Below are 288358 nucleotides of genomic sequence, written 5' to 3' on the forward strand. Positions count from 1 at the left end.
GAGAGTGGTATGCTGATAACAAAGAATGTAAACTAAAAGTAGAGTTCAAAGCATCCTATCCCATAAACCTTATTTTAGCTGTCCCAACTATAACACAGATAAATAATTAGTAAAGTTAAGAATACTCACTACAGGAGGATGGAAGAATGATTGAGAAAATAAGAAGGAGGACTATTATTACTGTCTGCTAAATATTAAAATGGTACTTACAAGAGGCGTCTATCGACAAGAGGCGGCTATCGTCAACTAGGATTAGAGCCAGAAACTCGAGCCACAGAAGGTTGCAAAGAGGGAGGCAGTCAAGCTAAGATCACAGACTTTTTCCCCCCAATAAGGCCCTCTCTTAACCCTACGTTAGACAACGGCTTAACTACCCCAAATGACAGTCCTATAGTAGAGCCAATTCATGACTGGTCTTTAGGACCTCATTGTATGTTTACAACAGAGCCAGTTGAAACTGGAGTAGACCTAGCCAAAGAATATGCCCTTTTGGATCAACAAACTTACATGTCATCAACGAATTATACTCCCACAGAGAGGAATTGGCACAGGGAGGTGAGGAGACTGAAGATATAAATGACTCCCCAACTCCAGGTTTTACAACTGGAAACACTAATGAATCATTAAGATTAGGTCTGCTAACATTAACAGACATTTTTAGCAAACAACAACAGAATTTAAATAGTCTAGCTCATTCATGGACGCAAGACATATCCATGATGAAATCCTTTTTAGCAGAGTGTAAAGATCTACTACAAACTTTGACAGAATTGATACTTAAAACAATAAATGGAAAGGACCATAAACTAGAAGAAACCCTTGTGAATCCATCATCAGCCACAATAGGCCACATTTCTAACCTTGAAGAAGAGATAGAAATAACTGTGAAACAAAAAATAAAAACACCCAAGGAAGGCGTTAAACTAAGAAAGAAGGCTAATAAAAAGGGGAAAAGTCAAGAAAAGTAAAAACATTAAAAACCTGGAGTGTTGTAGAACAACAAAGAAATTCAAGCCAAATAAACTGTGGCAAATCATTCAGATTAAATGCAAAAAGAGCAAACAATCAAGAAAATCTTTGAATAACCCAGGGAGAAAAAAGCATAAATATAAGATAGATAAAGAAAACCAGATATCACAAAATAAATTGAATGAAAAGAGCCAGAGGAGCAAACAAGTAAACCCTACCCAATTAGAAGCAGATAGTAAATGTACTCAATTTGACAAACCTATTATACAAGTTGATTTCAGCATGGCCTCCTTATCCAAGAACCAACTAAGAAATATTGATATTAAAATACCTGGCATTTACAACTGATCCCCAACAAACTGACTTTCATTAACTACCCCAAACCTAGTGGTTTACAGACTCAGTTTGATAGGAAAATATATTTTGTTCATCTGATGCAATCCCTAGACATAATCAACCTCTCAACAAAAGATATAAATGAAGTAGAATACCTATTTTATAACTATATAAATGCCAGAGCAATCATAACATTTGAGTCTATGGCAACGGCCAGTTTGGTGATGAAGAAAAAAAGATTGCTGAATAAATTTTCAATAGGGGTATCCAGAAACTTCCAAAATAACATACTTTGTGAAGCTTATAAAAACAACACAAACCAATTAATATCGGAAACACAAAGAACTGAGGTACCACATGCATTACAACTGGAAGAAAACGAATATAACAACTTGGTTAAGGATAGCGAAAGAAAAGAGATGGGGAGAAACCCAAGCAATACAGAAATGAACCTTACAATATCACATGCGTTACCAAAAGACAGTGCTCTGGCAAAACAACATACAGTAAACACTGCTAATTATCATGAAAGGAGCTATATAAAAAAGCATAACCTGGTACAACAGGTATCTCATAGAGCAGTATAAAATTCGTTGTCACCTGAGATGGATAAGATAATGGAAATAAATAGTGCAGGAGTTTATAAGACTACCACAGAAGTGCACAGAATAAAGCAATCACATTTAAATCCGAATTTGAGACCCTCCCAGAAAGCCCAGGATGTAACATATAAGTGTACAACAAATATCCCTGGGCCTAAAAATAATTGTGTCTATGAGGATATCCAAGGAACTTTGAATTCAATAGAACAAGCAATATGGCCAGAAGAAGTATATAACACCTCAAAGGAAGAAAGGACCAGAGGCCAACAGCTAGGTCATACGTCAACACAACAACAATTTCGCAGGAAAAGTAAACAAAATAATCAGAGTCAAATCCAAAATAAGGATACACAACAGAGTTGACAAGGAAACAATATGAAGACATCTACAACTAAATGTATATCTTGGAACATTGCTGGATGGGCAGGCAAATGTATAGATGGGGAATTCTTGCATTTTTTACAAGATTATGATATGATTTTTCTCCAAGAAACCTGGTTGGTGGAAAACAATGTGACAGTTATACCTGGCTATATGTGTTTTTATAAATGGGCCAAGAGGGTCCAAAGGATGGGGCATGCCAAAGGGGGTTTAATGAGCCTAATTGCAGTACATCTGGATGTGAGAATAGAAGAAATAAATCTTGGAAATTGTGATATAGATGAAATCCAAATACAGATGTTGAAATTTAAAGGGAGAATGTTAATATGTGTTAACATTTATGCCCCACTCAGACAACAGGCTAATTGGGATAAACTGGAACAGTCTTTAGTTGATACGTTACAGTATTCCACGAGTGTAGATTTAATTATTTGTGGGGATTTTAACACTAGAATTGGACCAGGTTTGGCAATATTGAACTTAAAAGATAAAGGCCTATTTGAAATGGAGGCCATCTTCCCCCTGGGCCATATGTCATATGATAAGATTCAGAATAAGCGTGGTTTAGAACTACTCAAACTGATGTATAAACTACAAATAGTCAATTTACATGGATCACAATGGGATCAATCCGGGGGCTCATATACATCAGTCAGGCATAGAGGGGGAGCTGTTGTTGATTATATATTTATATCCCCCTCATTAATCCCATTAGTACAGTGTTTTAATATTATAGGCAGACCTTAGAGTGATCATTTACCAATTGGCCTGGATTTAACATGGGTTTGTGGAAATAATGTAGCACAAGAGAACCATAGTATAGATGGTTCTATACAAAATCAGAAACGTTTAAAGTGGACACTCCCCTTGGCCGAAGTTGTAAGATCAACATTATATAGTCCAACAATGTTACAACAGAGGCTTACAATTATTCAATATACCTGAAATGCAAAGAGCATATATGAGGAAGTGGCTGGCAACCTTAAACCACTGGTGTGTAAAACATGGCAAGGGAAAATGAATAAAACCAGAATCTCGTGGTTTAATCATGAATGTAGACGTGAAAGAAAGGAATTAGCCAGGCTTATCAGACAAATTAAGAAGGATAAATCATTTGATAGGGTAGAGGCAGTGAGAGAGAAACACCGAAAATATCAAGTGTTGATTAGGAGGAGTACACAAGATTATTATAAAAGACAGTGGCAAGAACTAAGACTGTCATGTTTGCAAAATAACAATACGAAATTCTGGGAACTAGTTTCCCAAGGCCAGAGAGAAATAAAAGTAATGACAGAAGCTCAGATTACACCGGAAGATTGGATAGCTTATTTTAAAAATAAATTTGAGGATACTAGTACATCAAACCAACAGCTGATGGGTATTGATATATTAAAAACATCCCCAAAATGGCCCCCTGTTACTGTGGCAGAAGTTAAAAGAATAATTGTACAACAGACAGCTGGTAAAGCCCCAGGAGAGGACATGTTGCCTCCAGAAATCTTTAAGGTATTTCCCGATTGGTGGGCCCCTATACTCGCCTCTTTGTTTACCTATATCAATGCCACTGGTCGATTACCTGTAGGTTGGAATAATAGTGTAATAATTCCAATATATAAAAAGGGAGATACTACAAATCCAGCTAATTTTCAACCTATAAGTCTTATTGACATACGGTGCAAGCTGTATACAAGATACCTCTTAAACAGACTGATTGGCCAGATACTAGGCAGATTATAGCAGAACAGGCAGGTTTTAGAAAGGGACATAGTACTATAGATCAGTGTTTCATTTTACAACACCTGATCCACAAATCAATGAATGGACCCTCAAAATGCCTGTATGCAGCATTCATTGATTTATCATCTGCCTTTGACACAATAAATAGAAGGAAATTATGGGAGAAGTTTTTAGTTATTGATATAGATAGAAGATTACTTTATATATATATTATATGAAGACACCTGCATACAAGTAAGGATAAATCAGAGTGGTTCCTTAACAAAGCAGATTAAAACTTTAAAAGGTGTCCGCCAGGGCTGTCTACTGGCCCCTTTTTAACTTTTATATAAACAATATTGTAGAAGACTTAAATAATCCTTCTTTCCATGCTCCGTTCATTGGAAGTAGAAAGGTCCCTATATTACTGTATGCAGATGATATGGTACTTATGTCGACAACATTAATTGGAATGAGAAGAATTCTGACAGAATTTGGCATGTATTGTAAGAAAGACCACTTGCAGATAAATTATTCTAAAACCAAGGTAGTAGTATTTGCTAAAAGACCAAAGAGACATAGATGGACTCTAGATGGTAAGGAGATAGAACAAGTGAGGTCATTTAAGTATTTGGGTATCCAGTTTACTGAAACATTGTCTTGGAACTCACATATAGCATCAACAAGAATAACACCCATGAGATCTATGGGGGCTATTTGTTCCTTCTTCTATTCAAAAGGGGGATGATTAGTTCAACCTGCACTTAAGATCTTCCAGGGGAAAACAATATCACAGTTCATATATGGGGCCCCAATTTGGGGGTTTAGTAAATTAGAAGAATTAGAAGTGGTCCAGAATAAATTTGTGAGATCAATCCTAGCCTTACCTTCATGTATACCAGCAGCAATGTTGAGATTATCTGGCAAAAAAATGCCTCTACGAAAAATTTAATAGCAACAGATGGGCGATTTTGTGTCAAAAACTATTTTTTCAATTATCCCTAGATCAGGAACTGTTTAACGACACAAACTATCATACACTTCTGAGGGACTATTTTTTAAAGATTTTAGACAGGATAGAGATCAGGTATGTAGGCTTAAGTTGGCCAAGTGGTATCATCTTCTTAAAAATTGGCAAGGAATGTCATATTACTTACAGTATTCCATACCCCAATCCCTGAGACAAGCTTTTACAGAACTTCGTTTTCAAACAATGCCAACAGCCTATTTAGATGGAAGATATAGAGGGTTACCAACTACATACCGTTTATGTATTTGTAATACCTCACAGGTGGAAGATCTGACTCATTATCTATTACATTGCAGATTATACTAAGAACCAAGAGTTAGATTTATTACGCCTTTGCTAAGTCAACTGAATCAGACTAATCTAGAAAAAAAATGTTTTTTGTTGTCTGATGAAAATGAATATGCAACTAATCAAGTTGCATTGTTCGCAATGGCTGCAGGAAAGATATGGAGGCAAATGTTGACAAATAGTGTGGCAAATACTAGAGGGAATAGACTGAATTGATATGGATTGCTGTAATTTTAAATGAATGTCGCTAAAACCTAAGGTTTCAAATAAATGAAATGAAATGAAATGAAATGAGCAGCATGAAAAATGGGAGACAAGTTGTGTCTGAGGCCTCCACTTCTATTGAGGGAAGGATTTTCCATTTTGGCATAAATGGATTCCTTCACTCCTCTCTCAAACCACCTACTGTATTTCTCTGTCCAAAATGTGAACATTATTGTCCTCAAATGAGAGTCCTTTTTCCTTTAGATGAAGGTAAACTCCTGATCCTGGTCCTGTGTTGTTGCTCCTCCTGTGCTGGGCCATCATGTAAAGGCTGTTTGGCTTCTGCAATGTAGAGCTCTGAATACTCCTCACTGCACTGGATTGCATATACTACATTGCTCTTCTTATGTTCTGGTGTTCGATCTTTAAGGTGTACAAGCCTCTGTCTCAGTGTGTGAGTAGGTTTGAAAAACATAGGTATGTAGTGTTTTCCAAATATCAGTTTTTTCTTCTCCGACACACCAGCCATGTAAGGAATGACAAGATTCTTCTGTGGCCCTGGGTCTCAGCTCTGTCTGCCGTTTTGTTTGTTGGATCTAGAAGATGATTTAATAAAGGCCCAATTTACAATGTATCTGTCATTCTCACCCTGCAGCCCTATGAATATTTCCTTGCATTAAAAAATTGATTAGATTGAATGTACAACATACACAGTATTTGCTTCATGGGTAAATGCCACAGGGCTGGAAGATCCTAAAGCCACTAATTGTGCAATCCTTTAAGATTTTTTAAAAATATAATTTCTGCCTTACATCAAGATGCCACACAGCTAGTCAGCAAGCAGCAATCTCTGTCTCTTCTTTCCAACAGCTTTGATGTAAGTTAGCAAGTTATTTAATACGATTTTAAAATATTATTACTCAATGCTGATTGTCAAGAGGCTGCTTGAATGAGTGAGCAAGCTGTTGTTTTAATTCCACAATCTCCTTCACATTATCCATCATATATCCTTTTCCAATGGGCCATTTAAACCACTGAACCTTGATCCTCTTCTCACTCTATTCTCCATCCCACCCCAAACTATTAGTATCTCCCTCTTTAAGAACAGCTTCTGCTAAGAAGCCTACATATCATTGCTCTAATTTTTTTTGAAGTCCAAGATATGAATTTGACTTGGGTTTTAGTCCCCTTAAGACCAAGAATGCCAGCATTACATGATAACCTTCCCCCAATGTTCCTGAGTCTTCCACTTCAGCTACATTTTCTCTATTCCATATTAATATCAAGTTCCTCAGAGGTGAAGGTGCAGTAAATTTTAACTTCTGGGAAGTCATGAAGACTTGGCTCTTCCCCCAAGCACTGGGACAGGGTGGGGTTGAGTCAGGAGGTCAATTGGGTTGGACCTGGTGTGAAGGGTGGTTCGGTTTTTATTCCACTGCTTTTATTGGTTGTTGTGAGCTGCCTAGGATCACTATAGGAGATAGGCAGCCATGTAAGTACTTTAAATGATCTCAATGTCATGTATATTTTACACCTAAAATACATCTTAACTGTTCTAGTAAAAGTAGAGACTGAAAAACTCAGATCTGCTTGCTCCCATTTTAAATGGGAGGGTTGCAAGATGATAGGGTTGCATTATAGTGCTTCTTTAGAAATGAAAACTTGATACCAGTCAGAGCAGGTTAAAAGTTTTCATTGTGGTTCTAGATTTCCTTCTCATTTCCTGCAGTATACCATCATATGATTGGTTTGGTTTTGGCTTAGCACGTCACCTGAATGAAATCATACTACTTTATCAACCATAAAATATGTGAACCAGAAGAGGGAGTTACGGCCAAAGGTAATTTACAATGAGATATTTCAATATAAAAACAGAAAGCAATATTGTTGCAGTAAATAGTCACATGGTTTTGTTGTACATTGAGTACTGTGATCTTGGGGCTGAGAAAAAGACTTTATCAAAGCTGGACCCTGAGAAGGGATCTGAAGACAATGACAATGCACATGTATTTTAGGAGGTATTCTGGGCAGCCAAAGAGATGACAGTCTCTGCACCAAGTGGCTTTGGAACGTGCAGTTTGGTGGACTTACAGGGAAGTAATGGCAGACTGAAGATGGCTTTGCTTTCAGCAGAGCCTGGGATTGCCCATAAGTGCTCCACATAGATGCTCCACACGAGGAAACCATAAAACAGTGGTCTCCAGCAGGTTTTAGAGCTCTGGGAGCCAAGAGAAAGTTAGCTTTGCCCAAGCCACAGTTTGAAGCCTTCAAACAGACACTGGGTTCGCCCACTCCCCTCTTAATCACATCAGGAAATTGCTTGTTTACTACTTTTTGGATATTAAGAACCTTCAGAAAGTCAAGTTTCGTCACACTGGGTAATTCTTCTTCAATCCCCAGCAAAAGAAGTTTCATGTAAATTTAAGAACTTAATTTTTGTTTTTATTCTGAAACAAACAGCAAAAGGGTGATTAGAACACTAATTTTGGAAAGTTTTAAATGGACTAAGGGGCCAGATAGATTGGAAATAAGATTTTTGAAACTAATTATACAAATCCTTCCTGTGGGTTGTTTAAAAACCTATTAAAAATATATGAAGATTTTGATCTAAGCATAAGAAACCTTCCCGTGTGAAAACATGGTGGATTAGAGAAAAACATGATAAGAGGAGACTTTGAAGGCTGGACACTAAAGGTAACCAGAAAGAGCTCAAAATTATAATTAAACGAGGAGAGACCCACTAATACAGAATGGAGAAAAGTATTTTAACTTTGGAAGAATTCAAAGATATTTGGCAACAATGCACTCAGAAATTTCTCTTATGTTTGTCTGCTCCCATAAAAATATATTTAAAAGAACCCAACAATTTGAAAACTCACGTGAGTAGATAAATGGGTACTCTCACTCCAGTGGGAGGAAAAATGCTGGCGGCGCCTTGCAAAAAGGAGTCGGGAGCAGTTGCCGGTAAGCGCGGAAAAGGGCGCAAAGCAACGGAAACCCCGCCTCCTGCGCTCGCCAGCTGGGCTCTGCCCTAGGAAGGAGGCTCCGGCAAACCACTTCTGAAACAATTGCCTTGAAAACGGCAAGGACTCGTCCAACCAGTCACTGCAGAGTTGGTAACGACTGAGTGCAGATAAAAAAAAAAAAAAATAGAAAAGGAAACAACTGGCTGTTTTGGATATGGATTTAAAAATGACAAGATACAAGAATGATATGGAAAAAGATGTTACACAGAACTTACAAATGAAACCGGCTGATTTCTCAATAACTAAAAAGGATACTGATATTAAATCAGAAGAGTGACTTGGACAACTTTCCCATCTTGGACTTACAAAAGACTTGGGTTATACTTATGAAGGAATTCCTGAGAAAAGAGAAAGAGAAAATGAAATCAGTTTTTGGGACACTATTAAAAGGGAATAAACATCAAGATTTTTGAAAGTAAAAAGAAGCAATATAAAGTTGGCTTATTTTATTAGGGTTATTATATATATATATACATACATACACACACACACACACGGTACTGTGCAAAAGTTTTAGGCAGGTGTGAAAAAATGCTGTAAAGTAAGAATGCTTCCAAAAATATATATTGTAATTGTTTATCAATTTACAAAATGCAAAGTGAGCGAACAGAAGAGAAATCCAAATCAAATCAATATTTGGTGTGACTACCCTTTGGCTTCAAACCAGCATCAGTTCTTAGACTTGCACACTTTGTACACTTCCACAAAGTCAGGGATCTTGTAGGATTAGAGTCAGGTGTATGATTAACCAATTATACCAAGCTAATGATCATCAATTTCATATGTAGGTTGAAACACAGTCATTAACTGAAACAGAAACAGCTGTGTAGGAGGCTTAAAACTGGGTGAGGAACAGCCAAACTCTGTTACTAAGGTGCGGTTGTGGAAGACAGTTTCATGTCACAGGCCATACACCATGGCAAGACTGAGACACAGCAACAAGACTGCATTAGCAAGGTCTCTCTCAGGCAAAAATTTCAAAGCAGACTGGGGTTTCAAGATGTGCTGTTCAAGCTCTTTTGAAGAAGCACAAAGAAACGGGCAACGTTAAGGACTGTAGACATAGTGGTCAGCAAAGGAAACTTAATGCAGCAGATGGAAGACACATCGTGCTTACTTCCCTTGGACATTGGAAGATGTCCAGCAGTGCCACCAGCACAGAACTGGTGGAAACCAGCGGGACCCAGGTACACCCATTTACTGTCCGGAGAAGTCTGGCCAGAAGTGGTCTTCATGGAAGAATTGCGGCCAGCAAGCCATACCTCCAATGTGGAAACAAGGCTAAGCGACTCAATTATGCACGAAAACATAGGAACTGGAGTGCAGAAAAATGGCAGCAGATGCTCTGGACTGATGAGTCAAAATCTGAAAGATTTTGTAGCAGGAGGCAGTTTGTTCGCCAAAGGGCTGGAGAGTGGTACAATAATGAGTATCTGCAGGCCACAGTGAAGCATGGTGGAGGTTCCTTGCAAGTTTGGGGCTGCATTTCTGCAAATGGAGTTGGAGATTTGGTCAGGATCAATGGTGTCCTCAATGCTGAGAAACACAGGCAGATACTTATCCAACATACCATACCATCAGGGAGGCGTGTGATTGGCCCCAATTTATTCTGCAGCAGGACGATGACCCCAAACATACAGCCAGTGTCATTAAGAACTATCTTCAGCGTAAAGAACAAGAAGGAGTCCTGGAAGTGATGGTTTGGCCCCACAGAGCCCTGATCTCAACATCTTCAAGTCTGTCTGGGAATGAATTCTGGAAGTTGACACCTGAACGTGAAGAGACAGAAGGATCTGAGGCAGCCTACATCCACATGAGATCTGTGGTTAGTTCTCGAAGATGTTTGGAACAACTTACCTGCCGAGTTCCTTCAAAAACTGTGTTCAAGTTTACCTAGAAGAATTGATGCTGTTTTGAAGGCAAAGGGTGGTCACACCAAATATTGATTTGATTTGGGTTTTTCTTCTGTTTGCTCACTTTGCATTTTGTAAATTGATAAACAATTACAATATATATTTTTGAAAGCATTCTTACTTTAGAGCATTTTTTCATACCTGCCTAAAACCTTTGCACAGTACTATATATGATGTTCTTTTTAATAGCTCTTAAAGGGTTTTTTTTGACCAGGATGGAATGAGGTGGGTTTAAAAAATTGTTTATAGGTAAGATATGGGAAGAAGAGATTTTTTGTTAAAATATAGATGTTGTCATCTCTGGTATGTGTTAAACCTGAGGAGGAGTTTTTGGGAGGAGACAAATAGAAAATGATAAGAAATTAACTTCTGGGGTACTATTTGAAGGGATTAAAGATTTAAGATTTTTAATATGTTACTGTTTGTGGTAGCTCTTAATGGATTTTTTTTCTAAGTTCAAAGCTTTAAAGATTTATTTATAAATAAGAGATGGGAAAAATTGTATTTTTAGAGAAAATGATAAAGTACTGTGTTAAAAGTGAAGGAAAGGAATATGAAACTGATTTGACTAAGGTTAAAATATATATGTTGCTATGGGAAGAAGAGATCTTTGGTTGAAATGTTAGAGAAGGTGAGAAGTTATTGAAATTGTTTCTACTTGTCTTGATGAAAGGGGAAGTCATTTATATATCTTTCTTATATATTTTTTTCTTTCCATCCCTCCTTTTTCTCTGCACTTTTCAGTTTTTTTAATTGTTTATATTTTTCTTAGTTTGTATTTGTTCTTTATCTTTGTATTTTTAAACTTTAATAAAAATTATATATAAAAAAAGGAAAACGCAGTTTGGTGGAACTAAAGAAGGCATAACTAAAGGTTATGCCCAGCAATATCTCCAGGTATGAAGATATTTGGTGGATGGGATTTCTAGATGTTTGCACAAGACTGCTACTTTACAATCTGATTTTGTAGTCTCCCCCAACCTGATTTCCTCCAGAGATACTGGGACTAGAACATGCACAATGCTAAATGAGAATTCTGGAAGTTGACACCTGAACACGTCTGGAAGGTACCACACTGACAGCTGCTGTATAGAGTTAGACATGGCTAGGCCAGTTCTTCCTAATTCAGCATACAATTAAGATGTATATCATAGTAAAAGATTTTAAGATGTTTAAAAGATATTAAAACAGCAATTTACTATTTAATCATGAGGGCCTTCAAAGGGATTTTAAGGCATGTTAAAACTATAATTTATTATTTATCACTAGGTTTTTAAAACAGATATAAAAAGGAAGGTCCAAAGTATTATTCTAAAATACTAGTCTATATTAATAGTAATAATACATTTTGTTGTCTTGAAATAGGGATTAGGAACCCACATTTCCATCTAGGAAAATCACACAAATACTGTATATTTCTAATTTATTTATTTATCAAATATATATGGCCACCGATCTCACCAGGAATGATTCTGGCCGGCATAGAACAATCAAATAAAACAACAGTATATAAAAACCCTCCATATAAAAAATACAAAACTATCATTATTAACAGTTAAAAATATCATTAAATATACAAACCATGAGGCAGAGAGAGTGTAAATATATCAACCACATTAGTAATCTCTGTCACTGCTAGTACAGACCATAATTTGATTATCTACCTAATAATGGATTTACAAAAATCTTCAATTTTTAAATAAATTTTACAAATAACCCTAATGATTTATGCTACATATTAGTAATTCAGAAGGAAATACTTTAGCAGATTTTGAGGTGGGTGCATGAGGATCTGCAATTCAGTTACATACATCTAAAGTAAAACAAACCACCAAACCTCAACTGAATATACTGTTAACATATTGTGTGTCCTGTGTGTGATTTTTGTGCAAAAATGTGCATTTTGTAATATAGGATGTGAAATGAAAGGTATCTTAAAAACCCCAAGGCTTATTGTTTTACAGCCAAATTCTGCTGTGAGATTCTACCAAGGGTAATATGTAGAAGTTTTTTGTCATGGAATACATAAGCCCTTGAACTTTTTCCTCTGAAATATTGGATTCATACACTGTGTGCACAATTATTAGGCAAGTGAGTATTTTGACCATATCATTTTTATGCATATTTTCCACCTCCAAGCTGTATAAATCTGAATGCTTATTGGATATAAGCATATCAGGTGATGTGTATTTGTGTAATGAGGGTATGGCCTAAGGAGATCAACACCCTATATCAAGTTGTGCATAATTAGGCAGCTTCTTTTCCTCAGGCAAAATGGACCAAAAAAGAGATATAACTGACTCTGAAAAGTCAAAAATTGTAAAAAGTCTTTCAGAGGGAGGCAGCACTCTTGAAATTGCTAAGCTATTGGGGCGTGACCACAGAACCATCAAACGTTTTGTTGCAAATAGTCAACAGGGTCGCACGAAACGTGTTGAGAAAAAGACGCAAATTAACTGCCAAAGATTTGAGAAGAATCAAATGTGAAGCTACCAGGAACACATTATCCTCCAGTGCTGTTATATTCCAGAACTGCAACCTACCTGGAGTGCCCAGAAGTACAAGGTGTTCAGTGCTCAGAGACATGGCCAAGGTGAGGAAGGCTGAAACTCGACCACCACTGGACAAGACACATAAGTTGAAACGGCAAGACTGGGCCAAGAAATATCTGAAGACAGATTTTTCAAAGGTTTTATGGACTGATGAGATGAGAGTGACTCTTGACAGACCAGATGGATGGGCCCATGGCTGGATCAGTAACGGCACAGAGCTCCACTTCGACTTAGACGCCAGCAAGGTGGAGGTGGGGTACTGGTATGGACTGGTATTATTGCAGATGAGCTAGTTGGACCTTTTCAGGTTGAAGGTGGACTCAAAATCAACTCCCAAACCTACTGCGTTTTTAAAAGACACTTTCTTCAAGCAGTGGTACAGGAAAAAGTCTGCATCTCTGAAGAAGACCATGATGTTTATGCAGGACAATGCCCCATCACATGCATCGAAGTACTCTACTGCGTGGCTAGCCAGTAAAGGCCTCAAAGATGAAAGACTAATGACATGGCCCCCTTCCTCACCTGACCTAAACCCTATTGAGAACTTGTGGGCCCTTCTCAAATGGGAGATTTACAGTGAAGGAAAACAGTACACCTCTCTGAACAGTGTCTGGAAGGCTGTGGTTGCTGCTGCACAAAAAGTTGATCATCAACAGATCAAGAAATTGACAGACTCTATGAATGGAAGGAAGGCTTATGACTGTTATTGCAAAGAAGGGTGGCTATATTGGTCACTGATTTTTTGTTTGAAATGTCAGAAATGTTTATTTGTAAATTTTGAGTTATTATTCTCACTTTAACAGATGAAAATAAATGAGTGAGATGGGGGAATTTTTGTTTTTCATTTAGTTGCATAATAATTCTGCACACTAATAGTTGCCCAATAATTATGCACACATAGATATGCTCCTAAGATAGCCAAAACCTCACTTTTACTTTCTTAAATATTCAGGTTTGAGGTTTATTAACATTTTGGATTGACCGAGAGCACTGTAGTTGTTCAAGAATGAAATTCATCCTCAAAAATACAACTTGCCTAATAATTGTGCACGCAGTGTATAAACAAAATAGGCATGAGAAAAATTATTTTACACTGATTGCTGTGCATTTAACACTTCCCCCTTTACTGTCTTCTCCCCCTGCTGCCCCCACAAATATACCAACTAACCCAACTAGAAACAAAAACTTTATCATATAATTCCAAACTCAAGCTCTGATCGAACTTATGTTCCTTATCATTGATCAGAACAGACTTAGTTCAAAGCTTATGAATTCTAGCTTTGTTAGGAACCACCATTTGTTTTTTTAATAAATGTTATTAAAAGTTTTACAAAGAACATAAAAACGAACACAAACTGATAAAAAGTAAAAGCAGCAAAGAAAGAAAAAAGTGTAGAAAGAGAACAAAAAAAAAATTCTGATATTTGTAGCAAATAAGTACAATTACAAAATTAACTCTTGCTCTATGATTACAAAAAAAGCTCACTTGTTTTCTATTGTCCAATTTTTTTCTAATCATCACAACCACAAATCATAAGTGCATTTTTTTCTGTTTCATGCAAAAAGTCTATAAGGGGTTTCCAGTCAGCCATAAATGTAGATAGTTTTTTAAAGGAAGTTACTTGCCATCTCTGCAAGTTCCATCATCTTTATCAGCCATTCCTCCATTGTGCGTAGTGTTGAACCTTTCCATTTTTGAGCATATAATAGTCTCACTACAGTTGTCATATATAAAAACAAAGTTCCATGTCTTTTTTCTAATTGCCCATTAGTCCCAAAAGAAAAGTCTCTAATCTCAGTTGTATTTTAACCTTTAAAATCTTCTGAATTACTGTATATATTTGTATCCAAAATTAGTTGGCTTTTTTACATGTCCACCAAAAATGATAAAATGTCTCTTCATGTTGTTCACATTTCCAGCAAACAGTCAAAGTACCTTTATATATTCTAGACAATTTCTCTGGTGACAAATACCAATGATACATCATTTTATAAAAATTCTCTTTAAGGCTAGAACATAATGTAAACTTCAATCCTTTCAACCACATATTTTCCCATTGATCCATTTGAGTATTATAGCCAAAAATTTTAACCCATTTTATCATACATTCTTTCACTTCTTGAAGGTCTCGTATTTTAGCAAAAGTTTATACATTTTAGCAATAACATGGTCATTAGTACACAATTCTATTTCAAACTCGAAAACCATTGACAAGAATGGTTGTCAAATCTTCTGTTGTCAAATCTTCTCTTGATTTCATTTTACAATCCCCTTGAGAAAATTCTAGTACATCATGGTAGGTTAGCCATTTCTCATTTGTAAAATGCTTCTTGCGCTGAAAGCCACAAAGGTATTCTCAGGCAAAACCTAAATTTATATTTATTCCATACTCTAAGAATAGCCCATCTGATATAATGATTTTTAGAATCTACAATCACCTTAGCTTTATCATACCACAGATATTCATGCCATCCAAATCTCAGATTGTGACCTTGTAAATCCAGTAACCTTTTATTTCTTAACAACACCCATTTAACATTCTCTTTTCTTTCTCTTTGCAGAGTTTGTAAGCCAACCATTTCCCTGGTTTATTCGCAAATTCAGAATGTCTTTGCTTTGCATAATTCAATTGTATTTCGTTTTCTCTTATTATTAACGTAGATCTTAATTTGTTGGGATATACAGTGCATTTGGAAAGTATTCAGACCCCCTTCACTTTTTTCAGTTTTGTTATGTTGCAGCCTGATACAATCGTTCAAATTCATTTTTTTTCTCATTAATCTACACTCAGTACCCCATAATGACAAACTGAAAACAGAATTTTAGAAATGTCTGTAAACTTATTAAAAAGAAAAAACTGAAATATCACATTGGCATAAGAATTCAGACCCTTTGCAACAACACTTGAAATTTAGCTCGGTTGCCTCCCACTTCTCTTTGCTGTTTCTACACCTTGATTGGAGTCTACCTGTGGTAAATTAAATTGATTGGACATGATTTGGAAAGGCACACACCTCTATAGAACGCCTCACAGCTGACAATGCATACTGTATCAGAGCAACAGCCATGAGGTCAAAGGAACTGCATGCAGAGCTCAGAGACAGGATTATTGCAAGGCACAGATCTGTGGAAGGCTACAAAAAAATTTCTGCTGCACTGAAGGTTCCCAAGAGCACAGTGGCCTCCATAATTCTCAAATGGAAGAGGTTTGGCACAATCAGGACTCTTCCAAGAGCTGGTCGCCCGGCCAAACTGAGCAGTTGGGGGAGAAGAGCCATAGTAAGAGAGGTGACCAAGAACCCGATGGTCATTCTTACTGAGCTGCAGAGATCCTGTGTGGAGATGGGACAAAGTTCCAGAAGGACAACCATCACTTCAGCCCTCCACTGATCTGGCTTTATGGCAGAGTGGTTAGACTGAAGCCTCTCCTCAGTGCAAAACACATGAAAGCCTGCTTGAAGTTTGCAAAAAAGCACCTGAAGGACTCTCAGACTGTGAGGAACAAGATTCTCTGGTCTGATGAAACCAAGATTGAACTGTTTGGCCTCAATTCTAAACGTTATATCTGGAGGAAACCAGGCACTGCTTATTACCTGCCCAATACCATCCCAACAGTGAAGCATGGTGGTGGCAGCATCATGCTGTGGCGTGTTTTTCAGCAGCAGGGACTGGGAGACTGGTCAGGGTTGAGGGAAAGCTGAATGGAGCAAAGGACAGAGATATCCTCAGTGAAAACCTGTTCCACAGTGCTCAGGACCTCAGACTGGACCAAAGGTTCACCTTCCAACATAACAACGATCTTAAGCACACAGCCAAGACAACACAGGAATGGCTTAGGGACAACTCTGTGAATGTCCTAGAGTGGCCCAGCCAGAGCCCTGACTTGAATCCTATTGAACATCTCTGGAGAGACCTGAAAATGGCTCTCCACTGATGGTCCCCATCCAACCTGACTGAGCTTGAGAGGATTTGCAAAGAAGAATGGCAGAAAATCCCACAATCCAGGTGTGCAAAGCTTGTCATGTCATACTGAAAAAGACTCGAGGCTATAATTGCTGCCAAAGGTGCTTCAACAAAGTACTGAATAAAGGGTCTGAATACTTAAGTACATGTGATATTTCAGTTTTTTCTTTTTAACAAATTTATAGACATTTCTAAAATTCTGTTTTCACTTTGTCATTATGAGGTACTAAGTGTAGATTAATGAGAAAAAAATGAATTTGAACGATTGTAATATCAGGCTGCAACATAACAAAATTGAAAAAAGTGAAGGGGGTCTGAATACTTTCCGAATGCACTGTATTTGTATTCCGTGAGGAATTCTTTAATTCTTTTCTTTTATTCTCTTCCAAAATATTTTGTATTTTTTCTTCTTTTTAAGTTCAGAATTATATTGTATCAGGTAACCCCTAATAAAGGCTTTGATAGGTTCTCAAACCATTCTCATGTCAGTACCTTTATTTATTTTCAAAAAATATTTTAATTTCTTTTTACAGTCCAATAAACCACCATTTATGGTTATAAAAAGAGTTAATTTCTGGTTCCTTTACTGGCCTTTTAGAAAAGAGGCTATATAATATAATCATAAACCCTTATAAAACTGAAATGATTTCAGGAGTTTTTACTACTCCTTGCAGCCATACAGTAATGGAATAAAGTGTTATCAGCTATCTGAAAGGGAAGAGTGGCAAGCAGTAGTTCACAACAAGTTTCCAACATCAGATAATCCTTCTCACTAGATTCCCTCTGCATCCATCGAATTGTTCCCCAACACTCTGAAACAGATTCTGAGGCACCCAAAGGGATACCGAAGGTAAGCAAGGCCATCTGAAATAATACTGGAAATTAGTCTTAATAGAAAGGCATGTTGCAAGCTCTAAAAGTAATATATTGAAATAATACAGGTAGCATTCAAGCAATTAACAAAATAACTTTTATAGAATTAGATTTTAAAAAGGAGGATTTCACCCAAATGTCAGGATATTTATAAATGTATAAGACTGAAATATTTCTGATCAACTTCCACAAAAGGAAAAATTATAAACCAAAACCAAAATATGCAAAATAATTGTAATGATTTTTAAAATACAAATGCACAACACCCCCCCAAGACATGTGGGTGAAACATACACTGTTGTATTTTAGACAAAATTACCAGTATAAATAAATATTACTAATCATATCCTACAGAAGTTCTCTACAATTTAACAATGCCAGTTCAACAATAATCCAAAAAGAGAAAACAAATATTGATTCAATCCCTTACAATGACTATGATTCATACTCCTCAAACTTCTTCCCCTTTATTCTTTTATTCTTATTCTTTTTCCCCCATTCTTCTTTTATTCTTATTCGTCCCCCTATACTTCTTCCCCCTATTCTTTCTTTTCAAGCTTGCCAAACCCCGAGTTTGCTTAAATTCAAAGCAACAAGCCCCATGTCATAATAATTTATCCCTATGTTATGCAAGTTTTACTGGCTGTCTTGACTAGGCTGAAAACAAGCTTATGTTCCTTTATATTTCTAGATTCATGAGATTTCTTAGCGCACTAGATCTCAATATTTTACATTACAGTCATTGCAGAGCTACCCACCAAAAGAACCACCATAAGATAAGCCCGCAACAAATGTTGAATGAGCTCCGTAACAGCATACAAGTAAACTCAGATTAGGTCCACTGAAGATGTCTACTCCCAGTGTGTGGGAATTCCCACACACTGGGAGTAGACATCTTCAGTGGACCTAATCTGAGTTTACTTGTACGCTATTATGGAGCTCATTATATGATTCCAATTTATACACTAGCTACATTTAACTACAGCCTCCCTTGGCCACTAGATGTGCTTTTATAGAAATGATGGGACTATAGAAGAGCACACCTGGAGGAGATTAGGGAAGACCTTTAAACTATGAACAAGATGATAAAACCAAGTATTAACGTTGGCAAAGCTCAGAAATGTCCCCAATTTTCAACCTCCTTTTCCAGTGCCATTTCTACAGGAAGGCCCTTCCAACCAAGCACTATTTCCTTACGCTATTTGTGGCTCAATACAGGCAAACGTTAATTCTGTTCAATTACTTTTAACTACACCTGTGCACTGAGATAAACATGGTGCCTCGTTATTATCCACCTTGGCTTTTGTTTGAACGTATATTCATAAGGGCAGAAAGTAATATACTTCTCTGAAGGAACCTCTAAGAAAGATGATAAAAGATGAGTTATATAAATAAGGTACATATCCAGTGGTATGGCCTGCAACAAAATCTTAAGTAATAAATTGTAAGAATAGCTATTTATTCCTACTATTTGTTCTCTAAGACCAGCAATTCTCTGAAACTAGAATTACTTGGTTTAAAAGTACAACATATTTCTGAATGCTACCAGATATACTAAGCTTGACTCTCCAAGAGAAACTGATGGACGGCAATCTCTGAAAGGCTTCACAAGGGCCTTTAGTTGCCAGACAGGAAAAGTTTTTTCCTCAGGGTGTGCTTCAATAGGAGTAAATACTGTTCTGCAGGATTAATCCTATTCCACTCATAAATTCTGTTGTTCAGCTCCACAAGAATATCCAGGAGAGGCAGCTTTCTGTAAGGAAAAGGGGGAAAGGAGAGAGAAAAAGTAAATGCCTTTGACATGTGAGACTATATAACTTTTATAAGTAATCTGCAGATTATCAGCTCCAGATTTTGCAAACATGTCCAGTTCTACCCCTCAGCAAAAGGCTATTCAACTACTCTAAGGCACACTTGGACTGTGCAGCACTTGGGATCGTTCCAAAAATGTGTTTTAGAGCATGCAGGGATGCAAACATAGCACCTCCCTGCAACTCCAATATCAAGAAACATAATTATGTAAACCCCATTCATTTATCAGATTTTACTTCCACGTAAATATCTTTAGGAGAACTTGAGGCTCCATGTTTTGCATGGCTTCTCTCTTCCAAGTCAGGGCCACTCCTTACATTACTTGGAATACATAGCAGGGTGACCTTTATTTGGTGAGGAATTCTTCAAGAAGCTTTCCCTGTTCCCAGACATGGGACAAAAAGGGTGCATTTGTATCAATGTTTCCATCACAAGCCTGGAACAGAGGCCCTATGTGTGTATGGCAAGCAGTGGCTCCAAGCCTAACCATCTAAAGCCCCCCAGTTCCCTTCTGTAAAGAAAAGCATATGGGGGACATTGCTCAATTTCAGGGAAACCACTACATTTGTATAGCATACTTTGATCTGTATCAAAACTGTCCCACTTCTGCTATTCTTTCTGCAGAAACCAGGATCAGTGCTGTATTTTATTGTTGTAAACCACCTTCAGAGTTGGAATAAAGGTGGAGCTTAAGTGCAATAAATAAATGATCTGTGCCCCAGGCTACAAATGCATCTTAAAATCCTAAGAAATCGAAATTGTGTGCCACTCCCCTAAATTTCACACAATGTATAATTTCCTGTCATGAGGAAAATCACAATGAATTATTTGAGAAGGACCATTTTTACAGATTTTAAATAAAAGCTGATTTTGTCAGAATGCTACTTTCATATTCCTACCCATTTTCCATTTTCCCACAGAATAGCATGGTGCCTGTACGACTAGTATCTAACACAACCACCTACCTCTTATGAGGATCTATCAGGAGGTCAGCCAAAGCGGAGAGATAATAGGATGACAAGGTTGGGGATCTCTCCAACGCAGAGGCATCCAACATGCAGTGACTCCAGAGAATATCTGCCACTTGTGGGATAGTACACAGATTTCCATCCGCCTCTGTCAGGCTGGTGTTTTGTTGCCAATTTTGTGGCTCAGTATAGTTCTGGATAAAAAAGAGCTTGGGTTTTCCTAAGAGATCGGGACATCTCTCGCCAGTAAAGAAATCCTTCAGCCTTTCCAGTTGGAATCCTGGAACAACGTGGTCTGTGCAGAATATACTTTGATGGTTTCCTCGACTGACAAGCACACAAACAAAGCAATCTGCGTCTTTGTGTGCTTTTAGCCTTGCTACTTCATACAAATCATGCATCATTGCCTCCATAGTCAGAAACAGTCGACAATGTACTTCAAAATGTAGCGCTTTAAATGTATCCATCAACAAACCTATAGACAGGAGAGAAAGATGCAGGAGTGAGAATGTCATGCCTGTCAGAAGGTTAGTGCTCAGGCTTAGGAAGGCCGATTTGGTTTTGTTTTAAGACAGTGTTGTCCAAACTTGGCCACTTTAAGATGAGTGGACTTCAACTCCCAGAATTCCCCAGCCAGCATGGCTCGCTAGGGAATTCTGGGAGTTGAAGTCCACTCATCTTAAAGTGGCCAAGTTTGGACAACACTGTTTTAAGATCCAGTTGTTAACATTCTATCGGCCTCCTGCCTGTCCAGTTACAGGGCTGGAAGACATTTTTAGCTGAAGGTCGCTTGCTCTCTCTTGCACCCTTACAATGAAATCCACAGGTACTTGTAGTAAGACACATCAGTTGTACCACAAAACTGTCTCATTTCTCAAAATCACCACTGGGGGTGATTCACAGCTCACTTTCTCCCTTTGGCCCAAGGCTCTCACAGGCACAACACAGCCTCAACTGAAGTTGCCCTGCATACATTATTTTTAGCCACTTGCATGTTTCAAGCCGTCAAGAGGCCTTTGTTCATAACTTTAAGATTTTTTTTAAATGATTAGGAGGAAAAAAGGCAATGTTAGTCTGTTCATGCCAACTAACAAAAGTTTGCACACGTTTTGTCAAAAGCAAAAAAGCAAACACATTTTAAAAATTTGTTAATTTCAGTTTGTAGATCAAATGGTCTGGCATTAACTATGTAGTTAAAAAAGTAGCAAAAAATTTTGGAGTATTTTGCTGGAGTGAAAAACATTGTCTGAATATGGAGTAATTTATTTCATCGTCTTCCCCATATATATCCTCAATATTGTTTGGTCCTGAAGGCTTGCTATCTTCTTGCATAGCCCATGATTACTCCTCAGCCTGTTCCTATTACATTGCTTCTTCCTTTATATTCTGCTTTTTCCTTAAACTTCCTCTACGAATTTTTTTGAGAGTGGGTATTGCAATTTCCATTTATTAGTTTCAGTTTTGTGGTATTGTAACTTACATTGCTGTTAAAAGCTCTAAAGTTCAGAGTTTTAAAAAGTCTCCCCATACTTTTTCCTTTCTCCTGACAACTTTTCTCCTTCTCCCTCTTGCCAGAACTTTCTCCACTCTATCTTTTCCTTCCCACCTCATCCCTTACATGGATTTTGATTACAGGGTTCCCTCCACCTGTTTGGAGCTACACAGCTTGCAAGGAGAAACATCTCTTCTGTGCAGCAGAAGAGTACGATAGAAAATGTTTTTTATTAAATGTAATCAACCACCTAATTATAAATTGTGGGTAAATCTTGCTATTTTGGGGAACAATGGAAAATGCTGTTTTGGTTTTTTGGACCATGCTCATGCAGCTGTTCCAGGTGTAGCCTGGGAGCTCTTTGGAAATTTCTGGAAACCACCAGACAACCACTGAAAAAGTAGCAGCAGTGTGATCTAAAATGAAACTGAAATTTATTATAGTCTCTGACTAGCATTATAAATAAGAAAGAGAAAACCCATTACCAAAAATATTATCATAAAATAATAGAATGACATATCTAAGTCAAAGTTTTGTGCAGTTGAATGGCTCGATAAAGATATTTGGTAACCTGGAACTTGAGTGAAGAGTTAACATCCCTTAAAAAAATAATGTACATAAAATTTAACTATATGACCCTCAAACCAGATCTTGGAGTATCATATAAAGGACACTATAGAAATATATGGGCAAGAGTTTTTATAGCCATAAGGGAAAACTCTCTGAAGATAAGGAGACTCATGAAATCTATCCACCAACAGTGTGGAAAGAAAAGTATTAGAATAGGCTCAGGAAAAAGCCCATCTGTATTTACTTAGGGTTAGACTGTGTAAATACAGGTAGTCCTTGATTTACAACCATTTGTTTAACAACTGTTCGAAATTATGATGGTGCTGAAAAAGTGACTTATGACTGGTCCTTGTACTTACAACCATCACAGCATCTCCATGGTCATGTGATCAAAATTCAGACACTTGGCAACTGGCATGTACAGTACTGTGCAAAGGTTTTAGGCAGGTGTGAAAAAATGCTGAAAAGTAGGAATGCTTTCAAAAATATATATTGTAATTGTTTATGTTTATCAATTTACAAAATGCAAAGTGAGCGAACAGAAGAGAAATCTAAATCAAATCAAATCAAATCAGTTTTTCAAGGACCTTGGCAGGTAGGTTGTTCCAAACATCTTCGAGAACCACAGATCTCCTGTGGATGTAGGCTGCCTCAAATCCTTCTGTCTTTTCATGTAATCCCAGACAGACGCAGTGATGTTGAGATCAGGGCTCTCTGGGGGCCAAACCATCACTTCCGGGACTCCTTGTTCTTCTTTATGCTGAAGATAGTTCTTAATGACATTGGCTGTATATTTGGGGTTGTTGTCTTGCTGCAGAATACATTTGGGCCAATCACACGCCTCCCTGATGGTATGGCATGTTGGATAAGTATCTGCCTGTATTTCTCAGCATTGACACCATTGATCCTGACCAAATCTTCAACTCCATTTGCAGAAATGAAGCCCCAAACTTGCAAGGAACCTCCACCATGCTTCACTGTGGCCTGCAGACACTCATTATTGTACCACTCTCCAGCCCTTTGGCGAACAAACTGCCTCCTGCTATAGCCAAATATTTCAAATGTTGACTCATCAGTCTAGGGGATCTGCTGCCATTTTTCTGCACTGCAGTTCCTATGTTTTTGTGTACAGTTGAATCACTTAGCCTTGTTTCCACATTGGAGGTATGGCTTGTTGGCCGCAATTCTTCCATGAAGACCACTTCTGGCCAGACTTCTCCGGACAGTAGATGGGTGTACCTGGGTCCCGCTGGTTTCCACCAGTTCTGTGCTGATGGCACTGCTGGACATCTTCCGATGTCAAAGGGAAGCAAGCATGATGCGTCTTCCATCTGCTGCATTAAGTTTCCTTGGTCAATCACTGCGTCTACGGTCCTCAATGTTGCCCGTTTCTTTGTGCTTCTTCAAAAGAACTTGAACAGCACATCTTGAAACCCCAGTCTGCTTTGAAATGTTTGCCTGGGAGAGACCTTGCTAATGCAGTCTTGTTGCTGTGCTCAGTCTTGCCATGGTGTATGACCTGTGACATGAAACTGTCTTCCACAACCCCACCTTAGTAGCAGAGTTTGGCTGTTCCTCACCCAGTTTTAAGCCTCCTACACAGCTGTTTCTGTTTCAGTTAATGACTGTGTTTCAACCTACATATGAAATTGATGATCATTAGCACCTGCTTGGTATAACCGGTTAATCATACACCTGACTCTAATCCTACAAGATCCCTGACTTTGTGCAAGTGTACAAAGTGTGCAAGTGTAAGAATTGATGCTGGTTTGAAGCCAAAGGGTAGTCACACCAAATATTGATTTGATTTGGATTTCTCTTCTGTTCGCTCACTTTGCATTTTGTAAATTGATAAACAATTACAATATATATTTTTGGAAGCATTCTTACTTTACAGCATTTTTTCACACCTGCCTAAAACTTTTGCACAGTACTGTATTTACGATGGTTGCAGCATCCTGAGGTCATGTTTTTGCCATTTGCAACCTTCCCAGGAGGCTTCTGACAGGCAAAGTCAATGGGGGAAGCCAGATTTGCTTAACGACTGCGGCAAAAAAAGGTTGTAAAATCGGGCGCGGCTCACTTAATGACTGCATAGCTTAGCGACAGAAGTTCCAGTCCCAATTGTGGTTGTAAGTTAAGGACTACCTGTACCCCATAATCGAGGGCTTACAGCACTCTAACATTTCGCAATAAAATTCAGGAAGACTGGTAAGATCATTCTAACAACCAACGTCCCTAATTTATACCTTTATCATTGATTTGGCTTCCACAAGGGTTAATTGGTCTATATATTGAAAGATGGGCACAAGACTACATAATTCCTCCATACAAATTTGATACCAATGAGATTGGTAGCTGTCTGTCAACAGCAGAGGTTCAAGAACTAGAAGGAAAACAAAATGTTCCCCTGTTCCCCAGAATAGTATGTTTTGCACATCCCTACTACTTATTTTTAGACACCATAGTTTTGTGAGAAATTATGCATACTGAAGTGACAGGAGCACATGCCTGCCTATCTGAATGTAGTACACTAATGTCTGGCAGGAAGGAACAACTTGATTTCCCCTGCACTTACCTGCATCATTGCCAATGCAGTCAATAATCAGGCACACTCCTAAAGGATTGCTTTGCATTCTGTACTTGTTAGAGGCCTGCAAAAACAACATCATGAATGAAGCATCTTGCTCTAAATCATCAGCACAGCATTTCTCCGTCTTTGCACTGTCTAATTAGTTCTGCCTCTGTGTGGCAGAAAAGAGCTAGGAATGATGGCTTCTCAGACTCCTTCCTAAAACCTGGGCCTTGGGAGAAGCCTTGCATTTTGGAGGGCTGGGCAGTTCTTCAGATTCAAAGGCAAAGATGGGCACAAAGGGTACATGCGAAGTGTCTGTTTGCCAATCTTTAAACCAAACAAGGTTTTTTCCAGAATTGCACTGCAGCTGTCGAGAGCAGACTAGGAAAACATGCAGTGGCAGTCAAGAAGTTGCAGATAGGTACTATACAACATTCACACTCACCAGAAAGCAATTTTCTGCCTTTACATTTGAAGCACTGTACAGTCCTAACATTCTGCCTTGAAAAGGTAATTCTGAGCTGAGTGCTTCCTTTGTGTAACTCCACCTGGGTGTTACAAGTAATTCTATACTTAAAAATATAGTAGGGCTTTCTAGATGTGCTATATATACAAACAGACACATATATGGTTGTGTGTGTATAAATACACATATATGTATGCATACACACACACACATATGAGATGATCAATCTTTGATTCTATAAGCAGAACTCTGCTCATGGGATCCTGACATTGCTGAAAGCAGGAGGAAATGCTCACTGACTCCCCCAATTATTTTTTGAAAATTTGTTCTGGAAGCTTGGGAGACTCTCAAGAATAGCAGGGAAATTATCAGGGAAGGAACTTTTCTGTTGACAGAAGGACAGCTCAACATTGTAGAATTTTTCTCCAATGAACTTCTTGTGCCCTAAGGCAGTTCTCTCCAGCCTCTGCTCTCCCAACGTGATGGACCTCAGCTCTTAATTCACAGCTGGTGTGGCCACCACTGTCCACCTCTCTTTTCCTGCTTATCACTTCTCTTTTGACCAACTCTCCTTATGGCCCAGCACTGGCTTTTCACTCTAAAGCTCAGTTACTGCTTGTGGAAATCACAGGATATGAGGAAGGGTTAGCTTTTTCTTCCCCAGCTGCCCCCTCAATGCAGAGTGATTTGGGTTAGAAACTTGCATATTTATTTTACCCTAATCACTATTCTGACCATGGTTAATTTGGGAAGTCCACAGGCCACATCCAAACATGGTATGAAGCATATGCAACTTGGAATAAAGACTGGACTCCAGCCACCAAATGCTCACAGATTGATATGAAAATAAATTGGCATGCAAAGCAAGAAGCCAATGGCAGTAGCAAGTACGGAGAAACTTAAGGAGGATGGATTTCTCAAATTGGCTTTCAAGTTCTTCTGTGCTCACCGCTGCTTATCGTATTCTATTTTGCATTTTGTTTTCACTTTCCCTCTCCATAGCAGGGCGTATATTGCAATGCATTCCATTGTTTACAAAGGCAAAGGAAGTACAACTTAGTTGTAACAGACATACCTCGGTTCACAAACTTAATTCGTCCCACGATTCTGGTTGCGAACCGAATCGGTCGCGAACCAAATCAAATTTCCCCATAAGGTTCAATGTAAATAAGGTTAATCCATTCTGACCCCTACAAACATGGTCGCCAATCGATTTTGGTCGCCAACCGAATCAAATTTTCCCATAAGGTTCAATGTAAATAAGGTTAATCTGTTCTGAACCATGTATTTTTTTTTTTAACCACAAAAATATGAAACAAAGTACAGCACAGCACAGTATGAAGCAAGAGAACACTAACCTTGCTTGAGATGACTTCTGGCGTGGAGAACAGGAAGGTGGGTGGGGAGGCGGTTATTGTTTGGAGGGAGAGTCCCCCTCTATAAGGACAGCAGGGAGATCTCCTTCAGGGGTTTCCTCTCTTCTTTGTTTCTTAGCTGCAGGCTCAGTTTGGGCGAAAAATCTGTCTAATGTCACTTGCTTTTTCCTGCACTGCATAACCCTCCAGAAATGAGAGACGACGTTATTGTTCATCAGATTCAACACTCTGTTCGTTACAGTTATGTTGGGGTGGTGTTTCTCAAAGAAATCCTGGCACTCATTCCATTTTTCCATAATGGATTTTATCACATCACTGCTAACGTCCTCCCTGTCTTCCTTTTCCTCAGTGGAATGCTCCTCAACAAGCATCTTCTGCTGCTCACTCTGGAGTTTAGCAAGTTCTTCCGTGGTCAGCTCCTCCTTATGGTCCTCAATGGTTATTTTCTTCAAAACCTTCTTACCATTCTTGCTCTGCACTTTCTTGTTACCTTCATTATTGCTCTGCACATTCTTGCCACCTTCATTACCGTTCTGCACATTCTTGTCACCTTCATTACCACTCTGCACTTTCTTTTTACCACCATGCTTGCTCTGCACTTTCTTTGGAGCCATGCTGGATGTACTGTATGTGCTAAAAAGCACACCAAAAAGCTTCACAGCAAGTGTCTGTCTGCGACCGTGATCTCGCCTAGAGGAAGCCACGACCACATGTCAGAGCAGGGAAGATGGCCGCGAGTCGTGTTTGTCACTCGATGTGGAGTTCGCGAACGGAAGCAAAATTTTGCGAACGCTGCTGTTCGCGAACCGAACTGTTCGTGAACAGAAGCGTTCGTGAACCGAGGTATTACTGTAATGCAAACACTGAGAATGTAAGCAGTTACTTCCTAATGCTATATCACTCTTTTAAATCCCTAAGGTGCTTCCATACTAAAAAGAAAGGTATATGCACTTTCAAAATCATAATATTGTACAATACCTGTGCTAAGCCTTCTTTTGTTTCTGGAATGGATATGTGAATCTCTTCTGCTGCAGATACAATAAAAAGGCCTGTTAGTTGCATTATCTCTACATTTTCAGAATATGAATGTTAGCAAAAACTCATGCAAGTTGATGTAATGTTGATCCTCTCCAACCTGTTATTCTCCATGCACGTTAAACAACAATACCTTTCACAACCGTACCTATTGGCCATGCTAAATAGGACAGTGACCAAAGTTCACACATTTAGAGGGCAGTAGGCTAGAAACAAAGCTTTAGGATCACAACATTTTAAGCAGTCAAACTACTTTGCAACTCTATCATTGTCTGATGAAAATAAAACACCCAGGTAAGCATATGGGACTGAAAGGGAGTTCATGGCTTTTAAAATGAGTTTTTTAAACCACATTAAGCATACATTGGAAAAAGGTAATGTGATGCACGTGAAGCTGGGCATAATGAGAATTTATCCCAAAAAAGATGGGCAGTGAGGTAGAGGGCTCGTTTTGAAAAAGCCAAGTTCAAATTGTTAATTAGTGTTTTTTTTTTTACAAATACTCAAAGAACACAAAATGCAAGATGCTTTAACAACTGAAACTGCATTCTGACGCTCCAAACGAAACCTCATCTAAGCTCGAAGGGCATTATTCCCAAGTACCGTATTTACTGGCGTATAACACGCACCTTATTTTTAAGAAGGAAGTTTGAGTAAAAAAAACCTTAAATTTAAAATAAATGACTTGGAAGCAAAATAAAGGGAGCTCTGAACTTTTTGTTTATTAATATTTATACCACTTATAAGGTAAATACCTAATATGAAAGAAAAAGCATCTCTTTTGTATGTTGTAGGCTGGCTGTGTATAGTGTGTGTGTACCATTAGTGTTGGTTAGTTGTGTGTAGTGTGTGGTAATGGCAATCTGTTTATCATACTGGTACTTATTCTCTCCTTTCCTGCTTACCTGTCTGCAGCAGGCAGGCAGGCAAGATCTCTGGTGGACCAGTAGGGGCTAAAAATCCCTGGTGGTCCAAGAGGATTGGGGGGGTACAGTAATTTATTATTAGGGTATGCCTCCTCTGTTTGCAATCTTTAGTAACATCACCTGCGTGGCTGCCAGGAGAGCATTTCTTTTTTGGCAGCCGCTGCAACCCAGCGATGCTGCTTCAGATGGCCGCGGGGGAGGCGTGGAGCCTGCAGCGTGCTGTGCAATGCCCCCCTGGCCGCCTGAGAGCTGCACCCGACCCCTCTTGGATCGCCCCAGGACTGGTGAGCGTGGAAGACGCAGCCTCTCCTCCGGCTCCCCGTGGCCTTGCCTGCTCCTCCTTCCTTCCTGTAGGGAGAAACTTTGGTGTGGAGGGGCGGCCCCCTCCCCTGGGACCATGGGAGAGTCCGGGATGCGTCAGAGCAAAGTGCAAAGAGCAGATCTGCAGGGCTCCTCGGTTTGATAAAACGGGGCAAGCAGGGAGCCAAGCACCACCCATTCCCTGGGCCTGTGACTTTGCAAACCAGCCGCTGTGTTGAGCCTGGAGGAGGAAGAGTTAAGCGCCGGTCTGTGTGTGTGTGTGTGTCTTGCCGAGAGCAGAGGGGTGTGTGTGTGTGTGTCTCACCAAGAGTAGAGGGTGTGTGTGTGTCTCTCACCAAGAGCAGAGGGGTGTGTGTGTCTGCATGTGTGTGTGTCCTGAGAACAGAGGGGACACTGGCTTTGAACAGGAAAGCCAGACGCTCTGAGGCAGAGCAGGGTGCCTCCCGCTGCACTGAGCCTCTGCTCAGGGACCATGCAGTCCAGAGAGGTGAGCACTGTGTGCCACCACTGTGTGCTAGGGGACTGGCGCTCCTCTGAAGGCTGCACCGGACCTTAGTTCTTCAGCACTCAGTGTGTCAGAGCAAAGCACAAAGAGCAGATCCACAGGGTCAGAGGCTTGGTATGGTAGGAAGCGCCCGCTCTGTCCAGGAGCTCCTTGCTTTCAAAGCCCTTGTCTCCTCTGCCCTCCATGAGTCTCTCAAAATCACTGAGCGGCAGGGGAGGAATAAAACCCCACACCCCCCTGCTCTCAGCGAGACACACACACACACACACAGGGGCGCTTAACTCTTCCTCTTCCAGGCGCAGCGTGCTCAGGACAGCAGCTGGTTTGCAAAGTCGCAGGCCTGGGGAATGGGTGGCACGCAGCTCCCTGCCTCCCCTGTTTTAGCAAACGAGGAGGGTGCAGCCTTCGGAGGAGCGTGGATCCCCTCACTGGGGATGTGTGGTGCAGTGCAGCACACAGTGCTCACCTCTCTGGACTGCACAGTCCCTCAGCCCAGCAAAGTCAGAGGCTGGTGCAGCAGGAGGCGCCCAGCTCCGCCTCTGCCCAGCAGGAGCATCTGGCTTTCCTGTTCAAAGCCTGTATCTCCTCTGCTCTTGTGACACACACACACACACACCACACCCCTCTGCTCTCGGTGAGACACACACACACACACACACACACACACACACAGGCGCTTAACTCTTCCTCCTCCAGGCACAGTGTGCTTGGCACAGCAGCTGTTTGCAAAGTCAGAGGCCCGGGAATGGGTGCGTGGCTCCCGTTTTAGCAAACTTAGGAGCCCTGTGGATCTGCTCTTTGCGCTTTGGTCTGACATAGTCCCTGGACTCTCCCGTGCTCTTTCTCCCTACGGAAGGAGGGAGGAGGAGCCGGAGGAGAGGCTGCGCTTCTGCTCGCTGGTCCTGGGGGAGAGGGGTCCGGCGCAGCCAGGGGGGTGTTGCAGGCTCTGCGCCTCCCCCTGTGGCCAACTGGAGTGGCAGCGCTAGGTTGCTAAGGCTGCCAAAAAAGCAATGCTCTCCCGGAGCTTTGCTCTCCCAGCCCTGCCGCTTGAGGTGAGAAGCCCAGGGCATACCGGCGTATAACATGCAGCTAGGATTTCAGCCCCAATTTTTAGGGAAAAAAGTGCATGTTATATGGTGATAAATATGGTAATTCAGGACAGAATAGCTATAAAGTTATAATAGGGCTTACCCTGGACAGCACAGGCTCCGTTCATCGCCCTTCCCTTGTTCACAATCTGTAAACAATAAATCATATTAAATCATATTTTGTCTTTGTTGGTGAACTTTTACATTTGTCTTTTTGTGATAGCAGAAAAGACAAATTCTGGACAGGTAATTAGAAAAAAAATTCAAAACAAACTGTTTAATAACAGCTTTACATAAATCCATGGAACAGCCACATCTAAATTCTGTGCACAGAACTCAATGAAGTATCTGAAAATGGATACTGTACAATCAGAAAGAAAAACAGTTTAGGGTAGTAGTTAAAGGCTCCAGGCTAGAAATCATGATACTGTGAGTTCTTGTCCTGCCTTAGACGTGTCAGCTTTGGACTAGCTGCTCTCTCCCAAACCTTTGGATGAAGGCGAAGGCAAACCACTTCCAAATCAAATGTCAAGAAAATTGCAGGGACTTGGTCCAAGCAGTTGTCAGGAGTCAAGACTGGCTTGAAGATGCACGCGCACGCACGCACACACACGCGCGCACACACACACACACACACACAGAATATGAAAAGGACAGTCAACATGATCCAAGAATCACAAGATCTTCCCAATGGGGACAAGGAGCCCAAGGCTGTTTTACTTAGCAAATAAAACTGACTTAAAAGGAAAAATTATGGGGAATGCATGGTGTTAAAACAGAAGATAGAGGTCTCTCTCTATCCCTTTCCTATCTCCAGAATTTTCAACTTAGCATCAGTTAGTGTAATGGTTTGTCTACCCATTCTCAGGATGAATCCTGGCCTTAGAAAAGATGATACCAAACAGGTAAGAATTTGGCTTTATAATATGATTAAACAAATCCATTCAGAGTAGGTCAGTCAATGGCTAGTAGCCATAAGGACTAATGAAACACTCTTTTTCAGAGGCAACATACTCTTAATATCAGTTGGGTACAGCCTTCATAGGCTGGTTGAGGCATTTGGCGAATCAGGTTAGAAACAGAAGGTTAGACTGAACAGACCCTCCTCTAATCTGGCAGATCATTTTTTATTCCTTATCCTGCAGCATGTTTCTCCAAGGAAGATATACATGCACACACATGTGTGTTCCTGTGAGTACATGTACACACACTCTGTTCAACGGCATCGTGGGTGCGGGACCTTTCACTGTAGAAGTAAATAATGCCAACCCTTCAAAACCAGAAAAACAGAACTTGCTTGCTCTGTTGGAAGAGGGATACTATCTGACCTGTATTTGAAGCATATGCTGTGTAATCCATAGCAGGGTTTCTGACTGAGGAAAGATGATTCAGAAGTAGAAATAACCTGTTTCTGCAAACATTCTGCACCCTCCCACAAGGCCAGATGGGTAGAGTCTGAGTCCAGCCGTTCTGAATTCATGGTCCTCGTTCCTGTGGCTCTACTCACTGAGCATTCCAACCCCCTTTTTTGTCCCAGTTCAGCTTTCCTCCATGAGGCATGTGCTTCTACCTCATGGTTTTTGCCCACCCTCTTTTGGGGAAAAAAACAGAGAAAACTGCCAGAAGCTGAAAGGGGAAATCAAGTAGCACAGAGCTATTTACTGTTTCACTGAATGGCTGGTAGAAAGGATGTAAACCCACACACTCCCCATACGGATGAGGTGCTGGGTTCGTATAGCACTTCAAATATATTTGTTATGATCCTTTCTAAAATATTGGGGAGGGGGAATAGGTTATATACTGTACATTTAACAAAAATAAGTACACTGGAATGTATTGATCAATCCAAAAGTTTCTGGGATTTGGTGGGAGAGAAGAGTCAAACTTACAAGTTTAATCTCACCAAATACCACCCCAGCTGTTGGATGATTGATTGACTGATTAACCATATCAATTCATATAGCTGCCAATCTTGCAATGGCGACTCTTTTTTACTATGGTAACTAAAAGCATGCCACAAATAAAGTCTGAAAAAGAAGTAAATGCTATTCTGGGGCATTCTGCCATCTGTCTCTAGCCACTCTTCCTTAAAGAATTTTTGTTTTCCGCATGGCAAGAAGCACACGTTTTGAGAGGCAGTTGAGAATGAAAAGATGTTTGTGCATTCCAAAGAAGTGCCTGGTTTTGCACAGGCCAAGAATCCTCCAACTTTCAGGTCCTGTGGGTGTATCTGGAATTCTGAGAGACAACCGTAGGTGCTCTCCCAAAATGGTTACCATTGATAAAATAGCTGTCCTAGCAGGTAAAGACATTCTCAAAATGGCCATTTACCAAAAGACCTGCCAAATGCTTCTTAACTCACCACTGACCAGGTTTCCCACCCCATGGTTTCTCCTGGTCAGATGGGCAAATTTCAGAATGAAACACTGGGCCATAAAGGATCAAAGACTTTCTTGGAAACAAAGATAATGATGGGTATCTGTACTTGGTTTAAATGCCTGTTCCCACTTTTAATGTTTGTTGTTCGTTTAAAACATCTCCAATAGACTACACGAAAAGAAACAAGGGGGAACAGAATTCCTTGCTGACCTCATTAACACAGTCCTTTTGTTGCTGAAAACAAGAAAGTACAGCCACACAAAGGATGCTTGCTGCAGTTTTAGGCCAATCCGCTGAGGTCGCAGCTGTTACTAGAAACGGATCAACCCCTGTGCAATAGGCCCCTCCTTTTCATTGATTAATGGCTGCAATTTGTACATGGTCTGTAGCTTTGACTTAAACTCTGAGCAGAATACTCATAAGCTACATCTTGCCAAGTCCACTTAGAAAGGACCAAATCTTGCCAACTCATCAGTTCCTAGTCATTAGGCAAGCTTTCATCGGTTCTTGGCATTGCACATTTCAGAAAACTCTTTCTCTCAAAAGTTTTGGAAACTACTTCATTGTTCTTCACTACAATGCACTTACCTTTGGAGGGTCAGAAAGAGATAACTTGGGAAAGGACACCTGAAGAGTGCTTGCATTCATTGTTGGAAAGTGACCTAGAACTGAAAAAGGAAGAGAAGCCTCAGAAATTACATCAACAGTGGTCATTCTGTAAAACAACTGTCCTGGTCAATCCTCTTCCATCTCTGAAAGGTGAATATAGTTTTATTTAAAGGTCCATCACTTTTATAGGTGTCTCTAGTGGCTTCCCTAAGAAGAAGACCCTACCTTTTGCATCAGGAAATGCTTATATCTCTAGGACCTATTTATATAAAAAGTTCTTGCTATTAGGATTAAGGGAGCTGTTAAATCTATCTGTGTGGTTGCTAAGAGTCAACAACAATTTGGTGGCATGAAATCAATCAATGCACTTAATAGTCTGTAGCAAGTAGCAGGAATTAATATGACAATGTCTTAACCATGAACACATTTATCTTAAAAAACCCAAAAACATTCTGGTTTCAACAGGATATACTGCTAAGCAAATGTGTTTACAAACATATTAATGTTTCATTCCTAAGCACATTTAGGATTAACACCTATGAACTGGTATGATTTTGCCCAGTTACATTCTTATTCCACTGGGACTTCCTAAGAAGGCCATAATCCAGTACTCACTAAACTCACATCTGATTTCTTAATAACTGCATCAAGGAAAGTACACTAATAGTGCCATCCTATGCACATTTACTATGGCATATGAAGTCCATGAAACTAGCTTCCAGGTCACCATGCTTTAAAAACTTTGGACAAGGCACTCCCTCTCAGCCTGAGCTCTGCAGCTGCATTATTCCCTCCACCAGTACAAACTCCAGTGGGTGACTTCAGTGCCAAACTGATAGATAATGGAATAACCCAAGAAAAAAAGATTGTTTTATATATACTCAGAGAGGCTTCTTAGGTACATTATAGAATCAAAGTAGATTTGAAATTCAAAATGTCTGAACAAGAATGTCTGGACTTTCGAAAGATTCACCTTTCTATTGGCAGTTGATCCTAGAGAAAAAAGGTCAAATTACCAGCCACAATCAACAGTGCAATGCTATCCATCTCTCTTTAAGTCCCATTATATTCAATGGCGCTTATGCTCACAAGCTGTGCAATGGATTGCAGCTGAATTGAGAGCAGTCTCAAGGTGGAATGTTGGAGGTTAGTTGATGCCAAAACCAGAAAAGGAAAATGAAGGGGAAGAGGGGCAATTAATAGGCTCTGAAAGAAGTGAAATGACACATACTTTCAAAGTAGGGAAAGAGCTTGAGCGATTAGAACCAAACTTTGTGAAGCTACTTTCAATTGTCACTTTATTTACCATGTTGTTTGCCAAACAGTGAATACCCTTTTCATTTTTGCTAAGAGAATGATCATTAGGTGCATGACAAAAACAGGAAGCTTGCATGCCTTACGATAAAAATTAGGCAATACTTTTCTCCCCCCCCCATTTCAATTGTTTTGCAAATTATTTTTTTTAACTTTTAAATTAGGTGTTCATGTTAAGATGCCAAGTGTTTTCCTTTCTGTGTTCTGCAAATGCACAAATTAGCACAGTTCATGTATGAAAAAAAATATACCATTTCCCCCTTTTTCTTCTTTTAATTTACTTGGCAGTTGTAAACTTCTTTCCAAAATGCTCAGCCTCTTAAACAACAGGGAAAGAAGACGACTAGAAACACAACATTCCTGTGGTATTGTGATGACTCTCTACAGCAAAGCTATCCACTACTTCCCTGCTGTGCATGCGCTAAGGTAGCAGTCCTGTGCAGAAACTGATTCCTTCCCATGTCTGTGAGCAGCAGCAGACAGGATAAACAAACGCTTGAGATCCTCTAGCGCATCCTTATCACCTGCTGTATCTATAAAGGTGCATGCCCGGAAGGTTGGGTAGAACATCTTTAATACAATCTATATATGTAGGCTCTCAGGATTTAGAATCATGGAAAATCAACTCAGAGTTTGTTTGTTTATATTTCAAATTTGGTCACCGCCCATCTCACGAGGAAGTGACTCTGTAATTCAGTTGCATGGAGAGCCAATATCAGAACAGAAAGCTCTCCTACTGCCGACATTCTCTGATGTATGGAGGATCATTCAGACAGGCAACAAAAATCCCAAGGAAGGGGCATGACCATTCCTGCATTCTCCCTCCCTCCCAAAATTCTCATTATGTAAGAAATAAACTTTTTATAGATTATTGTACTGCTAATATTATCATCTTGAATTAAGACTTAAATGGGCTGATGGTGAGATGGAGTGCTAGATTTCACACTGCTTCACTATCACAAAACCCATATTTCTGGACTTATAGCTGTGTCCAGATACTTACTACTAGCAGCATGGTCCTATGTATATTTACATATTAGTAAGCTTCACTGAGTTCAGTAAGATGTTTACCCAAGTAGCTGAATGGCAAAACATAGCAAATCTTACCTTCTAGTTTGTACTTCTCAATTTTTTTTGCCAAGTCTGTCCTGTGAATGGTCAGGAAGCAGTTTTCTATTAAATCCAGATGATCAGGAGATATCAGATCTAGCTTCTCAAGGTCAGTTATAATTGCCAGAAAACTCTAGAAAAATCAGAAAGGACAAATGTAAAGAACAAGCAACACACACTCCTGAGAATTGACAGTTATATATTAAGCTTTCAGAGGATACAAAAATATTGGTAGTGCAGTACTTGTATCCCCTGTTTAGGAAAACATATTATTCTACAATTAGCACTTATCATATGGTAATCCTGCAAGGTAGAGTTTTTGGGGTTTTCTGTTTTACTAATGAGGAAGGGATTCCACAAGACAGTGGCTTGGACTTGAAACTAGCAGGAGAGTAAGTTCATTTCAGTGAGCGAGCTGGAACCTGGATCTTTCACTGCAAGCCCATCCCAGTGCCTCTTGATATTTCTACAGTACCACACCAGATGGGCTCAGGGTTAGGATGACTGTAGTTCTTGTCCAAATCACCTGGAGGACCCAAAGTTGAATTCTACTCTTACCACAAATCATTCTAAGAACCATACAATTGGGAAAAGGGATTGTTGTCAGCATCCAGTAAAATAAAATAAAAAACAGTTTTTGATCAATTAATTTGCCAGCCAGGAATTCTGCCTCATACAAATAGACAGGGGACAGTAAAGAGCTCCCTCAACTGGAGATTACTAATAGTAGCACTGGTAATCCCCAAATGAACTTGTTTGCAGTTTCAATATTCCACTATCACTGACCACCTAGATAGAAATCAATATTTTCAGTATCTTAGTGCAGGAACAACTACACTGTTACGAGGACCTTATGGAAAATGGAAAAAAAGAGAGAGAAAGATCCCAGCCCTGAGGATGTTTATTCACCCTTTATAATTTACAAATATAATTTGAAGTGGCTTGGTTCCAAATCAGGGAAGAGCGCATAGATAATTTACAAATGAATTCAGATTAAAAATAATACAATTTTAGAAGTTTTTTTTTAGTGTAAAAGATGCTTACACTTAGATGAATTTCCAGTGCTAATGACTTTAAAAATGATAAGGTAACCATCTAAAAGATTTTCATATGCCCTTTTTGAATTTGGAATATGGTGAGTGGGGAGTACTCTCAGCTGAATTACCATAGCTTGGAATAACAACCCAAACATTGTTTGCACCTGTTGAGGTATTAGACCTTTGGGAGTACAAGAAAATTCATTAATCTCCATACTTTCAAGGAGAGTATGTTTGCACAGTATCCTTATTACAGGGCTTTCCACCCCAGTAGGTTTACTGCTTTCTGCCCCACCTGTTGATTTAATGCTATCTTTCCAAGTTTGATATATCTCCAGGAATTTCCCTTTCTTTTTTTCTATTTCTCAACAAGCTTTATATTAAAAAAGCAACGTCTTGGCATGCTTTCTTCTAGTATTACTCAATCTACCCTCTTGGTTCCCCTGTCATGCCCATTTTCCATTTCTACAAGAGGTCTTTACACCTGAAGGAGAAGTGGGATAAGTTCTCCCGGCCCTACTCCAAACCACGATTGGCCAATCCATAAAGCATACATCATAGCTGCATCCTGCATGTACATGGTCTCTTACACCTGCCTATGGGAAGGAGGCAGAGCCAGCAGATATGAACCTGGGAATCCTTGTTTCCTCCTCTGTGCCCATTCATTGTAACACACAAAGAGCTGCCATGAATTACCATTGTGTTCATGTTAAGTTTACCTTCTCCTTGTGGGATGTACCAAAATCATTTTTTAGAAGAAAAGAGAGAGATCTCAAGTCTTCTTTGTCCAGATCTTCATTGAGTTCAGCCATCAGCACCCTGCACACAAACACAATTTGGAATTCATTTCATCTTTTTTTTAAAAAAAAAAAGCCTTGCTCTCCTACCCAATGGCCTGTACTGCATATTCTTCTACACATACTCCTTCCTTAAACTATATTTTAACCATATATTTTTCAACCAACAAGCATAAATATTTAAGAGTAAGACCAAATAAAAACTCAGTACAATTTTAAACAATAAAAAACCCAAACAACAACTACAAACAGTAAAATAGAGCATACTGATGGCTTAACAAAATCAGGAGAAGGTTCTCTGGAACAATTTGGTCTTTAAAAGCTATTATAGTTATTCTGGACTATAACTCTATAAATCAGTCCTAGACAGAATGGCCAATGAAGGCAGTTTGCACCTTGACATCTATGGAGAAGGCTGGTGTGGAGACTATTGAATTAATTGGGCCCATAATTTTATTTATTTATATAGCCGCCCATCTCACAACAGTATATCATTAATACAACAGTACAGAGCAGCTTCCCATAAGAGTAATCTATCAGTTTTCCTTTTACGCATCATTTGTACAGTATAAAATGTATCCAGTGCTCCAGCTCAGTTCATGTATGGATATGAATGAAGATAAACATATTTAGGATATCCTACCTAAACTCCTAATCTACGGGTTTGGGTAACTCTTCTGACATACTGGTAGCTGATGATTTGAATTTTAGGTTAGGGGTAATGATACTCATTTGCATGCAGAGCTTTATTAAGGACATTTTGGAGTTATAGTCATTCAGTATTCAAATCAGCAGAGTAAAAATACTTCAAACAGCCATCAGTGGAATTACATTACTTTTAAGTTCCAATAGTGTATTTTACAAATAGAGAATACAGATTGCTTAGTAAAACCAACAAGCTGAAGCACAGGGTGGATTTGCACCACACTCTACACCAGTGTTTCTCAACTTGGCAACTTTAAGATGTGTGGACTTCAGCTCCAAGAATTCACCAGCCAGCATGCCCTCACTGGCACATGTGAAGGTTTGAGTCATAAAGAAAGCCACAACACAAGTCCCACTACAATTCCTTTCCATCAGAAAGAAGAAAAAACATTCCAATCCTGAAGGCAATAACTGAGACCACTGAAAGTCATCTGCTGACACAGACATGGAATAAATAGGACCTAGTCAAGTGTCTTGGCTAACCTGGCTTGTGGACCAAACCTCCCTTAAAATAACGCCAATTCCTGGGAGCGTTGGAAGCTGTAGTCCCAACATATTTGGCATGCAGCAGAAGAGAAGACTGCTCTAACACCTGCAACTCAACTTTCTGCATACTCAAGTATCATTGCTGAAAATGCTTAAGATGAAAGTTCTTCCACTAGTTATGGTGAAATCAAAAAAGTTAAGGAGGAGGAGGATACCACAGCAATTTTATATTTTATTACTTACAAAATGGTTCAAGTATAAGCTAATTTTGGTTTGGGTCTCAATTGTTTGCTCGCTCCCTTGAACAAATCATTGGTGTAAATAACTCTGATTTCTAATATCCATGGTTGTCTGAGTGGTCAAGTTGCATGATTGGCATATTTATGTTTTATTTTAAAAGATTTATAAATTAGAGTTAAAACCTAATACCAGATCACTATTCTACTCCCACAAACTAATCATTTTTCAGTTTATGGAAATGAAACTGAGATCTCACAGAAGTTTACAGTTCTGATGTTACACTGATCATACAAACAGCATTTTCAACAGAAGCAATTCTTAGAAATGGAACCCAATGTAAATAAAGTGTCTAATATAGAGGTATATATATTTTTAAAAGCCAGAATGCTCTTCAACTGAACTCACCTGTATTTTGACAACATCTGAGGATGATTGGCCAAAGTGGCTTCTACAGCTGCTCTTCCGGTCCCCAGGAACCTCTTTAACAAGTCAAATCTTTTCAGCCTGTATAATAGTTCAGATAAATTGATGGTGGTCAGTATCTCCTTCTCATTCAAAGCTGTCAAGAGCTGTTGGACATCAGACATACATAAGTCAGGCATGAGATCTCTGCATAAGAAGAGCATGGTTTCCTTTTCATCTGTATCCAGTTCCTGTTCAAGCTGGTAAAGGAGGGATGCTGGCACTCTGCAAAATGTCATCACAGGCCACTGTCCCTTTAAAGTTCTCCGTGTGTGTTTTAAACAAGAAAAGCCACGTCATGAGGCTTGCTTCCAAATGCAGTATCTGCCTTCCTTGTTGATCTTCAATAGCTGGGCCTTGTTTTATGCCTTTTATGTATCAAAAGAGTGTTGACAAAGAAGAAGAGATCTAGAAAGACCCAAATAATTTTCATCACACACAATGGATTCAGCAGGTTCACTGATGGCTCTCATCCTGCCAACTCATCTGCTGCAACAATCAGGACATTTGCTCATGGCTGGGAACAGTATGAATATTTTCAAATTAAGTAACGCTCAGGATGAATCAAAATGGAATATCCAGTTTTCAACAAAGTTCTCATAATCACATCACTTAGAATGCCCAGAGGAACTGAAACTAAAATTAAGCAAAAGCACACCCTGAAAATAAGAAGTCACAATATGCCACTGATATCTACAAAATGACTCTTTCACTAAAATTGTACATTCCTTGAAGGGAGGGGGTTTAGCTCTTCAGGACAGCACATGTTTTGCATACGAAAAAGATATTTAAGCAATCTCTTGGTATTTCCACAAAGAAATGGAAAAACTGCCACCTGAAGCCCTGGGGAACAACTGCCTGGCAGTGTGAACAATACCGAATAGGATAGGCTGACTCAGTACTATATACAGCAGCTTCCTCTGTTCCTATCCAGTGAGGTAATTTCAGATTCTAAATCTAGGTTTTGCCCCACAATGCCCCACAGGGTTTAGAATGTTTACAGTGTGCATATATATTTACTATATATATATGTATATTTGTCACCATCCATCTCGTTAAAAAAGCAACTCTGGGTTAGAATGAGAGATTTCTATATTGCTTAGACAATGGGAGACTGTCTTAATTTCTATACCAAGAGTGTCAACAGACCATAAATTATGACTTATACAACAAAAAATAATATTTAGAATTTATTGGGCTCCACTACATATGTATAGAAAAGGACTGTCAAAAACAGCATTTTGTTGGAGATGTAATAAGGACAATGTAAAAACATATGCTTTAAAGAGGCAATATCCTATATTTACTTAGTTTTGGGAGAAAGTAGTGGACTATATGATTGCACGACAAAAGCTAAAAATTTCAGAAGATAATATTCTTTTGAATTATATATCTAGTACATGGAACTTGACAACTGGACAACATAAATGGATTCTCTGTGCTCTTACTATGGCCAAAAGACTGATATTAAGACTGATAAAACATTGGAAAAATGACTGATATAACATTGGAAAGATAAATGTATGGCCCCATTTAATCAATGGACTGAAGACCTGATTACACTTGCTACTTATGAGCGGATTGCCTATAGACATCGACTTTGTATGGACAAGGATAATGAAATAGGGGACTCGTTTATACAAAATACACTGGATTAAAAAAAACAGGATAGTCATATAACAGAAATATATATGTACTTGAACAACAGTTGTATTGGATAAGCATATATAGAACTGGAACTGTGTACTATTGTAACATTAACTTTTTTTTGGTACTTTTTCACTTTTATTTTAAAAAATACATCTTTATGTATTTTTTTCCTTTTTTTTAATAATAAAAAATAATTTTAAAAAAAGCGACTCTGGGTCATTTTCCATTAGCAACTCTAATGGAAAATGACCGTGAATTTAGGATGATCTTCTTGACCTCACAGGAAGAGTAGACAGAAAAAGGGATTAATAATATATGCAAAAATCCTGTGCAACATTCAGCTTTCCCACACTATCAACCAAGGATTGTTAACCAATCCAGATCCCCTTATGCCTCAAAAAAATGCTATGCATCTGTGTATGAGAGAAAAAGTGAAAGAAAGAGAAAGAATGAAAGAAACTGGTAGATGCATATACATATGAACAAGTATGCATGCCTGCTACGTGGAAAAAGTTAAACTAAGGCCCCCTGCTCTGTAACTGATTCCTTCTCTGCCACTCTTTGTATGTGTGTGTGTCTGGGGCGGTTATTTCACAGGCAACGAACTTTTTCCTTATAGCAGGGATGGATACTTGTTCATATGCATACACATCTAGCAGTCACACAGATGCTGCTTATATACATGCTACAGAAGTATGCAAGTATATACATTCTTCTCCTTCCTTCTAGCAAAAACAGGATGGAGAACCCATCAGAAGGGTGACTGCATTCTGAGGAGCTGCACTGGAGGAAGCAAGAGAGGGCCACGAGGAAGAGAAGATGTAATTAAACAGGGAAGGAAAGAAAAGAAGCCAAACTCAGGCCTTACATGAGTTAAATCAAATCAAATCTTTATTACGGTCAAAGACCAGCATATACATGAGTTAAAATTCACCAGTCAAACAGCCACTCCCCAAGAGCTTTTCCCCAAGCTCTTTTCAATTTGGAAGAGCTTTTCAAATTTCCACCTCCTGATCATTTGTTTACAACATAACCTTCTATTCCTTTTCTCATCAAATGTAAGGTCACTTCCTCCAATCTACTTGGGACTGGAAGAGGTGGGGGGAAGATGACCCTCTAAGTATTTTCACAATCAAAATGTCTAGCTGGTTCAGTTATTCAGACCACTCAACATTCATCATTAGCTTCAGCCCAATCTTGTAACAAACTAAAAGTTAAGTTAGTATAGTTTCTTCCCATTCTCACTGAGGCTGAAAGACAATGGTTTGGATCAGGCCACTGAAGTAATAGTCTGAGCAGAAGCACATCAGGATCAGAAATTTACCAGTTCACAGCCACTTAAATCACCTACCACTATGCAGTATTAGTGTCCATAGATGAATAAAAAATCCATTTACAGTATAAGAATCCTAGCACAAGAAGTAATATAGCACATATTATTCCAACTGACAAAAAAGGAAGAAATTCCTAGTTAGGCAAATCATGTTTCAAGAATTTCCTACGTACCATGTCAAAAGCCACCTCTGTATTTAATGGGTCAACTAGTGCTGACTGCAGGATTTCTGAATATAATCAAAATAACAATTTTCTAATATTAACATGCTAGATGAACTTTTATAAATCCAGATTGTGCAGGATACATAATTGAAGGTAATATCATTTGGAGTCTACATGCCAGCATAATCTTTAGGCAGACAATTAGACATAAATTATGAGCTATAACTAGGCAACAAGTACAGAATTGTACAGCATATAACTCTATTTGCTAATAAAATGGCACCTGCCAGTGCCCCCTGCCGACAAATGTGCTTCAGAGTATCTGGCAACTGTCTCAAAGAAATCTGGGGGTATGCAGAGGGCCAAGGGAGGACAGCAACAGGAAGACCCATCCCTGGTGTAGGGCAGCACATGAAGGGAAGTTTAATGGACAGAGTACAGCACCTGCAGTTATCTTTTTTGCTGTTGTTGTCAATTTTAATCTACTGTACAACCAGAAATACTGAATGAAATATATTCTCTTCAGTGGAAATAAAAAGCCAAATGAGTTTCTAAGAACTACGTAGGAAAGTTAATAGCTCTTCATATTAGTCCAGAATGCAGCAGCCAGACTGCTGGTTGACCAATCCTGCCACTACAGAATAACTCTGATTTTGAAGCAATTGCAGAGGCTTTCCATTAACACTGGGACCTCATTGCAAGCATCCATTTATTTATAAAACCTTTGTAGTACCAAGCACAGTACCAAGTTTCATCAGCCAGCCCCTTACCAAAGATGACCACCCATCTGATCTAGTCATTGGAGAGGCCCATTTGAGAGATTTTCCTCCTTGGGAGGTTCATAAGACTTGGAGGACGTGGCATGTCTTCCCTCGTGGGAGCCTCCATACAGATGATCCCAACTCACATTCTGGATAAAACTTCCCTTTATCATTAAACTTCCCTTTATCATTTGACTGGCTATAGGTATCCATTTGTGTATTTGTTTGCATATTTTATGTTACTGTTAAATGGGGGGGGTAGTATTATTTTTCTCTAGTCTTTTTACGTTGCTGTTCACCTCCCAGAGTTGTATGATTAAGGTGGGTTATATAGTAGGCCTTCAGATTTGAAGAAGACATGCTGTTGTGCAGTTCATCTGTAGACACAGAGGTGGCTCTGCAGTCCCAGTCTGGAAGTGCAGAGTCTAGCACAATGAGGGCAATGGAAGCCCATTGTTTTAACAACTGTGGTTGTTATTCTGTGACGCCGCTCACAGTTTTTATCAATTTTTGGCGGCGCCTGTCTTCAAAGCCAGTGGAGGCTTCATAGCATAGGGCTCACCAGTGGGTTCTGTCAGCAGGCGCAGCTTCTAATTCCCTTGGCTGGATGTCACAAGGTCTTTGCAGTGCTTGCATGGTTGATCTCAAGGTCTCTTCCCAGACTCCAGTACACTATAGAGCAACTGGTGAGGCATACGGTGGTCATCCATTCTGACGACGTGTCCCACCTACCATATCTGGGCTCTGATAATCAGGGACTCAATCCTGGTGGACTCCGCATGATCCAAGATCACCAGGTTGAAGACAGTCTTACCAATGAATGCCAAGGTTGGAGTGGAGAGTGCACATGTGAATTTTCTCCAGTTGTTTGATGCACCTTCAGTAGAGAGTCCAGGACTCATATCCATATAGGAGGGAAGGAATAACCACAGCTCTGTAGACTTTCAGCTTTGTGGAGATACAGATTTCTGTTGATTGAGCACTCTAGTACACAGCTGCCCCAGTGTCTGGCTGGCGTTGCTGATCATGGAGTCAATTTCTTTGTCCAAAGACACATCACTCGAGATGCAGCTTCCCAAGAATTTGAAACTGTTTACTTTGTTAGCTGGGTGTTGTCAACAGTGATTTTTGGTTCCACGGGATTGGTATTTGGCACGGGCTGATAAAGTACTTCAGTCTTGTTCAGGCTGATAGTAGGCCAAAGAGCACAGCAGCGTGTGAGAATTTGTTTAGCATCAACTGTAGATCACTGTCTTTCTGCACCAGGAGCACGTAGTCATCAGCAAAGAGGGTTTCCTGGATGACTATATGGAGGCACTTCGTCCATGTGTTCAAGCAGCGAAGGTCAGAGCTGTCCAATCAGTACCTGATGTACACTCCCTCCTTCAGACCCTGGACAGCACATGGCAACACACAAGCAAAGATGAGACTGAATGAGGCTAGCACACAACCCTGTTTTACCCCATTGGAAATGGCAAATGCAGCTGATGTATCACTGTTGTAAAGAACCTGTCCTGTAATTCCATCATGGAGTAGCTGAATCAACTTCATGAATTTCCTTGGGCATCCATAAAGTCTCAGGATGATCCAGAGAGCCTCCCTGTTTACAGTAGCAAATGCTTTGTTATGTCAATGAAGACAGAATAAAGAGGCTTCTTCTGCTCGACACACTTTTGGACTTGCCTCACGGCAAATATATCAACCGCACTCCATTCTGGCCGAAAGTTACACTGCACCTGTGGGAGGTTCCTTTCCTAGACAGTGACAAGTCTGTTCAGGAGAATGCAGGCAAAGATCTTGTCTGCAATGGACAACAATGAGATACCCCTGTAGTTTCCGCAGTCTGATTTACTTCCCTTATTTTTGTAGAGAGCCACAGTGATGGCATTGCAGAAGTCATTAGACATCTCCTCTGTGGACCAAATGTCTTCCAAGATGTCTTGGAATGCCTGTAAGGGATTTGGGTCTAGTGCTTTGTAGATCTCAGCAGGAATGCCATCCTGTCCTGTTGCTTTGAGTTCATCTGTGAAATCGCTTTCTTGATCTCATCAGTAGTGGCAGGCAGGTCTAGGGCATCTAGACTGGCATCTGAGGAATCTGCTGTAAGACATCATGATCAACTGTGGACAGCCTATTGAGTAGGTTGGAAAAGTGTTCAGCCCAGCAATTTTCCAGTCCTTCCTGGTCTTTGATCATGCTTGATCTATCACATGACAGCAGGGGGGAGCATCCTGATTTAGAAGGACCATAAATTGACTTTATGGTGTTGAAGAACTCTCTGGTGGCATGCATGTTTGCATAGCATTCCACCTGCTCAGCCTTACTCTGTCACCAGTCATCCTGCATTTCTCGCAGTTCTGTCTGAACTTTGGACTGCAGATACTTAAACTTGTCTTTGAGACAGATGGATTGTTCTGCCAGTCTACACAGCCTTGTTCTTCATCTGGAGGGCTACTGAAATGGTCTCATGGTTTTCATCAAACCAGTCTTGATGTGCCCGGGTTTTCAGTCTGAGTATAGTTGTTGCAGTCTGTGTGATGACATCTTTAAATGCGTCCACTTTTCAGAGCAGGTTCCTATAAGCAGTAAATTGCTGGAGAGTTTTTCATTAAGTACATCTTGGAAATGTTGAACTTGGCCTGGGTCTTGCACTTTGCCGATGTTGAATGACTTCGACAGTCCTTGGTTGTTTACAATGTAGAGGGGCTACATGTAGTTTAAGGAGCAACTGGACCAGCCTGTGATCTGTCCAGCACGCAGCACTTCGCATAGTTCAGGTGATGGTGATGCCTTTAAGGTTGTGCTGATGTAGTCAGAGATAGTCAAGCAGGTGCCAGTGTTTGGACCTGGGATGCATCCAGATAGTTGTACTTGTTTGCAAGTCTGTTAGTGATATGCAGGTTGTGCTTGGCACATTTGCTCAGAAGCAGCAGGCCACTGCTATTTGGTTTTCCCATCCCATGTCTCCCAAGGACTCCATCTCAGTTGTCACAGTCTGCCCCTACCCTAGCACTGAAGTCACCCAGAATGACAAGTTTGTCACTGGCTGGGATTGTTCGAATAATCTGGTCCAGGTCCTTGTAGAAACCTTCCTTGTCTTTGTCTGGATTCATGAGAGTTGGTGCATAGGCACTGACAACAGTGATATACCAGGACTTGCTGAGAGGAAAGTGGAACTTCATAACACATTCATTTATTCCAGTGGGTAGAGGTGTTCTTCAGCAGAGCAGTTTTGATTGCAAAATCTACTCTGTGTCCTGTTGTCAGTCTGTGGTTTCCCTTTCCAAAAGGAAAAAAAGAGGGGTGCTACCCCTCCCTGGTTAACAATCATATTAAATAAATAATAAACTGACATACATACACACACACACACACACAGACAGTACTACTAGGGAGAGTTTGGAAGAGAAGAGGAAAGAAACAAGTCTCTCTCAATTGACCTTTCTCTCAATAAAATGAATAAACATGCTTTTGAATTGTACTGGTAAGGCAAACATCAGGCTGAAATCTCTCCTTGACCATGAGGTTAACGGGATGATTTTGTGCTAGTTGTATTTCTCATTTTAAACTGTCCCATACAAATTATACAGGTAAAATGGAGGGCTATATATGCACTGTGCTGAGGAAGTTTGAAGGTGGAGAGATAGATAACAAAATCAGCAAATAACAAATTGCTCTTCCCCCAACAAGCATACAGTTTCTAGCTTAAGCATCATTTTTATAGGAAAAAAAAATCATGATCACATAAGATTTGAAAGAAGTCAATAAAGATACCCAGATTGCAATTCTATGCTTCCAAGCATTGAAACAAATCTAATTAACTTTAGAATAAAAGTGCACTGGAGTACACTGCCAGGATTTAAACATATTACAAAGAGAAATTTATCACAAGGTCTGCAATCTGATACTGAAGATAGTAAAAATAGGTAGTCTGATTCATCACATCACCAAAAGCATATTATTCCTGTAAATTTAAGACGGATTTAAACATACCCAGAGACTGAAGTTGATTCTTCATAACCCGTATTTATCTTTGTTCAGATTTAGTTTTCAAGACTGAAACAAGTTCCTGTGGAATCAAGAATATACTAAAACTGGGCTTCTCTCCCTTGTAGCTACACAGGAACTTCTACTTTTCACTTGATGAGGGATTAGAAGAATAAAGGAAACATCACACACTTGACATTCCAGGCATTGCAAGCATACCATGTAGGGCAGTTACATCCTTTCATGTGTTTCCCAAGCCAAGAGTCAGCTACAAAATCTGCATTCTTCTAAATAAGAGTAGATTACTAATAATGAGTACTGTAGAAAGGTTCATTAGGTATGCATGCTGTCTGGAAACATGCTCCAGGCACAGTTGGACTATAACTGGATACACAGTTAAATTAGTTAAATCTCACTGACTTCACTGAGTTTTATGCATGCTGACATATAACAGCTGCCTTCTATATACCAGATTTGTACACTATCCAGTCGGATTAGGCCTTCTATATTTTTAAACTGGATGAAACTTGGAATCATGTTTAAGCAGCCAAGCCGAAGAATGATAGGGCACATGGGGCTGATAAAACATATAAAGCAAGGGTTGAAAATTGTGGTCTCCATATTGTGCACGTCAGTTCTGTGTATGTTTTACCCTTTCATAGGAGTTTGATGCAAATAAAAAATAAGGCTGCTATTTCAGCAGCTACAAGTGGGACTAGTAATAAGACGTAAAGTACAACTGGTGACTTTTCAAACCACCTCCACTCCATGTCCTGTTTTTCCCCTAAATTAGTCAACATTTTGCTGTCACTGAGCATATTTATACCTCTTTAGGTACTTTCAATTTCCTTTCCAAAAATTGACTAAACTTTTGTAAACTGGGGGATTTCCCTGCGAGTCTGATGATGTCATTTTGCCTACCCACCACTGGAAACAGCACTCAGTTCTGAGCACTGCAACAGAAAGAGGGAACAATGCTATTTTTTAGTTCAGGATCCAGGAAGCACAATGGGTCTACACTTCAGAGCTCCAGTACTTATTCAGGAGTGAACTCAGTTGAACTAAGAAAAAAAAAGGCAATGTAGAAAAGGATAGAGGTTTATGAAAAAGAAAATGTTACCTGAAAATAATATCCAGGCTCCAAAATTCATGCAAGTTTTCAGGCAATAGCAGAACTTACAAAAGTATTTCTAAAGCATGACAAATACAGAGCTCATGAATATATTAAAATTCAAGAAACCCCCAATTTAAGAATTGGCTGGTGGCATCATCTTGAAAGGAGTGTCTGTTAATATTCAAACCACACAGAAATGGGCTAAGAAAGACATACCGTAATTCACAAGGCACAACTTCATCACTAACTTCAAAAAGGAGGCAAAAGCTGAAATAACTGTATCAATCTCTACTTTCTCTTATTTGTAAAATATGTTCTGTTCACAATAACTTAGTCTGACAATTACTTGGATTCATCTTTTACTTATTTTACAATAGGCAAGAATATTAACTGTTTTTCCTAATTTGTCTTAATATATTCCATTTAAATTCATCTTAATATACATTCTTTTACAATCTACTGTGGTTGTTTCCATTTTAAAGTAAGGTGGTTCTGGAAGAAAAAAAGATTGGCTTTCCATTTCCTGCAAGGTGTATTTGTAAACAAAATGAGATTTATTTCCTGCATTAACCTGTAAATGAGCCTTTCTCAAAGCAGGGGTCACAAGATAAAGGATGGGAAGGGATGTCAGGAGGTTGCTTTTCTTTGTGAGCAGGCTTACCAGTTTGATGCAAAACCATACTGAGAAGCCTTTTTGCTTTTTTTGAACATGCCACCTTTCCTTTCAAAGGGAATAATCAAAGTTGGAGAGGCAAAAACTTCAGTGAAAAACTCTGATCTTCACTCTACAGACAGAATTACAAACAGGAGAAGGGGAAGGGGAAGGGGAAGGGGAAGGGCTGAGATTATCGGGGAGAGAGTATCAAAAGCAGCAAATTTCACAAGCTACAGTATTTTAGAAGTTCAAGAGAAGCTGATTTAAGGCAAAGAAATACCCTTTTATTTCCCATCTGGCCTTAGTGTATGAAAGTGTCTGTCTTCAAAATAAAATTCAGATTTCAGAATGATGCAAAAGCAAGTTCATCTTTCCCATTAAAATGGATTTTAAATTTTGTTTTTTCTTATTTCCAATGAGAGGGTTTTATCTTTATAAAGCTATATGGTTTTATCACTGTTTTGTTTGATATACAAATTAAAAGTGGCAAATTTATTTTTTGCCCAACCTTAGCCCCACTGATCTGGGGGGCAGGGGAGGTGGTTGTCACACAAATTCATGTTATCATTTAAAGGGATCATGTATTTACATTGTTTAAGAAATCCTCTGTATATTTTTCCAAGAGAAGTCTGCTTAGTCCCAGAGGGATATGAGGAGTGCCAAGGGATTGGCAACTGATCTAGTTCTTCCTCTTCCTTTCCTTGAACTAGAGCCAATTTGATCTAGCGGTTAAGGCACCAGGGTAGAAACCAGAAGACTGAGTTCCAATCCCGCCTTAGGCATGAAAGCTGGCTGGGTGACTTTGGGCCAGTCCCTCTCTCTCAGCCCAACTCACCTCACAGGGCTGTTGTTGTGGGGAAAATAGGAGGAGGAGGGAGGAGCATTAGGTATGTTTGCCACCTTGAGTTATTTATAAAGGCAGGATAAAAAAAAAGTTTTAAAAAGCCTATATATGACTGAACATCACATTTTTAAAGAGGTTTTCTCAAAGAAATTCACAAATTCCATGAATAAAGAGAAATACTTCATTCTTATGATTCACAATGACATGATGGAACATAACAATGGCTAAAATAGAAGGCTTCAGATGACATCTTTCAGTCTGCTGGTTGGCTAAGAAAAGCCCAGCCTAGAGCTCCAAATTGTTATTAGGATTTTCCCTAAAATACCCACAAAAACACATTATTAAAGTGAAAGCTACTATTTTAATTATAGAGGCCTAATTGAATCAGGGACGCCATCAGAAAGGAAATGAGGACACAATCCTACCCCAGTTATGATCTTTTACTTAAAATCTTTTGTGGGGGGGAAAAAAAAGTCTGGAATGATGACGCCAGGAATTCATCTGCCAGACCCCGTTTGGTTTTGAAAAAGCTCAGCAGGATCAGATCCTGTTAGTACTCCGATAGGAGAGCGCCAGAAATTGCAGAGCTGTTAGACAAACAGCTTTTGTATTATTGCCAAGTACTGTAAACTTCCGGGAGTTGTCGGTGAAATCACTTGCAAAGCTCTTCCCCAGGAGTTTTTGTTTTACTTCTATTAATTTTACACAGGCGCTTATAATTAAATATAGTCTGCTAAATCTCTGAACTTCTGAGTAAACACACGAACAGGATCGAACTGTACAGCCTCAGGAGCTGCTTTGAGTTTTTAAGGCGAAACAAAACAAAGCATCGGGCCCCGCGTTCTTCCCTCTTTAGAGAACACAGGCCTCGCTTTCCCGGAACATAAAACGCTCCGCGCCTCCGGATAACGCCGAGGACCCTCTTTCTCTTTTTTTCCCTGTTTTTACAAAAGCCCCCCTCTCCTTCGCTACAGGACGTACTACCACCGCAATAGCTTTGGTTTAAATGCATGGGTAAAGTCGTCGTGTTTCCGCCGCTTCTCGAAGGTACTTTTACGCATTAATAAAGTCCCTGTGTTCCGCGGGGCCCGCTCTCAGCCACAGCCTTCCAGCGCTGCTCGCTTGGGACGGCACCGCAGCGTTAAGAAGGCCGCACCCTTATTGAATTCAGTGGCGCTTACTTCGGAGGGCGCCCCCCTTTTTTTTCAGGCAGAGATGCGTGCGCCACTTGATTCACGGGTCCCCTGAAGCACAGTCGGAGCTAGCCCGTACTTAGTCGCACGGCCGCCTCCGAGAAGATGCCGGCTTTTTCGCTTCTCTTCTCGAGCCCGGCGGCGAACGCGCCAGCCCACGGACGCCCCGTTCCCCACTCGGCTTCTCAGCCAGCTCTACTCACAGCCCGAGCGCCCTGTCCGCTCTGCACCTTCTTAATATGGTTGCCTTGCCCAGTCAGAGAGCGCCGTCGCCCAGCTGTACGCAGCCAGTCCTGAACGGAACTTTCAGTTTGGGAGCCGCCCATCTTAAAGGCCTTGGCGCGCAGTTCCTCAGTAGACCCGAGGAGTGAGGGGTAGGCTGGCCCGTCGATCGCAACGCGTTTCTTTTTTAGCGCGCGGAGAGAGATAATTGTATTTGTAATTACAATTTGCGTTGAAGTTTGTTTTTAGTAGTGCGTACCATGTTCTACAACCGGAATATATGAATATGCTGCTTTATATCCCCGATAGCTCTAGACCTTTCAGTTTGGGAGGGGGTCGGATAAGCCCAAGCGAAGCTTATCATAACAGTTCTTACTATGATGTTCTAAAAGGAAGCCGTAGCTATTTCTTCAGAAGATATATCTCCTGCTTGTGTATATGTCCTGCTTTTTCTATTACATACCCACAAAAGTTAACACCCTACTTAAAATGTCTTTATGGAATACTTGTATCCCAAACTCCTCCTTAAAAAAGATATTTAAAAGAAACAAAAGTAAGTCACAATTTGTGAAACATGCTGTAATAGTACACTACATGCAGTACTTTCTATATTAAGCAGTCTTATTTCAAGCCTTTTAAATTTCCTATATGCTATAATGGATATTCATTTTCTCAATTATGAAACAAAATTCCGCCAATCCCATAAAACAACAGTTCCCCAATTTATTTATTTTTTATTTGAATTTTAGCAGAGACTTTCTCAAACAGGGTGATGACCAAAATTTAACTTTACCAAACTCTTTTTCAAGAAAAAGATTGTTCAGATACTTCCATTGTTAATTTTTGTGGTAATTATTTCTGATGGTATAGCTTTTAATACGTAGTAAACTGTAACAAAAGTTTATGAGCCACCTGAAAAAACAATTTTGGCTTTTGATTATAATATAAAACATATTTCAGATAAAAGCTAGCATAAAGTAGAAATTCTGCTGAAAAAAAAGCAAAAGCAAAATTAGTCTTTACCTGTTTTAATTTTGCTCTACCTTAGCAGTTTAAAATTTGAAAGTCTTATTTCCTCACTGTTGCTCAAAAAACAGTTTTGGAATTATGTTCACCCAATTCTCCTGCAAGTATGCTACTGATGGTGATTGTAAAATGTTCACCCAAATTAGAAATCCTCACAGAAGCAGGTATAAAAATAGGTAAGGGAAACCTACTTTGGAAGTAGTAAATTTTAATCTGTTTAGAAGTTTTATGTATGCTTTTCCTTATAAAGGGAAAAAAATAATTGTTGAGAAAAGCTGAGAAGGAAATCAGCTCCTGTTCTTACAGTCTTTGTGTACTTACAGCTATTTATACAAGTTTTGACTAATTAATGCATTTCTTTAAAAAATCACTGTCATTGACTTCAAGATGGTGGTTCTTAGTATGGCTAATACATTTTTTCTCAAGGCCTTAACAGAGGCTAAGATAATAGTCACTACGCTTGTTAATCAACTTGCCACTGCATGAAATGGCCAACAACTGGATAAAGCATTGAATATAGAATTACTTTTCCAGGTTTTGTTTTTCTACCATAGCATAGTTTGTGATTTGCACTGAATAATAATTTCAGTTACTAGTATGCAGTTAGCTCTTGCTTATTATTTTGTGTTTTTTTGTTTGTGCTGAGGAGAAGACTGCTCTAACAGTGGCAAACTTTTATTCTTGGGGGAGGGGAGCATTAATTAGATTAAGTTGGCAAATATCATGGTTTCCTTAGAGGAAGAAGATGTGACTCTGGCAGACTGCCAACCTGTTTTGGGAAAGCAGAATTGCTCTCAGCTGACGGCAGATACTTCTGCTAATGAATACAATCCCACATTATTGTCAACCACTCTGATAGAGATGACTTGTCAACTGATCTTGGCCAAATGCCAGGTCCTAACTAGGAGAAAGTTGAAAAGAACTGAGGAAAGATGATCCCTGTGCTTTTTAGAAAGAGACCTTAGGCTGAGGTGGGATTTGATACCATATGAAAGGAATCAAATAAACCAGCTTTGATGCTAACAAGTGTTCTCATCCTTTGACAGGCATATAGCTTCTCTTGAACTCCTGGACCCTTGGACTTACTTGTTTTGACAGTTTATCTTGTATTTGTGTCCAACTCTTACTTCTAGGACTGGCCTTTGTGATTCACTAGTTTTAATCTTTTTAAAGTTTACCTTGTAGTCATGTTATCTATTTCCTTGCTTCTCTATTCAATCTGACTTTTAACAGAAGATTGACTTTTTCAACAAATCACTTAGTCTTGCCAGAACAGTAAGTATGAAGACTTACCCTTACAGAAGTCATGTTAGTTCCTTTTCAAAAATACGACTTTTTCCCATATTATCTGATTATTGTATGTTTCTTAATATTTTTACCATTTTATCCAAAACAGGTATTAAAGCTAACTGGCCTATATCCTGGGTCCCTCCCTCAAATCTCTTTTTTAAAAAGTGAAAGTGCTTTGGCTACTTTCAAATCCTAAGGGATAGATGCCAACCTTAAAGAAAGTCAGCATTTTCATTTTTTTTTCTTTTCAAATTCAAATATGACTTAAGTTTGGGTATCTTTCATCAATCAATTTATCTTTAGTTTCAGCATTTGGCAACAGTAGATCTAGCAGCTAATGGGGAAAAAATTATTCAAAATCCTAACAGAAATATAATTGCATATAGTAAAAGGGTTAGAAATAAATTTTGATAAGATCATGTTAATCAGCAGAGTTACAAAAATGGCTTTAAGAAGCTTACCAACTTCTTATCAATCAGGTGAATTTAGATATTTAGAAGTAACTATTTAAAAGTTTTAACATCAGTTCAAGAAAGATGATAATCTGCCCTAAATCAAAATGGCAACATCTGATATAAATCTGTTTAAAATGATCTGATCCAGGTGCCTGATGGATCTGGGTGCTGTTCTGAATATACTTGGGCATATTACCTGATTTGTTCCCCCTCTTCCTGCTTGCCCCCATTGGCTCTATTTTGCAGATGTCCCAATACAGGTAGTCCTCACTTATCAATTGCAATCAGGACCAGCAACTCCGTTGCTAAGTGATGCAGTCATAAAGTGAAAAGTCACATGACTGCACCCGACTTATGTCAGTTCTTCAGTTCCGGCTACAATCATTAAGTGAATCACTGCAGGTTGTTAAGCACAATGTCACATGACCGTGACTTCCTGCTGGCTTCCCCATTGTCTGCTTGTTAAAAGCTAGCTGTGAAGGTCGCAAATGGTGATTATGTGACCACAGGATGCTGCAACCATTATAGATGTGCACAGGTTGCCAAGTGCCTGAATCATGATCACATGATTATGGGGACACTGCAATGGCTGCAACTTTGAGGACTGGTTGTATGTCTCCTTTTTCAGCACCATCATAACTTCAGTCGCTGAACAAGTGGTCAGTAACCTGCACTTTGGTCAAGGCTAAGAGGCCAAAGATAAAGACCTAAGGGTAACCTTTTCAAGCAGGCATGACCTAAGGTTGTTCAAACATTATTTCACTTAGATTGTGAATTTTAGCAAGGTAATGGCACTTCTAAGGAAAAGATATGGCTTGAGGGCAAGAAGTAGTCATCAAGTAAGATCAATGTTGATTTGAATCTTCTTTTTTAAGCCAAAAGGGAAGGATAATTTAACATAAAAAATAAATACGAGATAATTTTTCTGATGTTGAATGTGAAAGAAAGGAACTAAAATTTAAGACTATGGTACAAACTACAATTACCAGAGTTCAAGTTTGTCCTGCTACTGTTGATAAATCCAATCCAATATTGGGATAATCTAATATTTGCATACTATGTTGCAAACTCTGAATGTTTCATCTTTTAGTTTTAGATCTTTCTGCTCTCTTCATAGCTACACCATTTAATCCATTGCTTCCCCTATATTTCTTTGAACTCCTCTTTATCTGTCTCATTGAATACATTACATTCCCCCCAGTTAACCACTTGTAATGACTGAATATCAAGGAAGTGTTTGCCTTGAATGCCATGACTGTCAAATATTATTGAAAGTAGTAGTTATTATTATTTTGGACTTCCAGAAGACCTAAGCCTATTTGATAACCTATAGCATTCAAGGTCCTGACAGAACTGGTGTTAAAGGAGGCCACAGTTCTTAACAGGCAATATCTCACATCATTGGTTGGCAAATTTGTCCATGCCCAGCTAATCTGTTGATTTCAGATCAACAGCCTGGGCAGTTCACCCTATTGCTCCTAAACATCCTCTTTAGTCTCTCAGAGCCAAATCAGGCTGTTGGTTTCCTAGGGAAGAAAGAGTAATGGTGGATGGGATGTCAACTGGAGTACAAGCAGAACTGTTGGGAAGGATCTGATTATGTAGTGAGTATCAGGCCTAGCCCAAGGAACTCCAAGAGACAATGCAAAATCAGTTCAGCTATGTTTATTAGCTACAACCTCTAGCAAGAATCTTCCCAGACTTAAACCCCAGCTCCCAAGTCAGCCAGCCACAACAGTGTGAATTCCTCAGGGAGGTGCCAGTCTCATCCTCTTGTAATTCCCATGCTCCACCGGCAAGCTAAGAAAATGCTTATCTCCCTGAGCCTGGCCTTCATAATTCCATTCCATCACAGTGAGGTCCATTTGAACTCTGCTGCAGAGCAGGGATTCTTTCTCCATCCTATGCAAGGATGCTCTACCAAGATGCTGGAGGGAGCTAAAACCCTAATCCTAAGTGGCTCACTGCGAGCAATTTTCATTCTTTTCAGACACGATCAGTTGGATCCATCCTGACCTGTACTCCATCCGCCTGGCTCATATCTATAGATTGCCTACCTACAAGTAGATTTTAATGTGCTGGACTTGGCAATGGGAATGATTGAAATCATGCTTCTGGTCTAGATCAAATTGCCTTCTCTCAACCTAACTTACTTCAGAGTGGTGTTAATGGGGTAAAACTGAGGGAGGGTGGATCTAGCCACATCCATGTATTTTACTCTAAAATTACTCTAAAAGTGTAGAAAAAGATGTGATACAAATGCAAATTTTAATAATAGTTATTACATCCATTTGGAACAAGGGATGGGGGGCCTGATGTGTAGGACTCATTATGTTTAATTTGGGGTTATAGGTGGTCTAGTCCTAACAGAACAGAAAAAATATTAGGACAAAAATAACCAAATGGCAGGTTTATTGTGCTTTTCTACAGTCTATCCATTTTGTTTAGTAATAATTGACTGTTTTTATGTATATCCACACTTCCTCCCATAATAGTGGTGGAAAGAGAGACTACACAGACATTTTTGTTGAAGAACTTTAATGTGCTCCTTTCCACAAGAAGTTAGACTATACTACTGATTCAAAACTTAGAAGAGACAAACAAATCTTCAGTGATGTCCACTACCTTTTTCTGGAGGGAAAAATGTATATTCAACTGCAAGTGCTACTACAAAGGCGGCAAACCCCCATTTGAATCCTCTGGTGACTGTTTCCAGGAAAGTGCTTGGTTTTGCAAAGCCACCTGTGAATCTCCATGCTTCATTGCTAGCAAAAAAATAGACATAAGATGAAAAATTACACAATTTTGCAACTTTACTTTTTAGCCCACAGTTTAAATTACACATAGTATTTTCAATTCAGAATTAAGTATCCCTAAAAATTAAGTAAATTATTCAAACTTCATATACCCTTTTTCTATCTAGATTCACCATCACCAAGCCAAAAAGCCTCTCCAGAAGTTAACTGATTACTGGGACAACACGGGATGGAGTATATGTTGACAGATGAGGGAGGGGGAATTGCCCCAATAGTCTTGCACCTTAGAATAAACTATATTCAAAGAAAAAATATACAGTATTCCTTATTTCCCCGCTAAAAGCAATTATCCCTTTTTCCATGTTCTGTAACACCTGATGCTATTATTTATAGCTTGGGGCCTCTAATCAGAATCTTCATAGCTGTATTTACAAGCCTTCATATAATTTTCCATTACTTCATGCTGTAATGACTGATCTATTTAACAGAGCCACTTAATGAGGCAGCTATTGAAAAAAAACATGTTTTGAAGCTACTATGAATATTTTGCAGACAGTTTACTCCTTTACTAGACATTCACTCCAAACATTTTCAGTTGAAATTTAATCTTCATAGAACCTAATGTAGTTGCATAAGAAACATGATTTATGAAATCACCACATGTAATTTAGGCAACAACTAAAATTCTCATATCCCAGTTACTATCACCTTCTTTCAGTGAATGAGTACTTCATCTGTTATGAAAGTCATACTGTCCTGAAAGGTCCTGTGTATATATAGGGTGAATCAAATTACCGTATTTTTCCGACTATAAGACGATACTTTTTTCTAAAATCCTTACCCTAAAAACTGAAGGGCGTCTTATTTAAGGAAGTCAGCCGAGAATCGCGGTTGCAAAACTGCCAAACTTTGTTTCTGCAGAGAGGCTTCTTCCTATTGCTAGCCTCCAATCACGAGTGAAATAGCTTTCCTCCCAAACAGACTTCCTCCAATCACGAGCCTGATGTAACTGACGTCAGCTGATGCTGAACAAACCAATTAGAGGAAGGTTGTTTGCAGAGACAAGCTATCTGCAGTTTCACTCGTGCTTGAATGTAATCAGTTATGCAAAAGAGCGTGGAAATAGAGCTGCAGAGAGACGGTTTGGACCTTCTCCCACCGAGCGTATCAGGTAAATGTTAACTAATTACTAAATAAAAATGTGTTCTGTACTATCTTTAAAATATTGATTTTTTAATTTTGGGCTGGAAAAGTGGGGGTCGTCTTGTACATGGGGGCGTCTTATTGTCGGAAAAATACGGTATCTGCATTCAAAAGCAAATATTTTTGAAGAGCACTAGGTGCCCCTTTCATAAAGACAGAAATGAAAAATCTGCATCTGAAAGCTAATGTTCTAATGAGAAAATCTAATATTAGTATTAACAGGTGCAACAGATTGCAAAATATTGTGCAGTGTATATGTCAGTAAGCTAAGACTCTGCTATATTTTCCAGCAGAGTCTTAGCAAAAACAAATTTTACGTTGAATTCAAATGGAATATTCTTCAAAGTATGCACTGTACAAATTTAGGCAAACACATAAATAGGTGTTTGCCTAAATTTCTACAGTGCATTTTATTTTATTTATATATCAAATCACCCATCTCATTAAAAAGTGATTCTGAGCAGTTTACAGAGAAGATAAAATCAATTAAAATACAATATAAAAACAGTCTTAAATAAATAATAAATACATTCCAAGAATTGATGGAATTGGTGAGTAGCTCAGGGAACATCATCAGGATGCCAGCTGTTTAAGGGGGTGAGATTTCTGAAGAACTGAATCAGCTTCATATAGGGAAATCTTGTGTAAGAATGTTCTCACAAATCTTAGTTATCAGCTTTTACATTTCTATTCTAAATTTTCAGAGTCAAGCTACTTGGTATTTCCTAATACAGGACAAAAATGGTTGGAAAACAAGATGTTTAATGGCCTGTCTGGAATGGGAACTTTGTTTCTGTTTGGTTTCACAAAATATGATTTGTGGTTGACTTGAACAAAGGAAGGATTACATTTATGCCAAATCTTACCGAAGCCATGGATCCTTGAGACCAAGCTTAGCCAACCTTTCCTGGACATCTTGCAAAGGGGTGCCTTCTATTTTCCATTGCCTATAATCAGGAAGCTCGCCGTTCCCATGATCATGGCCCATATTCCTTAGAAAAGATTTGTAAAAGTAAAGCTCACAAAATGTATAGTGCTTGCTCATTTTGAATATTGCAAAATCAACATTGTGGAGCCCTTGGTACTCTCTGAGCTTGGTTGTTTGCTTGCAGATATTTCATTACCCAACTAGGGAATATCATCAGTGTGAGTGAGTGTGGGGCTTGCTCCCTGTTTATATGCAGTAGCTTGCCCTGCCGGTGTTGGTGGGGGTGTGGTTTTCTCCTTGGTATGTCCTTGATTAGGGTACTGTTTGTCTGGTATTAATCCCTGCTTATCTGGGTGTTGGCTGCTTGAAGGGATGTGTTCTGGTCTTTTTGTTTCCTTCTTAGCTTTCTGTGGTCTCTTTTGAATGGTGTGTAAATATGTTTTTTTTCTGTGTGTCTATTGATGGCTGATTTGTCTGAATGCCAAGCTTCCAGGAATTCTCTAGTGAAAGAATCCATGGCAGCAGTGCTACACAACACACCTGACCTAGCCAAATACACTAAGACCGAAATACCCAGAATCATGGACCTCATCAACTGTTGCCTCACTACCTACTTTCAGTTTGATGGACAGATATACCAAGAAATCAGAAGAACATCCATGGGATCACCACTCTCAGGACTCATAGCAGAGACTGTAATGCAGCATCTAGAAACTATAGCACTCTCACACACAAAACCAAAAATATGGATCTGGTACGTAGACGACACCTTCATCATAATAAAAAAGGAACAACTAGGTAAGACACATAAAACAGTTGACAATATCTTCAAAGAAATAAAACTCACAAGGGAAGAAGAAAACAACAATGTGCTACCCTTCTTGGATATCCTTATCAGCAGAGGAAACAATGGCAAATTAGAAACCCAAGTCTATTGAAAAACAATCCACACTAACCAAGTGCTCCATTACCAAAGTAACAACCCAACCTCACACAAGAGGAGCTGTGTAAGAACATTATTCAGATGAGTACAAATGCACTGCAGCAACCCAGAACACCAGAAAAAGGAAACAGACTGCCTATACAACATCTTCCAACAAAATGGATACCCACGCACTTTATCAAAAGGTGCCTGACCACTCAACCCACTACAGCACAACCAACACAAGCTATCAAAAGGATAACACTATCATACATCAAAAATATCTCAGAAACAACCAACAGACTATTACAACCACACAACATCACTGTAGCACACAAACCAACTAAAGCCCTCCAAAACATCTTTAATAAACCAAAAGGCTCAGTAGCCCAAGAAAAAAAGAAACCCAAGTTCATCGGAAAACAACCCACACCAATCGAGTACTCCATTACCATACACTGCCATACATCAGAAACATCTCAGAAACCACCAACAGACTATTACAACCATATGGCATCTCTGTAGCACATAAACCAACAAAATAATTCCAAAATACCCTAAGTAAACCAAAAGACCCAGTAGCCCAAGAAAAAAAAGCAGGAGTCATCTACAACATACAGTGGGGCCAAAAAGTATTTAGTCAGCCACCAATTGTGCAAGTTCTCCCACTTAAAAAGATGAGAGAGGCCTGTAATTTTCATCATAGGTATACCTCAACTATGAGAGACAAAATGAGGAAAAAAATCCAGAAAATCACATTGTCTGATTTTTAAAGAATTTATTTGCAAATCATGGTGGAAAATAAGTATTTGGTCACCTACAAACAAGCAAGATGTCTGGCTCTCACAGACCTGTAACTACTTCTTTAAGAGGCTCCTCTGTCCTCCACTCGTTACCTGTAGTAATGGCACCTGTTTAACCTTGTTATCAGTATAAAAGACACCTGTCCAGAACCTCAAACATTCACACTCCAAACTCCACTATGGCCAAGACCAAAGAGCTGTTGAAAGACACCAGAAACAAAATTGTAGACCTGCACCAGGCTGGGAAGACTGAATCTGTAATAGGCAAGCAGCTTGGTGTGAAGAAATCAACTGTGGGAGCAATAATTAGAAAATGGAAGACATACAAGACCACTGATAATCTCCCTTGATCTGGGGCTCCATGCAAGATCTCACCCCGTGGGGTCAAAATGATCACAAGAACGGTGAGCAAAAATCCCAGAACCACACGGGGGGACCTAGTGAATGACCTGCAGAGAGCTGGGACCAAAGTAACAAAGGCTACCATCAGTAACACACTATGCCGCCAGGGACTCAAATCCTGCAGTGCCAGACATGTCCCCCTGCTTAAGCCAGTACATGTCTGGGCCCGTCTGAAGTTTGCTAGAGAGCATTTGGATGATCCAGAAAAGGATTGGGAGAATGTCATATGGTCAGATGAAACCAAAGTAGAACGTTTTGGTCTAAACTCAACTCGTCGTGTTTGGAGGAGAGAGAATGCTGAGTTGCATCCAAAGAACACCATACCTACTGTGAAGCATGGGGGTGGAAACATCATGCTTTGGGGCTGTTTTTCTGCAAAGGGACCGGGACGACTGATCCGTGTAAAGGAAAGAATGAATGGGGCCATGTATCGTGAGATTTTGAGTGAACACCTCCTTCCATCAGCAAGGGCATTGAAGATGAAACGTGGCTGGGTCTTTCAGCATGACAATGATCCCAAACACACCGCCCGGGCAACGAAGGAGTGGCTTCGTAAGAAGCATTTCAAGGTCCTGGAGTGGCCCAGCCAGTCTCCAGATCTCAACCCCATGGAAAACCTTTGGAGGGAGTTGAAAGTCCGTGTTGCCCAGCGACAGCCCCAAAACATCACTGCTCTAGAGGAGATCTGCATGGAGGAATGGGCCAAAATACCAGCAACAGTGTGTGAAAACCTTGTGAAGACTTACAGAAAACGTTTGACCTCTGTCGTTGCCAACAAAGGATATATAACAAAGTATTGAGATGAACTTTTGATATTGACCAAATACTTATTTTCCACCATGATTTGCAAATAAATTTTTTAAAAATCAGACAATGTGATTTTCTGATTTTTTTTCCTCATTTTGTCTCTCATAGTTGAGGTATACCTATGATGAAAATTACAGGCCTCTCTCATCTTTTTAAGTGGGAGAACTTGCACAATTGGTGGCTGACTAAATACTTTTTTGCCCCACTGTACAGTGTAGGACTGTAACAAACACTACGTAGGACAGTCAGGCAGAAGACTAGCAGAGCCCATCCACGAGCACCAACTAGCAGTCAGAAGACATGATGAAAATTCCTTATCTCACAACATGTGGACAGACTCAACCATAGTTTTAATTGGGAAACTGTCAGCATTTTAGACCAAGCTAAATCCAAATATGCAAGAGAATTCTTGGAAGCCCGGTATTCAGACAAGGCAGCAATTAACAGACACATAGAGATAAACGGTATCTACATATTATTCAAAAGAGAGAAAAGACCAGAAGATCACATCACCAGCAATCATCTCCAGCAATCATCACCCAGAGAAGCAAAGGTCACCACCAGGCACACAATCAAGCAGTCAACATATGCTAATCAAGGAACTACCAGAAGAGCAAAACAGAACCCCCACCCCCACCAGCTCTGGCAAAGCAGGCCACAGCACATAAAGAGAGAGCAAACCCCATCCCATTTTAGCACTGAAGATGTTACCTAGCCAGGTAATGAAACGTTTGCAAGAAAAGAACTAAGCTCAGAGAACCCCAAGGATTCCACAGTTCAACCCTGAGCTACACATATTCACCTCTGTCGATACTGTTTTATTTTGTCCTAAGAAGTAAAAGGAAAAAAATACTCTATTTGCACTAGTTATATGCAACAATTTAATTTGGTTAATAGCCTCTGTTAAATGGACAGGCAAGGTAATATTGCTTCTGTTTTTACCTTCTTTGCAGGCATAGTTTTTTATTCACATCATCTGATTAATGCAACTGTCGTCTTCACTGAAAATAATTGCATCGATTATATAAGTACTTTTTTCTTGTTTTTGGAAAAATACTTTCCCCCAAGGCAATCAGTCAATCAATCAATCAATCAATCAATCAATCAAAATCCCTTGTTATAATTTTATATAGTTTCATGACAAGAATCACTAGGCATAAAGGGAAGTGAAATAAAAATTATTAAACAAATTCTACATTAAGATAAAACAAGCAAAATACAAAATAGGTGCAAATACTTTAAGACTAAATATATTAAGAGGAATCTAAAATCATTACTGTTATATTACTTTTATTATATAAAAATAATTATATTTATATATATAATTATAATTAAATTACTATTATACTAGGCATAAAAATACCCACTAAAACATTCAAATCCTATACTAAATTACTACTGTAACTTAGTTTGTTGCAATTAGAGATGAATAAAGGGGAAAAACCCCCCACTGGTTCCTATCTCCCTACAGTTTTTGCTCCTCCCTGCACTGGCACCATATCTGGTATGTTGCCAACCCAATTTTCCTTTTTGCCACATAATTTTAGAGTTTTTGTCTGCAAGCATATAGCTTATGTAAAAATTCTCTGACACACCTTGGACTTTTTATATTATGGAGGCTATCATTGATTTTGGATATCTGTAAAGAAGAAAGTACAAAGGAACATAAGACAGTATTTGTAATGCATCTCCTCCACAAAAGCTGTGTCTCTTTTTGAGGACAGCTTTTTGTATCTGCCTTCCAGAACTGCTGAAAGGCATATAATGATCTTCTTTTATTGCAATTTAACTACACCTGGTGCTTCCCAAAGAAGAGGGATAAAGATCAAAGTTCCATCTTTAGCCTTACTCAAGAAGAATCCCTAAACAAAAATATTTATGTTCAGTTTATGTTTTGCTTAATTTCCAAGAAAAAAAGTTCATATCTCAATCATTCTTTATAGCCTGTGGAGCAACCACTCTGAGTTCATGTCATTATTTTTCACAACTTTATTTAATTTAAGGAATCAATTAAAACTATAGGGAAAGAGGCATAGTGACAAAAGGCCACATTTAATTTTGTTGGTCTCTGAGCCACAACTGGCAGGATAATGATGCAGAGCAATAGGATCACATCATGCACCGGATGGGGGTAGATTTTTCTATTTTGTTTGGTTTTTCAAGAAACCTGTAGTGGAGGAGGGAGAGAGAGCACTTATATTATGCTACTGTAAGGCAATTGTTTATTGTATTTTCCAGTTAAAATGTTGGGAGGTGTCATTTGATTGGGAAAAACACAATCTTACCACTACAATTAATATGACAATGGAATAGGAGAAAACAAGATGGAGTATGCACCACCTGAGGCTTCTAGAAATTTTTTATTTCAACTTTTATCAGCCTTTTCCAGCCAAACCAATAGCAAGGGACTGCAGGAGCATCTGCACCCCTGTCCCTAAGCTACAGGGTCTCATGAAAACTATATTCCAATTTCTTATTTAGCTATAATGCTAAAGTTACAGTTAAGGGATTGGTCTTTTTTATGACTCCACTCTCCATATAGGAATACTTCATACATTCCTTTCCTCAATATTTCCTAACAAGGAGTACCTACTATATAAGGCCAAGGGAAAGGCACCATGTCCACAACTTTTAGTGTTACAAGCAGGCATGCTTTGTTGTTTCTAAATATCTAATACTGTATTGGGGGATTTTAATTTTATTTATATTTTATTATAGTTATATCCAGGATTCTAAGTAAGTCAATGCAGTATACATTACTCTGCCTCCATTTTATTCTACCAATATTTTGTAAGGTTGGTTATCTTAACAATAACATGTAACATTGGTTAAGAGATAATAGCTGACTTAAAGTCACCTTTATAAAGTTATTTTATAAAGCTATAAAATTCAGCTTTATAGCTGAACAGAATCTTTCCTATGTGGCACTCTATAAGGAATCTTATTCTGGGATGTCTCAGTTTTATAGAACAAAAACCAGCATGTAAAATTAGCATAGATTTTCAAAGAGCAATATACTTGTAATTTCTTATTTTCAAAAAGTGGCATGTGGCAAAACTGAGCCAGGATTCAGGAATTTATCACAGAAACTCTAGAAAGTTAAAAACTTGCTTTTCAATAATCCCCCTCTTCTCTGTAAGCAGCCTGTCACAAACAATAACTCTTCTTTGTCACAAAAGAGCTGTTTTTAAAGGGGCTATTGCAGGAAAGAAATAGGAAACTTAACATTCCTTCCATGTCCTTTCATTGATGCATCTCTGGATACAAACAATTTCAGCTTAATCTAGAATAGTAAGAATTTCAGAATAATTTTAGATAAACATTTTCTAGTTGTCCATTTTTGTTTAATAGAACCAGTTTTTTCCTCTTGATCTACTAGCTGTTCTGTAATGTTCTTTCTCCCCCTACATAGAAAGTGCAGTTCTTCTACAAAATAGTCATTGCGTTGGCTATCAAAGCTTCACCCCTATAAAAGCAATTCTCACTTTAGGAATACAAACACAATTTTAGCTGTTGAAGATTTAACTATGAGGCTTAGATTAGTTGCTTTAACTGGAGAGACAAAATAAGGCCTTATAATGACAAAGCTAGATTTTTGCAGAATTTAGGAATGTAGCTATATTTATATAGCAGCTCCAAGCTTAAATCTTGCATCTTTTTCTCTTTTCTTATATGGTGACAGATGTCATGCCACCCATTCCTCCATCTTGGATGTTGAGAGCACTTGCACAGTGTTTTGTCTGGTCTCAGGCTTTTTACTTGTCATCTTCAGCTATTTTTGCATCAAAATGGTTGGACCACTATCATCAATATGCATAGGTTAAAGATAATGATGTATCACAGCAATGCAATTTCTCATCACCCAATTTTGTGATAAAAAAGCATTCCCATATCTTTGAGTTAGGTAATGGATGTTCCTGTACAACATATGTGTTTCCAATGCCAATGAATGTGTATATTTCCATTGCCATTTAAAAGAAATTAAGTCAACAAATGCTGCATTAAAAACAGCATTTAAAACAAGTAAGCAACCACTGCTGTATTTGTCAACATAAATTTAACTTAGATGCATAATTGTACAAAATTTCTAAGTCTTTAAAAGGCCGACTAAATGCCCACACAACTTTATGCCCCAATACACGAGTTACAGAGCATTATAACCTTGCCTTTCTGCAAGTGTTATCCTGTGGAGCCTGATCAATCTGTCTGGAAAATCGGTTTATTAAAAGCGCACCAGCCGCTAGAATAATCTATTTGCTTTTAGTGATATAGTCAATAACCATTCATGAAGAGAGAAAACTGCAGTTACCTACTCTTTTAAAGGCGTCACGCATTTTATCCATGACACCCGACCCTTAGGACAGATGAAACCTTTCTAACAGAAACAGATACTTATGAAAAGAAAAGATGGAAATTTGGGACTGGGACGAGAAAGGGATGTACATCCAAAATAGCCATACCTGGTACTCAGCGACCCTTCTTCAGAATGTCAAGGAACCGAAGCGGAAGCGGAAACTGGTCCAGTTCGACGCCACTGATCTTCCCGGAAAAATGAAGCCGCTTGAGGAGGTTCCGTAGGAAAGTTCTTCCTGGCTTTACTCGCCCCGCCCCTTCGCGCGGACTCCGACCGGCGACGCGGTTCCTAGCCGGCCGTAAGAACTCTTTCCCTCCTTTTCCCTCCCCCACATACGTTTTCTCACGGGCGCGCGCAATCGGAGGGGGAAGAAAGGAAGCCAATGAAGGTTGTCATTGTTAGGGGCGGGCCGCTGTCCAATGGGCGGGCGCCTTCTTTCGTTGCCGTGCCTGCCGACGGGCCGGAGGCAGCTGAAGGGGGAGGGATTAGCAGCAGCGCCGGTACCAATGGTGGTGAGGGCTGCGGTGAAGAGGAGCTCCTGAGTTAGCGCCAGGCTATCTGCCGTCGTGAGCAGAGGAAGGACGTCGGTAGGTAATCGCCTCCCGGTCTCCCCGCGCTGTCGATAGAAAGGATGGGGCGACTCACAGGCACCTGAAGCGCCGCCGCTCCCTCGCTGGACCCACGGGCTGCAGGGGCAGCTGTCCTTTGCACCCTGGGACAGGGAGCCCCCGATGGGCACTTGTCGCTTTTCCCTGGCCAGTTCGGGTTCCCCTCCTCGCCCTTCCTGCTTCCCCGGTCCTCCTGGGCGATCATTGCGCTGCCTTTCTTCTTCCGTCCCCGCCAGAGCCAGCAGGTAACCACTATCCTTTCCGTCTCCTCCATGCAATCCTTGGATGTGACGAAGCTTTTCGCCCTGTTTCTTCTCCTCGGTCTTCTGCCAAGGCCGGTTGCGTTCCTCTTTTCCGTATACACCGCTAGCATGAGTCCTGGTCCAGCGCCCGCCGACCCTGCCGCTTTTCCTCGGAGATTTCATTTCCGGATAAATTACGTTAATCTCATAACCGTTTTCTGTTCATAAAGTGGCGTTTTATTTTGCTAAGAGAATGAGGCCTCTTTGCTTTACAATTACAGCTTCTGCGAAGGAGTAGCAGTACACTTACTTCTTACTTCTCAAAATAAAAAGTAAGCTATCTTTCCAGGCAGAGCTTTGTTTTGATCTGGGCTGAACTCATCCCTGAGATGTTTAGCAGTCTCCTTTTCTAACCTAAGTGAAGTCCCTCTAACTAACATTTCTTTCTACATTGATTGCTTCCTGGGAATTGTTGCCTTAATGTCATAATAAGATGAAGAACGCAGTATGAATAAGTCTGATAAGGAGAGGTTATGTAATGTCATAGCTACATTGCTTATACAAACATTCTCTTAGTAGATTGACTCTTAGGTAAGCAAATGGACATATTACCTACATGTAAAAACATCCTCCAACATGTATTTGTTACTGCTGCTTCAATTTCACAACTTACATAACTAAAAGAGAAAAACTTATATATCCACATTACTGTGTTTATTTATTTAGTGTCATAGGTTTGATTGGTGGGCTTTCAGAATGGCAATTTCTTTTTTCATGGGGAGCAGGAATTTCCATTCTGTAAGTCACCAGGGGGAGGTAAGTGAAAATCAGTATTTAAGTAAGGGCATTAATTTATTAATTACATTTTTATTCTCTCAAGTTATTGCTTACAGCATTCAGAGTGTCTCCTAAAGAACGTACAGATTTACAAGTCATATGCCACTAAGCTGGCGTAGTTATTGATGTATCTATGATATGTTATCTGTACCATTCTGGTGGTAATTAAAAACATTTGAATATATATTCTTTGCTTCCTGGTTCAGCTGAAAGTGTTAAGTATTGTTTTACTTATTTATGTTATATTTGTTTGTTTGTTTGTTGATTTATATAGCTGCCTATCTCACATATGTAATTCTGGGTGGCTTACAGAGTTAAAAATGCATGCGCGTGCGCACACACACACACAAAAACCCACAGAAAAATAACCAAAATCATCACAACAAAAGATCATTAAAACATTAAAACAATAAAAACTATTAAAACCATTAAAAAAAACCCCATAATGTGGGGGAGAGTGCAGTCAGTCTCACTAATAGTATAGCCATTTTGCAGGCTCTACACCACCACTACGAGATCCCCAGGCCAGATAGCAAAGCCATGTCTTCAGGCCCTTCTGGAAGGCCAGTAAGGATGAGACCAGTCTGACCTTAGGGAGAGTGATCCATATTTTTATGTATCTTGGGGAAGATTAGGATAATAATTAGTTATAGGAGAAAAAAATAATTTTCATCATTTTTGTGTTAAAGCATCTTATCCAAAAGAAGCTTCCATTTATTACAGTATTTTAATCAGTTCTTAGAAATGGGAGGCTCAAGATAATTAAGCTCTTAATAATTATTAATCTTGCTGTTTTAAAGATAAGAATAGGAAAACAGCAAGATTAATGCTTAAATTATTCCATTTAGTCTTTATTTTGTTTCATATTTGATTGCTTCTTTAAAATAAGATTTGACAGATGGTTGGCCTTTCCATTTCCTGGGAAATGGTAACAAGCTTCGTGGTAGTAAAACTGTTTTTATACTCCAGACTTCCTTTCACATAGGATGAAAAACTGATCAGTAGTATATCCCTAGACAAAAGAAGAGTTTCAGCTGTAAAATATTTCATTGAGCTTACTTATCTGTCATACATATGGTGTTGGGCATACAATTTAATGTTACTGTTAAATGTACATACATTTGCTATCATTCCAGAAACTTTAGTTGTGCTTGGTAATAGTTGATTTAAAGGAAAGCATTATTTGGTGTTTGTTTTGATTCTTAGTACTTTATAATAGAAGATCTAACTATTGTACAATAAGCTAATCTTGGAGAATGCAAGTTATTTTTATTTCTTTAAATTGGACATGTTAGGGTGTTCAATCAACTTTGACTTTTCTCTGGACTTTAGTGGGGTTGAGCAAAAGTATAGTTTTCTCAGTACTGTGTGGTAATCCTAAAGGGCACGGTAATTTTTTTTTACAAAGAAGAATTTACTGTAAATCCCACTTGATTTTGTTTAAGTACAAGTAAGGGAAAAAGGAGCTACAATTCACTGGTATTTTGACCTATTGCAAACATCTAAAGTCAGCATCATAGGTTTTCTAGCTCCTTTCCCTTCCTTCCTGGAAAATAAAGCTTCAGACAGGTGGATCTTGCACCCTCAAAAAAACATTGTAAAGAATGGGCAATATTAAATAAAATAAAAAATGTAACAATAGATATAGAAAGCTGGCTGTGTGGGCTAGTCACATTCTCTCAGCCCAATCCACCTCACAGAGTGGTGGTTGTGGGGAAAATAGGAGGCAGGAGTATTAGGTATATTTGCTGCCTTGAGTTGACCAAAATATGTATAAAAGGTGAGATAAGAATATAATAATAAAAACAATAGCAATAACACCAGTGGCATAGTTTATGTGCCTTGAAATGCTGTTTCTCTTCTACACATTTTCTTTTGTTTTTGTGTTCCAAATTATTTTTGCTAATAATATGATCAAAATTATAAAAACGCAGTGTTGTATAAAAGTCTCTACAATGGTAGATGAGCAGAAGCAGCTAAATATCTACAGATGCTGAAATAATCTAAAACTTAATGTATAGTTTGCTGGGTGCTATTAAGTGACTGCAACTTACAAGCTAGCCCCAACCTAACATTTTCTTCTAGGACACAGCATAGCCTGTGCTTGACTTGTGCTTTATCTGTCTATATTCCAGTAGGGGATCGGGGTTAGTGTGTAAGAATGTGCACGGCATCTGCATTGAGAAGCTTGGATATAGGGGGAAATACACATAGCATAGTTATATATGTACAGTTGCAAGTGTCCTTTTGGATTGTGAACTTTAGTCTAAAAACAGTGAGTTCTGTGTGCCCAAAAAGGCTTTACGCTTATTTGTCCTCAGATAGCTGCCCCTTCATATCACAAGACAAACAATTTGTGAAATTCCTTCCAAGCATGTAAATTAGATTGATTTTGTTCCTTATGCACAGTTGAAGCAAAATGTTTCATAACATGCTTTCTGCTACTATGCCATGTGTTCACCATTTTAGTGTTCAGGCATTTGTATATACTATTTTCTTGAAGAACAGTTAGAATTCATATTTAATCATTTTAATGAGAGGAACACTCTGAATATCTCTGAAGATTAACTGTTATAGTTTCCAAAGACCTGCTAATAAGAGAACGTTTTAGAGGATAACAGTTTTATTTGTCTTCTTATAAGCCTTCATGTGTTAGATTTCAACAACCCAGCCAGCTATCTAGTCCAACACATTAGCAGGTAGCAGGCTAAGTGTAGGACCTCAAATATCTGATAAAACTGGTTTTGTAAAATCATATACTTTTCTGAAAATGTAGCTCTTATTGTTGTACAGATGTATCAGTAAAACAGTTTTTATTAGGAAACAATACTGCACTGTACGGATAAGAAAATAACTATCTTATGCACATGGAGTAATTCAGAATACTCTCAAACTGCCATCCGATTGAAAGTGCAATGAGAGCTTATGCCCTGATAGAGCATAATGTTACAATGTTGTATAATAGTTAAGAGTGGTCCATTCAAGTCTCCACTTAGCCATGGAGCCTGCTGGATAATATGGGCCAGTCACTCCCTCTCAGCCCTATTTACCACACAATTTTTTATTTTTTTTTGGTGAGGATAGAATGAGGGGAAACCCTCATGTAAAAATTCATGTAGAAACTATCAACCCTTAAATTTTCAAAGAAAAGGTGAAATATAAGTGCAATAAAAAAATTACTGTGTATTGTTAAAACTGCTGTTATTTCTGTTCTTCTTTAGTTAACTGGATTTTAAAGCTGTTTACAAGCATGCTTTTCCTATGCAAATGTAAGTACACTGAAACTTGGATGCAATAGATGAAATTTCCATTGTATTAATGTCATTTTATATCATTTGCATAATGACATCACCATGGATAATATACCCTCTGATTGAAAGGACAGTAGGGAATGACTGACAAATTCCCCCCATTGGTCCATTAAATTGAGATTTCATTGTACCAAAGTATTGTATGTTTGCTGTCAGAGCCTTAGCTTTAGTTGATCTTTACCAGCAAAGTTCTGTTTTCTTCATACATCTGATATTTGATTTGCTGTATAGTTGAAGGTCTATAGAAACCAATAATCTTGTGGTCCATTTGTTCAGATGTTGAGAAAAAGAACATTTCAGATCCTGAGAAAAAGGTCTAAAGGAAGTGCTAGCTAGCTAGAAACTATTAGACTGAGACTCAAAGAAGTAATTGCTTGCAGAGATTTTCTTTCCTAGTATGGTTTTGGAATCAGTCCCACAAATCAATAAACTTCAGTTCAAGCTCTATTTCTTACAAGAGAAAACTTCAGACACTTGCATTTTGCATTGTCCTGTGCTCTGATATACATTGACTTCCAAAATAAATTCTTGACTCCTTTGTTTGCAAATAACAAAAATGTGTTGTGCCTAGCTTCCAAATAGTGGTCCACTTAGAAGAACCAGTAACTATAATCGGTTCATTCTAAGATTGAAGTTTTATACACACTTATTATTGAAAATATTAGTATGACTTGCTTTGGAATAAATATGGATATAATTGGGCTACTTGGTGATTATCTGGAGAAAACTGGCCCAGGAATAGGCAACTTGGTACTCTTCAGATATTTTGGTCTACAGATTCCACAATCAATTGCCATACCTTATATACATGTCTGCATTGTCACAACATAACTGCAAAAGGGTGGAGCTTGTGTTGTGATTTCATGGTGCATATTTTTTCATTTTGGCATCATTGTGGTTAGGAATACAGTGTATTATACCAGATACTGGTACACATATACTTACATATATAAGCACACACATATGGGGTAGGAGAAATTGATAGGATGTATGAATCCATTATTTGCTGTTTGGAGTTGGTGGGGTTTCTTAAAAGTAAAATAGATGTGTTAAGCCTACTAGAGGCTTGACATCTGTTTTATTTCTTATTTCTTTTTAAAATAATTTCAAACATTGCATTATAAATTTAGATACTTTTTTTTGCCAAATTTTGGTGATGTGATTTGGGATCACAAAAAAAGTGCTGGAGGGCCACAAGTGACTTGCAGTTTACTCACCTCTTATATAGGAGAAGGCAGGAGAATTATTATGAGTTTCTTTTTCAATAAAGAAAATTGATGATGACATTGGAGACTGTCTTCTGTACTCTAAAGCCCTGTCCCTGATCTGGCACAGTTGGAAGTGGAATCTGGATCTTAAACTGGATTCAGTCCCCCATTCTGAATTCTAGTCTGCCATATTTGGAGGTCCATCACAAAGGCCTATATTCTTTAATTGCTGGGGGAAAAAACTTACTCTAATTGTTGGCAATCAATGTAGTAGCAATTACTTTCTATTGTATAGATACAGCAGGGGCCTCCACAGCAGCAGAAGCTCCTTGGAATTTCTTTCTGGAGGTGGAATGTTCCTTCCATCAACCATCAGTGTTTCTTAATCAGTGATACCTGCACCACTGGTAATATCCAGTAGTAGTTTACATGAGGCTCAGCTCCTCTCCCTAAATTAGGAAGGAGCTCACGAGAGAGACAAGAGTGAGAGATAGAGCAGAGTCTCCAGGTTCCAGTCAATGCTGAACAAGAAACCTCAGAGATTTAGGCTTAAATTAATAAAACAACATTTTGCATTAGTTGGCTCTTACTATCATTATTTGTTGCTGCTGCTGGAAGTTAGATGAGGACTGTTCTTACTGCAGCAGATGTTGCTTCAATTCTCGCTTATCATTTGGATATATGTCTTGATTTGGGCTTAGTGGCAAACACTGTGTCAGCCCCAGTTAGCTCTCTCATTGTTTTACTCTGATACAGTACTGTCAACAATATTACTGAAATTGTTCTTAAAAATTACCATAGCTGGTAAGTATAATTACCAGATACCTGCAAACATGTATATCTTCCTCAAAAAAGAGGCTTTGTTGCTTTTATCTTAATTGGACTCTGGTTCTTTGACAGAGTAGTTGATAGGAATATAAAAAGTCAAGAGACACTGCTGTAAGTGTACTATTTAGGTTCTGTTTGAGTAAAAATCATTGTAAAACTGGAACAGTTCAGAAATGTTTGAAGTTCCCATTTCCTCTACCCCCTCAATCTAAATGGAACTGCAGAATTAAGTTATATGACATGTTTTGTTTCTGCATCCTTTGCTGTGCCTTCCTGAATTTACCCATGTTTTCCTCTTTACTCCTTTGCTGTCCTTTACCATCCTGTTTTTATTTATAGGGAAACCCTACCATTATATTTGCTTTTGTCATTTATGCTAAATTAATATTTCAGTGTCTTTGCTAGATATGGAGATATAGTCAATCTTGATTGAATTTAATGTGATGCAGCCTCCAACTTGTATAAGATGGTAGATAGCAAATTTGGCAGGAATGCATCATAGTCAACCAATTTAATTTTTCAGATATGCTTTCAGCTGAACTAATATTATGGCTATACCTAGGCATTACTCCAAACTATAGTTTTTACTAAATGTAAGTAAAGTGCTTTTAAAGAAGATCTTGGAATTATAATTGGTTGCAAGCCAAATGTGACTCAACAGTATGATATGGCTTCAAGAAAGGGCTGTAAAAAAAATGAACACAATATCAGGTTACGTCAGTAAAAATGTAGTTTCCAAGTCATAGGAAGTATTTATTGTGTTGTACAAGTACTCTGCTCTGATTAACCCTACCTTGAGTATTCTGCCCAAATCTGGGGATCACACTTTAAAGAGGATTTAGACAAACTGGAACAGGTTCAGATAACTTGTCTAGACTAGAGGACTTGAAACTGACCTGTAAGGGGCTACTGAGGGAACTGGGTGGGTTTAGTGTTGCGATGGGGATAGGATAGCATTCATGAGATACATGGACCAAATGCTTATAGAGATGATTTAAGTCTTGGTCACTACAGTAGATACATTGAAACAGTGCCTGATTCTTGAACTGAGCAGGAGTTGAATTCAGTGGCCTGAATCCCCCCTTCCTCCTGTTTGGTTCTATATGTCTTTTTTAGGTCCTATGCTACATTTTTTGTGTTTCTTGTCTAAAATTAACAGGAACTCCACTGCCAGTTTATAATCCTTGTTGAAATTCAGTAGGAGCTCTGGAAATCACAAAAAAAGGGGGTTTGAGAGTTATAAACTGCCTATCTGTCCCTTGCCATAGAACAATCTGGTTTCCTACTACTTTTGTTCAAGCATAGCTGACCTATAAATCTCAGCAGCCTTTATGGTTAGGATAAGTATCTTCTTTTCTCTGTCTGCAAAAGTTTAATCAATCCTAGTGCTTAAAGTTCAGTATGTGAACTACATATATCCTGTAAGGCTGAATTCTTGTGAAACTGACATTCTTGACTAGGAAATTATTTTAAAAATAAATTTGTTTGATTTATGTAACACTTGTATTAGACAACGTGTATGTGAAATGTCAAAGAGCTTCAGATGATTTTTAACAATTGTAAGTTAACAGACAACACATTTTTATTCTTATTTAAGAATAAAAATAAGTGACAAAGTTTGGAAATCTAAAAGTTAATTGCCAGCTTGCTATAGTGATTGCGCAGCAATACTGAAAGTGATTGGTAGCTAAGGTTGGCCATATCTAGGCTGCAAACATCTAACTGACTATTAGAGGGCAGCAGAGAGGTTGAACCATTATGGCTCTTGACTGCCACTCATTATCTGGGTTTTTGCAGCTCATGTATGACAAAGCTGTATTTAAATAAGTGACATGATTGATGTTGTAAAGATGAAATATGTGCGATACCTACTGCTAGACCATGGCCTCTGAGTTCAGATTCTTATTCCTTTTCCATACGACTCACTGGAACAGTGTAAGTTCGCTTTTCTTTAAAAAGGATAAAGCAGGATAAGATGCACAGAAATCAATTAGTTGACATAGGGGGCAGGTGTATTTATTTCTTCCCTATTCCACTGGTGATTTTGTTGTAGCTACTCATAATTGCTCCTGCCCATTTGCTGCTTCCTGTCTCCTTGCTTCTTGTCTATTCCACTTAGTTGCAGTGGTCGTATTTGAACAAAAAATGAATAGTTGCTGGGTGTAATAGTGTACCCTATTCAGTTTCTCCTTTCCATTTGTCATTTTGAAAGGAGTGTACCAAACCAATTGCTTTCTGATACTCTGAAACTAGGAGCAAAGTCTGCTGAGGTGACTGGCTTTTCAAATGATAGTGATAATGTTCTTTTTTAAGTGCATTTTTTTAAAATGCAAAGTTTGTGAATTGAAAGGAGAAATATCAAATCAAAATTCTTAGAAAATTTCAACATAAATGTTTTCTTTGTGGAACACTAAAAATATGTTGCAGTTTGTGGTGAGTAGCATTAAACAATGAGCTCTGTATGAATTTGTCCGATAGTTTAATGTTAAATAAATTGTTTTAATTACTAGAAAGATGCCTGTTTACTGCTTGTGCTAGAGGGCAGATGAGTATTAGAGAATACCAGCTCATCTATGTATGATAGGTTTACACAACTGCAAAGTTGGTTTTTTTGCTTTTGTTTTTTTGGTGCTTTTGAGTCAGTCTTGATTCCTGGTGACTGCCTGGACAAATCCCTGCAGTTTTCTTGGCAAGATTTTAAGAAGTGATTTGCCATTGCCTGCTTCTTAGGGCAGAGAGAGAGAGACTTGTTCCCACAGTCACCCAGCTGGCTTTGTGTCAAAGGCAGGACTAGAGCTCATGATTTCCTGAGTTCTAGCCTGGTGCCTTAACCACTACATGAATGTTAGAAGTAAAATATATATATTATGTAATCATTTCAAAAGAATACATTATTAAAATGTTAGCTAATAGAAGAAAAATAATGTGTGAAGCAGGTCAGACAAATTCTACACCATAAAGGACTTTTTTGAAATAAGCTGCTTTGTTAAGTATTGATTACACTTCTTTTGTGAGGACTCCAGCTAATTTCCAAGGGACCAAGATAGTAGCACCAAAAGCAAGAGTTAATTTAATTATAATTACTTTGTTACCATGAAGTCCAGAAAGCTCTGGTTGTGGCAGAGATAACTAGAGGCATAGTCTGTCTGTAGTTCATATAAAGCCACATAGATTTTACTGCCCACTGTGTTAACATGTCCCATTCTTTCCCCATTAACATCTCCCCAACTTCTAATTTTTCTCTACAATTTTCCTGGATACTACTGCTTTAGTCCTATTGAAAAGAAACAAATACTTCTTATAAGCAAGCAGCTCCACTGGGGTAAAGGATGAGCTTAGCTCAGTAGTAGAATACAAGCTTTGCACATAGAAGATTCCAGATCCGGTTCCTGGCATGGTCATTTAAAAGAATCAGATAGTAGTGATGGGAAATGCCACTTCCTAAGACCTGGGAGAACTTGTGCTTGATCAAGTACCGAACTTACGTGGACTGTATTTGTATAATGCAGCTCTGTTGGTTCAGACATGTTTGCCATGCATAGTAATCACTAAAAGAAGCAAATGTGCATGATAGCTGTTGGTGCAAGACTTAAAATGCCTTACAGTTGAATAATACTGACCCAGCTGAACTTTTTGTCTAAGCTTAATGACTGAAAATATAGTAGGTCATTGCCTCTATTAGCTAGGGAAGCCCTCGCCTTTGAGAACAGGAAAATAGGGAGAAGGAGGGGTTGAATTGCAGTTTGAATCTGTCTGGTAGAAGTGCTATGGGTGCCCTGGCCACACATTTGCTAAACAGCTTTCTTCTCACACTGTGAACTGGGATGGGCTGGGATCACCAATATTGCTGGTTGAATTGCCATCCTATACCTTTATCTTGAGAGAGAAAAACGTCCTGGCCTACCAGGTTTTGGGAGGGTCTGTGTGTAAGTCTAGGCGTGTGGTCTTAGCTTAGTGGTGGATATTATTTTTTCAGGGGCTTCCAGGTCTGGGCTGCAGAAATCCTAGAAATCCACTAGATGGCAGCACAATTATACAGAAAATTCTAACTCATTATTGCTATCAACTAGTTGTCCAGATATTTGTAACCCACACCTTGTAACCCTAATCTTTTCCATGCAAATATTCCAAGTCCAGTCCTTGGCAGCTCTAATTAATAGAAATTTAGATAGCATAAATGGCAAATAAGGCCTTGGGCAGACATTACTAGTCAAGTAGTAATAATACTTAATGTGATAGATAATGGCATGGCTTGAAATAAGGGAACTGTATACATTTCATCAGCTTTCCCCGACAAGCATTCTTACTTGCTTTATGTGCTATATATGATAAAATTTTATGTGCAGTAACTATGTTCTTACAGCAGCAGAAACAAAGAGGTTTGAAGTGTATTACAAGCTAATTCTGTTATTGTGGCATAAGTGTGTATGGGTAACAGTTCATCATATGTATGGAGTGCTATCCCAAATGAGGACTCTTGTATCACAGGGAGAATGCAGATTTAATAGAAAATGATCACCTGTCTGTTTTGTGAGCAGACGTGGTTTATAATGTCTGCATGTAATTACCTCTGTATTTAATTTTCTTGGACTTCACTGTTTACAGTTCCCTCTTCCGTTCGAATCATATATACAGATGCACATACAATCTCAGGTCTATATTCATGTATCTGAGGGCTGATCAGTGATCCAGAAAGCTTATGCTATATGGTAGTATATTAGTTGGACTTTTAAGATGGCACAAGCCTCCATGTTGTAAACTATAACATAATACTTAGCTTTAAGTCTCTCACAGACATTTGCATTGCTGGTTTCAGTTATGAAGAATACTCAAATATAGTATATAAATATTAGGTAGCATTGTATTTAGTTCTTCAGTAATATAATAAATTATTAATATTAAAGAGAGAAGTTCATCCTTTAACTAGAAATGTTTGTGTTTCTGCTCTGGTAAACATCTGGCAGGCCTTAAAATTATGGTTTGTTTCTGGTGATTTTTATATACATTGTTTAAAATGGCTATATATTAAAGTAAACAATAATGTCTCTTTTTCCTGAGATCATTAAATGTTACATGAACATACTATATACATTTAGTATGAACAATTCCTTTTTAATGAGTGAGATTATCTGTTCATGTATGGTACATAAAATCACGTACATGCTGCTACTTGGCACCTTGCTTTTCATGAGAAGATGTTTGAGAACATCTTCTGTCAGTTAGGGTCTCAGTTGCTGTAAGCAAAGACAACCCTGTTGTTCACTGAATTTTTTTGTTTATTAAATCTTTCCCATATGGAAAAAAAAAACAAAAACCAAAAAACATTGCCACGTAAGAAACAGAGAACACATGAACTATGAAAAAGTGAAGTTAAGCCTTACATAATTTTAGTTTTATGCCCTGTGCAGGAAGTCCTGGAAAGATTTCCCCAGCTTTAGGTCCTCAGTAGTGAATGAAGTCTCTGACCAGTGCTTATGGTGCTTGGTGGTGATGTAGTCCAGCGATAATTGAAAGCCAAATGTAGCAAGGACTTCCCTAAAAGATTCACGATTGGTGTAAAGCCAGACATTGGGACAGAGTTAAAGCAGTTTGTCCAGCATTTGTAGTCTTTTGTAATTGCCGTATGTTTTGTTCAATATTTGCTATTAGTTTAGACCCCTTTAAAAATTCAGCAGTTAATAAGAATTCCTTGATAGTGGACAGGGTCCATAATTTTATTACAGAATAACTATGGCAAGCATCCATTCATAATGTAATTCTGGAGGAATTACATTATGACTCTGAAGTTCATTAAAAAAAAAAAGGGGGGAAGGCATCTTTAAAGAGGTTGATACTTTTGGTTAAGTTTATTTTATGTCAGTATTTTAAAATAAATGTACTGATTTTTTAAAATCTCTTTAAGTACTGTGTAGCTTCGCCTGAAATAGATAAGTAGATGCTAAACTGATCATGGTTTAAACAAATGTAGAGTGTATGCCACAGTTATATAAAGCATGATAGATCATAAATTACAAGCCACAATAGGCACATTAATACAAAGTGTGAAAACGTTAAAAAAAAACCTATAGCTTAGTGTCATAAGTAAATCTGCATCTTGTATCTGAGTCCTAAACATTTAGCTAGGTATATCTGCAAGTAATGTCCAAGAAATATCCCTCACACATTAGCCCTGTTTTATGGACCAGTCATGTTTGCTGGCATTATTTTACAGCACTCAAGCATTTATTTGTTAATATATTTTATTAAAACAACTAGTCCTCTAGAGAAGAAGCTACAGTAGTTTCAACTACTAACAGTTTCGTTGTTTCATAACATGTACTGTAGTAGAAGCCAGCAGAAGTGCTGCTACTAATTTTTATTGTACTATATCTCTACCCTAAATTTCATTTTGGATGCTTAGACTGCTATTTTATATTTATATCTTTGTTTTATAAGAATTTTGCACATGGAATTATGTATAGAGTAAATAGTTGTGAATTGGTTCAGCAGTTTTGAGAGAGAAGGTATAGGCGTTGACCTAGCATGGGTGATGACATAGCAGTAAGGGAAGTCATAATTTACAACACTTCTTGTTTCTGAATACATTTTTCTTATTGATTTTGCTTTATGATTTCTATTTCTCTTATTTTCCTGTTTCTTCATATTGGCTTTTCCACTTCAATTAAGGCACTTAAGTGTGTGTTTTTTTTTAAAACCTAGCCATTATGCTGTCAACACTTGTGGACAGCTGTTCACTTTTTATTTTACACTGCTTTCAGTACTACTCAATTAAAAAAAAAAGTGCCATGTTTTTCTTTAAGAGGTTTCTGGGGACTGTGCCCAAAATATTAATAAGGAAGAAAAGTTAAGAGAAGGTGCATGTTGTTCTTGCAATAATAGCAGGGTTTGAAATGCTTGCTTCATGAGTTTTCACTGTCTAGCCAAATTGGATATCTGTCATATCAGTCTGAAATGAAAGGCGAATTTGTTAAAATGCTTGACTTCGACAGAACTTCTGTGCTTTCTTTATAAATTACTGCTTATGCTGTAGTATTTATTATTTGTGGACCATTATACTTCACTTGATTCATAACCCAAATCTGAGCATGTGGATTTATAAAAAAAATAATTTTAGAGGTAATCTCAAAGAGATCAAGCATATATTCCGTTGTGTTTAAGATTAAGGTATTGTGTTTTCTCCTTTGGTTTTAAAAATACTTTTTATCACCAGTATATTCTTTTTTATACTTCAATGTTAGCTACCAATGGTCATGAAATATTTTGGTTAACATTATTCATACATACATGCCCACTTCTCTTTGTTAATGTACAGAATTGTTGTTTTACTTAAGTGAGTATAAAGTTGTGCTCTTCAGATTACTGTAAAATAGCTACAGTTTTACCATATTTTTCTGTCTATAAGACAATACTTTCTTCTAAAATCGTTACACTAAAAATTGAAGGGCGTCTTATGCAAAGAAGTAAGCCGAGGAGAGAACCGTGTGGTTGCGAAACTGCCCATACTTCGTCTCTGCAAACAGGCTTCCTCCTGTTGCTGAATTCAAATGCCACAGTGAAAAATTGGACATGTCCATATGTTCTTTAGAGAACTGTACAGAATGGGTTCTGTACAAAGAACTGAAGAATAAAAGGACATATATGTAGGGCTCATGAGAATTTTTTTTGAGAACCAAAATTTGCCATGGCCAATGCAAACAGATTTTAGGGCCTGTAACTAGTGCAAGTTGAAGAATCATAAGGCTATGGACAGAAATACTTACCAATGGAAGACGTTTTTGGCTTTTGCTGCAAAACCCTTCACAGTGAGAGGGCTAGAAAAGGATACTGAAGTTTGAATAGGAAGAATAGAATGCCCATTCTCTCCCCCCACCCCAGCTATATGAAGCTTTAGCAGAATAACAATCATAGAAAAGTATATGCTTTTAAGATATAAAACTGAGTGGCTGTAATTGGTTGTTTACATCAGTTTATATGTCTCAAAAAGGAACTGTACTATGATGGAAAAATTGGAGAAAATTCATCCAATTTTTTGGCCCACTTTTAAAAAGATGATCTCAACAGGCCTGATGTAACTGAGTAACAGAACTTCAATGGGTAAAAATCCTTTTATCAGCAAATGAGAACAAATCTGGGAAAAAAATATAAGTATGAGAATCATAAAAACTGCTGGCTTTATGTGAGTGAGGCAGTATTCAGGTTAACGTAAGTAGAGCTGACTCTCTTATAGGAGCTGACAAAAGATGGATTGGTAATTTGTCTTGCTTTGCGTTGCCTGGGTTATTGCTTAGTAGCTGATGAGAGTGCTTCAGGTTTAGTGTAGGGTGACTACATAATGTTGTTTCTAGGGAAACTGGTGGTGGGAACATCTAAAAAGGTAAAGAAATCTGTTCTGAAGATGAACACTTAAAAACGATTCTTGGATTGCTTTAGGTTGCTCTGTGGGTTGTTGTGGGTTTTTGTTTTTGTTTTTTTGGTATATTGTTATGCCATTGTACCTTATTTATTATGTTCTGCTTTCCAGTATTAGAATGCTTTTCAACATTGTATTAAATCTGGATATTCAGTTGATATCTCGTAATCTATGCTATAAAGATGGAAATATTGCTGCATTTGAACATGTTTCTATTTAACTTAATGCAGCTACATCAGGTCACTTTCCATGCTGTTGGTGGTGAGTAAATGGATTCATAACATACAAATATACAACTATTTGCATATCATCAGTGAATTCCAATTGTAAAAGAAGAGTACCTTAAAATGAAGTACTGACTTGGTATTTTGATATTATTATACTATTATTAACCATGAGATCATCAAAAACATAGTCCCATTTTATATATTTAAAGTATGAGGTGTATTTAGATGTTGTTGTATTTAATGAGCAATTTGTTATTGCAAGTCAATAAATAGGAAACTTTTTTTTTTTTTGCATAAAACAAACTTCCCCAACTTGGAACCTTCCAAATGTTTTAGATTGCAACTCCCATCATCCCTAGCAATAGGGTAGAATTTGGGTTAGGGAAGGCTGAAGTAGATAATAATCAAACAAAACCTTCTGTAATATTTGTGCTATCTTATATGAACAAGGCATGATAGAACAGATATGTTAATGATGGATCTCTGATTGTTTGTAGTTATTTTTATTTTAATTACATTGTGGCATTTCCCTTCTGTCCAGTGGCTGTTCAGGTATTTTTAATTTCTTAAAACAAAACTTCTTGTTTTAAAATACAATGCTAGAAGTGTGTTTTTCAATATAAAATTCTATAGATATCTGGATGCTGCTTACAATTAGCATTATCTTTTATCATGTATTTTGAATATGCTTACTAAAATAATAGTAGCTTATGTCATTTGTCTGCCTCTATCATATTCAGACTTGTTTTGCTGTACAGATTTTGTGATGATATTTAAATGACAAGGTAGGAAGGCCAGTAATGACTATCTTAGCTGGACTTACTCACAGACCTATATATCATTGTACTGTTTCATCTAGCTGCTTGCTTAAATAGGAATGATGCTTCCTAAAATGGGATATACTAGTACAGCCTTCTCCAAATTAGTACCTTCCTGATGTATTAAAACTCTTATAATCTCCTAGTGAGTGTGTTGCCCACTGTGGTGTATGAAGATGATAGGAGTTGTAGTCTAACACGTCTGGATGGTTCTGATTGAGGAAATCAGCATTTTTTCAATCTGTAGGATACCAATAAAAATTAATAGCTAATGAGAAGAAAAAGTCAACAGACCAATTTTATTTTTAAAGCTCATCCTATACATTCATATTTTATATTATTGGTATGAACTTGGTATAAGAGAAAAAAATGGCATTTATGAACAAAATGTATCTGCATCTCTTTGGGCAGAACCCAGTAATTGTATGGCACTTAATATCTAGTTACAGTATATTACTAGATAAATGTTTTGTGTACATTTTTAACAGAGGCCCTCTAGATACAACTGTAGGTGGCAAGTAAATGGGAACAATATAAAGCAAGTTCAGGGCTTCAAATACTCTGGAATTGCTTTCCATGCCACTGGCTCATGGAGGCTCCAAATTTAATCTCTAAAAGAGATGGTCAGAAGAAGTGTAGCTGCCATCCTAAAGCTTTTCACAAGATAGGAGGTAACTACATACCTGGTGGACTAAAAGTGGTTGAGGCCAGAGTAATAGCAAAGCTATCTTATGGCTTCTAAATATCTGCATATCTGCATAGAACCATTAGAAGTTGTTCAATCAAGCTTCTCAAGGAACTTGTTTTTAGTTCCTTGTTGTGTCCCTAACTCAGCCCTTTAGGTTAGAATGATTCCAGTTAAAACTCATGCTCAAATAATCCACGTTAGCTATTGGCTGAAATGAATCTTTAACCCAAGCTGTCTGGTGTTTTTAACTCTTCAAAATAAATTCCAAACTTCTTGTTGGAAACTATTTGGTGACACCCAAGGTATTGTGGATTGATATATTGCTTCCAATGGGATTTGATCAGGCCCAAGGATCTTTCAAGTAACGTGCCAGAGATATTGCCCTGCAAAACTATCTCAGCCAGGTGTCACTGTATGTTATTTCAGTGAACTCAGGAAAAAGTGTTGCACCTGCTTATTACCTGTACAATATCACCACTAAAAACACTAGAAGAGCTTTTACACTTGCCCGTTGTAATGTCTGTCCTTCTACCTTTTGGAGGGAAGGTTCTATAACATACCTAAAGAACAATTCTGTCCTTGTGATGAGGAGGAAATTGAAACTTTGGGTCATATGTTGCTGCACTACTTTTTTTATAGAGACCTCCAAAATACTTGTATTTCCCCATTAATAACGTAATACCCAAGCAGGACAGAGGCTGGTTACCATAGCCTCTTGCTAGCTGACTAGGAGGTGGGGATTTCAGACAGTGTAGCCTGGTTCTGTATCCAAGCTATGAGTGACGGCCAACAACTTCACTTCTCCAAGTGAGGTAATGCTGAGCCTGTCTAGGTTAACTCAATATATCTCATAATCTTTTCTCTCTTTTTTTTCCAACATACATATACCATTCCAATTACACCATGTTTTATCTTGTTATTATCTTGCTTCTAGTGGCTGGATTGTAATTGCAGTAATCCCAATCAAATCCTAGTAGGGCTGCAGCAAGTATTAGTTCATTACAAGTTAGGATGTTTTAAATTGTTATAGTATCTTACAGACCCTAGTATTTTTAATGTATTTATCTATAGTTATCTAGCTTAACCACTTATGGCATTTAGACTATAGATTGCAAATTTATTAGTTTTTCCCTGGTGTTATATTTTATACTTTGTAATTCTGTGCTAATAATATTTTCATTTTTCTTATTAATACAATATTTTATTTCCATTTCTATTTGGAATGATTGTTATGCTACTTGTTTTATGCTGCTCTCTGACTGAAATAAAAGCAAGTAAACAAACAATCATTTTTATTTATCTTGTTTTCAGATAAGATCATAAATTAAAACTTAGAGGAAATTTTTAAAAGGGAAAGGAGACTAAACATTCAGAAGGAATCATTTAAACAATACTGCCTTATTACAAGAGAAAAAAAAGTGCACTTTTATAAATTTGGTCAGGTTATAAAAAATAATAGGACTTACAAGTGAAATAATTATGGATCTAATGTCAAAGAAAGGTTTCTTTAAAAAATATAGGCAGGGAACCATTCTAAAGTGTGTCCTTTTTTTCATTACCCCCTGAAAGTGTTATACTTTACTCCTGGAAAATACCTCTGATGGCATTAGATGTCTCATGCTGAGACTTGAAGAAAAGCCCCCTTTAAAAGAAGAACCATTTTCTGCATTATGTGTGCATTATGTGAGTAGTGTTACAGCATCATTGTTGCTGTTTCTTCCATTATGCCACACCAGAGTAAAGTTTCTCACCTTGGGATGGAGTTGAGACAGTTGTTTACCTGAGCATATTGTGAACTAAGAACAGCTTCACTTGTTTGGAATTGGAGTTTCAGAGAGGAGCAGAACTTCCAAAATGTTGTGCCCCCATTCCGTAATCTAATATGTCGTCAGTGGACTTGAAACAGCTGTACTAATGCTATTTTCAGTTTAAATATCTATATATTATTCTATAACTTGTAAATAGGGGCAGTTTCTATGTTAGATTAAATTTTTCTGTCTGATAAGGAATTTTTAAAATTAGACTAATTTGTCCTCGTTTATTCTTTAATATAAAATACCCTCATAAATTAAAAAGGAAAGCCTAATTTTCTTTGGTTATTAGTTTTTAATCTTCCTGATTTGGAGGTTTTGTTTCCTAGTCTACTGTTCTTTCCTATTTACCTCAGTTATGCAGATTTTTGAGAGATTAATTTTCCATATTTTTCAGCAGACGCTATGTTCATATGCCACTGATGTAGCTTTCAAAATAATTTAATGACTATAAAGAAGTATAAAAAATACAAATATAGTACATAGTGTACTGTATAGTCTGAAGGCATATGGGCCATCTTCCCAAATAAAAAGTATCTCACTTGGATAAGTGCACAAATTTATCCTCAATGCCAAGATCTCAAGTAAATAAAATTTATTGAGCTTGAGGGCAGTGATTATCAATCTTTCATGTCTACAATAAGACTATTAGAGGTTTTTGCTCCTTTTTTATCTATAGTTTAGCACAATGACTAGATGTGATAAACTAGAGTTAATGAAGTAGTTTTAAATTAAAACATGAAACTAATTCATTTCAACAAACTGTCCTTACAATTAACCAAAATTTAGGATTTGTTTGTAACTCTAAACTGTTGTTAGAAAAAAAAGAGGAATTGAATGTTTTCTTTTAATGTGTGACATAATTCATTGTCAGAATTGAGTATGGCTTATGTATTTAATTATTAAAATAACTATGTTTTTAACTGGCACATACAAAGGCTGAAGGTGGGAAAAACAACTGCTTTGGGCTTGTAGGCACAGGTTCCCCTTGGATCAATCTCTCTTGCCTTTCATAAAACCTAAACGTGTATGGAGCTCTACCCTTGAAGAGTATCCGGAAACTACAGCTGGTGCAGAATGTGGCGGCGCGGACAGTTCTCAATGCCCCTAGGAGGGCACATATAACACTGCTATTGCGTGAGCTGCATTGGTTGCCAGTTTGTTTCCGGGTCCAATTCAAGGTGTTGGTCATCACCTTTAAAGCCCTTTATGGCACAGGACCAGGTTATCTGAGGAACTGTCTCACCCCAGTTATTTCAGCCCGCCCCACTCGGTCCAGCAGAAGGGGCAGGTTGCAGACCCCACTGGTCAAGGAATTTCGATTGGTGGGGTCTAGACGGAGGGCCTTTTCTGCTGTGGCTCCCGCCCTATGGAACGTCTTGCCTCCCGAGGTCTGGTGTGCCCCCTCCCTCTTGGCCTTCAGAAAAGGGAAGGCTTTTAAATCCTGGCTCTGCCAGAAGGCCTGGGGGCCAGATGGGGGCTCGCATCTGTGGAGATGGCTGGTGGGGTGATGGGTTTGGTTCCCCCCCCCCCGCCAGCATCTTGAAGGTTTTAAGGCTAAAAAATTACAGGGTTTTTAAAGGATTTTTAATGTATGTTTCTATTTTTAATTATTTATGGATTTTAGCCATTGTTGGAGGGATTGGTGTTTTTTCCTTTTTGTTGTTGTGAGCCGCCCAGAGTCACCTGTTGGGGGAGATGGGCAGCATACAAGTTTAACAATAAATAAATAAAAATAAAAAATAAAATAAATAAAATAATAGGGGCTGTAGAGAAGGAGTGGTGCAGAAGGAAGGAGCAAGAGAGAAACATAAGAAATGCTGTGATGCTACATACCTCCTCCACCATGCTAAAGTCAGGTGTTATCACAATTACTGATAGTAGCACCACTGCTTCTGCCAGTTACCTCTTCCTCTTCAGATCAGTCCACTGACTTGGAAGTTGGGCAGAGAGGGACTGAATCATGCAAGGGCTCTTCTCCCATGCTTGTTGTTGATCATTCTCTTTCTCTTTTGCTGGACCAGCAGCAGGGAAGAAGTAGTTATGTGACTCTCCTCTGTTTCTCCCAGCTGCCCCAGTGCACCATTGGGAAGTCCCAAATGGGTGGTTTGCCTTTGGGCTTGATTCTACTTGTATCCCTGTTTTTTGAAAAAATTGGCATGACTTCAACTATTTGTGGAATTTGAGAGCCAAAAGTATAGTTTAGTATACAATTTGTATATTCATGTTGTAACATAGTTTGCTTTACTCTTTGCCCATTTTTAAAAATCTGTCTTGTGTTTTTGCTTTTGACAGTTTCCATGATTTGATGAAGCACTATCAAATGTATTCCAGACTGGGAAATGGCAGCATTCCTCCACCAGTTCAATTAGAAAACTAATTTATCCAAATAGAGGTAGAATGTAACACTGTTTTTACTGTTAAAAATGTATTTTAAAGGGGAACTAAACAGTGGCAACTTAATGATTAGAAATTTGTGATAAGACAAATACTCTCCAATTTTCTTCTGTTACAAAAAATATTCAAAACTATGTGCTACTATTTGATTCCTCTTCAGTGGATTTGTCAGTAACCAGTGACATGAGGTGATTTAATTGGTAGTATTTAAGTGTTTGCAAGTAATTTGTTGAGATCTTGTTTCCAACTGATGAGATGATTGCATAAACATTTATGGATATAGGAAATATAGGGAGCTGATTGGGATAGGGAAGTTAGGTTAGGAGGAAGGGAAATTTTCAATACCATACACTCCCATCAGCATATAACAGATCTTCCTGTTATTCCCTACAGCCAACAATACACTCCCAAACAATGAGGAAACCCCACGCAGTCTCCCAATTGTTACCAATTGAGAAGCTTACAAATATTGAGCTGGCCAAGAAGAAGTTTGTCCTATCTTGCTAAAACTTTATCTACTTGTGCAGCCTTTTTCCTTAAAACTACTATTGTTTAACATTATGTTAAGCAACTTTGCAGTTATTTTGTATGGAAAACACTGTGTTATTTTAAACAGAGGAAAATTTAAGATAAAGATTAAACAGAATGCAAATACAGTGGTTTATCATTATAAAGCTGAGCAGCCTTTTCCAATCACATTCACAGATATGTGAACACAACTCCCAGAACTCCCAGCTGGGACAGCCTTCTTTGAGAATTGGTCCACATATCTGGAATTTGGCTGGGTTGGCGAACAATATGTTCAGATTAACATGTTTCTCCTTCCATGTATGAAGAAGAAGAAATTGAATGCTTCACCACTGAGTTTTGAATAAACCACACTTTCCAGTAATTACAAGTTGGAGAACTTAGGGAAATTATGTTATTTTAAGTATATGCATTGTACTGTAATTTTACACGGACATACATATATGTTAAAGGCTAAGCCTTCCCTTGAAGAATATATGGTTGCGGGCCAATATGATTTAATTGATTTGAATCCAAGGTTGTGCCATGAAAATCAGTTTCACAAATCCTATTTTATCTTAGCTAATTCTGTATTCTTGATATATTGTTTTCTTGTGTTAAATTATTTTTGACTAAGAAATCAGAAGTATGAGAATAGTTAAAACAAATATAAACCTGATATTATAGGTTGTAGTTGAAAAATAAATCAGGCTTTTGTAAATGTCCTTTATATAAAAGACATACATATCAAGAAAACAATAGTTTTGGTAATGATCTTGCTAAATTAAAGAAAGTGTGTAAACTATTGAAGTCTCTTATGAATCACTGATCTGTGGAGGGAAGTGAGAAGGAATGATTATTCCAGTTAATTAACCTCTGCTTCTACTTTTTCTCAGTATATATGTATTATAAAGGTCATTTCCCCATTAACCACTTATGGCATCTTTAAGAGTCATCCAACCATCATTCTGCCAAAATAACAGTGATGAGGACAGATTTGATACCACTTCAGTGATGGCTGGATAATGCTGTGAAGACACTATAAGCCACTAGTGAGAAAATGATCAAAAAACGTTCTCTGATGTTAGTGTAGTAATATTAGTCTTTAGCACTGCAGTCACTCTATTTTAACCTCTAGCAATTATTTTCCATTTATATTATTGTTGAATTAATTTAGAGCCTCATATTCCAACAGTTGTTCCACTTGTGATCTTTTAGACTCATTCTAAGTGTGACCTTACCTAACACTTATTTCTGCAAAAATTCAGAACACTTACATAGCATAATCAGAAAACTTTAATTTTGTCCAAGTTAAATATTGAACAGTGATTAAGTATAACAATTAACTAAAAATTGGATATGAGAAGTTAGTTTTATGACTTGAAACAGAAAATTCTTTTATTGTTTAATTTCTTTTCTAATCTTTCTACATGCATATTTTTCATACATGTTATTTAGTTAATAAACGTTTTATAACTGCTCACCAACAAATAGAGGAAATACAGGTTCTTGGATTCAAAGGTTGTTATATTTATGAAACCTTTTTTCCTTTGTACCATAGCCAGATTTATTATTAGAAGATACCACATGGTTTTTTCCACGATACATTTCAGTTTTGTCTAGCTGATTTTTCTTGGTACTGTATTTGGTAAGAGACTAAGTATGGGCTATATTGTGGATATAGGTCCTCCTCCTTTGCTCTCCCCTTTCTGCCCCAGTCATGTTTAAAAGTGTAAATGCTTTAAATAGTTTCTGCAATGGGATGATGAATATATGGATTTTCAGGGATAAAATTACATAATTCAGACACTAAAACTGTTTCTTTGTAATAAACCTCCTCAAAGGTAATAAAAGAATAGAAGTTTTATGAAAATGCTTGGATCAGAACGTGGTGTGGTAGAAGAATGGCTATCAGAATTCAAGGTGAGAATTTTAAAAGGTGAATATGTTTTGATAACTTCCAAGCTTGGCTGCTGGATCTGAAGAAATTTTGTGTTGTACCACTGTCTCAATCTCTCTTCCCCCCACGCTTTTCTTCCTATGCAGTAGCTTGTTGAGGATTTGTAGATGTATTTCCTTCCCTAGCTTACAATGGTGGCCCAGAATACATATAACACTAAGCCGAAATGTGGATTGTTTATTTTTGCATTTTGCTTAGTGTGATGTATGAATCTCATCAATGTGATTTAGGTCACTATGGCTTGTTCAGTGAAGCATGATAAGAAAATCAAAGCCAGTCTTGATATGGAACACATTCTTCTTGCTTCTGTTTTTTTCTCTTAGGCATTACCTGAAATGCAGATTTCCAGTTATGCAGCAACACTTCATCGGAAGAAAATATTGGTGCCAGCTCTTTATAAAGTTATTCAAGACCCAAATAATGAGGTATGAAACAATCAAATCACTGTTAAAAAAAGGCAACAACGTGTGCATTAATACAGTTCATATAGGAGCTTCTTAATTGCTGTCCGTTAGATAATTAGCATAAGTAACAGTTTGCTTCCATCTATTCTGTGTTGTTCTACTTCATTTGTCTTCAACAGGAGAATATTTTCAAGTTAAACACAATCTATTTAAAATATTTAACTGCATTCAAATGTGCTGTTTGAATAAGATGGAGTAAAATATTCCAGTTTTCTGCATTGTACAGAGTTTGTTGCAGATGGAACCAGTGGTGTGCTGGAGCTGGCTTGTGAGAGCTGATTGTTAAATTTTCTGGAACTTTGTGAGCAGGTTGAGAGCAGAGCTGAGCCACAATGGCTGGCATGTGGATCACAGTGGAGCTGGCAGAGTTAGTTGTTAAACATTTACCAGTACATTGCCGGATGGGACAAAGAATTTACTTGAATATTCAGGATGAATAAGCATGATTATCTCTGTTTCCTTAGTTGGTTATTTGAAAGAGAGCTGATGTGGTGAGGAGTGGGACCAGAAAGTCCCAGGTTCTAGTCCACACTAAGCCATGGAAGCTCATTGGATGTTCAGCTAGTTGCACTCTCTCAGTCCAAGCTATCTCAGAGGTGGTTGTTGTGGGGAAAATGGAAGAAGTGCTATGAATGCCATCTTGAGCTCCAGAGCAAAAGATAGGATAAAAGAAAGAAACTTGGTAGGTAGGTAGGTAGGTAGGTAGGTAGGTAGGTAGGTAGGTAGATTTCTGAAAGGAATATATTTTTGTATTTGTAAGAGATTAAATAGAATTTATGAACCAAGAGTTTAAATATTCTTTCTAAGGGGTGTCTGGGAATAAGAAGAAAGATTGGAAAAATAATATGAGCAGATGGAATTATGTCACTGGATTATGGAACTTGCAAGAGTATTATATCAGAATAGCTGTGGAAAGTATGCACATGGCCTTTGGTATGCTTTAAAGACAAAATGCAGGTTCTTCTTCCTAAGCATGTTTTTATGATGCTTGGATAAATGAACTGTAACTCTCTTGTTCAAGGGTTCTCAAAGTGTGAATCGTGACCCTTTGGGTGTTGTGAGCAACTTGGATGGGGGGGGTCTCATTCCTGTGCTACCTGGATACAAGTGGTCCTTATTGAGCTCCTGGCACTGAGCCAGGCCTTGCGCAGGATTCAGGTTCCAAGGCTGTCCTTCAGGGGCAAGGGCAGAGATTGGTTTTCTCTAGCCTTTTTGTGCTCTTACCTCTTCCAAGGGTGTCTCTTCCTGGGCTTCTTCCTGGTGTGTATCGCTGAGTCCTGGCACTGTGCCTTAGTACCCATTTCAGACCTCCCATTGGCACACTGGCCTGCCTCCTTTCATGAGGTGTTATCTTTCTGCAAGAAATAAAAGAGATGGAGCAGGCATACAAGTTATAAACCTACATGAACCAATGTCTTAAGAGTTCATGTGCTGCTCATAGGAATCCTTTACTAACAGCAAGTTAAACTTTTTCTACAGTAATCTTGTGCAGATCTGTTCTTTGTTCCACTGCTTTTTGAGATGTGGCTGGTTGGATGTTTGACAGGACTTCTATGTTAAAATACTTTGGAACTTCTTACTTTGAAAGCAGACTTTTAAAATCCCGTTTAGCTTTTAAAATGAACTAAGTTTTATATTGTTCTGTTTTATTGTATTTTTTAAGAAAAGAAATGTGTATGTTGTAACCTGCTAGAATCTCTTTATAAGGCTGGAAGAAAGGAATGATTGAAAATAAAAAATAAATGAATTAGGGAAGATGGTTTTATTTCAAATTTATTTACTGAATTGAGTTGCAGAAATAATGCTTTATTTTGCTTCTTGTAAGACTTGTTTTGGTAGATTTTAGTTTTCAATGTCTTTCCTTTTATATTAGGCTTATTAGTAACTTTATAAAATAGCCTGGTAGAAACAATTTAATAAACACAATTTCAGAATGAACAAAAGGGAGAATTATTATTTTAATGTAATCTTTTCTGACAGTAGGCTATGTGTTCTGCTAGGCAATTGTGAAGAGTAGGACAAGGGATACAATTGCAGCTTGAGGTTGTTAACAGTATGGTCAGGAAATACAGTATCTATCTATTTTGAATGAGTTCTAGTTTCCAGGGCCAGATAACTTGCGTCCCAGAGTATGAAAGAAACTTGGTAGTGTTCCAACCAAGTACTGTATATTCTCTTTGAGAAATCCTAGAGAATCGATAAAGTGCCAGACAACTGGAAGAGAACAAAGATTTCTTCTACCCTCAGAGGAGGATTCCAGCTCTTACAAACCAGTTAGCTAGACACTGATACCTAGGAAGAATTCCATAGTAGATCATAAAGCAATATATTTGTAAATACCTTGAAAACAATGCAGTGCTAACTGGAAGTCAGCATACATTTTTCAAGAATAAGTTCTACTAAATTAACCTTACCTCTTTTTTATTGGATAACTTCCTTAATAAATGGTGGGAATGCCATGGATATCTTGATTTCAGGAAATAATATGTTAAAGTATTAAAGTAAAGTAACATTCAAATTAATAAGCTAGTTAAATTTAGGTTAGATGGCACAACAGTAAGGTGGAAATATAGTTAGCTCAAAAACTGTATTCAAAAAGTGTTGATCAACGCTTCCTCAGCAAACTGGAGAAGTATTGTAAGATCCCTCAAAGTTCTTTTTCTCGGTCTGGTACTCTTCTTATTTTTATACTTGAATAAAGAGATGAAGAGAATGCTTATCTGATTTATCGATGACACAAAAGTGGGTGAGATAGCTCATATTGTGAAAACAGAAACAAAATTCTGTTCAGTTCTTTTATTATATAATTATGACATTGTACAAGAAACAAAATTCAGAATACTTGTGATAGTTCAGAGAAATAAGCTGAAGATAAGAGACTGAAATTTAGCAGAGAAAAATGCAGAATTCTTCATTTAATGGGGATACTTGGTTTGGTATTTCTGAAGTCTTGGCATTATAGTTAGTATAAACTACATAAGCAGAAGCATATTATATATAAACTATATAATCAGAGTCAGAGACAGCAGTGTGGCATGGCTAAGAGACTATAAAAGAAAGGAAAACACAATTTTAGGCTGCTTCAACAGAAGTATAGTTTCAAAAGCACTGAAACAATGGTTCTATTCTATTCCACATTGGCCAGACCCCGCTTTGAATATTGTGATCAGTTTTGTCTACTACACTTTTAGACAAACTGGAACAGGTCAGAAAAAGGGATGATGATGATGGACCAGAAACTAAGTCCTGCAAGAGGGATTGAGGGAAGTGCTGTGTTTAGCTTTGAGAAGACAAGACATGGGGATAGAGGATATGCTGTTACAGCTCAGATACCTGAAATAATACCTGATGTAGTGCACTAATTGATCAGGATCTGTCATTCCATAGTAGAAGACATCAAATGAAAGACTTCATAAAAGAAGGTATATTTGGGGTGAAAGTTTGGCAAAAACTTGCTCATTATAAGAGCAGTTCAACAGTAGAATCAGTTACTAAGGGAGATGGTAGACCATCTTTCATTGGATGTGTTCAGAAGAAAACTGCATGGCTGTCTTTGTGGGAGGCTTTAATTTAGATTCCTGTACTTACTAGTGTTTGAACCTGATGTCCTAAATGATCCTTTCCATCTCTATAATTCTTTTGGCAATGTGCCATTGTTAAATTGATTGTTTGACATCAGTGAATAAACCACAATGAACATTATTTGTCTCCTCCAGTTTCTGGAACCTGTCTGCCACCAACTCTTTGAACTTTACCGTAGTTCTGAGGTTCGTCTCAAAAGGTTCACATTACAGTTCTTGCCAGAACTCATTTGGGTTTATTTGCGTCTTACTGTCAGCAAAGATAGGCAGAGCAATGGTTGCATTGAAGCCCTACTTCTAGGAATTTACAACTTGGTAAGTAAGACTACAGTGGAAACGCACTGACCTTCTCTTTCAATGCAAAACAAAGGTGGGCAGCCCATAGGCCATAGGCAGCTCAAGGACTCCTCTAAAATCACACAGTCAGTACTTGACAACAGTCTGCAAAAGACAGAGCATAATTTCTTGTTGATTATCAATATTAAGCAAAACAAAGGTGATTAGGTTAGGCTTCAGACTCCTGAGGAACCAACAAAAATAAAACTCAACCCTCCTCCGGAGCATTACTCCCTGAAAATCCCAGCCCTATGTCTTTGCATGGTGTCTTCTTCTCTAGAAAGGCTTATTTGCCCCCTTCGTGATAGTTTTGACATCTTGTGGACACTTCCCTTTTCTGACAGTTGTTTGGCTTGCCAGACTGGTTGTTCTGTTGAACCTCCAGAGAATGAACTCTGATACTACTCTGCCTGCTAACCTATTGTCTTTTGCATGTGATTTGTATGTTAATATTTCCTGTAAGTCACCTTGTTTGTTTTTTTAAAATATACAACCAGGATATAAATGCTTGAATAAATGAAATAGTACAGAATTTGCAAGACTTTTGAGCAAAGATAAAAAGGTTCCTGCCAATGAAGTTGTGGAAAGCTGCTCTACAAATTGTAACCTGGTCTGTTGCTAAAACAAAGTCTTCATCTTCCATTAGAAATTTTTCTGTGGATATTTAATTTGCCCATTGCAGTCTTAATTGCTGGCATTAAGATGACAGAATTATATAAATTAATTTATATTTCCAAACATTTTTGTATTGTAGGAAATCGCTGACAAAGACGGGAATAATAAAATTTTATCTTTCACTATCCCTTCCTTATCAAAGCCTTCAATTTACCATGAGGTAAGTATACAATTGTATTCCTAGACTTCTGATAAGAAATTAGGTTGAGTGTAACAGTTGTTTCTAAGAGAAAGCAAAATGCCATCTGATATTAAATTGGACTCTCTAAACTTTGCGTACAGTCATGAGATCTTCCTTCTTGTTAGACTTTATTTATGGTATCTTGAAATTATGCTTAAATAATATGTCACCATTTTGTAATCTCTAAGCCATCTACAATTGGATCCATGGCTTTGACTGAGGGAGCCCTGTGTCAGCATGACCTCATCAGAGTAGTTTATAGTGACCTTCACCCTCAAAGAGAAACATTCACTGCACAGAACAGGTAAGCAAGTGACATAGTGGATTTTACCATAACAGTCCAAATATCTTAAAAGAAAAATGCTCCCTAACTTTGAAGTGTGAGATAGTTAAGGAGAGCAGAAAGTATTAGATTTGTCTGACTACTAGGTAGATTCTAATGAGTGCCTTCCAATATGTAAGTCCTGAAGACTCTTCTTTAATAATCTGGATTTATAGGCTCTTTTGAAATAGTCATGTTCCTGCTTAACTCAGGTTTCAGTTTTGTACATCATTGTGAATTCATTAACTGAACCCAGATTGTATTACTTCTATTTGTATTTTGTGTAAAAGAATTGGACGTTATTTGTATTTTTACTTCAGTACTTTTTGCAATTTTAGTTATGGTCAGAGACAAATAATAGAAAAATATGGATTGCAAAAAGTAAGGCAATACAGAGAAGTAAAAACATGATAAAGAAAAATAAAGTAAAATAAATCAACAATAAAATAAGATACAAATACATTAAAATAAAATAAAATAAAATAAAATAAAGAGAGATTATTAAAGCTGAAGAGTTAAAAACGGACTACTGTTGATCAGGAAAATAAGCCTATAGGACATTTAATATGTAGTACCTGAGGACACTAAACCATCAATCTCCTGATAGCACTACCAGTTGCACAGAACCTGGCTACCATCCTAAATACTTCAACAGACACATCGGCTAAGTGGCATTTGACAAGCATGACTGATATGAGTGAATAAGGAAGTCCGTCAAGTTTTGTCTTTAACAGCTCAGGCCCCTATTCCAGGCCAGCCAAACCCGTAGAGATTAGGTTTCAAGTAGTTTACTTCATGAAATTGGAAATTTACCGGCAGCAACAGTCAGCATAGTTGGGAGCATACTTACTAGCAAAGTCTACAAGCACGCAGAAGCTTGCCTGCAGACAAGTCCACCTCCCAAACAATGAGCAGATCACACTCCAAGGTGTTCATGGGGAAGTCATCAGCCAGTGTGAGGTCAGAATATTAGCATTTCAGGATGCGAGAGTTTGGAGGCATAAGCACACAGGGCCCAGGTTGGATTTGTTGTTCCCAACAGAGGTTTGCCAGCCAGTGGTCACTCTTATATAGCTTGGAATCCTCACTGACTGCTGACCAGATGCTCCAGATGGTTGCCAGGAGTCAGGCTCAGATATTTGATTGTTTGCCAGTTGCCAGTGCTGACATTCTCCTGGCACATCTGGAGCAGGCACCTTGGCATCCACGTCTGAGTCTGGTATGACACTCAGCAGAGATCAGGTTCCGTCCTGCTGCCTTCCTTATCTTACAATATTTTTGTGGTAGAATATTTAACTGTGCTATTATATTTTCCAAGACTGCTACATCAAGTCCAAATGAAGTAAAGTGAAAAGGGAACTACTCTCTGGTATTTTTTTTTAACAAACCCATCAACAGAATGGTTTTGTAATAGAATATTAGCTATTTCAATCTGTTTTCCCTTTGTCTCTCTAGGTTTGAAGTGCTGAGCTTTCTTATGCTGTGTTATAATTCTGCTATCGTCTATATGCCTGCCTCTTCCTATCAGTCGCTTTGCAGGATGGGTTCTAGGTAAGAATGATGCACTTGGTATGGTTGAGGGGAGTGTTTTTCATAGCGTTTTTAAATCATATGGAAAGGAAGAGGTATGGAAGTTTCACATATCATATGAGACTTAACATTTAGATATTGATTGTTTGCCATAATTTGTCCCAGCTTCTTTTTATTTGAGTATGTAAATGCAACAATTTGCTTTATTCCAAATTTAGAAACTTAGATTCTTCACATTTTCTCCATTAAATTAGATAAAGAAAAATCAAATCCTCCTAATTCACTGGAGGAAAGAAGAAAAAAGGAGCATGGCATCTCCTGTGTCTGGGAAGGAGCTGGTTTTATGGGTGTTAGAGATACATATGTTTGTTGCTTGGAGCTTTAGGCTGGTTGCAGATGTACAGTGAAATATGATTAATGAGGTGTAGGGGTGGGGGGTAACACAGGCATCCTTTTCCAAACACGATGATGCCAAAATAACAAAACACGGAGCATGATGCAAGCTCTGTATTTGTGCCACAACGTTGCAGGTATGTATGTAAAGGAAAGAGTTTGTGCTGCAGCATCAGGATGCAGGTTTTGTCAGTTAACCTTCCAGAGACAACTATGGGGATTAAACCATGTATGTTCCATATCCCTTCCATTGTAAATTCTTTCCACTTGATGCTAAGATGAATTAAAATAAACAGGGAAAAAAATCCAAGTCCCACTCTGAAAACTCAGTTTTAATCAAGATTATCCAAAACTGATCTTATGGAGCACCAGTTTTTCTTTTTAACCAGGTTAGCAATAGAAATATCTAATATGTAGCCCATGTACTAAGCCTACATCCAAAGAGTCTAGACAAATTTATGACAAGAAGAGAAGCAAGATGAGAAGAGCCTATACATTAATATCTTATTTCCAGTTCTCACTACTATTAGTTTTTTATTTACTGTTTCATTTCAGTCTTTACTTTTTGTAAGACTCTTCCCACAATGATAAATCAGTGAATATCTTCTAGTAACAAAATTCCACAATATCTGTGCCAAGCACACGCTAGATCCATGCCTTTAAAGTATCCAGATCAAAAATCTAAGGGTAAGCTTGGGTTGATGCTGAGAATCATTTTTGAATCTAAAGTGTACATTCTTATAGCCCATTCTCCCTTTAGAATCCTTTTGGTGGACAAAGATTAATTTCTTTATTGTTAAAAAGATATTCTTGATCTTGGCTTTGGGTGGATCTCAAATTTTGCTTGCTGCAGTTAAATGTTAGGTGGACATTGACAGTTCTTACTTGGATATTTTCCATAAATGTGATTAGATATAATTTGATTGAGACTAATATTGAATTGCAGAAAGAATTGCTGAGGGATCTCAGTGGGGATAAATTGGCAGCATCCACAGAAATCAAGTTTGTGTGGTATGGACTGGCAGCAGTAAACAGAATTTAAAGAAGAATATAAATGTACAAAAACATACTGTGGGATATTCACTTTGAAGAAAATATATACTAAGGAAGCTTTCATGCAAAACTTCATAAAGTAGGAAATATTGTAAATGATAATGAATAGTAACTTTCTTGTAATTTAAATGTCATCCCATGATATTTTAGCCATCTTTTTATTGTGGTTTTATGTAGAGAAAGGATTATTTTAGTGGGATGTCTTATATTAATGTTTATTTATTGTGGAGGTATAACAGAATTAAATATATTAAAACTTATACACCCATAGAGATAATAGGCAACGTTATATTTGTGTAACCTAGTGTCTAGTACCGTGACCCTGGACAAGAGACAGTTAACATAAACCAGACAGCTGTCTTTCTAGGGCGGAGGAATGGTATGGTGTAAAAGGAGACTACAATGTAAACAATGTTGTTTATTGTAAATGTCAATAATATCAGGAAGAATATTGCAAATGTGAAATATAGCAGGAAGTTCATTTTAACAGCTTATCAAAGCATTTCAGAAGAAGAGTTGCAGGGTAACTGTATTATTCCTTTTATCTTTGTGTTTCAAATGTAATTGACCAAACATATATAATCTGTAGGTGTGTTGCACTGGGGGCTCTCTTTCTGTCTGCTGGCAAGAAGCCCAGTGATCACTGTAAGCACATTCCAATAAAGTACACAGGTAGTCCTCATTTAGCTACCACAGTTGGAACTGGCAACTCAGTTGTTAAGTGAAGCAGTCGCTAAGTGAAACTGTGACGGTGCTTATGATCTTACTTCAGCTTTCCTCTGCTTTGCAGACCTGTGAAGATTGTAAATGTGAGGACTAGTCGCAAAGTTACTTTTTCATCACCATCATAACTCTGAATGGTTGCAAAATGAGGCAGTCACTAAACAAGGACTACCTGTACTTTGTTGCATCTTTCTCCAAATACTTTGGTTTTTAATTTAAGTGAACAGTTTTCTCACAACACTATACCACCCAAAGTCTTCTGAGTCTAACTGTAAAGAAAAACACAAATAAATAAAGTAAAAAATGAATATTTTTATTCAAATAGCTTGATTTGGAGTTTAGAACTCTGTATACAAAATTTGTAATATAAAAATGTGTTTACTCAAAATATTTGTAAGATCAAGATTTAATTTTTAGAAATGCTTTTATGTTTTGCCAGACTCTGTGTGAGTGGATTTCCTCGACAAAATGAAAAATGCTGGAAGGAAGATGGTTGCAGAGTGGTATTGGATCCTGATTTCATGGTTCAGCTGCTCACTGGAATCTATTATGCTGTGTATGTATCTAAATTTTGGATAAGGAAGAGCTCTTTACTTTTGAGCAAATCATTCATATTTTTACAAGAATAAAATATAACGTAAATGCTTATTAAATTATTAATAGTGGACAATGGACTTCTGACAGGCAATTTTTCTGCCATATTAGTGGGCTGGCCCTTTGAAAGTATGTTATTAGCCTAAGTACAAGTGAGAACATATACATTTTGTGTGTGTTTAAAAAACAGCAGCGAATGGAAGTGTGACCACCTGAGTAACCCTTTACTGGAGTACTTAACACCCTGTTTTCCTTTTTTCCCCTTCTGATTATAATATTTGTGCTATGTTCTGCTGTGAAAAATAATCAAGTAACTTACATTTGTTATAAAGTTGACTTTTTACTGTGGAAAGCTTCTACTTGATTATAATTTTACTAATGAAATTCTCCTGACTGAAAGTGTAGATAGAATTGAGCAAGAAAGAATTGTAGCTCTGAGTCAGCGATTTACATAAGATCTTATAGCTCACACTAGCAAAACAGAGGGAAAAGAAAGGGCTATATTTGGAAGATAAGTGATAGGGGAAAAACGATCACGAAAATAATGCACTGTGTTATTTCCTTTGCATCCATATATAGCTACAATGGACAATGGGAACTTGGTCAGGAAGCCCTGGATGACATAATATACCGAGCTCAGCTTGAACTCTATTCCCAGCCACTGCTGGTAAGGGGATAGACTGCAATCTATTCATGAGGTTTAAACTGTGCATATGATTGTAATATTAATGGGTTACCCCTGAATGATTTATGTAGGGTTCTTAAATCTTTCAAAGGAACCTTCAGCACAGTACTTTGTGCACTGCTGTTAGACAATCTCATGATTAATTGTCACACTTTGGGATTCTGATTGTGCCTTGGGCTGCATGGAGGAGGTTTCTTCCACTAGGCTAGAATCCAGAGTTGCTCAGTCTCTTACAAGGCAAAGACGAACAGAATCATAGTTGACCGAGGGGAAATAATTGGAGTTATATTACTAGCAACCGTTGCTTGACTGCTCCTTGCAGTGTGTGTTTACTGAAAGTGGTCTTTCGGGAACCATGCAGATGTACACTCTATGTACTGTGTATGTATGTGCTTGTTTATCTGTGTTTTGCATATCTGTTGGGAGAGATTTTTACAGAGTTACTTGATAAGTGTATGACTATTAGCTGCTCCCAACTTTCTTCCCCTCGAATCTCCCTGGCCTGGAGGTGGGTGTGCAAGAATGTGGAGTAAGTTATAATTTTGAGCTTGACTGAAGTATGTTTCCCTGTTTGCTATTTGCCTGCACACATTGCCTATATTTGCCTACCTTTCAGTACCAGTTTGCCCCAATATTCAGCAACTTAATCATGTACTAACAATACACTGGACTGGCAAATAAAGGTTAGGGGCTGCATTTAAGAGAATTTATATTAAACAATGTGTTTTGTATGTGCGCCCATACCTCATGTTTTAGAGTATGTACACGTTAACGCATATATGGCATGCATTGTTACTATCAGAAAATTCATGTGACAGGGAGAAAGAATGAATATTCTTACACATGTTTATATTTATACTTGGAAATTAAGGCAGATTGTTTTTTTTTATAATCATGTAGCCATTTCGCAAGTGGCTCTTTACTACTTCCATTTCGTGAGCAAGAAGGCCTGAAATTGGCATATCTCTAAAATGAAAGGACACTTGTGCTTGTGGGATGTGTGCTTCTTTTTCATTTGATGAATCAGACGCCATGCTGACAGCAAAATATATTTTTAATTCCCCACATCGCATAGGTTTTCAAGACCGATTTTCATACCACGTAAGGGGAAGTCTTGAGCCAGTGTGGATTCATAATTAATGTGATGGTTCCCTGGATTTGAGACTTAATGGGTTAATAGATTAATAGTACATTAATTGTTAAAGCTTTCAAAAACAGAATTCCAACAGTTGCCAATTTCATCTAATATGATGCCTAAAATAATATTAAAATGTTAAATTATTTTTATTCCAAAATAAATAAAACTTGCCAACATTTCACAAAGAGTTTATAAAATTTCTGCCATTTGAACTGAAGCATTTTGATACTTAAAAATTATTTCTGCTTGTTTTTAAATTGGAGATCAGTGGACATTGCCATTCGGTGGATTAGAGACTAAGTAGATAACTATGGTACAACTTGAATTGGACCTCTCTCTGAACTTGAACAGCATGATAATTATTTGAAGAAGTGGCATAACCTTCCTTTTCCCCTCCAGCTTTTATGATTGTAGGTTGATTGTAGGTCAGATCACTGGCCCTTTGGTAGATATTTAAACGACGTATACTGAAAAAAGAGAATGTGCACTTTTGTATGTCATCTGTTTTTCTTTACTCACAGCCATGCCCAGCAGCTAGTTTCTGCCAGTTTAAAAGGAGACGCTAAAAGGGCTAAAGTCTTCTCCTGGCAAGCCATGCTGCCCCAGTTGCCATCTTCCCCATGAATCCTCCATATATCTTTCTCCTCTAGATTGTTGGTGGGTAGGGGGACAGATCTGTCTCTGTGTTACCAGGAGCTGATCTTGGTAAGATACAAGGCAGGGGTTAAGTACCTGGATACACTTTATTAAAGAAAAACATAGGGGTGTGGACGTTTGTACACTAGCATTCAATAACAATTTTGAAGAAAATGTGTGTGTGCTTTGCCTGGATTTAATTAAATGTTGCCCATTTTGCAAGGGAATTGTCTTGCCAAATGAGAATGCATTTTTTAATCTTTGATAGATTTGGTTAAATGCTTGCTTGATTAATTGTTGCTGGCTAGAACATCTAGTTGTGTGCTTCTCAAGACAACATTTTAAATGCTTCTGATTTTGTTACTAAATGTTCCTTTAGTAAATAACTAAATACACTACTAAATGGATTTTAATAAAAAATAAATTCTGCTGCTAAGTTTCCTCTAATATGTTAAAAAGCCTAAAGGTAGAATGATATTTGAATTCAGCTTTTATTCTTGACTACAACTGAAAAAGCTGAACCAAACACTAATTTGATTGAAGGTCCTGTTTGATTTGCTCATGTTGTAATTATACAAATGATCATATTTTCCTTTCCAACCTTTTTAAAAAAATTTCTTTATACCCGCTGTCCTTCTCTCCATTCTATTCTGCATTTTTATTTAGAAATGTTTCCCTTTTTTGGTCTCCTTTTCATTAAAAAAGAGAAGTTAGCTGCTTGCCTTTTTATAATTCGGTCTATATCCCTGCCCTAGTCCTAAAAAAAGGGTTGTCTGCCAGTGACTTTCAGCCTTCTGGGTTTTTTTTTTTTTTGATTAAAGCAAATTCCATCCAATTTTCTAAGAGCCAGATGTAGTGCCAACATTTTAAAGCATTGTTGTAAATTAACATTTTGAACAGTATTTGTGATTGAAAAGAACTCTGCATGGTTTTAAGGTTATATGAGTGCTCTGGAGCTGATAAACTCCCACTTCCCCCATATGGCTACAAGGAAATCAGAAGCATTCCCTTTCATTTTTAATGAACCCTACATAGTTTATTGTGTTGGACAAAGGGTGGTTGGTTGGTTTAGCCTGTTTCTGTAAACAAGCCTTCCCCACTTAATGCCCCTGGAACCAGCATTGCAGCTCATAGAATAACCAACCAGCATTGCCCTAAGAAGTACCTTTAACTGCTGAAAAGAAGTAACCTTTGTGAGCACTTGTGCTAGAACTGGTATAAAAATTATTGTTTTTTGAGTTAGCATCTCTAGAATAAAGCACATTAACCCTTTTCCTACTCATCTGATTTGACTGATGGAAATTGGTAGAATGGGACAGTTAAAAAAATCACGTCCTTTGGGAGGTGAACAAATCAGGTGGGCCTGTGGTTGGCAGCAAGAAGGGTGCATGTATAGGTCTGGGGAACTGGAGGGCCAGCTTCTCCATGTCTGATCCTTGGGTTGTGACACAGTATGTTTTCCCAAACAGTGGGAAAACCATACTGTTGATTTTCAGCAGTTGTACCAGTGAAAGCACAATCAAAGGAGACTTTGGCAGTTGAAGAAAGGGGCTGTACATACAGATCCTCATCTAGAGTTTCACAGCAGCCCAGAAAAGGCTAGTTAAATATGTTATAGCAAAATTAATACGGTATTTCTCAACTCTATAGGTAAAATTTGACGAAAGGGGCACACATCTGACAGGAGGTAGAATGGAATATACATCCTGATGTGGAATTACAGAACATAAAAATACAAAGATTCAGCTATATATAGTTAAACTATTTGTAGTTATTTAATATAAATCCTAAAGTTTGGTTGTCACTGTTTTCTTCTGTAGTCGTCTTTTAATTTCTTTTTTGATAGCCAACTTATACAGCATTTTACTGTTGTAATAGGTTGCAAATGCAATGAAGAATTCATTACCCTTTGATGCTCCCGATGCATCACAAGGAGGACAGAAGGTTTTGAAAGTAGAGGTTACTCCAACAGTGCCAAGAATTTCTCGGACAGCTATTACAACAGCTTCAATCCGCCGACATCGCTGGAGAAGAGAAGGTAAGTCTTTATAACGCGAAGCGAAGATTGTAGCATGGTATTATTCACCCCCACTGCCAAATACTATCTTCTAAGCCTGAATGTGATTATTAGCTTCAGGTATATAGGCATAGTGCTAATTATTTTCTGTATTGCTAATTACATATCTGTGCAGATATGTAACCGTGACTGCATATTTTAATAAGGTAAGACTTCTCCCTATTTTATATTTTGGGAAATCTAGAAAAGGTTAAGTGATATAAGTGGTATATCATCATATGGAAATTGAATGAAACTTAAAAATTGTTGTAATCACGTTCTACATTCTATAGGTTGGATCATTCTGCGTTTTATTTTTAATTGTTGGAAGGTAATTATTTTGATGGTATGACTGTATCTGCAATCTGTGGGCAATCCAGCTAGATAGTATCTCTGGAGACTTAGGCTTGGATTTTTTTCTTTTTCAAAGTCTTTCACAATTCACAATCTATATCTCTGACTTTTGGGGATGTGTATTGCTGTTTTTTTTTTTTTTTATGGTATATTAAGGTGTGTGTGTATGTATAAAATTCCAAAATAACAACGGAAGCTAGACAATATTGAAATGTTATCTCTGGTTTTCATTGATAAAATAAGTAACTGGTATTTTAATATTAATTCTTAATCATATTTTCAGGACCTGTGCTCTGCAAACATAATGATAAATGCCAAGTATTTTGTATGTGGTATAATTTAAGAATTTTCTTAGTCTTCATAGAGAGCAGCTTCAAATCTTTAAAAATCACTCCTGCCAGCAAAAAGAAAAGCAAATGTGAAATTGGAAGCATGCCAGTTTCTGTTAATAACAGCTTATCCTGTGTATGGTTTGGCTATTTTTTTACAGTTATATTGGTGAATATACAGTAGACTGCAAAAACATAAAATCTGAACTTTTATTACATTTCTTGTTAGATATTTATTGATGTATTTTGCTAATTCTCTGTTTTTTGTTTCCATTCTGGATTCTTGATCCTAAACACAAGTAATCCTATTTTTGCAAATCCTTCATCATTTATGTCCTTACTGCAGAAGTGTTGCATGCATGTCTCTTGCACACAGTACATGACATCCACTTATTTTTATGGTGCTGTTCAACTTCCTTTGAGAAAAGTGCAGGTGATGGTTTTGTGTGTTCCGTGTACACCTTCATTTCCCTCCCTGGGTTGTAATGATTAGGGAAAGAGTAGAAAGACACTAAAATATTATATGTTGAATCCCAGATGGCTTTGACTTCTCAAATGATGCTGACATGAGCATTCCCGGATCTCCGATCCTGCACGGCTCCACTGACCTAGGGATCAAACGCAAGCAAGAGGGGGACGCACTGGTGCTCAGGACCCCTGAGCATGGCTCACCGGAGCCCAACTTGACACCAGCCACAAAAGAGGGTAGGACAGAGATGAGGTGGCATAAGTCAGTAAGGCCATGGCTGGGGGAGGATCCTGTCTCTTTCTTCCCAAGAAGAGTTCCCTTTTGCTTTAGAGTACATTCCATTCGCCACAGGTATACTTTCTTCTCTTCCCTTCTTTCTACACATACCCCTTTATGCCTAGCTTCAGGCCTGAGACTATTTATTCTAACATTGTGGGCCTTGATTATCTGTGTGATATCTAGCTTAGCATGGCTAAAGTCACATCTGATAACTTTGGGATTGTTTGGAACACCCTGTTACTGAGCATGTTAAGTCTGCTAAATATATATTTGTATATATGCAATAAAAGAATGTGTCAAGTAGAAATATTGATACTGTTTTCACAACCTGGAATTCCTTACAGCACGGTTTCTCAACCCTGGTAACTTTAAGATGGGGGGGACTTCAACTCCCAGAATTCCTCAGCCCCCATTTTAAAATTGCCAAGGCTGAGAAACCCTGCCTTACAGCATATACAGCAAATAATTTAATATTAGAAGGAAAAGGGGAAGCACTTTTCGCATACTATTTAATATACCAAACTTCCAGTTCACTGAAATGTTTCCTCATCTGTTCATGAGACTAATATGAGTGGATTGAAGTGGAATTAAATTGCCATTGTGCTATTTATAGGATTGTGTCTCAAACTAGGTAATATGAACTTGGAGAGAGAAAAAAATCATATAGCCTTATACAGTGGTATTCTTCATATTAACTCGTTACTAAGAGATTCTCATTTTATTCAGTGCATGTCATTAATCTACTGTCTCCTTGGTGCTGGTGCAGAAGTATTCAAACAGCAATGCAGATATGAGTTTATACTTTGCTAATCCCCATATCTTAACTGATTTCTATAGAGCTTCTTTTCTGTCTTTAGTGCAGTCTTTTGGCATTGTTGATATTTTAAATTCTTTCAACTTTAATAGCATTTGCCAGTTATGTGCTGTACATGCTTCACGGTTGCTCCAAAGAAAGCTAATCGCAAAAAAAGCCCCTTTAGAGTTAGGGTTAGGATTAGGGTTCCTTATTTATTATACCCGAATCCATTGTGCAGTCAGAGAGTTTACAGTGTCTGAAGAGGAGAGGCATTATTGGAAAATGATGGAAGCGTGAAGTATAGAATTTACTCCTAGAACTGAATGAATCTGAGCATGGTCAGTAAATGAGCCCTAACCTCAACTTTTCTCCCACTGGTTTTATTTTGTTGTACTGACTACATGTTGCATGTGCATGACCAGAAGGAGGTTCAGAAATTCTCACACAAATTCTCAAACCTTCTTTTGAAAAAGGGTTGCTTAGATGCACTTCTTTCTTTAATATTTTAAATATATTTAGTTACATTTAGATTATGTGTTGTTGCAGTAATAACTAACATCATCATCCTAAATGTCTTCTAGACAAATAAAGTGAAGAGTACTGTAACATACACAGAAAAGTATTTTAAAAATGATATTTTATGTGAGCAAAGCTGTTTTTACTGTGATCCGAGACAGGAAAAGTTTGGCGTTGTCTTATCATAAAAGAAAATCACAGTTCGTTAAATTACCCTCTTTTGGTGATTGGATTGGTCTCACTGATCTTGCACGAAATAAAATTGGTAAATATTCCTTATTTTTAAAAATGTGTAAACAAAATGGCACAAACTTATCTTTCTTATTATGCTGGTCTATGACCATAATAAAAATTGTTTTGATTTGAACTTTCTTATTTATCCTTGATTTTAAATATTCCAAGTATATAATGAACAATCAATCTTTTTTGCAATATCTTGGGTCAGTTTATGTAAATATTCTCTGTAAGTTAACAAAACAGTAGAAACATAATGCTGTCAGGATTAGTGTGTACTTGGAGTGTGCTTACATCAGTTATGGAAGAGGAGCTTTTGAGTATGAATAATAGTGTTGGGACCATTGATGAAGCCTGTACCTGTTGAGGGTGCAGAGCTAACACTAATTTTAAAAATATTTCAGGAGGATAAAAAAGCGGTTGATGTGTCCTTTTGAGTTTATATTTTGGTTCTTTCTCTGACAAGCTTTATTGCCTCCAAGGGCTTTGGTGCAGAATATATTTGCACTTTTTGTGAGAAAAGTAAGCTTTTTCCCAAATCACTGTGTTTCCATTGAAGCCAAAGAGTATGTTTATGATTATTAGTAAAGTGAAATCTGTATATTGCTCAAATTCAACTTCTGAGTACCTGGTGGCTTGAGAGATCCTACCTTGCATGTTGTTTTGTCCCTTTTTCACTTTCAAGCACTGCTGAGTTGCCTTGGCCTCTGCATGGTGGTGGCATTCGGAAAATTCACACCGAACCTCTCTGACTCTTTTCTCCAAATGGAATGGATAATTTTACAACATGATTATTAATTATACCAAACAACAGTGTTGCAAACATCATTGTAAAACAACAATAGTACAAATATTGCTTCCAGTTTATGCCATTTTATCCTTGCCAAATGATTGTAAAACTTGAGATGTATCCATGGAAACTGACTCGGAAACACCTCTGGAGATTGTGTTCTCTCCATTAAAGTAAGGAGGGGTTAAGAGAGGTGGTGGTGGGAAGGCAGTAGCCTCTGCTGCTCGGTCAAAGGCACTTTCACTTAGCTTTGCATGGTGGTCGAACAGAAGAGTCTAGAAGGCGCTTTTACTTTCAGGACAGTCTTTCCTTTCAAATAGCATTTTAACTTTTTGTGTGAAGAATACCATATACAAAGTGGCTTGTTTTTTTAAACATAATCTTTGATGTATTGGGAAGCATTATATGAAAATACAAGGCATACTTTTTTTTTTAACCTAAGGGGGCCTTCTTATTTTACAGGGCAGTGTTGTGTTAATGTTTAGAATTATGAAGTAAATAAATCAATATTGCTTAGAAAATAGTAAAAAATATCCTTTCAGTCTATAAAATGTGCATTCTCTTGGCTGTCAGATTTAATTCTACATATTTCCATTTGTCAATATGATTATTTTGTGGACGAGATTTGTGATGTGGAAGAGATGAATGTCAGGATAATTGTAAACTGGGGATTACTTTACAAAACAGAGCAGTATTGCCTAATTATGGATTAGATTAGAACAATGATGTCCAAACAGTTGATTGGAAGACAGAGTGAGTTGAGAGACTGGTTAAGCACTAAGTTGGATAAAAGTAAATAAAATTTTACAGATACAGCATCAGCTATGGAGACCTGCTTCTGCATTGTAAATAACCCATCCTCTTGTTTATAATGCTTCCACATCATGATAACGATTAACATTTGAAACTATCCAGAAACACACATAATATCAAAAACTCCTGCAAGCAATTCCCACAGACAAATAAAAACATATTCTACAAAACCCCACAGTGACACATGCACACACCCAACATTCACATAAATAAAATAATACACTCAGATGCTGACATACAGAAACATTTGCGTGCACCAAAGTCTCCATCTCATAGAACCCTGCAAATGCTCAAGCAGAATTGCCCTTTTTGCCTCTAGGATAGCGAGAGGTACAATCTGAGTTAGAGTGGAAAAAATGAAGTGAAAGCAAACTACAAATTGGCCAAAGAACCCATTATTCTCTATTTAAATGAATTCTGACTTAGTTTTATGTACAAGCACAGCCAGGAAGATTTCCAAGAGAATTTACTTTTGGAAGAGTGTGTTTTTGGTCACATTCATTAAGAGCAATCATAAACATTCCTCAGAAGTAAAGTCCTCTGTATTTAATATGCTTTTTAATGTGAAGCTAAGATTGCAGCCATATACAAATTTATTATTATAATTTACACATTATTAGTAGTTATGTAGTAAAACACGAATGGTTTATGACTTTTTCAGAAAGGTTACTCTTACGGATGCAGTCCTAGGCACGTCTTTTAAAAAGTGAGTCCATTTAACAATTGTGCAACAAATCCTCTGTTCAGGACTGCAGTGAAAAAACAATTTCAATAAAATAAAAATAATGTAACTTGAAGTTTAAATTTCCCCAAAAATGTTTGCAATACAAATTTGTTTGAAGAAAATATCTGTGTGCAATCCTAACCACCTTTAAAATCGTATCATAGTATTATAGTTTCTTAATCTGATATCTTTGATGTTTTCAGATGCTGAAGGAGTCAGTGGAAGAGAAGAGTCTGTGAACTTCAATGATGCTGATGAAGGGTTTTCCTCTGGGGCATCGCTTAGCAGCCAGCCAGCTGGGACCAGACCTTCATCCACATCTCAGAGGGGCAGCTTAAGGAAAGGAGTTGCTGGGCTTTTGGCCAAGGATAAGGAGATCGTCTCGGCTACCAAATCCACAGACAGCCCTCGAGAATCTGTCCGTAAGCAGTACCTACATCAATCAGTTGACCTCAGTACAGATGCAATTGAAATGACTCCCACAAAGAAACATTTGAGTTTGCCTGCTGGGCAGGTGGTACCAAAAGCCAGCAGTGTGAGCCTGATCCGAACTGCAAGTGCTTCTTCCAGTAAATCATTTGACTATGTGAATGGCAGTCAAACGGGTTCCAATGTTGGTATTGGCGGTGATGGTGTTACTAACTTAGCAGCTGGCAACTCCAATCGTTTTTCAACCATTAGTCTACAAGAGGACCGGTTAGGCCAAGCTGGAAATGGTAAAGATGTCCACTCACCAGGAGCTCCTCTGACTAAGCAGTCCCGATCCCCAAGTTTCAATATGCAACTAATATCCCAGGTTTAACTTTGTTGTCCTTCCTATATTTTTTCCATTTGCCCAATTCTTTTTTGAGCAACATCTACAATCTTCATCCTATCATCTGAAAAATCCTGGCTTCTGTGATCTTATTCAATTCATTTTAGATACTATACTATATTTTGTACTGAAACAGCAATAAAACCTCATATTCTAGCCCTCCTTCCCCTCTCCCATAAATGTCATTGTGAAACAGTATAAAATATACTTTATGCCTTTTCCATGCCTTTGGTTCTCCTTGGGTGATGTGCAATCCGTTATAGGCTGATCAGTTCCCATTTCAACACTGTGAGTCTTGAGAAGATTGGAGGAAATGGTGAATGTGATCCCTATCAAAATGAAGCTTTGGCTTTCCTGAGAAATAATAAACGGGTTAGTTTTCTCAGTCTAAAGTTCTGCAAGACTAATGAATTGTGATATTTTTTTTTTTTTGTCTCTTGGAACCAAGAGTGCCTCAGAGATTCTAGTAGGACTTTGGACCTCTGAGTTAGTGCAATCAATTCTGTGGGAGAGGAATACTGTCATTGCTTCTGATGGCGGTTGAAATGCACTTTGTCATGAACATTAGAGTAGTCTTCCTCTTCCATCCTTCCACTCTTGCCCTCCTAAGCATAATGTTCAGCTACTGAGACATGTATATGTGACCAGGATGTTGCCCCTTCAGAATGAATGGGCTATAAGTAGACAGCATAGGTTACAATGCAGTTTTAAGGCCTGTGGAGCCATGTTTACATGTCTTCCCCACCCAGGAAACAGGGTTGCTTTGTCTACATGTTAGGATTTTGAAAGATGACGTACATTTAAAACAAGATTGAGAAAATGGGACGTGGGCTTTTCCAACCATGACTACTCATCAGTGCTCCTTTTAATGTTACTTTTGTAAGTCGATAATCTTTGGAACATACAAGAACAATTGAAGTTTAGGCAAGGGAGTTTTTCAGGGTGCTTGCTGCGGAATGACTAAATTTTGTCACTGAACAGACTCAGAAGCTTCAAAAAAGACAATTGTTCTCCAGCGGGAAATGCCAGGGACAGAGGCAATGGCTGCTGGAAATACTGAGGCATCAGTTTCCCTTAAAATCATTTCTCAAGCAGTGGGGGTTTTGGCAGCTCTCTTTCTCCAAAGGAAACAATCACTGCCTATATTTTGATCAATCCATTGCAGTTATGATTATTTCATATAGTTAATGTAATGCGGGTGTGTGCGGGGGAGCTAAAGATACTATCTCCCTCGCCCTAATCTGGGAATGCATACTGTTGAACGTAACCTTGAATGCATGTGGTGTGTCAGCAATATGTGATATCTGTGCTGTAGATCACTGCTTTAAATTGCATTTCTTATTCTAAAGAAAGTGTTCATCATGTTTTGAATAGTAATGTATACACAAGAAGCAAAAGGGGGCTGTTTTGCCTTCTTATCCTTTGTTGTACTTTGACCTGGAATTTTGCCGACAGTTAATTAAAGGAACAGATGTAAGTTATATTCCCCTCCCCGACCCCGGCATTTTGAATTCATTACAGGTTGAGAGGGATTCAAACATAATAGATTATTTTTAGAAGGGTCAAAGGTTACAATGTTCAGATTACCAAGTGCCATTATTCTGCTAAAGAGAAATTTAAATTTAATGGATAGCTTCCAGTTCTTCTACTCTCTTTCTTCCCTGACTTTTAGTTTGAATCTGGAGTTTGTCAGAAGAATTGTAGCTAAAGTACTCCTAATTTTAAAGTATTACTATTACACTAAGTAATAGTTACTTTGTATGGGCCCTGACTGAAGCAAAGCTAATGTCAAATTTAATTCCAATATTACTGAAACTCAGGAATGTTTCACCAGTGATTCAGTGTAATTACTGAATATCCAGAGTAATTTTAAATAATATGTTTAATGTAGGTTAGGCTTATTTGAGCTCTAAAGCCATCCATTATAGAAAACTTCAGAATGTTTCTATGTTCTGTAGAAAAAGTAAAGCGGGACCTAGCTGAATTTATTTTTCTAGAGAATTAGTACAATTCCCATGTAATTCAGCAGTCTTTTTTTAATAATAGAAACTATGACCATCATCCAGAGAACTGCATGAGTAGTTTTATAACTCCAGGGACTTTGGCCTTGCGAGTGTTCAGCAGCAGTTCGTTATGCAACATATCAAACCATGTTTGCATCTTTCTGATTTAATGGTGTGAAGATCACAGAAATGATTGTGACATAACCTGTTAGACAAGATTTTTTTTTAAATCCCGTTGGGGGTGTCCAAGCCTGTGGTTACAGCTAGAGTAGCTTTTTAAGATCCAGATCCATGTATTCTACACAGCGAAAGCCAAAAGTCTTAGTTGAAAAGAAATACTGCTGTGATTCAGATCAGTTAACTTATTTGTTCTTTTTGAAAGAAATTTAAGTCACATGTTAAGCTTGTTTTTTAAAAAGATTCTGTGTGTAGTTGTATGCACATAATATGCAGAAATTCTAATTTACATACTGATGATTGTTAGCTTGCTATCAAACTGGAATGTGTTTAACTGTGCAAATTTTCATCTTAAAGAGGTTATAGTTTATTTTTTTAAAAACTGAATAAAAATATATTGTATCTTCTCAACATATTAAAATTACAATGTATGCATATGTTGGGGTGATGATTTACTCCTATGATTAGTAAACTGGTTGTTTTCTCCTGTGCAGCACAATTTCCTGTATTTGGTTCTTTTGCTTTTAGTATCATTTGACACATTGTAACATCAAATATATATTTTAAATATTGGCTTATGTTTCTTCTCTTATGTTATTTTTCTCCTAAAGAGTTGGCACATTGTTCAGATTCTGTTCCTATTTTAATATGCAATTTTCCCATACTGTGGACTCAAGTATGAAGCTTACCTTGTTTTTATATATTTATGATGGAGGAAATACTGCTGGACATCTTTTCTTAAATGTTTGTATCTTATTAGATAATATTAATCAGCCCTCTTAATAGGTCATGCTAATACTGCTTCAACATTTGTTGATGTATCTGCTGCTAAGCTGCCCCAAAGTTTTTGCTAAAAGTACTGTATTGATGTTTTGCATTTGAAGGTTCAGGCCCAGTGGGGATGTAACATTTCCCTTTATTTCTTATTTATGGTTGACATTGTTCCTTTCCTCTTACCATCTTGGGTTTGCATACTCTTGCCCCCCTTCGGTTATATCTGAATTGAATTGCACGCTAGCTTTTATAATGTCTACCACAAAATACCCAAAAATGTATAAACCTACCATGTATGCTTACCAAATATATAGAGAGAATCAATCACTAGCTTTCCTGTATTATTCAGAAGTACATTGTGCTTCACGGTTCATTGCGTTCTAGAGACAGAATTACAATAGTCAGTTTTGAAAAGGAAGAAGGGAAAGTGCCTGAGTGAAGATATAAGTGATCCGTGGCGTGGCTTGTAAAATTCATTGACATGGGAATGAAATAGATTGGCACAGAAAAGTCAGAACTGTCAAGTGAACCTTCAGTTGTAATTTGCATTACCAACTGTTTACTGGATTTTAGGCAACAGTAATTCTCAGAAGAATACGACAGACGTAGATATTTGCATTTAAAACTTGTTATCCATAACCAGTTACATATTATCTTTTGTTAAGTAGCGATGGCAGTTCTTTACAATATTTTGTCCCAGTTGCACAGTGGACAAGAACAAAGCATCTGCATATCTTATGGGTGTGCAGACCGAAATACCTGTATAGCATTATCTGTAAAAAAAAAATTGAAAATATGAAAATATGATTTTACAAGAAAGATCTATGAACAAAACTGGGTAGGACAATAGTCTGAAATAATATTTTTACTTGCTTCCTCTATAGAGGAATAGTATATCTACACATTACCATATTGTAAAGAATATTCTGCCATTACTTTTGCTCTAGGTTTACATGTAAGGAGAGGAAAAGTAAGCATGCAATTACATGATTATTACCAAATATTTGTTTTAGTCATGCCATTTGACTGGGCTTGCAATTTTTCATAATGCAGACAATAATATGAGAATAGGTTTAACCATCTCATTGACTACAGAACTATTTCATACATTGCTAATGTGCAAGTTATGGGCAGCTCTTTCGATGAATTCTTAATAAGTCTTTCATGTGAAACTGCATCATTCTATACCAGAATGATGAATTCATATCACAGTGAGTATGCATTGTTTAAGATATAGTGTTTTTCAAACATATACAGTAATAGTATCTGATTCATAAACTGGGGTATCTTGTGTCCTGTTCCTCTTTGTAGATTTAAAGTAGGCAAGTTCATATATTTTACAACTGAAATAAGGAAAATCATATTTTCAGACTTTTGATTTGCACTATTTTGTGAAAAGTAGTTCTTTTTCTGCTTGGGGATGGATGGAGATATGTATATGTATATGTGTGTGTGTGTGTGTGTGTGTATATATATATATATATATATATATATTTAAAAAAAGGTGTGTACCATTTGTCAGTTGTTGACAATCAATTGCTCTGTTGTTTGTAAGCTGTATGTAAATATAATCATAATGTAATACTTATTCCTAAACAGATTTTTTATATATATATATATATATATATATATATATATATATATATATCCAAATGCTTGTTTAATATTTTTTCATTATTAATCATCAGTATTCATCTTCAGGGAATAGATTTTCATTATCTGGTTACAAATACATTTTGAAGGAGTAATTCAAGGGCAGATAGTACCACTCAAAAGTCACAGATTATTATTTTTTTAATGAATACAAAAATTGCAACTTATAACAAATAGTTAAGGAGATTAAATTGATAATTTTATTTTAGACTTTAAAGAACACATGGGAAAAAAGAGAAATCTATCAAAATACTATTTGCATAAAGTATCTCAAATAATTTGTTTTATAAAATTATTTCTGGATAATCACATACCATGCATTATAAACTAGCTTTACAGCTCAAAATTAAACAAAACTTCATATTCAATCAATTAAAATTAATAAGTGCCAAAGACTAGTAACTTGATCCATTGCTTAGTATTAAATGCAATGCATAAATTTATTATTGGGACATAAGTAGGATGGGGTATACATGCAAAATCATTTAGATGAATTCCAAATTTGGCTCATTCCAACTGTTAAACTGTTTAACATTACTTTGTTTAACACAAGAAACAATGAGACATGTCCCTGAGAAAGAAGTGCTAAACCACAATTCTTACTCATGGCTCAGTAGGAATTAAACTCATTTCCCATTGTTAGTGTTAGTGTTTCCACATTATACCCACTATAATTATTCACATTTGTTTATATTGTTAATCTTTTTAATACTGCACTCTCATTGGTTACGATCCAAAGATTCACTGAATCATTTGAATTAACCTTTAATTTCTCTTTAATTAAAGGTTTCATTCTCTTTCATTCTCTTTAAATAAATTCTCTTTAATTTCTCTTTAAAACAAAATTGCTTTAATAAAAATACTTGATACCACCATTAGCCTGAATATCACAGCTAACTTTTGAAATAGTTTTCTGCTGATTAGTACATCACTACAATTTCACTAGGAAGCTGCTATTTTGAGAAAAATTTTAATTCTCCCTCTTGGTTTCTCACAACTATTTTTATGAGTTTTGGAATATAGCCACTATTGTACTTTTGTAAAGAACCCTAACTTTATGTGCAGTAAGATTTTTAGAATAGTCTGCACTTAAAACATGTAGATTACCACTTAAATTTTGTAGAAACTAATATATTCAAACTCACATCCCCTCAAAAAACAAGTGAGATTTTAAAAATCAGGTATTTGCATGAGTTCATATAGCCATTTCCATCATATATAAACTTTAAATAAAATGAAGTGTACAAGAGGTACATGTTATAACATCCTTTATTAAATTTCTGTCAGTTTATCAAGACTGCAGTATGGAATTGCCTAAACCACAATATGTTTTATGATTGAACCCTAACCTTTTTAAAGTCCTTGAATTGTTTTTGTTAAATATATTCAAGCCTTCAGTAGATATAGTAACCTTGAAAACATATATTCAAAACTGGTTTACTGTTCATCCTAGAAATAGAATTGCAAATGCATACTCATTCCATTATTTGTAATAAGGAGCATCAGTTTTATGTTGAGACCTTTAATTTGCAAAGTAGAGAAATGTCAGTGAGCACAAAAGAATTTCTATATATTTTGAATTCTATTACTCATGTTAAAAGCTGACTTCACTAAATATTAAAGAATTAAATGCTGTAGCATCTATTGGTACTAGAAGACAGTAACAGAACACTTTTTGGTGCTTTACTTCAAATGGGACCAAGATTACTCTTATTCTGGCATTAACAACATGATATTAATTCATGTAGTTAATAGTCCATCAAATTTAACCCAACCCAATGTCTTTATTCTACATATTAAATACTTGAAATTAGTAGAGAGTGGGAAAAAAGCCTATTGAATTTACACTGGCTTATCAACTTTAATTTCTGTTTCACTTGAATTTTTATTTATGATCAACGTATATGGTTACTAACATGTAATGTTTCTTTTTAAACAATCATCTGCAGTAGGCATTCTGAGGGATGTATCAGTAAAATATATTCATGAGTGTTTGAAATTTTACACAAGTTGACTAGCCTCATTTTGAAATTACTTTTTACAGTGTTCTCATTAGTATTTAGCATGAGTATTTCTGAATGTGTTGTTTATGATTGGAAAGTAGGATGTAGAAACTTGAAATCAGTCTCTTTATTGCAAGGTCAGTTTTTTAGTACTATCTCAAAGACAAGATAATTCACTTAACTGGGTCATGTTAAAACTTCACTCTTGGATTTGAATAATTCTCTGACAAGCTACTGATTGTTACAGGTTGTGAATGGAGATGTTAATTTTAATGTTTATAAACAGATAACCTGATTTACAGTGTTTGATTCTAGCCAGGATTCTAGCCAGTTTGACAACAGTCACATAAGCTCTTTTATCAAAAGCACCTTTTCACCTCATACCTTCCATCTGACCAATTATTGTCTGTCACACAAAGGTTTATTTCTAAACCAAGCTTCTGAAGGATTTTTACTGTTCTGGCATTATATAACCTGTTTTACCTCATTTACAAAAAGCATAGCTAGCAAATATCCCACTTATTTTATAGAACATCTGTCTGACAAAAGGACTTGATTTATGATAATATTCCACCAGCATATTGGTATGACATTTGAAACAAATCAAAATTTGGTGCTGGTGAAATGTTAAACAAAATGAGTATGTAATAAATGCAGTCTTTGTGGCATTGGGACCCTAACTTGGGACCTGTGAAAAACTATTAACAGAGCTCAGATGACATGTTTTTGAAGATCATTATACTGGTGCATGTAAGCCATTATCTTAACTGTCTTACTGAATTTGGTTAATGTTGAACTGTGTTAAGTGTTGAATTTGTAAATAACTGCCAGAGATAGATAATATTTTAAATCATTGTAAATACAGGTGTATAAAATTAAAACAAATCTGCAATGCAGAATATATATGTATATATAAAGGTGTTTAAATAAATATTGTGCTGTTTCTGGAAAAATTGCCACGTTGTCATATTTTCCCCAGTATACTTTTATATAAAAGCATATGTTTTTCTGGTAAAACACACTCCCTTTGGTTAGGTATTTTACACAACAATCCAGAATACTTGTTTTGCACTGAAGTTCACTTCTAAAAACTGGCTGAATACGGTAATAATAATGGGCCTGATCTTTGGCATCATTTGGCATAGAACATCAGTGGGCTTGCATGTTACAGGCTGCAGGATTTTAATCTGTAATGCACTGGGAGGTTGTATATTGGTTCTCTTCTCGTCTTGGGAATTTAGCAGGCCAGAGGACTGTAAATATACACTACTGATGTAACTATTAAAACTTTCACAATTGACTTCTATTCTATTCTATTCTATTCTATTCTATTCTATTCTATTCTATTCTATTCTATTCTATTCTATTCTATAGGAAGTCCTCATTTAGTGACCACAATTGAGACCAGCAACTCGGTGGCTAAGTGAGGCGGTTGCTAAGTAAAAAAATCATGTGCTCACAACTGTGTTCACAATCTTACTTACGTTTCCTTTGCTTTACAGACCTGCAAAGGTCATAAATGTGAGCATCAGTTGCAAAGTTACTTTTTCATCACAGTTGTAACTATGAATGGTCGCTGTCTGAGGCAGTTGATAAATGAGGACTACCTCTATTTTATATTCTATTCTGTTCTATTCAGATATATGAACTCTTTAGAGTGTATTTAATATAAAGCTCTGTCACTGATAAATAGTAGTAGAAATATTTACAGACTTTAGAATCATCTAAAATGTCACAGTGGAGAAAACCATATGTATTTCCTAAAGGAGCTCCAAAAGTGTAGGGTGAAAAAGCCTTGTGATAACTTCCAATCTGCCAGTTACAGTGGGCCAGAAATTAACTCCATCCTAAAGTATTTAGGAGTAGGAAAAATAACCTTTTAGATGATGTTGGCCTACAACATCTATTTTCTCCTGAACATTGGCCATGCTGTATCTGAGGTCCAACGATACATGAAATAGCTCAGGTTCCTCATTCTTGATTTGAGCCTTTAAGAGTCAAACCAATTGTAATTTTAAAAATATTTTAGCTTGTTCTTCAGAAACATTTCTCAGAATGTTAGCAGGGTTTATTAATAAGTAATTACCAGGTTTCCAACTGTTAAAAAATTGGGGTTATAGGCCATAGTCTATAGAAGCTGAAATTTGTGTTATTAAGGCAGCCAGATGGAGAAAGCCTAATCTTACGAACTTGGTTCTGCCAACACTTTGGAGGAGGATGGGGTCAGCTATAATTCAATGAAAAACAATGTCACTTTTGAAGAAATTCTTATACCTAATTGTCCAACTCTATATTTCGTCTTCATGCTGCTCCTCAAGACCTTGTTCTATTCATTCTTCATCAATTTAATATGTGATATTTCAGATCTGATGCATTGCAATTAACTCTTGTTTCCAATGTTGCGTAATTCATCCAAATTAGTATTCTTCAGTCCAGTGACTTTAAAGTCACTATAGCTCATTTGATTGATATTCTTTGGGCACTTCCTTGATGTATGATTTAATTTTATCTTAAAAGAATAAGCATACATTATATCATTTTCCTTCCATAGCAGTGCCACTTGCTTATATTGTGTAGGCAAATTTATACTTAATCCATACTTTAAATACGTAGTTTGGGATGATTTTCCTCAATAAATAAATGAGTCAAATGTTTTTGACTAGTTTAATTCAGTTCTTTTTATCTTGTTTTAGGACTTGTGTGGAAAACAGATAACTTTTTAGGTCGTATTTTGCAGAAATATTGTATTCAAAAGGGTTCACAAACTTTTAAGCATCACTGTAGCTATCTTTTATTTTTATTTAGAATACAGTGGTACCTCGGGATACGAACGCCTCTACTAACGAACTTTTCGGGTTATGACCAGCTCCGGCCGCAAACATTTACCTCGATGTGCGAACTCCGCCTCGGGGTACGGTCATTTTTCCGCCCTGACACGTGGTCCGCGGCCATTTTTCCACCCCTGACACGTGGTCCGCGGCTGTTTTCCCGCCGTGCTGCGCGGCGCCCGGCCGTTCTCCCGCCGCACGGTGCCCAGCCGTTCTCCCGCTGCGCCGCGCCTGGCTGTTCTCCCGCCGCGCCGCGCCGCACCCGGCCTTTCTCCCGCCGCGCAGCGCCCGGCCGTTCTCCCGCCCCTGACACTTGGTCCGCGGATGCCAGAACGGATTAACGGTAATTACATTGAACCCTATGGGAAAATTTGCTTCGGGGTGCGACCAAATTCGGAGGGCGGAACGGATTAACCAGATTTACATTGAACCCTATGGGGAAATTTGCATCGGGTTACGACCAACTCGGGATACGCCCAGGGTCACGGAACGGATTAAGTTCGTATCCCGAGGTACCACTGTACTTGTAGAACTTGAAAGAACCTTAATCTTTTTTTAATAATACTGCCATCTTCTGCTAAATCACAAAACTGCAATTTTTCCTAGCCAAGCATCCTTCGAGTCAAACTAGACTCCTGATGACTACTACAAATAGACCCCCATAGTTTCCTTGGTCACAATATGGGTATGTCATCGCCATCTTATTCGAGGGATTGGGGGGGTGTTGTGTTAGTTTTTTGCAGCCATGGGGTTTCCTGATGATTTCCCATCTAAGTATTAGGTAGGTTTTGATATCAGTTAAAATGCAAGTTAAGTTTGTACTGTCACAGTCATCCAGTTGAGTAACCCAGAAGTGTGAAATAAGATGGCTTCAAACAGTTTGTATCTTCCAAAGGATAGAGATTCTGTGAAGCATCTAGATTAATCCTCTTTTCCTTTGTTACGCATTACAGGCCTATCTACTGATTTACTCTGATCACCTAACCATAACAGGCACAAAAAAGCTGTTACTTGGATGCAGCCTTTTTGGGGGGGGGGGGGACTTTCAATTCTTCTGAAAGTTGCTTGGAATCTCGGAAAAACTGGGTCGAAAATCCAGGTAGGAGCCCAACCATTGGCAGCAGATCGGGGCCTAAATGGAAGGCGAGTCAGTGCTGTTTTTTATTTTCAGCTTTTATATCCTGCCTCTCTTCCAGGACGGACCTGGAATAAAGTTAAAATGAGCAAGGGAATCCAGACTCTATCAAGGGCTTCTACGCCTCGCGCTCCCTCCCCACCCGCTGATTTGTTTCTACTGTAACAGCAGAACTGGGGGATGTTGCGGCCGTCTAACCCGTCGCGTTCCGGGGAGGGATCATTCGCCATTGGCTGCAGAAGAGGGCCAATCACAAATCCGCGGAAGCTTTCCGTGTAGGAAAGAGTTGAGGCGCAACTGAGGGCTAGCTCCGCCCATTGGAGCGGCCCATGATAGCTCGAGGAAAAGGTGAGCCACCGCTCTGGCAGCTGGCGGGAAACTCGCGTTCATTCCGGTGCTGTAATCTGGTGAGTAACGGGGGATTGGGTGGAGCGAGCGAGGGCGGGGGAGAATTCAGAGCTCGGCGCGCGCCCGTCAGCTGAGCTGGAAGACAGTTACTGAGGGGCGCGTGGTTGAAACTCTTCCGCGCGCGTGCGCGCGCGAGAGGGAGCAAGTGTCGGCCCCAAGTTCATGTCCCGAAGATCCGTCGCTCCTTGAGAGGCGGCGTGAACGGTCGGAAACTTGGATCGGTGAGATGGGCGCTTTGGTTAAAAGAAGGTGGGGGTGCCTGTCTGAGGAAGCCCGCTTTTCTCCTCGTGTGTATCAAGCGCCCGGGAGTATTAAACGGCCAAGTATCGGAGGAGTTAAAAGGAACCTAGTCCTTTTCTGTGTGATTTGATGGGATATTGTAAACAAAATACTGACTCTGTAACTGAAAAAAAGAAAGTAACCTATTCAAGCGAACTCTTTCCTCCTCCGGCCCTGCAGCCGTACGTGAAGGTGTTTACAGTTAATCCCAGAGGTGTAGCATCAAGATCTTCCAGAAGCAACTCGCAGCGGTGCCATCCAGGCATGACCTAGTGGGGCATGCTGGGAATTGTAGTTCAACAAATACGTGGGTGGTTGCAGGCTACTCGTGTGAATTCCACAGGAGATTGCTTTGAGACTGCTTTTTTTTTTTTTAGCCCATTCGTAAGCACCTTTATTCGGATTAAATTATTTTTATTTCTATTGGAGCTAATTTTTGGAAAAATCAGTATACTTGGAGAGCATCTTTGCAATATAATTACAGGCTTGTTTACTTGGATGCAACTGCTGAATTAAGTGGGACTAACCACAATCCTGCTTTCTCTTATTGGAAGTAAGTCCCATTTAAACTCAGCAGGGCTTAGTTTTGAGTAGATATATAGAGGATTGTATTACTGTATTAACTTATGTTGGTTCTAGCACAATATTCTGTTTCTTTACTGAGAAATGTAACTGCTCAACCATGTTCCCTTCCAAGTAAATGTGTTTCAGTTTATGACATTAGTTGCATTCTTTTTATATTAATGTGAAAATCAGTATTTCTGTGGAACCTCTGAACAAAGTGTACATAAGATTGTGTACTGTAATACCTAAAGCGCTGTTAATTCATCTATAGAGTAGCATGTGGCAATTACAGAGTAATATGTGATGCCACCTTTCTCTTTAATGGTAGACTATGTCAGACTTTTAAGAACAGAATATGTTTACATGTTTTGCATTTATCATTAACTGTCTCCATTTTGCAGATATTTAATGTATACTGTTTGTGCAATATGAACTTCACAAACTTTAATTAGGTGGCAAAGAAAAATCATTAGGAGTGTTCTGCAAAAAATTGTACATATAACTAATCCTTATTCCAGTTATTGATTGGCAAATATTGTTGGCAAATATAGGTAAAATATAAAAATATTTTATATAAAATATAAAATATGTTTTCAGGCATTGCATACCTTGGTCATATAAGGAAAATCAGTCCCTACTTTCAATGCTGTGACAAATCAATCTTTCTGATTATTTGGTGATATCTGTTAATTATGTTTCTCCCTTGTTTCTTCCAGATTACACAGGATGCTATGTGGGCCCTACCACCACAGGCGTACTCTCTTAGTTTTCCCCTACGTAAGTGAGTTATTATCCATTCTACTACACAAATTGTTCTATTGTGTTTTTGACTGCTCAAAGATAACTAGTTTTGAAACTGAGTTTTATACATATAGCTGAGTTTTGCCTTACTTCATTGGTAAGTATGAGGATGTTATCTAGAATTCAAGATGATATTCTACATGGCTGCCCTCTTGCCTAGCAGCATCCGTCAAGGAAATTATCCAATATCTTGTTGAAACTTATATCTTGTTTTCTCTATTTGGGATGAGGATCTTATAAAATCCAGGTTATTATTATTCTGTAGTAATAATAATGTATAACTTTTCTTGACAATATGCATTCTAGGTTTGGGTGCTATTCATAATAATCAATTAAACTTGTATGATACTTGTGCCTTGACAGGAATATGTCAATTTACTTTCCTTTTGGTTTAGATACCTTGATATGAGTAATCCAAAGATAAAGAGGACTAATGTCCTGGAGATCAAATTTGTGGCCGATGAAGATGTTCTGAAGCACATCTCTGAGGATGCAGGTATCCTTAGTTGTTTTACTTTATTAATATTAGAATGAGGTGATGTTTATTTGTTTTGGATTTTTCAAAAATATTAATAATTTTTGTTGAGCTTAGATGTTTAGTACATCATTTTAAAGTGTCAATGGCTTTTCCTGTACTCAGAGAAATTAATTACAACTTGATATGGTGTCAGAGCCAGACAATGTTGCTGAAGTATTTAGCAATCTTACAATAGTAACTTAACTGTGATGAGATCTCCTTTGGCATTAATGTCATCAGTATGGACAACTTTACAACAGAAAAATCAGACTTCACAACAGCACATTATCTTTTAATGTAAATATATACAGATGAGGCCTTGTCTTCAGAAAATTTTGACAACTGACTCTTGTAATGTCAACCTTCTTGAAGTAATTGTTTTGTTTTTCTATCAAAAATTTATCATACCGCTTAATTTTCTAGAATGTATAGCATCTCTAAAAATTATCAGTTTTAATAGACCTAGGAAAATTATTTATTGTAATTGTTCATGTATATTTTTTTAAGCAGTCTTTTTACACTTTCAGGTCTTAAAGTTCGGAAGTTAAATACTCCACATACACTTGATATTAAAAAATGGATGAAAAATCCAGAGAACAGCTCTGATGATGAAGCCCAGGAGATTTTTAAAGAACAGGATTATGTGACTGCGCTAGACATCCAAGGTATTAATGCGAGAAATGTTGTACTTTGGGAAATCTATCATTGTCACAGCCATCATTATGTGGATTTTTGTTTTATATTATGTATGAAAATACTCAATAATATTTTGTACATAATGCTACCAAGAAATGAGTAAGACACTCATATTCACTTTTAAATATAAATGTTTATATTGTTAACTCTTTGTCCTTTGGCATAGAGCTGCTATAAATCTTTTGCCATTTCCCCCCAAAAGCTTGCTTCTGAGGGTTAATTAATATGTATATTTTCAGAATCAATGAGAAATGGATCCAGTGCAAGTGGTGGTGATGTCTTTCCATTCCAAACTCCAAAACGCTCTAGTAGGATGGCAGAGAAAGGTATGTATACTGTTCCATGCTCTGTTTCTTTTACATACATAGGTACTTGTATACATATGTATGACTTGCTTTCTCATGTATTCCTTTAAAAATTAAAGCTAAATTTGCTTTGAACCCCCATATCCCATATCCAAGTCTGTTAGTGCTATGAATAACAGATTCCATGGATATGTGTAAGATACAGGTAATTAGTCCTGTAGTGTTCAGCAGTTTTGTTGGACTGGTGAGACTTTAGAGCTCTACTTCACAACAGTAGTCTTTTGTTTAGTTCTTTTGTTTAGTTTGGCAGCTTGCTTCTAAATTTTTGGAAAGTTCTAAACACAGCATGTATCACAACATAATTGATAATGAAATGTTTTAAAATAAAAAGCTACACCTAGTGTACGTTGGCCTTTATTTCTTTTATTAATTTTTTTAAACTGCCCAATGGCCAAAACACTCTGGGTAATTTACAATTAAAAAAAAGGAAATACAATCTGAGTTAAAACATGTATGATAAAATCAAATAAAATACAACATAAAAACACCATATAAACTAGGCAGCAGCACAATTAAAAGTCAATTAAAACGCTTGTGAAAATAGAAAGGTCTTCACCTGGTGTCAAAGTAATGTTAATGTGGACACTAATTCAGACTCTTTGGGGAGGGAAGTCCATATATGGGGTGCCACCCCAGAAAAAGTATTCTTAAAAGAGCTCTTTTGCTACTCCTAAAAAGTTTCTACAAGGTAAAGGACTGTTTAGAGAACCAAAGACTTTGAAAATCAAAATCAGTACAGATAAATAGGTAGGTAGGTAGGTAGCAACATCCTTGTTGCCCTGGATATTTCTTGTGCTTGAATCATATTATTTACTGCTGTTAGTGACTTTGGATATTGAATACATTTGTACATGGTACAGTGTCTGTGCTGTCCTTTGAGTATTTGTGAACTGTTTGCATGCTGCTTTAATCGGCCATTTCTTTTTACTTGAAAGTTTCTGAGCTAATTCACAACTCTGGAAAGAATGCAGAACATGACAGCTTGAAGAAGCTTGAGGAGAAAACAAACACTCCTAAAATCAGTAAGAGTAAGCTCTATTACTGTAAATAGTTTTTAAAATATCAAAAATTTGATTAAAATCAGGGAATTGTAGGATTTGCTTTTTTAAAAAAAGCCATTCTAATGAAATGAGGTAGACAAGAATATGTATTTTACATTGCATGTGTTTGTTGCTTACCTGTGAGACTACATTTTGGAGAATACAGAATTTGTATTCGTACAATTGTTCTAAAATGGAAAAGGAATTGAATGCTGAATATAGAAGCACCATCCCTTAATAAATGAGTGCCCAAATAAGGGTGCAAAGTCCCATCTTATAATTCCTCATTTAATAATAATAATTTATTAGACTTGTATGCTGCCTGACTCTCAATGACTCTGGGTGTTGAGTAAAATGCCCAGGCATTTCTGATTATTCTCTGACAGTTGTTACTATCAGACCAGTATGATTCCATGAATATAAACATGGCCAAATTTTGCTACACTGTCTGTAAAACCAGACACACTTTGATTGCATCAATGATCTAGTCATGCACTGCTTTATTTTGTTCCATCTGCTGTTGATTTTGGGCTCTGGTCAGTGACCATAATAAAGATATGTATGTATGTATGTGAGTGCTCAACTTCATTGTGAATATTTAACAAAAATTGGGGAAATGTTCATAGTAACTGCTTGAAAAGACATTTTGGAATTCTGCATGTATAATTATGTACTTTCTACTGTACATTATTATTATTATTATTATTATTATTATTATTTGCATGATTATTGATATGCAGGTTCCATGGACTCTATTCTTTAGTCTCATTTCACAACGTGCTTTTCCAATTGCAGGGTGATAGTAAATTGCAAAGTCCATAATTAGGTAATTACGGAACAAATGTTGAAGAAATGATATAGATTAATAGCTGCTTCTCAAAAAAAGCTAGTACCTGGACCTACAGATTTGCTGATTTTTCTGCTCTCAAATTTCTTGTAGTTTTTCTCTATAATCTTGTAGATTATAATCCAGATGAATTTTAAGTAGCATAGAGTTTATATAAAAAAGACATTGGCAATAGAATTATCAAGGCAGAAAACTCCTCTTACTAGTGACACCTATAGACATACAGTTTGGTTCTTGCTTATTTACATGCACAGTGATGAAAATTGTTACTTGAATAGAAAAATTTATGGATGCTACATATCAAATTAGGATCAATCTCCAATTTTAGCTGAGATGTACATTAGAAAATCCTGTGATACATTTGAAGTAGTACCAAAAAACATGATGCTTGTAGATAATCATAATTTGTGACACATTTTTAAATTTCCAGAATACTCTTCAAGCAAAGACCAGGAAGAGGTGAGTGAAATTTTTTGGCTGTTAAAAATATCAATCATGATTGAAGTAAACTCAGAGAATTGAGGCTGCTTACCCTGAGAATGTATTATTTTCTACCCTGCAAATAGAAATATATTTTCAAATATTGTAAGTATGTATTCAATCTTAAGATACCTTTTTGAAAATGATATATGATAGTTGAATTAGGACTTTCCACTTCCTCCCCCTCCCATTTAACAACTCTATATCTGCCAGATTTGCATCGGAGATCCCCCATTTCTCCAAAGTAAATTTGGAGGTCAACTAAGGAAATCAGGTCACTGTATGGTTTCTATTCCGCTATGAACAGATAGTGTTGTATATAAACAAAAGCCATATATTTGAAAATATTTACTCAGTCTCTTGACAGAGATAGGAGATTTTATAACTAGATTGTGGAAACAAAATTTATTTTTTGTATTTAGATGGTTATCTGGTTAGGAAATAGAACATTTAGACATGAGATGTTTGAGAATATGATCTAACATGCTTGCTATTCCTAACAGACTAAAAGAAATGATTTTTTATCAAAATTATCTTACCGGACTCGGAAAAGAATGACAGGTAAGGGGTAGTAATTCCAGTTAACACAATTTGGTGACAGTATGAGATATTCCTCCTATAATTTGCTCTTCAGTTCCTGTATTTGAGATTTTAAGTGAAGGAGCTTTCCACAGTCCCTGTTTGGTGCTTTAATACTAAATCTAAAATATGAATAGCAGTGGTCTCATGAGGAAGGTATTATTTTCTATCCTACGGTATCAGACTTCAAGACAGCACTGGCTCTGATATGTTAACTGCCTATAATAGTCACAGCTAAAATGTAGTTTACACTTGCATTGAATTAGCACATGAAAACTTGGACAAAATTATATGAAGTATAGCCACAAAACTTACTTCTGAGAAGAGGAAACTCCTGAGAACATAAGAGCCCTGTTGAATCAAATTAAAATATCTATCTGGTCTAGCATTCTGCTCTCACAAAAAAATGTTGATGGGAAACGAATAGCCTTGTTGCACTCTCGTTTCCTAGCAAGTGGTATACAATCGTGTAAAAAAGAAAGTACACCCTCTTTGAGTTCTATGGTTTTATGTATCAGGACAAAATAAAAATCATCTGGTCCTTAGCAGTTCTCAAAAGTAGGTAAATACAACCTCAGATGAACAACAACACATGACATATTACACCATGTCATCATTTATTTTACAAAAAGAAAGCCAAAATGGAGAAGCCATGTGTGAAAAACTAAGTACACCTTATGATTCAATAGCTTGTACAACCACCTTTAACAGCAATAACTTGAAGTAATCGTTTTCTGTATGACTTTATCAGTCTCTCACATTGTTGTGGAGGAATTTTGGCCCACTCTTCTTTACAACAGTGCTTCAGTTCATTGAGGTTTGTGGACATTTGTTTATGCAGAACTCTCTTGAGGTCCCGCCACAGCATTTCAATTGGGTTGAGGTCTGGACTTTGACTGGGCCATTGCAACACCTTGATCCTTTTCTTTTTCAGCCATTCTGTTGTAGATTTGCTGGTGTGCTTGGGATCATTGTCCTGTTGCATGACCAATGTCGGCCAAGCTTAGCTGTGGGACAGATGGCCTCACGTTTGACTTTAGAATACTTTGGTAGGCAGAGGAGTTCATGGTCAACTCTCAATGACTGCAAGGTGCCCAGGTCCTGTGGCTGCAAAATAAGCCCAAATCATCACCCTTCCACCACCGTGCTTGATGGTTGGTATGAGATGTTTGTGCTGATATGCTGTGTTTAGTTCTCGCCAAACATGGCGCTGTGCATTATGACCAAATATCTCCACTTTGGTCTCATCTGTCCAAAGGACAGTGTTCCAGAAGTCTTGTATTTTGTTCAGATGCAACTTTGCAAACCTAAGCCATGCTGGCATGTTCTTTTTACAGAGAAGAGGCTTTCTCCTGGCAATCCTTCCAAACAAACCATACTTGTTCAGTCTTTTTCTAATTGTACTGTCATGAACTTTAACATTTAACATGCTAACTGAGGCCTGTAGAGTCTGAGATGTAACTCTTGGATTTTTTGCAATTTGAGCATTGCACAGTCTGACCTAGGGGTGAATTTGCTGGGACGTCCACTCCTGGGAAGATTGGCAACTGTCTTGAATATTTTCCACTTGTGAATAATCTTCCTCACTGTAGAATGATGGACTTTAAATTGTTTGGAAATGGCCTTATAACCCTTCCCAGACTGATGGGCAGCAACAATTGCTTCTCTAAGATCATTGCTGATGTCTTTACTCTTTGGCATTGCATTAACACACACCTCAGTACTCAAGATCAACAAACTCCTAAAACTTTGGCTTTTATAGAGGTAGTCACACTTGCTGATGATCAGTTGATCAAGGGCATTTGATTAGCAGTACCTCGTTGCAACTTAGCCTCTTCATACCTATGGAAGCAGTAAGGCTGTACTTAGTTTTTCACATATGGCTTCTCCATTTTGGCTTTCTTTTTGTAAAATAAATGATGACATGGTGTAACATGGTGTAACATGGTGTAACATGGTGTAACATGTCATGTGTTGTTGTTCATCTAAGCTTGTATTTACTTACTTCTGAGAACTGCTAAGGACCAGATGATTTTTATTATGTCCTGATACGTAAAACCATAGAACTCAAAGAGGGTATACTTTCTTTTTCACATGACTGTAGGTAGTCCTTGAGTTATGACCACTCATTCAGCGACCATTCAAAGTTACAGTGGCACTGAATAAGGGGAACTTATGACCAGTCCTTGAAGTTGCAGCAATCACAGTGTCCCTGCAGTCACATGATCAATTTGGGTGCTTGGCAACTGGCTTGCAATTATGATGGTTGCAGTGCCCTGTGGTCGTGATTGCCATTTGCAAACTTCCTTACTGCTTCCCACAAGCAAAGTTAACGGGGAAGCTGGCAGGAGGTCGCAAGTTGCTCCTGTTCCCACTGCTTTTTTGCCCACCTACACTCCATAGTGCCACCCACAATATCCACCTGCCTGCCTGCACTCCGTGGTGCCCACCCACAACATCAGCCCGCCCATAACTCACCCACCAGCCTGCTTGCCTGGGATTCCTGCCTCTTCCCATGTCATGGTCACATGAGGTCCTCACTTAATGACCTGTGAGGTCCTGGGGTTACAGCTGCACCGTCATTAAGCAATGTGGTCACGTGACGTTGCATTTTATGACCACATCTCTTAGCGATGGAAATTCCGGTCCCAATTCTTGTCCTAACCTTACCTGTATTCTCAACTGTTTTTTCTTTTTAGCTTTAAACATGTGTTCTGATAGTGAAAGTGATTATTCTGCTTCATACTCTGAAGAAGAAGGGGATGACGCTTGCACAGTATCTGTTGATGAAGCTGTTCTTTCAGAAATGCCAGTTAGATCCCAGACCCCTTCTTTTCCACCTAAGAAAGAAACACCTGCTAAGAAGCTGAAGAGAGGCATTTCTGTAAGTATACTCAGAGTTCAGTTTGTTACCAGGGTGCAATGAGTACAATACAGTGTCTTTTAGAAACAGCTTTGTCTGCAATCAAAAATAAACCAAGTATTTTCTCTGAGTAGTTTTTGAAAAGTGTTCCATTGCAGTTTAATTTATCTAGCTTTAATTCTCCTGACTTAATTCTGGAGACAGATTTACTGAATGCTTTCCATAAAGTTTCATTTGGTTTATAAGTTCTTGGTTTACCTTCCTAATTATATTGCCAAGTGAAATAAGGTGTATCCTTATAGCAAAGTAATTTCTACTGTGTGCAGTGGAATTACCATGTCTGTAGTATATACAAAGGATTACCATATCTATAGAAGGATTTTTTCCCCTTGCATCTTTCTGATAAAGCATAAATATTGTGGTAGGATCGTTCAGTTTTTTCATAATCTCCCTTTATGGGTTTAAACACTTCCTAGAGATGTAAAATTTCTGGAAATTTTGAAGCCATGAGAAAAAACCATTTTTTTCCCTGTTTTTTTCCGGAAAAAATAGAGATTTTGAAAAAATTGAAAAAAAGTTCAGTGTGGAGTAGTTTTACAAATTGCGTGAAATGCAGTGTATATAAAAGTATTATGCTTGCAGTAAAACAGGTAACCACCCCCCTTTCCCTCAAAAGCAACAAAAAAAGCAAGAAACTATCAACATAAAAAATAATCCGATTTGCCCCTTAGCACCAACAGCAGATAAAGTTAAGGTCCACCTCAATATTTAAGCTCCATAGAAGGTCTACCCTTTGAGTGGTGCTTTAAAAAAAAAAGAAACAGAAGACACAACATATACAGTGGTACCTTGGGTCACAAACACTTCTGTTCATGACCAATTTGGGTCACGAACAGCACCGTTCGCAAAATTTTGCTTCCGTTCGCGAACTCCTCATCGGGTGACGAACAGGATCCGCAGCCATTTTCCCTGCTGACACACGTGGTCGTGGCTTCCTGTAGGGAGGGGGACTCTCCCTCCAAACAATAACCGCCTCCGCACCCGCCTTCCTGTCCTCCACGCCTCAAGCAAGGTTGCATTCTCTCTCTTCATACTGTACTGTACTGAACTTTGTGTCATATTTTTGTGGTTTAAAAAAAAAATACATATGGTTCAGAACGGATTAACCGTATTTACATTGAACCTTATGAGAAAATTTGATTCGGGTCGTGACCAATTCGGGTCGTGACCAGAGTCATGGAACGAATTAAGTTCGTGACCCGAGGTACCACTGTACATGCATCTCCTGTCTACCAACAATTACTCAACTGTAGGAGGTCCAAGGTACACAAGTAAACTAAACTGGAGGCTTTTCCCTGCAGTGCCCCCTAGTGGCGCAAATGCATATTTCTCCTGTTTGAGAACTGCATTGAGAAGTACAGTGCTAGTGAATTCTATTCCGGGATTTGCTTGTCTTCAGCTGAGAGAACTTGCAATAATTTAAGACTTTACAAAAAGTCTCAGAAATCTTTCATTAAGGTCTTCATGTTATATAGTTTGAATACCATGTCATAGATATATTATTTATCATTGGAAAAGAATATATTCCACACACTTTTTTTTTTCAATTTTTCCGGAAAAAAACGGCTTTGGAAAAAAACAGAAAAAAAACTGTTTTTTTCCCAATTTTTCCGGCTTTTTTCCAGGCCTTCCCATCTCTACACTTCACCATTGGCTTCATCCAAAAAAGCAATTAAAACCAAAATTATTTCATCCCTTAATTTAACAATAGTTAGCTAGAATTAAACACATGGGAGTAAGGCAAAACAGCAAAGATGGAATGGAGAGAAGTTTGCTTTTTTCATATTATTGTGAGTGAAAATATAACTCATGCAAAATATTTTTATCCAAATATTTGTTTTTAATTACTGTGTATATTTATTTATTTATCAAATTTGTCACCGTCCATCTTGTTAAAAAGTGACTCTGGGTGGATACTTGTGGATAAGCTGAGAATTTTAGGTTCCAAAATTGGGGTTTGGCTTATCTGCAAATCAGGTTATCTGCAAATATATACAGTAATACGTTTTAAAAGTACCTGTATATACTGGTGAAGAAGCCCATCCCTGGATAAGCCAGTTCTGAAACTTAAAACACAAAAATTTTGATGGTCAGTTTATCTGCAGGTGGTGCATTTTTCATGGCATTTTGGTTAAAAATTTGAGGGTTGGCTTATCTGAGGATGGGCTTATCCGTAAGTATATACGGTACACTGTTAAGCATTAGAGGGGATTTAGTTTCATTTTAGTATCCTGTTTTCTGTAGTTTGGTTTTGCACTTCATTAAACAGTTCTCTAGAATCTTGATTCATGAAATTAAGCCATTAATTTGCTCCTTAATTAATGGTGAGGCAGGCCCCAACTCTCTTATCCTTCTGGAAAGCAATCAAGACCTGGCTCTGCCAACTGGCATAGGGCGAAAAAAGGGGCAACCAACCCTGGGGGTGGCTAGCACCTTGAAGATGCTCCCATATGTTAACATCTTACTGATCATCAACATCTTGGAAGATATTATTTGCGTATGTGTTTGGTTTTTATTCTATTTTTATTCTATTTTATATTGTTTTTAATGTATTTTAATTAATATTTATTGCTGTTTTATTGTGAACTGCCCAGAGTCACTTTTTTGTGAGATGGGTAGTATCTAAATTTGAAATATAAATAAAATAAATATAAATAATACTTAATTATTCTTCTGTGTATATCTGTTATCAGAGCAATTTAGTAGAAGAGTATTTTGAAGCACACAGCAGTTCCAAAGTTTTAACCTCTGATCGGACACTGCAGAAGTTGGAGAAAAAAAAACTGGATCAGGTACAGTATGTGCCAGGAAAGAAATTTATCTGGATTCACAGAATAGACCAAACCATCAGTCGTGATTTACAAACTGCAGAATATTGTGTTAGCTGTCACAGCAGATGACAGCATCTAATAACCTTGTTTGATCTTGAAAAGCTAAACAGAGCTCGACTTGGTTAGTACTTGGATGGATAAATATGAGGAAACCTGAGAGCTATAAACTAGATTGAAAATTTTAAAAAATTTCGGAAAGAAATCATTGGCAAGTACCTTCTATATGACTTGCCAAGGAAAGTACACATACTTATTCATCAAGTCCCTAGGAACTGAGCTTAACTCAGAAGATTTCTTTTTTAAAATCTATTAGCTACTGCAAATTCTGGCTCAGAAATTTCTGTAAATTTCAGAGTTGTAATCAAGCAGCTTTTTCTTTTTTTCTTTTCTCTTTCTGAGTCAGTCTTGATCTGACAACCGCCTGGATGGGTCCTTGCAGTTTTCTTGGCAACATTTTCAGAAGTGGTTTACCATAACCTTCTTCTTAGGCTGAGAGAAAGTGACTACCCCAAAGTCATCCAGATGGCTTCTGTTCCTAAGCAAGACTCATGGTCTCCCAGTTTCTAGTTTGATGTCTTAAACCACTACCCCAAACTGGTTAGTAGGCTCCAGATACAATAAAATTAAATAAATTCCTAGTACAATTATCCAAGTACAATGAGATGTTCCTTTAATCCTTTATACCACTTTTCCCCAACCTTAATTCCCTCCAAATACATGAATAGGATATGCAAAACTCACCAATTTGGGCACAGTCCCTTTCTTCATCAGGTCATTCTGGAATTCTCTGAACCATGCTGTTCGGGCGGCAGTTCCAGAGTCCAGAAGAAAACTGTCTAGGTTATAAAGTGTCCCAGACATTCTGTTCCCAAAACTATGAGTTTTGCACAATGCTATACATAAAGTTCAACTACCAGAATTCCCTATTAGGCATAAGGATTGCTGAGGATTCTGAAAGTTGTGGACATGCATCATACCTGTAGTGTCCAGTGTCTTTTCCTGGGCTTACATAGTAGCTGTATGATACCAGGAAAATACACATGTGAGTTAAAAAAGTGCAGTTAGCACACCCACTTTGAAGCATATTCTTGTTCCCCATTAGCACCTTCTTAATTCAAGCACATATTTTGCTAGGATCACAGGAGTAATGTACAAGTCCAGGAAAAGATGCAGCTTCTTTAAGCATGTGTGCCCACACCTCATGTGAAGCACCTTTATGGCTTTAAGAGGGTGTATATCTCCTTTTATTTGTTTGTTTATTTAGCACATTTGTATTCTGCTGCAGTTGTTTATAGACACTTGGGCTCACAACAAGAAATACAATAATAACAATAACAATTAAAAATACAAGAACCAGCAGTCAAAAATAGACAAACCCACATTCCAGATAGCATCTGGCATCAGCCCCCAAACACTCGCTAGAAAAGTTCCATTTTCAGAAACTTCTGGAAAGCAACTAAAGTTGGGGCCAAATGCCCTTCTTGTGAGAGCCCATTCCAGAGGGCTGGTTTAATGACAAAAAACACCACCTCCAGGCCTCGGCCCCCTCGACCTCCCCAAAATAGGAGACAATCATGCTTTTCCCAACATGATCAGACTGGCTGGGCCAATTCCAGTGGAGAGATGCAGTCCTAAAGGCAACTTGGCACTAAACCATAAAGTGCTTTATAGGTTAAAACCAGTACTCTCAGTTGCATTCTGTTGTAAAGTCTTTAGCCCTTCCTGAGCTGGGAGATGGAGAAGGAATTGATGGAAATCTCTTTTCTGATAATTCATTGTGTTCAAAGCCTTTCCATCAATTAAGAGCATTTTCATTATATCATTCATTAGACATTTACTGATGAGTGTCCTTTATTTCTCCATAAATCTAAATGGTCTAGGAGTCCCTGCAAAACCTCTTGAGCAACGTACCTGTTGCTTTTGCTGCTGAACATGAAAAGTTAATCAAACAACATGAATCTCTCTTCTACAAATGGATGTTGCAGCTGCAGTAAGTATCCCTTATATTTCAGTAAGAATTCTCAGGATACAGAATAAATTAAAATAAAGTCACAATAGCTGTGCTTTGAAATCATTTTGTTATTTGCAAACAACCAAGCTCAGAGAGCACCAAGGAGTCCACAGTTCAACCCTGAGCTACGTATATTCTCTTTTGTTTAATAGCTTCCAGAAGGCCAGTAATGCTGGGACAAGTCTAATATTCATTGAGAGATTGTTCCAGAATCAAAAAAGTAAACACAATGAAGTAGATTCAATGCTGAGCAAACTGTCACCTCAACTTTCTTGATATGAGAGATTAGAATAATATTCAGAATACTGATATTTGTTTGTCCTGTTTAAGACACATCTTTTTATATTAAGAAAATACATAATTAACATAGAAAATCAGGGTAAACAATTAGCAGAAAACTTGCACATCTTTGTTCATAGGTATCAACAGTTTGTCTGGTTAGAAAAAACTGGTATAGTATTTATAGAGAAACTGAAATCCTGGCTCTTTTTTTAAAAAAAATAAATCTTCAGTTATTGGTATAAGTGCTCAGAAGTAAATGCAGAACAAATATTCACACACACACACATTCTCAGAACAAGAAATACCTGTGATCAGTCCAAACATTTTTAGTACATCATATTGCACTGCACTTGGTTTTGTAATATTCAGGAACTTTTTTCCTTTTCTTCTTCAGCCTGGGCTTCAATATTGTGCTATATGGATTAGGTTCAAAGAAAGATCTTTTGGAGAATTTCCGTATTTCTCTTCTTCAGGATTCTGTACATCTTGTTGTAAATGGATTCTTCCCCAACATCACCTTGAAATCAGTAAGCAAAAATAGATATATGGCTAGCTTTGATCAAAGTTAAAAAGTGCTTTACTATAAAAGCAGCAGTATACACATAAGGCTACTACAGGTAATCCTTGTTTAGCAAATGCGTCGCTTAGTGACTGTTTCTCAGTTACGATGGTGGTGAAAAAGTAACTTTATGACCAATCCTCGCATTTACAACCTTCTCAGGTCTGTAAAGGAAAGGAAAGCTGAAGTAAGATCATAAGCACAGTCGCAGTTTCAGTTAACAACTGAGTTGTCGGTCCCAATTGTGGTCGCTAAATGAGGACTACCTGCACATTGCTCAAATTGCTTATCTTTCTGTGGTTAACTCTAGAATATGAAGGCTGCATTCCAACAACACAGCTAAATTACAATTTGCTACTTTGTAGTTTAGAGTATTCTGTGATCCAGCCAGTTGTGGTTTGTTCAGTAAACCATAGTTAAATCATGGGTTAGCATATTGTGTGAACATAGCCAGCCAATCTGTGTTGCGGACTTACTTTGATTGCAACTTTTTTATTTATAGAACCCACTTACAAGGAAAAGTAAGCTATTAAGTGCAAATTGGATTAATTTGAAACTGTTAGTCTTACCAGGTAGACCAGATAGGAAACATGACCAGATAAGCTAATTCTATTTTATTGTAAAGCTAACATTAACGGAACCTTGCAAGTCTGAAAGTACAATTCTCCCACCATCTCCTTTACAGCCAGAGAAATTAGGGAGGGTCCCTTTGGAGCCTCTTGCCTTTCTAGCTGTGGGCTGTGCTGCCTCTTATGTGACCATTCCCTAGGCAGCATCTCTTCGCCCCGTCTCCCAAGGTCTTTCCTACGTGCTATTACAGAAACACAGAAACGACTGTATGTAGTTATTATAAAAGTTTGTTGTTATTGTCCATGGAGTCAACCCTGACTCTTGATGACTTACAGGGACAAGTCCCTGCACTTTCCTTGACAACATTTTTGGGTATGGCTTTGCTAGGACCTTCCTCCCAGGGCTAAGATAGAGTGATTGCCCCAAATTACCCACCTGGCTTCTGTGCCTTAAGGCAAGATTAGAACTCATGGTCTCCTGGCTTTAATCCAGTGCCTTTAACCACAACCCCAAACTGGCTCTAATTATAAAAGCTGCACTCTATGAAATCTTCCTTCGCTTATTATGCATTTTTATGTGATTTATGTTAAAACTCTTTCTCCATTTTGTGAGAATTTTTCTACTGTATTTTGCTTTCAGTACAGGAATGTTAGAACTTGTCGAAGTACATAATGATCAAAAATTCATTTTTAGCTTCTTCTTTAATTCTTCTAAGAATGTTTAAAAATAAAGTGTTAAAAGAAGATGATGACCTGCCATTTTTCCATGCCAGATTTTGAATTCTGTAACAGAAGAGGTATTGAATCACTTGGGTACCTTTCGTAGCCCCCAGGACCAGGTGGACTTCATCCTAAAAAGATTTAAAGAAGGTAAACTACATGGGCGGTCATTCTAGAAATTTGTGTACTGCTCCCTTAAAAATTCTTGATATATTGTTGCTGATGATCTGAGATGAGTCAAATTGCATCTAGTAGAAAATTAGAAATTGTGGGACTTGATCCAGTAGGCTTTGAAATAATGCTGGGTTTCCTGCTTTGGAATGACAGATTGTCTGGCAGTAGGTTTTGAATCCCCAAGACCCCCCCAAAAGATAGGGGTCATACACCAAGATTTTTACTGCAGTTCTGGTATCCTTGGATTTCTGTCTCAGTTCATCCCAATCAGAGGTCTTCCCCTTTTCAACTTTGCCCATCACAAAGCTCAATCCTATCATGATTGTACAAGTATGTCAAATGTATATATAGTTTAACTAATGAAGGTTTAATGTAGGTTATTAATTTAATGAAGATGTAATGCAGATTATTGTAAGCTACTGTTTTAAGAATAAATTTAATTGCAATTTAAAAATGTTTGTAAGCTGTTCTGGGAAAACTTTAATTTCAAAAAGTGGCATTTTTTTTCATATAAATACTAAATACAGACTCCAATCCTGTAACCATTTTGTACATATCCTATTTTTGATCCTTGACTATTGGTATTTATTTTTCTTCTTGTTGTTTGCCAGATGCTTCCCTGGAGCTATATCTTCTCATCCACAACTTGGACAGTCAGATGTTAAGAGGAGATAAAAATCAGCAAATCCTAGGACAATTGTCTTCACTTTCCAATGTCTACCTCATAGCATCTATTGATCATATTAATGCACCACTCAGTAGGTTACTGGGTTTTTCAAACTATGTATGTTGTATGTAAATTCATCATAAAGTAGTAACAAGTCCTGTTGTGGTACAAGTATAATGCATTCTAAGGTTGTTGTTTTTTAATGTACATTTTAACAATGGTGGTATTATGAGTGTAATTTTATATTTAACTTTCTTAAAGACTATGATTTATTTTGAACGGATAAACCAGAATCTGAGAATAATTCAAAGACAGTTTCAGATCATGGTTTATGTTAGCAAGGTTTTTTTATAAAGTTTTTTACAAATAAATGTTAAAGATATTGTTTCACTACCAGGATGATAGTACTAATCTTATGAGGCTGCTATACTTTTGCAGACACATGCAAACTTATTTAATTAATTTTAATTTGTCCCTGCCCGATTGGCATGCAGAGGCATCCACAGAATGGGCTAATTCACTCTGCCCCTTCAACGTGGCAGGAAATGGGTGACCAGCTTAGTCTCACAAACTCTGCCAGCCAGTTGTTCATTATAGGCCTTTGTCTAGGATAGAGTTAGTCTCTTTCTAGAGCTCATTTCTCTTTTACTTGTTTTGTTTTACCTCCTTCTTTCTTTGTGAGCATAGCAGGCCAAATAAACAAAAAAACCCCCTAAAAATTAAAAACCATGTCTTATGAATCAACTCCATCTTTGTAACTCCAAATTGGCTAAGAGAATGGTAGTGTACTCTACATTTAAAATACAGCATAAAAGTGTCATTTCATTTATTAGTCAATTAGACCAGTACAATATTAAAAAGAAGGGAAAGACATTAAATATGTCCAGTCCAAATAAGGGATTGTATATCCGAAGTATACTAGTCAAGGTACTTGTCAATTATAATTAAAAGATCATTTACAATAATTTGTACACCTGGCTTCAATTGTCCTAAAATTACACATTATATACCATTAAAATTAAGAGTTAATATCAGTTTTTGAATACATAAATATAGAAACACAGAATGCTTATATCAATTGTTCACAATAATACGTCGGCTCTTCAGCATAAAAGTGTAACTTAACAATCTCTAAACACTCAAAATATAACTTCTACAGATTTCATGCCCTTTATAGATTTGAAATATATTTATCTTGCTATACCATGCACACCGCTGCATGAGGTTTATATATCAAAATCCACAGGTGGATGTTATACCATTTTTCTATAGGTAAGGTTTTCCTGAAGGTAGTGGGCAGCCTCAGTCAGTGATTGCTGCCTTTCATGATGGAGAGCACACTGCCAAGAGTTCGCTGCTCAGGATTTCCTGTCAGAGAAACAGGTATGGCATTTGTTTGCTAAGGCTTAGGGCAAGTCCAAATGGCTTTATACAGCATTTTTTTCCACCAAGTGAAGCATGCTTATTTAACATCTTCAGACTGTCACATGAATTATTAGACATCAAAATCCAAATTCTTTCACAAGCAGGTGACAAACCTTACTTATCTGTGGCACAACATACCCAAAGAGCATAGAATTAGATCAGACTAACAGTGTTCTGCTATTTTCAGTCCTGCTTCCAAGATACTATGTTAGGTTCCTATCAGGGAGAGCCACGGCAGTGAATGCAGTGAACTCCCCCATCACCAAGCTTGCAATACACTTTACCCTGTATTTATTTCTTTGAGCTGTTGGATGCAATGAAAAATCATAATGCAGAAGGCAACAGAAATTCCAGTGACTATTTACTTTGAAAACATTGATTTTCTGAGGTTCTTTAGCTAGTGAATAGATCCCCAGAGTCATTTCAATCATTCCAGATGTACTCACACAGAGAAATGTTCATTGTAACACACTCAGAAGGCAGACTGTGGTTTTCTCATCAGTTCTATTGAAGTCTATCAGAAAGACAGAATGTTGTCATTTTCAGCTCCGTAGATTTTGGAGAAGCTATATTACCTAGCGTCCTGACTGTATATCATTTTCTCTTCTTCGAACCTTTCTCTGTAAGCACCAGACTTATCTTGACTGGATAGACAAGAAATTGCAAGTATAGACTTTCAGACACAAAAATTCTGATAAGTAGATTTATTGTAGAAAAGCTAATGAAGCCATTACAAGAAAATTCCATCAACAGTTGTATATCAAATGAAAGCCCTATTTATAGTGAAATCAATATTCAAATATTTGCCCCTTTCTAACTTGCATTGTGTAATGGACTAGAAGCTACTGTCGTATTTATTCAGATGGCATCTACATCAGCGGTTTTTCTACCTATGCTTCTTTAATTAAGATTCATAGGACAGTGGCTTGGCCTTCCATCTTTACATTAGTTAAACATTCGTCTATATGGTTATCCTTGGAAATTTTCCCTCCAGTTGTTTTTTCTATAGCTGTGTCATGGTAGAAACTGACTGGGCTGATAGGTGGAACTGGTCTAGTCAAAGTTTCTTGTTCTAGGAGATAGGGTGAGTTAATTCATTCTCTAGATGCCTCTGTCAGACCAACTGGAAGGAGCCTTCATGGTGAGAATCCAATGTGGTTTCTTTAATAAAAAATAAGGCAATAGAAATGGCTATTCAGCTGATACTATAATTGCACTTTAGCAGAGATGCATGACTTGACACTTCAGACTTGCATGAGGCCTCTGAAAGTCTTGGGCACCACCCAAAAGGCTTTGAAATTGTGACAGAATAATGCAATGGGATAAAATTGTGTTTAATAATTTAATTATATCTGTATTAAATTACATTTTGTTTTTTGTCTTGTTTGGGGTGCATTCCCTAGTTTGCCACCCAAAGGCCAAATGAGTCCCTTAAACCACACCTCTGCCCTAAAGATATGTGCTCCTTTCTAATTAGTATCAGACCTTATTCAAAGAACAATCTGTCACAAAAAGAACTTAGTTCAGGTAGCATTTTGGAATTACTTTCTCTGCCATTTTTATGCTGGTATGTCACCAGAGCTGGTGTGGAAAGCCATTTCCAGAGTTATAGTTTGCCCAAAATTTTGTGGGATGTATTCTCCACTCCTCTTACTACACCTAATTCTTTCTTTTTGATATTTGTCTTCTGCACTCATAGTGTGGGATCAAGCAAAACAAAGTATGTATAATTGGTTGTGGTATGAAACAACCACATTCAGTCCTTATGTAGAAGAAACATCCTATGAGAACTCTCTCTTGGTACAGCATTCTGGATCTTTGGCATTGAGCTCCCTCACACATGTTCTCTGCAGTCTTACTTCTAATGCAAGGTAAGAAATAGTCTGTGAGGAACAGGAGAGATTCTTTCCTATGACCAGAAAGAAAAAAAAACATGTAAGATTAATACTGAAAACAGAATTCTTTTATACATTAGAAGAGGGGTTGTGAAATATCTTAACAGCGTCTTTTCCTAGTGCGGGATAGGGAATTTGCGGCCCTCCAAATGTGCTGAACTATGGCTACCAGTGCCCCACTCAAGGATATGTGATGCCCTGAGCTCCTCAGAATCAATGTGTTCTAATATTTTTTATAACATAGCTGAGGTAAAACCCAACTCTTTGATTTATTTTATTTATTTATTTAAACAAATTTATATGGCTGCCCAACTCACACATGATGACTCTGGGTGGCTTACAGAATTAAAATACACAATACACAAAGCCCATCAACCCCCCGCACCCCGTGGCGGCTACTAACACAATCAAATCAACCACTTCATTGGCTCTGTCTCAGCCTGGGGTCCCCAGGCCTGCTGGCAAAACCAGGGCCTTCCAGGAAAGTATCAAGGTGGGGGCCAGTCGTATCTCTGGGGGAATGATTTTGCTCATAGTGCTTTTCTCCTTTCCTTCACAAATGAGGAGTTTAAAAGTAGATGGTGTTTCTGTCTTATGTGCACACAAATAAATGGCTAAATTTAGATAAGTATAAATATAAAAAAGGTTTTTTTCTTTGGGAAGAGAAAAACCTACTGATAAAAAACAGCAGCTACACTGATGCATGGAATAGCAAGAACTATTCCAGTGTTCAGTGGAATTGCAAAATAAAATATAAAAGTAAGAACATATAAATGGTGTGAGGAGTATGGATTCTTCTTAGAACTTTTTTTCTCATTGAAGAAAAGTACACCCACTCCTTGTTTAGTGACTGAGTTCTGTTCCAACAAGCAGGTTGTTAAGTGAAATGGTTGCTAAGTGAACACATGACTGAGAGAGATGCGAAGATCACTGGTTGCTGCTGTCTTATTCAGATAAAGTTCTCTTGTACAGTTCTGCTAGCATTACTTTCACTCTGGCCTGCGTTGCTTTCAGGTGCACAAAATTTGGTCATAAATGTGCATATTGGTTGGAAAATTAATTTTTGATTACTATCATATTTGCGAATGGTCGCTAATCGAGGTAGTCGCTAAACAAAGAGTGGGTGTATGGTTCTTGTTGTATTTAACTATATTAACATGGTTGTCTCTCTTTTCAGGGGTATTTTTAGGCTCTTGGTAGAGTATCAGTTGGAGAATAAGGATAATCCCTCCTATCTAGGTAACATGCATTTGTAATTTGTTTTCTGGAGGTCAAACTAGAGTTGTCAAGACAAGAGTTTGGTATATGATATAGCTTTAAACTAAAGAGATCACTAAGCTAGGAAGTAAAGTGGAAAATATTTAAGAGCAGTCTGAGGCTTTGCAGCCAGTACCAACTCTGCCCTTGGGCTAATGGATCTTAATTTATTTAGGTTATAAGGTTCCTCTAAGCACTCCCTCACAAGGAACACAATTTAAATCGTAAGGATGGTGCAATGGAATGGCTGTCTCTATCCACAGTTCCCATTTAAATTGTGCTCACACTAGCCCACTCAAATAGCTGTTTAGGAAGTGCTTGCAGTGCAGTTTTCATGCCTCCCTTCATGTTGTTCCACTTCCCTAATTCACCAAACAGCTAAGTCTTGGCTTCTGTGAGTTTGGTCATTTAAGCCTTTGACTGTACATTAATTAGTGTATACATGTAGACAAATTCCAGTGCTGTTTCTCACTGATAGATTCTGGTGCATATTGTTTTTGTGTGCAAAAATAACAAATTACTTTATTATAACATTTTTGTCAAAGTATCTACATATCTAGGAAAATGAAGATCATACAATGGCTGAGCTCATACATAATCCAAACTTTGTTGAACATTCATAAAGTTCAAGTTTACAGTTAATTCTAAACCATGAGTATGTTCCCACATTAAGTTAAGCCAAGAACAGGCTACATTATGGCTTAGAGCAGTGTGGGCAGCCAGCCAACTGGATTAGTGCAGGCATATCCTCAAGCTATTATGTAGCATAAAATCTCTCTCATGCTTCTGATTTAGCAATAATTTCCATTATATCCAAATCACAATATAAATGAGCTTTGCAATTTTTGTTTGTGAGCTACTGACTGCACAAACCTTACTGGATTGATACTGGGTGGTAAATTTTATGGATGGTAAAATCAGAGTATAAAGAAAGGAAGAACATGTGCAAACTGACACTGTATATGCAGACAGATCAGAACCGTATGTTGAGATGTGCTCCAAGTACGTTCTGAGCTTGAACACTAGTGGCTTCATTTGCCTTCACCTGCATTTTTTGCTCTGGTCTTAAACTAATTTTATGTACAATTGTTAATACATGCATTTCTCATTGAAAGTTTTAGAAGAAAATTACTCTTAGCACTAGGAATTAGATTCTATGGATTAGATTAGATGATGTTCCTTGGTATTGAAGTAAGAGTTATCCATTTGAACAAGATTTTATTTTTTATGCTTGATGTTAAGCTTCGTTTCCTTCTCTTTTATTAGGTCTTTCTTTCCAAGATTTGTATCAACGGTGTCGGGAGGCCTTCTTGGTCAATAGCGACCTAACGCTTAGAGCTCAGCTCACCGAATTCAGGGATCACAAGCTCATTCGGACTAAGAGGGTAAGTGAGGTGCTATTTTGTGTGAGTTGTGAACTTGTGTGCTTACTTAACCATGTTTGAGTTGCAGAAAGAATTTAGGCTGAATTATTCTGGCTACCTTAATGAATGCCAGTAGAGTATCACATATTATGTATTTCTTAGTGAAGACAAAATGCCATATTTTTTGTAACTATGCTATTGATAGAAGCCAAACATTGCTCTCACTCAGTTATACAAATTGCAACACAAGCATAAATTTGTTTCATATAGATTCCTGACAAAATATCAATTATGTACGAGTGGGACTGAGTAAAAAAACCTTGCCATTTTTATATCTCTAAACTAATTCTCAGTTTGTTTGTTTTTAGGGTGTTGATGGAGTGGAATATTTATTAATTCCTGTGGATGCTGGAACATTGGCTGACTTTTTGCAAAAAGATAATGATGTCTGAAAGCTCACACAGTCAAGGTAGTTGCTGTTAAGAACTGTTGGATTTTATCCTACAGTGTTGCCATTTTGCAGATCTCAGGAGTCTAATCTACCTGTAATAATGGAGTATGATGCTGTATAAGCCAAGCCAATTTTTAGCTGCTCAGGTTTCTCCCTTTGCCAGTTTATACCATTATAGGCCAAGAAAATGTCATCCATCAATAATAATGTGCCTTCTGTTCATAAGTCTTCTGGAAATAAGGATTTAACTGGAGAACTTGTGTTTGATAATACATGTGGTTGGCTATTAGTAGCTGAATCCCTTTCAGCTAATGACTGGTGTATTTTTAATACATCGTATCTACAGACCATTATTGGTCTTCAAGTGTGTGTCATGTGAGATGGAAGGATTGGGTTAAGAAACTGGTTGGACTTGAGCAAAATAAACTATTGATACCAGAGATGTAGGATATCATAGTTTATTAAATTTTTAGCCTTAATTGAGAACAAAATATCCCCCCCCCCAGTTTAAGCCATTTTAAAAGTATGAACTTCAGCTGTGAGTTGTCTTCACCAATAAAAGCAACTGTAAACATATTGTTTTTCTTAACAATATCACAGATAATTACATTGTTTGTAATGTAAAAACTCTCTGAATAAAAATAACTATGTGCAGTTGTGTCCTTTTGTATGATTCTGTTATGCTATGTAACTATTTCTTTGTCTTAGAGAACTATTTTTGAAATATTGAGAGAGCATTAACTGAAAATAAATTGTTTCTAGAGTCTGCCAGAACACCTCTCCTACCATACCATTCCTGAAGGTAAATTTAGCTTCAGAGGTTTATATGATTATATTGATGGATAGTACAGGAAAAAGTATGATTGATGTTAATGAGTGAGAAATGGATCCAAATCTAGCAATGAAAAATGAATATTGTTATACAGGAAGTACAATTAGAAACTAGGGTGACAATGATGTGCCTGAGAAGAAGTTCCCAGGATCAAGGGATCAGCAAAACTGACCTCTCTCAAAAATGTGGGAGAAGGAAGAGGACAAGGATGGGGTAGTGGAACAAGTAAAATAATTAGGAGGTAGATTAAAAATGACTGGACAGAAAGAATATTCAGTGAGAGAATGCTGTTAGCTAGAAACTGCACATAAGCTTTCCCCCAACTTGATACTCTCAAAATGTAAAATAAAAATCTAAGCATTCAAATATAATTTTCTCAGCTGTAATAAAGTCATTTTTTCCCCCTTTCTCAACCAGACATTTACTCATTTCCAGGTATGATATTGTTAACACTTTAGAAATCAAAGTACAGTGGTACCTCGAGTCACGAACGCTTCTGTTCACGACCAATTCGGGTCACGAACAGCACTGTTTGCAAAATTTTGCTTCCGTCCGCAAACTCCACATCGGGTGACAAAGAGGATCCGCGGCCATTTTCCCTGCCATGACACGTGGTCGTGGCTTCCTGTAGGGAGGGGGACTCTCCCTCCAAGCAATAACCGCCTCCCCACCCGCCTTCCTGTCCTCCACGCCAGAAGTCGCATCGAGCAAGTTTAGCGTTCTCTCTCTTTGTACTGCACTGTACTGTATTTTGTTTCATATTTTTGTGGTTTAAAAAAAAAAATACATATGGTTCACAACGGATTAACCGTATTTACATTGAACCTTATGGGAAAATTTGATTCAGGACGCGACCAAAATCGGTTGGCGACCAAATTCGTAGGGGTCAGAACGGATTAACCGTATTTACATTGAACCTTATGGGAAAATTTGATTCGGGTCGCGACCAATTCGGGTCGCGACCAGAGTCGCGGAACAAATTAAGTTCGTGAACCGAGGTACCACTGTATATTTTTGCCAATATATCTGTTAAGTCTCTCAAGGATATACGCTTACATCGCACCTTAACATTTGTTTCTTTCATGCAACTTGAAGGGGGTCTCTGTCTCTCTCAGAAATGATGACATTGATCTTGTTCATAAAATGCACAGCCAGCATTTGTTGCAGCTTTAACAGAAAGCCTCGTTCAGTGTTACTGTGTTCACACAAGATCACAGAGATCCCTCTGGAAACAGCATTTAGCACATCATGATGGGACATCTCTCCTACAATGCAATCAAGAGGAGGCCTGTTAGGATGGAGCAAGGCACTCAGAATTCAGGCAAGGTTCATTTACTGTTCTTACTTAAAAATATCCTGAGAACCTGTCTGTCTGATGAAGTAGGTAAAAACAATTCAAATGAATAATTTACATTCTTAAATATGCAAAAATATCTGAAGTATAGGGATATGTAGCAAACCACCTGAAGGGCTTTCAGGGAATCAAAGATTTTTCCAAATCCAGGTCTCCATATGCAAAGTGAGTTACTGCATTACTGTAGTTAACTTTATAAATCTGGGTTACTTCCAGCAAACCAAATTCTTCATATTTCACATAAATAGTGGTTAAAGGGTATGGCAAAAAGGGGATATTAAGACTTTATTTAGACAAAGCCAGTGAATAGTACTACAATGTTAACATAGAAAATGTATCAACTATCACAGCTTTTCCAACAAACTGTTTTAAAAAGTTTCTCACCTGTAAGATAGAGATCACTTTCTGTGTCTTGCAAAACACTTGCTCCTGAACCAGCACAAAGAGCAACCACTTTCACCAGGGACTCTACAAAAAGAAAAACTAGCATAGTTAAATGCTTCAAGTTTTGTGGTTAGTTTGGGGTTTGTTTTTTTCCTTGAGATGACACAGAGTAGTAGGCAATAGATTAAGGGCTGCAAGTTGGTGTACATGACTGGATCATCATTTATTTCCCTAGCCCTTCAGTAATCAAAAGCCATCAGTCTTCCTTACAGACACAAACAAGCAGGTTCATTCATCTTCAGTTAAAAGAGAACTGCTGCCAGTCAGAACAGTTAATTCTAGCCTAGGCAGGCCAATGCTCTGACTCAATGGTTTAGTGTTAGGTGAAACTAGCCAGTATAAGCTAGCACCTGTAGCAACACCATGTGACCAAATGAGTCTTTGAAGTGTAGTGATGGATATGGATTTCTTTCTCTCATGCTCTCCTTTATGAAAAGATACTCTTAACTTTTTTTAGTCTAACTAAAGATGTCCTTTCCAGATATTTTAGATGTGCTGAACTTTTAAATATCTTCCCCCTCTCCCCAACCCAAGTTATTTAAATGACTGGTCTGGCTGAACCAGACTAATTTTATTTAATTCCAGAGCAGAGCAATATTTTATCCTGAAACACTCAGTAGGAAATACTGTTGAATGTTTTTATAAGTGGCTCCTTTGGATGTATCAGTAAATCAAATCACTTAGGGCAAGAACCAGATGCTTCTATTCCTATCAAGCATCCTCTCACAAAATATAGAACAATGAACGGTTTAGGTAGCAAGTAGCACAACCCCAACATAAATTGTGAGAAAGCAAATATATACCGAGTGATTTCCCTGCTCCAAGAGCTAGACGAATATGAGACAATTTTAAGTGACTTTTCAATCGTTCAATCAAGAGAGAAACTGAGGCCGGTTCATGCAACGTGCATAAGCGTCCCATTCCAGTATCGGCAAGCAGAGGCTGAAAAGAAGCCAAGGATAAAATGCTTATGATGAAAGTGCTCTGACAGTTATCTTTTACCTTAATAAGGAAGACAGATTCATGTATTTATGTCTGTTTTCATAAATACAAGAACATTTCAAAAAATATACAGTAAAAGATATACTAAAGGACTATGACATATTTCCAATTTGTCTTTAACATGCACCTATGAGCTGCACTAACAACTATGACATATAGCTGCCAATCCTTTGCAAATTTAGTTGGGACCAAGCCCCTTTCAAATGAGACTAAGCATGCATAGGATGGATTGTAATATGTAAATTGTATTAAATTTGAGAACATTAAGGTTCACTTATTCACACATTCCATATCTATCTCAAATTACTCAATAGTTATGCTTGTCTTATTTCCAGATTTCAGATACGACAAACTTTAATACACAAAGTCTCAGAAAACAGTGGGCAAGTTTTTCAGTTCTCCAGAATGCTGTTTCAAACAAATGGTAAAATGAAGAGGGGAGAATGGGAACATTTTATTTTTCAGCCATGGAGTCTGAATTTAGTTATAGGCTGAAGGAAAAGATGGGAATAGGATACAGATATTCAAGTTAGGCTCTACTGGATGTTGCAATAGTGCAAAGATGGGCATGATAAAGGACAAAAAAGGCAGGGACCTAACAGAAGCAGAAGAGATTAAGAAGAGGTGGCAAGAATACACAGAAGAACTGTACAAGAAACATCTTAATGTCCCTGATGTCCATGCTGGTATGGTCACTGATCTTGACCTGGACATCCTAGAGAACGAAGTCAAATTGGCCTTAGGAAGCATTACTAACAACAAAGCTAGTGGAGATGACAGTATTCCAGCTGAGTTATTTAAAATACTAAAAGATGATCCTGTTAAAGTGCTACACTCAATATGCCAGCAAGTATGGAAAACGCAATAGTGGCCACGGGATTGGAAAAGGTCAGTTTACATTCCAATTCCAAAGAAGGGCAATGCCAAAGAACGCTCAAACTACTGCACAATTGCACTCATTTCACATGCTAGGAAGGTTATACTCAAAATCCTACAAGCTAGGCTTCAGCAGTATGTGAACTGAGAACTATGGGATGTACAAGCTGGGTTTCAAAGAGGCAGAGGAACTAGAGATCAAATTGCCAACATTTGCTGGATCATGGAAAAAGCACAAGAGTTCCAGAAAAACATCTACTTCTGCTTCATTGACTATGCAAAAGCCTTCAATTCTGTGGATCACAACAAACTGGCAAATTCTTAAAGAGATGGGGGTACCAGACCACCTTACCTGTCTCCTGAGAAATCTGTATGCAGGCCAAGAAGCAACACTTACCACCAGTCACGGAACAACCAATTGGTTCAAAATAGGGAAAGGAGTATGACAAGGCTGTATACTGTCACCCTCCTTATTTAACTTATATGCAGAGTACATCATGAGAAATGCCAGGCTGGAAGAATCACAAGCTGGAATTAAGATTGCAGGGAGAAACATCAACAACCTCAGATATGCAGACCCTAATGGCAGAAAGTGAAGAAGAACTAAAGAGCCTCTTGATGAGGGTGAAAGAGGAGAGTGCGAAAGCTGGCTTGAAACTCAACATTAAAAAAAATTAAGATCATGGCATCTGGACCCATCAATTCCTGGCAAATACAAGCGGTAGAAATGGAAGCAGTAACAGACTTCATTTATTTGGGCTCCAAGATCGCTGCAGACAGAGACTGCAGCCATGAAATTAAAAGACACTTGCTCCTTGGGAGGAAAGCTATGGCAAACCTAGCATATTAAAAAGCAGAGATGTCACCTTGCCAACAAAGATCCACATAATCAAAGCTATGGTTTTTCCAGTAGTAATGTATGGCTGTGAGAGCTGGACCATAAAGAAGGCTGAGCACCGAAGAATTGATGCCTTTGAACTGTGGTGCTAGAGAAGACTCTTAAGAGTCCCTTGGACTGCTAGGAGGTCAAACCAGTCAATCTTAAAGGAAATCAACCCTGACTGCTCATTGGAAGGATTAATAATGAAGCTCAAGCTCAGATACTTTGGCCACCTAATGTGAAGAGAGGACTCTTTGGAAAAGACCCTGATGCTGGGAAAGATTGAAGGCAAAAGGAGAAGAGGACGGCAGAGGATGAGATGGTTAGATAACATCACTGAAGCAATGAGCATGAAACTGAGCAAACTCGGGAGGTGGTGAAGGGCAGGAAGGCCTGGCGCAATATGGTTCATGGGGTCATGAAGAGTCGGACATGACTTAACAACTGAACAACAACAACAGATGTTGCAATCATTCGAGGTTGTACCTTGGATTCTCTCAGGAATTGCTGACATGGAGAACAAGCAGCAGCTGATCCCCATTTTTGAAAAGATATGATCCAGCTGATACAGCCAGATTCTCGGCAATCTGTTCTCTTACTGGCACTTTCTTCAAACTTACTGAAGATATGCTAGGAAGCTGCAGCTGTATCTGCAAAGGATCCTTTTTATTTCTGCTAGAAACAAAACATCTCTTTGCTAAGTCATTTCTTTGGCTTCCTTGCTAAAAAGAGATGCAACCAAGCCCTCCTCCATCACACTGCTTCATCTTGATTTATTCTTTTTGCAGCTATTGGGCATACTTCTTTCTTAAGCAAACTTTGTGTAAAAGTATACTTTGATCTGTTTGTATGCGGTTTACCTTGTGTAGTGGTATGATTTCAGTCTTTTGATATAGGAGGCTATTCTGGGAAAGCAAGGCCACCACTTGTAACAAAGCTAGCTGAGAACAGTTCAAGCTGACACGTGTTTGTTCTTCACCTTCAACCCTTGGAAAATTAGAACACAAATGTTAATAAGAAAACCTTACAATATGCCTCTTAGGTTTCCGGTGAATAATATTTAAATGTTAGCTCTGGTTCTCTCACGTGAGCAGATCACAAAATGTAGTTAGTGCTGCTCCCCACCCACCCACCCCCAGCCTTTGGCAGATAAGTTGAAGCAGGACTCGTGTTACCTGTCATGTCATGTGGCAGCCATATGAAAATGTTGCTTGAGGCCATTCATAAATTTGGACAAGGATACAACACCATCTAAGGCCTATAACACTGAGCTTGATTGCTCTCATTTCCATCTCTTTATTTGTGGCTTCAGCTGACTCAAGTGGAGTGGGTCACTTTTGTGGAGAGAAAGACCTATTTCTTGGGGATCTACAAATGTGTGGTGGGGGTGGGAGAGATCCTAGTTCAGAAGCATGACTGTCAGAGACTACAGAGCTGCTTCCTGGGTTCTTAGACGTTTGGTGTATGTAGCCTCTTGCAAGTCTATCCACCCTGTTCCACTTCCGCACCTGGATCACAGAAAGGGGACGGGACATTTTATCAGTGAGAGATGACCCATCACGCAAAGAAATGTAGGATCAAAGAATATCATGTGCTTTCCATAGCTGAGGTTGCAGATTTAATCCCTGGCATTTCTAGTTAAAAAGTTGTCAAAGGTCAAAAAGCGACGGCTAATCCTAGAGAGCCACTGCCTGTTGGATTAGACAATATCTGCTAGAGAAATAAATACTCTGGCCTGGGGACAGGCTGCTTCCTCTGGTTTATAGCACGGCAGTATAAGCTCATGCCCATAATTTAATATGCACCATCAGGCTAGTCATACTAGTCTAAAAAACGCTGGGACATCCTAGCTCTTTAATGAAGAGCTTGGCCTGAAATGTAATACAAAGCAGCATGCCTCATCAGACATACATCCAATAGTAGGAAAAAACACTGATTTCTTGGGGTATGGTTTTAAAGCAAAAATTTGTTATTACACAAAAATCCATAGTTGAATACAGTTGGATGAATTCTCTGAAACAGATTGCAGGTACTGAATTAAGTTAGAATATTTTTGCAAGCTGTTTAAACCATTATCACAGATTATCTGTATAACACAAGGTGGGAGGATTCAAAGAGTGCCTTTTAGACCAAGCTAAATCCAAAAATGCGAGGGAATTCCTGGAAGCTTGGTATTCAGACAAGGCAGCCATCAACAGGCACATAGGGATAAACAACATCTATACACTATTCAAAAGAGAATAAAAAGGAAAACAAAAGACCAGAATAGCTCCTCACCCGCAATCATCACCCAGATAAGAAGAGATTAACACCAAGATTATCACCAGACATACAAACAGCAGTAAACAATACCCTAATCAAGAAACTACCAGAGGGGAAAATTAAAACAAAACAAAACCCCCACCCCCACCAACACTGGCTGGGCATGCCACTGTATATAAACAGAGAGCAAACCCCACTCCCTGCTAGCACTGAAGATGTTACCTAGCCTGGTAACAAAATGTTTGCAAGAAAACAGCCAAGCTCAGAGAACCCCAAGGACTCCACAGAGTGCCTTTTAGCATAGTAAAATAATATGTACTTTCTTTCTACACATTTTCAAAAATGCTGTCTGGTCACAGATGAAGAACCTGCTCTTTTAGCACACTGAAACTGGTCAAAAAAAATAACCTAGGATAGTCTCCTATAATACCTGGCAGGTTGAGTTGTGATGAGTGACACCTCTGGCATTGCATGGACCTGGGATAAAACTGTTTCTATGCTTTCACCAGAAGCAGCACTGAATTCTACCCGGAAAGGCCCACCTGCAGGGTAAGTGGAAGCTGTAGCCGGTTTCAGAGGAACAGAAGTACAAGCACCTGAAAAAAAGCAGAACAGCAGATTAAATGAATTGCACAAACTCCTGACTAAGTTCTGCCTTGCCGACCACCAAATCACATGCTTTCCATAACATTTTTGCCAGTATACTGTTGTTAACTTAACGAAAGCTGAGTTTTACTGAGTACCAATGAGATAATACATGAATATTTTAATGCTTTATAAGATGATAGCAGACTGCTGAAGTATTACATGCTAAATACAGCCATTAGTTACAGCCCTGTAACTACTGTATAGCTGAAAGATTACCAGATCACAACATCTTTTTTTAAATCAGATTTGCAAGGAGATGGCAGAGGAGGGACAGAGATCTTTCATTCCTGTAGCATTCCTGCTACATTTTTGCTTAGAATTCCTGATCACCCATGTTTATCATTCACATAGACTCACAGGGTAGGTTCTGTACCCTTGGCCATTTATATGTATAGTATCATTTGTGCACAGAGTATTGAGACATAACTACCCTTGTTGGATTGTTACCTTATGATAATCTGTAGTAGTAGAATTAAAAGACCCGTATCACATCAGTCTTCCGAAAAGGTGTCAATTAGATGGTTATCTTATACATTTCGCATTCTTAAGCACCAGTCCTTTACGGACTATGTTTTCTTAGGGCAAGATCATAATTTTTAAGGAAGTCTTTAAAGCCACAATTAAGCTCATTGTTCTTCAAGGGAGAGAAATGTAAGGCAATTCAATGTCCTGATAACTACATGTACAGAGTAAGGAAGATGACCTTGACAGAAATATGCAGGAACCATTGGCTAGGCAAAAGGGGCTGAAGCTTTTTTTAAGTCCAGAACTTCCAGATAACATTTGGAAACAACTGAGACAGACACTCCCTAATTCACTGGAGTACAAGAATAAGGAGGAGGCACAGCACAATTATGTTATTATAGCCAAAATCAATAAAAGTACTGTGGAGTCCTTGGGGTTCTCTGAGCTTGGTTCTTTTCTTGCAAACGTTTTATTACCCGGCTAGGTAACATCTTCAGTGCTAAAACGGGATGGGGTTTGCTCTCTATTTATATACTGTGGCCTGCCTTGCCAGTACTGGTGGCTGTGGGGGTTTTGTTTTGCTCCTCTGGTAGTCCCTTGATTACCATCTGTTTACTGCTTGATTGTGTGCCTGGTGGTAACCTTTGCTGATCTGGGTGATGATTGCTGGTGAGGTGATCTTCTGGTCTTTTGTCTCTTTTGAATAGTATGTAGATGCTGTTTATCTCTATGTGTCTGTTAATTGCTGCCTTGTCTGAATACCAAGCTTTCAAGAATTCTCTTGCATTTTTGGATTTAGCTTGGTTTAAAATGCTGACAGTTTCCCAGTTAAAACTATGGTTGTCCATATGTTGTGAGATTAAGGAGTTTTCATCATGTCTTCTGACTGCTAGTTGGTGCTCATGGATGCGCTCTGCTAGTCTTCTGCCTGTTTGTCCTACATAGTGTTTGTTACAGTCCTTACACTGTATGTTGTAGATGATTCCTTTTTTTTCTTCTTGTGCTACTGGGTCTTTTGGTTTACTTAAGATATTTTGGAGTGATTCTGTTGGTTTGTGTGTTACAGAGATGCCATGTGGTTGTAATAGTCTTGGTGGTTTCTGAGACGTTTCTGATGTATGGTAGTGTGATCCTTTTCATAGCTTGTGTAGGTTGTGTTGTAGTAGGTTGAGTGGTCAGGCACTTTTTGATAAAGTTGCATGGTTATCCATTTTGTTGGAAGATGTTGTATAGGTGGTCTTTTCCCTTTTTCTGCTGTTCTGGGTTGCGGCAATGCATATGTGCTCGCTTGAATAATGTTCTTACACAGCTCCTCTTGTGGGAGGTTGGGTTGTTACTTTGGTAATGGAGTACTTGATTGGTGTGGGTTGTCTTGGGTTTCTAATTTACTGTTGTTTCCTCTGCTGAGGATATCCAGGAAGGGTAGCATGTTGTTGTTTTCTTCCTCTCTGGTGAATTTTATTCCTTTGAAGATGTTGCTGATGGTTTCATGTGTCTTCTCTAGTTGTTCCTTTTTTATTATAACAAATGTGTCATCTACATACCAGATCCATACTTTAGGTTGTATGTGGGTAAGTGCTATAGCTTCTAGGCATTGCATTACAATCTCTGCTATGAGTCCTGACAGTGGTGATCCCATCGGTGTGCCTCTGATTTGTTGGTATATTTGTCCATCAAACTGAAAATAGGTGGTGAGGTAGAGGTTGGTGAGGTCCATGATTCTGGGTATTTCGATCTGGGTGTATATGGTTAAGTCAGGTGTGTTGTGTAGTACTGCTGATATGGATTCTTTCGCTAGTTCTGGGTTTATGGACACCAAGAGTGCTGTGACATCAAATGAGACCATAATTTCATCTTCATTTATGTGTACATCTTTGATTTTCTGGAGGCACTGTACTGAGGAGTTGATAGAATATTCACTGTTCTCTATGAGGTGTCCAAGCTTTTTTGTCAGTTCTTTCACTATGTTGTATGTTCGAGTCCCTGGTAAAGATACAATTGGTTGGAGTGGTATGTCAGACTCGTGTATTTTTGGTCGTCCATAGAAGCGTGGGAAGATGGGTCCATTGCTTTTCATCTGCCACTGTTCTTCCTTTGTGATCTGGCCTTTCTTAGTTAGGTCATTGAGGGTTCTCTTGATTAGGTTGTCTAGTTTCTGTATTGGGTTGGTGTTAACAGGGATGTAAGTTTCTTTGTCTTCTAATAACTTTTTGGCTTTTTGCAGGTATTGTGATTTATCCATAATAACTGTGGTGTGGCCTTTGTCTGCTGGGAGGATGATGATGGTTTGGTCCTTCCTTAGGCTATTGAGGCGTGCTCTGTCCTCTGCTTTGAGTTGGTGTTGATATCATGTTCTTCTGATCTGTGGTATGATTGTCTGCCTTATGTTTTCTTAGGTCTCTGGGTTGAGTCCTATCGTTCTGAATGCTGCTTTTAGGGCTGCGTAGAAATCTACATACAACATACAGTGTAAGGACTGTAACAAACATTACGTAAGACTAGCAGAGCGCATCCATGAGCACCAACTAGCAGTCAGAAGACATGATGAAAACTCCTTAATCTCACAACACATGGACAGACTTAACCATAGTTTTAACTGGGAAACTGTCAGCATTTCAGACCAAGCTAAATCCAAAAATGGAAGAGAATTCTTGGAAGCTTGGTGTTCAGACAAGGCAGCAATTAACAGACACATAGAGATAAACAGCATCTACATACTATTCAAAAGAGACAAAAGACCAGAAGATCACCTCACCAGCAATCATCACCCAGATCAGCAAAGGTTACCACCAGGCACACAATCAAGCAGTAAACAGATGCTAATCAAGGAACTACCAGAGGAGCAAAACAAAACCCCCACAGCCACCAGTACTGGCAAGGCAGGCCACAGTATATAAATAGAGAGCAAACCCATCCCGTTTTAGCACTGAAGATGTTACCTAGCCATGTAATGAAACGTTTGCAAGAAAAGAACCAAGCTCAGAGAACCCCAAGGACTCCACAGTTCAACCCTGAGCTACACATATTCACCTCTTTTGGTACAATAAAAGTACTTTTAACCTTCCTGTAGAATTGATTTCATGGCCTGGTCTACCTAGTGGGCCCAACAGTATGGTACCTCAAGATGGGGAGAGAAGAGCTCCCCACAGATAACGTTTGGTTGTGAATTTATATTTCAGTGTAGTATTTTGTCATTGTTTGAAATAATCTTATCCATTCTGTGTTTTTAGTTGCCATTTGTCCCTAAACAGTAACAAAGATTTTACTTATCTAACATAGTCCCTCTGCTGAGACATATCAACAGAAACCAGTAATATCAAATGTTAGCAAGAATAGAAACATAACAACATTTAAAAACTCAAAGATTTTGTTATTTATTTTGTGTTTGGCTTGCAGGCACACACAGATTCTTATTTTATATATAGTGTAATTACTAACAAGATTGCCTCACCCAGTCCTGTAGCAAGCCAGCTATTGACTCCATGCGGTATAGCATCATATGCTGTATGAGGAGAATAAATGCCAACTCTGTTTTCCAAGGCTCGGATTACCAGACGCTCCTTCCATGTTTTCCATGTTATACGTTTCAGTGGGTGGAAAATGGGTGGGTGGTAAGAAAGAATGAGGTTTGCTTTCTTCTCCAGGGCTTCCTGCATCACATCCTCGGTCAAATCGTTGGTGAGAAAGAGGGTACTGACAATATGAGGAGGACTTGGCTCAACCAAGAGCCCCACATTGTCCCAACTTTCAGCCAGGGAAAGTGAAGCAAAATCATTTAAGGAAGAAACGAGGACTTTCAGATCCATGAAGAAGCGCAAAGATTGAACAATCAAGGATGGTGCTTGCAAAAACGGTCGTGTAGCCAGCTTCAAGCAGCACAGAGGCATGCAGATTTCTAGAAAACCCAAAAGCAAAAACATTGTTGGGAAACCAGAATGAACAGAAAGTATAATCTAATAGAAGAGAATATCTGTGGCTCAGGGCTGAACTGTGGAGTCCTTGGTACTTTCTGAGTTTGCTGGTTTGCTTGCAGATGTTTCATTACCTGACTTGGTAACATCATCAGTGTGATGGGGTTTGCTGCCTGTTTTATATGCAGTAGCTTGCCCTGCCAGTTTTGGCAGGGGTGTAGTTTCCTCCTTGGTGGTTCCTTGATTATTGTTTTCTGCCTGATTGTTTGTCTGGGGCTAATCCTTGCTTACCTGAATGTGGGCTGCTGGAGGGGGTGTGTTCTACTCTTTTTGTTTTCTTCCTAAGTTTTTTATTGTCTCTTTTGAATGTTATGTAAATGTGGTTCATCTCTATATGTCTATTGATGGCTGATTTGTCTGAATGCCAAGCTTCCAGGAATTCCCTAGCATTTTTGGATTTGGCTTGGTCTAAGATGCAGTGAAATTAAGAAGTTTTCATCACACAACACATGGACAGACTCAACCACAGTTTCAACTGGGAAACTATTAGCATCTTAAACCTAAGAAGGAAACAAGAAGAGAGAACACATCCCCTCCAGCAGCCCACCTTCAGATAAGCAGGGATCAACACCAGACAAACAATCAAGCAGAAAACAATGCGCTAATCAAGGAACCACCATAGAGGAAACTACACCCCTGCCAAAACTGGCAAGGCAAGCTACTGCATATAAACAGGCAGCAAACCCCACACTCACACTGATGATGTTACCTGGTTGGATACTGCAATGAAAGTCTGCAAGAAAACAACCAAGCTCAGAGAGCACCAAGAGCTCCACAGAAAGTGCAATGTAAAAATGTATCATTGTTCCACGGAAATATCCACCTGAAAAACTTAAAATGAGCCCAGTTCAAAGCAGATCTGAATAGTAATGGTAATGCAAAGTCACAGGCAATTTTCAAGCGCAGCATTTTCTTGAACAATCTTACTTCTACAACAGACAAAATGGAGAATGGAGAATGTAAGACCATGTCTTTGATTTCTGGTCTTAAAAAAAAAGAAAGAAATCCCACCCAATTTTCTACTTTCCTCACATTTCTAAACATAGCTCAGTCTCGTGCATTGACTCCTTCTGCCTTCAATGGTGCTTTACCTTAGGTCAATCCTATCACACAGTGGGTTGAGATGGTCCACAGTTTACAACATTCATTTCAGAGACAGGAATTCCCTAGGAAGGTGGGCCAAAAGTAGCTGTCATGGATGAACCAGCTAATGACACCTATTTACAAGAACGCAAACTAAAGAGATTGTTCCTCTCTTGAATCTCAGGATGTTCCCTAGCATTCCCATCTGACCTTTGCCTTTCTTTTTCTGGGCAGGTGAACACCTTTCCCCAAAAAAGTACCAGGAGGCAACCACTTACTTACTTACTTATTAAAGAGCCTAAAGAGACTTACTGAATAGAGATGCTGGAGAATTTGCTTTGTACAAGATGATTGGTTTCCCAGTTAATTAGTTTTCCTTAAAAATGGTTAAAATGGGGAAAGAACAAGGAACCAATAGTAGTTCCATGTAACTAGGTTCACACATCATGCTAAACATATGTATTGCAACCTTCTAAAATGATAAATGAACTTGCATAACTTTTTTACAACCCATGATTTCACTGGTTGGGCAAGAAATTTATTATTATTAGTAGTAGTAGTATTAGTATGAGATTTATATCCCACCTTTATTTTGTACAACTCAAGATGGCATACATAATGCTCCTACCTATTTTCCTACTTTTGATAATTACATGTTCATATACATATCACCAGGGTTCTCAAATTTGATGGGCTTATGCAGTCAAAGCAGGGACCAACTCCTGGAGTGAGTTTTGACAACACTGAAGCTTTGCCTATGTAAACTCTGGAGAACCTTGGATAAAGCTATAATGCCGTTTGTTTGGTTTTGATTTAACTCATTGTGTGATCTTGCCACTGGAGTTTGCAAATCCTAACTGATAGCATAGAGTTATGAATGAATCCAGCTAACTGTGGCATCTTCAACAAACCAACATGAACACAAAGTGTGTATCCAACCACAGCCTTGTCCAAGATAGAAACAGGGCTGTCAATCATATTACTGCAACATCATCATACATCCAGAGAAGAAAATCCTACACACCCGAATCAAATAGTGAAGTTTGATTTCCAAAGAGCAAGCTTTCAAAAAATGAGACGACTAATAAAAAGGGCTTTGAAAGGGAAAGTCAGGAGGGTCACATCTCTTCAGAATTATTCAGATCCTTCAAAACAGCAATTAGTGCTCACCTAGGATGTAAATCTCAGATCAGGGAAGCTGCAATCAAATACATGAGAAAGGTAGAAGAGTGAACAAGCAGTTACTGGAGAATATTCATGTAGTATTAGCGATCTACGTTGGTTTGTTTGAATGAATTCCTAAGATAAAATACGAGAAACGTCATAAAATACAAAATAACAGTCCACTTGCCCGCACGATCACCGGGAGAGAAAACCTTTCTTAACTCCCTGTTAAACCCTGCCATATGTTACAGTTCCTGGAGCTCTATCCAACGCGCAGTTCCTCCCAGGTAAGCTTTCCTGATTTTAAGGGGATTTTTTTTCCCAAGAAAGGAACGATAAACTTGCAATCGTCCCCCCCCCGCCCCCGCCGTCCTTTTGCGACTGCCTCCTTACCCAGACAGCCAAGCTCTCCTCAGATTCCTGAAATAAATTGCTTCATTCTCCCCCTCCTGGAAAAACACCACCGCGTATGAACAACGCTCTCAACTCCCGTCTGGCAGGCAGGCAGGCAGGCAGGCCGGCCGGCCGAAGCGCCTCCTTCCCCCTCTGCCGCCCGGCAGAAGCGGCGCCCGGCGCCCGGCGGGAGAAAGGCCGACCGCGGCAGATCCGGGGCCGGGCCTGAGTGCCGAAGACAACATAGGAAGGCGGAGCGCGTGCACATTTGGGCTCGCGCGCCTTCGTTGCTCTTCTCCTCGCGGGAAGGCAGCGCAGGACCTCGGATGCCGAGCTAAGGGACGGCCGAGGGCCTCGTTGATTTTGCCCCTTCTGCGGCCGTCTTACCAGAGCAGTCAGGAAACTCCCAAAGCCTTTAGCCTGAGAAACTGCTCTGCTCGCCCCGGGTTTCTTTACCATGTGCTGCGTTTCCGCTGGTTTCAGCGGCGCTGCTATTCGGGACGCCTTCAGACACGGGCGCGTTGCTTCCCCCCGCTAACCGGCAAAGATGGTGAGGCTTGCGGCTTCGAGACCTGGCGCGGCGCGTGCAGCGTGGGCCGACCTCTCGCTCTCGCGGAACGCCTTTCCATACCGGGGCCTCGCGTCCGCGTACGTTTCCGCTGTAGGGTCCCCCTGGCATCCTTGCACCTGGGGGGAATAGGGAATTGCTGAAAGACGGGTCGCTTGGCCAGAGGCCTTATTGAGTTGACCTGATCAGCCATCCAGTACTACCCCTGTTCTTTGGGCTGTTACACCGAAGCCAATCGATGCCTTGTGATTTCTGTGAAGAAAGATCAGACAACCTGCCTGTTCGAAGACCAAGATAAAACTTGATTTATATCTTAATGGGGGTTGGATCTCGAATTAGCCCTGCTGAGACTAGGATGATGAAAAATTATGATTGAAGTTAGGATTGACTTGCCTGGTTGATTTTAGCAAGGCTACGCTAACCAGGACTAAAGCTGGGTCCTGCCTATCGTACACACCCATTCTGAGCCCCACATTTGAAATGCAGAAGCTGACTACTGCATTCTCTGCAAAAGGACTATGAACTGGGGTTTAAATTAGCTTTCTCCAACAAAGTACTCTTAAGAAGCAACTCTGTTATCCCGTGGAGAGGCATATATACACTGTATGTCCTTTTACAACCAGTTATTTTAATTGGATTGCTGTAGTATATTTAACTGCTTTTTTGTTTGTTGACTGCTGTGAAAAAAATATAAAAGTGTGCATATTTCCCTGACACATATATATATATATATAATATAGTTCAATTCCTCCTCCAGGCTGTCACACTGCACACTGATGTTGGAGATATTAAAATAGAGTTATTCTGTGAACGAACACCAAAAGCTTGTGAAGTAAGTCATGAAAATAAAAGATACCACTGAACAGAGGAACAATTCAGATTTTATAAAAATTCTCAGTATAAGAGATAAGACAACAAAACATGGTAGATATGGAGTCCTTGGGGTTTTCTGAGGTTGGTTGTTTTCTTACAAATGTTTCATTACCCAACTAGGTAACATCTTCAGGGCTAGAATGGGATGCAGATATTACCTAGTTGTGTAACGAAATGTTTGCAAGAAAACAACCAAGCTCAGAGAACCCCAAGGACTCCACAGTTCAACCCTGAGCTATACATATTCTCTTCTAATGGTAGATATGCTTTGTTTATCTCCCTTAAGCCCATCCCACTATATTTCTTTAATCTGGTGTGTTGGGATTAGAATTCCTAGGCACAATTTATTGGCTATGTTGCTTGGGAGTTTTAGGAACTATAATCTCCAAACATTTAGACAGTATCACTGTTGGCTGTTTTTCACTAACCATTTTCATATCTTAATAGGCATTCTGCTGTACTTTACAGAGTTAAGGGCCAAATCCTTTTACATCTACACATTTAGTTTTGACAGAATAGCAACACCAGATAAACTTACTATTTCTGACTTCCTATGGTTTTGCATTGAATATTAGTTTCCATCCATTTTAGTTCACACTTTTTACTTGCATTGTATTGTTGATTTGTTTAAATGACATAGCTTTCAAAACGCATAGTTTAGAACTGATTTGTTTGATCCTGGGGCTTCCCACTAATTCAGTCAGTGGTGGCTTAGCAGAGGGTGCTTGGAAGGTTAATCACATGTCATTCAGCCATATTTTACCATGATATTTGGATGTGGCTGTTATGTCTAAGCAAGTCTTTGGAATGAGTATAACATGTTTTGTATCACAGTGTGTTTCTTAACTGGCATTCTGGTTCTTTCCTTAGAATTTTCTGGCTCTCTGTGCTAGTAACTACTATAGTGGCTGTACTTTTCACCGGAATATCAAAGGCTTTATGGTTCAGACGGGAGACCCAACTGGTAATTCCTTTTATAAAAGTTAGATATATTACACCATTCTCCTGAAGCAATACTACCATACGACTAAGAAAAGCATTTTACTGCAAAGATGAGGACAATTGTAATTTTATGAATTTGCTATGTAAATTTTGCAAAATAATTTGCTAAACAGTAGTTCTTTAGATATGAATTTTAAAAAGGCAAATAAAAGCTATCTATTGTATAGATCAGTATATTCGACAGATCCAAAAAACACATTTTGAGGACACCATCTTCTAGGACATAAGAGTGAGGTCTTTTAAAGGTTGCCTGAGGTTTGAGCAGCTAGAGAACAGTAAGCATCTATTGTGTTTTTCAGAAACTCCAGCCCCAATGAGAGAAAACCTCTCCATCTTTCTTACTTACTCATTTTTTTGAGGAACTGGGGACATAGAAATTTTGTGCTAGACAGGAGGGTACCTGGATTTATGGGGATAAGATTTGTGTGCGGTTGACTTTGTGCCTTGATTTTGAAGCCCACTTGACCCATGTTTCTGTTTCTGTTCCTGTTCTCTCTTCTCTCTCCCCCCGCCCCTTTCCTCTTCCTGATTACTTCAGGTTCTGGGAAAGGAGGAAACAGTATTTGGGGCAGGAAGTTTGAAGATGAATACAGTGAATACTTAAAGGTGATTTTTTTCTTCTTCTTTCCATTGCAGTTCCTTGTTCAAGTTATACATTTTCTTTTTTAAAAATTATCTGAGCATAAGGTAGCTATGAACCTAACTATGGAAGAAGATTGCATTGCTCACCTGATTCCCATTCCCTCTGTGGAAAGGAGGATATTTGGGAATGGGATAGGTTTGGGGCATGGGGTACTGCAAGTAGGTAGTGTCTTGAATAGACCCAATAGTCTTTGCCCTAGTTGAGTCATAATGCGAAATCTAGGTTTGTTTTATGTAATTATAGTTTGCTTCAGGGTTTCCATCCATCCATCAGTAGGACCCATACCTTCTACTTATCTGGGATGGCCAGAACAAAAGGCAACATTGTCAAAGTTATTGCAGGGACTGGGGTGGTTCTTGTATTTAGTTCCATGAATTTTAGTCTCGGTTTCCTTTTTGGAACACTTGCACTGACAAGTTACTAAAGAGGATGTTGTAACGGAAAACAGTAAAGAGCCTTACAGTCCCAAGTTTGGAAAAGACTGAAGTAAGCAAATCAGCCCAGAGATAGGCCAAGTCTTTGCTTGTTTAGAGTTTTATACTGTAAGCTGCCTTAAAGTAGAACAGAAATATTAGAAATAAATGAAAAAAAATACTTACTAGTACATATATTCTAATTTCCTGATTCACTTTCAGCACAGTGTCCGTGGAGTTGTTTCCATGGCAAACAATGGTCCAAATACAAATGGATCTCAGTTCTTTATCACCTATGGCAAACAGCCACATCTTGACATGAAATACACCGTCTTTGGGAAGTAAGTGATCCAATGTTACTGAATAAAATAAAAGACTGCATACCATAGAATTAAAAAGAGTCTAGTAGGGTGGAGACACTGCATGGTTTATGGGGGGAAAACCCATATTTATCCCAGATACCTCCTCTGCTACTCTTTAAGCAACCTGCCCCACCTGACTTTAGTTTTTAAAAAAGCCTTTTTATTTACTTTTTTGCTGCAAATGTCAAACCAAAGCACAACTTTCTCCACCTAGAGTGCTCTCCAGATACATGGGCAACTCCCAGAAATCACAGCAATGGCCATGTTCACGGGAGAATTCTAGGAACTGATGTCCATTACATAACATCATAATTATTTATAGTAATGTCTCTCTATCATACAGACTTCCTTGAAAAACTAAAATCATGGGTGACTACATTTCAGTGTTTTCCTTGGAAGCCTGACTAGTAAAAAGATAACAGTAAGCTAAGTTGGTAGAGAGTATCCTAGGGGACAGGAGAGTATGACAGGAAGCTATCTCACCATTCTGTTCTTCAAGAGGCGTTTTGTCTTTGGCCATAGGCACCACGGCCGGCTATTTGTGAATGGGCTTGTATCCCCACAACAGCTTCTTACAAAGATGAGAGAAGGCATGTGCCTTTCTATGCAAGGAGATTCTCATTACTATTTTTGTTTATTTCTCCGTGTAGAGTAATCGATGGCTTGGATACACTGGATGAGCTGGAGAAGTTGCCTGTAAATGAAAAGACATTTCGTCCCTTGAATGATGTCCATATTAAAGATGTGACAATTCACGCTAACCCTTTTGCTCAATAGCTGCAATGGGCTAACTTTTTTAATTTGAACATTTCACAGGAGAGAAATTCTAAATGTTGATGTTCAAAATGTTTAAAATCAAATTATATTTTTTCTATTGGTAATCCAGACAGTGTTCCTGAACTGATTGCTATCTCCCTTATTTAAGATTCAATTTCGTCAAGAATACCAGACTAGCTGAAAAAGCAGTACAGAGGCTAGTTTGGGTACCTGGCGTCATAATCATTTTTTAAAATCTATTGAAAATCTCCAATATCAACAAACTGGAGAGTTGATGAACAAACAAGGAATGCTAGAGGATAAGTCTGTGTTAACAAAGGCTTGTTCAAGGAAAAGGCATTGCCAGTTGGATGACTAAAATAAAGATGTATGAATATTTATATAAATTCTGTGTTTTAATGTGAGTATTCCTAAAAATGCAATTTTCATTTTATTTGTTTATTGGATTTATATGCTGCTGAATCATACTGATTCGTAGTGGCATACAACAAAGTCCAAAATTACAACAAATTTAGGCAGTATATATAGCAACATGCACGTGTATAATGCTGCATTTTAATTCTATCCTTCCTCAGAAGTGTTTAGGGTCTCCCTTTATTTTTGCAACTATCCTATACAGTAAATCAGGCAAGGAGAATGTTTTACTGAAGGTAATTTGATGAATTTCATGGCTTTACTAATCAGGACTGCACAGACCAGCTAGTTTCTGGTGGTTTGTGTGCACATCAAAACTTTTTTTGGTTTCAAATGTTTCTGGGTCAGAGTATTTGGAGTGTTCACTTTTAGTTGTTGTAACTGGGAGTTGTTTCATGCAATTGGGTTTTTGTTATTTTTTGAAATCTCTGTGTCAGTACACTATGAAGGACTGATTATGTCCTACGACTGTTAGTTGTGTGTGTGTGTGTGTGTGTGTGTGTGATCTGGGTGGAGTTGTGGAATGAAGTAGCAGGCATTTAAAGAGCACATAACACAGAGAGCTGTTCGCCCTTGGAGATATACTGATTGGAGCATGAGTTATCAAAGAGGAAATTGTGTCGAGGGGCCATTGGACTCAATCATGGAACCAATACTTTTCTTAGAATAGTAGTGACTGGTAAGTATTTGGTTGCTTGCCTACCTCTGAAGCAAACAATCAAGTTTTAAAGTTTGAGTTTTGATGTAGCGAGGTGAGTGATAGCAGTTACAGTAGTTAGAGAAACAGGGATTTCTCCACCCCTTGCTTTTAAAATCAGCTTCTTTTGAGTTTAAAATAACATTTCCTCCCTCCAAAGGAAACTTTTCTGCCAAATAAGACTTGCTTGCTTTGGGGCTGGGGGGAGGGGGAGAATGAATTATTCCAATTGTGTGTTTGTGCATTGTACTGACAGCACTGCTGCTTGCTAAATACATGTGCACACATATTAAAAAGCAGGTTTTTTGCTTAAATAGGCTACTTTCTCCCTGCCCCCACCCCGGACCTAATGAAGTAATATTCTCCAAACTATCTTGCCCCCTCCCAAAAACCCCACTGAACAAGCCAGGAAGAAAGAGTTCAGCCAGGTAGAGGGGTAGTCAGGGGGGAGGGCAGTGACAAAGTTTATTGGTCAAGGGAGGGGGGAGAGCGATGGCTGCCAGGAGGCTTGATTTTAGTCCCACGCCTGCTCCTGAAGCAGCAGTAGAGCCACCAGCTGGCATGGTGGCGAATGAGGTTGGACAAGGAGCTCTTCCTGTGGCACAAGCAGAGGAGGAGTGAAGCAGTCAGCCCTCCCTCCTCAGCAACCCAGGGACTCAGAAGGGAGATCAGGAGGAGGAGGAGCTGCCTCCTTCCGAATCTGAGACCAAGGCATGTGGGAGTAATGGTGGCCCAGATTTATTTATTAAATGTATATACCACCTGATTCCCCAAAACTCCATGGCTCACAAATAAAATACCAATACAAGAAGAAACAAAAATGAATAAAAGATGGCCAGAATGACAAAAACCACAGGAATGAAAAAAATAACCCCGCACAATCCAAGGGGCTTCATTAGAGGCCTGGTCTTCAAGCCTCTTCAAAACACCAGTAGGGTGGGGGACATCAGGATCTCAGGGGGACCCTCATTCCAGAGGTGATTTACTATATGACCTCCCAATACTACGAAAGCAGGTATGCTGTGGGCCCAAGAGCAGCTTCTGCTTGAAGATCTATAATATATTGTCTGCAACTACTGCAGGGCCTAGATCAGCTGCAGAAAAGACAATAGGCATCTTTAATCTTGGGTATGCTATGCATCTGTTTAGGCACCATCCAGATATCCTTCCCATGTCTAGAGGCATTAATTCTCTATTCTCAAGCAGAGCAAGATGCTTGAGCAGGGAATAAAGCAGCTGTGAGGCAGTAAAAGGCAGGGTAACTCAAAGGTATCAGACATGACACAAGCTGTCACAAAGATTATGGCTTTGAATATTCACTGTTTAGCATGGCGGATGATGTCAGATTCCAGCCTCCTTCTGGTGGCCTCTGAAAGATCCTTTCATGCATTATCTTTAATAGGCAGGTAGTGCCCTGACTGTATCACTGATGCAGCAAGGAAGTGTTGGAACTGCTGCTAGCTTACATCCTCCTCAGATATTTGGTCCAACTGAAGTAGAGAGCATGCTTCTTTCTTCTTTCCTCCATTCTCTGGTGGGGATGGGGTGAGAATGTAGCACTTCCCATGAAGTAGGACAGAGGTACAAATGGGCGCTGCTTCATGCTTATGTGTTGGAAGTGATACATACTGCAGATGAGAGGGCCATGGCCACAAAGTGCAGTGTGAAATTGGATCTCAACCATACCTTCATGATAATGGATAAAGAGCCCAACACACATAGGGCAACCTGTCAGGCATGATTTGCTGGCAACTGCTGCATGGCTCCAAGCTGTGTCTGATTATGTGGGATGGTCCTGGCCTGGAGAGGTCACCACTAGGATCATCTCAGGTGGCACTGAGGCTCCCACTGCTGCTCTTATGGATAAGTGCCGTAAGCTCAGTGGTTACTTCCAGCAAAGTGTGAAGGGCAGGGAGATGCCAGACCAGTGCCAGATTGAGCTCTACCTACTCCCAACACCTGAACCCTCAGGATGACCCCACCTGACAGAATTCCAGTTATCTGTTGTTCAAGAGGTTGCTTGAACAATAGTCACAGTTGGGCACGGCAATGCATTGGCCACAAGTATTCTTGAGAGTGGAGACTTATGATCAAGGCAATTTTGCGCTTGAGGGTTCCTTCGTGACGAATCTCTTAAGCGCAGACAGCCACACTGTGAAGGTTCTGCCCGTGATTCTTTGCTTAGAACAGTCCTCGGATGAACTGCGAAATTGGATAATACAAGCCTCATAGGAAGAACCATCAGGTCAGAGCAGCTAGGATTCGTTCGGGCTCAATATTTTCTGTAGGCTGTTTATAAAATAATATGCAACGATGAGAGTTTTCAGGATAATTTCATCGAGCAAGATGACTGAAAAAAGAAAATTGCGGCTGGTATTTAGTCCGCGTCTTCGTAAAACATACTGACAGCTCGACATATCATTCGCGCCCGCTCCAACTTCAGACGCCATGCGCACAACTACTCAACGCAGCATTGATTTGCACACGCAGTGAGGTTTTTTTTTTAAACCTCCCTTTGATTGTTAGCGTGACGCAGAGGGCGGGGTTGAAGGCAGAGTTATATCTGCGCATGCGCGTCCTCCGTAATCCTTTTTTTTCCAGAACTTTCTTGCCCAGCGCCATTTTGTCACGGAGAGGACTGTGTAATGGCGGATAGGCAGTGAAGAGCTCCAAACGTGTTTATAGACGCCTGTAAACGGGGAGCGGCTCCGAAAGGAAAAGTAAGTTTGGGCGAGATTATAGTTAAAGCCTGAAATACCAAAGTTAGGAGTCTTCATGATGAGATAATTTGTTCTCGTAATATGGAGAGTGTGCGATCGTTTATTGAATGGGCAGGAAGCGCGAAGACCTTGCCTGTTTTTTCTTCATGGAGACCTCGTTAGTCTTCTTTGTGTGCAAGCCGAGCCGATTCAGTCTGTCGGTAGCTTCTGCCTCTTCGTTAAGGCGAAGCAAAGGGGTCTAAGCCGTCGCGGTCCGGCTGCGGCCTTGGGGGCCTGAGAGAAAAATGGCCCCGTTGTATGTATGTGTCACCTTTGCTTCGCCTTAACGAGGAGGTAATTTTTTTATATGTATATCGAGAGAGGGAGAACGCACTGTCACTATAAAATGGATTTGCCCTTTTTTGTGCTGGCTGCGTCCACACAGCTGCATAACTTTTAAAAGGTTTTCTGACCCGAAGCTACGGGGAAAAATACAGTGTAACGATACTTTGTGCGTGTGATGTGTGATTATTTTAATACATTGTAAGCGATATTGAGTATGAGATAATGGACGAGTAGGAAATAAATACAATTATTAAAACGATTTAAAAGTAATCAGAAAAATAACTCAGTGATATTGTCATCTTTGATGAGTCAGTGGCAGATAGTTTATGGACGGAGAAGAGACAAAGACAGGAAATATGGAAGAAGAAAGCTTTTTTATATTTTAATTTTTTTATATACAGGTTAATAATAAAAGATCTTATGGAAATAGTAAAATTGTTACCAAAGCACAGGCACTAAAAATAGCAACAAAAGTAAACTGCAGTTGAAATTGTAGAAAACAATGGCTGTCAGTAAAAAGATTTTCAGTCTGAAGGAGGAAGAGAAGGAGCCTTCTAGATCTTTCCAAGGAGAGTAATGCAGAGCGTTTACTGCCATGGCCAAACAAACCCTGTCTTTAAATCTGCTACCAATATTTCTTGCCATTCTGAGAGGCTGATTTTAAGGATTGGACTGGCTTATGGGGATGAAATCTAAGTTCTACCTGGACAATCTTCACCTGAGGTGTTTCTCTGTTAGCAAAAGTGTAGCTGGGGATTTTGGAGAAATTACCTTCTGGAGAATAATAACTTTAGGTATCGAGCATTGTCCCTCAGGGATGATTTTTCTGTTGATATCAGCCAAATGTTATCTCCATGGAATTAGTCAGAATCCACATTGAAGGTAATAAAAAAAAAATAGAGACTGTTCACATGACATGTTTGACCTAGTTATTCAGTTAATTTGTTGTGTTTTACCAAACATTAAATCATAAATGAATGTAATAGGCTGAGTTCACATGCCAGTCCATCAAAAAACTAACCATGATACACACTAACTTAGCATGGTAGGTATATTTTATTACTCCCCACATTGTAGATGGTGTAGTGTAGAGCTTTTACATTTATATGATTGTTTCTTGTATAGGATAGTTATTAAGAGATACTTGTGACAGGCAGTATTCATGGCTTGTTGGGCTTGGTAGTGCAGTAACAGAAAGGGAGTATGTATGGGGAATTTCATTTCAGGCTGTGTTAAGTATTTTAGAATCTGCGGTAAAATTGCTTCTTTCAAGTTTGGTACATATTTAATTTCTTTTGTATTATTGGTTACGCTATAGGACTGCCTTCTCCAGCCAGGTTTCTTTGATCTGTTGGACTAGAAATCCCATTGTTACATCTGCAATTGTGATAATTGTAGTCCATTTTATCTAGAAGCCATCAAAATTCTTAAAAGTCTGAATTTGGTTACAGTGATGATACTGATATAACTTTGAAGTGTTATGTAATGCTAAATTAGAAATATCTTAATGCAATATGTTTGATCAAAAGCAGAAAATAATTAGGTAATATTAATTGGAACTGGTATTAACTAGTAGACCATACAGTGTTCAAAACTATATACATTTTTGAAAAGGATTTCATTTTTCTCAAAAGCTTGCATGCTGCATTTCATTTACTATTTGGACCTTTTGAAATAGCTTTTCTTTGATATCTGTGGTTCTTTACACATATTGATTTAAGAATGTGCTAAGAATCATAGACTATTGTGGAAATAAAGGTTTTTCTCATTGTGTATTTTGCAGAGTTCAATATTTGATCAACATTGAAAAGGAAGATCATATGAGCTTTTTTAAATTTCTAAGAAAAATAGGGATGGGTTTATTGAAAAGTGCCCTACATTTTTTTTTTATAGAGGATATTGATATATGTGATATGTGTTATATGCTTGTAATCTATTTCAGATGAGGTATTCCAGACAAAGTCAATATGCTGACTGGGATGAAAAACAATGTTGGGATCCCCCAAACCAGCATAAGAGAAAAAGACAATCACACAGCACATATGAAGGCAAACGCTGCAAATATAATCACACTCAAATGTATGATAGGTAAGTTACTTAGTTATTTCAGTTAAAATGTAGGTAATATGATTCCTTCCAAATGTTCTAAATGTTGACTTAGATTTCATCAGGTGGTTAATAGCAACAGTTTATAGGGGTTGTAATCCAAAATATAAGGACAACTCTTGATTTCCTATATCTACCTGAAATGCTGATTTTCAGTATTATTAAAAATGATTTCATGCTTAATAATCAGAGTCTTTTGTGTTCTTAAAATCAGATATATCTGCAATGTGGAGTTTTGCATTATAAGGAGTTTGATGGATCTTTTTTTCCCCTTAGCCTTTCTAAAGATACCAGCTCCTTCCATGAAAGAGGTGATCATGAACGGTGTTACATTGAAGAATACAGAAGCAACTATAGTCAGTTGTCTGAAGTCAGGCATCATTGCAGGGTCCATGAGAATGATTATCACAACCATAGTAGCAAGTCATCTGGTCAGAGTGGCAGAAGCAGTTACAAAAGAAAATGCAAAGCTCATCATAATAAATCATATGCAGACACGGTATGTATAATTTAAAACACCTTGAACATGCATATAAATATCCCTTTGAATAATCACAAATGGAGGATATTTTTTAGCAAAGAATTATTTTTTCTACTAGATCATGTGTTCCAAAAATGAGACTATTTTGTAGCAACTGAAGACCTATTGTTTAGAATGACTTCTGTTACCTTGTATAATATTCTAATGATAATCTTTTTTAATATCTGATTAAATTATATATTGAAATGGTGCTACATTGCCTTTTTCTGTAAAGGTAATTGATGAAAACACTTTTCAATGTCTCTTTGCTTTTCTAGGACCTCTTAGGTTTTACTGGTAATCTTGAAATGTGCCTTTTAAATGTAAATGCACAATTTAGTAGGATAACAACTGCTTATTAAATGGATATAACCTTTGAGAATCTCTAATGAATAGTCAAGACAATCCAAATTGGCAAGGATAATCATGCAGACCTGGCTTTTCTGCAGATCTGCCCCACCAGGGAAATTGCTGTCCAAGGATAGGATTTGCCTCCTTATTAATGGAATGGTTGATAGACTTGGTCCACATAGTCTTTCCCCACTGCTTATCATCTGACGTGCAGTCACCACTATCAGAGTAGATCATGTTGATCCTCTGTTGAATGAAAAATTATCTATAGGAATAGCAATTAGGGCTGCTTAAGAGCTCTTTAATTAGAAATACTGGAGGTTTTTAAATTTGGTGAGTTCTGATTTCCCTAATTAGGTATATGTAAAATGTATTTTGTACCCTTTAATTCTTGTTGAGATTATTTCCAAAAAGGTTGCTTTATAGGTCAGTATATGCCAACACTTGGTGTATGACAGCATTAAACTGAAGAACGTTTATTTGCAATTTTAAAATACTTAATTCTTCTAGTGAACCATATTTTAAAAGCATATATATTGTGTTGTTACCTTGCCACTTGAAGTACCTTATCTGAAAATTTGTTCCTTGCCATGTTTTTTTCCTGTAACCTAAACTATGTGCCCTGTGAAATTCTGGGGAATTTGAAATTGTTCCTGCCAACCGTTTGTGGCCTGGCGCGTATCTGAATGCCTGAATATCTCCCTGCTGAATGAATTTCGTATTCTGCCCTGAATTCACTCGGGTATATTGATTGGCTGGATGATGTTGGTGCCGCACACTTGCCGTTACCAGAGGAGTCACCGAAGGAAAAGATCCAGGAGTGTAGAGGATGATGAGGAGGGTCACCTGATCTGTCAGAGTGGAGACGTACTAAATGCAAGATGTATAGAATATTTTTCACAACTTACTCACTTTCAAGATAGAATAATTTATTTTAGATAAGTCAGGAAATTTTGGAAGTCCTTTACTTTGCATTTCTTTTGTTACGTGTTTCGTTTTTTCTTTGGGGGGTTCTTTTTTATATAGAGTTAAACTTAATTGGAACTTCCTGTATAGTAAACACAGCTGATATAGAATGAGATAGACATAACTGTCTTGGAGACTTGTCCGATTAAATATTTAAAGTTGTCTAGTTATACTTTTTACATAGCGGCATAGCATGGTGTGTTGAATAATGAAAATATGTCATTGCTTATATAACTGATTCCCCCCATCTATTTTAGATGAAATTATCACTACTCTGGGTGAAGGTGCTTTTGGAAAAGTAGTAGAGTGCATTGACCACAAAGTGTAAGTTATTTTTTTATGATGCCACTCAGTGTTTTCTAAATCTCAGATTATATATAATGTCATTTCTGCTTTCTCTTTCCTTGTGACTAGAAGTCCCTCATATGTTAGCTGAAAAAATTAGTATTGATTTTTAAAATCTTAAATACCTTAGCGCCTAAATGTCTGAGGGACCATCTTTTCTGTTAAGATTGACGGGAAACATCCTTTTGAAGATGTCCCCATTATCAGAGGCCTGTTTTCCTGATACATGAGGGGGGGAGGTGTTCCTCCATGAAGATTCTTAGCATATCTGCAGTCATTGGTTTTCCAGGAACCTGCAGACATAGCCTAAATGGCAGTATACTAAATAAAAATGGAAGAATTGCAATTGCTATTGAAATAAATAGATTTTTAAAAGTCAGTTTGTTTCAACAGTTCTGCCTGAAATGTACAGTTTGTCACTTTATTTTGTTTTAAGAATCTCATTGATAGTAAGGAAATGTGCATATATTTCAGCATAATATGCTAAAAATGAAGTTAAGATGACTATATGGAGATATTTTAAAAATGTAATTGTGGAATACAGGTAGTCTCCAGTTTAAGGATGAGTTCCATTCCCAAGGTCTGTCCTTAAGTTGAATTTATATGTAAGCCGGAACAGTGTTACTGTATAATACTGTATAAGTAGTATTGTATAATTAACTTGAATCATTGTGTATTTAACTTGAATTTTGCTACAATAGGCTCATTTCTTAACTATGGGTCATCCTTAAACCAAGGGACTATCTACTGTATTTTAAAGCAGCCTGTTTTTCATTCATTGTGAGTAGACCACATTATTCTAGAGAATATATTAGTGACACTTAAAAACTTTGTCTTTTAGGGGAGGTAAACATGTAGCAGTGAAAATAGTAAAAAATGTTGACAGATACTCAGAAGCAGCTCACTCAGAAATACAAGTGTTGAAGCACTTAAATACATCAGATCCTAGTAGCACATTGTAAGTATATGATGCAGTCAAAAAGGAATGTGCACATGTTTACTCCCTTCCTTCCTTCCTTGGTAAATCCTTTACAGTGAAACTGGTTATATTTTCTTATATACTCATCCTTGACATTTTACTTTGAATTATACTTATAAATCGTTCAGTTGATTTTATGCTGTAATTTAGTGATGCCTTCTGAGTAACCTTATTGTATTTACAGTCACTGTGTCCAGATGTTGGAGTCATTTGACCATCATGGCCATGTTTGCATTGTGTTTGAATTGCTAGGACTCAGTACCTATGACTTCCTTAAAGAAAACCGTTTTCTGCCTTTCTGTCTGGACCATATCAGAAAAATAGCTTATCAGATTTGCAAATCTGTAAATTGTAAGTATGTATTAAACTATCTCTTTAGCAATCTCAAGGCAAACACAATATATTTACTTGTTTAATTGAAAAATATTTTTGGCTGAAATACAGCTTATAAACATTGATATTTAAAGATGTCTTAAGCTAGAATGTTACAGCTTTCAATTTTTGATCCCTAGTGAAGGAAGAAAATTTGATAGCTAAGCAGCTGTAGCATACTCCATTTAATTGTTGGTACCATTTTCTGCTTTACAGTCTTGCATTCAAACAAGCTGACTCATACAGATTTGAAGCCTGAAAACATATTATTTGTGAAATCTGATTATACAGAAGAATATAACCCTAAACTGGTAAATGTTACCTCTTAACATTAATAATTGCTTTCCTAACTGATTCTTACTGCTTGTGTGCCTAGTAATGTAATTTACTAACGTACATTTCAGAGACGTGGTGAACGCACATTGAAACATCCAGAGATCAAAGTTGTAGATTTTGGAAGTGCAACATATGATTATGAACATCATAGTACTCTTGTATCTACAAGGCATTACAGAGCTCCTGAAGTCATATTGGGTGAGATAACATACTAATGCAGAAAGTTGCAGTATTTGTATTTTTGTACGTCACGTGTATTACAAGCTTTAAAGTGAATGATTTAGGATGTATTTTAGACTTACTAAAATCTCTCGACCTGTTTATGGGGGACAGGGGTCCATGTCCAAACAAATACATTGTGGTCAATGCATGGAGTGAAACACCACTCAAAGCAACTGTTTTGATCCAGTAGAAGAGGTTCGGGGTCAAAGTGCGGACATGTGAAGGGCATCATCAGTTAAGTAGGGGAGGGAAGATACTGGGAAGATATGGTGGTAGAGTACCAGCACGTTGAATATTCTATGTTGGGAGAGTAGCAGAAGTGCTGAAGGGAGAGAGGAAGGCTTGGGGTGTGCAGACCTTATGAGATTGGGATGGTGGTGGCTTGAAGGAGGGAAGGGCTGGATAGTTGGGGGCAGGAGGGTAATGGTACATTCTCTTTTGGGAGCTCCTGAGGTGAGAGGGGAATGATAAGCATCAATCACCCCTGTATGTTTTCATCCAAAACCCAGAACCGAAGCAGTTGCTGACTCAAAAGGTTTGTCAGAAACTTCCATTTCAAGTGTACTCTTAGTATATTCATATCAAAAGTATTTGATATGCCAGTTTGAAGGAGAAAAACTACACAGTTCATTTTATAATGTTAAATGTAATTTTTTTTTGCCACAGCTTTGGGATGGTCACAACCATGTGATGTCTGGAGTATTGGCTGTATTCTTATTGAATATTACCTAGGATTTACAATATTTCCGGTATGTGACTACAGAGACATATGTTATGGAGAAAGAGTGATAATTATTAAGTATTTTTGTAAAGACCAGAGATATTACACTTCTAATTTAAAGTATTACTTGATTAGTAATTCAAGGTAAAATAAGAAATAAAGTCTGGCAACGTAAATGGGCAATTTCAGCATAGATAAAGCAATGGGGCTAAAGTAACTCTATTTATCGGAGCCCTAGATGTCATATCCAGAACTGGGGAAGCTGTTAAAAAAGGAAATATTTCTATACCTTACTGGGGCTTTAGGTGCTACATTTCTTTGAAATTCTGCCATGTTCATAGCCTATAAATGATTTGGATAGAAATATTTAAAAATTAGTTTGTTAAAAAAAAATCTTCCCCCTCTCCCTTCCAAATGCCATATTTTGCAGCAACTGGTTTTATTAACTGAATGTGTTTGGTTTTGTTTTGTTTTTTAATTTGTCAAGGAATTTTTTTTTTTTTTTTTAGACTCATGACAGCAAAGAACATCTGGCTATGATGGAGAAGATACTAGGGCCATTACCAATTCATATGGTTCAAAAGACCAGGTAAAGAAATGCTTGGGGGGGTTTGCTCACCTTCTCAACTTTTCCTTCCTCAGCAGTGCCATCAGTATTTGTATGCATCTCCTTAATGATTAGCTTACATTTAAAAAAAATAGTCCTCAGTCTACAACCATTTGAAGTTATGATGGTGCTGAACAAATGGTGGTCATGATTGGTCCTCAGAGTTACGGCCGTCCCAGCACCTCCATGGTCACGATTGGGTGCTTTGCAACCCATTCGCGCTTATGACCAGTTGCCAAGCACTCTACATCACGTGATCACCATTTGCAACCTTCCCTGCCAGCTTCCCCAGAAAGTCAATGCCCTCCTTAGCCCCTCTGTGCTTGTGCCGTACTGTCACTCGTGCACCTGACCCATGCAGTGCCTCTTGCACACCTTCCCTCCCCCTCCCCTGTGCGCCCCCTCCTTCCCTCACCATTCAGCAACCATTTGCCTGCCTGCTGGCCTGGGACTTACAACTTCCTGCCGGCTTCCCCACTGACTTTGGCTGTGGGAAGCTGGCAGGAAGTTGCCTCACCTAACGACCGTGGGATGCAGTTAATGACAACTGGGGCTGCAGGGATTGCCATTGCTAAATGATGCAGTTACACTTTATGACCACATTGCTTAGCAACAGAAATTCTGGGCCCAGTTGTCGTAAGTCTAGGACTACCTGTAATCTGAAGCAGTAAAGGTATTTTGAATCTGGCATGGGTGCTCTTGCTGTGCTAATTCCTCAAGTCACTCTCTTCAGTAGATACCTTAAGGCAAATTATATTGGGTCTGTGCACTTTATAAAACCTTTGAATATTATTGGTGCTCCATATGTTGTTTGACTATTACGTGCATTTCATCTTAGAAGTTATTATGGCAGAACTTCTCATATTGTGGCCCTGATTATAATAATCATACAAATCAGAGGTATTTCTGCTTATTGATCATGTCTTGGAGCTGGTGGTGGCGGCGGCTGTGTTTAGAATGAGGCAGATATTGTTCTGCCTTTTGTTTTTGATGAAGTAAAAAATACCTTCTGATTGTGATAGCTAATGGAGAACAGACTGGGATGGTGTAGAATTCTGTTGCTTAAATTTAGAGGAAAATTAAACTCCTGTTTTATCTGGTAGTACTGTTACTTGGTAGGACTGTACAAAGCATTCAAGAGGTTTGTGCGTGCACTTGTTTTATTGGTGTTGCTAGTGGAAATAGTCTGTCTGCACATGCAAATAACAAGGGACAGCCTTTGAAACAATCATTTGAGCCTTCCAAAAGATGCCTTAACACTTTCAGGATAGATGCTTCACTTGGCAATTGTAGTTTTTTGAATGCTGTGCACCATCTGATAAATATGAAAGAATGTGGGAGATGTGCAAATAATCTTTTAAAAAACTGTTTAAATTTGAATTGTGATCTGATATATGCCAAAGCAGTTATAAGGAATGCTTTGCCATCTCTAAAGCTGCCTTTCAGTAATTTAAATCTAACTTCATTTATAACAGAAAACGCAAGTACTTCCGATATGATAGTTTGGATTGGGATGAATTCAGTTCTGCTGGCAGATATGTTTCAAGGCGTTGCAAGCCACTGAAGGTAAGAGAATTTGCTGCTTGACCATAAACTTCCTCTACTCCATTTTCTCCTTGGTGCTGATTAGTTTTTTTTTTCACCCACAGGAATTCATGCAGTGTCACAATTCTGACCATGAGAATCTATTTGATCTCATTCAGAAAATGTTGGAATATGACCCTGCCAAGCGGATCACACTTAAAGCAGCTTTGGAGCATCCTTTCTTTTCCCCATTAAAGAAGATGAAACAAGATTTTTAAAGATTCTGCCACTGAAAAGAAAAAAATGTTTTTAATATTTATTTTGTAATCTTGTAAATTTATTTTCATATTGTCTTGTTGAGTTTGTTAAGCTAGCTCTTAAAATAAAACATTTGACACTGATTGCATAAAGGGCTTTTAAAAGCCTTAGTCGTATTTACTCATGTACCATACTCTCTACACTGACGTTTGTCTGTTCTGGTGGTCCTGAATTTTTAAAAAACTGCTAGCAGAACAGGTATGCTACAAAGTGATCTCTCATCCATGCTTCCAGTAGTGATGTGCTACATATCCTGAACTCAGAATGATCTGAGTTTGAAATGCCCATTTTTGATACTCTGAATTTTGTCCCAGTTAGGCTCAGTGTAGCTGTTACCCTACTAAGTTACTTCCATTGTTTCCTATGAGAAGTTTAAATATTTCCTCCATTTTTGTTACAAAGATCTTCAGCACTCTTCATGCAAATAGACAACTCAATATGGCTTGCCACTGCCTTGTAAAGCCCAACGGTAACCTGCTTCAACCTAGACACATTGTTATGTACTAGCAAGTAGAATTCTCACCAATGATAATGATGCTGGGGAATTGAGAGAAATGAGTTGGTGCTTATTGAGAATGCATTCTGCATAGTTCAAGAAGTAAAAAATTATGCTTGTATGCTTATTCCAGCTGTTCCAAATTCCATGCCAATGGAATGGATGACATTTCAGTTTTGTGCACAGCCTTATTTTCTATTTTGTACACTGCCATAAGGTACAGTTGTAGTCTTTTATAAAAATGGTCACAAGTTGCAGTGAAGTCAAAGGTTAGTAGTATTTCCACATTCTAATAGAAGAAATGAAGCTACAGGATGGTAAATACTAGAAGATGTGAAATGAGAATTGGAAGCATATGTTCAAAGGGGGGAGTCTGTGCTTTGGGAACTCTTATCAAATTGTCTTCTGAGCAAATGTCTCTACCTCGCAAAACGCCTCCACTGATTTGATTTAGTACACATCTTACAAAAGATTATGTCAAGATTCCCTTAAGAGAAGGCTTCACTAATCATCTTCAAATTTATAGAAACTCCCTTTCGGTTTTTGTGCTGTTAAATATGGCTATGCAGTCATAAAATCCTAGGAAAAAACTTACCAAAAGATAATACATTCATATATTCATGCACTCTAGCAGGAACATCAGCAGGAGAGTTAACAATGTCAAAATGGCAAGTGTAACCAGTGATTGAAGCCCCTGCCCCCTTTTGCACACATGGGCTTTGATTGCCTGAGAAAGTAAAAGATTTCTATAAGGAGAAACCAGAATATTGATCTAATCTGCCATGTTGACACTGTTGACGCACATACCACGGATATCCCCATCTGAAGCACCTAAAGCTGGATGATCTCACAGAAAAGGAAACTGCTTTTCACTGCCACCTAATTCTGTACAGGTAGTCCTCAGGGACCACTTGTTCAGCACCTGAGGTTATGACAGTGCTGAATGAGTGGTGATGACTAGTCTTGGAAGTTCTGGCTGTCCCAGCACCTGGAGTCCTGTGATGGCAATCTGGGCGCTTGGCAACCAGCTTGTGCTTACAACAGCTGCAGCATCCTGCAGCTGCATGATCATGATTTGCAACCTTCCCTGCTGGCTTCCCACAAGCAAAGTCAATGGGGAAGCCAGCAGGGAAGGTTGCAAGTTGCTTGGGTTAAGTCTCCTCCGTCTGTGTATCCTCCCTCCCCAAAGTTCGTGCAGCACCCCCCAGCCATTTGCACCCCCTCCCCCACCCAGCAGCAGCCATCCCAAGCCCTGTCGCTCACAGCACACCTCCCTGGCCACTTGTGCACCCTTCCATGCACCTGTGCACCTCCTCACTCCCTTTCCCACCTGACAGCAGTCACTTGCCTGCTGACTTGCTTGCAAGCCACCTTGGATTTGCAACTTCCTGCCAGCTTCCTCACTGACTTTGGTTGTTGGAAGCTAGCAGTAAGTTGCAAGGAGGTGCTTGCTTAATGATCCACGATCCTCACTTAATGATGGCAATGGGGGCTGCAGGGATTGCTGTCGCTAAGTGATATGGTCACGTGATGTCAAACTTTACAACTGCATCGCTTAGTGACGGAAACTCTGGTCCCAATTGCCATCGTAACTTGACTGCCTATAGAACATGTTACACATTAAATACCAGAATTACTCCAAAACTAATTTAAAAAGGGCGCTTCAGAATAGCCTAGTTTTCAAGTTTAATTCCTAATAAAATAAACTGACCCATTTTGCTTTCTCCGTGCTAAGCAGTGAATATTCCCCCAAAATCAAATTTTGGCAAAAGCAGTTACTATGTGCTGAAATCAACTCCAAACCCCTTTACTGGTTTATACACACGTGTTTTGTAAGTCACCACAACAGGGTGGCAGTCATTTTTAATGACCCACCTCCAAGCCATTTATTCATAATATCTAGCAAAGTCAACACTCCAGTAATGCTCACCTGTTCAAAATGGTTGAGGACCAAGATCTTGTTAGCTCTTAAGTGGCAACTTACAAGGACAGGACAAAGCTCCTGCCATTTAAAACTTCAGAAAGTTGAAGGCATTTTCTTTAGCTCAGATTCAGGCAGATCAGTAAAGAGGCAGCAATTCAATCAATGCTCCTGTTTAAAATCATAGTCTGGCCTGTCAATTATCTTTACCTTAGATGCAAGACAGCCTGGCTCCCCAACCATCAAACTGAGTACATTCTGGATCTCAACACCCCCAAATCTCTAGAGAGGCTTATCATCTGCTTACCTACTGGAGCAGAACTGCTTAATAAATAAACATTAGTAGATTTGTTAACCAAATGAATCTGCCAGTTTCTGGGGCCTTCAGTCCAGCTGTTCATAATATCCTATATAGTGAGCTTAGGAGGAGGCTGAAATAGGCTTAATTTAAAACAAACTGAACTCCTCCAGCCAAATATTTAGTGTAGTTCCCTCACCCACCCCATCTCTAGTCCCAATTCTTGCCACACTTGAGATCTTCAACCATTATGGGCCAATGGGCTCATAGGAACTACAGACGTATTATGTGTAGTATCACAAAACGACTGCGAAGGTAAAAAAAAACCCTGTCTCCCTTCCTAGGTCTCAGACTACTCTCTGCAACCCCAACTAGCTTTTTCTTATCAGATCAACTGTCTCACAATTAACACTGCGGCGGGGGGGGCACCTTTGAGTCAGTGTTGATTCCTGGTGACTGCCTGGACATGTCCCTGCAGTTTTCTGGCAAAATTTCAGAAGTGGTTTGCTCATGTCTTCTTCCCAGGGCTGAGAGAGTGACTGGCTGAAGGTCACCCAAGCTGGCTTTGTGCCTCAGGCAGGACTAGAACTCATGGTTTCCCAGTTTCTCTCCTCATGCCTTAACCACTACACCACAATGGCTCTCAATTAATTAACACTGTACTGGGCTCTATTTTTTATTAGTGCAGTTTTTGTTTTACACCAGTCTGAAGCAGAAACAAATCTTTTTGTTCAAAAAGGGGCAGACTGCAAAGAAGGTTGAAGCTGGAAGTACATGGAATGTACTTTGTTAACATAGCCACAGAGGGCAATTTTTCTTTTAAGGAACCTCCATTAGGAAAGTAGGTCCTCAGCTATATCTGCATTCTTGGATAGAGTTGGACAGAATTTCCTACAATTGAGAAAATTCTATCCTGCATGAACTTTAAGCAAAGTGAGAACTTCAGATGATGCTGCATGTGACCAAATCTTTCTGAGCAAGACCAATCATGCCACTTTTGGACAACCCAAGCCCAATTGCTTTTCTTTGAAAACAAATCCAACTTCCCACTATCACAATTTAAGTGCAAATTACACAGTTAACATCATACATGAATAACCAATTTCTATACATTTTCAATAGGAATATGATGAAAGGATGTCATTTCATCCCCAACTACGCTGTAAGTTAAAACCCAGCAGTTGCATTTGGTCACCATGTTAAGGGTTGGTTTATTGGTGGCTCAGAATACTGAGTCAATCCAGCCAATTAGATTAATTTATGACTCCATATATTGTGTGAACACAGAAATGGATTAAGTCAGTATCCAAGCTAAGCATGTTCAGTGAACACAGCCAGTGATTTCTTTCACTTGTAACAAGGATATCTGTTCCACAACGAACAAGTTATTATTAGGAGGGCAATGTATCAGTTTGTTAATTTGGAGGACATAAACAAAACATTTTCTATAATCATGAGATTCTGAGCCTAAGATGCAAACTAGCAAGTTAATTCTAGCAGTGTGCAAAATGTTATGAATCAAACAGCTTCAAGCTCAAAACAATCTGTTTTGAATTTTAAAGGGTTCAATCTAAGCCATTTGCAGTTTGAAAACTGTGGGCTGAATTATGAATTAAATCAATTTCTTTAAAGTCAATTTTTTAGCGAGAAAATTCAGAAAACATTTTTCTCCTTGCTTAGCATTCTTAGAAGTAGAGCTGGTCACTGCAAATCATTTTTGTACAGTATTCAATTACACACAAAAATTTAATCTCAAATTACTTGTGTTTTCACTAAAAGCAAGGAATATTGTTAATTCACTGAGAAACAACTCTTAATTCTGCAGAGACATTTTTACAGGCTGTCTAAAGCAGTGCAAGAGTATCAAAACCAAGAAGCTGAAAGGAAAGAAAGCAGTAGTGTAGGAATTCATTCTTGCTTCACTCTAGTTCTCTTTCAAACAAAATCAAACGAATATGGCTTCTAGATTTTGGATACTTGTACAGTTTAATCTGCAAACAGAATTTTATAACAAATTTCATTTTCCATGTCTACTGTAAACCTTTATAGAAAACCCAGGGATAAAATGAATTTAAGTGGAAGGCCTTAAATTATGTTACAGTAGAAAATACAGGAGGTAGAATGTAACTGAAAGGACTAATGCAATGTTAGAATCAAATCTAGAGCTCCTGTAAGCTACTAACACATGGTTTTAAAAACCTAATTTCTGTGTTTTCTAAGGACCCTAGAAAATGCAAACATAAATTTGCTATGAGAGCCCTTGTATCATGCTTGATAAAGGGAGGTAGGATGTAAGAATCAGAAGGACACAAAACATGACATTTTATCTACAGCTCCTGTTTGCTTTACTGTTGACATTTTGACAACTTAGTCACCTTCTTCAGTTTCAGACTCCGATTCTGAAAGACAAACAAAGTATTTCACCATGAGGATGTTTTGTGATATTTGGGGCACCTAATAATTAATAGTTTAATACAGCAGGGCTACTTGCCTTCCTCCGCATTTTTGAGCCATTCTACGAACTTTTTCATTTGTTCCAGAAAGACACTCTTTCCTTTGGCAAGGTGTGCATCTTTATACCATTTCAGGATGGGTTCTTCACTGAGCACCTCAGCTGTGGAAAACAAAGGGCTGTCAGGCAACGCATCTCACAAAACCATGAACCAGCCTCTTTGCCTACTATCGGCCATTTTCTTCAAGACAGCAAAACAACAATCTCAGAAAAGACACCCAGCTATCACAAATTCTACATTAAAATGAACTACTGGAGATCCCTTCATACAGTTGCCAAAACAAACATGCAGTTGAAGCAAAGCAAGTTAAGCAGATGCCGTACTCTTAAGAATAAAATGGGCTAATTTTGAGAGCCAATTTATTCTTACAACTTCAACAGCAACTTACAGCATCTGATGGCAAAGAATCTTAACAGTGGCTAAATCAGGAGGCACTTCTTTCATTTTCTTCTGGACCTTCAAGAAGTTCCACTGGAATGTATAATAAGGGTAGGCATTTCTCCCTACACTTACAGTGTTCTCTAATTCCCATTATTTTGTTTTCTGCACCATCCTCAGAATCAAATACTGGCTTTAGCTGTCTCACAATTTCAGAATGCTTCTAAATATCATTTTGCCCAATGCAAATCATTCCAAACATTCAGAAGCGCTCCATTAATCCAAAGACATTCAAATCTGCATAACAGTGTGCAAAACTTGCCATCCTGGCCATGGAATGGTTAAGTGATGTCCAAAATGTTCTAGTTTTTTCACCAAATGCAGCAGACTGACTGTTCTGGAGCTGTTTGTTCATTTCTGGAAATAAAGTGGTTTGTCTTGCTCCATACATGGTCCAAGAAGCCTGTTCCTGAAGTCATTAATTTGAATTCTGTTTCTACCATGAACTCTACCTACTCTTTGTATAATTATCCCCACAGTATGGACTTCTCTAAGGATGGCTGTAATTATTATAAATAAAACATATGGGAAGCAGTTTGAATACTTAAACTCAACACAATGATTCTGATTTTATACAGGCAGTCCTCGACTTACAACCATAATAGGGACCAGAAAATTATCATTAAGCAGTGTGGCCGCTAAGTGAGGCATCACATGACCGCACACAATCTAACACTTTTTTATGGCAGTCGTTAAGCAAATCACCATGATTGTTAAGTGAATCATGAAGTTCCCAACTGATTTTGCTTGTCAGAAGCCGGCTGGGAAGGTCACAAATGGCAATCACGTGACCCTGAAATGCTGCAACCATTGTAAATACATGATGGTTGCCAAGCGCCTGAATTTTGATCACATGATCGTGGGATACCACGATGGTCATAACTGGTCATCACTTTTTTCAGTGCTGCTCTAATTTCGAATGGTTGCTAAACGAATGGCCATAAGTCAAGGGCTTTTTTTTTTTTTTTAATCTGCACTCAATCGTGACCGATTCTCCAGAGACTGCCTGGACGAGTCCCTGCAGTTTTCAAGGCAAGGTGTTTCGGAAGTGGTTTGCCACTGCCTCCTTCCTAGGGCAGAGCCCAGCTGGCGAGCGCAGGAGGTGGGGTTTCTGTTGCTCCGCTCCTTTTTCGGGCGTGCACGGCTTCCGCGTTATTGGCAACTGCTCCCGTCTCCCATGCAAGCACCACCAGCATTTTTCCTCCCACTGGGGTGAGAGTACCCATTTATCTACTCATGTAAATTTTCGAGCTGCTGGGTTGGCAGGAGCTGGGGAGGAAGCAGGAGCTCATTCTGCTGCGCGGAGCTGGGCTCGAACCACTGAAGTGTCGACCATTTCTGGCCGGCAACTTTCAGTGTCATTAAGCCACTGCGCCACCACATCCCCCAGATCAAGGGCTATCTGTACTCTATTATAGTGATTCTATGACCAACTTAAACTTCTCTAGTTTTTGTCACCAGCAAATTGTTTTTACCAGATATTCATATTTATATTAAGGATACATATGCTAGAGTTCTGTCATTTCATTTCAACTTTTTGTAAAAGATCAAGAACAAATTCTTCATCAAGATCAATTGTGGACAATTCATGGGCTATATCTAATGTCCCCTCCCTCACGCTTTTTTGCCTCCCTAGAAAATGAACCAATTAATTTCAGCATCCAACTGCTAAGGAACCAAAGTGCTCTCTTTTACATCTCCCCCACCAAGATGGGTAAACCTTTATTTAGGTTTAGCAAACTAAATAAAGACAAAAGACTCCATCCCCCACAAACAGCTCCTTCTGAAAATTTTAATCCCATAAGCTTCCAAGCTATCGTATCCTTAATACCCTTAATACCACATCCCAGGTGATGTGCTCTATAATTTTGCCAGTATACATTTATCTACAGGTAGTCCTCAGCTTGCGCCCATTCGTTCAGTGACTGTTCAAAGTTATGGCGGTGCTGAAACAATGGACTTAGGACCAGTTCTCAAAGTTCCAGCCATCGCAGTGTCCCTGTGGTCACGCGATCATGATCTGGGCACCAGGTTGCGATTATATTGCAGCAAGCTGCACTTCCCACAAGCAAAGTCAGTGGGGAAACCCTTAGGGAAAGTTGCAGGTCACCTCCTGCCATTTCTCCCAAGGAGCCTGCTACGGAGATCTCAGGGAACTCATACTCCATAGCACTCCCCGCCCTCTGCTGACCCTGAGGCCCCCGACCTGCCCACAATCCCTAGTGCCCACCTAAGGCACCTCCCACCCACCCCCCACGCTCTTTACCTGGGATTCCCACCTCTTCCCGCTTAATGACCCACACGTCCTAAGGTTACGATGGCAACCAGAACTGCTGGGATTGCTGTCACTAAGCAATGTGGTCATTTGACATTGCACTTTACAACTGGATCGCTTAGCGATGGCAATCGCAGTCCCAATTGCAGTCGTACCTCAAAGACTACCTGTATCTTTTCAAATTCTTTCAAGGCCAAGAGTACACCAGGAAGAAATTATGTAAAGGGGCTCAGAACTGTGTCCATCAGTATAACCCAAAGGCTTGAACAGAATGGGACCAAATTGGGGGGAGGGGGGGACGGTAAAAAAGTAGGAGTTATGGAGAAAAAAGATCCCCCAGTACACCCTATTGGAGGGCAGTCAGGTAGTGGCTCAGAATGGTGCTGGCTTCTCCATCCTAAGCCTTGTTCATGTGACTTGAAAGTGAGCTTCTAGTAAGGAATTGGAAAGAATTCCAGAATCCATGCTCTGCATGCCTTCCCTATCTTGTTTTAAACTGGAAAGGGGGCCAGATACGCCAGCAGGTTACAATCCTTCCCATTTTCAGTATCAGACCAAAAGCATTGGGGGGGAGAGGGGGGGGATTTCATTTTGCAGCAATTAATCTTTCCAGATTAATTGAAAAAAAAAAGGGGGGGGGTTAAATTAGGTGAAGGAAAATAGGCTGGCAAGAAAGGATGGAAGTTTTCATCAGCATCTAGACTACCTCTGTTTTATAAAATACACTATAAGATACACTACTTGTGCTGTTGAGGATTGGTCTTCAATACAAGAATCCAAAGTATAGAGTAGAATCCAGCATGCCCCCCTTCTACAAACAAGGATTTCTTTCAGAGGCATCTGCTGAATCAAGAGGGAAGCCTAATGTCACTATTCATTTCTTCTGAAGGCCCCCCCCGAGGGATTTGTGAACCCCTGGAACAGTTTTTAGGAAAACGAGAAATAATCAGGAACTGTGTTTTCCCCACAATATTCCTATGAGTGAAGATCTGCTCACAGGAATTATGGATTCCACTCAGAATATATAAAAATCTCCATTCTGCTGGGAAATGCACTGCCATCAGCACAAAAATGCCAAGACAGAGGCATTCTTTGTGCATTGGTTAATTATGGGAAAGTGTTCTAAGGAAAGGTCACTCCAAGGAAAGGTCCCTGGCTAAGTTGTGTCTCATGCAATAACACTTAGCACAAAAGTGATACATTAACCCCTAGAGCAACACATTACATCTGATAATTATCTTGCTATAAAAGAGGCTGTACTAGCTTATGAAGACTGAATTATTTAACCTCTACAGCTTTCCACAAACTTAAACCCTGTACTGGAATAAGAGGCTGCAAATGTATTCTCCTTGCAGATAAAGGCCTGGCTGATTAACACCAGAAACCAAGATTATATGTTAACTTCCTTTGCTTTCAAAAGTGACAGGTTCATTATGTATTACCTTTGTAGAAGAGCACCACTATTTTCGGGAAGGCTTTCATGAAATGGATGTTGTCGTAACAGTACTCTTGAATCTTCAGCAACAGAGTCAGTTCAGACTGACCTTGGGTTGTAAAGGCAGCAAGAAGAGGGCTGTATTGCTGCGAAGATAAGAGAGGCCTTGTCATGAATAATTTCCTAACTTGCATTTAAACATTTGCTGCATCTTAGCCATGGAGAATAAAGACGAGTTATTCGAAAACTAATATCCTCTTAAGAACTAAAGTAAGCTGCATTGCCTTTCCCCATTCTTATAAATAAAAAATTAATATTGTCAAGAAATGCACAGCATCTTAAAGAGAAACTCTGGATGCTAAAGGATAGCATTAAGCCTACTTTTTAAAAACAAGCTTACTCTGGAAAAAAAATACTTCTAGAAAACCTCAAACAGAACCCCCTGAAAAAGATAGATAGATAGATAGATAGATAGATAGATAGATAGATAGATAGATAGATAGATAGATAGATAGATAGATATGAAAGAAAGAAAGAAAGAAAGAAAGAAAGAAAGAAAGAAAGAAAGAAAGAAAGAAAGAAAAAGATAGACACATGAAAGAACACTGAAAGAGTGCTCTTTTTTCCTAAAACAATTTTTTTATGCACCTCCCAAGGCATGTCAACAGCAGGGATCATCTAGAAAGTTTAGAACGTTAATTCTACATACAAACATAGCCATCTGGCTTTCCTCCATTGCCATGAAAGAACTGTTAAAACTGAACACATCAAGAGTGGACAGCAATCATATATGCAATAGACAGAAAAAATGTTTAAAAGCTAATCCTGTAAATGCACCAATACCTTCAAGTGCTTGATGGCTTGTTCTGCGACGAGCTCCTCTTTTTTGTTCCATTCCACAGTGCTCATTACACTAGACCAGATGATGCCAATTACAGTTTGCTCTGATATGTTGTTTTTCTTCATTTCTTCCTTGACGTATGGTATGATCTAGGCAAGCAGGATTTGCACATTAGCCTTGTCCAGACATTCCTCTGAATGCATTGAGCTCAAACTGGACTTTAACTGAGGCTCGCTATGTGAGAGAGAATCCAAGCCAAGCAAGGTCCTGGACACTACTGACCACTGTACTCAAGTCCAAGTAAATCTGAATACAGCTTTCCCTTTGACCTGCCACCTGCACGTATGGAACCTGGAGTGTGGGACTGCACGTTTTGTCCCTACTTTGGATCACCATGCAAATACTGAAATGGGGGACTTGGGTCTCACCTTCGTATTATTCTTTATTCAAATTTAACTCCGTGTCGGAATAACAACTTTATTTAACAAACATGTACAAATATAAGCAAATTTAGCAGTATGCTCAGTATAAAAACCACCACTCATTAACATATTTTGAACTGCTATTGAAAACCACACTGAAATATCAGACCAAGTCTGAAAGAGTGCTCTTTTTTCCTAAAACAATTTTCCATGCACTTCCCCAGGCATGTCAACAGCAGGGACCATCTAGAAAGTTTAGAACATTAATTCTACATACAAACATAGCCATCTGGCTTTCCTCCACTGCCATGAAAGAACTGTTAAAACTGAACACATCAAGAGTAGACGGTGATCACAGATCTGAGGTATACTATTAACAATAGCCAAGAGTGGTGGAATGCTTTGGATTTAATTCCAGAAAGTTGCTTTGGGACACAATTGCAGCAATCCTGAGAAAGAGAATCTCAGGGTCGTGCTCCTATCCATGCCAAAGCACTTTTACAGAAGCAAACCCGAGCTACTGCATAGCCCTATTAGCCAATTCTTAGGAAACAGACTGGAAGGAACTAGTTATGCCACAATCCTTGCTAAAAGAAGGCAAGAGAACATTCACATGAGATTTCTTTTCAGACAATCTTCATGCAATTGCTTTCTGCTGATGTATCATTCATTATACAGTACAGGAATGCTACAACAGTGCCAAGGAGGAAGTTATATATCAGTAGCACCAGGATTGCATGCCAGTGGACAGCTACCATTTGGGTTCTTGTGAAGAGGTTAATACCTACATGTTTGATAAGATTAGCCCCAAATATTTCTATACCTCATATTCAGCCAAGGAGACTACTGAAATGTTCTAGGGGGCCACAGAATATCACTTCCTTCCATCCCACTGACTGAGCTTAGTCCTCCACAAAAGTGCTTGATAGCATGGAAACAGACTGAGCAAATTAGATCTCCCCCATGATTGGGCTCAAATGTGAAAGGTTAGCTTCAGATAATAGTAGTACCAAAGAGAAGGATGAACACAAAAGCAAGCAGATTTCAAACTACAATTTAGACAAAAAAACTTTGGGGGTGTTGTGGAGAAAGTCTGTACATTAAGCCTATAGCCTAATGATACAATGATACGTAACTATTCTTTCATTGTGTTTCTGAACAGTAAATGTTTGCAGAAGTAATAAGTAACATACTGGCAATAATCTTAATACTTAAAAGGTAAAGGTGCCCTGAAGCTGCCCTCACATCCCGGTGACTACATCCACCCAGTTTTCTGGAAGTCGTTTGCCATTACTTTCTTCCAGGATATATTTTCAACTTCTCAGTCTAACTAACAGCCCGTAGATTCGCAGGTACACCTTCGTCCAAGTATTAACCAAGTCTGACCCTAGTTAACTTCTGAGATCAGCCAAGACTGGCTAGGTGTTTCGTAGCACTTCTCAATAAAACACAAACATATTTGATGCATCTTACAAATTTAACTCACCAAAACTAGGTACTACTAGGGACTCAGTTAAAAAAATGCTATTTTCATTATTCTGGTATTTCATTAAGATCTTACAGAATCCATCTATGTTTGTCAGCTAAATATACTTACATCCTTAAAGGGATCCCCTCGTGACATCTGCTCTTGAAGTTCTTTCTGTAATTCTTTACGAGCCCCTATGCACTGCTGATTCCGAACATATTCAGAAAGTTCCTTCAAACCTGCATCAGTGAAGTATTTTGTAAAGTGTTCAAGGCTTTGCTTGTTGGCTGGAAAGAGTTCCTGAAACATATATTTTTTTTTGCAAACACTGATTAAGGAACTATACATGAAAGTGAAACATTAGTGTTTAACACAAAGATTCTTCCTTGTTTGATGTATAGAAATATTCAAAATAACATTAATTTTCCTATCTGCTCAGAAGGTAGATAGGAGTAGTCACATATCTTTGTTTTTAATACTATACATTTTCTTATCAAGTTCCCCTGTGGTCCATACTATATCAAAACTTGTGTTATAAAAATGTCAAGATTTACCAAATGGACCAAAACACCAAAACCAGAGTGAGCTGTAATGAAGGCACCAAATTCAGATCTTTTTATTATGCAATAGTGAATTAAACTATCAGTTGCTGTTCAGGCATGAACCTATGAATCCAGGACAATCACTGAGTAGTAGAAAGGGAACCTGGGTAAAAATAATATTCTTGGTAAACACTCTACTCTCTACTTGGGTAACAGAGGCCCTCCTTTGACCATAAAACTCTATTTACTTACCATCAGCCTATTGTCCATATTGACTTTACGAAGGCTAGCAGCCACTGCGTTGATATCTTTTTCATTTATCCATGATTTGAAGAGTTTTACTGCAAAGGCTGCTGAAACACCTGCACAGAGAATTGCACAATTACTTTTTAATATTTCACAGTGGGAATGTATATAATCCTATCCTTCTACAAGTTTTTCAAGTTTTCTCCAAACAGCTAATTCATTTAGATCATGGAGCTCCTCTTCATACACTATCAACTACAGTAGACTAAAGAAGAGGAAAGAGTCAAGGTGACAGTCTCAATAATGTAAGTCAACATCAGAATTATACTGAGGAATACATTCAACAGCATTTGCTTCACTGTAACTGAAACACATGCAGAGCCTGCTGCCTGCAGGAGCTGAGGAAATTAAAATCATTTGAAAAATATAATAATATGTAATGAAATGGAACCAGACAAAATTGTACTGGTGAAGAAGCAAAATACAATGTTCCTTGGCTTCAAGTGCTATTGAATGTTATTTTTATTTTGCCCTTTTCATATTTCTGTTGCTTCTTATGTTTCAACTTTAAAAGCAATTTTAGATTTAAACCGAATGCACTACCTCTGAGCCTGCTATGAAAACAGAGCATGTGAACAACAATAAGCAAGGCTGTTGCTTCTTGTATGGAAGAAGCCATATCAGAGACAAGATTTCTGTAGTTACCTTCTTTAACAAGATTCTCATTATACAGGCTGTTGAGAATTGATGCATTAAGTGTCCCATTGGCCAGAAGAATACCCGTCAGCATGGCCAGTTTATTCCGCTCAGACTCTGAAAAACCTTTCAAGAAGAGCAGCAACTGCAAGAGGGAATAGAGTAACAAACACTTTGAAATAAACGAGATACTGAAACCATTCCTGATTACTACTACTACTACATTATAAAGGATTTAATATGAGAATCATCAAAAGACCACCACTTTTCTGTATTAAAATGCGTAAAAGACAACATTTGTAATTAATCACTTTCTCACTCTCTCTCTCTCAATACACACACACACACACACACACACACACACACACTCCGGGCAACCAGAAGGTAAAGCTCTTATAAAGTAGGTGAACGTCTTTTTTTTCTTTTCAGCTTGAAAATGACCAGCAAAAGCAGACAGACTAACACTACTCATTTATTTATATGAATAATCAATTTTTGGCAAGATAAGGTAAAAATATAGTTTTCATTGAGTACCTTTTTAACTTCATCCTCAAAGCCTTTTTCCAGGTATTTGTATCGCCTGATCAGCTTGTTAAAGACCTATAAAATAAATGAAAATGATCAGGTTAAGAAATAAAATGCCCAAGTGCCAGCCATTTATAAAAGTTAGTTTTTACTATACAAATATATCATACTGTAGAAAGATAGGATCAAGAAAAGAATAAAATACACTAACCTGAGCAAATGCTTGCATTGTTTCTAGGTCTTCTTGTGCAGCAAACACACACACATCTGTGTGCATCATGTCATCTGCCAGGGTACCACCTGGGGCTGTTAAAAATTGATATTTCAATTACAAGAAAAACAACTGTATTAGAGATTGTTTTGCTCTACAATATCATCTTTGTTGAAACAGTCAAAGTTTAAACAATACATATTACACTGAATTTACTGTAAATAAAATTCAATTATCTAGGATTGGGTAGGCAAATGAACCTAATCCATATCTTACAGCATTTTTGGAGAACACTGAAAGCCAAATGACAGCTTTGTTCAGACCCAATCTGAGCCAGGATTCTTCTTCCAAAAGCTAAGCTAAAATGATCACACTGCAGCATACATTGCCTGTATTGTGTATTTTGTTTTGAACACCACAATCACACTAAAATTTTATACATGTACAAGCAATTCTGGAAAAAAAAAACAATTAAAGTGTTTTCATAGTGCATCCACGTGATTGTAAACTGAACAGCCAATAAAAAGATACTTGCCCAGCATTCCGCCAGCCACCAGAATGTCAAAGAGTGTCTCTGCATAGCGGCGATAATCAAGTTTTGCTCCAGAAGCATCAAGGAATTTTGCTACTGCTTCCAAATCACTGCCAGTTTCATTTAAACCTTGAATAATGCAGTCCTGAAACTGAGTGGGGTCAAACCTCTCTTTTTCATCTGCAATAAATAAGTAATACTGTAAATGTTTCTGAAAAGAAAGTCAGGGTAATTAGAGCTATTCCTTTCATGCTGAGAAATGGATAAGCCAAAAGCAAAGTCAAGGATCCCAGGGAAGCCACAAGATCTTGGCTTTAATGAGTGGCAGACCTGTGCTGTGAATCTAAAGCCACCATCCTCCTTGAGAGTTTAAACTGATCACAAAACAGTGTGCAAATTGTGTTAATTCACTACGTGGCAGAAGTCAAGCCTTTGGTAGAAGTGAGACAGCTTCCCTAATTCAATGTGGGCTCACAAATGCAATTCATGAGCCTCTTTCACTTGAGCAATATGGGTTCATATTATCACCAAGTAATATATCTAAACAGTATCCCAACTTAAATTTGCATATGCTAGCAGGTATCAATACAAAAAAAAAAAGTGCTATGAGCTTCTGAGTTAAAACACGCCATTCTCAACATACTCTTCACTTTTTTGTTTGCGGAAATCATGAGTATGCATATATGATGGAGCAAGCAGTTACCCCATTTCAATTCATCACAGATATTTCCCTTTTAATTTAAGTAGATATTCTGTCACTATTTCAGCTGGCAACCTCACTCTCATTGGAAGTTTATCTCTAGCTCTAAAAATATTCAGCAGGAAAACTTTGCAGATATAATCTATCTTGAAACTAATCTGTTATTTACTTGGGAATGCCTTCCCAAATACAATGCTATCTCCAGAGCAGTCTTAATAATAGGTTTAAGATAAGCCAGTTCCTACTATCAGAAGCCAACTATGACTATCATTAATAGCACAACCCAAAAGAGATGTAGATTATAAGGAATAATCATTCTTGACCAAAGTGTTACTAGTTCTGCCACTCTTGGGGCAATAGCAATCTTCTAAACCAGGAATATCTGCAACAGGAGCCAGAGCATCAACTATACCTAATATCTTAATTTCGGAATTATTTGAACTATTATCAAGCTATTTATAATGGATACTATGTATTATCAATATTTCTGGCTGTTCTAAGAATTTTAATTTTAGTGAATGTCAGTGAAGCTTCCTTGGATTGTGTGGGTGCATTTATGTTTATTTTTAATTAAATTAACATAAATTTAATTTGCATGCTACCTATTCAAGCCATTCTAGGTGGTCTATGTTTATGATATTATATCAAAAAATGCTTTCCTTGCTTTGTCCTGAGCAAATGTTTTTACCTTGTAAGTCTGCAACCCAATGACTGTTTACAAATCTGTATTCCTGCGATTTAAGCATTCTATGTACTCAATTGACATTACAATTTCTATGTCATAGAAGCCAGTGTATATAACCAGAATCTTTTCAAATGTAACTCTCACATTTGTAAGCTCAAAGCTAAGTAGTTTGGAGAAAAATTAAGGCAATCAGAAATGGTTTATATTAAATCTCTCCCCAAATTCTGCTGCCAGGCACTGAGGCAGTACAGAATTTTCATCCATAAACATAATGACACCATGTGAAAAGAAAACCCATATCTCTTGTAAGTATGAACAAAATCGGGGCTGTTATCTTGTTCCAGCACCCAATCTCTCTCTCATGGCAGCTTCATATATGATAAAATTAAGTATGTTTTATTACTACTTGTAGAATAAAATGAAATGAATACAATATGACCCTGGTTAAGCCTTTCCTTAGATTGCCCAATCATTCTGTTAATTGGCAATCAACTTCTTTCTTGAAAGAGAAATAAAAATGCACATTCATTTCCTCAAATATTGAGTCCATTAACTTAACAGGCTGTGAACTTAGTACATGAAATATAATTGTCAGACTGAAGACTGATTAAAAATCAGTAACTAGGAAGCACGGAAGAATGGGATCACTGATTCATGAACTTTATATTAATAACTGTTTCAACTATGAAAACTAAGAAAAAAATCACGGAGAAACTGATCCTATGGTTACTGCTATGTATACATATGTTTTTAATAGGTCTAACAGAAAGAAAGGACAAATGGACAAAGACTCAAAAAGATTCACTAACAAAACCAACAAAAGTATATATTATAAATACATCTTTACATTGATATGCTAATTTGTGATGGATAAAAACAAACTGATTGAACAGGTAAATTATTACCCTTACCTCTTTTCCTAGTTTTAAAACGCTGGCCTGATAGCGTTGGCTTTTGCTGCTTTTGATTATTCATAAAAGACACCCTGTGGGAAACAACAAATTGAAGATACATTGGTTAAGGAGATAATCCTCAAGGGTTTAGAAGGATTTTGGTCAAGACATTTACTACCTATTGGCAGAATAATAAACACATCAGAATACATAACAAGTTTTTCCCATTGCCAAAATTTCCACAATGTCTGTATTACCATTAAAAAATGAGCCCTGAGCCACATATTTATATTTAAAACCAGGACAGTAACTAGAAACAAGTTTTTTAAGTGCAAACCACCAATTTATGTAGACATAGTAGCCAAGGTGGCAGGTTTATTATTGCATAACAAGTAAGAACAATCACATCTAACATTATCTCAGGTTAATAATTTCTACTGCATTAAAGAGAACATTAGGAAGATCTCCTTCCTATTTCAACTGCTTTTCTTTTTAATATGCTACTTTTCTGGAGAACCGCAATGTTCACAGCAGGAATCAAAAGTCAAACTTTGCATTGGTGGACTTTAATTAAGAAGAGTCTGTAAAGATTACTTGATAGTCAGCTTGTCTCCTTTCCTGGGAAGCTCACTTATAGTTCAGAGCAGCTGTATCTTTTCTATTGTGAAACTGGATATCAACTTTACTGACAGAACATTGTAAGTACCAAGTATTTATACTTTTTAACTGCCCTGTCTTAAGACAGCTTCCTCAAGTCTCTTTCACTGAGTCATCACTTAGGAAGTTGCTTTAAAACTCCCTTCTCTATTATAAATTGTTCTAGTTCACTGTTTTAATGAATTCTATTATTACAAGTGTTATTAGTAGGAACAGGAACAAACAGAAACAAGGCACCGCCATCTTCTGTTGTAACTAGTGGGGGGGGGGGCTCTATCATCACTATGGGTGTTGGGGCAGAATGATGAAGCCTATGTGGTGATATCATCACACAAATGCTATGACTTGTGTAACTGCAACAGGCAAAGGTTGCTATTCTTGTGAAGACCAGTAGCAGGACCATTTGCTCAGTGAATTATGGGATTATCTGAACCTCTCTGATTAAACGTTATAGCAATTTTGAAACAAGTTCCCTTGCTGCCATTTTGCCTGCAAATCCTATTTTCCTTCTGTATAAGATATTATTAGATTATAAACCTGAAAGCAGGAACTACTTTTCATCAATATGTAAGTGGCTCTTTAAGGCTAAAAGGCAATGCATAAATGCTCTTAAATAAGCTAATTAATACTGTTATACAAGCTTTTCTTAACTGGTAATACTGTTCACACCCATTACAGTCCATGAAATCTTGGGTGACTCAACCTGATGGATGAATCAAACTTTATCCATCAGGAATATACTTTACATGAAAGTTCCCTTCTCTTTTCTTACTGGTTCTAGCTACAGTTGTCCCAATTTCCAAGCTGTGGCACTACAGTTAGAGCGACTCTCAAAATCACAACTGAAAACATGCTAGAAATTCAAATTCAGTGACATGCAAACTAGTACTTTAAGAATTACTTCACAGATTGAAGCCAAAACAGTTATCCTTACTGAGGCCTCAAAATTAATTCAGGGCTGAGTTTTACTTTGAAAGGAAAGGCTCTCAGTTTCAATTTGTGATTTTTACCAGTACTCTGCATCAGCATTAAGTAATGACAAGCTGGATGTCTATATTTACACAAAAATTTTAATAATAAAGCAAAGTTATTAATAATCTACAGCAGTCTTCCAGAAACTAGTGCCATCCATGTGTATTAGGACCATAAACCCCAAAACAAATTCTGGGAAACTGTAGTTTGAATCTATCTAAAAAGTAGCTAATTAGGAAAGGCTGCAATACAGAATATCCTGTAAAGAGTATATCTCCTTTCCATCATCATCTACAAGTAAACAAAAAGTCTCAATTCAAATGACTGTAAATACACAGCTATAACATACTAAATATTCAACATTAATAAGAAGCACAAAAACATTTTCAACCTCACGAGGATAGGAATAAATATACTTGAGATTTTAGAATAACACTTGCATTAAGACAATTTTGCTAAGTTCAGCCACCTGAGATTAATATTCAGTAAATATTACAATGGGGCTTCATTCTGAGTAAATATGTTAAGGATTTGCACTAAAAAAACATGCAGATTCTTAAATAATAACCACATCCAGCCAAAAATATAGAAAGAAACAAAATGCTTCATCAGAGTTCCACATCTTAGGGTGGAGCCACAATATCACACATTAGGATTCCTGAGAAAGGGTGGGAGAGGGAGAGCAAAAGAGGGTAGTGAAATTATCTGCCCCATTTCCAATATTGATGGCAATGTTGGTGCCACAGGGTGAATTTCAACATTTCTTCCTCTTGGCCTATAATAGGTACTATATTTCTCCTTGATGAGGTTTGATGAGGACACAAAACTGGGAAGGGGGGATCACTGAGCATCCAGGAAACAGTTTGGGAGACAAAGCCTTTTCCCTCAAGGCCCATTCTCAACTCTTTTGGGAAAATATTAAATATTCATCTCTCCCCGTTTTATTTTTTTAGTCTGCTATTAAAGAGAAAATGTAAAAAAGAGCAATCTACTTTGAGGGTCATCTCTCATATACACATACATGCAGGGAAAAAAAGTTAACAATCGCGTAACAGAGAGCAGGCTAGCGAAAATATTTAGATTTCTCGTCTTTGGTGATCAAGTTACCACCAGGCTCCTCCTCCTCCAGGTCCTCCCAGGGAGCCTCGAGAGACCTGGCAACCCCGCACCACAGAAGAGCAGCCGTATTATGTGGCGCTTCTTCTTTCCCTTTTCTTCCTAGTGTAGCTGCCTAGGGTGGAAAAGGGGGAAAGCGCCCTTCCCATCTTCCTCCCTGGATTCGTCTTCCCCAACGCCCCTTCGTCCTCTTCCTTCCCTTCGTCCTACCCACCGAGCCCTCCGGGAGGAGGCGGCCGCTGCTGCAGGAGGTGGAAGCGATGGCCGCGGGAAGGGGGATGTCTCTCGCAAGCGCCGCCACAGCTAGGCTAAAGTCCCGCTTGTCCCTCCCGGCCACCGCCGCTGCCGCCGCCGCCGCCACGGCTGTCTCTCTCCCGCAGCGGCGGCGGCCACGGCGTCACCAACCAACAGAGGCCGCCGCTTTGTTACCCGCCAGGTCAGGCCAGGCCAGGCCAGGCCAGGCCGCGCCAGAGGACGTGGGGGAGGGGGGAAGAGGCTCGACCGGCGCGGCCGTTACCGCCCAGGCGCGTTCCGAACGGCCCCGCGCCCGCTTACCCACCCCTCCTCGAGTCTCACCGACTTTTAAGGCAGGAAAGGAACGTCCAGGGAGCACGAGCTTTACTAGCGACGCGAGGAGGACGGAAAGGTGGCTGGAGGCAGTAGTATCTTCAGTCTCCTCCCCCTTAACCTGCCGCGAGAAGCAGAGACGGCGCGAGAACTTACGGAGGAGGCCCCCTCCCCCTCCCGGGAAAAACCATTCGTGCTTGCGTCACCGATGTGGGGGGGGGAGGTGACGTGTAAGAGAGGGCAGCTCTAGCCTCTGCTCAACAGGCCCGCCTGGCTCGTGACTCTCCCGCAGTGGGACGGGGAGAGGCTTACAGCAGATTCTGGCGCTGGTTTTTTTCCTTGACTCCTGGCGACTGCCTGGACAAGTCGTAGCAGTTTTCTTGGCAAGATTTCGGGAGTGATTTGCCCTTGCTTCCTTCCTAGGGCTGAGAAAGAGGGACCGGCCCAAGGTCACCCAGCTGACGTCGTGACTCACGGTCTCCTGGTTTCTAGTCCCGATGCTTTAAACCACTATACCAAACTGGCTGTAGGAAATCCGGTTGTCTACAAGAGTGTTGCGGACACAATTCCCAACCAGCGTGGCTGGCGCATATTGGAGAGCGCCTGGTTGGGTAAGGGTAGCGGATAGCAATCTGGAACGTAACTCAGAGTCTGTCCGGGGGGCATTTCTGCATCTTGGCACCCCGGGAGTCTAGCTGAACCAGCTGCCCTGTGAGAAAAGGAACCGTGAAAAATAGCTGGCGTCTCTGGCTGCTGCTTTCATTAGCTCAGGCATGCCCTTCCTTGCTCCTCAGGAAAACGGTCCGTTCCCAGGCTTCCTGTGAAGAGCAGCAGGACCATGTGTGTGGGGACAGGGAGTGGCATCTTAGTTGCACGGCGGTCCTGACAAGAAATGGGTGGGTTCCAACAGGTCTAGAAAAGCCGAGATCCACTCTGCAAAACCCACAATGACCATGTTCAAACGCTGTAAGAATGCTGCAGTGTGGATTCTTTGTATAACTTGCTCCCTTTCAAATGGTGTACTCAGAAACAAACTTAGCATATGTAGCTACACAGCTATGGACATCTGCATGCAGGGGCACAATCATTATTAATAAAATATTAATAAAGTTCTTGTTAACAAGTTGGGAAGTGTCAAGTTAGGACCAAGGTTCATATTCTGTGATTCATTATATGTTGTTAGGCCATTCATCCACTTTTGACTTAAGCTACTTTATAGAAAAATTATAGGAGTCAAAAATGACTTGGTGGCATATCAATCAATATAAATTCAATAAAAGGTAGATGGCCACAGTACCTATGTGGTAACTCTTTTGTGGCAGAGGGAGCAAATGTTAGAGATAATAAAAGAGGCAAATCTTTATCTCTGTTTTAAATGTTTCAAGATTTACAATAAAAATACACCCTAATAAATAAAATAAAACAAAGCTAGGCCCTAGCTAGGGCCATCATATCTGTGCTACCAAAAAAAACCCAAACAAACCCACAAACCCCAGATGACACTAGACAGCATATGGAGATACAGGGGAAACCAAATTTTTGTTACCATCTAGTGGCCATCTGGATTTCTTCAGCAGAAATAAGGTAACCCTATTTTAAGTAACCTTACAACACAGAAGTTAATAAAATAACTGTTTAAAAATATGTGTTTTTCAAGATAAATAGCCAAAAATTATTTTTGAAGTGTCAACTCTGTTCATGTTAACACAGAAGTATTTCACCGTTTTTTTCCTGCATTCAAGGGAGTGATTTTAAAATTGCGTAGAAATAAAGCCTTTTTAGAAAAGGGGGGTAAATGTGGCTGTATTTTAGGGTCTTCTTTTCCTGCATTCAAGGCGCTGCTTTTAAAACTCCACAAAATTAAAAGCATCATTAGGCTTTATTTATTTCATAATGCACAAATAGGGTTTGCTTCCCGAATACTGCACAGCCTAGGGTCTTGTTAATTATATGAATCCACATTGGATTAGGGCTAGGTTTGGTTAGCTAATTACACTAGGGTTGACTGTCACCCTTGATGGGATTAGGATCAATACGTCATGTCCGGTAGGAGTTGTGACCTTGTGACTCCAGCATCATGTGGGGACTGGGTATGCATGTCATATCGGGTTAGGATCATGACCTGGTGACATCTGCATGACATGGGGTTTGTTTACTTTGGTGATGTCACTGATTAAACAAACAGATAAGCCACTGTCAAATTTAATATATGCTACTAGCACTGATAAGTTTCCATTCATGTAAAATTGTCCTCTTTGCTGTGCCCTTGGCTTGAAAGAGTCAAAGCTCTTCATGAGATGACAAATTCTAGTACTTAACATTGTGGGGTTTTTTTACTAGAATTTTTTTTTTTTTTTGGCTGATATTTTTTGGTCCTGCATTTCAAAATTGCTAGAGTGTCCAGATCATATTGCTTGGTTACCAGGTATTTCAATTGTGTATATTGCCAAGCAAATGTTGTAGGTAAGTCATATTCAACACACAATGTCTCAAAGTCTTTAAAACAACCAACCAACTTATATCAAAGTATTGATCCCTTGTTTAGCCAAATGTTCCAGTTAAACATCTTCCCTGATATTTTCGCATTGGGTTATTCCACAATGTTAGCTTCTCATGTGATTTGGAATCAAAACCTAATTGCTTGGCTATTAATGGTAAGCTTTCAAGGCTGGAAATGAAATCACTGTTCAATATACCAGGATGGACTTGTCCCTTTCATAGTTATGTCATCCCTCTAGTGCAATGGGAATGGTGCTGAAGTTGAATAGAAGGTGTTTACAGCAATCCCAGTATTGCAATTTGGGAATTGGTTGTTAAAACACCCCAGATTATGAGACTTATGTTTAAGGCAGCATTTCTAATAAAAGGCTTTCAAAAGTGCCAAGTTATTCAATCTTTATTCATTAAAGAATACACACATGTGAGACTTCACTACAATTCCACATAGTATATGTGTAGGTGCATGCAGACAGATAAAAGGGCCATTTTTAATATATAACATTATATAGAATATGCAGCTATTTTTCAAGTGCCCTTTTGTAAATCATTGGAAAGGGCCACATGAAAATAACCAAGTTTCTTACATAGCAGTATAATATGCACTCCTAGAAATCGCCATTGCCTTGCTGGCATCTACTACTGTGCTGATAGCTGCTGTTCATTTCTAGCATATGATGTCCTTGATAAGCTTACCTTAGTTGCCCACAAACAAGATAAAATTATCCATAATGACATTTTTCTCCCATCCAATTCTGTCTTTCCTTTCCCCATAGAAGCTCTACTGTTTTAATCTATTGTTGACCTACTTACCCTTACCCTGAAGAGTTAAGAGTGTTCCACAACTGTAGCAACTGATTCAATTGGTGAGGTGAGGTGTACATCTTACAAGCAACAGTTTATAGAATTTTAATATTTTTATAGATCTATAGGTAAATATCTCTCTATATATCCTCTCCTTGTTTAGCAACTGCAATCCGTTCCTTAAATTGGAAGCAAAATGCTGAGTGACCACATGACTGAAAGACAGAGAGAGATCACTGGTTGCTGCTATCTCATTCAGATAAATTTCTGTGATACAGCTATGCCAGCGTTACTCTCTCCAGCGTATGTTGTTGTCAGGCGCATGAAATTTGCTCGTAAGTGGTTGGAAAATTATTTTTTTTTATTACTGTTATATTTGTGAATGGTTGCTAAAGGAGGAGCAGCTGTATTTGCTGAATCTCACAGATTGGTCAGACAATCTCCTATTTTTTGCACTAATCCTATAAATTATACGGTGAAATCTATAAGTTACTTTCTAGGCATTTCAACATACACTGTAACAAGATTTATTCTACTTACATACAAAAACTATTTTTTGAAATCTGGTAGCATAATCAAACTGAACATCTTTGGCCAACATATCCTAAACATGGTTCCAATATTACTGTCTTGATAGACAACGAAGGATGCAGTCCTCTAAGCATTTATTTGGGGAGTATGTCCTATTGAAAACCACATTATATATTTCTGAAGAGAGATGTATAACATTGTGTGGTAAAGGAATCACAACTTCATTGAAAAACCAGTAAGTAGAAGATTAATCTACTTGGATGGCCCAAGGTTTATAGGTCCCAGGCTTGTCCCTTGGAATCTAAACAAGAAAGGAGTATGAAAGATTATTTAACAAGGTGCTTGCTTAGTATTAAACAAAATAGAATCACTATACTCAACATTCTAGATTGCATATTTAACTTGCTTGATAAGATACATCACAACACAACAGGGCTCTATTGTGGGCTGCTACAATTATGTGCAGTGTAACAGCCAACATGACACTCTGCACTGAAGCATTTTCCTCCATTCTTGGGATGCTGTTAAGGAAAAGGGGCAAGGAAGTGGAGCACTTTGCACTGCTGCGATTTGAACGATGTGGGAATTTTCCACAAACATGTATTCTATCAGTAGATTGTGGGGTTTTTTTTTTTTTGAGCCATAAAAATACCATTAAAATGTTTTTGAAATAAAATAATGTTATTTTGCTTTATTTTTGTTGCTTCTTTGCAAATTAATCTTAAATATTTCCAAAATATTTGGAAATTTGAAATTTGCTTTTGGTTAGTTTATTGAAATTTTCTATTAAATTCTCCATGTGTCTCCTGAACTCTTTAACCTTCTCTGTAGAACCTTGAATTGCTAGCTTTGCTCCACCATTTCATGAATGCTGAACCCAATTGTCTTGAGCAGAGTAATTTTGTTTTGTCCAAGCTGAAGGTCAGTCTTTTAAGAAGCAACCATAAAATTACTATTGCATACATACTAAGCATGGTGTGCAACTTTTATGCAACACCTTTCAAATGTCCAGATTAGTTTGCATATATAATGATCTTTCCATATATAACGGGCAACAAAATAGCATGGCATTTATATTACTGTTTTCTACTGTATTGCATAAGGACACACAAAAAAAAGTTAACTTCACATAAGATTTGAGTTGATCCTAGACCAAGGAAAGGGTCTAGGGTTTGTAGTGAATTAGGTGAATTAAAATATCAATCCAGTGCATAGAACTGGTTCTTCAGATCAAAAACAATACAGGTAGTTCTCAAGTTACAACTGCAATTGGGACCGGGATTGCCATTGCTAAGCAATGTGGTCGTAAAGCACGATGTCATGTGACCGCATCGCTTAGCAACAGCAATCCAGGTAGTCTGGGTGTGTATGTGCAAGCGTAGGGAGGCTGAGGAAAGAGGGCACAGGGTGCATGCACTTGCAGGGTGAGGTGCATGCACTTGCAGGGATGCCATGGAAAGAGGGCATGGGGTAGGTGCTTGTGTATGTGCGATCACAGGGAGGCCAAGGAAGGAGGGTGCAGGGTGCATGTGATCACAGAGATGCCATGGAAAGAGGGTGAGGGGAGTGTATGAATGAAGGGGTGAAGAAGGGTGCAATGCATGCAAGCAAAGAAAGGCCCAGGGGATTTACCCCAGCAACTTGTAACCTTCCTTGCTGGCTTCCCATTGACATTGCTTGAGGGAAGCCAGCAGGGAAGGCGCAAATGGTGATCATGTGACCATGGGACACTGCAACTGGTCGAAAGTGTGAGCTGGTTGCCAGGCACCTGAATTTTGTTCATGTAACTGCAGGGGCACTGCAACAGCCCCAGTTGTAAGTCCCTTCATTCAGCACTGTCATAACTTCGAACAGTCACTGAACAAATGTTGTAATTTGAGGACTACCTATACTGCAGAAGGGGACGCGGTGGCGCAGCGGCTTAATGACGCTGAAAGTTGCCGGCCAGAAATGGTCGACGCTTCAGCAGTTCGAGTCCAGCCTTCATGTTAACAGGGTGAGCTCCTGTCCAGCTCCTGTCAACCCAACAGTTCGAAAACTCACGTGAGTAGATAAATGGGGACTCTCACTCCGGTGGGAGGAAAAATGCTGGCGGCGCCTTGCAAAAGGAGTCAGGAGCAGTTGCCGGTAAGCACGAAACCGCGCTCGCCCGAAAAGGGCGCGAAGCAACGAAAACCCCGCCTCCTGCGCTCGCCAGCTGGGCTCTGCTCTAGGAAGGAGGCTCTGGCAAACCACTTCCGAAACACCTTGCCTTGAAAACTGCAAGGACTCGTCCAAGCAGTCACTGCAGAGTCGGTAATGACTGAGTGCAGATTAAAAAAAAAAAAAAATACTGCAGAAATTGAAAAAGAAGATGCAAGTCCAGTATTTGTGGGGCTTGAGCAACTCCTTGATGAGAAAGTTACAACATTTCAGACAATTTAATTCTGAACAAAAGGCAGATATGAAGACCTGGTACTGGAGTATGAAAATATGTGTGGAATATAGAAAGTAAATGGGGGAGTTCTTTCTCTCATAATACTAAATTCAGAGTGCCTAATTCATCTGAATGATAGCAAGGACAGCAAAATACGTACATGGAAATACTCCTTTGTTCATTGCATATAGTTAAAATTCTGGAATCTGCTGCCACAAGTTGTGGCAAACAGCCCCAGGAGCTTTAGAGAGTCTTAAAAGACAAAATTATGGAGGGTAAGGCTATCAATGATGGCACTAATATGCCACTTCCAAGATCAGAAGCCCTACATTGGATCAGCTGTTGGGGATGAAAAGCTGTAGAGGTGTATTATACTCATAGCCTGTGTGTGGCGTTCCCAATGGCTTCTGGAAGGGAAATGTGAGACCATAAACGTTTGTTCTGCTTCTTATGTTTTCTCTTTATTTTTAACTTTGCTCGTACGGGAGATGGGATTTTGTGATGAGAGGGGGTTTTAGTGATATCAGTGATTTGGTGGTTCAGGTGTGTTTTGAATGGGGAAATTTCACAGCTTACACTGTAAATCACAATTCAATAGTATAGCAGAGTTTTATTCACATCAGGAGGTGGTATGATTAAATATCTAGCTGATTTTGGGAACACAGAGGAGGAGGGAGTACTATTCAGAAAAGATTGTTTAGTCCAGGGTAGAGGGGAAATGTGAGAAAGAGATTCAAGGTAACTCCCCCTTAATTACGCTAAGTATCAGATGACTGGGAGAATTCCTTTGGCAGGCTTTCAAGCTTCTGCTATATTATCCTATGAGCAATCAAGATCACTCCAGCAATCCAAGTAGTTCCTGTTTCCTGAGATGCCAGCTCATAGGGCCTGATGGAGGTGGGGAAGTGCTGGGGGAAAGTTTGTTTTGTTTTGTTTTTTGAGCTTCCTCTTTCCTCTGTCTGCATTCCCTAGTACCTCCTGAAAAGTTGCTGGAGGAGGAGAAAGAAGACATTTCAGAGCAGCATGAGAGACAAAACTGCAAGAGCAGGGGTAATTGGCAGTCTCCAAGTCCATTCTTCCAGCAGGAGCCTTCGCTGACTACTGTACAATAAGCTCATCATTTATAGAGTAGGTAACCTGGATCAAGTTTTCCGTTTTTTACTCAGCTAGTGACTTAACTGAACAGTATTGGGCATTTCAGGTATCTGGTTTTATGCTCCTTCCTTTATAATCTTTGCCTTACTGGTTGAAGTAAAAAGAAAGGATAAATGCAAGGGAAGAGAAAGTGTTAGGGCAAAGTTTTTACCATCTCTGTAAAGTAATCAGCGCAGGCCATGCGAATCCTCTCTACATTCAGTGGGCTGTCCAGTGTGAAAACAGAATTTAATCCTCTTTCCTTCCGTGCGGCACCTACTGCATCTTTTATAGCAAAAAATATAGAGGATCCAAGGAATACTCCGGATTCCCCCAATCCCTGGAGGAAAATAAAAATAACCAAAGAGAAGGAAAAAAAATCATTGACGCAACATTGTTGTACAATAATATTTAAGGCTATACAACAACTTCACACAGCTAAGAGTGAAACAGTTGTCCTACTCTGATAGCAGCATCTTAAATTCTGAATATTTTCAGTGCATAAAAAACTAAGCCCTTTGTGAAACTGTATTGCAATTTGTAGAAATTGCATCCATTTCTACACATTACACATGGCTAGCATACATTGTGAAGAAAAACAGCAGTTGTTCTATGGGATACAATTACTGAATAAAAGAATAATTTTTCAGTTTAGGAACAACAGTATCCTTTTTTTCCTTCCCTATATCCTGAGTAAGACCTGAAGGACCAGGTTGGGAATAGATCATTCTGGAGTCAATACAACTTGATGGCACATAATCAATATCCTAAGTGCCAATAAAAGTGTTTTCTGGTCAGACAAAAAATTTGTGTTTTACATGTCAGTAATTATACTACTACTGAATGTAATTAAAGGGTTCGTAAAAATTCAGCTTTAGAGAAGACAACAGGGAAGTCTTTATGGAAATCTTGAATTTGTAATTTGCATATTAAGCAGGTATTAAGTATTAAGCAAGCCCCTCTTTTTTGGCCATCAATAAACTTTTTACTTGTAATTGCTTTTTACAGCAAACATTCTTTTCTTTGCAGAAAAACATGTATCTTTATGTGGGATGCATAGTTCACACATCATTTTGATTCTTTAAGCCTATTTTCCTACTTTTATAGAAATATAAGATGCATACTATATATTGTCAGGCCACTGAACCATCCAAATTTAATGTCTTTTCAAGATTTTCAGTTGAAGCCAAGCCACCTTCGAAAGATCTATCAAAAACTACCTCAGCTATTAGACTGAGGCATTACAGGTTTCACTCTTTCTTAGAGACTAGAGGTTGATAATTTCCAGAGTGATTAATATTGCTGTTCCTGCTTTCTAAACTAATACACAGACCTTTCTGTCCACATGTAGGGATAGCAGTCTACAAGTGTTCTGCTGGGATCATTCTGATCTGGGGAAAGTCCCTGATTTAAATTTTTTTTTTAATGTCTGATTTTGTCCTTTTGTTTTTATCATTAATTTATGATATGGATTTTGCTTGTGCTGTTACTTTATTGTATATTATTGACATAAATTGCCTGTAGTCCTGTGTTCGGGCAAATACAAATTGTTACAATAAAATAAAATAATTGGTCCATCATGCCTCCTGGAAAAGTAACTCATAAACCTGGAACACTCTGTAAGCTGTTCTTCATCCTGTAGTGGAGAAAATAAATCTAACAAACAAAATGGAGGCTGCACCCTTCCTCCCACCCCATCTTTTGGACATGACTAGGGTCAAACCAAGTTCATCTCTTTGCCTAATGCTATGAGACCCAAACTGATTCTCCCTGCCCCAAGACAAAGCCCCCTTGAAATCCCATTTTAACCAAAGAATGGAAGCCTTCTCACCAGCTCATAGTACAGCCCAAGGGTAGCCCTAATAAGGGAATTACAACATAGTAACAAGCCTCACGGTTCCATCCTCAGTCAGCCTGATGACCTCAACATTCCTTCTCCTTTAACAATGCACATCCTTGGCTCGGCTGCCCTCCGGAAAGGCCCGTTGTGCCTAACAATAGGTACACTGACAAAGACATGCCTAGCTTCCGCAAACTAGGCCACAAATCTGATCCCTAGGATTTCCCACTTTGTAGCCCTTAAAAATCTTTGCTTTCCCATACTTTGGGGTCCCTCTTTCTTGTAAAGCAGGCACCCAAAGATCATTGAATAAACAGCTGGCAATTTCTCCTTGGGGGTTGTGCTCCTTACTTCAACAGTTTCCAGGACAATCCATATCATTTGCTTACCCTGGAGGAATAGATAGCAATTGGATTTCTTGAATTTGGCATCAAGTAGATTCCAAGCTGTTCTGGAATATCGCAAAGACCCGGTATCTTATATGTGTCAGGACCCAATGTATACTGCTGTCCTTCTGGGGAAAATTTTATTTCTTCCGATGTATAAAGTCCAAGTCCCTGAACAAAGCCACCTTCAATCTGAGGGAATAAAATACACATTTTCTGGTTTTTGGACATTTCTTCTAAGAAAATAATAACTTCTTAAGTTTGTAGTCCTAAACGTTGGACTTGGAAATTTGTTTCCCTGAATGTGGATAGGCTAATACAGTACTGTAGAAATAATCTTTTTTGTTCTTCTGCAGAGCAGTAACTTTGATGGTCTGCTTAAACCTGGAGATACCTAGTCATCAGGCTCTTCCGTTGACTTGTAAGAATCCACTTACATCAAAGGTAGAGTAGATGTTAGGACATTCTAGTCAAAATCCTGATATGAAAATTCCACCCCCACAGCATATGCCGGTTTGCAGTTCTTGTTTAAACATTCCATCCTATCCCAGGCTTTATTGGACCTAAGAATCTTTCCACAAAATGTAGAAAATGCATATTGGCTTTCTATTTCTTATCTGTCCTCCACTCGTAATCTACATTCATATAGCAATTTTCTTATTATTTATAATTTTCTTTTAAAGCTTTCTTTGCCAGTTAGTATTCTTTTATTGCACCATCATATTCCAACTCCATCATAGTAATTTATTCAGAATCAAAGGAATAGTGAGCATCAGCAAGAATTGCCTTTTTAGTCCTCTGCCCTTCCGCACAGTGACTTTTTCATTCCATGAAGTCCATTCCCTTGTCCCATTATATTCAATCACAGTATTTCACTACAGGTAGTCCTCGACTTACAACCACAATTGGGACCAGAACTTCCATTGCTAAGCAATCCAGTTGTTAAGTGAGTTCCCTCCAATTTTACAACTTTTTTGCCATGGTTGTTAAGTGAATCATGTGATTCCCCATTGATTTTGCTTGTCAGAAGCCAGCTGGGAAGGTTGCAAATGGCAATCATATGACCCTGGGACACTGCCACCATCGTAAATACATGCCTGTTGCCAAGCACCTGAATTTTGATCACGTGACCGTGGGGATGCTGTGATGGTTGTAAGTGCGAGGACTGATGTAAGGCACTCTTTTCAACACCATCATAACTTTGAACAGTCATTAAACGAATTGTCATAAGTCGAGGACTACCTGTATTACTGAAGGAAGACTTACAGGGTATGTGAATGGTAAACAGTGTCCTAAAGGATAAAGAGGACCTCTTTCTCAAGCATCCATTTTGAGATGCCCATGGGTGCTTAAGATTCTGAACACATAAATCTTTTCAGCTACAGCTCTCAGTGAATCAGCTTACTACTCTTTGTTCCTCCAAGCAGTGCTTCTGTTGCAAGCTTACCAGACATCCATGAATAATTCCTGCAGATATTTCATTGCTATAATCGTAGTCCCTTTACCCTAATTACACCCCTCCTTCCTCTCATCCAGTTCTTTTTCAGAGGTAGATGCACATACATTGAAGTGTGATTGGAAAGAGAAAGTAAAAAAAAACTGCGTCAAGGATGCAGAAATAAAGAATGTCTAATGTAACACACTACTTGTGGACACCATAGGACAGCAGCACTATTATAGCAATCTGGAAATAAAAGTACCAAGATGAACTAAAAATTGGTGCAGATTTGCACTGTTTCTTTCTATAACCATGATACCTTGGAAACTTCTTAATATTCAGGTTGTGGAAGAATAAAAGAAATAAAATAAAAAATTCAACACTGTAGATTACTTAATACTGTATATAAGAATGTAATGTGATCAATAAGAGAAAACAGAGCTGAATTCTGCAGCATGGATATGCAAAAACATTCACATTATTGTTTTTATCATTCCATCCTATCCCAGTATTGATAAGGAAATGATATATCATTTGATTTATCTTTTCACTTACTATGTACATAACATACAGTATATATCCACATTTTATTTATTTCCATTTTACTTATTTATTCATCACATTTTTTGGTTTATATGTTATAACTACAACCATCCCTGTGGTACTCTTTAAATTAGATAGGGTGAAAAGGTACACTGTTGGATCAAGATTTATGGGAATAAGTGCCTGAACAATAACATGCAACTGGGATTCACTCCTCTGATCTTTCAGAAAGATTGTTATGTGGGAATTTAAAGTGCCTGATACATACCTGCCCTATGTCAATGGCTGGATTGATGCTGAAACTGCCATCTATGACAATGTCGGTTCGGAGGTTCTGTTGCACAGAGAAGTTGTCATTAGCACATTTTTAGCAGTTCAGAAAAAAAAAATGAAAGGCCATGGACATCCAAACCCATGATATTACAATGACAAATATATTCCTACTATAGAGTTTCTGGAAGTCTTTCCAGCAGGCATGATAATATTTGGGGGCCTTGAGCTGGAGGGGAACTGCACCCTTGAACTTGTCCTCCTGGAGCCTGTAAGTATGGCTACATCAGCTACTTTTCCTCTACTAAGAGAAATAAGCTGGGGGAGGGAGGATTTCAAGCATAACACTTTCTGCATTTGATAGCTCTGAGAGGATCTGCTGTGTCCAAGAAAACATCACTAAGCTGAGACTACAGAGCAAATGCTGTTTGCAGGCACAGACTCGGAGGCAGCTTGGGAGTTCATAGCAGCTATGGACCTGAGCCAAGTAATCTCTGCTTGACTTACAGGGCAGGCCACAGATTAGACCTGGTTTGTATCTTGGGGCACTGGCAATGTTATCTGGAGTTGGGGGATGTTATTATCAACCCCTTGCTATGGATGGATCTTCCTTGCTGGTTTTGGATTTCTCTGGTGTTGCATTTCCCTGCAGGGAAGCAGGACCAATTCGAACAGTCCACCTCAAGCACCCGATAGATTCTAATGAGTTTCAAAGGGAGCTTGGGGTTGTTCCTAGGCTATGGTGCATGGGTCAACTGAGGCTCTAGTTGCCGCTTGGAATGAGGGCAACTTTGGCCTGGATCAGATTGTGCCTATGCAGCTTCTCTATGCACATAGGTCCTGGAAGGCTCCTGGCTTTCAGAGGAACGCTGGTGATGAAACAGCCTAAGAGATCCCTAGAATGCTGCTGGAGGAAAATGAACAGTGAACCTGACCAAACACGGGCAAGAGCCTTTCTTTGTCAGGTTCAGCCGGCGCTGCACCGCTAGGAACTTGCCCAGCCGCGCTTTAGTCAATTTCACCGCTCAAGCACTAGCGCAGAAAGAGGAAGTGCGAAACTGCAAACTAATGAATGGGCCACCTGGCGCCACTTTACTAATGTGTTAATGCCAGAGGGCCGCGGGCGCTATGGACAAAGGAAAGAACCGCGGAATTGAGGAAGAGCGATTGTGCGAGGGGGAGCTCCTGGCTGTGCGCGCAACAGAAGCCCCACCGAAGGCAATGACCACCACGCCATAGGCAACAACAATCAAAGAAACAAGAGAACTGGGCTGAACCTGCCATTCGAGTAGAAGGGGGGGATTACAGGGGGCAATCTGTAATCTAATCTGTAATATGTAACCTAGCAACGGGGCCCACGGGGGGGGGGGGATTGGGACAACTATAAATGAGCAATGTAAATGTGCCAAGCCAGTCCTGGCTTTGTTTGTAACTTATGTTACGCTCGAGTAAACCTCTTTTGTGAACCACACGTGTCACGGGAGTTTCTCTTGTCGAACGGGGCAAATCTTACATTCTTAAGGATTACCTTGTGGCAATAAGAGCAGTGAAATATAGTTATTTCTCCATCCCTATTGCATCTGCAGAGAGCTGGCCAGTGGCCCTGTTCAGAGTAACCTCATCCCTCCTAGGTAGACGCAGGAACTCTTGCAGGACTGGTATGAGGATTATTTAGTTAAAGTTGTCAGATAAAATTGCTCAGTTTCTCTCAGAGCTGGAATCTGGCTCTACGGGTCCTAAGGAGTTGCCTAAGGCACAGTCTTGCCTGGTGATCTGGGAAGAGTTTGAACCTATTAGTCCTGATGAGGTGGGTGTAATGGCAAGGTCCTCAGAGCTGTGAGTTCTGTGTTCTGGATCCTTGTCCCTCCTGGTTGGTTAAGGTCACCTGGGAAGTGCCAGGTGATTGGATTGATGCAGTGGTGAATGTTTCTCTGTGGGAGGGGGTGGTTCCATCCACCCTGAAGGAGGCGGTTGTCTGCCCTCTCCTTAAGAAATCATTGCTGAACACAATGGAGCTGAACAATTTTTGTCCAATGTCCAATCTTCCCTTTTTAGGGAAGGTTGTTGAGAAGATAGTTGGCTTAAGCTCCAGAGAGCCCTGGAAGATGTAGACGATCTGGACCCTTTTGATTATAGCCCTAAAACAGTATTGATCGTACTTGTTTATCATCTCTTGTGGGCTCAATATGGGGATAGTGCATCCCTCCTGGTCCTCCTTGATCTCTCAGTGGCTTTTGACACTATTGATCATGGTATCCTTCTGGGCCGGTTTAGGGGATTGGAGTGGGAAGCATATTACAGTGATTCTATTCCTTTCTCTGGAGCCAGTTCCTGTTGGTGTTAGCAGGGTGGGAGAAGTCGAGGCTCCTGCTTTGTGAGGTGCCTTAGGGCTCTCCCCTCTCCCCACCCCATATAACATCTGCATGAAACTGCTAGGCAAGGTTATCCGCTGGCAAAGGGTGCAGTATCATCAGTATGCTGATGATACCCAGGTGCAGGTAGTCCCCAGTTTAAGAACAAGTTCCATTCCCAAGGTCTGTCCTTAAGTCGAATTTGTATGTAAGCCAGAACAGTATTATCGTATAATGAACTCAAACCATTGTGTATTTAACTCGAATAACTCTGTATTTAACTCAAATTTTGCTACAATAGGCTCTGTTCTTAACTATGGGTCATCTGTAAACCAGGCACTCTTAACCCGGGGACTACCTGTATACAGCTCCATCCTGAGCCAGCCAAGCAATTTTGTCAAGACCCTTTCCTAATGCCTGAAGACCGTGAAGGTCTGTTTGGGGGTTTGGCTGAACCTGGCAACAGTGAGTAACTGTGGGTTTTAAGCCCCCCCCCCCCACCAGTTCCAGAGATTTTCCATCTTTAACTCTGCCTGGGGCTGCACCTCTCCAGTCGGTGTGCAATTTGGGAGTCCTGCTGGTCTTACAGTTCCTTCTCAGAGCAGACAGCAGCTGTGGCTAGGGGGGCCTTTGCACAGGTTCATCTTGTTCATCAATTGCGGCCATTTCTGGACCAGGAGGCCTTGCTCATGATGACTCATACCTTAGAGTAATCCTCTTTGGATTACTATAATTCAGTTTACATGGGACTGCCCATGAACAACACTCAGAAGTTGTAGTTGCTCCAGAATGCAGCAGCGTGGGCAGTTTTTGGCATTTCTTGTTAAACACTCATATAATATTGCTGCTCCACAAGCTGCACTGGCTTCCAATAGGCTTCCTGGTGTGATGCAAGGTGCTAATTATCACCTGTGAAGCTACCTCTGGGACCACCTCTCTCCCACTGTCTCTGCTCAGCTATCTCTGCTCTGCCCAGATCTAGTAGTGGGGGTATGCTCTGGATTCCTTCCATCAAACAAAGTCATCTTGTTGGATCCCAGGATTGTGCTTCTCTGTGGCAGTGCCTGTCCTATGGAACAGGAGATCCTGGAGATCAGGATAGTCCCAACCCTCTTAGCCTTTTACAAGCACCAAAGAGCTGACTGTTTCCCCACTAACCCAGGGTAAAGAGGTCAGGTGAGTTCTTTTGCTGCTGATTGGGATCATTGTTTTATCCTTAGGCACCAGGGATTGTATGTTGTGGTTCATGTTTTAATTTTTGTATGCCACCCAGAGACACTGTTATGAGATGAGTGGCTATATAAATAATTTTAATAAATAAAAAACTTCCAAGAAGCATCAGATGGGGAGAGGTCATTGTATAGTCTGGGGATTGGCATCCTGATGTTTCATGGCAGCATGGAGCTGCTGAATCCCTTTTTGCAGGCCCTGAAAGAGACTGTGAATCTCTTTCACAGTTACCAGAATGGTGACAGTCTTCCATTATTTTGTGATGGGATGTATGGAAAACTGTAGCATAAGATCTATAATAAATTTAACATACTTAAAAAATAAAAAACCTCAAGTTCATCCCAAATGCAGAAAAAAACACAGAAAACTCTGCCCTTGCCTATGGACAACACCCCACTCCCCAGTTGTATTAACTTTCCACCCGGTGACAGTCTTCACCCCCATCCTATGTTATATGCAGGCCCCAGCCACCATCCCCTGCTAAGAATCCATCTTAGCTGGCACATGAAAAGATGCCTTAGCACATTTGCCCATTTTGCCCAATTTTATCTGTGCCAAGGATTGAACCTGGAGCTTTCTACATACAGTTCAACACACACTTCACTTCCTGGTTTATGGACCCTGGCTATGGTGGCATTGTCCAGTTCCACAAAGACTATTTTATAGTATTGGCCACAAACAACACACCCTACAACAGCCTTCCACAACCTGACACAGCCTTCCCCAGCCAGACACAACCTGGATGTGTTAGACTACTGCTTCCCTCATATCCAACCTAAATATGTTCTGATTTGACCAAGTCAATAGCTCTTAAAGTTTCCTATCTTGAGTGGCCAGTTATTTATACCTTTAAATACTTGATATCTATTATGAGTTCTCTGTGTTTATCCTTCAAAATGTTTGGTGGCTGAGCATTGCCTCAATACAAGAATTGTTCATCACCCAAACCTAAAAGGCAGAAGGACCACTGAACCACCCCATAGGCTATCCCATGGTAGAGCAGAGAGGTGGAGATGCTCTTCCTGATTACCTTATGGTCACCGGTCAGGCAGTCAATCTCAACTTCAGAACAAGTTGCAGCAAAATTAAAATATGGAAATGCGTGACCTTTTCCTTTCTCCCAGTCCATATTGACAGGATATCCTCTGATGGGAAGGGAAAAAAATGAAAGAGTTTCCTTTAGGTGTCTTTTCAAATAGAGGTACATAGATCATGTTAAAAGACCAAATTATTAGGACACTCTGAAAGAAATAAAGAATCTGGGGTGAGATGAAGGTGCTCCCTCTGTTTCAATGGGAAATAACAAAAAGGAAATTGATTGCTAGACAGAAAAGCCAATGACAGAAGTGGTTTCCTGCCACTTTAATGAATCCTTCATTAAAGAATTCAAATGAGACCTAGAATTTGCTAAGGTAACTTCTGAACTGTCTGAGTTTGTAACTCAGATAAATAGGATTCCTGGCTTTTGCCAAATATTGGCCCCTGTTGCATCTAGCATTGAACTGCTCTGGAATGATAGTCTCTGTCCCTCACTTTGAGCCTGTCAATGACTTTTTGCCACATCCCAATTCCCAGATATTTTTGGATCTCATCCATTGGTTTATTGTAGGCTTGAGCCTTGCAGGTTTGTCTCACTTATCCTGAGCAAGACATCACCAGGAGGAAATCCTTCCCTTCTGTTTCTCTGGGCCTTTTCCCCCTTCTGAATTAAAGTGCTATCAACCTTTTAAGTCGGGAGAAAACATATATAGGTGTTGCAACTCCCAATCACTGCCAAATGAAGCTACTTGTAATTAAGCTGATTATGCATGTGCAGGGTGTGATAAGCTAAGCAATTGGTTGATTCCTCCCTTCATCTTCAGCATGGATCTGTTAAGGGCTATTGAGTTAAAGCTCTTGGAGTTCTACTGGCTGACTAGTCTAATGCTATTGTGCAAGTCTAATTGAACCTTGTTTATATATACTTGGCCACCAACTCTCACCATTCTGCAGAGAAGGTCAGAGGGTGACACATTGTGTTGCACTGTTAGACATGTGGCAGGGAATTGTTTGCATGCAGCAGAACTGTGGTTTCTAGACAATGCAAAAGAACTTCCATGTAAAGAAATACAGCTCTACCACACCTGTGCAAATTTAAAGGACTACCAGCACAGGAGTGTTGTGTCCAGCTCTTTAGGGAGACAATAGCAGAATGGCAGCAGATAAGGGAGACTAGAGGGGACTGGAAAAGGTATGCCCTGAAATGGCCCATGAGTGCCTCTCTCATCCTGCTTGCTACTGGCCGCCCAATTTCACCTCTGATGTAATGGGTGGTGAAGAGTAATACATTTTACATACCCCGTGGCTGTTGAGTGCTGTTACTTTAAGGGGGAAAACATACTTTAATACTGGTACAGATAAGAGTTGCTTACAAATGTGTCCCTCACTAAGGGGTTGGGATGAGATGACAACTTCATAGGGACACAGCAGAAAAAAAAATGTCATGCAAGTTTGTATCATGGCTTATGTTCAAGTGTGGGGAAGGGTCTTTCTAATATTGGGTCCTTGAGGACAATCAAGTGGCTCTTGCCCTCCCAAAGGTGCATTGATATTCAGCACTTGGAATTCCCATTAAATCCCAACCTATCACCTTTGATATTGAAAATAAAGCCATTTAGGAATTGGGATCAAATTGCTTACTTGAAGAAGCCAGTAGCAGAGAGGCTGATGCTTTCCTTGTAGGCTGCTTTAATCTGAAAGTGGTAGATTGTTAAATGGCAATATTTGTAATAGAGACACAAATGCATTTATGCATAAAACAAAACCAAAATGGGGATCATTAAAGGTCAGCCTTCCACCTTTGCGTAAGAGAGGTGAGAAAGTCATGTTGAATTTTCTCTCTGCTCATGCATCTAGGATTACCTCCCCAGAAGTGTCTCTTTGCTGACCTAAGCAATCTCATTGGCCCCACAGAATGGAGGTTTGGGGACTGGAAACTCTGTGTTTAGAAGGTGCTCCTAGACAAACTTGCACGAAGCAGTCATCTTGCCTCAAACACTAGTTTTATGAGTGCTCCACTCATTTTCCACTTCTAATGCTCTTGTATTTACCTATCGCTTCTTACTTTTTTTTTCTCATCACAAAAGTTCATTAAAAAGGAAAAGGACCATCTCCAAAGGATGGTGGGTTGGTTATCCTATCCTTAGGATCCTAAGAGAGCCCACTGCTCTAACAATATGACTGTGTCCATTTTGCACCGAGCATCAGTGAAGATCAGATGTCACCCTGTTAGATAAATTTAGAATTGCTGACTATTTTGACATAATGTTCACTTTACCTTCTGTGCTGCTCCTGTATTTATACTTGAAGCTAATGTATTAGAAGTTGTTCCTGAAGATGTGCCATTAATAAGATTAAAATTATTCTGTTTAAAAAAATATAAATCATACCTACCCAGTCTTTCCACTTTCCTTTAGGATTTTTTTTAATGATTGGCTCAAGGCGCTTCCTTAACATTTGGCAAGCATTCTGTAGAAAGGGGTGCCAAAGAGAATAGGAGAAATTAGCCTCAAAGACTACATTTTATTGTTAAGATGTTATCCAGATTTTATTTTTAAAAGGCACGTTTAATTATTGCATAATGGGATTGCCATGTTTTTTTGAAGGAGTTGGTACATTTTTAATGTTAAACTCCACGACATGTAGAATTGAAGAGGTGGACTTTTTCTTAGCAGGAATTGCAATTTTGTTCAAAATTCTTCTAGCATCACAGGTGCTCACATGTCAAAATGCAGTATACAAGAATGCAACACTGCCTCGGTAACTGCATATTATAAAAGAAAATGTGGGCTGCAGTTATGGGGAAAAGAATAAGTAAAGCTGCATAATTATTTTTGAAGCCAAACACAACTGATCTTCTGTTGCTGTTCTGTAACTAGGCGATAACGTACAGATGTAGATGCTATCTTACACTAAGTCAGAATGAATCTCTTGAGCCCGGTATTGTCTGCTTCAGCTTTCCCAAGCAGATCCCCTCCAGATCCTCTTCAGTTCCCAAAATTTTCTGATAGTTTTCTGTAATCTCCAGCCCAGTCTTGGTTGGACATCGTAGGCATCAAAGTTCAATACCTCTGGAGGGCACCAGTTTGGTGAAAGCTACTCTGTTTTGATTGTTAATAAAGCTCCAGCATCTTAGATACTCAATCAGATAATATCTGATCCCTTTAACTGGAGATGCTAAAGCATGAATCCGAGATCTCCTGTACACCAACTGGCTAGAAACAGGTAGTGAAAGCATAGTGTGATGGTATGTGACTATGAAGGGGAGGGTGAGGTGGTGGATAGCAACAGATAGCAAGGCTATCAGGAAGGAGGGGGTGCGTTCCAGGAAGGGTAGGGAGGCCAAAGACAACACAGTCCGGAGGTGGAGCATGGAAGCAAAAGAGGTCCAGGGTAGCCACTCCCTGGAATCTCCCAGGGTATATCCACTAGTTGCAGTAGTACAGATTTAGTCTGGCAAGATTCTGTCTATATGGTGCAAGCAATAACAGAACTGAATTTGGATGAACTGTTTCCTTGCTGTTCTTGGACTGAGCCCGATACATGGGGAGATACTGACTAAATTCATATATTGTGGTAAGCTTTAGGTACGATCCATAAAGTAAACAACTATTTGTTGTGTTTGCATCACTGTGTTTGTGAAGGCTTTAAATTAGCACTAAAGAGACCCAGGTTCTAGCTCATCCTCAGACATGGAAACAACTCTCAACCCAGTCTTCTTCACACAGCGTTGTTGTGGGAAAAAATAAAAAGGAGGAGCATTATGTGTCCCACATAGAGCTCCTGAATTAAAGACAGAATGTAAATCTAATAAATAAACAAACCACTCCTCACCCTGTTTCCCCATAGATGATGCTGCCTGGGTTCACACATGTTAAAACTCAATAAATCACATTATTCTTCAGCATGATGTGTGAACACAGCTCTTGTATAAAAATAGAAGAAACTTCTACTATGACTCTTATATAGTATAGCTGTGAGAAGAGCAGAATATTTGTTAGAAAAAGGTGGCAATCTCTGGCAGTGCCCATCTTTTAAGGCCAAAGATGTAAACAATTTAGTGGGAGGTCGTACTATTTCTATTAAGATAAATGTCCTATATCAGGTTGGAATATTTTCCCATCTAGCTTAGCACTGTCCACTCTGGTGGCAGGAGGCCTCTAGAAGCATAGGTCTTTCCCTTCACTAACTACTTGATCCTTTAAATATCCTGAATATACCAAGGAGAAAACCTGTGACCATCTGAATGCAAAGCACAGGCCCTATCACTGACCTCCCCATCTTTCAAATTCAGTAACAGCTAGAGAAAAAGGAAGGCTTTCATTCACAAAAAGGTAGATTTTGATGTCAGTAAGGCTTAAGTTCTATCACATTTCAAAAACACTGAAAAGAATACGACCAATTAAGCATCTAACCTGGACTGCTTTCCCATTGACGTCTGCACTGATTGATCCTGCTGTAGCAATTGCATTTGGTATTGTCACTGTAGTTCTTTCATACGGGTGTATATAAGATAGTGGTATCTTTAGTTCATGGCTCACCACCTTTTGGTTTAAAAAATAAAAATATTAGCATTTCTAGTCTACCTGGAGTTACAACACAAGTTCAAAATGCAATTATGATTACTACTACAGGGAATGTTTTGTTTAAATTGTTTATTATATTATTATAAGACATAAGTACAGGTAGTCCTCGGATTACGACAGCAATTGGGACTGGAATTTCTGTTATTAAGTGATGCAGTCGTAAAGTACAACATCATGTGACTGCATTGCTTAGCAATGGCAATCCCAGCAGTCCCCATTGTTGTCATTAAACGAGGACCATGCAGGTTAAGTGAGGATCTCATGTGACCGTGACATGGGAACAAGTGCTGAAACACGTCCTATGCAAGCAGGTTGGCAGGCAAGAGCCTCAGGCAGGCGGGTGGGTGCTAAGGACTATGGGTGGGTGGGTGCCATGGAGTGCAGGCAGGTGCTGTTTGTTTATTTTATTTATTCTCACTGCTGTAAACATGTATTTCGATAAATTTCTTGTTGATGTTTTCTGAGATTATACCTAGTAAGAAAAATTATGATTTCATTTCAAATTTAACTTCCAGAATTTTCTGCATTGTACTATGTATATCTTTCCAATAGTTTTGAGGTTTTTTTACATGTCCACCACACGTTGTAAAACGTTCCTATGGTTTCACGGCATTTCCAACATTAATTACCGTATCTATCTTGGAAATTATTGATGGAGTTGTATACCATCTGTAAAACTTTTTCTACCAATTTTCTTTTGAGTTGTAGCTTGGAGTAAATGTTATGGATTTGATCCATAATTCTTTCTGTTGTGTTGTGACTGTTTCTTTGAAAATTGACATCCATTTTATCATACAGTTTTTTATTTGTTCTGTCTCTGTGTCATATCTAAGTAGGAGTTTATATATGTGCCCTAACAAAAAGTTAAGAAAATGGGGGGAAATGTTAGGTAACTTGATTAAAAACACACGAACAATGGAACTTTCATGCACATTTATTTATATTGTAAACCATATACATTCTGTAATAGCCATCCCCAGCTGCTGCCTGTCAGACAAGTTGGACATGCTAGCCAGAAATTATAGGGATTGTAATTCAACACATGGAAAGGGCACCCGATTTAGAAAGACTGCTTTGTTCAAGCTATAAATATTAGACTTTTTTTGGTCTTACATTACCTGTAACATCTTGGTATAAAGTCCTTGTCCAATTTCACATCCACCATGGGACAGCAGCACTGACCCATCTAAATAGATATGAATCAGAGCAGCAGCCTACAAAAAATAGAAAATTATTTATTTACTTAATTATTTAAAAAATGCTAATCTTTTAAATTAAATTCTGTTATATCTGTGATATAGAGAGCCATACTAGGAACAAAGGGTTCCTTCACTCAGTATACCAGATCCTTAAAGAGGATAAAACAAGTGGTAAAATCAAAGCATAATATTGTAGTACATGTTGCAAGTCTGTCTGGACTAGGAGTAGAACACCATGAGTTCTAGTCCTCCCTTGAGCGAGAAAACCAGCTGGGTCACTCTCTCAACCCTAGGAAGAAGGTGCAGGTGAACCACTTTCAAAATGTTGCCAAGAGAGCTGCATGGATCTGTCCATGTAGTCACCAGAAATCAGGATTGACTAATAAGATCCTTGTTGTTGGTTAACAACAACAAGGATTTTAAGAAAAAGTGCTGAGAAAGAACTCTCTAAAATTATGAGATGCAGATTGGGCTTGGTGGTGCTAGGTAGGTGAGGTCTGATGGACTGGGAAGCTTCTGAGGTCTTTGCTTAATTTGGATAGTGAAGTAATCATTCATCTGATTTGCATTTCTAGTAGATCAGTATGCTACTATTCAGATCTTGCGTTTCTCTATGAAATAGTCTACTTAATGTTATGAAATTGTTCAAAATTACAATATTAGGTTATTTTGGTATTGGTATCACAAGCATTTCCTCCCTTCTTGACAGAAAAACTCAATTTAAGAAAAATTCGCTGGTCTTTCATAATACCTCAAATTTGCTGCCTGAGATAGCTCTACTAGGAATGGGGAAATCTATTAATTTCAGACCATCCTGTTTCTCTATTAGATTGGACATTTTTATTAAATTTATACTAATATTCATATGTATTGTGCACATTTTTTCCAGTTAAGCAGTTGGCATTTGCTGACAACAGTACTAGGCAAACCTACAAAAACTCTCCTCTCTTCTATTTTGCAGCCAACACGTCATAAACACAAAGTTGTGTCATAAACACAATTGTCATAAACCACAAAGTGTGGTTACAGACAAAACCATTTAATTATTCCCCTCTGTATTCTTTGACTTTGCAACTGATAGATCAGTAGATAGATCTGTTTTCTGAAATTCATATACATTAAATAAAGTAAATACATATAGTTCTCAAGTCACTGATTCTTAAATTCCTGGCTGATGAATGCTCTTTGTCCTTCAATCTCTTGGATGTAAACATCCTTCTACTGTGATGTGAATGAATTGGAGATAAAGCATATTTCAATGCCTGCCTGCCTGCCTGCCTGCCTGCCTGCCTGCCTGCCTGCCTGTCTCCTTCCCTCCCTCCCTCCCTTGGTGTATTTGTATAAATGCCCCAAGCTGATTGTCTTAAAATGAAGGATTTACAGTGCTAGAAACAACATTGGAGTAAAAGGAAATAATCCATTACAAGTCAGTCAGTCAGTCAGTCAGTCAGTCAGTCAGTCAGTCAGTCAGTCAGTCAGTGATGAATGAATGAATGAATGAATAGCCCACTGTCTATTTATTTATTTAGACTAATTATCACTTTTGTCTCACCTGAAAAAAATATCTACAGGAAGCAGAAATACTTGACATATATTCTGATTCTCTTCATTATTTGGATCCTAACCAGACTGGACACAGAATTTAAGATTATACTGAGAATTCCTCAGGGCAGTTTATAAATACTGAATGCTACCTTTATTCAGTTTGCTGTAAATGTTCACATATTGTAAGGGCTGGGGATTGTATGCATTATTATGTCATTTATAAGAAGGCTAAATCAAGAAGCTCCAAACAAGTCTTTTCTTCAGGCTATAGGTGCAAAATATGGACAATATTTTTCCAGCCAGTCATGTTACTTTAAAATGACCACAGAAAAATTCCTACATGCTCTTCTTTGGCATAACACTTTGTCTGCACACAGTGGCTGCACAATACCAGAGGTGTTGCATAGGTCTTTGCAAACTGAGCTAATTAACTTCTCCAGCAAACTTGGCAGCAGGTCCTCTGGAGTTGTGAGGCAGGAGATTTCTTACTGATGGGAACACCTCCTTTGTTCTGCCTTCCTGTCCTCATAGTTTCCACCTCCCTCCTAAAGCCAAGGACCATGAGACACCTTGCTACTTCCCCTCATTCTTCATCCTGATGGTGGACTTCGCAAGAGAAGAGGGGGGCAGGGCACCCCTCAATTTTGTTTTTTTGCACTTCCTTACTGACCTTTTGGAGGAGGCACCACTTGGCTCAACAGGAGGACAAAGCACAGTGAGGAAAGTGGGATGTTTGCATAGAAGCATGAAAATGCTACAGAGAGGATGAGGATTGAAGCTAGAGCCTGGGGAGAAGTGCCCTTCAAGTTAGTGAAGTGATTTCTATAAGATTTAGCTTTGAATGTAGGATTGGCCAACTCTTCAAGATTTCTCAAATAATTAAAATTTCACAATATTGAAAAGTAATCCTTATTGCACCCCTATAAGAAAGGTAATATTATTGTTCCTAAGCAATGCACCATAAAAATTGTGTTACATATAAATATATAGAATAGATTCTTACATATACCGTATTATACATACATAATTGGGGGAACCTGAGAACACAAGTCAGACGGCAGAAGATATGTACTGTGAATGGATCTTTCACAAATTTTCTTTTCATGTTAAAGAGCAGAAGAAAGTGCGCATAAGCTTTGGAGAAAAGAAAATTGTTTCCCTTTGTGGCATTTTCCCAAACGAAATTCACCCATCCCTTCATAACTTCTGTTTCCCTTACTGTTACGATTATTCTGCTTTTTTGGAAATGTCAGTTTCTAAAAAGTGAACATCTTGCCTGGTGATAAAATGTGGAATAATATCCAACTGAATACTTCATGGGGATGATTGCAATTCCTTTCTTCTTCCAGTAATTTTGTTTATTAAATTCCTCAACAGCTTTTTTTCTGTTGTAGTAATCAGACTTCTTTAGGCATTCTTTCCAACATGCTAGCAGTTTTCTGCCATCAACCTCTTCTTGGTAGGGAGTTTCAGATATTGTTTTGTATATATTCATCTCTCTGACCTTCAGCAGAGATACAGAAAATACTGTTAGTTGTTCCACATGCTTAACAAATCATTTAAATCTTGGCATACTTATTTATATGTTATGCATCTATTACAAGTACCATGTCCTTGGTATGCTAAAAAATCACTGCAGTCCAAAGGTGCAGTTGATAGCAGCCATCTGTTCCTTCAAAAGTATTTGAGAGTCCAGGAAGACCCCCAGATTATGCACCAGTCCCAAGTGGGTTAATGCAACCCCATTCAGGACCAGAGGGGGAAGATCCCTGGAGCCAGGCGTCCAAGAAGCACAGCCAGACTTGCCTAGGATTCAGCTTGAGCCTGTTCTTCCCATCCAAACCCCAACATCCTCAAGGCACTAGGACAAGACCTTGACAGCATCGCTTGGTCAGCCAGGTACCCAGATGTACAGCTGAGTATCATCAGTGTACTGATGATACCTGACCGTAAACCTCTCCAACTGGCCTCATGTACATATTAAACAAGAGCAGTGAGAATGTCAAACTCTGTGGCACCCATAAATCAGGGACTTTGGATGTGACCTCTCCCCCCCCCCCCAATCTCATTATCATTCCCATGCCAAGTCTGCCACAGGCACAATCAGTGCTGTCTCAGTAATATGTCCTGGCCTGAGTCCTGACTGAAAAGGGTCCAGATAATTTTTTCTTGGACTATCTGTAATTGTAACCTGACCATCTTCTCAACAACCATCTCCCAAAAGGGGAGGCTGAAGACTGGACAAAATCTTGTCCTATGAATAAGAGCGGCAAGCAGTCCTAGCCATTGCGCACAGCATACAGACCTCTGTCTGCCCAGTGCTTTGGCCTTACTCCCCACCCTGTCTATACTGCCCCAGGCAGGCTCTTTTCTACTTGTGTTCAAAATACAGTATTTTGAGTTTGAAACATTTCAGTTCAGAATGTTCTGTACACCACTGAGGATGCTGCCTATTATGTTTCCTAAACATAATCATATAAATCCCTCCTTAACATTTTTGGCAAAGATGGAAGAAAAAAGAAGCAAAAAATAGCAAAGTTTGTACAAATTGATCAGTGTATTTTCATAGAACATGCACATAGTTCTCATATGTATCTCTCCAGTGGATTTTTTCCCCTAAACATACTAGCTATAGGGATGACTCCAGTATGGTACAAAAGTGACCGTTGCTGTGAAAATAGCAATAACTTTCACAAAAGATTAATGGCCAAGTTTTGAATGATCATTTTGAAAAATATGAAGAGAGACATTAATAAATAAATGTATTTCTTTCTCCCTTCACATTTATGATCAAGCTAACAAAATGTGTCCCGCTCCCCCAGTGCTTGGCCTATGGGGTGGGTGAGCTGGAGGCTCCTGGACAGAATAATGCATTTGCAGGGATTCCTTTTCAGCTGATCAACTCCTGCAGACTTGCTGAACAACTTATCACATTTTATTGGATTGGCATCAGTTCCAAATAACAGCTAGTGTTCAAGTGCTCTGATAGGGCTGACGTTACTGCTGATGGTTGTGCTGCACCACTATCTTTGAGCTTCCCACAATACTTATGCCCCCAGCTGAATATTTATCTGGGACACTGAGAAATGGAAATGGTTGTTATGGCACCTACTCAACAACAAGAGTTCTGTCACATCAGATGTTTTATATCCATCCAAGTCCAATGACCAAACAGGGGAGGCAGCAGGGACCAGTTGTCCAGTCTCCTCAAAGCAGGGGCTGTCCCCCACTGAGTGGCTTAGAGCTGTTGGTTTGGTTGAAAAGTCCCCAAAGTTAGCACTCATGAGAGTGTTCTTCCAGCAGCACTGCTTGAGGACAGTCTAAGCACTAAGGTAGACTGTTTCTTTGTAGAAAGATCACAGTTTGTTCCCACAGTAAATAACCTTCACATCCTTTTGCTCTCCCAGATGAATTATTCTAGAATGACTCCTAAGTGCCCACAAACCAGAAAAAAGCTAATTGTGCTTTAGATCCATTGAAGTATCTTTCTCAAGACCCATGTCAAGAGAATCTGGAATGCTTCCTTGGGAAAATCCAAAAGAATGGTTTATGGAAGTTACATTGTGACACCTCAGTTTTCACCATCAGGATGAGCACTTGTATAAATCTTTAAACTGGAAGGGACAGAAAGTCATCTTCCAAAGATGAATCATGGCTACTGGTTGGTACAGAAATATTGCAACAATTAAAACAATAAATAAATCATGCAATTATCTGGCATGAGGAGAGAAGCTGATTTTCAGTGTTATCTGATATTTGTCATGAGCCTGCAGTGGGGAGTTGTGCTGTTTGAGGTGGCGTAGTGATGACAAAATGACACATTGAGGTAAACCCCTGTTAGTACTAAAGTGCAAGGGAAATACAAGTATCTCTATGATGTATAACAGATATAAGTTGCATCTACCTAGATTTGGTTCAAATATAAGGAAAACTTCCCTGGCAGTAAGATATGGCAACAGGAGAACAGTCTACCAATGGAAATTGTGGATTCTCCATCTCTGGAACTTTTTAAGAAGAGGCTGGACAGCCATCTCTCACAAATGGTGTAAGTGCTTGGACCAGAGGAAGCTTGTGCTCCCTTCCAATACTATGAGTCTATGATTCTGTGAAATATTGTTTATCCATGGCCTTATGAGTTTTGCCCCTTCCAGCCAAGCTCCCTAACTGGAAATAAGTCTGGCTGGGAGAAAGGCCCCTAGGTGTACTTAATGGGGAAAATTGGTGGGAATAGAAGGGATTCAGATCCTTCTCCATTCTGTCAATTCTACTCTGCTAGTGAAGACCAACATATCTATGCTATATTTACAAATGCCAAGGTAACGCTGTGGCCCCACTCTAAATCACGGTAAAGGCTTCAACACACCTTTTTTGCAATCCTTTATTTACCTTGTCAGGTGGAAGGTCAAGGTAGTCGGCCACAGCTGCTACCCACATCTCTGCACTTAGGGCTGATTGTGCAAATCCAAACCCTCGGAATGCAGTGTTTGATGGCAAATTTGTCTTGCAGGCCCATCCTTGGCTTCGGAAGTTGGGGATATCATATGCATTATAACATTTTAGCACCACATACTCTATTACCTAGTTAGTGGGGATAGGTAATAAACCTGTTAATCATTATGTCTTATGGAGTTACCCTCATATTTTAATCCTCAGCATCCTTAGATTCCTGCCATCACTACCTATCCTCCAAGAAGCTATCATCTGACATCCACCTGCTAACCTGTGGGGAGAGAGAGTAGGCATTTATACCCAGAACTGCCCTTCTAACAATTAAGCATCAAAATGGAAAAATTGAAATAATGTTGATAATGCCACCAATCCATCTAACCATATAGCAGAGATATGGTGACTATATGATTCAGCCCCCCCCCCTTTTTAACTTCAAGTATTAAAACATGGACATTCAATGTGAAAGGAATTGCAGTCATGGTAATATATAGCAGCTTGCAACTATGATAAAAACAAGAAAAATCCAAAAAATAACACAATACACTGGCAGACCACAAAGTGGAGCTGGTCTGCTATAAACAAAGAGCCCTCAGTACAAAACATAGATCACAGAAAGATTCTGTACAAAAAAAAATCTTCATGAACAAAGCATGAAATATGGATGAACGTGGAAATTAAGCACCTGGTTGCATAACTCAAGTTCAAATCAATTGTTATTGTGGTCAATAAGCAGCAGAAGGCAAATATGACATAGGCTTAAAGTTGAGACTAAACAGAGTAAGCCATATCTAGCAGACCATAATCAGGTTCAGCTCCTTTTAGATATTACATGCCTTATTTTATATGCAGCCATGCAGAACCTGGCTAGCTTACATGTTGTCTTGGGGCTGATGTTAAATAGCAGGAATTGTGCATATTGTTGGGTGATGTGAATCCTGTAATATTGTTCAGAAACAGAGTAATTAGGGCTCTGTGGAGTTCCTTGTAAAATTGGCAAAATTGCTGAGTACCTGTTCTGACTCACAGGGACATACTTGTCATGATCATGGTATTTTTTTGTATCTATCCTCCAGCAGTGATCCTTGGAGAGCATTGCATTGGACTAGGGTGGGTGAAAGCCCTTCTCTGGTTCAGGACATCTAAGTGCATGAGATATGTAGCTGATGCTACGATGTATTTCACACTGTCAATCAGGAAGAGCTGGAGGGTAGTGCCTGCATGAATTTTGTGTTCTACATCAAACAGGCACTGCTTGAGCAACAGTGTTGTTGCTTGAAGCCCACTAAGAGTAACCAAGAAGGTGAAGGCCCTAGAGGTGACAGCTTGCTGTGAATTGCTTGCTTCCCCATAGTTTGAAATCTGTCCTTTAAGGTTGCAGGGGCAAAATTGTAAGGAGTGTCAGTCTTAGCCAATAATTTAATGTGGTCTGCCATATTCTAGTCCCCACTCTCACCATTCCAGCTTCCATATGTATGCTTGCATTAGAGACACAGCAGGGGACTTTGAAGATTGCTCTCAGGAATTTGGACTGAACAGGTTCCAGTGGTACAAAGTTGGGAAATCATCCCAGCTGTGCACTGTATGGTAGTTTTGCTAGGAGTTTGGTTTCAAATCGCTTAGTTTGTATAAATTGAGACTTAGCACATGGCAGAAAATGGGGGGGGGGAGAACCTAGCACAAATACCTGGCTCCATGTATTTTCCTATTTCAATAGAAACAAGAAGCTTCCTAAAGCAACTCTGCTCCAATTTCTTGGACTTTTCCAGCTTCTTGGAGATTTCGAATGTTCATCAGAGGCTGTAGGGAGTGATGGAAACCCTACTGTTTTCCAGTGTCTCACCACTCATTTCTTCTACTCCACTTTAAAAAGTCTTTTTTTTTTTTTCTGTATCCAGCAGAAGAAAGGGCTGGGTAATCTGACCTTAACAAGGAGTCATCTCTAATCTGAGGAGATGTGGCTTGTGAATCTGAGTTTGCAGTCTGGCATGCATGCTAGTCTCTACAGGTGTCTTCCCTTGTCCCTAGGAGCTTTCAATTTAAGGGATTCATTTCAGATTTAAATCCCCTTAATTCTTTTAGAACTGCATAGTATATCCTGAAATAAAGTATTCATCTTATATTCTTTCATCAGCAAGTATAATACAGTATTTTTTCTCTCAGCTAGCACTGAATATATTTTTCCCACCTATGAATCTTCTGTAATAAAGAAACCTACCAGTTCAGATTCATCTGGTGTACATCCAGCATTTATGAAGAGCAGAAGGTCAACAGCTTTGATTTTACCATCATTCATGAATCCCACCTAAAATCAGAACAGCATATTGTTAGAAACACATAAACTACCTCCTTCATCTGATTCTCCTGAAGTTTATTGGAATTCTTTTCTCTAGCCAACAGAAAACATAGGCATTTATTACATCCTTCATTTTTTCTTCAACAATTTTGGCGGTGCTAAAATGATAATAAGCTGAGTGTCAGATGAGCTTCTTTGTTGGGGAGACCATTTGACTGCTAATGTGTCTCCAGTTAGAAAGTCTTCTTCTTGACAGCTACTCATCTCTTTTGCTTAGGTGGAGATCCTGGAGAGAAATATGTTGAAGAGGGGAATATTTCAGTGATCCCAAACTGTTAATAGGTTGGCAGCTATTGCAGGTGATAAAGCACTAACATGATACACTTAAACTGCCCAGTTTTTGAACCTTTCTCAAAAACAGCCACACATAAAACATGTTGGAAGGAAGGAAGGAGGGAGGGAGGGAGGGAGGGAGGGACTGACCAAACTAACGCATGAAGATACCCTGTTGCCTTGGGTTAGACCTGCCCTATGTCTAGAAGATGCCTAATTTTTGCATACTTTCTGCACAGCCCAAGACATTGTGTATAGCAGCAAAATCTGGGGACAGAATAGTCCAGAAAGAGAAATGTTAATGTTTTAGCCAATAGGCAAGGACATTTCAGCTCAAAGTAAGTCTCTGTGAGGCAATAATTTAGGTAAATGAAGTGCTGCCAATTAGAATCAAAATAGCTTACTTTATATTTCCCAAAAAGCGGATGTCGGCCTCCAAATACTAGCATGTCATCCTCTCGCTCCAGGATAAAACGGACTGGACAACCCGTTCTACAAAAATATATACAACATTAGGGTGAGTTGCTAGGAGACCAAAGAGCATATGTCATAGTGTAGGGATTCCCAGGCCTTTGGGGCACTTTTGGAATTGTACAAACTTGTAACAGGCATTCTCATAAAATGTCTCTTATGATAGACATAATCAGTGACAAAACTTGCATTTGTCAGCAGGCAAACAGGCCAGAGTGCTTCCCACTTCACTTCACATTGTTTTTTACCTCCTCAACTTATTTATCTCTCTCTCTCTTTTTATTGGCAAACAGAGTACATGGTTGGTCCCAATTAGATTTATATCCTGCCTTTCATGCAATAGTTGAAAGTGGTGTATATCATGTTCTTTCCTTCTGTTTTTCCCCACACATTTTCCTGTGAGGAAGATTTGGCTGAGAGAGGGTGATTGGCCCAGTATCATCAGTGGGATTCTGTAGCTAGGAGTAGACTAGAACCTGGGTATCCCCAGTACTAGCCCAACATCTTAGCCATTGTACCTCACTGGCTCTTATTTTCTAAAAATGCTTACAGGCATTTGCAGGCCCTAGAAATATTCTTTAAAATGTTATGCCTGAAGCTGACCCCTTGGTTTATAGCATTCTGATTTCCCATTTAATGATTTTTAACTAAAATGATAAACATAAAAACAGGTGAGGCATAGAAGTTAACAAAGAGGGCCAAAAATGTTGTGTGGGCACACTGGTGCTTGTGGGGGTCACAATGGGAACTCAAGTCATTAGGTTTCAGAAGTTTTATATATGTTTTATATGCAAGTAGCATCAACATTATCACACTTTCTGATATACAAAGCTCAACGGGCATCAAGTTTCCACCTAAGTCCAAGGAAGGTGATGTGTGCAAGCTGGAACACACCACTAATTACTGTCTCAGATTATTAGGATCTTTAGCTACATTTTATTGAAAATGTAATTGCAGCATTGGAAAAAGCTGGTGAAAGAAAGAGAAGTGCAGCAGTCTAATTCACGTGGAAGCTACTTTATAGTCAATACTGCTGTTAAGTGTGATGCAACTTATAAAAAACAGGTAACTTCTAAAGCAGCCACCTATTTTCTTGTATAACATGAGGAGAATGAGGCTCAGAGGGTAATCAGTGTAGGCAGAGTTTCTGGGCCCCTATAGTTTCACACCCTAAATAAATGATTGATTTTCTTCATAACAAATTGATGTCCATAATTTGGGAAAACCAGAGAAAATAAACAAGAAACCATTAAATATCTGAACAAGGTTTCATTTTGGATGGTTGCACTTTAGTTTAGCACTTACTTCTTTGCAGCCACTGCCGCTACAGCTGCAAAAAATGGAGGTTTAGTTGTTTTTCCCCCAAAAGCTCCTCCAACTCGTTTTGTGTGGCACATGATCTTATTGCTCTGAACATCTAACACAGAAGCCACGAATTCCTGTAAAAAGAAAATCATTCCCAGGTTCTTCTACACAGGTCAAGCAGCATATCCCCACCTAATTATTTACAGCATGTTCACTCTAGCTATGAACATATAATTCCACCTCTATGTATATATGTATTTGGGTATTTTATCCTCAGGATATTACATGTACACATTTCTTTAGTTTCACGGTTATCACCACTTAAAGGTTCTTGAAATACTCCAGAAATCTAAAACCTGTTTTGAGGAAGTGATTGTGGAATTATCATGTGCACCGGAGCTTCCCCAGTCCCACCGTCATTTTGCAAAAGTTCGTCAAGTTTCTGCTCACTTTGGTGAATATAAATGGAGAAAGCATGCAGGGGGTGGGGGTTCCTGATCTATCTTACCACAAAGATAAGATCCTGTTCCAACAATGGTTCACCTTAAACTGAAAAGTAATCAGCAATATCAGTTTGAAACTTAGATTGTTTAAATAATAAAGAAGCATTATTGTGTTTTGATGGCCTTTATTGCCTACCTTGTTTTCAATCTGTATTTAATGTTTGTAAATCACCTGGTTATACAGTATAAACAGAGGCAATAAAATCAACTAATATTGATCTTGCTATTATTAATGTAGACAAAAACTAATACAAATTCAGAATGTCTTAGGATGAGTGGGTATGTGACTTGTCTTACCTCATAGCTGAATCAATGGCAAAGCTTTGGGTTACCTCACCTGTACAAGTGCAGCATCCTGAGTGGACACATAGATATCCATGGTATTATCTTCTTTTCTTGGAATGACAAACACACTATTTGTTTCCAGGTAAAAATGTTCTTGACCCCCAATGTGGATTTCACCTATTAAAAACAATAGTGCCAGACAGATTATTAGTATCTGATTTATTGCTTATTTCACACTAGATCCTAACTTCCTCAGTCTTCCTCAGTCTGAGACTCTCTGGATCCATTAATTCAGAATTCCCTTGGCGATACAGACTGGGAATAATAGTCCCAAGCAAATAAAAACAGGATGATCAACAGTAGAGAGTTATTGAAGCAGGGAGGATTACATGCCATTATCCTGTGATAAACATTTCATTTTAGGCAACCCTTCTGATTCATAGGTGAAAAGTTCACCTGTAGCAACTTTAAGCAAAATGTCAATAAATTAATAGAATCTACACTATAAAAATATACTGTCATATCACTGGGACTTCATGGTTATTCAGCATTGATACTTCTTACCTTCAATAGTTTTGTCCACAGTCTGAAATGCTTTTTCCACATCTCCTCTTTCAATTTTTTTAACTTCTGTCAAGAAGGATTTATGCTTAATTGCTTCCTGGCATAGAGGAGGAAATTTTAGCACTGGGTTCCAGAATATAGAGGATACTACAGAATTCATGTATCACATTCTGTCTCAGTACAATTGCATTAAATTTGCTCCAGTTAAGAAGTTGCCTCACAGTAAATGTGAACACAATAAGCTTTTCCCCAGTTCATGAAATACCTGATCCTCAAAGAACTGTCATGACAAATAAATAAAGCTATAAAAAGAACAATGACCAGTCTCAAACATTTCCCAAACTGTATTCCTTCATATTGGCCCACAGTGGGGACATTGCCTGTGATTGTAAGTAGCACTCAGCTCCTAATTCTTATTTTCTAAAAGAGCTTATTCAGCTCCATGTATATAAATGAGGAACATATTTCAGGTAAGTGTATGGTGGTGTAGCATATTAGCTAGGACAAGTTGTGCTATCTTTATGTGAGCCAATGTATCACAAACTTTCTTGACATCATCAGCAAGATGGAGAAAGTGATGCCTGACTCTTCTTAGGGATGCTTGGTGAACTTCTGATCCACATTGCCTGGATTAAAGTGTTGTTTGAAATTAAAATTATCTTTGGATTTATACTTCTGTAATTTTTTAAAATGAGGTTCTTACTCAAGAAGCTTACTTAAAATACATTTAAAACACATTTCTTACAATCAAATATTCAGACATGCATACAATATTTTTTGATCAACAATGTATATTCAGAAAATATGTAATTTTTTTTCATGTTTAAATTACAGAAACACAATAGAAACACAACTTAGGAGTTGCATATGTGAAAGTGATGCAGGCTGGATATCGATGATCTGACTGTTTAACATTTTTTGGGGTTGGAAAGAGGTTTTGTCTTTGAGCTGATTATAGATCAGAGGTTTTCCACTTGGAAAAAACTTAAGGGAAGTGCTTGGGGAGATGCAGTTGGGATGTGGGAGAAGGGATAAAGCTTCCCTAAAACACATGGTACAGATGGGAAACCTCCAGAGGATCCCTGATTCTGCTGTCATTGACACATGAAAAATCTGCCACTAATGCATCAATTAATTGTAATCTATTTTAAGTCCACCTTGGCTTTATTAGGTAAGTTATAGATAATGAATTAAAGCGTCATAGTGCTCTTCTCTTCTTCCTTATTTCTCTGCCCTTTTGCTAACAAATTGGTTCTTTGTTGCTTCAGACATTTCTCAGAAAATGCATAGAGAGATTTGCCAGAGGAAACAAGCATTCCAAATAATTAAAGGATTGGAATAGCTTTGTATTAGAAAAGGGAAAATCAATTTGGAGTTTTTAGTTTAAAAAAAGAAATTAACGGAGGAAGCAATATGTCAGAATTCCATGGAGTGTGTTTTCTGCTCTCATAATACTCTAATCGTGTGCAACTGATTAGCAGTAGCTTAAGGAATGACATACAATCCATGATTAATGTTGAAATTTACATAGCTGCAGGCTTGGAGGACTTTAAAACTGGACTTACTTATGGAGGTCTGCAAATGGTTATTAGTCAGAGGATCTGAACGGAAGCAGTTCGTGCTGGTGGGGCAGGGTCAATAGACAGGGTGACTTTATGCCTTATTTGGAACTTATTGTGTTACTGTTGGAACCAGGATACTGGATTAAATACTGGACCTCTGCTTTGATTGTGCAAGGTTCTTTTTACTTAGTTAAATAATTAAGGCAAAAGGTCACCAAAATGCACAAAGCTTCCCAAATGTTTACCTCAATTGTCAAAATCACTTCCAGATCTTGATAGTCAATCTTGACTTTTTTTGCTGCTTCTTTTGCACACTCAGAGGATGTTGCGACCACACCACATATAATATGCCCAATGAATAATACCTGTGTGAAACCCAAATGGCAGAAGTTGCATGACTTTAGAATACAGTACAGTAAAAACATGATTTGATTTACCTCTGTAAATTTGTTGTAAGGTTATTCATCTTTTTTTTTAACAAAGTTCCAGGGACCTTCAGTATCTTGGAAATTATCTCTAGAACTCTGCAGCATGATGATTGGTAAAAGCAGAAAGTTTTTTTTTCACCCAACTGCTTGTTTACCATCTAAAAGGATCACTTACAATTTACCAAAGGAGACAAATTTAGTTTCAAAAAAGAAGAAAACTGGCAGTGACTTATCTGAATTATACATATAGATGCAAACTAGAATTAATTATAATTCAAAGAGAGAGCCAGTCTAGATGAGGGCAGATTTTGGTCAGTCCCCTATATGCCTGCTCAGGCAATTGGTTAATGCAGCGAGTGGCAACTTTCTTTTTATTGTTATTTTTGAACTGGAGGGCATTTCAGATAGAAATGCCTTCAAACAAAGGGCTTCCCTTAACAGAATAAGAACATGCTGATCCTCTTTCAATGGGCAGCTGCAAAGGAGGATTTAGAAACCTTGGCCCTCTAAATGTTGCAGAACTACAACTCCTAATAATCTCAACCAATATGGCAAATGATAATGGTATTCTCTGTTCATGAGAATCAGCATAGATCTGCATGATCAACGGTATCAAAAGCTGAGAGGTCTGGCAAGACCTGGGCAAGACCCATGCAGTTGCATGTCCACTGTCCTGGTCTTTCCACAGGTCATTCACAAGAGAGGTCTAGCAATGAGGCCCTGGTACTGTGCCCAGGCCTGAAACCTGACCAAGGAGCTCTTCTGGATGCAATCCTGCTCTGGGCCACCATTCATTGTGCATCATTGCACAATGTTGTGCAGATTTCCAGGGCTGCAGTGGATGTTTTACTGACAGCATCCTGCATTGTTTCAGTTTGGGGCTAGGTAGACCCAGGACTACAACAGCATTACACCATCATAAACTACTGTAGCAGTGGCTGACATAACAGCATAACACCAGCTTGCCTGATAACATCTGTGAGCCTACTGTAGAGTTAAAATAGAATAATAATGGGCATTCCTTGATCCCTCAAGTTATATTGTCATTGTGAACCTAGTTCAGATATTGAAAACCCCTTTGAGTATTTAAATGTTGCCTAGAGCTAAGTTTTTTGTTCTTTAGATAGCATTTAAGTTATATCTATCCATCTGTGGATTGACCCTGCTGATAGAACAGATTTTTCTCTCCCTTTCCCCATAGATCTTGTGCACCCCTAATTTTCTTATGAAGTGTTGTGTGGAAACCTTTGACCATTACATCAAAGAATTCCTATGGTGGGAAGTGCTCAAATCAATAGTTATTTCCCCTTGCTTGATGTGTTAGTTTGTTCCACCAAAGTCAATAACTTCCATTATTCTAAAAGTGATTGGGCAAGCAGGATAATTGCAAATCTGTATCTTGGGCAAAGAAACACTACAATAAGAAGAAACTCCTATACCAACTAATCTTGGCATAAGCAGAGCATAAAGCGCCACTGTTACGTAGAAATAAAATATCAAAACCAAGAATTACCTCATCTTCTGCAAACACTTCCTCTTTGCCATCACCATTTTTCCCTGGAATATCTTTAGCTGTTACTACATCAACCACACCTGGTTCTTTCAAGGCTTCTGATATATCAATTGCTCTGGAAAAAAGAAGAAATATGTTCCATTTAGCTCAGTGCAAGGAAATGGTTAGAAGAACTCTCAAAAGCACATACTTCTTCATGACCTAAAACAAAACATCAATGACAAAAATACATACTTTTCTTTAGTTGTGATTTCAGGCAATTTAAGACAATCTACAGATTATCTTCCTGCTCCAGTTTCTGATTCTACTTAGTTAACTATAAGTAAACAATAGCCTAATTCGGTCTGTTTTTCAAAGGGAAGAAGTCATCAAAATACCATATCCATGCAACAAAGATATAGTTTGAAAAAAAGTAGTTGGAGAACATATATTCCTCTCTTCCCATGTGTGGTAGTCTTGATCTATCTCATGTGGTTACTGTTATATAAAGTCAAAAACTAGAATGGAATATATTGTGTAATTTAGCCCTAAATCAAGATAAGCTGTGTGTAGAAAGAGCCCAGTATATCTATACTGAAATTTTTAAAAATCTCTGAATCATTTTATCAACTACCCAAATTTTGAGAAAATCCCAGGCTTCCAACAGGAATGCAATTCTAACTCAGAAGAGGTGCTTCCTAGGGCTGTGTGATGCTTGGGAATTGGGTGGTGCTTTGGGTGGTGCTTTGGAGAGCATGGGGTATGAATGAAGCACAAAGTATTGTACACAGAGCCTGCCTTTGTATTCCCATACACCTTTGCAGGCACTGGGTCTACAAAGCAGCTTTTGAGATCCAGCACCTGCAAGGCACTTTTGGAGACTGAATTTGAAGAAGCCTTGTGCTTCCCTTTCTCAAAAGGAGCAGGGTGTATTCCAAAATGTAACCCAACACATGATGTCACTGTGACTTTTTGTGGTTCAGCATTTAGCTCCCACAAAAGAGAGACAAAGACACAAAAACAAGAAAACCCTGATACTCTGGAGTCAGCTATAGTCTAGTCAATTCTGTGAGGTTAACAAAAAAATTAAACTGGAAGTGAAATATAATTGTATCTGGGTTTTTTTTTTAAACTTAATGAAAGGTTGAATACTGATGTTGCAATAGGTTGAATACTGATGTTGCAATAGGCCAAACTTAAAATAACTAGGTAGGCTGGACTCACTTTGAGCTCTGTCCCCTCAACTAATATAGTTGGGAATTGAAACTATTGGGAATCAGGTGAAAAGCCTGGCAAATTGAAGCAAAAGAATCAACAGAATCCAATTCAGCATAATTATTGAAATAGTAACAGATGATGGTGAGAGATTTATGCTTTGAATCTGTTAGTAAACACTTCTTTCAATGTTGTATGTCACTAGACAACCTCTGATCTGTTGGGTTCATGTTTCAGAGCTATTTCCTTACCTAAACAGAGAAACAGAATGACCATGAGAGGGCAAAAAAGCAGTGGGAGCGAGAGCGACTTCTGACTTCCTGCCAGCTTCCCCATTGACTTTCCTTGTAGAAAGTTGGCAGGGAGCATTGGAAATCTTCCTTCCTTCCTTCCTTCCTTCCTTCCTTCCTTCCTTCCTTCCTTCCTTCCTTCCTTCCTTCCTTCCTTCCTTCCTTCCTTCCTTCCTTCCTTCCTTCCTCCCTCTTTCAAGCATCAATGGTTCCATGTTTTAAAGAATGTTAAATTAGCTTAATTGGATTTAAATTAATCCATGACAATATTCAATTTTGAGTTTATTGGATACCCCAAAGAACATATTCAAAAGGATGAATGTCAGATTTTCTTTGTTGGTGATGTAAAAAACTTGAGGGATCACTAATTCATATCATTTCTTTTGTTTTGTAATGTTAAAGATATTAATCTTATGTTAAATTATGTCCCAAAACTTTGGAATCTGTCTGAGAAATTATGTTTTAACGGGCATGGAGTATTGCTAATTATTCTGAGAATTTCAAACAGTATAGGTAGTCCCCACTTTAAGAATGAGTTTCATTCCCAAGGTCTGTCCTTAAGTCGAATTTGTATGTAAGCCGGAACAATGTTATTATATAGTACTGTATTGTATAATTAACTCGAACCATTGTGCATTTAACTTGAAGCATTGTGCATTTAACTTGAACTTTGCTGCAATAGGCTCTGTTCTTAACCTGGGGACTAAGGATTGGATTCCAGAAAGAGGCTATTTGCAGGACTGCCTGTCTCCAACTGCTTCTGCTTGTCCCACCAGATCTGGTAGGGAGGGAATGCTCCTGATCCCCTCTATTAGGCAATTCCAACTTCCTGGACAGAGGAGTCATATCTTCTCTGTTGCAGCGCCTACCCTGTAGAATAGCATCCTCCTGGAGATTGAGATGACCCCCACCATTAGCCTTTTGTAAGGCACTTAAAACCTGGCTGTTCTCCCAGGCATCTATGCCAGGATGTTAATTAACTCTGTTAGTTGATTGGGTGGCTGACATATTGTTGCTTTGGCAAATAGGGAATGTTTGTTTTGATCCCTGGACTTTAGTTATATGGATTACTGTTGCATTACTGTTATTTGCTGTTGGCTTTTTAACCTTTGTATATGACCTATTGTTGCAATGGGTGGCCATATAAATTGGCTAAGTAAATAAGTAAAATATGTAGTCCATCTGTTTCAGAAAAGGCACTTTTATCTGATTTATACATGTCTGTGTGTGTGCCTTTGAGTCAGTCGTGACTCCTGATGACTGCTTGAACTAGTCCCTGCAGTCTTCTTGGCAAGATTTTTGGAAGTGGTTTGCCATTGCCTTTTTCCTAGAGCTGAGAGTGAGTGACTGGCCCAAAGTCACCCAGTTGGCTTTGGGCCTAAGGTGGGAGTAGAACTCATAATCTCCAACATGGTGCTTTAACCACTATACCAAACTGGCTCTCACACTTATGTACTAATAAAAAATGACTCAGTTTGGCATAGATTTTATCATAGATTTTAGTTTACAATGTTATTTATTCTTTTAAAATGAGACTTGTATACTGCTGAATTCTTCAAATATGCAATATGTTTAAAGACTTTGTAACTTTTTAAATAAGTTTTTCTATGTTGTTCTTTTCGTATTTTTTTCTTTTTCTTTTTGTATAAGTTTTTGTAAAACTAGTTATGAAATAAAATAAATAAACATTGGAAAGAAGGAAACAGGGAAGAAAACCTGTAAAGATTAAGAATGGACTTCTTGCGAGATGGATATGGTGAATAAGAAACTCCAGTGCCTACAAACTGTATTCTGCTCTTATTTTAAAGAATTGGGTCCTGAGCATCCTCTTTTTTAATTTACTTTTCATTTATAACCACTTCTTCATTCTTGGCCCCAACCACTGCTGAACACAAAAGATTCAACATAAAATTTCAAAACAGATTTAAAGTGTGTTCTGAACCTTTATGGTGGAAATATGCCCCCCACCACACATTTCTCATACTTCTTCTTTCATGTTACTTACAGAATTTTGGCATGGGCTCGTGTGCTGGTAACCACTGCCATGTAGAGCTGTCCATCTGCTGGTTCAATGTCATCAACATAGACAGCTTCACCAGTGGCATGCTTAATACCAGACTCATGCTGGATGGGACGTCCCACAGGGTCTTGAGGAGGCTGTTGAGGATCTACATCCTGCCACATAGTAAGAAGTCATTGAAACTATTGGGAAATGGCATTCATAAATTCCTTTCTATTTTTTTTCTGAGAAAAAGGTTAAATTTCTGCTTGTTTCAGAGTTCCTCATCTTTGTGAACCAACAAACACATCTAAACTAGTGGGAACATAAGGGCACTCTCACAAAATGGTTAAAGCGTGGCCAGCCACAAATCCCCCATATACCGGAAGAGCACTGGGCTGTAGGCTCACCACATTTTCTTTTCTAGGAATGCCTCTGGGATCTATGTGGGGCTGAGAAGCATTGCTGCAGATGCAGGTTACAACTGGGACTGCACTTTATTTTGCAGTATTCTTATATCCCATTCATTTTTAAAATTGAAATATTTTTTAAAAAATAAAACTAAGTAAGGCAGATAATTTGATAGGCATCAGTGTGAGTGAGTATGGGTGGTGACTAAATTTGAAATATAAATGAAGGAAGGAAGGAAGGAAGGAAGGAAGGAAGGAAGGAAGGAAGGAAGGAAGGAATAAATAAATAAATATTTCTATAGGTAGGAGCACTGTTACTTTCAAGCACCTCATTGGGCACCTACATCATATTTTGTCTATTATGTACCTAACTTGGACAATTTTCCTGGTAATGACAGAAAGTCCAGATTTCTAGAGCAAAAGAAAATGCCCTCACCTTCAGGAATTATTAGGTGGGTGATTATTACTAATGGCAACTAAAGCCAGGCCACAAATGTCCTCTTCCTATTTTTGCAGAGTCATTTCTATTATCTGATGAGATATTTGTAGACCATTTAGAAAGGCTTATCATTTTTATCTATGCATAACTTCCTTTAAAATTGACCTCACTGACCTGGTATATCTGTACACCCTGTAGTGGTACATCGTAGAACTCGCCTAAAGCACTCATATATTCCTTTGGTAAGTCAGGATACTTGGATGGAAACTGTAGGAAGTTAGGAATTCATTTAATATATCATACTAACATTTCAAAACTGATTTTGCTAGGGAACAGTCCAGTGTCAAAAGAGCATTGTTATATTCCATTGCAACATTAACAATAGTTTAGCATTATAAGAACTCTTCTGGGTCCACACAGTCTTCTTCTACAGCAGCAAGAAGGACATTGGAAATGTCTACTTATATTTTAGATTCACCAAATTTAGCATTAACCAAGTCTAAACTTTAAATTGGAATGAGTTTAAAGTATGATGTCATAACATATGATGTAAAATTAGCTTGTATCCAAAGTAATTACTATCAGAAAGCATAGCATCTGTTGAAACGTAGGTCTAAATTATACAACTGTTCTTGGTGTGAGTTTCCTAGGATTACCATATCTGGGTTGTTCAAATTCAGACAATGACTAGATGGCAGTAGAGTTACAGTTTTCTGTACCCCATAGAAGTCCTAAACTTTTCTGTGTAAATTTTCACTGTGAAACATTTATTGGTAACATTTCTATTCTTAGCCACTATGGCTATTTATATCATCAACTGTATTCCATCCAATATATATTGCTGATATTGTTTTCCTACTACATAGAAGTTTTAACATAGGCAGGTCCATCTGATTTTAATATTACAACAAGAAAGTCTGGTGGAAAAGATGGCAATCCTATTACAGCTTGCTCACAATGGGAAGTAAATATCCTACATGACATGGACCTGACAGCAGCTAGTCCCAGGCCACCAGCTCACACACTTCACGATGTCAGTGATCTACATAGAGCAACTTTCCCATCCAAATGTCACAAGGTGATGGTTTGCTGTTTGGCTATGCAGAAGATCTATTATTTACCATGTCTTTTAAGTCTTGTAGTACTTCCAGATAGAATCGGAAGAAGAAACTGATAAGTAGAGTGCGTCTGTATTCTACTTTTCCACCTGGTGCTGAGGGAGAGAGTGTAATTTCTTCAAGAATTAGCTTGCAAGCTTCATTCAGCATCTGCTCATTCCAGTTTCTGGGGGGAAAAGTAATATAGCCAAACATGCTTAGATGAGCAAAGTACAGTTAAGGAAAAATTTGGATAAGCAGTGATAAGTCTCTCCAAATACAAGCACTGGAACATCACTGCTTACAGCATAGGTTGGCAGCTGTAGCAGTACTATCACATATTGCAATGACAAATTCAAAATTTACACAAGAAACCTTTCAAGAATCCAGGGCTAATTTTGTACTTTTATTTTGGGATAATTATTAGCATACATAAAGTTAGTAATATGACATTGACCTATGGAAATGTCTAGTTAATATGTCAGTGAAAGGATAAAAATGGATTTCTGGTGTATTAACAGCGGAGATTTCAAGCAAATTACTTCTTGAGCATGTGTGTGTATATATATTCTCTCAAAATATATGTTACATAGAGAATGAAACAGTAGAACTAGGATGAAGACCAATTGTATGTTTCTTTGAACAGAAACCGTTTGCATTCCCTGAAGTGGAGGATGTAATTTTGTCTTGTAGCTGCTCCACCCTGCCAAAATTGATCTGGAGAGTCTTCTGGAACAAATTTGAGAAATGGACAGGAGCTTCAAACCATTGTGTGAGGGAGCAAGGGGAAGTCCAATTTCATGACCAGAAGGCTGCTTACCCAAATTGTATCCCACCTGAGACTGCAACCCTAAATGCATCCAGCTGTTAGTGGCTCTTAAAGCAAGATAGACCTCCTTGATCAATCTGGCCTCTCTCACCAGAGGAGGAGCTAACCACCAGGAAGAGTGCAAGATCATTTGAAGGCTCTGTTTGGGATTCTCGATTTTGGTGCAGTGCCTCAACTCCTTTAAGAAGTCTTCAGATTTGCAGTGTTTATGGAGCTCTCCAGGATGCTAGCTTTAGTTACAGCATTCCCCTACTGCAACCAGGGACAATCTGTTGAGGGTCAAAATCTATACGTTTTATGTGGAATTGAGGAGTGTAAAGTGGGTTGAGCCACATCACACATATGAGCATTGCTGGGTATTGCTGGAGTGATTTTGCCTTTCTTCCCCCTTTGTTTTGATAAATTCTGATGTGCCTATTCTAGGGCTTACCCTAGACCAGTGCTTCCCAAACCTGGGTAAATTATCCAAAATTGGGTAAAAGTGGTTTTTCTTTGGGTAACGATACACAAACCCATTACACAATCACAACAGGGACATTTAAATTGACTTAAAGATTGCCACATGTATTAAAATATATTTGAAAATCTCCTAAAGTATTCCTATTCAGACAAAAATTGAAATTACCAATGGTAATTTGTTGAAATGACATAAAGATCATTCAGTGATGTTGTTTTTATAATAAAGGTTATAAAGTTACAACCATTCATTCAGCAACTATTCGAAGTTAGGATTTGGGGTAATGAAGGAAAAAGTTTGGGAAGCACTACTCTAGACTTTCTATGAATTACTCATATCAAAATGACAATGCATTCTGCTCTCACTGTTCTGAAATCATTGGTGGGGGCTCTGAAGGCTGAAAAAGTGGACTGATCAACTACAGCCCCTCAGGTTCAAATTGCCATTCCTGCCTTAATGGAACTTGGGATTTTAATTTATTTCAACTACATGTGACAGAACATGTCATTGTAGGATATAGCCAGGAATTTTTGATTTATTATCATATCATATCATATCAATCATATCATATTTATTGGTCACCCAACTCCAAAGTCTGGAGTTGGGCGGCCAATAAATATAAATAAATATAATATACCCAATTCCAGACTCTGAGCGGTATACAAAACTAGAAAAAACATAAAAACAGCTAAAACATAAAATCAGACAACAGCCAGACTAAAATAATCTGATAAACAACAACATCAACAAAACAAGAGTTTTAAACAAATCATAAACATTAACCCCAGGCCTGGGACCAAAACCAAGTTTTCAAAGCTTTCCTGAACCCTAGGAGAGAGGGCACATCCTTATATCTTTACAGGGTATCATAATATTTCACTCATCTAATATTTATTTTTTGAATCTGGAAGATATTGCCTCAGCTCAGTGGACTGAATTATGTGACATATAGCCCTGTGATGTGTAGGTCGATATAACATTTAAAAGAAATTTTTCCCAGAAACCTGGCTTTTTAAAAAACAAGAAAGCAGATGTACCTTTTACCTCTCAGTTCAGGTTCATATACAAGTTGAAATTCTCATTTCTCTCAATTCAGTTCATGATAATATTTTAAAGAGTAACTTTTCTAAATATTCAGAAGCTATTTTGAAACAAAAAGGTAATCCACCTTATTCTTCTTTTTAAATAAAGAAGTATTCATACTACAACTTGTAGACCCAGGCATTGTATTCAGTACTGTCTAACATTACAGAAATTGTTGGATGTACAAATTCACTCTCCTCCTGCAGCCTCTCAAATTTGCCCAGAAAAGTTGAAGAATCCTTGGGTGGAAGCTTAGGGAAACACACAGGGAATTCAGAAGGAAGAAAGCAACGGGCCATCCCACTGGGGAATGAACATTTCTTTGCATGAGATTAGATAGTGCTTAACCAGAATTTCATTATCCTATGTTGTTTGAGTGATCTCTATAATGCTAAATAGTACCATTGGCATATACCTTCCAATGAGCTTCTGGCAGGAATTCCTTGCACTCACAGTTGTACAATCAATGCCTCCATATAAAATAGCCAGGTCCTGAATGACATCTGTGCCTGGCTGGAAAAGGACTTTCATTGCACAATTTATCACTGACAGTGCATTTCTTCTACGATCTGCCTGTCGGAAGGCTGACACAAACTCATTCTGGCAGAAGGAAGAAAGAGAAATCTGATTATTTCCCTACATCTGTGCTGCCATCCTTTAGTTCACATGTGAAAACTAAAACTATTCTAAAAACATATGCCTATGAGAGAAACAGTAAGAGCCAAGCAACACATGGCATTATCCATGCTTTTAAAGAAGAAACTGTCACCAAGAGATTGAACCAAACTACTAATATTACAGTCCTATGAGTAATGTTTGTTTAATCCTCCCCAGAATTTCTACTCCATCTAAACCTTGTACAGTCTCAACTTCTCTGAATAATGGGGGGAGCAGTTTTCTGAAACTTTTGGGTCATGTATGCTAGTATAGAGGAAAGAGAAGAGAGAAAAGTCTCATTGTGGGCTAGACAAAGTATACCATGATGCAAAACATTCGTTCCCAACACTGCATGCTCAGCTTTCCACAGGCTGCATGATCAGAGAATGGAGAAAAATGCACAGACTTACTTCCCCTGAGAATGGAATAAAAACAGAGACAATGACTTCATTTTCTGAAAGGTCTGCTTGTGGTATTCGTTCAAGGAATTCATCATTTAGTGGAATCTCCCGTGTTCCATCTGATGGAGGAAATAACACTTTTTAGAGAAGGTGCTCTGTCAGACAGAGGCCTTACCTACCACATGAAAGAGAAAAATACTGATATACCCAAGAGAAACATTTACTGGAAGACTGCTGGCAATGAATTACAGGTAGTCCTTGCTTAACAACCGCAATAGGGACCAGAAAATTTGTTGTTAAGCAGGGTGGTTGTTAAGTGAGTTGTGCCCAATTTTATGACCTTTTCTGCAGTAGTCATTAAGCAAATCACTGTGACCATTAAGCAAATCATGTGGTTGTTAAGTGAATCATGCAGTTCCCCATTGATTTTGTTTGCCAGAAGCTGGCTGGGAAGGTTGCAAATGGCAATCACGTAACCCTGGGACACTGCAACCATTGTAAGTGCAAGCTGGTTCCCAAGCACCCGGATCACGATCATCTGACTGTGGGGATGCGGTGACGGTTGTAAGTGCGAGGACTGGTTGTAAGTCCCTTTGTTCAGCGCCATTATAACTTCAAACAGTCACTATACAAATGGTTATTAAGTGAGGACTACCTGTATTCTAGTCTTTCCAGATTTGTAGGCTGTGATCTCTGATTCCCACTGGCACTGTACCCAGAGTTCTCTAAGGTCCAACCTACTGTATATGCCTGCAGGAATGGAGATTCTTTGGGCAAAATTTGTTTATTATTTAACCATCTGTTCTGCATTTTTGTCATTGTCCTACATTCTGTCCTACTAATGAAGAGCATGTTACATCAATTGATGACATAAAGGGAAGATTTCAAGGTTTTAAGAGTAAAATACATTTCTAAAGAGCAAAGTCTCCCCTCCCCTGTTTAGAAATTGCTGCTGTTTGCAGCATCTGAGAAGGACTGAGCCCTGCTTTAATTTATTTCTAGTATTTAAAATATGAGATTTTACTAGTAACACTCATGTAATTGTAACATTTCCTTGTAATGTAAGAATACACCAGCCTTCCCATATATTGGGTGCCCTCTAGTTGCACTGGGACTAGATCTTCAGAATTCACAGCTAGTATGGCTGTTGGCTTAGCACAGGTGGGATGCACAAGATTAGGGAGTCTAGTTCACATGCTGCATAAATATAAAATCTCAGGAGGCTTTGTATTTACCTACTGATGCCAGATAGAGAATAGCTTTCCCAGCTGCCAGGACAGGGTTCAAATCCCAGGTTGATCCTCTGCTTACAATGTGTCCTCCTAAAGACTAAGGAATAAGGTTTATTTGCTTCTTGTCCACATCTCTATACAGATTTGAAACACAATGATCAGAAAGTAGAGGTCTTTTTTGTTCATAGTGTATCAAGTTAGTGAAATACCCTTGTTCAATAATAACAACAGTTTTCAGTGAAGTCTTGTACATCTGTATTCAGAAGCAAACCCACTGAATTCAGAGGAATCTGCTAATGTAAATGTGTCCTGAATTATAGCTGAAAATTACTGCAACCAACATCTTGTTGTGAAACGTATTCAATAAAAACTAACTCATCTCTTCAGTCTAGATTATTTTTTATTCAGGTTGTAACTTTTTCCACTATTTTTATTTAAGTAAATGGTTTGTGACATTCTCTTGTATATAGATATCGGTAGGGGGAAGCTGCTGGGGGGGAGTAATGAAATCTGTGCCCTAATGGAGTTTCCACCCCTAACATATCTCCATGCAACATTGCAATGCAAGTAAGAAAGGGCAGAGATTGTATTGTATTGTGATGTCACAATGCATGTTTTGTCATTTGAGGTTAGGAATGGTTACACTAGTCTTGTATCTAGTGAATACTGGATTGGCTTGCATAGCTTGGTGTCAATGACTCACTCAAGAGTTCCCCTTTAACTCTTAAAAAAAGAGACTTGTAAAAAAATTTGCCATCAGAATCTCATCTACTAGGTTGGGATTTCTTGGTTGAGGCCAATAGGTAGACTTGTAAACCTCTGAGTTAGATATCAGAACAACTTCTGCATTGAATCTGGGGATAGATGCTTTATTGCTAGGGGATTTTCCTCCATAGGTTGTGGAAGGAAAATATTAGATATATATTCTTCCTCTCACAATTTGCCTGTCACTCTTTGACTGTTGAATCCTGCTCTTGTATTCTCTGAAGATAATGATAGGCTCTAGAATAGCTTGTAGAGATATGTGGAGCTAATGAGATGAAGTAATTTGCATTTTGGGAAAGAAAATCGTGTAGAAAACATACAGCCAGACTCCTGATCTGTTCTCCAGCCAGAGTTCTCAGTTGCTTCAAGAGAGTACGGTAAATCTTGGTTTTCTCCATTGGAAGCTCTGAGACGATGTTTAGTAGGAAGTCTCTCAACTGGGCAAAGCGGGTTGCTGCTCCTATCAGTATGCCTGAAACCAAACAATTTTCAGAGAACTTGGTTACTGGGAAGATTAGGAACAATAACAGTGCAGTTCTATACAAAGAAGTAAGGCCAACTAAACTCAATGGTGCCTATTCTCAGACAGACAGACAGACAGACATGATTGCAGTCTCAGCTAGCAGCCACATTCATGAAGTGGTGTGCTGCCATTACAATGTTGGAATAGCAATAAAACCTAATCTGCTAAAGAATGTATATGAGAGAAAATGATGTTTATGTGGGCATGCAACTACTATAATACAATGGCTACAATCTAATCACAGTCAGTTATGGTTAAACATGATTAAGAAAACCTGCTAATATCTTCCTCCTTGGAGTCCATGATCTGATTGTTTGATGCATCCATAGCATCCTTATTATTTTTGTCTATTCCTCAGTGCACTTTATGGCTGACTGAAGACCCAGACATTGATCTGCTATTGTTGCCATAGTGGTTTCTTTGCTACATCTGAGTGTGGTTGTTTAATTCATTTTATTCTTAATTGATGCTCTTTATTATTTTAAAACAGAGCTGTAGTAAAATTACATATTGAAATAAAGCTAGTGTCATGACCCTAGAGTGGAAACAGATAACGGAAACCAGACAACTGTCTTTTTTAGAGCATAAATGGAATTGTGTGAAAGGAGAAAGTACACAGGTACAATAAATGCTATTATTTACAGAACATGTTGGTGGTCTCTAACAGGATAGAATCTTATAGTGTGACAGAACACAGGGACAACATAGTAAGGTTGCCTTCAATCTCTTATCAAAAACATTCAGGGATAAGGGTCATGTTGTGATTACAATATTTTCTTTATCTTTCTTATGTAGATAGATAGCCTTCCAAAGGCTCATGAGAAGGCTGCGTGCCATTTGGAGAAGCGTGCATGTGACTTGGAGAAGGGTGTGCATAGCCTTGGGAAGAAGGCCTGGTGCAGCCAGCAACTGCCTTGCATAGGGCCAGGCCAGGCGTGCTTCGTCAGCAGCGGAAGGAAGAAGACAGCGAAGGTCAGCTGGGGCAGCAGGGCCGGTGGAGTGCAGGGTGGTGGGGTGGCTGGGGCAGCGCTGGGGTAGCTGGCCATAGGGTGGGGCTTGACTCGGCACTCCTCAGCAGCAACAGCAGCATTGGGGTTGGTGGCTGGCTGAGACTGCTGAAGGCCCCGGGCCTCTACTTCAGCCCCAGAGCTGCCAGCGCCACCACCACTGCCGAGGAGTGCTACTGTGCAGGGCAGCCAAAAGGGCAGAGATGGGAGGGAGATGGGCAGGTTGGAGGAGTTGAAGCACCCTGCGGTCATAAGTGCGGGCGGGCTGCCAAGCACCTGAATTTTGATCAAGTGACTGCAGCGGTGCTGCAACAACCATAACTTTGGAGACCAGGAATAAGCACCATTCATTCTACACTGCTGTAACTTTGAATGGTCGCTGAATGAATAGTCATTAAGTGAGGACTACCTGTACATTCTGAACCTTGCTTTGTTCAGAACCCTTTGACAGTTCTTTGGCAAGGAGCTCACTGATCATTGTTTGTGCATGCCAAGACAGCTAATCATCCTTTAACAGTGATGAAAAAGTAACTTTACAATCAATCCTTGCATTTACGACCTTTGCAGGTCTGTAAAGCAAAGGAAAGCTGAAGTAAGATCATAAGCATAGTGGTGGTTTCACTTCACTTAATGACTGAGTTGCCAGTCCCAACTATGATCACTAAATGAGGACTACCTGTAAAAAGTATACTTTGTTGCATCTATCTCCATTTGTTTTGGTCCCTTGTTTAAAGTGGGCATTTGCCCCACAACAAGGACGTACCATTGTTTCCAGTGTTGGTCACATGCAGCTCTGGAACCCTTATAGGATGGAGGAAAAGGGGATAATAAACTTCCAGAAGTTTCCTATCGAGTCCTAATGGGGAGAAAATTAGAATCAGATGCCAGAAAGAGAAGGCAAAACCAAAAGTTGGGCAGCAGAAGCAGCCTATGCAAGTATTTGCTGTGCAGAGCAGCTGCCAAATTAACCTGGAATGAGTTCTGGAGCAACCAGAAGTAACGTATATGGGCATATATTTTTCTGAGTGAGAAGTAGTGAGTATGCAAGGACATGGTAAGCCTGTAACCATTCCCGCTATTCTTTCGTACTGCTGGTCTTGAAAACATGACTGCCACCAACATGCCTACTTCTATTCTCAGAGTGCTAGAGGAGGTGGCTAGAGGAGGACTATGTAACTTATTGAAACCATGAGACAGTTTGCTTTAATGTTAATTTACCTTTTGGCGAAGTAGGGGAACCATATTTTTAATTGACCCCTTCCAATAAAAAGGAGCAGAAAAACTCATGTTTCTATGGTAGAAAAAAAGAAAAAGCACAAGTGCTTGAAACTTATCTCAGCATGCCCGTTTTCTATGTCAGGGAGATTGGGGATGGTTGGTTTTATAAACAAAGCATCCTCAAGTTACTTTCCATCCTTGCTCCCTATAGTGGTAAGACTCCTTCTGTTACTTCATTCTCCTGCTTGGGTAAATCTATTCCTGGTGAATTCTCTTCAGGAAAGGTAGCCTGTGATGTTCAATGCACTGGCAACTTCTATTTTCTATTACTACAATGGTATATCTGTATCTGTACCGTCCACATACAGTATATATGTACAAGAAGGACAAGTGCCCAGCCAGCAGCTTCTTTTTAGTTTCCTTTACACTTCTTACATCATGTCACCTTCCCTCATGGCTGACCACCTGACATGTAGGGCTCAGTCTACTTACCTACACATGTATTTCCTATGACAAGAGGTGCTTGTGGGTTGGTGGCTTTCAATTGGAGAAGTTCTTCTAGAGATGCAGGAGAAATCCATGTTGTCCTTTTTCCACTGAAAACCAGAGTTTTTCCTCTGTTCTCTTCAGCCATTCTCTGTGAGGAAAAGCAACACTGACGGAGACTGTACATACTCTTGGTGCTACTCAATTAGAGTTCTTATTACTCAGGGCAGAATCTCCTCCAGAGCACCTACTGCTTCTGCAGTTCTTCTGCAGCCAAATTTCCAAATGAGTTGCTGCATGGTGGGCATGGATTAATGGACACAGTAGTATCTACTGTATGTATAACTCAGACTAGTAGCACTCATCCATATTCACGGTTCTTACTGCAGGAAAAATAGGTGGCATCAGAAAAGCCACATTTCTTTTGCATGAATACCGGAATCACATGCCATAAACTACCTGTGCAATTATTGTTACAGGACAAGTGGCAAGTTGTTTGGGAGTTTCACATTTGCTTTAAAAAAGGGAGATAAATAACTATCTGTGCAATCCTGGATATTTATTACTTTGCACTGACAGTTCGGTCACCACCAGAGCCCAACGAGTTTTTAGTTTCAGTTTGCATTCCATCTAAACTGCAGCTGTTGGTTATGTTTTTTTTAAAAAGGCTGATAATATCCATGTGTACTTCTGCAGCTGGGACAGAGATTTAAAAATAAAAATTGGTCATTTTCAATGTGCAGTTTTGTGGCTGCTCAATGACAAATATTCCCCACATTTTTTTAAAGAAAAAAGTCAACATTGAATGTCCCATCTGCTAACTCCTTCTGTCCCGCTCACAGTTAAAGGGGGGAAAAATGGGATAAATAGTTCTACAGACTTAAAATCACTTTCAACAACTAGATGTACAATGTTACTAGTTATCAGTGACTGAAAAAACATAATTTGGAAACATGGGGAAAGTAGTTGCCAAAAAAGATGCCATAAAACCAGAAAAGGAAAACACTGAACCGAGAGGAGCAATTATAATCAGCAGAATGGGCTGGAATCAGAAAAATTTGCTGCTGTAACATGGAGCTCCACCTATAGCATCCCCAGGTCAATGGGATACAATACAGAAAATCTTGTAAAAGATTATAAGAACTTTACAAGACTGGATAAAAGACTGATCTCCTACCATTAATTCAGGAGGAAATATATAATCCTGGGTTGGATCCCTGGGATGGAATTCTTCGGGCTTACATAGGCCTGAACGCATCTAAAAGAAAATTATTATATTATATATATAGAGAGAGAGAGATTAAAAGTGGATATGTAATTTACAAAAGTAGTCATTGGCTGGGGTGATGGGATTCCCCAGACAAGCTAAGCTGCTCTCGATGACTCAATTATACACCACTGTCCAATTCAGATCATTATTTGAATTCAGATGAATGCACAGGTCACTTGCATGCATGGTCTACCTCACTGATCATTTTGTCAGAAGCTGTGATGAAAAAGTAACTTTACAACCAATCCTCACATTTATGACCTTTGCAGGTCTGTAAAGCAAAGGAAAGCTGAAGTAAGATCATAAGCACAGTTGCGGTTTCACTTAGCTACCACTCCCCTTAATGACCAAGTTGCCAGTCCCAACTGTGATTGCTAAATGAGGACTACCTGTAATTATGAATATCAGATAGCATTTAAAAAAAAAGTATGTATGTATTATGATATTTTTTAAAAGAAAAATTGGGGGAGATTCTAAACCACCTTCCTCAACTGGATGCCTTCCAGGAGTATTGACTTTCAACTCCTTTAATTATTTAGCCATCATGATCTTGAGTGGTTCAGATGAGGGAAGGTTCTCTAGGTAACCATCTAATGTTGATCACTTTGAGTATTGTTTCTATAGAAAAGCAGCATACAAAATTAAGATAACTAGTGAATGTAACTAAACATTCCAAGCAACCATAGTTGTTAATTAACCAGTACCATTAGGGTGGCTGAGGATAAATAATGTAGGCCCAGCTCAATCCTAACATGTGATAGATGCACTTTTCAGTAAGCTGATGAGGAGATGTAATAAACCTGCAAGAAGATAGATGTGAGTATGTTGTTGCTGCGTACTGTATTGAAGTTAGTTGGGATTGGCTGTAAGCACTCTACCACTCAGATTTTATAATGATGGCCCAAGAGAGGATCTGGGCTGATTCAGTGTCCAGTGGCTATGCACACCTGATCCAGCTTGCCACAGATCCAGTGCAGGTTACTTCACTAGAAACATGCGCAATGCTGGCTTGAATTTCTAGCTCCGATAAGCACATGACTCTTTTCTATTAGTGGGATTTATTTGATATGGAGGCAACCAGCCTGTTCTTTGTCATACAAATGTGCTCCTCACAAACTCATGTTATGCAGATTCACCTGTTGAATGGAAGCTAGCAATAAATGCATCCTGAGTCAGACTTTACATAATTTCTGTAAGAGTTACTGCATAACACAGGAGCAAAACAGCTATGGAAGAGGTGGAAATGAGGCTCAGGTGGAAGTAGCTTATTGTCTGAGGCCACAGGGGAGGGTGGCCATGAAGGCAATGAGAGGTCTTTTCGGTGTTCCTCAGATCAGCATCGTTAGGTAACCAAAAATCATGGTGATAGAATCCTATACCAGTAATGCTAGAGTTCTTTAATTATGAGTAGAAAAAGTTCTCTGCCAACTTTTCTAAAGGAACTGAAAAAACAAGAACAGGTTTTCTCTTTAATCTCTTCAAAGGATATTAATCCTTTTTAAAAACAAGAAACAGCTAAAGCTGTTCACAGACTTGGAATCCTGTTGGCCATGCTTGATTTTCTCATTCCGGATCAGCTATCAGAATCAACAAACACCCGGTTTTTTATACAGGTTTTAAGGAAAGAATTTCCTCTGCAGTATTACTGCAGGGTGTGGTGAACATTTTTAAATTTCTGTGGAAAAATACCCAGGACAGTTTAATTAAAACTTTGTTACATTTGAGTCCTGTCAAAGAGCTAATCAACAAGTTATGCATACTACAACGCTATCCTTGTCAGAACTTGTCTCAGTACAAAACAGCTTTGGAAGGCAAAATGTTTAGACAATCCCCAGAAATTCTTTCACTGAACTACTGTACACTATTACAAAACCCCTACACCATGTATCTCATCCAGCTGATGAGATTTCACTTGACTAGTAAAGCAAACTAGTCTCCTCTTCCTCTGAGAATTATTATTATTATTATTATTATTATTATTATTATTATTATTATAGTATTAGATTTAATTTGAAGTTAAATTATATTACTTCTACATTTAGAGTAGAAAAGAGCTATTCCAAATTTTGAAATAATAATGCATGATTGGATACTGAAGGTATATCAGCTCTTGATTCTAAGACTGCGATCTTATGCCTATTTATGTGAAAATAAGTTTCACTGAATACTTCTGATTCAACAGGGAAAGGATTTACATACTGCTGGATCAAAGACTGGCAATTTCTAATCATTTCTCACATCAGCTATAGGTAGGGTTATGAGATCTGGACTACAAACATCCAGATGACCAATAAATGACAATAAATAAATACAAAAAACTTAATTTGTGGACATTTGGATATTTTCAGCCTAAATCTGGTAGCCCTACTATAGGTTCTCCAGACTTTCATACAGTGCGGTAGAGGGTATTTACATTTCTGCTTAGTAATTTGGGGGTTATTCCATATAGGAGCACTGTTGGGGCTCTTAACTCTGTTAGGTTCACTAGATATTCAAGAATTATGTGATTCAATCAAAAGACAAGAGATATCAGGAGAATGAAAACATGAGATCAAAGGAGTCACAGATGGGCAAGTGACCAAGTGTACATCTTCATGTTATGACCCAATCCCTGTGATTGACATACTTATGTCAGATATTAGGATGCAAGTACAAAAGAACAGGGTTTGCATTGTGATGTCAATGTGGGCTTGTAATTTTTGGTCATCATAGCTAACTAGCTATGAATGTCTATGGGTAAGTTAATATAATATAGGTAGTCCTCGTTTAGTGACCACAAGTGGGACCAGCAACTCAATCATTAAGTGAAGTGGTTGCTAAGTGAAACCACTACTATACTTACGATCTTACTTCAGCTTTCTTTTGCTTTACAAAAGAGGTCAAAAGACCTTGTGGAGGTCAAAAGACTTTGTGAAGGTCATAAATGCAAGGATTGGTTGCAAAGTTACTTTTTCATCACCACTGTCACTGCAAGCTGTCGCTAAAAGAGGCAGTTGCTAAACAAGGACTACCTGTATTATACAACGGTAATCTAATTAGACCTTAGAAGGAAGATTAACTTGATGATTCTCTGATATGGATTGATCCAAACCTGAAAAGGAAAGGGCATATTTTCTACTCCAAATAATCTCTTTTGCAAAGAAAGAGATTCCCCAGATCTAATTAAAGGAAAGACACAGATTTTAGATGATTTTTTGGAAGAAGAAGAAGAAGAAGATTTAATTCAACTGTTTGCCACTCTCCCCCCAGAGGAACAACTGATCTTAAGCAAGCTTGAAACAGTTACATCTACTGTATGCTGCAGTCAGCCACCACTGCAACTAAGACTCTTAACACCTTACTTCCTTCTAGTTGCTCCTCTGTGGAAATGCTGCTAGGTCCAGCCTCTGAGAGCCCAAAATCCCCAACAAATAAAAAAAGGTGTGCCAGTCCAAAGCAAAACTTTACAAAAGAAAAGGACATCCAATGGGTCAATGCAGCATAATCTTCACATAATTATTTGGAAGATGTGTCTGTAGCTGATGACCTAATATTACTGGCTCCTGAGTATCAGTCTGAGCAATCTCCAGAAATGCTTCCACCAGCTGATCCCAGCATTATCCACAACTCTGATCTTACTTCTCAAGGAGATATTCCATCCCCACCTTGCCACTCACCATTGCAAGCCAATATTACCCATAGGAGCCCTGATTTGGGGCAGCTCTCTGCTATCAGCTCTCAATCTGACCTTACTTGTTCTTAGGCTCAGCAATTAGAAAATGAGAAGGATGGTCTGAGTCTACTGTCATTAGCAGTAGCTACTGGGCTCACAGATACAGAGTCATCAGTAACAGATCAGAGTTTTACAAATAATGACTCCTATGATGAAGAAGATCAACAATCACAACCTAGAGAAAGGAAACCTGAATTTGATAACAACTGTGTATACAGAGGAAGTATTGACAACGTTGTTCCAGCCCCAGAAACAAACTGTCAGAATCGTTATCCTTTATCCAATCATCCCACTCAGAACATTTTGTCTCTGAGAGAACCTGGAGTGTAGCTGGCTGTAAAGAGTCTGTTGACAGTGATTTGGTGAGATTCCTTTCTGGATTTGAGATAATAGCCTTACAAGAAATCTGGTTAGCAGGAGAGGATGTACCAGTACAACTCCCTGGTTTTCATTGCTGGTATACCCCTACCCAAAAATTAAAGAATAAAGGGTGAGCCTCTGGAGGCTTATGTATTCTTATTAAAGAAGAATTGCAATGGCAGGGTGAGAAATTATATAATGGGGATAAACTCCCTCATATACTGGCCGTGAAATTCAGATACAAAGACTTTGAGCTTATACTGGTAAATGTTTATATTCCCCCAAATACATCTTCTTATTATAACTCTGATTACTGGATGTGTTTAGAAATAATATTGGAAGAAATAATTACATTACATACTCAAGCCATAATCATATTACTTGGTGATTTTAATGCCAAATTAGGCCAATCTCTTCATGATTTTGCTCGATATAGTGGACTTCCAAATGAATTTTTTGATAATCACCCACAGTGGTTTTCAAGAGATAACAAAAGTAATACTGCTGGTTTATTCTTGGTATCATTGATTTTTAAATGTAATCTTCAAATTTTGGGAGGTAAGGATAATAATTACGTATATCCATACACCTTTCATTCAGCCCAGTCAAGCAGTGCACTAGATCTTATTTGTGTATCAAGAGGTAGATACACAAATTTGTGTCTATCCAAGAGGAGAAAGTGATCATCAGCCAGTGAGTGTGAGAATCTCAGCTCATTCAGATTTAAGATCATATAACATGGCTGATAGGTGGGTTACTATTAATTCAGAGGTGAGTCAAAATAAAAGGTTAATAGGGTCCAAAGTAGATATTAAGGCAATATTGAATAGCCTCAAATCAGAGAATGCTGTCAATTGGGCCTTAATAATCCAGTCTTCCATGGCTGACTGGCAGTCAGTCTCCAATGCATTCACCAATTTGTGCCATATGTTAAAGAAACACCTAATAACTAAACCCTCCTCCAAAAGTTTCCCTATAGGTAGATCTCCTTGGTTTGACAATGAATGCCGTTTAATGAAAAAGAAACTAAAGACAGCTATGAGACTTGCACAAAGGAATCTCTCTGTACATACAGTACACAAGCTAAGATGCTGTCTCTAAGAAGCAAATATAAGAAACTCATTAAATCAAAGAAAAAAAGCTATGGTGCCTCAATTTGGTCCGGACTTGAGCTGTCAGCAAAAAGTCATAACTTGGCTATACTTTGGCATTCTGTAGCCAGAATCCTGAAAGAACAGAGATTTGCATTCGATATTCCAATCTCTGCTGAGGAATGGGAAAACTACTATCATGATCTGTTTGCTCTATCAGAACCTGTTGAGAAACAGTTTCCAAGTAGTGATTCATCACTTACTAAAGCCTCACCTCTTTAGTCACCAGTATCAGAAAACGAGATTAAATCTATCATAAAAGGCTTGAAGAGCAATAAAGCCCCCCAGGAGGACTTTCTACCAGCTGAGCTATTAAAAAAATATCCCGACTGGTGGGCCCCTCTATTGGCAGGTTTATTTACACATATACGGTAAATAATACCTGCCATATTCCAGCTGGGTGGAAGTTGACAATAGTAGTTCCTATATACAAAGAAGGGAATAAAAAAGACCCTAGCAATTACAGGCTCATTAGCCTAATAGATATTGTGGCTAAAATATATGCTAAGTTCCTTCTGAGTAGAGTTGAGAGTTGGGTAGATGAAAAGTGTATTCTCACAGAAGAACAAGCCGGCTTTAGACAGAGATGATCTACTATTGATAAGTGCTTTGTCTTGAACCATCTAGTTTCAAAATACATCAGTAAGGGGAAACAACTGTTTGCTGCCTTTATAGATCTTAGTGCAGCACTTGACACAGTAAATAGAGAAATATTATGGAGGAAATTGACTCTCCTCAAAATGGAACCCAGACTGCGGGCATTGATCAAGGCCCTTTATACAAGCACTAGTCTGAGAGTGCAGTTTGGGATTAATAGAGCCATGACAAGAAGAACTGATACTTGTAAAGGGGTAAAACAAGGATGCGTACTTGCACCATTGTTATTTAGCCTATATATTAACGACTTACCAGGATTAATGAAGGACCCTGAAGTACATATGCCCAAGGTGTTAAACACACATTGTAACGCCTTGCTATACACTGACGACATGATTTTACTATCATATTCGCAAATTGGGTTGCATAGGTTGTTAAGAAGACTTGACTCCTCCTGTCATAATAATTCTCTGATCATTAATAATCAAAGTCAAAAATTATGGTTTTGGAAAACAACATCATAACCATAGATGGCTATTAGATGCTGAGACAACAGAGCAAGTTAATACTTTCCCTTACATAGGGGTAGTCTTCTCTGAGACCGGATCTTGGCTTCCTCATCAGCAAAGGAGCTCACTTAGAGCAAGGGCATATATGAACTTACTGCTCAAATTAATAAATCACAGCTATCCAGGCTCCTTAGCCCCTATTATCACAGTATACAAGGCCAAGGTTACTCCTATACTCTTATATGGTGCTGAAGTTTGGGTTTTAAAACACATATCACTATTAGAACAAACGCAATCACAGCATCTGAGAAGCAATCACAGCATCTGTTCTTTGTCTAAAATCAAGGCTTAAAATTATTGGTGTAAAATCAATGCTATGGAAACTGACAGACTCCAAAAATTGTGTTTGTTAGAACAGACAAAATCTCAATTACAGACTTCTTGGATAGTAGAACTGACAAATTACATTAGGAGCTGTCGTCTCCCTGTCTCATGTCCAATTTTTTCTGGAGAACAAGCTAAAAAGATCGCCGCACAAAGAATCTTGGATATAGAGGCACAGAAAGATATAACCACCTTTAGTAAGGTTGGCTCACTGAAATGGATGAGCTGTTATAAACATACCTTCCAAATTGCCAAGTAGTTAAACACAGAAATGCCCAAATATCTTAGGGTGGTATTTACTCAAGCTGGACACAATGGTTAAATATGGAAGATTTAACCAAGCTCCTTATAATGAACGCACTTGTATTTGTGGAGCTCCAGAGATAGAAGACATAACACATATATTATTTGAATGTCAACTGTATAAAAAAGAGAGGGATCAGTATCTTGGACCACACATTAGACGAATGATCTATTGAGATCCTTATATTAAAACAACATATTTAATGTGTGGTCAGAGTTCAAAAATTACATATAATACGGCCCTTTATTTGAATAAAACAGTACAGTTGAGATCTGCATATGTGAATCTGATCAGAGTAAATCGTAGGGGTGATACAGAAATATTATTTGCATCTTTTTTTCTTTCTTTCACTCAATTTTAATTTTAATTTGTTTCTCTTATCCTTTTTTAAATATATGGTCTTAATAATAATTTATGTTTTATATGTTTTATACTCTGTATCTTGATATGGCCTAATGGCTAATCAATAATAATAATAAACTAAACTATTCCAAATAATGTAAATACTTTCAGAAGCTGTGTACCTTATACATAGATGAGAGGCCAATTCAAAATCTAGTGTAATACATTAACATCTTTTTGTGTTGCCTAATAAATAAGTAGACTTTAATTAATGTAGCGGTTCTTGCCACATACACATTACAAGCTGTTTCCAGAAGTAGAGCATAAGGAAGCACAGTAGCTTCCATTCATAAAATTATTTGGTACAGGTAGTCCTCGTTTAGACCGGCAGCTCTGTTGTTAAGCGTCGCTAAGTAGTAAATCATGTGACTGTGACTGTGCTTTCCTTTTCCCCACTCCCCTATTTCTATTAGCTATTATTTCCTGGTGATTTTTTTCTTCTTTATTTTTTAATTTTCTTTCCCTAATATTGTTGGGCTAGCAGCAGTCCCCACCGTCTGGTGTTTCCTTCCCCTTTTTATCTTGATTAATCCTTTTAATTCAGCAATTTTCCACTTTCATCATCAGGGACTGATATTTCCAAACATTCTGAAAATAGTTTAAAGTGTCTTCTGGTGAAACATAGCTTTTCCTGAGAACTATATTTTCTTTAGAACTAAGGTTTGGGTTGAGTAGCAACTTTACCATATTTAATGTGTTGTGGCTTTAGACAGGTGGAGTAAGTCCACAAACCAAATTCAGTGACCCTCTGGAATCACTGTGTAATCTCTGGCTTTAATTACTGCTTCCTCTACTTTAATCTGATTGTGTAACTATTATTATATTATCTTAGAATAAAACAATTAAGATATCCTTTTCTTATTTTCCTTTTTTTAAATTATTGCATGAGCTTAACCAGAAGACTTGCCCATGTTATCCCACATTTCTTTCTGGTGAAACAACTTGCAGATTTGGGAAACATGAACAATGTGTACATGCTCTAATGAAGAAGAGCACATGGATAGCTGGTAAGTATACCTCTAACCCAACAATTTTAAATCTCTAGCAAAGCTTTCGATTTCTTCCTGGTGGACACTGGAGTGTTAAAAGAGACATAACTGCCACTAGGTGAACTTCAGCACAGCGTTGCATTGTACTGGCAAAATAGCTTTCCTTACATTTATGAGGGTGTACAACTTGTTATAATGAGTATTATAATGTTAGGAAAGAGATACTGAGCATGTGACAACACATCTCTCATGACATCCAGATAGTTTTTGAGGAAGAAGATAACGTTTTATTGGAAGGAAGAAGTCTTGCAACAGGTTGAGGGATCTTTTTCAATCATAGGCACTGTTGAAACTTTAGCAGGGCAACTTGTGGTTTCCACTTCTATATATCTCAACTAAATAGTTTATAAATCAAGAGAATATTAGAGGAATCTTATTGTAGCATATTGTATATGATAAACCAGCATTATTACCCTAATCCAAATTACCCCTCACCCATGACATGCTATCTTTTCCTCCCAAGGAAGTGGACAAGGTCCTTGGGGCTATGAGTTTTCTGCCACCTCTGTTCTGGACCTGTGGTCCTCCTGGGTTAAGGCCTCCTAGGAGGTGGCATGAGCTTGGGTTCAAGCAGTGATTAATGTCTCATTGCAGAAGAGGATGGTGCTGCTTGCCTTAAAGGAGCCCATCTTTGGACCCAACTGTGTGGGACAACTTTCATCCAGTCTCCAACCTTCCCTTTTTAGAGTGGTAGGCACTTAGCTTCAAAGGGCCCTGGATAAAGCAGATTATCTGAACCTTTTTCAATCAGGATTTAAGTTGGGATATAGCACTGATGCAGTTTTAGTTGTGCTTGTGGATTACCCATGGAGGACTCAGGATGGGGTGGCACATCCATCCTAGCCCTCCTGGATCTCTCAGCAGTGTCTGATACCATCAACCATGGTATCCTTCTGAACTGGCTTCAGGGGTTGGGAGTGGGGAACACTGTTTTGTGGTGGTTCTCCTTTGTGGCTGATTCCAGTCAGTGTTTTTTGGGGGGGGAGAGGTAGAGCCCTAAGCCCCTCTCACTCCTCCACTTAGACATCTACATGAGACTGCTAAGAGAGGTCATCTGGTAGCCAGTGGTGCGGTATCATCAGTACACTGATGGTACCCAGGTATAAATCTCCACCCTGGCTTGGGGGTCCAGCTGGACTCACAGCTCCTGCTTGAGGAGCATGTGGCAGCCATGGCTAGAGGGGCCTTTTCATGGATTCATTGCAGCCATTCCTGAACCAGAAGGCCTTCCTCACAGTAACTCAAGCTTTGGTCACTTCCAGCTGGATTACAGGAATACTCTCTACATGGGGCTGCTCTTGAAGACCATTCGGAAATTAATTGTTCCAAAATGTGGCAGCATGTGCAGTTTTGGGTGCCCCACAGTTTGCCCATATTACACCGTTTGTAGAGAATAAGGAAGATGACCTTGACAGAGATATGCAAGATCTGTTACCAAAGGGATGAGGGGTGAAACATATCTTAAGTTCACAACAGACAGAAAACAGACAGAGACCTCCCTAGTTCACCTGAGTATATAAAGGGGATAGAGGTATAGCACAATCTGACTTGCAAAATTCTGTTATTATAGCTACTGTCAATAAAAGTAGTTTTAGCCATCCTGTGAAGTTGATTTCCTGGTCTGGTGGGACTGGGATGGCTATTGTGTGAACTGCGCTGGCTTCTGGTTTTTTTCTGGTGCAATTCAAAGTGCTAGTTTTCACCTTTAAACCCCTGAATGGTATGGGGCCAGGTTATTTTCAGGACCATCTCTCCCTGAGGGTATCTGCCAATTCCACCAGGTTGGACGGCGTATGTGCACTCCAAGTCCCTTCCCTTAAAAGTTGTCATCTAGTGGAACCATGGAAGGGCGCCTTCTCCATAGTGGCCCCTGCCCTGTGAAATGCCCTTTCCCCTGAGATCCAGCAGACCCCTATCCTCCTAACCTTTCAGAAGACCTGGAATTGCTGGGTCTTCTTGTAAGTGTTCGGCAGAGTGAGGCTGGAGCTGAATAAAGTTGAATACTGACGAGTGGAGAAGTGTTGCCTTTGGGGCACTGAGAGTTTTTGTTATGGTTTTATGGCTTTTTGATGTTTTTATTATTGTTTTGTGAGGTACCCAGGGTTATGGTACATAAGAATGGGTGGCCATATAAGTCAAATAAACAAACAAATAAATAAATAAGTTAAAAAGGAGGCTGTAACCAATGCATGCTTTGTTATATAAAGATTGCAAATGACATTCCTTTCATGCTGTGAGACTGCATGCAAGAAAAATAATAGAGGCAAAACTTTCCTTATTTATAACCATCTCTCCCAAAAATGGACTCAACAGCATGTGTTAGACTACAATCCCCATTATCTCCACTAAGTATGGTGAAACAGAATGATAATCCATAATTTGGAGGGTATCCAAGGAGACCTCTTCATAAGATTGGGAAACTAGACATTCCTAGAAGATTTACTGTATATATGTTGCTCAAAATAAACCCTTTGGGACTTGCATCATGAGTTCATTCATGAAAGCACTGAAATTATAAATGCTGCAGCATACCTTTCCTCTTCTTAATGATGGGTCTTCTACATCATAACTCTCTTTCTTTTCACCATCTTCTTTCTCCATGCAACATTTTCCACTCCCTGCCAATGGGCAGCATTCCTAAGCAAAGAATTCATTCCATGATATTCTGGCATCATATGATAATATTGGAAATACTTTTTTATAGTTCTTAATGTTTAATAATAATAATAATAATAATAGTGATGATGATGATGATGTTATTCTTTTAGGTATTTATTCACTGTTTTAGTTTTGTTGCATGCCACCCAGAGTCACTTGCTTTGTGAGATGGGCAGATATATACATTTGACAAACAAACAAACAAATAAGAAATCTAGAGGGAGCTACTCATTACTGTCCTGAATCATTTTATTGCTAGATATTTCTTTGTGCTCTGCTTCACCAATACTGTATAGCTTGGGGTATGTTATAAAGATTGATTGGGTGATTTTTGGCCAGAGACCACCACTGATGCTATTGGGATCATAGGAAAATAAAAACTCTCAGATTATACTCAACTTCAAAGTTCAAAAATTCTAGATTATGGACTCCGTTTTCTTCACTGTAATGATACTGCTCTGCACTACCCTAATTAAGGAAGTCTCTAGCATTTGCATTGGCTGACTGACCTATTTTCTTTGTTCCACTTTTTTTGAAGTGGAGAAGCTCTATATAAGATGGAGCCAAATTACACTAGATCTCTTCTGGTGCTTTGTGGAACTATCCTTTACTTGGGAATAGGCACAAACAAATAAGAGATCTTCCGGTGCCTTTTTAGGAATTCAAAACATATCAAGGTAAAATATACAAGAATTGGACTTATAACCAAAAGTCATTATGTACCCTTCCCAAAATCCAGCAGGACAGGCTTTCAAGTTGGAGCAACTTTTGTGTATACAGTATGTTTATTTTTATAGAATATAGTGTTTGAATGTTGTTTCTATTCAATATGGAAGCATATAAAAGATATGACCCAGATTTTCTACTTAGTTCTTTCCTTTGTAAAATAATCATTTTTTGCAAATGGAATAGTACCTGCACCTTCTCCCATTAATGAGCACCTTCAGCAAAATGAATACATTGATATAGCCGTTTGTTTCCTTACCAAAGAAAAAGCACTAAAGCTGTCCATTATAGGTCTATATCCAGTGCAACGGCACAAATTACCTGGAAGAAATGATCAGACACAGAGATAAATTTATTTCAGAGATGAATATGCATTCATGCCACCCTTTTCATGCATGTGCATCACTCAGGGAGGCTAACAACAATTATAATCAACACTAACTTTACACAATTTACAAAAGAAACAAAAATGACAACCATTATATAATAAAACTACTTAATAAGAGAAAACCAAAGCAGCAGGAAATATCTTCAAATAAAATTTTATTCCGTGCGTAGAAAGAATGCAGCAGTTTTTCTTCCAAACAGTTCTCTGCAGGAATAGGAGAGATCTCCATGCCAGAAGAGCTTCCCCTCCAGTCTAATCTTTGCTCCCTTCAACAAACTTAATCTGTAAATTAAAGTTATTCTGCTGATAAAAAAATATAATGTTAAAGGGTATGTGAAGAAGGCACCTTATCCATACCTTAATTAAAACTTGGTTACCTTATATGTTTTAATTTATTGATAGTGTACATTTTGTGCCATTTGTACTTCAAAAATATTTCAAAATAGCTAAGGCCACCTGGAGCCAAGATCTGAGGAGGAGGCTCACTAATTGGTTATACCCTCTCTAGCCTATGTATCTAATACAGGCGGAGAGCAGACACATGCAGAGAAGACAAATATTAGAAGTATCCAGTAGCAGAGCCAAGTAAGAGCCGTTCAGGAGGCAAACACCTAGATACATAAAAATAGCTGATTCTTTTAGTGTGTGTCCAAACTGTTAATGAGCTTTTGGGAGAAAGCCAGCCTACCATCCAGAGATGCAGTGATCTGCTCCATGCTGGGTTCAGGATGATTTCTCAGTAGAGAATACATAGACATCACCATCCCAGGAGTACAGAAGCCACACTGAGAACCATGACACTTCGCCAGCCTTTCCTGGAATCAAAATAATATCTGAATGGATGATCCATGGGAAAGCATTGTCTTGTACATATAATTATAACTATTTTTTTAATCTCCTGGACTTGAATTAACTGTTACTGCAATTGTGATTTGTTTATAAAATGTTATCTTTGTGATCTTATTCCAACTCTATATTTACTGGGTTTTTAAACAGATTTTTCTTCTGATTGCTACAAAAAGCAATTAAGGATCAACTTTTTTAAAAAGAGAAAATGTTGTTGTGTATGCAACATATGTCCAAATTAATGGCTACATAAATTGTCACAACATTGGGGAAGGTTTTTAGAAGCTTTAATACTAATTTTTGCATCTTTCTTTGGCATAGTGGACACTCTTTTGCTTGCTGGTTGTCCTGCTCTGTGTCTCCTCTGCTGCATACACTGCATGAATCTGGAGCAAAACTTGCATCGCAGGGGGGTGATGTCTATACAGATTTTCATCACATGCAGCACAACCTTTATGCTATATTTAGTTTCCACTGCCTTAAACAGTAGCCTGCAGTGCAGGAGTTAAGAAGAAATCTTCCCAATCGTTTTATCTCCATATCACAAAGCTGCTGGGTGCATCCACATTTTGGATGCAGAGCCAGTAGCCAACTTGACAATCTGCCAAATATTTACTGTCAAAAAAAATGTTCCAGAAAATGGAGATCTCGCTCCCAAGGGCCTCATTGGAACTGGGGTCAGCCAACTGCATTGTTGTCTCAAAATACCACATAAAAGTCCAGTTGCAACCCTTTATAGAATCTGTCATAAATCCTGATCCCACATTGCAGGGGGTGATAGGGGGTTTCCTCCTTCTCTGGCATATATGGGTCACTGCTATAGCAGCAACACATTCACCAGATACCCTGGCACACATATCAATGGAAGGGGAGGAAGGAAGAATCTGTGGTGCAACCACAACAACCAGATAAGGAGAAGAAAGAGAAAGAGATGTTTGGTGAGATGGGATAGCTGAGGAAGTTGGGAATGGAAAACTGTTAGGAGTTATTCTCCAGTTCAGATGGTATGAACGAGGCCTGAGAAAAACCATAGGCTGAAATTCTCAATTCAGCTATGAAATAAGCACTGTAAATCATCAAATCTTAATTGACATAACAATTGATCTATTACTCTTACCTGTATAGGATTAAGTTTGGTCTTCGTGGTTCCCACGCCTTCTACAGTGGTTATTGCAGCACCATGGACTGAGCACAATGGAAGTAGACAAGAGTTGGCTGGATAATGTCTTTGGGATGTAAAGGAGAATCTCCACATGCCTAACCATTAAGATAGTTTCAGATGATCTCCAGACTATTTAATGCAACAAATTGTCTGGGACTTCAGCATTCCATAGTCCTCCAGAGAGAACCCACTGTTACTGGCTGGGTCAGTACCTTGGAGCAATGTTATTTTCTATGTTTTGGGACAAAGTTGATGCAAATTGATTTCCATTATAGATAGAATAGAATTTAAAAATAATTCCTGTAAGTTAAATACAAATAAAAAGCTGTGAGGAACAGTGCCTGGTCAGTCTGGGATCCAAATGTTAATTGTTGATCGTCCCCTGCAAGGCCCTGTTTTCTTTTCTTACCGCCTATTACTCTGAAACCAGACTTGGACTGGACACCAACAAGAAGCATTAGAATAGAGGATAAAGTACTAAATAGGATTGGATTAAAGGATGCATTCCATCAATCATGATTCCAGTTATAACCTGTTCTTACTTTACTAATGATTCAAAAGAATTGCAACCAAGAGAAGTGCTACAGAGATTCACAATCATCCCACCACCTTAGAAAATAAGGGAAGGGGGAGTGAGGGACAATGAATGTCTTCTTTTGACAGCACTAAAGTTAGAGCAGGTCCTTATGGTTTCAACCAAAACTTGGCATCAGGCCTCTTAAACCCATGTTGGCCTGCTGAGGTTCCAATTCCTCTGCCATTCCTTTTTTTGGTTGTTCTTGTCTGACGAGAATTATTCTTTTTCTGGACCAAACTGTATTTCCCCCAATTCTTTGGGGTGAAAGTAATATCAGATAGTTGCCTTAGCTTGCATAACCTTTATGCAGAATCCACCTTCCCCTTTTCTGAAGGATACTGTATCTTTCTGGAGTCAGGGTTGTAGGTTGATATCATCACAGTGCAGGCTCCACAGCCTCCAATTCCACAGCCATATTTAGTTCCAGTCAGGCAGACTGATATGGCACATTGTTAAGGAAGGAAAAGTTGATTACTGTTAAATACTGGGTATTTTTCCAGAACAATTTCCCCATTACTTTCAATTTCCACAGGGAGCAAGTGGGAAGAAAATAAATAAAGATCAGGTTAGCTTACCTGGAGGAAGAACAAGAACAAGAAGGATACCTACCAGCAGAAGAGATGTGAGGATGCTCTGTTACACATTTCTAAATCTATCCTGCTCCCCATATTGAAAGGTCAACCTGTGGTTCAAACTGGCTATCTCTTTGGTCTATTCCCTGTCATTATCCTAATCAGGAAATGTCAGGTGCCCTTAAAAAGTTAGGATACTAGACAAAGGTTAATTATTATATTCTTACTTGTTAACAATACATCTGCCTTTTTTCCAAGAGCTTGGCAGCTTTCATAGGCATCTTCCTTCATGTTATTCCCATAAGAGCAGCCCTGTGAAGTAAGCTGGACTGAGAGAGAATGATTGGCCCAAAGTTATTCAGTGAATTTCTATGACTGAAAGTGGACTTCACATAATTCCAGAAAATATAAATGAAAAACTTCACTAAGGACACATTTGGTATAACATTGGAAAAGAGAAACTTTGCCAACAATACAAGACTGGCAGACTAAAATTGGAGAATATGCGGTAATGGCATATTATATCCAATATATATCCATAATAAAAGTTTAACCAAACATAAGCAGGAATGGCTGCCTTTCACACCACATATCACACAGCAAAGCAAATTTAGACATTTGGAATATGGTTTCTAAGAAAAGAGTCATGAGACTGATAAAAAATAACAGATGAAATAACAGATACTAGCAACAGCCTTCAATGTTCAACGTTTAATGTAAAGTACAAATTTTTAGATTAGCATTTGGGAAAACAAATGGAAGAGGATAAAGCATCACTGAAAATCCTGTCTGTCTGTCTGCCTACCTATCCATCATCCATCCATCCTATAGTTTTTTTTTTCTTACTCTGTGTTTTGTACCTTTAACTTTCTAAAAATCTGTTAAAAGCTTAAATTTTCTTTTAAAAAGTGTACTTCACCAGAAGAAGCAGGACAAAACTTTTTCAGTCAACTTTTGCTTGTTTGTGTTTTGGGGCATGTAAATGGGAGCTTTTCTCTCACAAAGGAGGCCTTACATTCCTATTTGGCCCTTAAAATTGCCCCCTTAAAACTGCAGAAAAGTAATAGTTCCAAATCAGGCAAATATTGCAATGCTACAAATTGTCCATTTTGCTGCTGATTTTGGTGGCATGCTTTCAGAGCACCTTGGGTACTGTAAATGGCCTGCAGTGAGTTACCTATTCCTTTTACCTGAAAGAAAAATGCCCCAGTTCCTGAATAGCTTTAAAATTGTCAGACAAGCAACAATGAATAATTACAGAGCTTTTGTAAAAAGCAGATATTCAAGTATTCACCGAGATTCCCTGAAATAGAAAAGATCCCCTGCAGAAGAGAAAAAGAGTGGGACAGGCAGGTAGTCTTGGAGACAGGTGATTCTGCAAGTAGCCTGGCCCTGTGCCGTAAATGTGATAGGCAGCACCCTGAATTGCATCTGGAAGCACATCAGAAGCCAGCGCAGCTTGTGCAACAGTGGTGTCACATGGGTGAACCTTGGGGTGTCCAGAAGTGCATGTGCTACCACATTCTGGACCTGAGACATCCAGGCACTTTTCAAGGGCAGCCCCATGTACAGCACATTGCAGTGATCAAGGCACGAGTGACAATGATTCCTGATTCAGGAATGGGTACAACTGGCGCAAAAGCCCATACTAGCCATGGCTGCCCCCTGCTCTTTGAGCAGGGGCTCTGAGCCCAAGAAGACCCCCAAATTAATGTTCATTCACCTATACTGTCTAAGAAATCTATAGTACTTGCCTTTCTAAAACAGATAAAACCCAACATACAGTGGTTAAGGTTTTGGACTAGGAGTGGGGAGACCCAGGATCAGGTTCATCCTCAGCCACAGAAGCCCACTGGGTGACTTGGGGTTGGTAGCTCTCTCCCAACTTACCCCACAGAGTGTTTGTTGTAGAAAAAAATTGGAGAAGGGAACACCATGTATACTATCTTGAGCTTCTATAGAAAAAGCAGAATATATGTCTAAAAATAAATAAATAAAATTGTATCATAAACTAAACTTTGTCAGCAACTAGGTAAGTACTGTATTTGCATATTTTTTAATATCTAAATAGATTATGTAAGTTTCTGAAAACCTTCAAAACAGCTGGGTAGGAATAATCTCCACACAGTTATCTATTGTGAGGTGTATTTAGTATAAATTATATCCAGGGAATGAGAAGAGGCTAATTTTTTAAAACACTGTAAACATCAAGTGGCACTATAAACAATGCAATATCTTCAAGGATTTTCTGTTCTGGTAATTAAATTTGATACCAATGTTTGTAAACTAAGAAAAACTCAAGCACAAACTTTTATTAGCTGGTTTAAAGTTGCACCTTTGGGAGCTTGTCCCACAAAAGTGGGAAAAGCAGCATTCTCTGATATTCCATTTCCTGCACCCACAACTGAAACATAATACTTTCAATCAGTGCTATTATTTGTATTTTAAGAAAACCATTAATTTTTGAGGTCCTGCTTCGCACAGTATAAATAAATGCGAACGGAAAGGCTTTGTTTTCCTAGTGGTTTGAGGTTTACTTCAGTTACAGGAAAATCATTATGCATTTTGCATAATAAGTAGAATTTGTTATGAAATGCTGTAGAAAAAAAGGATACGCTCCTTTCTCAGATAGTTAAGCAAGTATTCTTCAGGATCAGCATATTTTTCTGTCACCTGCATTGAAAGAGGATTTAATCATTATAAGGATATAATGCACTTTGCCCCAAAAGATTTAACAATGCTTTTAAGGGCGGAAATTAATACTGCACATTCTGTCTCTCCTCTTACTTAGGTTTAGGATTACAGGCATACAAATGTCTTGGCATGTTTGGGTGTAGAGACTTGAGTCATCAGTTAGGAGAGAAGGATACTGGAAAGTTATTTGACTTGCAGGCATTCAAACAACAATACGATCATTAGGATAAGAAGGGGACAAGTGGGACATGTCACAAATCCAATGCAACGTGAAGGTCTGTGGCTCAGTGGTGAATTTACTCAGTCATCCTGCCCTCTTCCTTAACGCTACAGTTTATCCCCCACCATGGATCCCTGTCCCAGCAGACTTTCTACTTCTGGGCTCCCTTATGGCAAATTATAAAGCATAAATTCCAAAAGAATAGAATTAAAATCAAGGCAAAATTAAAATCAATACAAAATAAGCTGAATTAACAATTAAAACTTGGTGAATGTCAACCCTTTGGGGTAGACCAGATCAGGAAACTGACTCCATGGGAGGACTAGAACTCTATTGAGATTCTAGTAACCAAATCTTGAAAGTCTGACTGTGCTTCGACCCCCGCCCCCACTCCCTTTTATACCCCAGGGAGTCAAGGAAGAGCCAGCCTGAGTCTCTTCTTAATACTATATTCTTTCGCAGATGTCAGTTTTGTTTACTTAACGGTTTCTGAAGGCCATCTCCCTGGCTTTCTATAGTGAAAGAGGTGTGCTTCTGCTGTTTTCTTCAACACCAGGACAGCAGGGGGAAGGCTGGAGATATCACCCAGGAGAAGGCCCTCTCCTAGACCTTAGATAGGTAAGCTTTGTCAGCAGAGATCTTCAGAAGTGTCTCTCCTACTGATCTAAGTGAATGGACAGGTTCATAATAGCAGTACTGCCCCCCCTGTGAGTCTGACCCCAACTTGTTTAGGGATGTAAAGATCAGTTCCAGCACCTTTGGCTCTAGTGAGCAACTGACAGACAGTGCAGTTTTTCAGTACAGGCATCGTATATTCCTTGTACCTCTCACCAGTTAGCAGCTTAGCTGCCACATTTTGCATCCATTGCCACTTTCAGACACTTTTCAAGGGCTGCTCCATAGTAAGACAATTATAGTAGTCAAGATGGAATATAGCCAAAGTATGTTTAATGACAACCACAGTCAACAATCAGATTCACTATAAATCTACTGGGCAATTTGTGTGTAAATTAACCATTCTGCATAACAAAGCCTACTAATTGGATGTTGCTCACTACTTCCACAAAAAATGCGGACCATTAATCTGTCAGTATGGGATCCTGCTGTGCTAAACATGTGGTTGTGATTGCATATCAGTGGGGATAAGATGGCATCCAGTGAGCACTAGTTCACAATGATCTCCACACATGTTCATCCATTTCCTGATGAAAATTGGTTTCTGTAGCTTTACATGCAGTCTGGGGACACTGTATCCCATTTCCACATGCATATTATTAACTTACATGGGACATATTGTAATTGCACAACCACTTTTGGGTGAGGACCTATAAAGGACATGGACTTCTGATACGGTCTTCTAAAGAAGCATTTGTGGAAATAATAGAGGAGAAAGCTACCTGTTGTGCAAATATTCCAATATTATGTTCTTAAACTATTATGAAAAGTATGGGATAAAGCTAACTCAAGGCACAAGCCATAAGAAACATCATAGGAAGTCAAAAGACAAAGAAATAGACACATTGTCCTTCCCTCCTTTTCTGATGTGGAAAGTTATTTTGTTTTTTGCCTCTCCTTACTGACACCATTTGGAATACAGTGCAAGCAATTTTAGTTTAAACAGGCATTGGTTCTTCTCTTGTTTCTAATTAAATTTTTTGGGAAATAGTAATGTTATTCACTCCATCTCCTTCTGTTACTGCTGGATTATTTTATTAATTGAATGGCAAGTTAAGACTGGCTGAGCTATGACTTATATTAATTTTTATTCTGGTAAACTCTGGGAAAGCCCCAAGGGACATACTTACCTAACCAGGGATGAACCTGAGGCACCACATTAACATTCTTCCAGGTATTCACCTACTTCTTTAGACTAAATCAGTTGTCTCTCCAAAATATAATACCTGCCTCACCCTACCATCCAAACTGAAACTGTGTGAGGTGAAGGTAGAACCTGTGAGTTGCATCAGAGCAGTGGTATAAAAATGCAAAAAATGTTTATGTATTTATTTAAATTTATTGCCCACCCAACACCAGTGGTCTACTTTTCTTTCTCTTCCTTGGATTCAGAAACAGTCTTCCAAACTGTGGCAATCTTTTCTTAATCTGATACTTTACAGTGATTTTTGTAGTGGAATTTGGCTCTGTAATTGTATGCATTTTAGATAACTTTAAAGAGTAAGGACTGGATTATGGTTCCAGTTTGACTTATGATCTGAACAAATTATCTGTTCAAAACTCTGAAGCCTAACTGCCTAGTTGCTGAATTTTGCACAAGACTGATTGGAACAAGGCACCATTTCTCAATCCAGGAAAGTGACTTTCAAAAAGAAAAAAAGAAATCTGCATATCTAGGAACCATAAACAATGCTAGCCAGACTGATAATATCTTTATTTAGGGATTATATTATGATAGCTTTTCCATACTTCTTATTCCTAGTTATTCTTATTCCTAATTACTAATAGAGGCATTAGTATTATTGCAATAGTTCTACTAACTATTACAATAATTAGTATTGCTGTACCGAGAATCTCCTTTTTCAAACTCTTTGAAATTCATTTTTTTCCTACTGATTTACCTCTATTTAGCACCTACTCATCAGTATTTTGCATTCATTTTCTTAACTTGTTTGTAATTATTCATTTTACTCTTTGTTGCAAATACATTTGTCATGCTGGGAAATCTTAGCAAAGAACTGATTGGACATTTTTGGACAATTGGTAAACCTGTAAAAAGATTTGCATCCACTATTTGGATCTGCTTGCTGAGTGAGTTGACACTTTCGGTCGGTTCAGCTGCTGCACCTAAATATGCAGGATAATGGCCCCTGACTGGAACCTGTTCTTGTTATGTCATGTTTGCAGAAAAGAGGGCAAGACAAAGAGCAAAAGAAGACTGCCAAATGTTAAGGTAGTGGGGAGTCGGAATGGAGTAGGTTGTTTCCCGGGCATTTCTTTGTATTTTAATACCCTATTTTGTGCTTTATCATACTGTATTAGAATTCTAAAAATATAAAAAACCAGAAATGTAGTTTGTAGACAAACGCTTCAGGCCTAAAGGATGAGGACAATGAAAGATCCATATTTACAGCCCCCCCCAAAAAACCCATTAAGTATCACCTCTTTTATATGTCTGAAAAAGGAGAGTGATCTTGTTTTTTTTTAAATAACAATTTTCATTAAAATATAATGTATGGTTTTACCTAATAAATCTAAACTTAAAAGTTAATGCTTTCTATTACTGCTGCAACTACAAATAATACTATTGAAATCAAATTAATAGATCTAATAATAATATACCACAGCTATTACATCTTCTTCTCCCATCTGTTCCAGAAGGGTTTTAATAGACATATTCAAAGTATGGGCATAATCCAGGCAATTCTGCACTGTTAATCACTATCGATGTCAAAAAGACATACAGTTAACTCAAAAAGAACAATATATTTAACTCAAACTCACTAGAATTTTAATATGGTTTCATTTATTTCTGTGAAATAAGTATTTATTTATGAATAAATAAATTTATGAATAAGTATATTCATAAAATATGACCTATATTTCTGGATGCCTTCTTTTTTTCTTGCATGTATCATGCAGGCTAAAGTTCCCCTTGAGAACATCAGTAGGTAGTAAATCTGGCAAAAAGCTACTTAACATATTTGTAAATTGATGCTAATTATTAGACAGCATAATTACCTAGTTTTAAATAGAAAAAGAAAGTGTCATCTGACTAGAATTCTTAATAACTTTTCAGATTATTATATAGCAGTATCTTAATTAGCTTAGACTTGGCAAACCTTTACCTTACTTACAGTGATAAAGTAATAGTTACACAATATGACAATATATTACACAAAATCATTTTTATAACAGTTGAGTTCATTTCACTGGTTTAATGATCACTTTATTCCTATCATAGCCTACTGCATATAAATAACTGAAGAAAATTTACATCTTTAATAGGTATGTCATGATTACCTAATTTTATTTATGTGAAAGCAATTACTACTGCATGTACACAGATGCCTCACTTAAAGATATAACATACTGAATTGTCAAAAAACTTCATGGAAAGTCAGAATAATTGGTGTGCAGGATCAGGATTAATACAGCATCATAGCACATTCCTAACTTTCCTGAATTTTTTTTTTTAAAAAGAGTACATGTTCTGTTAGAGAAAAGAAATCCTTACCTTCCTTCCATTCACAAAAAATATGAGCTCATCTGATTGTGGGGGACAAGCCATTCTACAACTGAAAAGCACACCTTGAGAGCTGTCAGGGATGATGCTCAAGATCAGTAAAGAATGAAGGATTTTGCAGTGGCAGTCAATTTCTAAAAACTAAGCAACAGATGAAATGAGGGAGGAGGGGCCTGAATAGAATTATTCAAAATCCCCTTGGAAGGTTGTATTTCTTTATCTCCAAGCAATAGATGGATTTACTTGGAAGAATTTAACAGTATTTAGAAGTGAATCAATTTCCCATGCCTGTGGTCACATATTTACCTGCACACATTCCTGGCATATATTTTTTGGATCAGGGGCTATGATGGCACATGGCACACTATAGCATTTATAGTTATTTTTGGTTAAAATTAGCCACAGTTAACAGGCTATTATTTGTGTTTTACAGCAAGATACAGAAAGTTAAATGAATATAAAAATTCAGTACAAACAGATACAGGATTTGTGAGAGAACATGATGAAGTGTGGTTCCATATTTTCCCAACTAAACCAAAACAAAAAATAATACAAACAAAATTGGAAGAGAAGAGGAAAACTGAGGGAATTTAGGATGACCAAGTAGAGATAGATAAGAAGGAGTGAATGAAACTGGAAGCAAGCAGTTTGTACTTTTTAATTATTTTGTATTGTGTTTTGTGTTTAAAGTGTTTAAAGTGTTGTGAATCACTCTGGAAAGTAAGATATAATTTTAGACATAGATAAAACAGAAAAAAAAACCCTGCTTCCCTTCTTGAAATCTGTGTATGGATTTAGGGTGAATGGGGAAGATATAGGGTATCCATTCTCAGTTCTCAGTGAGGAAGGGAGATGGTTCCTAAACTTTCTTGTCACTCTCTTGTTATATCTGATTTCCAAACCTGTGGATGGAACAGCACTGAGTCTTTTCTGTGAGAAGTTTATACTGTGCAAAATGGACAAAATACTAGAAAAATAATTGGCTGGCATAAATGGCCTTCTTCACAGATCGATATAATAGTGAGGGATGGATGTTAGTCTCAAATCTCTGTATAGATTGGAATCAAACATGCTTCAAAACAGCCTTTTAAAATTCTCCACCAAATTTGTGGAAAGAGAAATTGGGTATATGATTTCTCTGAATTTCTCCTTGGAAAGGAGAAATTCTACAATAATTTCTCAAGGGCGGGATTCTCCCTTAACGGTGGTAGAGGAATTGTTACAGAAAAAGCTCCAATGGGATGAATTACCTCACGGGTAACTCTGAATTTAATAGAAGCATGGGAAGTCAAAATGTCTACAAACCTTCAGGGAAATGGTCCTGCAGTGAAAGAACAGCCTCTTCCAGCTCTTGACCACCTCATTGCTAAATAAATGTAAGAATACCATGCTCATCAATAACAATGACTCTGAAATGCTCTTCTTATTCAAAAGAATTTCTGAAGCAAATTATTTTTCATCAATGAGAAATGGTAGGAAAAAAAAAAGAATTTCTCTGCCCACCAAAAATTCAAATAGATGTACAAAATGACAATATGAAGAAAGAACCAAATTTAGAGGAAAATCTTACAGATTTAATTTGTGTTCTAATATATTTGATTATGTGATCATTCTCTCAAATGTTTGTGGGGAAAAGTGCAGTGAGATGTGAAGGAATGGGAATACTAGAAATGCATGTGATAAATTTTAGCTGTTATATTAAGTACAGTAAAGGTAATATTAGCAATATAAGTTTTGCCTCTGCCTTCTGTTTAAATCTCTTTATATGGCCTTATCCCTTCTGCAGTGCAGCCCTTGACATGCTGATGTATCTTTCAGCACAGCAGGTATTTCTATGCCATATAAATAAATTAAGGTAGATAGAATACACAACATAAATACAGGTCTGGATGATCTTACATAGAAAAGATTTTCTTCAAAGAAAAAAAATTAAAAAGATGTATGATTGACTGACGCCATATTTAGCTAAAAGGTGCAAATGCATGCAGGAAAGTAACCCGACTAGGTGTAATAAGGGGAAAAGACGCCCTCAGGGTTCAACCAACCCCTCCTCAGAGAATTTCAGTCCTGAGGTAACCTGCTCCTGTGAATGAACAGTGACTGGAAAATAAGGTCTCCTAGCTGCCACCTCCCCCTTCACCATAAACCAGTTTCTACCTTCCTCACCAGCCCTCTGGGAAACCAGGAGAAAGTTGAAGGGGAAATCCTCTCCCCCATCCCACCCCTGGGTCTGGCTAAATACAGAAGGGGACACCAAACAAAACCTTTGGGAGTCTGCAGCTCAGCCAAACTGAGGCGGGAGCTAGAAGGCCATCAGTGAACTCCAGGATTTAAACAAAAGTCAACTTTATTAATGGCACCAAAAGAAGATAGGGCTCTATACACACAATAAACAGTTTAAAAAATATTAAAAAAACAAAACAAAACAAAAACCTTAACACAATTCTAACCTAAACCAACCACTCAGTTTCCAACTGTGATGGAATGGACTTATGAAGGCCAGGCTCAAGGAGATAAGCATGTTCTTAGCCCCCAACAGGAACATGGGAAGTTCAAGATGAGGCTGGCACCTCCCTAAGGAATTCACGGTGTTGTGGCTGGCTGGCTTGGGAACTAGGGTTGAGTCTGGGGAGATTGATGTCAGGTTCAGCCCAAAGAACTCCAAGAGACAATGCAAATACAGTTCTGTTGCATTTATTAGCTTCAACCTCAAGACAGAAAGCTCACCAGACTGAACCCTAGTTCCCAAGCCAGCCAGCCACAACACCATGAGTTCTTTAGGGAGGTGCCAGCCTCATCTTGAACTACCCACGCTCCTGTTGGGGGCTAAGAACACACTTATCTCCCTGAGCCTGGCCTTCATAAGTCCATACCATCACACCAAACTTGCCTGAAGTCAACCCCTCATCCAGGACTCCATCCAACTCTCTCACAAAAGAACCCAAACTCTTCCCATCCAAAACTTGACAGAACTTCCTTCTCTTTTTTTTTAATTGGCCCTCAGGGGTCAGGTGACTCCCTCTGGGTACACCAGGCTGGGTTGTGATTTAGAGGGCCAGCTGCTCCCCGTTATACTAGGTCAGTGTTTCTTAAACTTTTTGCTCTCAGGAGCCTTTCCTGCTTTTAAAAATTATGGAGCTTTTGTATGTATGGGTTATATTTATCAATATTTACTGTATTAAAAATTAAAACTGACACCTTCATAGAATATTTATTTATTGAATCATGCAAAAATAACAATATTAAACCTATTAGGTATTAATATAAATAAAATATTGTTCATGAAAAACCCTACATTTTTAACAAAAATAATAATGAGAAGAGTGGCATGTTTTAAATTTTTGCAAATATCTTCAATATCTGGTAAATAATTTTGATTTCATGGACCCCTGAGAGGGTCTCCAGGGGTCCTCGGAACACACTTTAAGAAACACTGTACTAGGTTAAGTCTAGAGTCTGAGAATTGAGAAGAAAACACTCTCTGGACTTTTCCCCTAGAGAAAGTCATATTCATTTATTTCTGTTTCATTTGCAGGTGTTCTGGAAGGTAGGGAATTTCAGGAAGGGAAGCATCCAGGGGCTTCTGATGAAGATCATGGTGATCTAGATATCTCCAAAGGAGCAGGGATGACATTGCGGCAGAGAAAGGTGGTCAGGGGCTGAATGCTGGCTGGCGAAATCTTTCTAGATAAAGGAGAGATTGTGAGATTACCCACTTGCACTCTATATGGCTGCCCCTCATGAGCAAACTGCAGAAACGGAAGTTTTTGCAGTCGGCTCATGAGTCAAGTGGCTGGGAGTTGAGGGATTCCATCTAAGCCTATATGGACACAAAGCTCACCGATTCTCATTTCTTAATCACTTTGGATTTAATTAATTTACAGCTAAAGAGGGATTTTCTGAGTGTAAGGAAAAGATTCCATTTGGTGAGTTACCATTTTTTCTGGATTATAAAGCAATAAAGGCAAAAGAACAGCTTGAAAGACTTAAGGACTTCTGGCAAAAAGCTTAACAAGGAATTGAAGTAAGAAAGTTTAAAATGATAAAAGGGGACAGTTACTCTGAAAGATTACTTTCTAGTGAAAGTGCTTTTGAACAAATTGAACTAAATTAAATTAAACAAAAGTACCAGACCTTCATGGGAATGTTTCTTGTTTATTGTTAAAGAGCAGAGACAATTGGTGGATTTTACAAAACAAAAAATAAGCATAATATGAGCCAGACTGTGATGTTGACCATAACTACCAGATTTGCTGCAGAAATTATTTGAGCAAATGAGTAATAAGGTAGCAGCACTTAATACTAAATTGGCAGCTTTTGAAAAAAGAATGGATGAAAGACTTGTAAAGATGAAAGAAGTGATGAAAGAAGAAGTTAAGATGGAAAGCTCTGTAAAACAAATGTCTGGAGAGATAAAACAAATTCATGAGGAAGTAGAAATTTTAGAGAGCAAAACAAGCCATAGAGAGTTGGAAAGAGAACTAGACAATCTGGCTCTATTGGAATTTTGCTTGAGACTTAGAGCAATCCCAGAAACTTCTGATGAAGATATTAAAGCAAAGATTATTAAAGTCTTGGCAATTTTTTTTGTTTGGGAAGAGGAGGACCTAGAGGCAGAAACTGAATTCAAGATTTGCGAGAACAAGAAATGTTCCAAGGGATGTTTTGGAACACTTTGTCAGGAAAAAGACAAGGGATCAGGTTTTGCAGCAGTATTTCAATACAAGACTGAAGACTGATAATACAGATATAATTGTTCTTAAAGAAATTCCTATCAGAATCCTATGTAAGAGAAAAAGTATTTTTTTTCTGATTGAAAGATTAAAGCAGAAAAAGATCCCATTTCGATGGGACAAACTGGAAGTTGTGATTTTTACATTTAAGCAGCAGAGGTTTTGATTGAATTCTGTCCAGAAGGTGAGACAATTTCTAGAAAAATTCAAGGAAGAATTGGAGGAGATCAAATGGAGGTGTCAGAGAAGACTACACAAAAAATCCAACAGATGCAACAAGAAACTGAAAGGGATGATACTGAATTAGGTGCTACTGGTACTGATATTTCTAAATTTTTGGCTTGATTATGGATTACCAATGTCTAACATGGAATATAAATGGAGCAAATGCTCCTCAAAAGAGGAAAAAATCATTACTTGAAAAAGTTGAAACAAGATATAATCTGCTAACAAGAGAAACATATTAGAAAAAAGGATATAAAATATTTGATTTGTAAAAATGTGGGTGAAGAATTTATTTCAGCAGACATGAAAAGAAAAGAAAAGAAAAGAAGTAGAGTTGTTTTATATATTAATCCCCAATTAAAACCAAAACCAAAAATAGATATATTCCCTTGAGTTGCCATTTTTACAAAACTTGCATTGACTGATGAGCATGGTAGATTTGTTGGGGTGGAAGTTAATTTGCATGGGATTAAGACTTTGGTACTGGAAATTTATGCCCCAAATGAACATACCATTTTATAAATGACTTATGGAGAGATTAATATATGTTTTTTTTGAAAATTGGTATTTGATTGGGGATTGGAATGAGTGACTTCCCCATAACTGGATAAAACTTCTGAGAAAAACATTAAAATCACATAAGGCAAATTACCAAAAGTTTTTTTTTTTTAATTTGATGGACAGTTTAGGGTGGGTTGACATGTGGAGACAGAAAAATGGCAACTCAAGAGAATATATCTACTTTTTAGAGAGACATAGATCCTTTTCAAGAATAGGTATGATTTGAATTTCAAAGAACTTGGCTAGTACATTTTCTAAAATAGAGATATTTATTGCTGGCTGGAAACCCCTTATAGTCTTTTTGCATGAAACAGAAAAAAATGAACTTATGATTTATGGATTTAATGATTAGACAGGATAGGTTATAAAAAAAAAAATGGAGTTACAGTGGTACCTTGGCTCACGAACTTAATTTGTTCCACAATTGTGGTTGCGAACCGAATTGGTTGCAAACCGAATCAAATTTCCCCATAAGGTTCAATGTAAATAAGGTCAATCCATTCTGAACCATATGTATTTTTTTTTAACCATCTTTATTCTTCAAAATAGTTGAGGTTGTCGACTTCGCCATCTTGTACTCCAAGGCCAGATCAGTCACACGAATACCATGCTCATGCTTTTCTACAATTTCCTTCTTCAATTCAATGATTATTTTCTTCAAAACCTCCTTCTTACCATTCTTGCTCTGCACTTTCTTGTTACCTTCATTATTGCTCTGCACATTCTTGTCACCTTCATTACTGTTTGTTACAACTGTTCTGCACGTTCTTGTCACCTTCATTACCGCTCTGCACTTTCTTTTTACCACCATGCTTGCTCTGCACTTTCTTTGGAGCCATGCTGGATGTACTGTATGTGCTAAAAAGCACACCAAAAAACTTCACAGCAAGTGTCTGTCTGCGACTGCGATCTCGCCTAGAGGAAACCACAACCACGTGGCAGAGCAGGGAAGATGGCCACAGGTCATGTTCGTCACCTGATGCGGAGTTCGTGAACAGAAGGAAAATTTTGCTAATGCTGCTGTTTGCAAACCGAATTGTTCGTGAACAAACCGAGGTATTACTGTATGCTGTAACCATAGAGCAAGAGGTAAATTTATAATGGTACTTACAACTGCTGTAAAGAAAACCAGAAGCTACTTCTTTGTATCTTCCTTCCTTCCTTCCTTCCTTCCTTCCTTCCTTCCTTCCTTCCTTCCTTCCTTCCTTCCTTCCTTCCTTCCTTCCTTCCGCATTTTTAGTTCTTTCTTTGATCTTATTTTCTTTTTCTCTTTTTCTTACTGTATATTAGTTTCTGTTAGTTTTTTATCTTCTTTCTTAAAAGTTTTAATAAACTTATACAGTATTAAAAAAAAGGAAGGGGAGCATCCAGAAGGTGATGGGATTATAGGGGACTGTGCAAAAAGGAAGAGATGATAAACTTTCCCTCCCCTTCCTCTGCTGGAAAACTCTGCTAGATCACAGTCCAATGAAATGGCACTCTTGATTGACTTGGAATAATTTGTTTAGTAAGCATTTCCCAGTCTCCATTCTAAGAAGCACAATTGTATATTTTGATGCTCTGGTTCTCATAATATCATGGATGTCTTTGGTCCTCATGAACTGATGATGACCACTCAGAATATAAACTTAGTCATTCAGGATCTCAGCTAAGTCAGATCTTATTCTGACATGTAACCTATAATTATTTCTGGCTGCTTCCTATTTAATCTTGAACTTAATTTAATACCTTAAATAATCAGTAGCTGACAGACTAATACTTTGCTAAAAAGTCTGTTTCACACAGCACAGAGCACAATGTTTACTTTTTTCAGATAAAAGATTACACTATATTATTAACATACCCATGAAAAACCAAGGAACAATTTTACATTACATTCTTTATTTATAAAATGTTTGACACCTTAATCCCAAAGGAGTCTAAGCAGTGTGCAATGTGAGAACATAACACCAAATTAATATACAGTATAATACAAAACAGGCATAACTATCTTGGCTCTGAAAATTCCGTGATCAGTTCCAAAAGCCAGTCTGCAAAAACGAAGTTTTTATTAGTTGATGGAAAGCTATGCAAATGCAAGCCACCATTGCCTGGAGGCAAGCTATTATTCCAAAGGAGGGATGCCCTCAGTGAGAATGCCTATTCTCATGTCCCTCTCCTGTTGTACCTTGAGATAAAAGGGGATCTTCAGTGGGCAGTCCCTTGTCACCCATATTGCATGGGAAGAAGTTACTTGCAAAAGGCTGTCCAGTAGATAGCCAGGTTTCTAGCTATGCAGGAATTTATAACTGTTGAACAGTATTTATTTTATAATTTATAATTTATAGTGTTGAGCAGATTGCACTTTGAAATAACTGATAATTAATGCTGTTCCTGCAGCAATGGTATAATGTGGCAATATTTGCAGCCCATTAAGCATGCAGACCATGGCTTTTTGGACCAACTGAAGTTTCCAAATGGTCTTCAAATGCGGTCTCATATAGCAAATTACAGGAATCCAGTTGTGAGATGACAAGGGTATGAGTGACTCTCCTCAGTCCATCTTGTTCCAAGTAAACCTCTGACAGGCACTCCAAGATTGGGCCACAGCTTCCTGGCACAGCTTTCACCTGCTCAAGTAGGACCCCCAAGTTGTGACTCTGCTTTTTTTGGTGAAGAATAATTCAGCTGAGAAAGTTAGTATTATCCTGGAGTCAGTAGCCTTAAGAATTTACAACCACTCCATTTTGCTTGGGTTGAGTCTATTCCTCCCAGTCCAAGATTGGGCAGTTTCCAGACACTGGATCAACTTTTACTGGATCCCCCATTTAGCTCAGGGTGGCATTATGCAGATGGATATCACCTGCATGTTGATAATAGCTCCTCCTGATCTGATGGGTGACTTCTTCTCCCAGCAGCTTCATGTAGATGTTAAACAGGACTGGAGAAAGGACCAAGAAGTGGGACACATAATTGATTTCTATGGGGAAATATTATATCATATGATCCCTCACCAACAGGCTGCACCAGATGGAGGTTTCTGTATCATTAAAACAAAACTATATCTGACACTCCATACCTGAGGTAGCTTTAGCTCTTTTCGCATGAGAGAATAGCAGTTATTCTCATAGATGTTTGTACAAACCATGATGAAGGAAAAATACACACTGACATTAGATTGCAAACTTTAACCTTCCATATTTCTTGTATCCTGATGCTGGACCCCCTTGAATCACCCCAGTGAACTCTTAGACTACTATGCGTCATAATTTTAAGTTAAAAAAAACTTTCTGAAGAGGAAAGAGTTAAGTTCTCACTCCATCTCTCTCCTCTTACTGTAGGTTTAGCAATCTCATTTTATAAAAGATGGGGGAGAACACAATGGAACTCACTGGAGAAAACACATGACTCTGTGCCACATATATTTGACCCTGAGGAACTTCAGGGAATAGAAAACCAGTTTTAACTGGTCCTGATGCTGTTGGTGCCACATTGCTTATTACTGGAATTATATATGCACTTGCAAGACCTGTAAGATTTGTAATTGAATCTGAAAGAACAGCACATTTGTGTAACATATCTCAAAGCAAACAGTCTTAACTTTTTGTTAAGTAACTTGCTAACTTTTAATATTTCTGGCTGGAACCCTTTCTTGGGTTTCCACTTGTAGGGTTCTTGGTATTTAGTTGGATCTCAGTGAGGTGGTGACACCTGCTATCTACTTTAAGCACCCAATTTAAAAGCTCTCTCTAACGGCAATGCTTAGAAGACTGAATTTTATTTTTTATTTGTTATTTTATTTATATATCAAATTTGTCACCACCAATTTCTTGTTGAAATTGTCAGATTCAGCCGGCACGCCACAGCGAACGCCGCTGCGAGTTAATTGCCTACAGGTGGCAGCGGTTAACTCCAGCAGAGAACGGATACATCGGCTTCCCTCAAGCGCCTCAGACAAAGGGAACTGCAGCGGCTCAGAAGCGCAGCGATCAGCGCACAATTAAGAACTCCCGGCTTCACCTGCAGAAGGAAAGCCTAACGAACACAACAACCACACAAACAATAGACAGCAATCAAGGGGACAACAGTACCGGACTGAATCTGCCATTTGTCCAAGGAGGGATTACTGCGGGTAATCAGTAACTAGGCAACGGGGGAAAGCGTGGGAACGGGGTACCTATAAAACACTATGTAAGCTGTGCCAAGCCAACCCTGGCTTTGTTTGTATCTACCTACATTACACTCTAGTAAACTTCTTTTGCTGAACCTGCGTCTCACGAGAGTTTCATTAGAGCTGAATGTGGTAAACCTTACAGAAATGACTCTGGGTGGTTTACAAAACAGTTAAAATCAATTAAAATTACAAAATTACTATTAGTAAATAGAAAATAAATAATAAATAAATAGAATTTTTTTCTGGAAACTTGAAACAATGACGAATGGTTGTGGGTCGAGGACTACCTGTATATACCCCTGAGACCTTCTTAGAACAGCTTGACGGCATTAGCCATCAATAGGCTGATCTGTTTTCCATAGATTTATCTCACTGGATTTTAAGATCACTTATGTCTGAGGTGTTATTGCAGCTTGTGGCAATAAGTTCCAGTTAACTCTGCTCCATGGCTATGAAAGGGATCAAAAATTCATGCTCTCAAAATGATCAATATACTACTACAACTTGGTTCTGGTTGCTTAAGCAGCTGGTAAAATATGGGAGTCAGAATGTTTATTGGGATCACTTCTGATTTGATAATTCACATCAAACTGGAAACTTGAATTGGGTCAGTTTGATATTCCAAACAGATTTCATTCATCTTTCCAGTTTGATTTGGAAAATGAAAATAATTTGGAACTTTACTGAACTTCCTTTGAACTGAATTTCTAAATGAAAATTTCATACTGTCCTGATGCCTATTGCATTCAGAAAAAAAGATCAACAGGATTGTTGGGAGACAATTAGGGAAATTCAAAGTCAGTGCACTCTAAAAAATTTAGATTTTCTAAGCAAGTAGAACTTTGGTACAACTAGAGTGAAGGACTTTTGAACTTCCTGACTCCATTTGATTTATAGAATAAGTCAAACATACTCAACAGAAGTTAACTGATATCAGTCACTTTATGAAGCACTCATTAATATAGAGATAAGAACACAGCATTTGTAACTTGAAGTCTTTATAGATCTGCCTAGAATGTCTAATTGTTATACATTTATTAAATGCCTTTGCCAAAGCCTATACTAATTCTAAGAGCCATCTCTTTGTTTGTTTAGAATTATATTTGGCTGAACAATAAGTGTTAGTTGTTACAAGAATACATAGAAAGTTTTAACTGTGCGCAACTGTAACATGGGAAGGGGCCTTTTCAAAATTTATAACAACCCTGAGGAAATAGGGAATGTGCCATTTTAGTCCTCCTCCATGCATTTATATAAGATGTGAAAGTAGCACTCTACCCATTAATTCCAGGATTGTGTAGAAAGCAATTATCCTATTCGTGCAAGTGCAATCAGAATTTATAGTATACATTCAATATAACCATAACAAAAGATTTTAAAAAATGAAAACAAAAGTGCTGTGTAAACCTAGAACTATTCAACACATTCTTGTTGATAATGTAACAATGCAGCCAAGTTTAATCTCCCTCCTTTTCTTATGCTGAGATTAATTCGGCAGGTTAAAACCAGTGTTTATATCTAGTGGCTCTAAAATAATGCATGAACTGTGTTCTCCATAGCAACTGGCCTTGTTAAAATGTTGAGGGGAAAAAAATGCTTTGTTACTGCTGGGTGTGTGCTTGGTGGGTAACATACGATCCTCTTCCTCAATCAACAGCATTCTCTGGGCTGACCTTGGGCAGGCCTGCTCTTGCCAAGAAGCACTGACATTAATGAATAGAAAATTTGGTACAAATCCAGAATTTTATCCATCCATGCCTATTTTTCTGCATGAGATAGGATAAAACAAGTGTTTATGCCCTGGCTTTAAAATAATGAGCAAAGAACATTTTTGTACTCAACTGGCCTTTAATAAAGTTCAAATCTATTTTCTTTTGTTGAGTTATATAAACCAAAGGACAACTTCTACCCAATATTTCTGGATATTTTGGAGCTTTGATTAATGATGGACACAAAATTTAGAAGAGTTTGATAGGGATCCTGAAGAAAATGAAAAGAACAGAGGGAAGAAAAGGAAGATTTCTACAGGAAATATTTTGAAGATTCTTCTGTTTGTGACAAAGTATTGTACTGCTGTTAGTTACTGCAGATGTCCCTATGCAGAATTGCCCATGTGACTGGCAAATGACACTTTTGCAGGAAATCCAGAGGCCTCAACAACTTCCGTCATAATACTACAATCTCCTCTTTCTGGGAAGCCAAAGACTTGTGTTCTAGAAACATTAACTTTTCCAAAGTTGCAGTCTCAACACTCCTATTTAACATGATCAATAGGAATTTCTCCCACCAACTGAGTGGACAAATTTAGGATTTTCTACACTTTGTGATATATGTTATAGAAAGAGACATATTAAAGTTCATTGTTTGCACACAAGTGTTCAGTTGGAATTTTAAGAGCAAGTTATGTTGCTCATATAAGAACATCAGTATGCTTGGGAACACACATACTTCTATTCAGATAGAAGCAGGAAACTTGTTGGTTACAGGACTTGCAGGCATATTGGGGCATGTGGCTTGCCCACCTACAAAATGCTGCATTGGCAGCTAGACACACAACATTTATTAGAAGGCAAACTGATGAGCTTGCTCTCCACCACACCCTCTGGCTATAATAATTCATAACTTTAATTTTCTAAGAAATTGTGTGAGCCCTTAGTAGGTCTACAGGATTTTTGTGGATATTTTATTTTGTAGCACAGCAGCATCTTATAATTGCTTTTGATTAAAAAGATTAAAAGAATAATTAAACCAGGTGTAACATTTGCCTGACAGGCATCAAGAGCAAATTAGCACTGACATGTATCATGTTCTCCAATCCTAAGCTAGAAAATGCACTGGTACTTTTTACTGCTATTCTATTTACCTCCATTCCAACAGAACCAAATGAACCATGGCGGCATTAGGAGAGATTGTGGTACTTCTTGCATAGAAGTGAACATTAGATACTGGAACCTTTAACTCTCAGCTAGCAATCTAGGACGAAAAATTACAGCATTCACATTCTGTTTAATTATAATGGTCTAGAGCTGTATCCATAAAACAAGCCAAGTGTATTACACCTCAAAGTTTGCCTAGAAAAAATCTTGCAGTTTCAAAAGATTCTAAGCTCTTAAATTCTAATAGGAAATGAGGAATACTGAAAAATAGACCCAAATAAGGATGGAGGAAACACTGGAGCTAGAAAAATTGAGTTAAATTCATAACTCAGTAATAAATAAATAAATAAATAAATAAATAAATAACATAATTAAATAAAATAAAATAAATGTTCCTCAACAGCAGCGATTGTTTGTGCTCACAATGAAGTCAGGATGCATTTTGTACATCTCAGAAGTGGTATCAGCTGGCCTACTTCAAACACAGTTGAACCATCTTCCCCAACGAATATCCTCATTTACAGTTAAGGTGATAATTAGGTCTGTATTATTTCCATGTAACTGCTTATTTTCCCTCCTTTTCTTAGGCTCTTAAAGAAAACTGAAAGTTGCATGTGCAACTTGCACATTGGAGGATCAGAGTATTGCAGCATTGCTGGTATACTTCACTGACACTAATAGAATGATGCTAGCAAATAATAAAAATAAAAATAATAATAATTATTATTATTATTATTATTTAAAGTTGTCACTCATTCTCAATGACTCTGGACAGTTCACAACAATAAAATAAATTACAATAAAATCAATAAAAAATAAAGATAAAAAATGGCAA

The 288358-nt window shown here is 38.4% G+C and overlaps 9 protein-coding genes and 1 long non-coding RNA gene across 33 annotated transcripts; 4 read left to right on the forward strand and 6 right to left on the reverse strand.

Annotated features, from left to right (window-relative positions):
* Positions 1-12671: 12671 nt before the first annotated feature.
* Positions 12672-52212, reverse strand: CFLAR (CASP8 and FADD like apoptosis regulator). Of its 8 annotated transcripts, none has more exons than XM_025166518.2 (10): positions 52032-52212; positions 40071-40535; positions 38157-38256; positions 36398-36533; positions 33956-34035; positions 31092-31137; positions 28092-28141; positions 25275-25350; positions 20632-21109; positions 12672-19607 (listed from the first exon to the last, which is right to left on the reverse strand). In XM_025166518.2, exons 2-10 carry the CDS (start codon positions 40364-40366, stop codon positions 19472-19474), a joined length of 1398 nt encoding a protein of 465 aa, XP_025022286.1. In that variant the 5' UTR covers positions 40367-40535; positions 52032-52212; the 3' UTR covers positions 12672-19471. The 8 variants fall into 8 exon arrangements, with proteins under 8 accessions (XP_025022286.1, XP_025022289.1, XP_025022284.1 ...); XM_025166521.2 differs by having other exon boundaries at positions 40071-40169; positions 51817-52212; XM_025166516.2 differs by having other exon boundaries at positions 51817-52212.
* Positions 52213-57342: 5130 nt separating this feature from the next.
* Positions 57343-67242, reverse strand: NDUFB3 (NADH:ubiquinone oxidoreductase subunit B3). 2 transcript variants are annotated; one of them, XM_007428001.4, is made up of 3 exons: positions 67103-67242; positions 59647-59772; positions 57343-57586 (listed from the first exon to the last, which is right to left on the reverse strand). In XM_007428001.4, the coding sequence occupies exons 2-3, from the start codon at positions 59766-59768 to the stop codon at positions 57430-57432; spliced, it is 279 nt and encodes a 92-aa protein (XP_007428063.1). In that variant the 5' UTR covers positions 59769-59772; positions 67103-67242; the 3' UTR covers positions 57343-57429. The 2 variants fall into 2 exon arrangements, with proteins under 2 accessions (XP_007428063.1, XP_025022283.1); XM_025166515.1 differs by lacking the exon at positions 67103-67242 and adding an exon at positions 64238-64281.
* Positions 67243-67245: 3 nt separating this feature from the next.
* HYCC2 (hyccin PI4KA lipid kinase complex subunit 2) lies at positions 67246-115780 on the forward strand. Of its 5 annotated transcripts, XM_025166513.2 has the most exons (15): positions 67246-67583; positions 68128-68178; positions 71905-71952; positions 88280-88379; positions 90733-90811; positions 91172-91273; positions 95029-95208; positions 95984-96064; positions 96274-96389; positions 97863-97958; positions 100546-100662; positions 101280-101367; positions 105038-105197; positions 106436-106603; positions 110723-115780. In XM_025166513.2, the coding sequence occupies exons 5-15, from the start codon at positions 90755-90757 to the stop codon at positions 111319-111321; spliced, it is 1764 nt and encodes a 587-aa protein (XP_025022281.1). In that variant the 5' UTR covers positions 67246-67583; positions 68128-68178; positions 71905-71952; positions 88280-88379; positions 90733-90754; the 3' UTR covers positions 111322-115780. The 5 variants fall into 5 exon arrangements, 4 of the variants coding, with proteins under 4 accessions (XP_025022281.1, XP_025022280.1, XP_007428061.1 ...); XM_025166512.2 differs by lacking the exon at positions 68128-68178; XR_015795184.1 differs by lacking the exon at positions 68128-68178 and having other exon boundaries at positions 67436-67583; positions 106436-110501; positions 110723-110852.
* Positions 90822-97653, reverse strand: LOC148216532 (uncharacterized). Its single transcript, XR_015795185.1, has 4 exons — positions 97258-97653; positions 95240-95334; positions 92537-92667; positions 90822-91178 (listed from the first exon to the last, which is right to left on the reverse strand). It is a non-coding gene; the product is annotated as an uncharacterized LOC148216532 (long non-coding RNA).
* A 6405-nt stretch (positions 115781-122185) lies between the features above and the next one.
* ORC2 (origin recognition complex subunit 2) lies at positions 122186-146264 on the forward strand. 5 transcript variants are annotated; one of them, XM_015888034.3, is made up of 18 exons: positions 122186-122313; positions 123874-123934; positions 124354-124454; positions 125003-125140; positions 125411-125497; positions 126472-126564; positions 127854-127882; positions 128407-128464; positions 131182-131366; positions 134099-134197; positions 136117-136226; positions 136924-137056; positions 138431-138527; positions 139163-139309; positions 142343-142514; positions 143716-143777; positions 145062-145180; positions 145528-146264. In XM_015888034.3, the coding sequence occupies exons 3-18, from the start codon at positions 124364-124366 to the stop codon at positions 145609-145611; spliced, it is 1704 nt and encodes a 567-aa protein (XP_015743520.1). In that variant the 5' UTR covers positions 122186-122313; positions 123874-123934; positions 124354-124363; the 3' UTR covers positions 145612-146264. The 5 variants fall into 5 exon arrangements, with proteins under 5 accessions (XP_015743520.1, XP_025022273.1, XP_015743521.1 ...); XM_025166505.2 differs by having other exon boundaries at positions 126472-126558; XM_015888035.3 differs by lacking the exon at positions 122186-122313 and adding an exon at positions 122394-122535.
* Positions 142415-161145, reverse strand: NIF3L1 (NGG1 interacting factor 3 like 1). 5 transcript variants are annotated; one of them, XM_025166508.2, is made up of 9 exons: positions 160985-161144; positions 160598-160625; positions 157825-158268; positions 153691-153856; positions 151859-151985; positions 149044-149182; positions 148181-148264; positions 147506-147707; positions 142415-142552 (listed from the first exon to the last, which is right to left on the reverse strand). In XM_025166508.2, the coding sequence occupies exons 3-8, from the start codon at positions 158258-158260 to the stop codon at positions 147523-147525; spliced, it is 1137 nt and encodes a 378-aa protein (XP_025022276.1). In that variant the 5' UTR covers positions 158261-158268; positions 160598-160625; positions 160985-161144; the 3' UTR covers positions 142415-142552; positions 147506-147522. The 5 variants fall into 5 exon arrangements, with proteins under 5 accessions (XP_025022276.1, XP_007428055.1, XP_025022278.1 ...); XM_007427993.3 differs by having other exon boundaries at positions 160598-160726; positions 160985-161140; XM_025166510.2 differs by lacking the exon at positions 160598-160625 and having other exon boundaries at positions 160985-161145.
* On the forward strand, positions 161036-166008 carry PPIL3 (peptidylprolyl isomerase like 3; the record flags this gene model as incomplete). Its single annotated transcript, XM_088135815.1, has 6 exons — positions 161036-161632; positions 162310-162384; positions 163296-163389; positions 163966-164033; positions 164706-164824; positions 165496-166008. Coding segments are annotated over 6 exons (1080 nt in total), but the record flags the coding sequence as incomplete, so codon positions are not given.
* Positions 166009-169334: 3326 nt separating this feature from the next.
* CLK1 (CDC like kinase 1) lies at positions 169335-179236 on the forward strand. Its single transcript, XM_007427992.4, has 13 exons — positions 169335-169453; positions 171720-171865; positions 172160-172382; positions 173547-173637; positions 173978-174044; positions 174907-175023; positions 175229-175395; positions 175633-175727; positions 175821-175950; positions 176641-176723; positions 177205-177284; positions 178778-178868; positions 178952-179236. The coding sequence occupies exons 2-13, from the start codon at positions 171720-171722 to the stop codon at positions 179102-179104; spliced, it is 1443 nt and encodes a 480-aa protein (XP_007428054.1). The 5' UTR covers positions 169335-169453; the 3' UTR covers positions 179105-179236.
* A 4583-nt stretch (positions 179237-183819) lies between these two features.
* On the reverse strand, positions 183820-199754 carry BZW1 (basic leucine zipper and W2 domains 1). Of its 4 annotated transcripts, none has more exons than XM_007427989.4 (12): positions 199603-199754; positions 196300-196373; positions 194007-194183; positions 193472-193566; positions 193270-193335; positions 192745-192880; positions 192046-192155; positions 191381-191551; positions 189364-189510; positions 188528-188666; positions 184351-184473; positions 183820-184258 (listed from the first exon to the last, which is right to left on the reverse strand). In XM_007427989.4, the coding sequence occupies exons 2-12, from the start codon at positions 196361-196363 to the stop codon at positions 184227-184229; spliced, it is 1260 nt and encodes a 419-aa protein (XP_007428051.1). In that variant the 5' UTR covers positions 196364-196373; positions 199603-199754; the 3' UTR covers positions 183820-184226. The 4 variants fall into 4 exon arrangements, with proteins under 4 accessions (XP_007428051.1, XP_007428052.1, XP_007428053.1 ...); XM_007427990.4 differs by having other exon boundaries at positions 199607-199750; XM_007427991.4 differs by having other exon boundaries at positions 199586-199699.
* Positions 199755-203352: 3598 nt separating this feature from the next.
* AOX1 (aldehyde oxidase 1) lies at positions 203353-275020 on the reverse strand. The gene is made up of 35 exons (XM_088135667.1): positions 274967-275020; positions 270476-270533; positions 267628-267724; positions 266667-266775; positions 265392-265518; positions 264575-264636; positions 263464-263568; positions 252371-252451; positions 251200-251344; positions 250253-250345; positions 248280-248431; positions 247198-247291; positions 245972-246081; positions 245320-245504; positions 242560-242722; positions 241613-241705; positions 240596-240765; positions 237107-237221; positions 235411-235530; positions 233604-233700; positions 233092-233216; positions 232252-232385; positions 230880-230967; positions 230065-230151; positions 227787-227978; positions 224677-224904; positions 221775-221870; positions 220486-220614; positions 218465-218539; positions 217712-217764; positions 216063-216177; positions 211450-211515; positions 209204-209392; positions 207147-207314; positions 203353-203725 (listed from the first exon to the last, which is right to left on the reverse strand). Exons 1-35 carry the CDS (start codon positions 275018-275020, stop codon positions 203672-203674), a joined length of 4029 nt encoding a protein of 1342 aa, XP_087991793.1. The 3' UTR covers positions 203353-203671.
* Positions 275021-288358: the final 13338 nt, after the last annotated feature.

Source organism: Python bivittatus, unplaced genomic scaffold (genome assembly GCF_059951505.1).
Source record: "Python bivittatus isolate LINGU-HERP-01145 unplaced genomic scaffold, Pbiv_v1 ctg000200_np1212, whole genome shotgun sequence".
Taxonomy (NCBI): domain Eukaryota; kingdom Metazoa; phylum Chordata; class Lepidosauria; order Squamata; family Pythonidae; genus Python; species Python bivittatus.

Excerpts from the sequence above, each read along its gene's own strand:
- CFLAR (XM_025166518.2), bottom strand. The coding sequence starts at position 40,366 with ATGACATTTTGCAGAGTGCCAGCATCCCTCCTTTACCAGCTTGAACAG. Across the intron at positions 36,534-38,156 it reads GTACATCCCACAAGGAGAAG|AGTTTTCTGGCAATTATAAC; the intron begins GTAAACTTAACA and ends TGATTTTTCTAG. Across the intron at positions 31,138-33,955 it reads CTCTTTCTGACCCTCCAAAG|ATTGTGAACAAGGGAAGGGC; the intron begins GTAAGTGCATTG and ends TATTGTTTACAG.
- NDUFB3 (XM_007428001.4), bottom strand. The coding sequence starts at position 59,768 with ATGGGCCATGATCATGGGAACGGCGAGCTTCCTGATTATAGGCAATGG. Across the intron at positions 57,587-59,646 it reads CTCAAGGATCCATGGCTTCG|CAATGAAGCATGGAGATTCA; the intron begins GTAAGATTTGGC and ends TTTTTTTGCTAG.
- ORC2 (XM_015888034.3), top strand. The coding sequence starts at position 124,364 with ATGAGTAATCCAAAGATAAAGAGGACTAATGTCCTGGAGATCAAATTT. Across the intron at positions 125,141-125,410 it reads GACTGCGCTAGACATCCAAG|AATCAATGAGAAATGGATCC; the intron begins GTATTAATGCGA and ends GTATATTTTCAG. Across the intron at positions 137,057-138,430 it reads CCAACATCACCTTGAAATCA|ATTTTGAATTCTGTAACAGA; the intron begins GTAAGCAAAAAT and ends TTTCCATGCCAG.
- NIF3L1 (XM_025166510.2), bottom strand. The coding sequence starts at position 158,260 with ATGCCTCTGTGCTGCTTGAAGCTGGCTACACGACCGTTTTTGCAAGCA. Across the intron at positions 149,183-151,858 it reads AAATCATACCACTACACAAG|CCTCTGCTTGCCGATACTGG; the intron begins GTAAACCGCATA and ends GCTTCTTTTCAG. Across the intron at positions 147,708-148,180 it reads AAGTGATCTCTATCTTACAG|GAGAGATGTCCCATCATGAT; the intron begins GTGAGAAACTTT and ends ATTGCATTGTAG.
- HYCC2 (XM_025166513.2), top strand. The coding sequence starts at position 90,755 with ATGAAAATGCTTGGATCAGAACGTGGTGTGGTAGAAGAATGGCTATCA. Across the intron at positions 96,390-97,862 it reads ACATTCACTGCACAGAACAG|GTTTGAAGTGCTGAGCTTTC; the intron begins GTAAGCAAGTGA and ends TTGTCTCTCTAG. Across the intron at positions 97,959-100,545 it reads CTTTGCAGGATGGGTTCTAG|ACTCTGTGTGAGTGGATTTC; the intron begins GTAAGAATGATG and ends ATGTTTTGCCAG.
- BZW1 (XM_007427989.4), bottom strand. The coding sequence starts at position 196,363 with ATGAATAATCAAAAGCAGCAAAAGCCAACGCTATCAGGCCAGCGTTTT. Across the intron at positions 194,184-196,299 it reads TTTTAAAACTAGGAAAAGAG|ATGAAAAAGAGAGGTTTGAC; the intron begins GTAAGGGTAATA and ends TATTTATTGCAG. Across the intron at positions 192,156-192,744 it reads TGAGAATCTTGTTAAAGAAG|GTGTTTCAGCAGCCTTTGCA; the intron begins GTAACTACAGAA and ends TTCTCTGTGCAG.
- AOX1 (XM_088135667.1), bottom strand. The coding sequence starts at position 275,020 with ATGGCTTGTCCCCCACAATCAGATGAGCTCATATTTTTTGTGAATGGA. Across the intron at positions 266,776-267,627 it reads CCTGACTCCAGAAAGATACA|ACATTATCCAGCCAACTCTT; the intron begins GTATCCTTCAGA and ends TACATCCCAAAG. Across the intron at positions 207,315-209,203 it reads TTGCTATCTATTCCTCCAGG|GGATTGGGGGAATCCGGAGT; the intron begins GTAAGCAAATGA and ends ATTTTCCTCCAG.
- CLK1 (XM_007427992.4), top strand. The coding sequence starts at position 171,720 with ATGAGGTATTCCAGACAAAGTCAATATGCTGACTGGGATGAAAAACAA. Across the intron at positions 175,024-175,228 it reads TCAGATCCTAGTAGCACATT|TCACTGTGTCCAGATGTTGG; the intron begins GTAAGTATATGA and ends TTGTATTTACAG. Across the intron at positions 175,951-176,640 it reads AGCTCCTGAAGTCATATTGG|CTTTGGGATGGTCACAACCA; the intron begins GTGAGATAACAT and ends TTTTTGCCACAG.